This window comes from Acipenser ruthenus, chromosome 30 (genome assembly GCF_902713425.1).
Source record: "Acipenser ruthenus chromosome 30, fAciRut3.2 maternal haplotype, whole genome shotgun sequence".
NCBI lineage: Eukaryota > Metazoa > Chordata > Actinopteri > Acipenseriformes > Acipenseridae > Acipenser > Acipenser ruthenus.
The window spans coordinates 7276569-7553197 of NC_081218.1; the positions used below are offsets into that span (position 1 = coordinate 7276569).

General features: G+C 40.7%; 5 protein-coding genes across 16 annotated transcripts; 2 read left to right on the forward strand and 3 right to left on the reverse strand.

Annotated features, from left to right (window-relative positions):
• The first annotated feature begins 626 nt into the window (after positions 1–626).
• LOC117416314 (leucine-rich repeats and immunoglobulin-like domains protein 2) lies at positions 627–43631 on the forward strand. Of its 2 annotated transcripts, XM_034027424.3 has the most exons (18): positions 627–865; positions 1508–1582; positions 1819–1953; positions 2609–2752; positions 3548–3691; positions 8715–8858; positions 10467–10610; positions 11908–11988; positions 13942–14013; positions 14234–14302; positions 14773–14936; positions 25471–25791; positions 26797–27078; positions 38280–38729; positions 38965–39117; positions 39280–39432; positions 40344–40574; positions 41176–43631. In XM_034027424.3, exons 1-18 carry the CDS (start codon positions 660–662, stop codon positions 41418–41420), a joined length of 3213 nt encoding a protein of 1070 aa, XP_033883315.3. In that variant the 5' UTR covers positions 627–659; the 3' UTR covers positions 41421–43631. The 2 variants fall into 2 exon arrangements, with proteins under 2 accessions (XP_033883315.3, XP_058860715.1); XM_059004732.1 differs by lacking the exons at positions 627–865; positions 1508–1582; positions 1819–1953; positions 2609–2752; positions 3548–3691 and adding an exon at positions 6234–7770.
• Positions 43632–49286: 5655 nt separating this feature from the next.
• LOC117432797 (membrane-associated guanylate kinase, WW and PDZ domain-containing protein 3) lies at positions 49287–184492 on the forward strand. Of its 4 annotated transcripts, none has more exons than XM_059004736.1 (22): positions 49287–50496; positions 132324–132440; positions 136775–136894; positions 143180–143383; positions 144086–144254; positions 144659–144738; positions 146165–146222; positions 146478–146584; positions 152812–153000; positions 153930–154541; positions 164325–164356; positions 164984–165134; positions 172125–172219; positions 172559–172751; positions 174292–174477; positions 176512–176697; positions 177163–177268; positions 178418–178541; positions 179215–179358; positions 179523–179661; positions 181066–181153; positions 181704–181838. In XM_059004736.1, exons 1-21 carry the CDS (start codon positions 50190–50192, stop codon positions 181113–181115), a joined length of 3369 nt encoding a protein of 1122 aa, XP_058860719.1. In that variant the 5' UTR covers positions 49287–50189; the 3' UTR covers positions 181116–181153; positions 181704–181838. The 4 variants fall into 4 exon arrangements, with proteins under 4 accessions (XP_058860719.1, XP_058860720.1, XP_058860716.1 ...); XM_059004737.1 differs by having other exon boundaries at positions 181066–181134; positions 181704–181822; XM_059004733.1 differs by lacking the exon at positions 181066–181153 and having other exon boundaries at positions 49288–50496; positions 181704–184492.
• Positions 184493–185253: 761 nt separating this feature from the next.
• On the reverse strand, positions 185254–204873 carry LOC117432819 (protein PHTF1-like). 3 transcript variants are annotated; one of them, XM_059004738.1, is made up of 20 exons: positions 204774–204873; positions 204368–204448; positions 203196–203266; positions 201344–201403; positions 201022–201091; positions 200734–200892; positions 200426–200582; positions 200063–200215; positions 199449–199581; positions 198941–199102; positions 195656–195739; positions 195015–195284; positions 194696–194824; positions 193394–193666; positions 193084–193215; positions 192495–192581; positions 191892–192047; positions 191388–191483; positions 189058–189183; positions 185255–186494 (listed from the first exon to the last, which is right to left on the reverse strand). In XM_059004738.1, the coding sequence occupies exons 3-20, from the start codon at positions 203238–203240 to the stop codon at positions 186474–186476; spliced, it is 2313 nt and encodes a 770-aa protein (XP_058860721.1). In that variant the 5' UTR covers positions 203241–203266; positions 204368–204448; positions 204774–204873; the 3' UTR covers positions 185255–186473. The 3 variants fall into 3 exon arrangements, with proteins under 3 accessions (XP_058860722.1, XP_058860721.1, XP_058860723.1); XM_059004739.1 differs by lacking the exon at positions 193394–193666 and having other exon boundaries at positions 185254–186494; XM_059004740.1 differs by lacking the exons at positions 201022–201091; positions 201344–201403; positions 203196–203266; positions 204368–204448; positions 204774–204873 and having other exon boundaries at positions 200426–200556; positions 200734–200868.
• A 2712-nt stretch (positions 204874–207585) lies between these two features.
• Positions 207586–221516, reverse strand: LOC117429638 (lysine-specific demethylase 9). The gene is made up of 7 exons (XM_034049392.3): positions 220873–221516; positions 219562–220217; positions 214047–214184; positions 213531–213673; positions 211936–212103; positions 211571–211679; positions 207586–211274 (listed from the first exon to the last, which is right to left on the reverse strand). Exons 1-7 carry the CDS (start codon positions 221462–221464, stop codon positions 210738–210740), a joined length of 2343 nt encoding a protein of 780 aa, XP_033905283.3. The 5' UTR covers positions 221465–221516; the 3' UTR covers positions 207586–210737.
• Positions 221517–227171: 5655 nt separating this feature from the next.
• Positions 227172–266339, reverse strand: LOC131702784 (tyrosine-protein phosphatase non-receptor type 22-like). 6 transcript variants are annotated; one of them, XR_009309538.1, is made up of 32 exons: positions 266065–266337; positions 262894–262996; positions 261997–262073; positions 261003–261098; positions 260205–260243; positions 258435–258506; positions 257833–257892; positions 257408–257550; positions 255226–255292; positions 254310–254387; positions 254005–254097; positions 250149–250237; positions 248879–249666; positions 248589–248648; positions 248097–248189; positions 246718–246789; positions 243808–243870; positions 242804–242934; positions 242258–242285; positions 241023–241085; positions 240578–240708; positions 240207–240234; positions 239066–239128; positions 238622–238752; positions 237085–237112; positions 236704–236772; positions 236333–236442; positions 234208–234238; positions 234042–234116; positions 229453–229521; positions 228575–228809; positions 227172–228536 (listed from the first exon to the last, which is right to left on the reverse strand). XR_009309538.1 is itself a non-coding variant. In XM_059005002.1 (31 exons), exons 1-30 carry the CDS (start codon positions 266152–266154, stop codon positions 229460–229462), a joined length of 3033 nt encoding a protein of 1010 aa, XP_058860985.1. In that variant the 5' UTR covers positions 266155–266337; the 3' UTR covers positions 227172–228809; positions 229453–229459. The 6 variants fall into 6 exon arrangements, 4 of the variants coding, with proteins under 4 accessions (XP_058860985.1, XP_058860987.1, XP_058860988.1 ...); XM_059005002.1 differs by having other exon boundaries at positions 227172–228809; XM_059005004.1 differs by lacking the exon at positions 243808–243870 and having other exon boundaries at positions 227172–228809; positions 266065–266338.
• Between the last annotated feature and the right edge of the window lie 10290 nt (positions 266340–276629).

Sequence of the window (276629 nt, forward strand, 5' to 3'; positions counted from 1 at the left end):
CAGCCGCGTCTTGGATAGAAGAACACGACCATAGCTGCAGAAGCCTTCTATATCTATGATATCTCCCGAAAGGAATGCATGACGAGGGGGTGGTGGTCTTGTTGATTGACGTTATTCTTGATCAATCAGAATCCATTATACGCAGTCTTTGGTGCATTGTGCAATGAGAAAACAGAGCATGCTTTAACTGATTAGACGACTGACCAGTAACTTAACAGTAAACATTCCCTAGCGGCGCAGTGCCAGTCCTGAAGTGAGGCGCTTTATCTTCAAAGAAACTCGGAAAGAAGAAATACATAATACGTGTGCAGTGGTATTATTATGCAGATACATCTTTTATGAAAACGATATTTTGAATCTGGATAATATGAATTTTTTTTTGATAGATTCTTTCAGAGCTTGCGAGAGCTGCCTGTATTAACTTAAACAAAGCGGAAACTGGGAAATCGATGGCCCTTGTAAGTGAAACTGGTGCGCAGTGCTGCCGGATATTATCATAGAGGATCGGATCCGAAGATCGCGAGTTTTTGCTAGTGCAAAGTTATTTATTTATTTGTGTACTATTATTGTTAATATATATATATATATATATATATATATATATATATATATATATATATATATATATATATATATATTATATAAGGCACCTCTTGTTAATGTTGAGAACCAAAATGGCGGCTTGGTGGCTCACTCCCCCAGTGATACTAGTATTTGCGTCGGTCCTTTCTGTTCCGGGGCTCGCCTCCTCCTGCCCGCATCCCTGCTCCTGTAGCGCCGGGGAGAATGGCTTTATGATGCTGGATTGTAGTAGGAGAAAACTGACAGAGGCGCCCTCTGACCCACCAGGCTGGATAACATACTTGTAAGTACATGAAAAAGACATCCATACTCTTCACAATAGTGCTGCCAGGTTGGACGTACATATTAGAACTTGTTTTTGTGGTTGCAGTAGCATAGTTTTTGTGTAGGTGAAGGCTTATCAGAAATAATCAGAAGTCAACCTGTGTCAGTTGAGTTCTGATTGCACACCAGCTTAGCAAATAAGCACCTATTGGAGAGTGAATAAACATTCGGCAAGGCGCAGCGGAGACGGACACGTTGGTTCGAGACTGCTATGATCTATTTTGCAGACTTTGATTTTGATGGATGGCTAGCAGTGTGGTTTATATGTCCATTCTGCAAACTGTAAAAACAAAACTCTATCTATCTATCTTTCTATCTATCTATCTATCTATCTATCTATCTATCTATCTATCTCTTTTACTGTGCAACACAGTTTCCGTTGCTCAGTTGGGTTAGTGCAGGATTACACGCTTCTCTTGAAGTGCATGTTCAGTGTTTGAACGGATAAACGGGCTTCATCCAAGTCTGACTCAATCTTAGTATTTTTCTGATGCTGATCAGGCAGACATGCTGTGTGTTTTTGTGTATGCATCTATGAGTTTGTGTTGTGAAGTTACGTTCTCTGTACAACTCAATCAGTTTTAAATAATTACATTTCCAGGAGCTTGAACTACAATGAGTTGACGGCAGTCCCCTTCTTTGGACAATCAACTTGGAACATAACAGTTTTGTCATTGTAAGTGTATTACAAAGACAGCATGTTATAAAAATGTCTGAACAATCTGAAATAATACATTAACCTTTAGCCTGTTGTAAGAAACAAGAAGACATTACAAACTGTTGATGAGATAAAGGAGTCTTTCCTTATTAAATAGGTTTAGTGTAAATGTGTCATGAATTGAGTACATGAATACTGTACTGATATAAACCCAGGCATCATTAGTAGCTGTTTGTACTGTTTTGAATTTGCAGAGTTCATAACAGAATTGCAGAGATCATCACAGATCACCTTCAGCCTTATGTTTCTGTGGATTCTTTGGACCTCAGCTCAAACCTGATTTCACAAGTACAAGCAGCCTCATTTCCACCAATGCAGCTAAAATATTTGTAAGTTTTTAAAAGTGAAAGATTTATCACAAGATCTAACCCAATGATGTTTTTCATGTGATGTGCAGAGTGATTGAAATTGAACAGAGAGCAACACAAAGCCATGTTCTGAACCTGCTTACATTCTGTACCCACTCGGCAGGATAACAAAACATTTGCAACGGTCAAGTGGGATTGTGGGTATTGTTCAAGAAAAAGGAACCCTTTCGTGCCAGTTATTTTTGTATTTCATATCAAAACATGTGGGCAATGATTTCATATTTGCTGGGTTTGATAACCACCAAATATAAAAAGTGACTTCATATGGCTGCCATATTGAGATTGTGTGGCTTATTTACATTTGTGTAAGTTTCTGCTGTATAATGTTATTGTTTGGTATATAGCTGTATTCTTTAAGCCCTGTCAGTGATACGGCTGTATTCTTTAAGCCCTGTCAGTGATACGGCTGTATTCTTTAAGCCCTGTCAGTGATACGGCTGTATTCTTTAAGCCCTGTCAGTGATACGGCTGTATTCAACATTTTAAGCCACCGAGGATGCTTTTTTTTTGTTCACAAATTAATACACCCCCCCCCCCTCTCCCCATTATTTTAATAAACACGTCAGTTTTACTGTTTATGTCTTAATTTTTTCTTGTTCTTGATTTTGTCTGTTAGAAATTTGAGTAACAACAGAATTACCACTTTGGAACCCGGATGCTTTGATAATATTTCAAGCTCTTTGGTGGTCCTGAAACTGAACAGAAACAGAATCACCTTTCTCCCGCTGAAGATCTTTAAACTTCCTCACTTACAATACTTGTAAGTAGTTCATTTGCTTTCAGTTGATGAATAAGAAGTATTGGGGTTTGGTTTGGACTAATTGGGTATGTTAGGTAAAAAATCTTTGCCAGTTTCAGGATAATTATTTCCATGAAATTGACTTGCATTAAAGAGTAAGTAGCAGGGTTCTGAAAAACCTAGCGTTCCACATCCCCATGTGCTGCTACAGCTGTTTAAATAACGTACCTGGAGTTCTTCTTTTCATTGGTAACATTCCAACACCTTTTTACAGGTATAAATGGAAAGTCTCTCTCAAAGGTCTTTTGAAAATGTCTGCTTTACTGGAATGGTTTGAGATCAGAGGGGTGTCCTCGCTCTGATCACTAGGGTGTGGGTTTTCTCTCTCTCTCTCTCTCTCTCTCTCTCTCTCTCTCTCGATTGAACCCACACCCTCGTCTCTGCCCCAGCTTCATTGGGGCGTGTCTCTTTAGGAATACAGGTAGGAAAAAAAAAATTGCCTCCCGGCAATGATCAGAGCGAGGACACGCCTCTGATCTCAAACCCCAGTGCAGTAGAGCAGACATCTTGAATAGACCTGTGAGAGAGATTTAAATTTAAGTGTAAAAAGTTGTTTTGATGTTAACAACGAAAAGAAAAATTGCAGGTATGTTAATAGTTGTAACAACACGTGGGACGTATAACGCTATTTTTCAGAACTCCGCTACTTACTCTTTAACTTGACAACGATTCAGACATCAAAACGTGGCATCTCCATACCACAGGTGTAAATGTTGCAGGTCAAGAACACTAAATTGTGATGTTTCTTGCTTTTAGGGAATTAAAACGTAACAAAATTAAGATGATCGAAAGTCTTACATTCCAAGGGCTGGATTCCTTGAAATCGCTGAAGATGCAGCGTAATGGACTCAGCCAGCTTATGGATGGAGCCTTTTTCGGACTTAATAATATGGAGGAGCTGTAAGTTTCTTAATAATATGGAGGAGAGAGCTGTAAGTTTCTTAATATGGAGGAGCTGGAAGTTTCTTTCCTCACTGTGTACCTGGTCAAGAAATTAAAATATTTGAATGTTTAAAATGTTTTTTTTTTTGTCCGTTGCTGGCAATGTAATAGTTGATGTAGTTCAACGACGCTTGCTGTAGGATTTGCCTAGAGCAAAGGTGCGCAACCAAACTTATCACAGGCCACATATACAGAGAGCTAGTTTAACCTCATGTGTATAGCGGGCTGCAAATATCTAAAGAAAAATCCAACTTTAACCCTCGGCTGCAATATACACAGGCATATATATGTCTCTGTCCATCGAATCAACAGTACGAAGGTCACTCTTGAAATCAGGACTTAAAGGATGTGTTGCAGTAAGAATACCTCTGTTAAGAAAGGGGAACAAGACTAAAAGGCTAAAATATGCATAAGAACACAGACATTGGACTATGGAACAATGGTGAAAGGTGCTTTGGACTGTTAATGGATGGACAACGACACCTGTGCCTTCTGCCAGTTCTGTTGTTAATTTAATGCTTGTCTTTCTATTCCTTAAGGATATTATCTTCAAGTATTGCTCATCCTTGCTGGACAGCTTTTTGGGTCTTCCAGTCCATGGTTTGTCAATTACAGATGATGTTTCTCTGTACTTGTTGATTATGCTTCAGATACCACACCTTGAAAATCAAGTGATGCAAGCTATTTCACGCAATGTTTTTCATTCTTTATGCAAGGCAAGGTTGTTATAATAGTAGAAAACACTAGTGGAGGCTTTGAGTAAACTGTTGATGCTCATAATGCATCAGAGTAGAAAAATGCAACAGATCTAAAACTCTTGCACAGCAGTGTGTGTGTGTGTGTGTGTGTGTGTATGTATATATATATATATATATATATATATATATATATATATACAGTGCCTTGCAAAATTATTCAGACCCCTGACCAATTCTCTCATATTACTGAATTACAAATGGTACATTGAAATTTCGTTCTGTTTGATATTTCATTTTAAAACCCTGAAACTCAAAATCAATTATTGTAAGGTGACATTGGTTTTATGTTGGGAAATATTTTTAAGAAAAATAAAAAACTGAAATATCTTGCTTGCATAAGTATTCAACCCCTGTGCTGTGGAAGCTCCCAGTTTACACCGATGAAAGAAACTATCCTAACGAGGACACAATTACCTTACCATTGGCCTCCACCTGTGAACCATTAAAGTTGCTGTCACATTTTCTGGATAAAAACCCCACTGTTGGAAGGATCATTGGTCAGGCTGTGAATCTCAAGGAAAATGAAGACCAAAGAGCATTCTACAGAAGTTAGAGATAAAGTAATACAAATGCATAGATTAGGGAAAGGGTACAAAATAATATCCAAGTGTTTGGATATCCCAGTGAAAGTGAAAGCTGCATCACACCACCCAGGCACTGCCAAGAGAAGGCCGTCCCTCAAAACTCAGCGCTCAAACAAGGAGACTTGTGAGAGAAGCCATAGAGAGGCCAACAATCACTTTGAAGGAGCTACAGAGTTCAGTGGCTGGGAGTGGAGTAATGGTGCACCAGTCACCCATATCAAGAGCTCTGCATAACACTGGCCTGTATGGGAGGGTGGCAAGAAAGAAGCTGTTACTCAAAAAGTACCATCTGAAAGCACGTCTGGAGTTGTGGGAAAAGGTTTTGTGGTCAGATGAGACCAAGATAGAGCTTTTTGGCCAAAACTCAAAGCACTATATGTGGTGCAAACCTAACACTGCCCATGCCTCAAGACACACCTTCCCTACAGTGAAGTATGGTGGTGGCAGCATCATGCTGTGGGGATGCTTCTCATCAGCAGGGACTGGGCATCTTGTTAAAATTGAAGGAAGAATGGATGGAGCAAAATACAGGCAAATACTGCAAGAGAACCTGCTTTGGTCCGCTAAAAAACTGGAGCTTGGGAGGAAATTCACCTTTCAGCAGGACAATGATCCCAAGCACAAGGCCAAAGCAACATTGGAGTGGCTCAAGAACAAAAAGGTGAATGTCCTACAGTGGCCCAGTCAAAGTCCTGATCTCAATCCCATTGAGAATCTGTGGCACTATTTGAAAATTGCGGTCCACAACGTCATCCAACCAACCTGAACAACCTGGAGCAAATCTGCCAAGAAGAATGGGCCAAAATCACTCCGACACTGTGTGCAAAGCTGGTACATACCCCAAAAGACTTAAAGCTGTTATTGCAGCGAAAGGTGGCTCTACCAAATATTAATGTGTGGGGGTTGAATACTTATGCAAGCAAGATATTTCAGTTTTTTATTTTTCTTAAAAATATTTCCCAACATAAAACCAGTGTCACCTTACAATAATGGATTTTGAGTTTCAGTGTTTTAAAATAAAATATCAAACAGAACGAACTATTTCAATGTACCTTTTGTAATTCAGTAATATGAGAGAATTGGTCAGGGGTCTGAATACTTTTGCAAGGCACTATATATATATATATATATATATATACACAGGTGCTCCTCGACTTGCAACGCACGGCACTTACGACTCTTTTGCATTATTACCCTGCTTTGACTTTACAATATTGATACGGCATTTACGACACGGCGAGACACGAGCCATGCGTCATGTGGTTTTTTTTTGTTTGTTTTTGTTTTTTTTATAAATGAATTGCCCTTAACAATGTCTGATAAGAGCAATAGACTCAAAACGAAACCTAAGCTGTGAACTCTGTCACATGATGAGGGGCTTAACCGTGTTAACCACGAACCAAAGGACTTTGTTATTAAATAGGTCGGCACAGCGGGACTAGAAACCACATGATACAAGACGTTTGTTTTGCTTTAGTTTTAGGCAGTGTATTATCGGTTTGGACTGTGCTGATAAAAATAAAAAGGGAACACTGTAGATTTGTATGAAGTAACAGAAAAGACCACACGTTTGCATTTAATTTGAACTGTTTTAATTGGTGTGGCAGTATTGTACAGCAGTACACTGGGTGGACTCCTTCAGTGCTGCAAATTTCAAGGAAAGGTTATCAGGGCAGTGCTCACTTGTTGATATAAAACAGAGAACTACAGTCCTTAATGATACTTACCTTGTGCAACCCGGACGAGGACACCTGAGTGGCAGGAGGGAACACTGGCTGGGAAAGTACTGTGATACAAAGTACACTGGTTTACACATGGTGGGGAGTGTAGAGAAGATATGTGACTTACCTGGGAGTGACTCCGTGGAATACTGCCAGGAGGGCAGAGACTGGGCCAAAATAAAGGTCTGCAGTATTATGTAGTAAATAACTACAGATACTGCACTGTTGGGGTAGAGCCACTTCAACTGCATCATTTTACCTGTGGAAAGCAAGCTTCTGCAGAGTTTGTAAGGGACAAAAAGAAAAGGTATAGTTAGTGCTGGGATGGCCAGGTTTTTTTTTGTTTGTTATTTTGGATTCTGAAAGTATTATTTGATCAAATTAAACTTGCCTTTTCATTGAATCTGCTGTCAGCATTCATTTTCTGGAAGACACATTGGCTACCACATTAATCGTAGAACACATTTTGTTCTCTCTCTCTCTCTCTCTATGGCCATCTCCCGAATTAAGTGATTTAATTTGTTGCTAAATCGGGGGATGGTCACCTGTATAAAAACCTGCAGCTCTCTGCACTCCGGGTGGTTGGTTTTCAGAGGAGGAACGAGACCGAAAAGAGAGAGAGAAATTTATTTAAAAACTAAACTAAACCAAAGATAGGGTCAGTGAAGGCGATTGCCCAGCCTGACCGGTTGTAGTGTTCGTGATCTGTTTTGTTTAATTATTTATTTTTGCTCTGTGAGCACAGTGTTTTTGTTTAGGTATTTTATTTTTGTGGTTTAAATAAACAGTGATCGCTGCGCCTTTGCCCTGCAGTACCTGGTGTCAGTGTTGTCTTCCTGCTTCTGGCCTGACGTCCCCACACACTCCATCCTGTCGCAGTGCTATTCGGGTGTTATTCTCGGTCGATCAAACCCTTCAGTGGTGCACTGTGTGTTCATGTAGTAGTAGGCGTGGCATGGTATCCAGTCCACATGGTAAGAAAGTGAATGACAAGCATTTTTTCTGACGTTAATTATATTTTTTTTTAGTAAAATGGCATCTATAAACAAATGATAAAAGGATCTGATATATCAGCAAAGGATGTGATATATCAACATGTAATATAAAGAGTGTGTGTGATATATCAGCATGTAATATAAAGAGTGTGTGTGATATATCAGCATGTAATATAAAGAGTGTGTGTGATATATCAGCATGTAATATAAAGAGTGTGTGTGATATATCCGCATGTAATATAAAGAGTGTGTGTGATATATCCGCATGTAATATAAAGAGCATGCCCTGCTGTTTCAGTCACACAGCAATTCTTTCCAATCTTTCTTAATGACTCGGTGCTCTTCTTGGATGCTGCAAGTTTTCTTTTTTACTGAGGGCTGCTGTGTTTCGTTTTCACTTTTGTCTTTTCTTTAATAACGAGCTTGCCCTTGTTCAGGGCAGCGTTGACTTGCTTTTTGCTCAGCAGTTTGTATTTTAGCCAATGAGGTGTTCAGTTTTTGCAGGTAGCAGTGTGGCAAAGGGCACAGGGCAGTGATGTCACTCCCTTGCAGCAAGCCTCTTGTTTTGGGAATGGGTCCTGTGACTGAGGCTGATGAGAAGCAATCCCCCCACAGCATGAATGAAATGGTGTGCTGTGATTTGCGAAAAAAGACAAGTCAACAAAGTTTTTAAAAATATTTCCGATATATATTCCTAAGTGAAATGGATTGACGGGCTGCGGGTTTGCGTGTCCCCGCCTAGAGTAATATTACAAATGCCCTGCCCTCCTTGGTTCATCACCACCAAACCAATGCTAAAACCTACAAGTGTTGCCCAACCCACTGTGATCACCCATATTCTTAAACATCTCCTAACATCCATCCGCGTTAATATACAATATACATGGTATATAAGATTTTGTTTCATCATTTAATTGTTTTAGGGAGCTGGAACACAATAACCTGACGGAAGTGAACAAAGGCTGGCTATATGGGTTACGAATGCTGCATTTGCTCCAAGTTAGCCACAATGCTATTCGCAGGATCAGCCCTGATGCTTGGGAGTTCTGCGAGAAACTGTCTGAATTGTAAGTGATCATTTATTATATATTCATATTCTATATGTAACTGTTTTAAACATCTCTGTGAGGGGGACTCATGGAAACTCCTTGAGCAAAGTCTAACAGTAACCTTCACTTTGATCTGTGACCTAAGATTGCTGTGAAATTGGGGTTGTATAACTTTTTGGTTTGTGGTTCATAAATACCTACCCTATGTGATCTCAGCTTCATACACAATTGTATTCTGTGGTTCTGTAGGTCAAGTGTCAATCAATCAATATTTGTATAGCACACTTCACATTAATAAAGGACCCTCAGCATGGTTTACATAAAATAAAATGTACATAAATGAAAAAATATATACATAGATAAGAAAATACATTCATGATTCAATTAAATACAAAACATTTAATTTAAAGTATGTAAGAAATGGCCCACGACAGGGTGTGTGGTAAGACAATTCTTACACACGCCCTGGGTGCATTGTGAGGCACGAGGCCCTTCAAACACCCAGGAAGTACGGTGGGAATTGTCTTAACACACACCCTGGAGCGGGTTATTTTGCTTATAAAATGGCTACACTTTTTTTCTTAAATAAATAATTACACAAAAGAGCTTTTTAAAGGAAACAAATAAGAAATATATTATGTTTCCTTCAACTGAGAAAAAATAGTCCCTGAAGACTGTTTGTACATATTTTGTACTTTATTTTATTTATTTATTTCTTAGCAGACGCCCTTATCCAAGGCGACTTACAATTGTTACAAGATATCACATTATTTTTACATACAGTTACCCATTTATACAGTTGGGTTTTTACTGGAGCAATCTAGGTAAAGTATCTTGCTCAAGGGTACAGCAGCAGTGTCCCCCACCTGGGATTGAACCCACGACCCTCCGGTCAGGAGTCCAGAGCCCTAACTACTACTCCACACTGCTGCCTTATTTGCCATAAACATTACATTGAACATTGCCATTTATAGTAAAATTTTCGAGATGAGATGGCATTTGGGAATTGAAAGCAGATTGATTTCCCACATCTGAGGGAGGATTCATGTAACAGCCAAACACTGCACTTGACATTGAGGGAGGGGCTTCCGAGTGGTTTCCCTAGATTGTAAACCAGCATTAGATGATATGTGACTGAACGAATTCCGTGTCAGTTTGTGCAATGCCACAGTCCTTCCCGTCCTCGGCGAGCACAATAGAATTCTATGCCGAACCCGACCTTAAAAGCACAACGGTTGTATCAGCAGAGAGCAGGAGAGATTTTAATTGTTTTAAATATGTTTCTGAAATCGGAGGGTAGTGGTGAGATGTATCTGTTGTGTCTAGTTTAAACATTGCATACTCACTAGTCGGTTTTATAAGGCGATATTTAGTTTAATAAGCAGATGCCGCTGCTGCATATACACTGAGGTAGTGACATCATATTTATAGAAACACTGCATGCTAAATGTGTACTTGGCCGCTGATATACTGAGACCATGACATTTCTTGGATAGAGACTTAAAACTAGAGAATTGCTAATCCAATTGTGGTGATAAATAATTACAAAAGCCTTTAGCATTTTGTTTTTCCAGCTGTTGTGGGGATTAATGTTCACGCTAACATACTTGTTTTTATTTTTGGCAGAAATGTATCTTTTAATCATTTGACTCGCTTGGATGCGACTGCTTTTACTGGTCTTGGTTTGCTTGAGAATTTGAACTTGGGGAACAATGCTGTGAGCCACATTGCGGAGGGTGTATTCAGTGGGCTGCCCAACCTGCACCATCTGTAAGTATACTGTGTTTATGTATTGTAAAACTGAGATGCAACCACAGAACTAGAGGGGTCCATTTTCTGTATGATTGTAGGTGCTGTTTGTATTAGTAATGCCTTGCTGTTGGACGTTCTAGAACAGAATGTGTTAAAATAAGGAAGATTACTGTAGGGCAGGTATAACATGGTTGCTGATGTGACATTTAAATGAAATACAAAGGCGGCTTCATTTCTTACATCAAAGAATAATATTTATTTTACATATATTGTTTTTTTTTTTTTTAATATACAGCAGACTCCCGTTAATCCGTGCAGACTGGGACCGATTTGAGCCCAAATTAGTGAAACACGGATTAGCCGAAATTGAGTACTGTTTACTGAAAACTCAAAAAATGCAATAATAATACAATATAATGTCCCAACAACAGTCAAAATATATACTGCATGTAATCTGCGATGTTCAGAGGCAGAGAGCTGGTTTAAACAAGCCACTGATCTTGCTCCAAGTCTTTTAATTGTCGTAACCGCTTCATATTCAGACTGCCAGGCTAGAGAGTTTTAAATCTGCTTTCTGCTCATTTGTCACTTGTTTTAGTTAGGGATGTAATAGGTTAAACGGTTCAACGTTAAATAAATGCACAACGTTTTTACATAACGTACAATAGAAATTGATAATGTGTCGGGCAGTTTGTGTTTCAAAAGTAAATATTCAACAAAACATGTGCTCTTTACACACACCTCTGCAACTCCTCTGCCTGGAACTTTTTATTTGGCAACATATGACATCGGGGTAGCCATGGTTAGTCGACTGAAAACATCTATCAAACATCTATCAAACATCTATCAAACTAGTCTCAAGCTGTCGATTCCTGGTGTTTGTATGCAGAGCACAGCAGCTGGCTTCAAAATAGAAAAGGGTGTAAAGATGGAGCGGTCAAAACAAACTTATGTGTCGAATACCTGCAAAATAAAAAAAAAATAAAACCATTTCAGTTTAAGAAGCAGGTACGTTATGTATTATTGTTGTTGCCACTTTTTACTCAGTTGTACTCCCAATGAGTCCCTCGCCCTACCTGTCTTTGTCTGAAAGTTCTGAACTGGTTACCTAGCAACCAACTTCCCATATCAGCGGGATGCACTTCTGTAGTCTCTGTGATTTTTGTTGTGAAGGGAGCTCAACAACGACCCGAACAGCAGTTTAAAAGTTTTATGGTATCTTGCTAAATTGTCAATACAGACATTTATTCACAAACCTGCTACTTTGTAATCTTCAGTATAAACTATATTTCATTTTCTTGTTTTTGTGTTGTAGAGATATAAGAAATAATGACATTTCTTGGGCTATTGAAGATTCGGTTGGAGTGTTTGTTGGGCTGGGCAAGTTGAACACACTGTATGTATCTTGTTTGAAGACTATCAAAATATAAAGTGCTGATTTATGCTTTTTGCATTTACTGGAGTAAGGATTTGTGACGTACTAAGACAGACGTCCTCATAACATACAGACGTGCTCAAATTTGTTGGTACCCTTGCAGCTCATTGAAATAATGCTTCATTCTTCCTGAAAAGTGATGAAATTAAAAGCTATTTTATCATGTATACTTGCATACCTTTGGTATGTCATAGAATAAAGCAAAGAAGCTGTGAAAAGAGATGAATTATTGCTTATTCTACAAAGATATTCTAAAATGGCCTGGACACATTTGTTGGTACCCCTTAGAAAAGATAATAAATAATGGGATTATAGTGATATTTCAAACTAATTAGTTTCTTTAATTAGTATCACACATGTCTCCAATCTTGTAATCAGTTATTCAGCCTATTTAAATGGAGAAAAGTAGTCACTGTGCTGTTTGGTATCATTGTGTGCACCACACTGAACATGGACCAGAGAAAGCAAAGGAGAGAGTTGTCTGAGGAGATCAGAAAGAAAATAGACAAGCATGGTAAAGGTAAAGGCTACAAGACCATCTCCAAGCAGCTTGATGTTTCTGTGACAACAGTTGCAGATATTATTAAGAATTTAAAGGTCCATGGAACTGTAGCCAACCTCCCTGGGCGCGGCCGCAAGAGGAAAATCGACCCCAGATTGAACAGAAGGATAGTGTGAATGGTAGAAAAAGAACCAAGGATAACTGCCAAAGAGATACAAGCTGAACTCCAAGGTGAAGGTACGTCAGTTTCTGATCGCACCATCCGTCGCTTTTTTATGTTTTTGACAGAAAAACATAAAAAAACCAGACTGGAATTTGCTAAAATGCATATTGACAAGCCACAATCCTTCTGGGAGAATGTCCTTTGGACAGATGAGTTAAAACTGGAGCTTTTTGGCAAGTCACATCAGCTCTATGTTCACAGACAAAAAAATGAAGCTTTCAAAGAAAAGAACACCATACCTACAGTGAAACATGGAGGAGGCTCGGTTATGTTTTGGGGCTGCTTTGCTGCGCCTGGCACAGGGTGCCTTGAATCTGTGCAGGGCACAATGAAATCTCAAGACTATCAAGGCATTCTGGAGCGAAACGTACTGCCCAGTGTCAGAAAGCTCTGTCTCAGTCGCAGGTCATGGGTCCTCCAACAGGATAATGACCCAAAACACACAGCTAAAAGCACCCAAGAATGGATAAGAACAAAACATTGGACTATTCTGAAGTGGCCTTCTATGAGTCCTGATCTGAATCCTATCGAACATCTATGGAAAGAGCTGAAACTTGCAGTCTGGAGAGGGCACCCATCAAACCTGAGACAGCTGGAGCAGTTTGCTCAGGAAGAGTGGGCCAAACTACCTGTTAACAGGTGCAGAAGTCTCATTGAGAGCGACAGAAAACGGTTGATTGCAATGATTGCCTCTAAAGGTTGTGCAACAAAATATTAGGTTAGCGGTCCCATCATTTTTGTCCATGCCATTTTCATTTGTTTTGTTATTTACAATATTATGTTGAATAAAAAATCAAAAGCAAAGTCTGATTTCTATTAAATATGGAATAAACAATGGTGGATGCCAATTACTTTTGTCAGTTTCAAGTTATTTCAGAGAAAATTGTGCATTCTTCATTTTTTGTGGAGGGGTACCAACAAATTTGAGCACGTCTGTACATTCACAGTACATGGGCTTCATTGCCCAGAATGATATGCCACCACTACTGTATATACCCATTCAGTGGGAGAATAAAGGATGAAATCTTACCTGGTTCAGTCAAAACATTTTCCATGAGACCCACAGTAATGCACTGCCACTCATAATTATTCTAATGCCTACTGTTTACAATACAGTACGGTTTGAATGTAGTAAAGGCTCTTTTTCTGTCTTTGTGTTCTGAATGTAATTGTATGCTTCCTTTTGTAGAATACTGCAAGGAAACGGGATTAAATCCGTGACGGATAAAGCATTCTCCGGTCTTGAAGCGCTAGAACATCTGTGAGTAACCCAGGCTGTAAACCTCATTTATTTTTAAACTTTTGAGTAGTAAGCTTGGTCCATTCTTGGTTCCTATTACAATTGAAGTAAGTCCATGACATACCAAGGGTACAGATGCTATGATGCCATCTGTGTTCTATGAGACACTTCCTCAAGTGTTCAGTTGGTTTTATGATGGACAGTAAAACATGTTTATTTTTTATTTCTGTATTTTCAACAGGGACTTGACTAGAAATGGAATCATGTCTATTCACCCAAATGCCTTTTCACAGATGAACCTAAAAGAACTGTAAGTAAAATGGTACAATAATCAGACTTAATGTTATTCTGGGAGTTCCTGTTAATATATTGAGATATTTTTGCAGATACTTTTACATGCATTTATTTTTCTAAAATACAAACCTATTCTGTTATGGCTAAACACATGTTGAACTGCTCTTTCAGCAAATCATTTCCAGTAATCCATAAAAACGGATCGGTTTGTAAAACTGGACAGTTTGTATAAAGACAATATATTGAAAGATTTTTAAGAGGCTATGGCGCTTTCGTCACTGGTTATATTAATCTAGTTAGATTTTGATGAAATCTGACATTTTGTAGCATTATTTTCTAGATATTCATGTTTTTGACTGTAGCTAACATTTCAGACAGACTGAGCTTTATTGTGGTTTACAGGTTGGTGGGACTTAAATGCCTCTGAAACAGTGTCTGTTTTTCATAGATGGAAAGTTAAAAGCTCTGATTTATTGAATTTTTCAGTCTGTTGAACACCAGTAGTTTGCTGTGTGACTGCAATCTTAAATGGCTGCCTCAGTGGCTGATTGAGAACAAATTCCAGCGTTCTGTGAATGGCAGCTGCACCCACCCTGCATGGCGAGCAGGACAGAGCATTCTCAGTGTCGTCGTGGAGGATCTGGTCTGCGGTGAGTAGTGTTCGGGCGGTTATCGAAAATTCAATAAAATCGCAATAAAAATGTTCAATGCACATGATACTTAATTTTTATAATAGCGTATCTATCGGTTATCATGATTACCGTCATTGAGTTTCGTAGTAAGAATTTACGAGATAACATTCCGCGCAACTAAGTGAAGTTCAGTAGTGTTTGTTGCCACAGAGTGAGCAATTTGCTTCTGTGTAAATAGGGCCATGTTTCCCTCGTTGCCTGCCTTGTTTGTAAACAGTCTGACAGGATGCAACAGAGCTGTGCCTGTGATGACATTGACATTGTCATAACAACAAAGCCACCTGGATCTGCAACATTTACACTTTGACCTCGATGCTCTCGCTTTCCTTTTAAACGCAGTCGCACGTGTCATTGTTGATTTACTTTTACCTCGGAACAAGTTGCATGGGCATAAACAAAAAGTGTAAATGAAGCTCTGACTTATACATTCCAGATAGGCCAAGTGCATCGGCAATGGGTTCTCCTTTTTAAGAACATAAGAACATAAGAAAGTTTACAAACGAGAGGAGGCCATTCAGCCCATCTTGCTCGTTTGGTTGTTAGTAGCTTATTTACCCCAGAATCTCATCAAGCAGCTTCTTGAAGGATCCCAGGGTGTCAGCTTCAACAACATTACTGGGGAGTTGGTTCCAGACCCTCACAATTCTCTGTGTAAAAAAGTGCCTGCTATTTTCTGTTCTGAATGACCCTTTATCTAATCTCCATTTGTGACCCCTGGTCCTTGTTTCTTTTTTCAGGTCACAAAAGTCCCCTGGGTCGACATTGTCTATCTATACCTTTTAGGATTTTGAATGTTTGAATCAGATCGCCGCATAGTCTTCTTTGTTCAAGACTGAATAGATTCAATTATTTTAGCCTGTTTGCATATGACATGCCTTTTAAACCCGGGATAATTCTGGCTGCTCTTCTTTGCACTCTTTCTAGAGCAGCAACATCCTTTTTGTAATGAGATGACCAGAACTGAATATCATTTATATCATTATATATCACTATATCCTAATCACTATATCACTATAATAGCATTCAGAACTGGGCAGACACATGGCAAGTGACAATTAATAGAGAAAAGTGTAAAGTACTGCACGCAGGCAATAAAAATGTGCATTATAAATATCATATGGGAGTGTGACAAAAAGAGAGTGAATTCTTGTTTTAGATCTCCCTTCCGACCGGTGAGGGCACTGGGGAGGAGGAGCAGGCGGAGCCGCGGTGCGCAACGTCACAGACCTGGTCGGGAAGCGCAGTGGCAGTCACGCATTGGCAATCACGCATTGGCTGACGGCGGTTGCCCTCGCTGACCAATGGGGACGGGACGGGGCGTACAAAAGGGGCCGTGGCCCGGGGTTCTGTTCCTTCTGGCAAGGTACAGTGCGTGTGAGAGAGAGAGAGAGAGAGACAGAGAGAGAAACTGAAACTAAAACTAACTAATAGAGAAACAGAGGAAGGGAATTAAAGGACGGGACGTTTTGTGGATTGGACTGTCCTGTTAACCCATCTACTCCTTGTCTCTTTAGAGCACTAACGGGACGCTCCGAGATTACGCTAGAGGAGCAACAACCCGGAAGTGCTGAGTTTTATTTCCCCGTGCTTGGACTGCACAAAGAAGACAGACTATTGTTTTGTTGTTGGTTTATTTTGGGACTGCAACCCCCTGTTTCTTGTTATTTTGTTGGGTTACACATTGTTGTGTATCCCGGCTTCCCTATTGTTTATTTGATCTATTATTATTATTTGTTTGGAGCGCGGTTTGGTAGCTTGGGGCAAAGGGAAATAAAAACCAAGCCCTTAAATTGTAAAACTGGACTGGAGTCTGTCATCTTACACCAAACCATCGGTCAAACCTGTCACAGGGAGATACTGAAATTGAAGAAGGAATCTATGAAAAAGACCTAGGAGTTTATGTTGACTCAGAAATGTCTTCATCTAGACAATGTGGGGAAGCTATAAAAAAGGCCAACAAGATGCTCGGATATATTGTGAGAAGTGTTGAATTTAAATCAAGGGAAGTAATGTTAAAACTTTACAATGCATTAGTAAGACCTCACCTAGAATATTGTATTCAGTTCTGGTCATCTCATTACAAAAAGGATGTTGCTGCTCTAGAAAGAGTGCAAAGAAGAGCACCCAGAATTATCCCGGGTTTAAAAGGCATGTTGTATGCAGACAGACTAAAAGAATTGAATCTATTCAGTCTTGAACAAAGAAGACTATGCAGTGATCTGATTCAAGCATTCAAAATCCTAAAAGACAATCGACCCAGGGGACATTTTTGACCTGAAAAAAGAAACAAGGACCAGTGGTCACAAATGGAGATTAGTTAAAGGGGCTTTCAGAACAGAAAATAGGAGGCACTTTTTTACACAGAGAATTGTGAGGGTCTGGAACCAACTCCCCAGTAATGTTGTTGAAGCTGATGCCCTGGTATCCTTCAAGAAGCTGCTTGATGAGATTATGGGATCAATAATCTACTAACAACCAAACGAGCAAGATGGGCTGAATGATCTCTCGTTTGTAAACTTTCTTATGTTGCTTATGATCTTTAATTCACATTGATCAAAATCTTCAAAAACTTGTGATCACAACAACTCAAAGTAAACTATACATGAGCAGCTAATATATAATATATATATATATATATATATATATATATATATTTTAATTTTAAAATGTATACATGACATATGATGTTCTGTAGATGGCACTGGTTGATTCTATGGTAGTATTAAAGCAGGTTGATTCCAGAGATTTAGTGGACAAATCTAAATCTAAAACAAAATGGCCAAAATGGTTTAATAGATCAATTTAAAAAAATATTCAGCGAAAAAAGGCACTTTACAGAGCGTTTAAAAGGGACCAAAAACAAAGTACACAGAAAGAGTACTTGGAACTGCAAACACAAGTCAAAAAGGAAGTTAGAAAGGCCAAGAGAGATATAAATCAATATTGCTAAGGGGGCTAAAACCAATTCCAAAATGTTTTTCCAATATTATAACAGCAAGAGAACATTCAAAGAGGAGGTCAAATGTCTAAGACACAAATGTCAAAATCATAGATGAAGAAAAAAAAATAGAAAATATATTAAATGATTACTTTTCACAGGTTTTTACAAAGGAGGACACGGACAACATGCCCCACATGTCGACCTGTTCCTATCCAATTTTAGATAACTTTAGCATAACAGAGGCAGAAGTGTTAAAGGGACTAGGAGCTCTTAAAATAAACAAATCCCCTGGGCCAGATGAGATCCTCCCAATAGTACTCAAAGAAATGAAATAAGTTATTTACAAACTGCTAACCAAGATCATGCTACAGTCTCTTGACACAGGGGTTGTACCGACAGACTGGAAAATAGCAAACATAATACCGATCCACAAAAAGGGAGACAAAACCGAACCAGGTAACTACAGACCAATAAGCCTGACTTCTATTATATGTAAACTTATGGAAACGTCCATATTTAACACCTGGGCTATTTCTTATGTATAGCGCTACCCCTCCACCTCTTCTGTCCTGCCTGTCTTTCCTATACAGTGTGTACCCACTAATATTATATTCGTCTCCATCACTCTCGAATAACCAAGTTTCTGTAACACCTATCACATCGTAGTTACTTGTTAGTGCAGAAACTTCAAGTTCTAACATTTTAATTCTGAGACTTGGCGTCAGTGCACCACAGACATCTGGGTGTTTACTACTGTTCAGACCGGCTACTCACTGCAGTTCAAGCATGGTCCTCCTCCCTTTCGGGCGTGACTGAAGCATTAGTCATGGACCCACAGGACACCGCTGTGGTGCCTCAGGAGGTAGTAGCTCTGCTGCAAAAATGGGCTATTCATATGGTACCCCCCTCCAATAGGAGGGCGGGTTCTACGCCATGCCCAAGCGGGATGGTGGCCTCAGACCAATCCTCGACCTCAGGCAGGTCAACCTGTTCTGAGCCGAAGGAAGTCAGGCCAGGCAGTTGGTCCACAAAGTAGACCACTAAGATGCCTACTTTCATATCTCCATAGAAACCGGCACACGAGTATCTGTGGTTCGCTATTAGGGAACAGTGTACAAGTTCAAGTTTTGCTGTTGGGCCTCTGTCTAGCTCTCCATGCCTTTCGAGGCACAGGGAAGCTAGGCTGGCCCCTGTGACACTCAAAGGTATTGCAGTTCAGGAGAGCAGAGATAGATATTGCCTCCCAGGAATCGATCCATTGTCTGCTGGAGTAGTAAAGGCACGACAGCGTCTGTCACTTTTCCAAGCCCCGTCCCTTTTGATTGATTTATGACCCCACACCCCACACTCCTCCCCTTTTCCCACGCTTTGATTGATTTGACCCTTAAGCTCCTCCCCCTTTTCCCACACTGTGATTGATTTATGACCCTTAAGCCCCCCCCCTTTTTCTCACGCTTTGAGTGATTTATGGCTCTAAAGCCTCACCCTTATTATGGAATTGACACAGCTACCTACCATGGCCTGGAAATCCAACCGAAATGTAGGGCCCTGCGCATTTGAGACTTGCTATTATGGGTTAATTTTCAGTGTAATATGTGTATAATATACTGATTATGAGACACTTTCACATGTTTAGGGACTCTCTGTATGTTAATAATCTTGGTTATTGTTACGGAGGATCTCGAACATAGTAATAAAATCTTTAGCGACTCTCTGTATGGTAATAACCCCTGGTTATTGTTACGGAGGGTCTCAAACATAGTAAAAAATGTTTAGGGACTCTCTGTATGGTAATAACCTCCTGGTTATTGTTACGGAGGGTCTCAAACATAGTCAAAAAACAATGCACTACAATACAACTTACTTTCTTTCTTTCTGTCTTTTCTTTGTAATAGTCTATAAACTAAGAATACAACAGACGCCATTTTTAGGGAGGGCTATTTTTGACGGATGTCCGGTAAAAAGGGATGGGTCATAAATCACTCAAAAGCGTGGGAAAAAGGGGGTGAGGCTTTAGAGCCATAAATCACTCAAAGCATGAGAAAAAGGGGAGGCGCTTAAGGGTCATAAATCAATCAAAGCGTGGGAAAAGGGGGAGGAGCATAAGGGTCATAAATCACTCAGAGGCTTGGAAAGGGGCGGGGCTTAAGGTCATAAATCAACCACTAGGGGCGGGGCTTATGGTAATAAATCAATCAAAAGGGGGGGCTTGGAAAAGTGACAGACGCTGTCATGCCTTTACTACTTGCTGGTTCTCCATAACAGGAGCCAGGGACCCATTGGCGTTAGATGCCTTGGCACATCAGTGGCAGAGGCAGCTGCTGTATGACTTCCCACCACTCGCCATGCTCCCGCTGTGTCTGGAGAAGTCTCACAGGACCGGTGAAGGACTTAGTTCCTAGTTGGACGTTAAATGTAGTACTTGAACGTACTGACAAAATCTCAATTTGAGCCCATGCATTCAGCTGGGCTGAATTTTTGGTCTTTCAGGACAGCTTTCTTGCTTGCAATCACCTCTGCTAAGCAGGTGAGTGAGATGCAAGCATTTTCAATATCGAAAGCTTATCTAATTTCTTTTTTCAGAGGCCAGAACGAAGGTTACACTTCGTACTAACCCCACTTTTTTGCCGAAAACAATCTCGGCTTTCCACATTAACCAGTTAGTGGACACTGCTGCTGTACCCTTGAGCAAGGTACTTTTACCTAGATTGCTCCAGTAAAAACCCAGCTGTATAAATGGGTAGTTGTATGTAAACATAATGTGATATCTTGTAACAATTGTAAGTCACCCTGGATAAAGGTGTCTCCTAAGAAATAAATAATAATAATAATTGGAGGCTTTCCATCCCCCTTTCCAATCTGACAGGGAGCGCCAGCTCCATACGCTTTGCCCAGTGCAGGCATTAGCGTATTATGTGGACAGAACTAAAAGCTGGAGGCAGTCAGAACAATCTTTTGTCTGTTATGGAGCTAAGTCACAGGGACAGGCTCTGTCTAAACAGCATTTATCCAAGTGGATAACAGACGCGATACAGACTGTGTATGAACTGGCCAGTCTGCCCCGCCCGAGAAGCTCACCAGCCATTCCACCAGGGGCCAGGCGACTTCATGGGCTCTGTTCCAGGGTGCATCTATTCAGGAAATAAGCAGTGCAGTGGTTTGGGCTTCATCCCATACGTTTGCCAGGTTCTATCGACTGAATGTCTGTCATGGACCCACAGAATCCTGGATTTGGCACTAGAGTACTGAGGGCAGCTTCCCAGTCCACCCTCACGATAGAACATTAGAGGCGGGTCCATCTTAATGTTTTCATTATGGAACATTACTGTGACACAAGCGGTTACTAGCTTGCAATTGGGTTGTATGCCATCCTTGCGACAGCTGGGGTATACTCCCCCATTTTGTAATGGTTAATATTCCCTACTTGAAAGGGAACGTTCGGTTATTATCACGACCCGGGTTCCCTGAAATAGGAATATTAACCATTAACTTCAGGGTCGCGGCGTTCATGGTCTCAATCTCTGAAGAAAATGGCAATGCTTGTATGGCGCGCTGCTGTTTTGTGGTTGTGGGGCGGAACCTCAGCAGCACCACCCTGCTCTAGTGAGAATCTTTTGGTATAGAGTTTTTAATTCGGGTGTCTTAAAGGGAAACACCCGTTTTGTAATGGTTAATATTCCTATTTCAGGGAACCTGGGTTATGATAATAACCTAACGATATACAGTACACCTCCGCTATAACAGCCTTCATTATAACGAACCTTCAGCTATAATGAACCTGGCCCCTGGACCGCAAATAAAATAAAAAAAAACTAAAGATAATATAAATGCACACTGTCGTGCCTGTACGCACAGGATGCCATCTCCGCAGTGAACTCAACTCTTCTATCTTAGTAAAAAGCGTTCACTGTGTAACTATACATTCAAAATGAAAATAATTTTATGTTGCAACAAATCTGGAAACTAAATTGATCGTTTGAAAAAAGGAGTAACGCAGGCGTATCTCTGTCGTGAATATAGGTTGTCATAAAGCACTTTTTTCTTGTTTTTGCTTTTTACGCTGGGTGTGTGTGTGTGTGTGTGTGTGTGTGTGTGTGTGTGTGTGTGTGTGTGTGTATATATATATATATATATATATATATATATATATATATATATATATATATGTCTGTCAAATGTTTACATACCCCAATGGAAATGTGTAATTTCTAGAAATTTCTCAAAAAAGAATTTTAGGAAAAATATTTTGTAGCAAAAGTTTTGCTTTTCTGGATGAGGAAAAAAAGTTACAAGAAATAGATGTCTACAATTATTAAAGTGTTCATACCCTTTGATACTATGATAGTATTGTCCCCGAGGTGCTAGAAATTTCAATATGATGATGCAGAACCTAATTCTAGAAAATTCTGGATTGTAGGTGAACATTCTTGGAGAGTAAAAGGGTTAGGCATAGGATAATTGCTGTCATTACCAATAAGTCAATATGGGAAAAAGTAAAGAGCTATCTGAAGACCTCAGGCAGAAACCATCCACTACAAAACTTGATTTAAAGTGCAACTGGACGTTCCAACATGACAGTGATCCAAAGCACACTTCAGAATCAAAATCTACTTCAGAATGGCTAAAGAAGAATAAAATCAAGGTTCTGGAATGACCTAGTCAAAGTCTCAATCTAAATCTGATTGAAAATCTTTGATATGAATTGAAGACTGTGCACAAGAGAAGTCTTCAGAATTTGAATGAACTGGAACAATTTGAAGAATGGTCAAAAATTACTAAAGAATCATGCCAAAAGCTCATTGACAAATGTCCTAATCATATAAAAGATGTTGTTATTCCTTGTCAGGGTATGAATACTTTTGAATTAGCATTTTTGGAGTTTTGCAAAAAATTTGCTGAAATCAAAAACTTTTTCTTCACCCACAAAAGCAAAAAACTTTTGCTCAAAGATTTTTCCTAAAATGTTATTTTTTGTGAAATTTCTAGAAATTCTAAATTTCCATTGTACACTTTTGACTACAAGTGTGTGTAATATATATACACACAATAAATAAATAAATGGGAGCCACACATTTTCAGGATGGGGACAAACTAAAACTTATGAAAAAAATACAAAAAACGGTCATCTGGTAGTATTTTGGAATGAATGTGGAGCAATCTGAAACAGGCCAGCCTATTTGGTCTGAAACCTTTTTGTCGTACGTGTTTCAAGGCAAATGTTTAAAGTACAGAAACACAAACTCACAAGTCAAAAATATTATGAATGTAAAGTCTATTGAAAATATCAGTTTATAAGAATCACATCCGTCCCGGGTGTTTTGATTATTGTAAGCATGATTCTTAAAAGCGGACTGATATGATTACTGTGGTGCAAAATCAGACTTAGTATGTGAATGATAAGAGCTTGTTCCCTGGCTGCAGTGTAATGGGTTGACCACTAGATGTCACGAGTTCCCGCATGTATGCACGCCCACGAAAAATCCACAGCTGCTTTCCTTAACGTCAATTGGTTAATTGCTTGTTAAAGTTAGTGACACCTCGATAGAAGTGGCTTGGCTGATAGTAATATGTTCACTTTTTCTGGTTTTAGTCAGAATTTTAACGGCGGTATTCTGAACAAGCTGCAAGCGGGATACCACACGTTTTGGGACATCAGAAAAAAGTGCATTGCAATATCAATTCTAGATGAAACCCAAGGCATGTATTAGTCTCTCTGCATCGGATACAGAAATAATTGGTCTAAGTTTGGCTATATTTCTCAAATGATAAAAATATACTTTATTATTTATTTCTTAGCAGACGCAACTTACAGTCGTGAACAAAAATACATTTCAAGAATCACAGTACAAGTAATAATACAATAGGAGTCTCAAATGATAGATCAGGATCAAAGATGACCCCCGAACTCTTAATTTCTAGTTTGTTTTGATGAGAGACTACAAGGGTCGAGCTCATGAAATCCCATATTTCATTTTAGTTGGTTCTGTGAGCCCACTAGCATGTTTTATCTGAATTCAACATTAGACAATTCTGTGACATCCAGTGCTTGATGTCTGTAAGGCAAGTAGCTAATAACACACAGGCAGAAGAAATTCCTGGCTTTGTGCTATGTGCAGCATGAAAACCAGAAACTTCTCTAATATACCATTAAGAGTTAGAATTGTTTGTAATTGAATTGCAAGAACTCTCTCTAGAACCTTATCTAAAAATGGTAGGTTGGAGCTTGGCCTATAGTTATTGAGGACTTTAGGGTCCAAATTGTGTTTCTTAACCCTTTGCGGTCCATTTATTAACTGTGCGTCAGGCACGCCAGGTCTAATTAATTTTCACACGCGCAGTTAATTTTATACGCGCTGTTTAAAAGTATTTTTTTTCACAGTCAAACGGGTTTAAATGGCCCTGCATATCAACAAAGCACACACTAGGCATCTCCAGCCCCGCCCCACCCTTTCGTTTGCTATAGTGTTCAGCTATGTAAGAAATAAATAATAATAATAATAGTCGTACATACCGATCGATCATCTCCGGATCACTCGTTTTATCACCAAACTCCTCAATAATGCGATCCAAGTCATTATTTTATTACTATAACATCTGAAAAAAGCTCTGCAAATGTCCATGATAGTCTCAGTGCGCTGACGCACTTAGCCAGCTTGTTTATTATGGACGCCCATTATCTGATACCTGATACCATGTATGACTATTCATGAAATACGCCTTTTTTTTTTCCCCCCCGACTTGTCTCGGCTCCTGTCGCTCCCACTCGGCAATTGAATGGTTTTCTCGGCTTTTTCCGGAGAAAAAACGACTAAACACCCGTTTATTGCGTTGCTATAATGATGTCGGACCCAGTCCGACAAAGGACCTGTGAGGAATAATTGCAATGTCGGACCCAGTCCGACAATGGACCGCAAAGGGTTAAGCATAGGCTTTACCACAGCTACCTTAAGTGCTGACGGAACTATGCCGGAGGAGAGTGAACCATTTATATTTAAAACGTGGGTATTAATAACACCAATTAACAATTTTAATAGTTTTATAGGAATAGGATCAAGAGAGCATGTAGTAGCGCTCATATGTTGAACTAGCTCTGTCAGTTCCTGTAAGGTAATCAAAGAAAAAGCCCCCATAGTAGCCTTAATAGCTGTAGTTGGTATAGTTGTGCTTTAACTTTAACTGTTTATTTTTACATTTTAGAAGAGGCAAACATAGCCAGCCCATAATATAAATATTGATCTTGATGGACTCCTTACTCCGCTGGAGAGTGATCTCCATGCTAAAAGATCTTAAGTGGACACTCAGGTCTGGTCTTAGAGAGAGATGTTCCAGCCCATCTTGTTCGTTATATATATATATATATATATATATATATATATATATATATATATATATATATATATATATATATATATATAATATATGCATGCAGACACACAGTTCGCGCTGAACAAAATAATGATGTGTGTTTTAAAATTCTACTGAGTTTTAGAAGCAGAAATTGAATGTACACACGGGTTTGCAATTGAAATGTGTGTGTGTTTTCTCCACCAGATGATTTCCCTAAGCCCCAGATCACTGCACATCCTGAAACTACAGTGGCTCTCAAGGGAATGAATATTACATTAACTTGCATTGCAGCAAGCAGCAGTGATTCACCGATGTCGGCAGCTTGGAGGAAAGACAGTGAAGTTTTGTATGATGCAGTGGTCCAAAACTTTGCCAGATACAGGGAGCAAGAGGGAGCACTCATTGAGTACACCACTGTATTGCATCTTTTTAATGTTAATTTTACCGATGAAGGTCGGTACCAGTGTGTTGTCACGAATCACTTTGGATCCAATTATTCGGAAAGAGCAAAACTTACTGTGAATGGTGAGTAGGCTTTAAAATACACTACAAATATTTAATACACTATGTAAAGTATTTTCAAACCATATTTGAATAGTTTTGAAGAGTGCCACCTGCAGAATATATTGTGCAGACTAGCTTTCTTGCAATTAAACATTTGTGGGGCAGGATAGAATGGGGGGTGGTTTGCTTATTCAGTTGTTAAAGTATTATAACCAACAGTCCTGTTTTTTGTGTCAAGCTGGTGTGTGTGTGTTTTGTTTGTTTTTTCCTTAAGTTTTTCTTAATCCCTATTTATTTAGCAGGAAGCCTTGCCAATGTGTATACAGGTGCACTCCACTTATAACGGGCTCCAAGGGGCAATGGAAATCAGTACTTTATTAACGAAGTACGTAAACACAATTCGAAATGCTGTATATAACTGCGAACATAAGTACCTTAAATGTTTACCCTGTGGGCCGTATAATGTAATATGTAGTACCATTTTACAAATTTATATTTTCGCTACATGTAATTAACATTGTATACGTTATAGGTTTTAAACTGTACAGCGGCTGTGCCAACAAAAACATAGAAGAATAGAAGTAAACGGCAGCTGTTTTCCTGCCTGACATCACAAACGCCACCATGACCGTCAGTAATTGTCCCGGATGTACCTTATTTGGACAAAATATTTACTAGTGGAACAGGAAAACTATGCATTAAACGGTACTATATGTATTAAACTGTACGTATTAAACACAAAAGTTCGGCCTGTGGAACAGGAAAACTGTACGTATTAAACAGTATATTCGTTATAAGAGAGTCTGTGTTAACCAGATTAATTCCCCATTAAAACCCATGTTGAATATGTTGTAAATAGAACTCTGTTCTAACAGGATCCGTTATAAGTGGAGTGCACCTGTATTAATAAACACGGGCTGTATTTCTCACCAATAGAGCTGGCTTTTAATTGTAAATGCAGTAGGTTTCAGTGTTGGGGGTGACTATTGTTTGGAGTCCCTGAAAGTTGAATTGTCCTCAACACAGAGCTGCCCTCCTTCGTGAAAACGCCGATGGACCTCACCATTCGGACTGGGGCTATGGCTCGCCTGGAGTGTGCAGCAGAGGGGCACCCCCCTCCTCAGATCGCCTGGCAGAAAGACGGCGGCACAGACTTCCCAGCTGCGCGGGAGCGACGCATGCATGTCATGCCAGAAGATGATGTTTTCTTCATCGCAAATGCCAAGATTGAAGACATGGGCGTCTACAGCTGCACAGCACAGAATACAGCGGGAAGCACGCATGCTAATGCAACACTAACAGTGTTAGGTAAGAAAGACTTGCTGTTAGAAACTCTTTTGCAATATTCCTTCTCCTACAGGGCCAGCCGTTACAGTGCCGTCTTTCACAAAGCCAGAGAGGATATATATAGAGGATACTGGTATACAATTTTTATTCACCACAGGAGGATGTCCCAGTAAATAACAAACCCGACAGGGGCGAGTGGTTTATGTAAGGACATACTCCTAAGGGGAGTAAAAAACATATATCAAGAAAGATCATTTAGTATCCTCTATGTATTTGGTATTCTGTTTGTACCACAAGGATATATTTAAAATAAATAGCAATCAAATGTGTATATTTTTTTAAATATTAAATCAATGAATTGAGGGATTATTTTACCTGGCGGATCTTTACTTTCATTGACAACAGACTGTGCTTCGACGCGGATTCATTTATTATTATTATTATTTGGTTCAAGCAAGTAGAAGTGTGACAAAATACAATTCAATACTACAGCAGATAACAGTGACAGTGATAGTTACATCAAGATATGATTAACTACAAAATACTACAGATTAAACACTTGGCAGATTACAGTAATCTGAAGTACAGGATTAAATGCAGTAAAATAGGGGGCAGATAAGAGCAAATAAAGCGCAATTAAGTAAGGGTGATAGTGTCCCAGGCGAAAAACAGAGGAGTTCTACAGGTGCTGTCTGAAGAGGTGAGTCTTAAGGAGGCGCCGGAATGTGGTCAGGGACTGGGCGGTCCTGACATCTGTAGGTAGGTCATTCCACCACTGCGGAGCGAGGGTGGAGAAGGAGCGGGCTCTGGAGGCAGGGGCGCGTAGAGGAGGTAGAGCCAGTCTTCTAGTGCAGGCAGAGCGGAGAGGTCGAGTGGGGGTGTAGGGAGAGATGAGGGTCTGGAGGTAGCTGGGTGCAGTCTGGTCAAGGCATCTGTAGGCTAGTACAAGAGTCTTGAACTGGATGCGAGCGGTGATCGGTAGCCAGTGGAGTGAGCGGAGTAGTGGAGTTGCGTGGGAGAAGCGAGGCAGAGAGAACACCAGGCGGGCAGCGGAGTTCTGGATGAGCTGGAGTGGACGGGTGGCAGACGTAGGGAGGCCAGCCAGGAGGGAGTTGCAGTAGTTTAGGCGGGAGAGTACCAAGGCCTGGACCAGGAGTGGGTGGCATTTCAAACCCTCTTTATGGCCTCATCGCTACCGTCTTTAGATAGAACCTTGAGCTCAGTCTGTTAGTTTACATCCTCTCTGTTTCCTACCTTTACTGGTTTTAATGAAGGGGCTACAGGCTTCTCAGATAAGACAGACACAGTCAGATTGGTAACTGGCATTTCTTGACTAAGCTCTGTTTGCTACCGTTACCAGTATTAATGAAGGGGCTACAGGCTGTTTGGGTAAGTCAGATACAGTCAGATCGGTATCTGGCATTTCTTGACTAAACTTGTTCTCCAGGAAATCCGAGTCCAAATCAAAACAACAATAGAAATCTGAAATTATTTCAGCCATTTTAAGGCACAGGTGTAGAAAGACAGACCAGGCTTTTTAGCAACGGGCCAGCTGAGAGAATTTGAATACTGAGCTTATGATTTTAAATAAGTTCTTAATTCCAACTCACTCTCACACACTCACACTCACACTCACACTCACACACACACACCTACCTTACCATTAGGGTTAGGGTTAGGACCATAGAAGAATCACATTTATGGCAATTCATTTTGTTTTTCAACACTGTTTCTCTTGATTCTAATGTACCCTGCACTACCTCTTTTACCTGAAGTAGACTGTTGACCAGCTTAAACGCACTATTCCACCGTGTGATAACGTCCTGTTCCAGTCCTAAGGCTAAGTCCCAACTGTTTCATTTGCACAAAGTTCCACTTGGTTGGCTGGGCTGTGTTTTGAAATGACTGGCAATTTTACGGCAGTGTGACAGAAGATCATCAATAGAAGCAATTTTACGGCAGTGTGACAGATTATCCGTAGAAGCAATTTTCAAAGCTTTGTTGATCCCGAGTTGCAAAGTGTGCGCAGCACATCGTCACTGTCAAATTCATTTTCACTAATGCCTAAAGTAATATGTCACGCATTGTGGTACATATCGCTACAATTCTGCCTACCAAAACAACATCCTGAAATTCTGCTGCGCACAGCTCTGAATTGTGCAGTCCTATATATATATATATATATATATATATATATATATATATATATATATATATATATATATATATATATATATATATATATATATATATGAACCATTTATTTTAAGAATCAAAACAAGAAAATGTAAATAAATAAACATCTGAAAAGCAGTACTTTACACTTTTCTCTATTAAATGTCATTTGCCATGTGTCTGCCCAGTTCTGAATGCTGTCTAGATCATTTTGAATGGCCTTTCCTATATATACAGTGCCTTGCAAAAGTATTCAGACCCCTGACCAATTCTCTCATATTACTGAATTACAAATGATACATTGAAATTTCGTTCTGTTTGATATTTCATTTTAAAACACTGAAACTCAAAATCAATTATTGTAAGGTGACATTGGTTTTATGTTGGGAAATATTTTTAAGAAAAATAAAAAAACTGAAATATCTTGCTTGCATAAGTATTCAACCCCTGTGCTGTGGAAGATCCCAGTTTACACCGATGAAAGAAACTGCCCTAATGAGGACACAATTACCTTACCATTGGCCTCCACCTGTGAACCATTAAAGTTGCTGTCACATTTTCTGGATAAAAACCCCACTGTTGGAAGGATCATTGGTCAGGCTGTGAATCTGAAGGAAAATGAAGACCAAAGAGCATTTTACAGAAGTTAGAGATAAAGTAATACAAATGCATAGATTAGGGAAAGGGTACAAAATAATATCCAAGTGTTTGGATATCCCAGTGAAAGTGAAAGCTGCATCACACCACCCAGGCACTGCCAAGAGAAGGCCGTCCCTCAAAACTCAGCGCTCAAACAAGGAGACTTGTGAGAGAAGCCATAGAGAGGCCAACAATCACTTTGAAGGAGCTACAGAGTTCAGTGGCTGGGAGTGGAGTAATGGTGCACCAGTCACCCATATCAAGAGCTCTGCATAACACTGGCCTGTATGGGAGGGTGGCAAGAAAGAAGCTGTTACTCAAAAAGTACCATCTGAAAGCACGTCTGGAGTTGTGGGAAAAGGTTTTGTGGTCAGATGAGACCAAGATAGAGCTTTTTGGCCAAAACTCAAAGCACTATATGTGGTGCAAACCTAACACTGCCCATGCCTCAAGACACACCTTCCCTACAGTGAAGTATGGTGGTGGCAGCATCATGCTGTGGGGATGCTTCTCATCAGCAGGGACTGGGCATCTTGTTAAAATTGAAGGAAGAATGGATGGAGCAAAATACAGGCAAATACTGCAAGAGAACCTGCTTTGGTCCGCTAAAAAACTGGAGCTTGGGAGGAAATTCACCTTTCAGCAGGACAATGATCCCAAGCACAAGGCCAAAGCAACATTGGAGTGGCTCAAGAACAAAAAGGTGAATGTCCTACAGTGGCCCAGTCAAAGTCCTGATCTCAATCCCATTGAGAATCTGTGGCACTATTTGAAAATTGCGGTCCACAACGTCATCCAACCAACCTGAACAACCTGGAGCAAATCTGCCAAGAAGAATGGGCCAAAATCACTCCGACACTGTCTGCAAAGCTGGTACATACCCCAAAAGACTTAAAGCTGTTATTGCAGCGAAAGGTGGCTCTACCAAATATTAATATGTGGGGGTTGAATACTTATGCAAGCAAGATATTTCAGTTTTTTATTTTTCTTAAAAATATTTCCCAACATAAAACCAGTGTCACCTTACAATAATGGATTTTGAGTTTCAGTGTTTTAAAATAAAATATCAAACAGAACGAACTATTTCAATGTACCATTTGTAATTCAGTAATATGAGAGAATTGGTCAGGGGTCTGAATACTTTTGCAAGGCACATATATATATAGTTGACAAATGGTCAGTTTTATACAAGGAAAAGGTATCAGAAACGTGGGGATACTGATAGCTATCCTCGTAAACAAAACAAAGACCCTTGTCAGTGGTAGCAGCAGCGCAGCAGCAGGGATCATGGGATATAAAAGAAGTGCAGTGGTAGCTTCAGCGGAGAGTAGACTGGAGCTGTACCAAACAAGGACGGTTTGGTAGCAGAACGGGAGGAAGCGAAACAGTGATTGTAAGTGTGGGTCGACTTTAATGTGAAGGTTATGGAAATTATTGTCTTGCCGGAGAGAAACTAAAAAGTGTATCCAGTGAATGACGAAGCCTATACTAAAGCAAATGAAAGCGCTTGGCTCTGAATGTGAGTAGAAACCCATACATTCCATTGTTCGGCTTGAACAATTGTTGTAAATTTTAAACTGTGTGCCGTGTATACCTGTTTGAAGAGTACCATTAAATGGTATCGACACTTGTTAAATACTCACCTGCTTACCTGTTGTGTGGGGGGAGGCATTTCTACTGTGCATGCCCAACTAAGTCCTTGTATATAAGGGAACAAACTGTGCGATTTGCACAAGGAAAGTGAACGCTATTAACCTTCATGGAATATATGCCAAACTTAGTACTATTAAAACGACATTGATAATATTTTGTGTAACCTGTGTGGAAGCACTTTTGAAAAATTACCCTTGTGAAACTGCATAGACTGTGTGTAGTGCAAAACTGCCTTGGATTGCCTGGACTGTATAATAAAACAGCCTTGTATGGTATGGACTGTGTATTACAAAACGGCCTTAACATCTGGATTTTAAACCAGACATGGTTTCTATGAACTGTGTGTTCAAGAAGAGAAACAAACCAGAAAAAAAACAACACACGACACGGACTGTGTTATTTTACTTTTTAGTTGTCATGGTGTTATAAATAAGGCCCTGTGAAAATCGAAGACATTTTTTTAAAATTCACGGCAGTGTCGTGGGTAAAGTATCATATTTCGCGGAATGTGCAAGGAACAATGTTATAAATTATGTGTACAGATTATTATTATTATTATTTTATATTTGATGTTATTATAAAGTCAAATATAGAGAGAAATGCACTGACATCATCAAAATCAACGTAAGTTATTCAAGCACTTTACAGTAGCTTGTGAAACGTTGTTGTAATTAACAGCCTGTAGGTAAAGTGAATCTGCAAGGACAGCTTTCAGGTCTAGTACATCAGGTGCCTTGGTCATCAGGTCACCATTTAGGCCTTGCAAAACAAATATATAGTGTGTAACACATACTGATCTTGGGCATCAGTTGACTCGTCAGTGACCACTGACAAGCAACCAGTTTTACCAATTCCGTAAGTATTCATGTCTCGGCTGGGTTGATGAAGGAATCACTCCACCATTTGCTACACTCAGTCTGAAGAATTTACGTAACTTTTGGTTGTCCAATTTTTCAAGAGGGATATTTGCGCAAACAAACGCCTGTCAGGTCAATGTAACATGTTTCGTGCTTCACGGTTTTCAGTGGACTTTTGGAACATGGAAGTCACCGTTTGTTTTGTTTCTTTGCAAGTAAAACAGTCACAGTACTGCTCTGGATTTCCACCTTTCTCTTTCAGAGAATACTTGAATCTAAATGTCTGTCAACAGCTGATTCTCGGTAGTGATCTACAGTAACATTGCAGGACGTACAGAAGAGCTTACCTCCATCGCTGTGTAAAACTCCTGCTGGATACTGCTTTACGTGGTCTGCTGCAGACACATTTTTAGCATTTTTAGAAACTTCAGTTTTCTTGTTTAGAGTGTGTAGTATTTTAATTTCCTGTGACAATCACTGCACAACGCTGTGTGCGTGGCGAATGTTACACACAGGCACACAGAAGAGCTGTATTGTTTCGTTAATGTGATTTTTTTTTTTTTTGTATAAAATACAAATAATTATGAAATGTATTTTTATTTCTAAGAATATTGTAAAAATCGGAGTATTGGGCTAATTTCACTATTTCCGCGCAGCCCTTGAAATTGTGATTTAGACAGGGCCTTGGTTACAAAGCCAGTCAGGAAGCTGCATGGCTGCCTGCCATTCAGTGTGTCCACCAGCAGATGGCGAACAATGAACCTGATAATGACAAAAGGTTCTAACCAAGGGACTGTGTACTTGAAATCAAATTGTACTTACCCAGAGTTACTTGCCTGCAAAGGAATACAAATACAATTACCAGACATATCCTGGTGGATTACAAAAGTACAAGCAACCGTGATACTTACCTGGTGGAATTCATCAAAGGGAGATTGCAAATGATAAATATCATATGGGAGATACTGAAATTGAAGAAGGAATCTATGAAAAAGACCTAGGAGTTTATGTTGACTCAGAAATGTCTTCATCGAGACAATGTGGGGACGCTATAAAAAAGGCCAACAAGATGCTCGGATATATTGTGAGAAGTGTTGAATTTAAATCAAGGGAAGTAATGTTAAAACTTTACAATGCATTAGTAAGACCTCACCTAGAATATTGTGTTCAGTTCTGGTCACCTCGTTACAAAAAGGATATTGCTGTTTTAGAAAGAGTGCAAAGAAGAGCAACCAGAATTATCCCTGGTTTAAAAGGCATGTCAATGGAGATTAGATGAAGGGGCATTCAGAACAGAAAATAGTAGGCACTTTTTTACACAGAGAATTGTGAGGGTCTGGAACCAACTCCCCAGCAGTGTTGTTGAAGCTGACACCCTGGGAATCTTCAATAAGCTGCTTGATGAGATTCTGGGATCAATAAGCAACTAACAACCAAACGAGCAAGATGGGCTGAATGGCCTCCTCTCGTTTGTAAACTTTCTTATGTTCTTATATATATTAGGGCTGTCAAAATTAACGCGTTAACGCATGTGATTAATATAAAATCAATTAAAGCGTTACTTTTTTTAACGCCGTTAATCGCGCAACTACAGTTCATTTTAGATCAATATTTTGAACCTCTTAGCGTGCCATAGATATTTTGCTGAGAGCAGTTTGAGAGCTTGTATGCAACAACCACATAGCTATGTTCTTGCTCTAGCTAGGCCCAACTGAAGTGAAAATAGTAATTTTTTAATGGCCGAAACCAGTCAAAGTGCAAGACTTTTGAACGGGCAGTTTAGTTTTAAAAAAATTCCCGATGGGTCTTTCGATAAAAAGAAAGTTACTTGCAACTACTGTCAGGCGGAATTCCAATACCATCGCAGTACGTCAAGTCTCCAGTACCACATTCGTGCCAAGCATGCTTTTACTGGCAACCAGGCGGACAGCGACAGTTCTTCCAAAACTGGTCCATTTCATCAAAGCACAATATTAGAATACAAGAGTCGCTGCAAACCCATGAATACCGCAAAATGCGACAATTTAACTTTGGCTATTGCTAAGTGGCTAGCTACCGATTGCAGGCCACTCAACATTGTGAATGACCCAGGTTTAGGAGATGTTATTCAGATAGCATCATCCTGTCAGACATATACCTTACCTTCCCGAAGCACAATTGCATCACGAATACACGACCTTCATGCACGTAATATGATAGCAGCAGCCAGACTTAAGCCATTTGAACACCTGCCATGCTCTGCCCACAGCCTGCAACGATCAGTTTCGGTGGCACTAAATGGTGGCGGATTTGACGTAGCACTAGCAAAATGCAGAAAAAATAGTTGGCCATTTCAAACACAGTCCGACAAACAGTGCAGAACTGAAAAAAGAACAAGCCTCAAGAAGGCAAAAACAAGAACCTCTAGTGCAAGATGTTTCTAAGATGGAGCTCCACATTAGAAATGGTTCGGCGACTGCTGAGAAACCACACCGCCATCAGTGCCGCATTAACTCTTCAAAAACAGGGGCTCCCGAGTGGCACATCCAGCAAAGGCACTCCACGTGGAGTGCAGGATGTGCTGTATAGTCTGGACGTCGCGAGTTCGTCCAGGCTATTCCACAGCCGACCGTGGACGGGAGCTCCCAGAGGGTGGTGCACAATTGGCTGAGCGTCGCCCGTGGGGGTGGGGGGTTTGGAGAGGGTTAGGTCGGCCAGGGTGTCCTCGGCTCACCACGCACCAGCGACCCCTGTAGTCTGGCCAGGCGCCTGCGGGCTTGCCGGTAAGCTGCCCGAGAGCTGTGTTGTCCTCTGACCCTGTAGCTCTTGGGTGGCTGCATGGTGAGTCCGCAGTGTGAAAAAAAAGCGGTCGGCTGACGGCACACGCTTCGGAGGACAGCGTGTGTTCATCTTCGCCCTCCCGAGCCAGCGCAGGGGTGGTAGCGGTGAGCTGAGCTTAAAAAATAATTGGCCATTCTAAATTGGGAGAAAATAATAAAAATAATTGGCAACGACTAAATTTATAAAAAAAAAAAAATTAAAAAAACTCTTCAAAAACACAATCTGGCAATGCTAACTGCTGGTGAATTGGACAAACTTCAAAAGCTTGAGGCACTACTAGAACTCTGCAGGTAGGACAATATTCAGCTAACGCTACGTTTCTAGCAAATGAGGATCGGACAGAAATTGTCCTATTTTGTTATGTACAAGCAATAACAGATTAAATACATGATCACAATCAACTGTACGTTCGATTTATATTAGTATCTGTCTAACTTCTATTAAAGACCTAATGTTTTGCTCTATATAGTACCTTGCAGGTATGTGACTGAGTTTTTGGGAGGAGAACATTACGTGTCTTGTTATGTGGTTCTGCCTGCGTTGTGTCATTTATGTCGCATTATGTCAGACTCAGATGATGACCCAGCATATGTTGCACGGTTCAAGACGACATTCACTGCAGACCTAAAAATGCAAGGAAAGTGGAAATGTCGCATGGCTAAAATTGGCTACAGCACTCGACCCATGGTTCAAGGACCTGAAGTGCCTTCCAAAATCTGAAAGGGGTGAGGTGTGGGAGACAGTTGATGCGGTTTTGTCAGTAATCGCGGAGCAGCCTGTTACACAAACCACAGAATGTGAGCTGCCAAGAAGATGATGCATCTAATTCTAATAACATCTGACTCTGATGATGATGATGACAACTCTTCAATCAGCACTGCTTTGGATCGTTACAAAGCTGAACCCAGTATAAGCATGGACGAATGCCCATTGAAGTGGTGGTCAAAGCATGCTGGTACGCACGAGATTAGCCTGCGAAAGGCTTTTCTCACTCTCAGGCAATGTTGTACAGAAGAAAAGAGCAGCATTATCACCTGAAAACGTCAAAAGGCTGGTCTGCCTCAACAACTGGCTGGGTAGGAACAAAGCCGATTGAACAGATTGCCTATAAGGGTTTTTTTTGTATTTTATTTATTTAAATATTGCAGAAAAGCCAAAACTGAACACATTTTGAATATAACAATTTAATTTGGGCTCTTTTCATTTTGTATTTCAAAAATATATCTAGCTTTGATTTTCACTGCAAGTGAAGAAACATGTTTAAAAACGTACCGCACAATTTTAAGTTAAGCTTATGAAAATTGAAGTTCCAATAAAAGGAGTTTACAAACTCCTTAATAAACAAATATAGATTGACCTGATTGCTTTGTCTTTTTGAAATAAATCTTAATTTGAGTTGCTGTTGCTGTTTATCTTTGAATATTCTGAAATTAACAGTTTTATTCTAGTTATTTAAAAAATGCGATTAATCACGCATCATGAGATGAATCGCGATTTAATTTTATATATATATATATATATATATAATATATATATATATACACACACACAGTGCAGTTCGTTTATAAGAATCACGGATATAAGAATCAACCGCATATAGTGATCAAAACCACTGGGACCAGATTATTCCTATACCAACCAATGTAAAATAATCTGCTTGTAAGAATCAAGCAGTCAATTTGCCCCGAAATGATTCTTATAAGCGGATTGCTTGATTCTTACAAGTGGATGCAATACAGTACTTGATCAAGTGCAATAACGTGTACAGCCAATAAAAGCTGAATTTGAATTTGATCACATCTCGTGATTAGGCACGTACGCAGCATGGATCGTGCAATGATGCAGGAAACACTGCATTGTTTGTAATCAAACGTGACTGTGTCACTGCATTGTGCAGGTATGCTTTTTTGTGTTCTCTGTTAGTGAAAATGCGTTTCAATAAAGTGAATACACATTCATTGAATACATACAGCAGTGTATTTGTGTGATATGCATGTAGAGGGAGTGGGATTGCGGCGCGGTGAGGAGGGGGGGGGGGGGGGGGTTGTAGAGCTTTGCATCTCCACTTAATGAAAAAATGTGAGATTTGCATCACAACAGAAAATAAGTAAGCCATAGATGCTTAAATGCAGTGGTAGTCCTGACAGTAAAATACTGTACTGTGATGTCATTTTAATTCAAATGCCATTACATGTAACACCTCACAGCAGTTAAACTAGGCACCTTTTAATAGTGCAACAACCAGATATATCAGAACAACGCAACAAAAGCAAAACTCCACAATCACATGATCACAGTAAAGTTTATTAGAATATATAAAATGTGAGATGATGCATGTTATTAGCATAGCCTTTTTTAGTAATCAATAAGTAGCCTATATTATTTTGACTACAAATAATGCAATACAACTCACGTGCAGAAAGGACTACTGTGCAGTAGGCTACGAATCTAATATTTATGCTATTTTTTGAAAGAAGAATAAAAACAGCACTAATTATATCCACACAATCGTAGGCCATTTTAACGTTTTGAAAGGTAAAAACAGGTTTCTCAGTCGGACATAAACGATAACATTGTGGCAAAAATCTAGTTTCTCCTCCGTGGAATGGCGTCCATGCGTTTGCTAGGGAGTACGTCATCCTATGACGCAGACTCTGCATCTACCCACTGACAACCATTGATCTAGAATATGATATACGCTGACAACCATTGATCTAGAATATGATATACGCTGACAACTACTTCCACAAAGCGTAGGCATGTGCATGACTTGTCCTGCCTCACCTGCAGGGGGTTGCGAGGAGCTCCATTTCTTTCCCCAGGCTGACGTGTTTGGATTTTATTATCATTATATTTTGTATTTTAGAAGTTACAATTGATTGCAACACAATAAGGGTTCTGGTTGTTGGCTACACCTGCCCCTATCTCTGCTTGTGTTTTGATACTAGTATTACTGTGACTGTTTGTTTTATTGAATCAAAACGCACAGTAAATGAGGTTGGGTTTTGTGAAACTGACTATTGCTATTTCTTTATTTATTAAAGTGGTTTTTGAGAACACTCTTTTATTTCCTTACAGAAACTCCCTCTTTTGTCAGACCCTTGGAAGATCGAGTGGTAGCCAGAGGGGAGACGGCAGTGTTGCAGTGTATAGCTGGCGGCAGCCCCCCTCCTCGACTGAACTGGACGAAAGACGACGGCCCCTTGGTGGTTACGGAACGCCATTTCTTTGCTGCAGCCAACCAGCTGCTGATCATTGTAGACACTGGTCCGGGGGATGCTGGGAAATACACTTGCATCATGTCAAATACGTTGGGTACAGAGCGGGGCCACATCTTCTTAAACATTGTTCCTTCTCCAAACTGTGATCCTGCTCAGGGCAGCAGTGGTTATGAAGAGGATGGCTGGACAACTGTGGGAATCGTCATCATCGTGGTTGTGTGCTGCGTAGTGGGCACCTCTCTTGTCTGGGTTATTGTCATTTATCACATGAGAAGGAAAAGTGAAGATTATAGCATTAGTAACACAGGTAATTTAAATATTATAATAGCAACTTTCCAATTATGGAAGAAACACAATTGGCAAAGTTAGTGAGGCTGTAATCCTGCACAACTTCTAAAGGGCTAGAGTTGAGATGTTCTTATTGTCATTGAGAGCCAGTCATTGTATTTTAAAAGACTTTAGTTATAAAATCGCAAACAGCAACTTACACTTGTATACTTGTGCAACTGTATTTAAATGTGTGTATTTGCTTGTTTTTTTAGATGACATGAATTTGCCAGGTGACATTCCCAGTTATCTGTCCTCTCAAGGAACACTATCAGAGCCACAGGAAGTCTATAGTAACTCTGAAGCCGGGAGTCACCAGCAGCTAATGCCTCCTTCATCTAATGGCTATGTCCACAAAGGAACAGATGGTAAGATGTAACCCCCTCTCCAAAATGAGGGTAATGACAGATTCATTGATCACATAGGATGGTAATAAAGAACACACTTTCATGTAAATGGGCTATTTTGACTATTTTTACATGCATGTAATCTGTAGTATGTAAGTAAATGTTTTGTTCTTTTTCAATGAGGGATTTGTTATGTGGACTCTGGGAGTGAAGTGGATACGGATGTCAACCCTTTTCTGGCCTCCAGCTTGCAGAACAGGATGGGCTGCTTATTCAGTGGGAGGACTGGCTTCCAGCCAGGGGAGCCACAAGAAGGATATGTACAGGCCAGCTCGGGTAGGAGGTCCTCCTGCTGCCTTATATCTCTTATGGGTTCTTACATTAGAAATACATTGCTGGAGCCCAGCTGTACTACCTGTACTTTCTGTACCATGAACAAAATGAGGGGTGGGGGACGTAGTGGCCCATTGTAATGATCCTCCTCCCCCTTGGAAAACGACACCTGGACCAACAGGTAGCAGTCGGCACTGAGGTTACAAACTTCTTATGGGAGCAAACACTGCTCAAACTTGATGTGTAAAAAAAAAAAAAAAAAAAAAAAGAATGACCTGTACATTCTGACAAGTTTGTCTCTTGGGAAACTAATACATAGTTCAAAGACATCATTTAGAGGTTTGTCATCACTGTTCAGTGAAGTACAAGTCAGTGACACACTTAAGAACATAAGAAAGTTTACAAAGGAGAGGAGGCCATTCAGCCCATCTTGCTCGTTTTGGTTGTTAGTAGCTTACTGATCCCAGAATCTCATTAAGCAGCTTCTTGAAGGATCCCAGGGTGTCAGCTTCAACAACACTGCTGGGGAGTTGGTTCCAGACCCTCACAATTCTCTGTGTAAAAAAGTGCCTCCTATTTTATGTTCTGAATGCCTCTTTGTCTAATCTCCTGGTCCTTGTTTCTTTTTTCAGGTGAAAAAAGTCCCCGGGTCGACATTGTCTATACCTTTTAGGATTTTGAATGTTTGAATCAGATCGCCGCATAGTCTTCTTTGTTCAATACTGAATAGATTCAATTCTTTTAGCCTGTCTGCATACGACATGCCTTTTAAACCTAGGATAATTCTGGTTGCTTTTCCTTGCACTCTTTCTAGAGCAGCAATATCCTTTTTGTATCGAGGTGACTAGAACTGAACACAATATTCTAGATGAGGTCTCACTAATGCAAACTTCTCTCTACTCCTCCTGTAATAGGTACTGGGCCGCTGGTCATTTGTTCCGATTGCTATGACAATGCCAACATCTATTCAAGGACCCGGGAGTACTGTCCATATGCCTGCCTTAGTGAAGAGGACTCCTTACCTGCCCATGCGCAGCAAGAGGACACAGCCCTAGATGGTTTAATCACAGACAAGGACATGTCTGTATTTCTGACCAACCATGACAGGATACATCTAAAAGCTTCTGCTCAGACATGCAGCAATGGTGAATTGTTATTTAAAAATAATTACACATTATAATTTGTGCAAAGAGCCGCATGGGCCTATACTTGGTTACATGCAGTTTTCAGAGAAAAAACATTTACATCATCAGTTTCATGTATAAATCAATGTGCCTGAAGCTGTGATGTTTTATACACCTGCATTATTTTACATCATGTTTATAAATCTGCATTAGTGTACACCAGCATGGTAAGCTGTGACAGTAACATTAAAAAAGACCACATCATAGCCTGTCACTTGATTTCTAATAGATTTTGACTTCTTGCTTTCTCCAGTCTTTTCTAGAATAGTCCCACTGCATACAAGCTCCTGCACCTGTCTGCATCACTGCACAGTACTGATTACTAACATTGGTTTTGGGGGTTATCAAGTGGGCTTTTTGCACAGAAAAATGCTTCATCCAAAGCAGCATTAGTGTTTTGTATCACATTTGCACAATATACTGGGCATACTGTGTGGTGCTGAGATAAGCTTTTCATAGCTCTGCTACCATACCCCAAGCCAGTTCAGTCTCCATGCCCATAAAGCCTCTGCTATTTGTAAATAAACCATATTGTTCTTCAATTATTATTTTTTCTTTCTAGAAAGCCATTCCCGACCGTTGTGGGTGTTAAATCAAGACACAGGACTTGTTTCACATTCCAGCTTCTCCCAGCAGCCTGTGAATGTACCTGCAAACCCATGTGCACGTGTTGATAGAGAAGATGAGAAGGAGGGTGGCCTCGAGTGCTCAGCACCCTCAAAACCATTCCAGCGTGCAACACAGGAGCACATGTGTGATTCCAACAGGACTCCTCAAAACATACAGGAACCGAACGCTCCCAAATAGAGCAGAAGAAGCCTCATCTGAGGAAGCCACTACCTCTCAATGACTACACTAAACGCCAAAAATGCATATGTGCAAGTTTACATTTCAAGAAACAATCCTATTTCTTGTGCGATAAAGCATTTTAACATAGAAAAGTCAATACTTCACACATTACCTGTGCCCTGTGGTAAGCATTTTAACATGGAAAAGTCAATACTTAATACATTACCTGTGCCCTGTGGTAAGCATTTTTGACCAATAGTATTTACTTGTAAGTTTTTGAAGTCATTATTGAGCTGTTGCCGCCTTGATCAGCTTGGTCTCCAGCACCCATACTGTTCATTAGAAAATGTGAGAGAAACAGCTTTTGCTCACCTGTGTTCCAGTGAGTTTTCATTTTATGATGGTGCTGCAGAATTGCCTTGGTTACCTGGTGTAAAGCAGTGTTTAGTAGTGGGGTTCAGAAAGCACTACTACTCCAATGCGAGAGCTTCATCATGGTCTTTTGTGTTCATGAATAAAAGGTTGAAGTCCCACTGAGAACTATAATAAAATGTCACCCAGAACTGGATATATTCGTAATGCAAGCACACACTTCAGCCCTCTTCATTTTTCTCTGTCTAATCTGAGCTGTGCACACCTTTTTTTCTTTAGCAGACTTCTGACTATATAAACTTGCATTCATATTTTTTATATGTAAACTTTAAGTGTAAATATTGTGTGTGTGTGTATATATATATATATATATATATATATATATATATATATATATATATATATATATAATGTGTGTGTCAATGTTTCATGTGCTAAATTATATGAATTAAGTATTGCGGTACTTTTGTTATCGTTTTTATTTTTCAGAGGACAAGTTTATAAATATAACATTGTGTACTGGAGATGAACAATCATGACACTGGGTTTTGGCCACATACAATTCCCTTCTTTGGAGAAAGGCAGGAACTTAAGCTGTCCAGTTATGATTTATACCGTAACGTTCTAAATGTTGATGTCTGCTCTGCTAAGAAACTGGTCATTCTTGCTGGTTGGGTTCTAATCCTGTGTCTCCTGTCTTCCTCTACGTGGTTTCAGAATCTGGTAGATTCACAGAATCAAGTTCAGGACTCTTCAATCAAATGAATTTGCACTTCTGAGAAGAATAATCTGCTTTATGTTCAGTAGTACATTTTTAATGGCACTACCTTCAAAAAACTAAATGAAAGTAAACAGATTTAAGCATACTTTCTTTAAACGTGTACTTCAAGATGGTACTCCTCATGTTTTATAAAACATAGCTTGTAAGAATTGAGGTACCACCTTTATATAGTTTTTTTCTAAATAAGTTTATTCGTTGGCAATTATTTTTTATTATTTTCTCCCAATTTATAATATCCAGTTATTATTTAAGCTCGGCTCACCGCTACCACCCCTGCGCTGACTCGGGAGCGTGTGCCGTCTGCTGACCACTTCTTTTCACATGGCAGACTCATCATGCAGCCACCTCAGAGCTACAGCGCCGGAGAACAACGCACCTCCGGTCAGCTTCCAGGCAAACCCGCAGGCGCCCGGCCAGACTACAGGGGTCGCTGGTGTGCAGTGAGCCGAGGACACTCTGGCTGACATAAACCTTCCCCTCCCCCCCCAACAAAAACTTGTTTTTTGTCTTTTTGTTGTCTTAAAATAAGTAACTAAATAACTGTTTTGCCTTAAGTTGTAGCCCGGTGAACAGTATTCTAATTTTATGATGCTTCCTTTTTATACAGCATGTTTCCCAAAACGTATCGTCATCATGTATGAGCTGTGGGAATGAAAGCCCATTGTGCAGTTTGGTAAAAGCTGGCCGTGTATGGCAATGGATTAAGAATTGCAATCATACCTGTCTTCATGGTTGATGTCATACAGTAATATGTTGAACAGGTCTGTTGATGCACACGATGGTCTAGTTTTGAGTGTGTATTGCTCCATTGCAAAATGTTATATAATATAATATATATTATACTTTTTATACTGCTATGTTTGTACTGATTGCATAAATACCAAAGTCTCTGCATTTACGCTCTGATGGAAATACTGATAAAATGCTGTCTTGCTGTATCGTGTAATGGTTCCCTTTGTAATATGTATTTAAAATTGTCGGCTAAATGTACATTCTGTAAAGCATGTGTAAAATATGTTTGTTTCTTGTAATATATAGTGACCTTGAAACAATAAACTAAAATCTCTTTTTCTGAAGGACTATCTTTTTGATGGGTTTGTCGTGTGTGTGTGTGTGTGTGTGTGTGTGTGACCTATTTCACAATTTCAACAGTCCCACTGTGGGGGGTTGGGGATTGTTTGCTCAGTGGCTTTGCATCAGATTAGGAATGCATCTGCAGTCAAAATGAGAACTGTAAAACCAACGCAAATGACCTAATTGTATAGTAAATTCACTCCCCCTCACACGTGCACCAAACTGTCCCATCTTGCTTTTTATGTATGTGTTTGTCTCTGACAGAGGGCGAATGAATCCTTGTCAATCTCCCTTCTGACCTGTGAGGGTGCTGTATAACTGGAGCAGAGTGCCCTGTAATGGATGGTTTGGCAGTTCATTCCAGGGTCAGTCGGAAGTCGGCCATCAAGGAAGGGGGCGGGGCCACGATACCAGATGTCCGCACCTTAACATATCTGTGTCAGGAGACGTGTCTGTGTTTGTGTATTGAGTAATAAAGTGTCTTATTCTTTCGGGACTGCAACCCTCCTTTTGCACGACGCAAGACACATTGGTGTGTAGAGCCTGTGCTTATTATTTAAAGTGTTGTTGACACTCAACCCAGGCAGAAATAACGAGCTGTTGATTGTGAACGGTCTTGTGTTTGTCTGTTCCAGAGCACTGCATCATCACTACACCTGCGCACTGCAAGCCACTCGTTCACATTGTCTCTCAGGACATTGAGGGAGGAGCACAGGAATGGAAACATTTCTATATGGAAATCATTGATTCAACAAGGGTGCATGCAGGGAAATAAATTCTCAAACTTGTTTACCTCTTAAATGGAAACTCAGTGTATTGGAGCAAAGCTAATCACATGTTTTTCCCTTATAAAATATATACATATATTCATAAGTTTTGAAGTTTAGGGCAATATGAAGATTTGAGGAGTGAAATGGAGTGAGGTAACCAGTGGTGTACCACAGGGATCAGTATTAGGTCCTCTGCTATTCCTAATCTACATTAATGATTTAGACTCTGATATAGTAAGCAAACTCGTTAAATTTGCAGACGACACAAAAATAGGAGGAGTGGCAGACACTGTTGAAGCAGCAAAGGTCATTCAAAATGATCTAGACCGCATTCAAAATTGGGCAGACACATGGCAAATGAAATTTAATAGAGAAAAGTGTAAAGTATTGCATGCGGGCAATAAAAATGTGCATTATAAATATCATATGGGAGATACTGAAATTGAAGAAGGAATCTATGAAAAAGACCAAGGAGTTTATGTTGACTCAGAAATGTCTTCATCTAGACAATATGGGGAAGCTATTAAAAAGGCCAACAAGATGCTCGGATATATTGTGAAAAGTGTTGAATTTAAATCAAGGGAAGTAATGTTAAAACTTTACAATGCATTAGTAAAACCTCATCTAGAATATTATTTTCAGTTCTGGTCACCTCGTTACAAAAAGGATATTGCTGCTCTAGAAAGAGTGCAAAGAAGAGCAACCAGAATTATCCCGGGTTTAAAAGGCATGTCGTATGCAGACAGGCTAAAAGAATTGAATCTATTCAGTCTTGAACAAAGAAGACTACGCGGCGATCTGATTCAAACATTCAAAATCCTAAAAGGTATAGACAATGTCAACCCGGGGGACTTCTTTGACTTGAAAAAAGAAAAAAGGAACAGTGGTCATAAATGGAGATTAGCTAAAGGGGCATTCAGAACAGAAAATAGGAGGCACTTTTTTACACAGAGAATTGTGAGGGTCTGGAACCAATTCCCCAGTAATGTTGTTGAAGCTGACACCCTGGGATCTTTCAAGAAGCTGCTTGATGAGATTCTGGGATCAATAAGCTACTAACAACCAAACGAGCAAGATGGGCTGAATGGCCTCCTCTCTTTTGTAAACTTTCTTATGTTCTTATGTTCTTATTTGCTGATTAAGAGAAGGCTTATTAAACTTGAATATTTATCCATCCCTCTTAGTGCAGCTTTTTCTAATAAAGAAAACCCTTTTTATGGGGACATCAGTAAAGGAAGCATTTTTAAATAAAATATGTGACTGTTCTCAAACGGGTATAAATCATTTACTTACAGTTTTTTTCAAATGGGTTAAAAATGATTCTCTGAAGCACTAAATATTACTGTAACAAATATGGATAATCATCAAGGAAATAAGAACCTACTTGTAATGGAATAGTCGTATCAGCATGCTGCAATGACATGATTATGGAATACTATGAGCATGCTGGAATGATATGATCAATGGTTTTAAGGCAGCTGTTCTATTTTGAAGGATAAGCAATGCCACAGGACCCATTGTGACTGTTGACAGCTATGGCATCATCATCACACACCCTAAATAGAGTTGTCTCTGAGTTATTTGTTGCTCTGAAACATGACTGGAACAACTCAACGAGGGAATTACTAGTGAGGAAGTGAAGCAACTGAGTGACAACGATCTCCTTCCACAAGCAACTAGCAATGTGGCTCAACGGTATTCTCTGCAAGAAGCCAGTATACTGAATAGCACATGCTGGTCTTCCAGGTCATAATGGAGATGTATTAGCAGAACTTCACACTCACCCAACACGATGCTCAACTGTTACTAGCATGTCTCATTTAATGAGCACAATCATAGAAAATGAATCATGTCCTCTTAATTTGTGGGTATACTATAATAAAGGCAATCTAGGCACATGGGTGAGTGCATTTCCATACTTTACAGAGTAGCAACACATATATAGCAGCTGAATATAAAACCCAAAGAAGCGAGTGATCATGCAGTGCAGCACGTAATGGGGTTTGACATTGCAAGCTAATGGACACATGCAATCTCTTTCACATTTGGATCTTGCTTGATGAAGTCAGATGGACTGGAAAACACCAAATGAGCCAGACCACAATTGAACAATATTCCTGATTGTATTTCAATTCTCATTCCTTACCCTGTTCTACAGTGATCACTCTGGAAGAGTGCAATAAGGATACCATAGAGCTCTTCATGTGTGTGAAAAAGGCATGATTTACCTATTCAAGGATATCATGATATGCAGATGACACACAGTCATTCTGCCTTTATTCATCAGTCCCAGTACTTGTTGGAGCACTATTGGAGCCTGGTGTAAATATTTTCATTCTATACTTGTCTCTTTCCAGTAACAGCTGCCTTGACTTTGATCTTACTGGCGCAGGTACACTGTATAAAAAGATAGTGCTTCCGGCAAACATATTTTTGCCAAAGTGACAAATAGAAATGTAGACCACTTTGCTGTACACTTGTGGATATTTGTCTTACTTTTTATGTATTTCGTACTGGGATGAAAAATGTCATGGTCCTCATTAAACTAAAAATACATCCACAGCCTACTGAGAGCATCCTACTTTGAAAGAAATTGAGACCTTTATTAAAATGATTACTCTTCTGGCTACAACCACTAGATGGCATGCTACAACACAAGTGCTCAGACCTCCAGTTTACTCACTGTTCTGATTATTATGCATTCTGAAAGGTTGGCTCAGAGGTATGTACATGCCTGCTCTGAATAATCTCTGGATCCCCTGCACAAGGCTAACAATGCAAAATATGCAGTAACGACTGGCATGTGAGGCTGAGATGTTTGTGCAATCTCTGAGATGTGAAGCTGAGATGTTAGTGCAATCTGACATATGAAGCTGAGATGTTAGTGTAATCTGACATGTGAAGCTGAGATGTGAAGCTGAGATGGTAGTGCAATCTGACATGTGAAGCTGAGATGTGAAGCTGAGATGTTAGTGCAATCTGACATGTGAAGCTGAGATGTGAAGCTGAGATGGTAGTGCAATCTGACATGTGAAGCTGAGATGTGAAGCTGAGATGGTAGTGCAATCTGACATGTGAAGCTGAGATGTGAAGCTGAGATGGTAGTGTAATCTGACATGTGAAGCTGAGATGTGAAGATGAGATGGTAGTGCAATCTGACATGTGAAGCTGAGATGTGAAGCTGAGATGATAGTGCAATCTGACATGTGAAGCTGAGATGTGAAGCTGAGATGATAGTGCAATCTGACATGTGAAGCTGAGCTGTTAGTGCATTCTCTGGCATGTGAAGCTCTAATTTTGGCTTTGGAGAGGATACAGGCAAACAATAGCCTAATAAGATGGACAAGATGACCTGCTTTCATTCCTGGTGCTTGTTTGCAGGCTTCATGGACAGGGTACTAAAAAGCAATGGAATAACAGTATCACTATAACTGGAGAAAAGAACACTTGCAAATGTAGACACAGCGTTTTAACCCCTTCACGTACCAGACTTGACTAAGCTTGTTTAACCATTACTGCTGCAAAACTATGATCACAATATCCATCCAGTATTAACTTGTTTTAAAGTGTTTGGTGGCATGTAAGCCTATTGCTGTTTAACTTACCTGTTTCCTGAAAGAAACTGCCCAAATAAGAAATTACAAAGAGACCCTAGTAGAACTATACGCTCATTCCAGCATGTAAGAAGATAGTTTAACACAGACATATGCTATGTAATAGGCTTTATTTTCATAATGCAAAGTGATGATGCAATTTGTGTTTATACAGTCGAAGATCATCAGATGCTAATAGAATCTTCAATTCAAACCTCAAGGTTTCTGCAAAACAAAATCATAAAAAAAAATAATAAATACTAGGCCGGGGCGCACATTTATTAGTCTTGAAAAAGAAAAGAAAAAAACAACCTCTAATGTTTTCAATCTAATGATATAGTACCCCCTGAAGGCCATTACTGTCAATACATTGGTTTGTGTGTGAGGTACTGTTCAAGGAAAGCTAAGTGCAGGTAAATGATGTTGTGTTGGAGGGGAAATCATTTGAGAACTTCTTCCAATTTCAGCTTTCATATCAGGTCAGACAAGGCCATGACATTCTACTTTCCCAATGGAAAGAGCTACCGCGCTGCACCCTGTTTTAATGTGAATAGTAAAGGGCATACACTTATAAAGGTGTACGGCAATGTATGTGCATTTTGACTGTTTAGCTTACACTGCAGTTCACCATCCCAACCCCATCCCTCTATTACATTTGCAACCATCAAATCCCCAGTTAGCTATGTTACCCAAACACAAATCTGCGCAGATCCCCTGAAGCGTGGAAGTATTAACTTGTCCGTGTGTAAATGTGCACCTGAGCCTTGCTGCTGCAGCAGCGTCCTCCGCATTATAAATAAAAGAATCACACACAATACATGTTTGAGTTGTTACATGTCCCTGCAATCAGATGACCCATTTGACACGTGACCTGTGACGTGCTGCATTACTGTAGCTAACAGTGAACATGTTTCTTGGGAAATGTGGTTTTGTCGTAAATACTGTGTCCTTTAGCATTGATTTCTTTTATTGTGTTATTTGAAATTGATTACGTGCTTGGGTTGTTTTTTTGTGTCAAAATATATATTTTATTAAAACCCACGATCCATTAATTACTCAGAGTGACACATACATCAGTAAATATCGTGCTTTCACTGTAACAATAAACCGAATCATATTAGAATACAGTAAAGAAAACAGACGTGCAGGAATGATGGTGAAGAAGGGGTTAACTGCATTATCAGTTTGTGTTACAAGGTAACATCTCTTCCACGGAAGACCCGCCCAGCTGCTTTTTCTATTGGTTAGTCCCCAGTGTTTTTTCTCCCGTTCTTTTTCCTGATTGGTATGAGTCAGTAGCATTCTGCCGCGCCTCATTTTCCTCCAGTGAAACTAATAACGTGAAATTGACAAAAAAAAAGTTCTGGAATGATTTTGTGTTGTGAAATTGCGCAGGTTACAACGCGGCGTCAGCGGTGCAGCTGTGAGAGGCGGCGACAAAACCAACGTGAAATGCAGGTTCACCAGAAGAAACAAAGAATTGCTTGAAAGGCTGAAGATTTGCAATTAATTACAAAACAGCGAAGTGGAATTGTGCAGGAAGTCAAGGATTTCTTACTTCAAGGTGTTTTTTTAAGTAGTTCCTGAGTGTAGCTGCGGTCAAGTTAGCAAACAGATGCTTACTGATCAGACTACTGGAGAAACTTAACGAGCATTGATATACCGCATAGGTTTCCCTTTGCTTTGTAGTTGACAGGTGCTTGGGCTCAGATTGATAAATACTGCAGATACGATACATCTCCTGGCTGGGTTTTGTCAGCGGGAAGAACATGTCCTGATCGATTCACCTTGATCATCGACGGCGAGAGAGGCAAGGTTCGAGGGTAATCCGAGTCCATTCTGATGCTCTTCTCGGCAGAAATATTTCCTGCTGCTGGAATTAAAACATTTCCACTATCTCACAAACTTGACCGCTTTTATTATTATTATTTTTAGTGTTGATTTTGGTAGTCAACAACACCATATAAAATATCTGAATATATGCATTTTTCAACATTTAAGTAAAGGGCGTCTTTCGCCCGGGCAGCGGCTGACATTGACACATAGATGTGCGTGTTTTGGTTACTAAGCCTTTGGAATGGAACTTCTGACCCTTCTGTGGTCTTTCATTTCAGAAGCCGTGTACAGCGCGATAATCTCTCGTGTTTCTAATTGGTGTGCGTAACTGTAGTTTTGTTTTAAAAGGAGGAGTATAGTAATGTCGAAAACGCTAAAAAAGAAAAAGCATTGGTCTAACAAGGTACAGGAGTGCGCGTTGTCCTGGGGAAATGGTGGAGAATTCAGTTCTGTGGTGGAAATCCACGGGGGAGCAGAGCGGGGCGAGTTTCCTTACCTGGGGCAGATTAAAGAGGATGCGGTCGTGTGCCACTCCGGTAAGCCACCGACCCCCGGGGATGTTCTGTTAGAGGTGAATGGAACGCCGGTCAGCGGACTCACCAACCGGGACACGCTTGCTGTGATACGACACTTTCGGGAACCCATCCGGCTGAAGACCGTGAGACCAGGTAATGAAGTTTAATAATGTTTCTACAAAAATACAGCTATGTTGTTACCTAAGGGTGGTGTGCATTACTGTGTGTCATCTTCACGCCCGAATTGCAGTTTACATGGCCTTTGCAACACAAATCGAGCACAGTTAACAGTGCAGGAGGGTTCCACGCTTAAGAGTTACAGCAATAAAATAAATTGTGCCAGAATATTGGTCACTGGGGATTTAGCCTTCATGTTAGGTTGGGCTGTGTTTTTGTTTTTGGCAGACTGTAAGAACCAATCTCGTTTATCCTGTCTAACTGCTTCACCTTCGCCTGCCATTGTTTTGTAAATGGTTAGTCAGTTGGCACTGTGTTGTCCCAGTTATAATCTATCTATCTATCTATCCAGTGCTGTGAAAAAGTATTTGCCCCCTGTCTGATTTTCTGCATTTGTGCATATTTTTGACACTAAATGTTATCAGATCTTCAACCAAAACCTAATATTAGATAAAAGGGACCCTGAGTGAACAAATAACATATTTCATTTATTTATTAAAGAAAGTTATGCAACACCCTGCCCCCATGTGAAAAAGTAATCGCCCCCTTAGACTCAATAACTGGTTACGCCACCTTTAGCAACAATAACTGCAACCAAACGCTTCCTGTAGTTATTGATTTGTCTCTAACAGCCCCGTGGAGGAATTCTGGCCCACTCCTCCATGCAGAACTGCTTCAACTCAGTGACATTTGTGGGTTTGAGCATGAACTGCTCGTTTGAGGTCCTGCCACATCTCAATGGGGTTTAGGTCTGGACTTTGACTAGGCCATTCCAAAACTTTAGATTTCTTGTTCTTCAACCATTCTGATGTAGACTTGCTTGTGTGTTTCGGATCATTGTCTTGCTGCATGACCCAGCTGCGCTTCAGCTTCAGCTCATGGACAGGTGGCCTGACATTCTCCTGTAGAATTCTCTGATACAGAGCAGAATTCATGGTTCCTTCAATGATGGCGGCGTCCAGGTCCTGATTCAGCAAAGCATCCCCAAACCATGACACTACCACCACCATGCTTGACCGTTGGTATGAGGTTCTTACTGTGGAATCCCATTTTTGCCCAGTGTCTTTCTGATGGTGGAGTCATGAACACTGACCTTAGCCGTGGTGAGAGAGGCCTGCAGATCCCTGGATGTTGTTCTAGGGTTCTTTGTGACTTCCTGGACAATTTTACGCCTTGCTCTTGGAGAGATTTTGGCAGGGCGGCCACTCCTGGGAAGATTCACTACTGTCCCGAACTTTCTCCATTTGGACAATATGGCTCTGACTGTGGTTCGGTGGAGCCCCAGAGCCTTTGGTCTTCAGGAATTTCTTTTGTTCATGGCATGATGTGCCTCTAGAACCTGTGTGCTGACAACTTCACTCTGATAGTACGGGCCAAAGTTAGTCAGATTTATATTGGGCAGGGCTGGCCCAAATCAGGCCTGGTTGTTAACCAAAGTACTCAAACAGCTGACCCTAATTATCCCTTTAATTGGGTTGAGTTAACTAGGGCAGGGGGGGCAATAACTTTTTCAGACCTGAAGATTGTATGTTTGATTACCTTGCACACCAAACAAATCAAAGAAGCACCAAACTTTGGTGTCATTTTTTCTCTGACTCCCTCTATATACTACTACAACCCACAAAAAAGTCTGACCAAATACAATGTGAAAAATGTGCAAATATGCAGAAAATCAGACAGGGGGCAAATACTTTTTCACGGCACTGTGTGTGTATATATATATATATATATATATATATATATATATATATATATATATATATATTTTAATATTAATATTATAACAGTTTATAGCTGCGTCTCATGCAGCGATTCAGTTTGATATAGTACAAGGGTTTGTCTGTTCCTTGTCAGTGTTGCTCACCTGTGTGCTGAGGCTGGATTGGTATAGTATAAGGTTTTGTTAGTGTTGCTCACCTGTGTGCAGAGGCTGGATTGGTATAGTATAGGGTTTTGTCAGTGTTGCTCACCTTCGTGCTGAGGCTGGATTGGTATAGTATAGGGTTTTGTCAGTGTTGCTCACCTTCGTGCTGAGGCTGGATTGGTATAGTATAGGGTTTTGTCAGTGTTGCTCACCTTCGTGCTGAGGCTGGATTGGTATAGTATAGGGTTTTGTCAGTGTTGCTCACCTGTGTGCTGAGGCTGGATTGGTATAGTATAGGGTTTTGTCAGTGTTGCTCACCTTCGTGCTGAGGCTGGATTGGTATAGTATAGGGTTTTGTCAGTGTTGATCACCTTCGTGCTGAGGCTGGATTGGTATAGTATAGGGTTTTGTCAGTGTTGATCACCTTCGTGCTGAGGCTGGATTGGTATAGTATAGGGTTTTGTCAGTGTTGATCACCTTCGTGCTGAGGCTGGATTGGTATAGTATAGGGTTTTGTCAGTGTTGATCACCTGTGTGCTGAGGCTGGATTGGTATAGTATAGGGTTTTGTCAGTGTTGCTCACCTGTGTGCTGAGGCTGGATTGGTATAGTATAGGGTTTTGTCAGTGTTGCTCACCTGTGTGCTGAGGCTGGATTGGTATAGTATAGGGTTTTGTCAGTGTTGCTCACCTTCGTGCTGAGGCTGGATTGGTATAGTATAGGGTTTTGTCAGTGTTGATCACCTTCGTGCTGAGGCTGGATTGGTATAGTATAGGGTTTTGTCAGTGTTGCTCACCTGTGTGCTGAGGCTGGATTGGTATAGTATAGGGTTTTGTCAGTGTTGCTCACCTGTGTGCTGAGGCTGGATTGGTATAGTATAGGGTTGTGTCAGTGTTGCTCACCTTCGTGCTGAGGCTGGATTGGTATAGTATAGGGTTTTGTCAGTGTTGATCACCTTCGTGCTGAGGCTGGATTGGTATAGTATAGGGTTTTGTCAGTGTTGATCACCTTCGTGCTGAGGCTGGATTGGTATAGTATAGGGTTTTGTCAGTGTTGCTCACCTGTGTGCTGAGGCTGGATTGGTATAGTATAGGGTTTTGTCAGTGTTGCTCACCTGTGTGCTGAGGCTGGATTGGTATAGTATAGGGTTTTGTCAGTGTTGCTCACCTTCGTGCTGAGGCTGGATTGGTATAGTATAGGGTTTTGTCAGTGTTGCTCACCTGTGTGCTGAGGCTGGATTGCTCCCACAGTGGAGATTACTGGCAGTGTTTTGGCCTTTCCATAACAAGGGTGTTTAATTGTTATAATTTGAAATAACTAAGATTTAATGGATTTTGTTTTGCTTTTATAGATACCCGAATCTCCGGGGGGGGGGGGGGGGGGGGCGACTTTTACACAAGGTGCACTTTTTTACTCCAGCAAATTTAGAGGAAATTGATAGCTTACAATGTTTCTAAAGCCATCCGGAATGTTTATGGTAAACAAACAGATAAAAGGCATCCTCTCCTGAGCACAATGTATTTTTTTATTAATGTTATTAATGATCAGTATCAGAGTTGTTCAGTATTTTAAGAGCATCCCTCCATTCTATGACAACCATTATAGTTTCTAGCTTCAGATACATAAACAAAGTAAATGATGAAAACAAACAAGAGCAGCTCTGTTTATTATTCTGTGTGCTCTGTAAGTGTCTCCCATGCAATCTAGAGTGTATGTTCTCAGCAACACAATGGCTATCATTTGTCATTTTTTAACTATTGTAATTTTAGCCATTTAAATGAATCTCCCCACTTAAGTACCTAATTACACCCTTGAATAAATATTCCAGGCAGATTGTTCATGGCGAAGTCAATGGATAACTTCATTCATGGCGAAGTCAATTCCATGATCGACAACAGCAACAGTAGACCGTTCATGAAGCATGCATAGATTTAAGAGGGTGCTACAGTATGCTATTTTAAATAGGACTATATAACTTGACCCACATCATAGGCCAACATCCCTAAACCTTTAAAGATTAATGATCTGCAGAGGAAACATTTTTATTTGGGGATCGACAGGCATGTATTTTCAGTCAGTGTGCTGAATTAATTGCAGGTATAACTTGATGTTTTTGTGGTTTTCCCTAATTTTAGAGATTATAATTTGCACGTGGTGAACCATACACTATTAACAAAGCATCCCAAATACGCTTCTGAAGGCTAAGGAACGTTTTGCAAGTGTGCGTTGAACATTCAGCGAGTATACAGCTAATTTTGAGCTTTAGTTTAGTGAGTGCCTCAAACATTGTGTAATCTTATGCTGAGTGAAAGTTAACCCTGTCCATGCTCTGCTATGTGGCTTCTTGGAAAGAAATCTCACGGCTTGTAATGAGGTCTAATTAGAATGTCTGGGGCAGGTGTTTTCTCCCAGATGACTGCGGAACATTAAGTGCCCAAAAATACCAGACACTATAGAAACCAACATCACAGAGGCTGAGCCAGCTAGTTAAGATGCCAAAAAGAAACTGTAATAGGCCAATCAGTCTATGGATACCCGAAAGCTATTGTAGTTTAGTTTTGTTTCAGAATCACTACCAATGGAAGTGTAGACACACAGTCTTCTCTCGTCTTCCTTGGCTTTCTGCATGGGGTTTACTGTCAGGATTCCTGTCTCATGTAAATTAAGTGTTTCTACTTAATACAAAAATAAGCAGTTTGCTTTCTAATCTTGTGCATTTTTCAAATTGTATTACAAGGACACCTGTGAACTTACTTTCATGATGACAGCTATCTGCCTCTCACCTTGAAACCATAATAATTGCTTTCATAACAGCAGCAGTGTGGAGTAGTGGTTAGGGCTCTGGCCTCTTGACCGGAGGGTCGTGGGTTCAATCCCAGGTGGGGGACACTGCTGCTGTACCCTTGAGCAAGGTACTTTACCTATTATTTATTTCTTAGCAGACGCCTTTGTCCAGGGCGACTTACAGTCGTAAGCAAAAATACATTTCAAGAATCACAGTACAAGTATTAATACAATTAAGAGCAAGATAAAATACAATGACTTTGGTTCTAGCAAGTACAAGTATATGACAAAATACGATTCATTAACGGAGCAGATAAGTGTCAGTGATAGTTACATCAGGATATAATTAAATACAAAATACTACAGATTAAATAACACTTGACAGATTACAGTACTCTAAACTACAGGATTAAATGCAGTAAAATCGGGAGCAGATAAGAGCAAGTAAAGCGCATTAAGGAAGAGTGATAGTGTCCAGAGGGAAAAAGAGGAGTTCTACAGGTGCTGTCTGAAGAGGTGAGTCTTGAGGAGGTGTCGGAAGGTGGTCAGGGACTGGGCAGTGCTGAAATCTGTAGGAAGGTAATTCCACCACTGCGGGGCGAGGGCGGAGAAGGAACGGGCTCTGGAGGCAGGGGAGCATAGAGGAGGTAGAGCTAGTCTTCTAGTGCAGGAGGAGCGGAGGTAGAGTGGGGGTGTAGGGAGAGATGAGGGTCTGGAGGTAGCTGCAGTCTGGTCAAGGCATCTGTAGGCGAGTACAAGAGTCTAAAACTGAATGCGAGCGGTGATCGGGAGCCAGTGGAGCGAGCAGTGATTGGGAGTCAGTGGAGTTGCGTGGGAGAAGCGAGGCAGAGAGAACACCAGGCGAGCAGCGGAGTTGTGGATGAGCTGGAGCGGACGGGTGGCGGATGCAGGGAGGCCAGCCAGGAGGGAGTTGCAGTAGTTTAGGCGGAAGAGTACCAGGGCCTGGACCAGGAGCTGGGTGGCATAGTTGGAGAGGAAGGGTTGGATTCTTCGTATGTTACTCAGGAAGAAATGGCAAGTGCGTGCAGAGGGGATGGTGGAGTCAGAGGTGGGGAAGGAGAGGAAAATCTGAGCATCATCAGCATAGATTGCTCCAGTAAAAACCCAGCTGTATAAATGGGTAACTGTATGTAAAAATAGTGTGATATCTTGTAACAATTGTAAGTCACCCTGGATAAGGGCATCTGCTAATAAATAAATAAATACTAATAATAATAACATACAACACAGTTTCTTATGGTGTAATGGAGGGTCTATGAGCAGTTTGTCAGTTTTTGTAGCATTTGTAGCATTTGTCAAAGCTACAAAATCCGGCCACCTGACTAATAGAAAAACCCTATCAAGTGTCTGTAACGTTGCAGGCGAACTATTCATTCAAATGTAAAAATGCAACCTTTTATTGTGTTTCTGATTCACTTTGAAATCCTAAAACTAAACTTACAAACGAGAGGAGGCCATTTGGCCCATCTTGCTCGTTTGCTTATTAGTAGCTTATTGATCCCAGAATCTCATCATGCAGCTTCTTGAAGGATCCCAGGGTGTCAGCTTCAACAACATTACTGGAGAGTTGGTTCCAGACTCCCACAATTCTCTGTGTAAAGAAGTGCCTCCTATTTTCTGTTCTGAATGCCCCTTTATCTAATCTTCATTTCTGACCCCTGGTCCTTGTTTCTTTTTTCAGGTCGAAAAAAGTCCCTTGTCAACATTGTCAATACCTTTTAGAATATTGAATGCTTGAATCCGATCGCCGCATAGTCTTCTTTTGTTCAAGACTGAACAGATTAAATTAATTTAGCCTGTCTGCATATGTGTGACATGATGAATGGTGCAGTGCAAAAGATTCTCCCAAAACAAATACTCTTTTTAATTGTAAACAAACAGAAATATCCAAAAGTAATCCAAACTGCAAAATACACCCCACTACCAGCGATGGTATCGGGGCAAAACAAAACAGGGTCTAGGCTCAAAAAGGTAAACAAAAAGACACTCCTTAAACCACAATCCTCCGTGCACGAAAATGTGCTCTTCTCCTCCGGGGATCGTGGTGCGTGCGCTGTGCTGTGTTGTGCTGTGCGGTGAGGGGCGTGCTCTGGGGTTTATGCTGGCTCCGTGGCTACAGCCTCCCGTCCTCCTGCTCCTCTGTCAAAGACACAAAACAAAACACGTAACAAACAGAAAACATCAGCTCCGGCCGGTCGCTTACTTTCTCCGTGCAAGGGGAGGTACTGACGTAGCTGCTTCCCCTTTGTACCCAGAAAACTCCTCCCTGCAATCAGCGTGTCGCCATGGTTTCTCCAATAGAGGGCTGCCCCGCAGCTAACTGCAATGGAGTCGTCCTGAGTACTTGCAACTACGTGCCCCCTCCTAATATGGTTACCTTCCGGTTTCCACCTACCATCAAGGTGGCACATCTAGGAGGCAGCATACCTTCCCCCTTCACACAGCGCCCTTTCTGGTTGGGAGGGAGATTTACAGCATCAATCCTTTCTCTCTCTATCACAATATGACAAGCCTTTTAATCCAGGAATAATTCTGGTCGCTCTTCTTTGCACTCTTTCTAGAGCAGCAATATCTTTTTTGTAACAAGGTGACCAGAACTGAACACAATATTCTAGATGAAGTTTTACTAATGCATTGTACAGTTTCAACATTACTTCTCTTGATTTGAATTCAGCACTTTTCACTATAGCCAAGGATTTTGTTGGCCTTTTCTTTATATCTTCCCCACATTGTCTAGATGAAGACATTTCTTTTTTTTTTATATAAATGTAGTCGTTGCCAATTATTTAATATTTTCTCCCAATTTGGAATGGCCAGTTATTATTTGAAGCTCAGCTCACCACTACCACCCCTGCGCTGACTTGGGAGGGCGAAGACGAACACACGCTGTCCTCCGAAACATGTGCCATCAGCCGACTGCTTTTTTTTCACACTGCAGACTCACCATGCATTCACCCAAGAGCTACAGCGTCGGAGGACAACGCAGCTCTCGGGCAGGTTACCGGCAAGCCCGCAGGCGCCCGGCCAGACTACAGGGGTCGCTGGTGCGCGGTGAGCCGAGGACACCCTGGCCGACCTAACCCTCCCTCCCTCCGGGCGACGCTCGGCCAATTGTGCGCCGCCCCCTAGGAGCTCCCATCCATAGTCGGTTGTGGAATAGCCTGGACTCGAACTTGCGACGTCCAGACTATAGAGCACATCCTGCACTCCACGTGGAGCACCTTTACTGGATGCGCCACTCGGGAGCCCCAATGAAGACATTTCTGAGTCAACATAAACTCTAGGTCTTTTTCATAGATCCCTTCTTCAATTTCAGTATCTCCCATATGATATTTATAATGCACATTTGTATTACCTGCGTGCAATAGTCTTCTCTATTAAATGCCATTTGCCATGTGTCTGCCCAGTTCTGAATGCTGTGTAGATCATTTTGAATGACCTTTGCTGCTTCAACAGTGTTTGCCACTCCTCCTATTTGCTTACTATACCAGAATCTAAATCATTAATGTAGATTAGGAATAGCAGAGGACCTAATACTGATCCCTGTGGTACCCCAGTGCTTACCTCGCTCCATTTTGAGGTTTCTACTCTAATCGGTACTTTGTTTTCTACATGTTAACCACTTCCTAATCCATGTGTATGCATTTCTTTGAATCCCTACTACGTTCAGTTTGAGAATTAATCTTTTATGCAGGACTTTGTCACAAGCTTTCTGGAAATCTAAATAAACCATGTCATATGCTTTGCAATTATCCATTGTTGATGTTGCATCCTCAAAATCAAGCAGGTTAGTTAGACACGATCTCCCTTTCCTAAAACCATGCTGACTGTCTCCCAGGATACTGTTTCCATATAGGTAATTTTCCATTTTGGATCTTACTATAGTTTCCATATAATAGAAGTCAGGCTTATTGGTCTGTAGTTACCTGATTCGATTTTGTCTCCCTGTTTGTGCATTGGCATTACATTTGCAATCCAGTCCAGTCTGTCGGTACAACCCCTATGTCAAGAGACTGTTGCATGATCTTGGTTAGCGGTTTGTAAATAACTTCTTTCGTTTCTTTGAGTACTATTGGGAGGAGCTCATCCAGCCCAGGGGATTTTTATTTTAAGAGCTCCTAGTCCCTTTAACACTTCTGCCTCTATTATGCTAAAGTTATTTAAAACTGGATAGGAACAGGTCAACATGTGGGGCATGTTGTCTGTATCCTCTTTTGTAAAAACGAAACATTTAATATATTTGCTATTTTATCTCTTCATCTACGATGTTGCCATTTGTATGTCTTAGACATTTTACTTCCTCCTTGACTATTAAGATCATACCAGCAAGCAAAAGCTAAATCTGTAAGCCATCCACAGATTTTCCTTTTCAGTCAGATGAATAGCCAGCTGTCCCTGTATCCTGTCCCTGATATTCACACTGAAGCTGTATTTCTCTGTCAGTGGAAGTAAACAGCAGCAGCAGTGGGATGAATCTTGTATTGGTCAATATGGCAGCTTTCCCTTGCCTTCTCCAAGGCTTCCTGCAGCATGTTAAGCTGGTTCAAATGTCCCTGAGAGTGCCACTGTCCACAATCCAGCTCATTTATAAAACCTGTGACATTTACAGCAAGTGTTTTGTGGGTGAGAATAAAGAAGCTGAAGCTGCTGCTCGGAATGCAGAAGCAGGATTCTTGTGGAGTGACAGGCTGGATCACAATGCTGTCAGCTCTGATGATACAGTTGCAAAACATCCACGCAGATTAAAATGGCTCTGCTCTATTCCCTGTCCAGGAATGGGTGCTATCTGAAGTGTCGTGTGAATAGGCTGTAATAGGCTTTGGGAATAAGACAAAACTCCTGTTTTGGTTCTCGTTTATTACTTTCCACATAACAAAGTCACAACAATATATATATAGAATATATACCGTCTTTATAAAAATGACTACACAACATTTTCAGGAATCTGGGTACTGTTTAAGCGAGGCATGTCAGCCCCATGAGATTCTGGCTCGCTCTAAAGCAGCACAACACATTTTTGTCCCAGATGGCTTTCCAAAGAGTGCACGCGCATAATCTGGTTTGTTTACTTTTTGCTGTCTAAAACTTTAATAGAGGCTCAAGAGCTGCTGGGTTGATTCTGTGTTTTTTATATATATATATATATTACTCTCACATATCACACTGAGCTCTTTTTCATTTGCCATTTTCTGAAACTGTCGCGCAAATTCTGGTGAGACGGTAAGTAAGTGCAAGGTATTTGTCATTTGTAGCGAATACAAACATCTGATTTTTGTATCCAAAAAATATTCCGATGTTTGTCCCATCACTAATTCATACTGTTTAGTGTCATGCGAAGACTGGACAATCCAATAGATGGCTGTGCTTGTTTGTACATTTTTTTGTGATCTTGACAAAGAAAACCAAAGCCATGGTGGTATCCAAACTTGCTGTGCTCACTGGAGGTCAAAGCCCAATGTCACACACCTCGTCATGTGAGCGGAGCGCCAGAGAAAACATTCACATGGCTCTGATATTGCCACTGCTGGGACTCTTGTACTGGAAACAGGTGTATTTTCAAATGCAGTATGTTCTCTTATGTATGGGGCATTTCCACGCTAACGGGGTACACATGTGTAACACAAAGTTTGAAAAATAAAGTTCATGATTTGATGTTCATCCCGATCTTATCATATGCTCTGGAGTCTCAGTGACATAGAATTATTAAAGGGAAGATCTCTTTTTATGTTGCATAAATGTTGCAGGCACTCGAAGTTCATACTCCATGCATGGTAACGCTGCGAATGAGGGCCGACAAGACATGAAAAGAGCCAAAAAATTACAATTGTGTTACAATTTTGTACATGACTTGTTATTTATTGACATTTTATTATGAACAACAGTCAAATATGAGAGTCCAAGGTATTCCTTCTGATGCTTTAATCAAATGTTTTGTTGCTTGCACACAATTATCAGACGCCTGTATCCAAGGCGACTGTGAGGGTGTGCCGAGAGGCTGATGTTAAACAGGGAGGATGCACAACCAAACATTCAGTTAAAAGAAACAAATACTTTATTTGTGAACAAAAATAAGCTTGTTCTTTCAACAAATAACTATTTACACTGATCCTGGATCAAAGCAAACAAAAAAAAACAATGGCAGATAACACAATCCTTCTATAGCTCGGCTACCACAGAGGGTCAGGTACTAACCTCCAGCCAACCAGAGCTCCTCCTCCTACTGAACTCCTTTATACATTCTCAGGTAGATCCCTCCCCCAGCAAAACCATTACTGGGCAAATACCCATAATAATAATACATTCATCCAGATTATTAAGAGCAGCGCCTATCCAGCATGAACCTCAGACATGCGCTCCCCTTCCCATACAGACAGCAGCCTGCCACAGAGAGCAAGCAGACCTGCATCACCTGAGCTCCTTCAATCCAATGGGAAGCACCATGTCTATCACTAAGTGTTAACAATCTTAAAACTCCCAACTCCTCTATATATAAGCATTTTCATTAGCAAAGAATACTTAAGATATGAGTTCACTTTACCAGCAGTGTGCACCCTGCTACCCAAAATGATACATCGCACTCAAAAAAACAACAAGAAGAAGAAATGTATAACAAATGTATAAATACAGATTTCATTCTTATGCCTTTCCCTGATTCCTGACAAGCAGATACACACAGACTGAATAAACATTCATTTAGGGGTAGTTTTATCTGGCCATGTACATAAAGAAAGTGAATCCGTTTTTAGTTTGCAGTTTTGTTTTTAAAGCTACGTTGGGCAGAGAAGCATTTTCTGGCTGAGTGATGGAAAAACAGTGTCTCTGACTACAGTCAGAGAGAATTACGAATCACAGATTTACAGTGCTTATCAAACAATAACATAACATGTGTAATATAAACAACACCTCTGCATAACATAAATAAATAGGATAGATCAAGGCAGAAGATAAGTTTTGCCTACAAGTGTATTTAGTATTACTACCATGGTTACATGGAAAGGCATATGCTTCCTTTCACACGGCTTCTTGCAAGATATACTGAAACACACGCTTCATCAATCAAAGTCAAATTTGCTGTAAAAATCAAGAAACTTACTTTCTTCCAGAATCCAGAGAGATGGAAGATGTAATCAACCAAGTAATTATACCCTTCAGTAAGTAAGTGATAGTTCCTAACCACAACCACATTCACAACATGAAGGACCTACACCAACAGATCAATAACAATAATAACACTATGACGCAAAATGACAACTCTCTTCAGTCAGAAGTCAAAGGGCATGGGTCAAAGTTTAATAAAATGTACAGATATAAGAAAACTGAGTATTATTCCTTCCTAAAGAGCTGAAAAAACTTTCATGTTCGTAACAGTGTGGACAGACACTGATATGAACGTAGCACAATTTTTAAAAACTGATCTAGAATATAGAATCGCTACAGTGGTAAAAACACACTTCCGATAATATTTTACGTTTTCTAGATTAAAATAATCAATTGAAATAGGCATAAATGTGACGATATTGTTTCTAAACACCCTGTAAGTAATCCTGTTTGGATCACGTTTGAGAGAGATAGTATACACTTTCATGTCCTGATTTGGATACAATGATGATGAATGATCTTGCTGAGTTTAATGTGTGTTCTCCTGGTGATGCAGAGCGTGGGTGCCTGCTAATATAATGCTACTGCTTTACAAATGATACACCTTAAGCTTTCTGAAACAGTCAGCAAATTGTATTTATGAACCAAGCAATCATTTACTTTTCCGGTCCCTTGGTCATTCTTCTCTGTGCTGTGTGAATTTCATTTGAGGAGATGCAATTGCTTAGATGCTAATATGCTTAACACTTCTCAAGCATGGGCAATGTAATGGTTAGCCTGGGACTTGGCGGTCAGGCCTGTCGTGACGGCTCTGCGAAGTGGCACTGTCGGGACGGCTCTGCGAAGCGGCTCTGCGAAGCGGCACTGTCGGGACGGCTCTGCGAAGTGGCACTGTCGGGACGGCTCTGCGAAGTGGCACTGTCGGGACGGCTCTGCGAAGTGGCACTGTCGGGACGGCTCTGCGACGCGGCTCTGCGACGCGGCACTGTCGGGACGGCTCTGCGACGCGGCTCTGCAACGCGGCACTGTCGGGACGGCTCTGCGAAGCGGCTCTGCGACGCGGCACTGTTGGGACGGCTCTGCGACGCGGCTCTGCGACGCGGCACTGTCGGGACGGCTCTGCGACGCGGCTCTGCGACGCGGCACTGTCGGGACGGCTCTGCGAAGCGGCTCTGCAACGCGGCACTGTCGGGACGGCTCTGCGAAGCGGCTCTGCGAAGCGGCTCTGCGAAGCGGCTCTGCGAAGCGGCACTGTCGGGATGGCTCTGCGAAGCGGCTCTGCGAAGCGGCACTGTCGGGGCGGCACTGTCGGGACGGCTCTGCGACGCGGCTCTGCGAAGCGGCTCTGCGAAGCGGCTCTGCGAAGCGGCACTGTCGGGATGGCTCTGCGAAGCGGCTCTGCGAAGCGGCACTGTCGGGGCGGCACTGTCGGGACGGCTCTGCGACGCGGCTCTGCGACGCGGCTCTGCGACGCGGCACTGTCGGGGCGGCACTGTCGGGACGGCTCTGCGACGCGGCTCTGCGACGCGGCACTGTTGGGACGGCTCTGCGAAGTGGCTCTGCGAAGCGGCTCTGCGAAGCGGCACTGTCGGGGCGGCTCTGCCAAGCGGCAACTCGTTTGGCTGGATCGAATGCTTTTCTCTATCAAGTTGCATTGTTTTATGAGCACACCATTTGCCTGTGACTATTGCATTGCTACAAAGGGGTGTTTTTTTGTGTATGTGTGTGTGTAGATAATATGCACTGGTTACTGGAGCCACTATGATCAGTGTATAGTACTGTAGATAATATGCACTGGTCACAGGAGCCACTATGATCAGTGTGTAGTACTGTAGATAATATGCTTGGTCACAGGAGCCACTATGATCAGTGTGTAGTACTGTAGATAATATGCCTGGTCACAGGAGCCACTATGATCAGTGTGTACTACTGTAGATAATATGCACTGGCTACAGATCTCTCTCTGATTGGTGGAGCCATAGAATCTAGTTGCCTCTTGTTAGTTTCCACGCTTTTTCAATAACCACAGTACAGAGTGGCTGAGTGACTTCATTACTTCCCTGCACAGTAATGCCAGATATGGGGGCTGTAACCTTTAATTGTACAGCATTCTTGGAACTAGGATGGTCTCATTTTAAATGCCAGTGGAAGTTTCCATTAACATATCCCTGTGCATTTCTAATTGTTTTGAAGGTAACGTGCCCTGCTTGTCCTATCCCTGCAACTACATGCCTTCTGCCGTCAAACAGCAGCAGAGATTCAGAGAGGAAATACCAGCATGTCAGTTAAAGGCTGGCCAGCTTCGATTGTTGTGCTGTAGTGTATAGCTGCTGCACCGCTGTAGCATTAGGATAACTCTTATACTCAATCGGGTAGTGATGCTACAGACCCCCAGCTAACGGCCATATATTTCTTTCTATGTGGGAGTTTCACTCATATAAATACAGAATTGGATTCCACCCCATTCTTCTGGTCGTCCTTGCAATTAAGCATATTTGGAGTTTGCAAAAGGAGTAATTGAATAATCATTTTAATCTTGTTTATGTAGATTCTCAGTGATTATGAAGGCAGTAGTACATTGTGACAGTTTTGGGAGACTGAAATATTGAAACTGTTCATAGTGACTTGTAATACACACAGTAACCTACTTTTTAGTTAGCCACTGATTGAGCCGTTCACATGCCATTATAGCTTTGCCCTCTTAGAACATTCCAGTAGTCCTGACAGAGAAAGGTGGGCGAGGCGTAGAGGCTTGGAAGCACCTGTTGCTGATAAGAAATCAGTTTACCTGTGCGTTTCACCTGCAGTTCCAGTCGATCAGGCTGAGGAATGTGTGCTGTTTAAACTGTGTGGAGAAAAATGTGCCAGCAAAATATCCTGCTCCATACCCAGGTAATTGGTGCTGTTTAACCCGTTCAGCTTGACATGACACAAGTAGGGCTGGCTAAGGGGCAAAGTCGAAGTTGTTAGTTTCTGATTAACTGGTGGCTTGGTCTCCTTTATCTTGAGCCCCTTGGAACTGCATTGCAGGGTGTTTTCATGAGGAAGATCGTGAGAATGAAGGAATTTGATTCTTTCTCCTTCCAGTTGTGTTTGTGATGGGGGTGGGGGGGTAAACTAACTCAATCAGGGAATCTCATACTAATTTAGTAGAATTGTTTGCTGACTCGAACTGCATGGTCAGACTTCATCTTTAAAAAGTATGGTATTTCAGGGGTGTGCAATTCGTATCGCCCGACACCCAGAACAACAAGATTTGTGTGAGGGACAACGAGTTTTGCCATTATACTTTGCCTGTGGGACAAGTAGTTTTTATTTATGTATTTTATTTATGTAATTTCTGTTGCTAGAAATACATAAGGTAGTATTTATGTTTTTTTCAAATAAGCAACTAAGTGATACCGCTTTCTTAATACACAAACCTGACGTTTAAATGCAGCAGTCTAGTAAAGTTACAAAAAAAACCCTCACTGTAGTCGTGAAGGTATAGCGGATTAGAAAACATTGTGTTGTGGAATTTAACACTTTTTGGTCAAGTGTGTACTTGTTGGGATGTTTAAAAAAACAAAACAATTGTGAAGTTTACTGTTTGGAAGCATTTCAAGACAAACCTTCACTGGCAAAAAATGTAATGCCTTTTTTTCTTTCGATTTTCGTGTTGCTAACCTTTTTTGCTGTTTACCATATTTACATTTTTTTATTTAAACGTTATGTTAAAACAATATTGTAAATGTTGCCTTATGGCTGAGGCTTATTTCCCCCGACACAGACACTGCACTTGCAGTTTATTTCCCCCCCCCCCCCCCCCGACACAGACACTGCACTTGCAGTTTATTTTTCCCCCGACACAGACACTGCACTTGCAGTTTATTTTTCCCCCGACACAGACACTGCACTTGCAGTTTATTTTTCCCCCCGACACAGACACTGCACTTGCAGTTTATTTCCCCCCCCCCCGACACAGACACTGCACTTGCAGTTTATTTTTCCCCCCCGACACAGACATTGCACTTGCAGTTTATTTTTCCCCCCCGACACAGACACTGCACGTGCAGTTTAAGCACTTCTGTGCACTTTTATTATTTACAACAAACAAAAGAAAATAAACAAAACAAAGCCTAACTCCACTTTGGAGTACTAACTAAAAAGGTCTCAGTCCACTAACTAAAGCTGGACGGCTAAGCCGTTTACCAGCAAAACAAACAAAACACGTATTAGACAAATACAGTACCTCATTGTCTTAAATCACTCTCTTCAGCAGCTGGCTTGTACTCCTTCAGCCTGGCTGCATATGGTTGCTTCTCTATCAGCAACAGCCCTGACTGCAGGGCTTCTCCTGCCTTTATGCATGGCTTAATTGTCCTCCGGTACTTCCTATTTCTGCAGTCCCAGGGCATTCTGGGAGTTGTAGTCCTGCAGCTCCCCTTTGGACTACAACTCCTTTCTCCTTCTCCTTCTTCCCCTACTCCTGCCACAAATATACACACACACACACACACACACACATCATCACCATCCTCATCATCCTCCAATCCACTGCTGGATGAAGGCCTCTCCAAGATTCTTCCACAAAAGCCTGTCTGCTGCGTCCCTCATCCACGTTGCTCCAGCGTGTTTCATAATTTTGTCTTGCCTTCCTGGAGGTCGTCGTCTTGGTCGCTTTATATCTCTTGGGATCCAGTCTAGTATCTCCTTGGTCCATCGATGGTCTGTTCTTCTTGCTACATGTCCGGCCCACACTGCCATTTCAGTTTTTTCACTCTTATAATAACATTGCATACTTTTGTTTGCGCTCATATCCATTCCTTCCTTCTCTTCTTGTTATTCCCAGCTGCATTTTTCCATACTCTCGTTTGTAATTTTTGAATCATTTTTGCATTGAGAGTCCAGGTTTCACGTCTGTAAGTTAGCACTGGCAGCACGCATTGGTCGAAGACTTTCCTCTTGAGACATAAGGGTAGCTTCCCTTTCAGAACCATGCTTAATCTTCCAAAAGCACTCCAGCCCATTTATGCTCTTCTGTTGATTTCGCACATTTGGTTCGCCATTGCCAAAAGTAACTGTCCTAGGTATACGTTGTTATTGACGTCTTCAGCTTGATCCCTTTGACTTCAATTGCCTGTGGAGTGGTATATTTATTGAACATGACTTGAGTTTTCTTCAGGTTCATTTTCAAACCTGCTTTGATGCTAGCCTTGTGTAGTTCTTGTATTCTTGTTTGTAATTGTTGTAAATTTGAGGATGTCATCAGCAAATCGTAGGTGATTCAAGTAGGCTCCATTGATATTCAGCTCCTTATTTTCCCAATCCAGTGTTTTGAAAATGTCTTCTAGGGTGGCCGTGAAGAGCTCTAGGGAATTTGTGTCTCCTTCATTTTGTCACTGTTTTTATGGATTCTTACTGTTGTTGTTGCATTCTTGTATATGTGGTGATGTCATGGACCAGGAAGCAGTGCAAAACAAAACAGAGATACAGGGTTGAAAATGGCCACAGATTTTAATATATTTATTAAATTAAATCAAATAACACTGTGGCAATGTGCCTGCCCCTGTGTGCAATTGTGTGTTATGTGTTGTATGTTGCGTGCGTGTGTTAATGTTGGTGTATAGATTGGTACACGGGATATAAACGGGTCTGTGTTTCACGTGTATTTAAAAAGTGTAGATTTATATTTAGGCACGAGGAGAGCACAAATCACTTCACGTGCTGGCTCAGGCTCCTCCCACTCGGGCTGTGGACGCTCAGGCTCCTCCCACTCGGGCTGTGGACGCTCAGGCTACTCCCACTCGGGCTGTGGACGCTCAAGCTCCTCCCACTCGGGCTGTGGACGCTCAGGTTCCTCCCACTCGGGCTGTGGACGCTCAGGCTCCTCCCGCTCAGGTACTGGAGAGGGCAGCGACTGCTCCTCTCCCTCTTGCTCACTGGAAGGCATCCCTCCCATGTCTGCAGCTAGGTAACCCAGCACCACCATGGTGAGGTCACGAACGGATGCCGGGCTGGGAGGAAGACAGCCACAACGGGGCAGTAGCCACCCCTCTACCCCCACTGCCACCGGGTTCCCCACCGTCCCGGGAAATATGGGACTGGCTGGTGCACCCCGAGGGGAACTTCGCCAGTGACCTCCCCTGGGTTATTCACGCACTGCAGATGCGAGATGGGAAACGATGGGAGGACTGGGAGCAACAGCACAACCCGGCATCCGTTCGTGAGGGAGGGATGCCTTCCAGTGAGCAAGAGGGAGAGGAGCAGTTGCTGCCCTCTCCAGTACCTGAGCGGGAGGAGCCTGAGCGTCCACAGCCCGAGTGGGAGGAGCCTGAGCGTCCACAGCCCGAGTGGGAGGAGCCTGAGCGTCCACAGCCCGAGTGGGAGGAGCCTGAGCCAGCACGTGAAGTGATTTGTGCTCTCCTCGTGCCTAAATATAAATCTACACTTTTTAAATACACGTGAAACACAGACCCGTTTATATCCCGTGTACCAATCTATACACCAACATTAACACACGCACGCAACATACAACACATAACACACAATTGCACACAGGGGCGGGCACATTGCCACAAACACATACAAATAAACCGGCTCACGGGCCAAAGCAAAACAGAACAAAAACCCCCAAAAACTTCAAAAACAAAACGAGTTCTCACAAGGTCTCACAGTTGGTAGCAATCGCTTGTCTTTCTGTTTCTCACAGGATCTTTCCACAATCCTCCTCTTAGCTCTCATCCCTCTTAATGAGCCGAGGCGCTCTCTTTTATATCCTGTGGCTAGAGCCTTAACTGCCCATTTGATCAAACAATTACCTTATTAAGGCTGCAGCCACATTCTCACAGGGTTATTTAAGGATGGGGAAGTAATCCCATCCTTGCCAAATAATAACAATAATGCCAGCTTTTGCCGGCCACATAATAATAATAATAATAATAATAATAATAATAACAGATGTTTTTTGTCCATCTGCATTTAAATATTTATAACAATCATAATCATAATAATAGTACAAATACTACTACTAATAATAATACAAATACTAATACATAAATATACACAAGGGGTGGGCACCCCGTCACACTCGCCCCCCCCTCCTGCGCAACACACATGGCCCGATGGCCACCTCCCCCCTTAAAATCATGAAACAAGATGTTAGATGAGAAAAAAGCTGTAAAATGTGGTACCTTGTTTTAAAAAAACACACATATATATTGACTCAGAAATGTCTTCATCTAGACAATGTGGGGAAGCTATAAAAATGGCCAACAAGATGCTCGGTTATATTGTAAATTGTTGAATTTAAATCGCGGGAAGTAATGTTAAAACTTTACAATGCATTAGTATGACCTCATCTAGAATATTGTGTTCAGTTCTGGTCACCTCGTTACAAAAAGGATGTTGCTGCTGTAGAAAGAGTGCAAAGAAGAGTGACCAGAATTATCCCGGGTTTAAAAGGCGTGTCGTATGCAGACAGGCTAAAAGAATTGAATCTATTCAGTCTTGAACAAAGAAGACTACGCGGTGATCTGATTCAAGCATTCAAAATCCTAAAAGTTATTGACAATGTTGACCCAGGAGACTTTTTCAACCTGAAAAAAGAAACAAGGACCAGGGGTCACAAATGGAGATTAGATAAAGGGGCATTCAGAACAGAAAATAGGAGGCATTTTTTTATACAGAGAATTGTGAGGGTCTGGAACCAACTCCCCAGTAATGTTGTTGAAGCTGACACCCTGGGATCCTTCAAGAAGCTGCTTGATGAGATTCTGGGATCAATAAGCTACTAACAACCAAACGAGCAAGATGGGCCAAATGGCCTCCTCTCATTTGTAAACTTTATGTTCTTATAGAACACACAGCTGTGCCACACATATAACAATCAGCTGTGCCACTGTTTTACAGTGGAAAAGAGGCATTAGTATGTTTCTTAAATTTACTAGCAAATGTGTTCCAACTGCACTGAAAGGAATATTTCCTTAAAATATGTTATACATTTGTTGAGGTGAGATGGGGTCACAGGGAACCTTTTGTGTATCTTGAAGAATTTAGTGAACCAGTCAAGCTACAAGGCTAGATCCACCCCTGTTAATCACTAATTGATTGATTGTGTTCACCGTTAAATAAAACCACAATCTACAAGTTATATTCTACTTTTTTGCGTGTGTTTTGTGAGTTGGGGAGGGGGCAAATAGTTTTTTAAGATTTTCCTAGCAGTTGTTTTTTTTTTTTTTTTTTTTTAATTGCACACCCCCGTATTTTATTTCAGCTCAATTAATTGTTGGAAACAAATTAAAAAAAATAAATAATAATAATCACAATTATATAAGCGTTTCTCTCCTTGACATTTTTCCTCACAATTGCACATACATACAGCCAATATGTTTTGCCAGTCATTTCTCAAACAATTATGAATCAAGCTATTTGCAACCCCCTCCTCTACAATGTACAATATGAAACCGACCTCTTTCATTAAGCTAGAAGAGGATTTCAAGCAGACTACCAGGTTTTTCAGCTGTATGCTAAAGGCATGTCTGCCAGATAGTTGAAGTTCTGTGAGCGTCAGGTTTGTGGTTTTGGTGAATCTGCTCTGAAGATAGTTGGAGTTCTGTGAGCGTCAGGTTTGTGGTTTTGGTGAATCTGCTCTGAAGATAGTTGGAGTTCTGTGAGCGTCAGGTTTGTGGTTTGGTGAATCTGCTGGGAGTAGAGCAGACTGGATTCCCAGTGTTTCACAGCAGCTTTGACACAGACATTTCGAAAGCAATCTCAAAGGTATTCTCCTTTCAAGGATGAAGCAAAGGAGCCAACTTAGACATGGTATCAAATATAAAAATGATGCTCTTCAGCTTTAGAGGTTGCATGCGGCCTGGAAAAAAAAAGAGAAGCGAAGCTGAAACAACAAATTCATTATATTGCATTTTAAAGAATGGGGTGCTGTTGCTTCTCTCGACTGTAGAATCCTGGAATTGCACTTTTCTTCCAAACCATGCACAGCTTGTTCTGACATGTGTCCCCAAAGCATACTGATGTGACTCGAGTGAAACACATACATACTGATGTGACTCGAGTGAAACACATACATACTGATGTGATTTATAATGTAACACAGTACCCTGCATCACACTGTCAGCCTGCACTTCACTGGAATATTGTTTAGAAGGGTCTCTGCTGGACCTCCTTGCCTCTTCCAGTAAAGATTATTTTTGGTGACCTAACACAGGAGGCAGGGCTTTTTCTTGTAGAGCTCTTAAATTATGGAATGCTCTGCCTTTGTTTGTCAGGGAAGCTGGGACCGTTACAGTTTAAATGATGTAACTTAAAAAAAGGATGGTGAGTAAGTAGATTCAAGAAACTGCACTTTTCTTCAGTCAGTTGTTAGGTTTATTGAAATATGCAGGGAGTCTGGTCCCAGGTACAGGACAAACAGAATACTCGTTCTTACAATCGTTGCATGACCTTAAATACCCTTCTGCGTAGGTGTCTCTCTCCTCCTCTTTCTCTGACACTTAACCAATAGAAAAGGTACAACTCATTATCCTATTACCATATATTTCATTCAGTGTGAGTGTGTGTGTAGTCTAGTGTGACGACCTCTGAACTCAGTGCATTCCTGGTGCCACAAGAAGGTCCATACATCTGGTTTTTGGCATCTTCCTTGTAACTATCTCTCCGTTTTGCCTTAGACCCTTTGATCCCAGTGTCATTATCTCTTTTTGGATCTCTGAAGTCTTAGAGCCTGGTCTCTTCTTTTGGTCCCCTTGAAAACTAGCTTTATGACCCCCTCATAAACCAGCTGTATTTTCTAAGCAAAAACCTGTTCACTAGTTTTATACCCCAGTGGACTCCCCGAAGGGCAAGCTTCTTTCATGTCAGGGCTGGAGATCAAAGGACTTGTTTGTACAGCCGTGTGCTGCTGGCCAGCCATTTGCTTTGACACAAAAGAATCTTAACTTCTCTACCATATTGCAGCTTTCATCTATCACAGCAGTGCTTGCATTTTTGGAACTAACAGTTTTTTCTATCCAATGTTAAATCACTTTTCAGAAAAATAACATGAATACAGCCGTCATTCCTCATGCGTAGCAAACTGCTATTCAATACTTGTTCCATGTTTTCCAACATTAAGTCAAGACTAAAAACACACTTTTATAAAATGGCTTTCTTATCCTAGTGGGTTTTAGTGTCACTTTTAAAATTGCAGCTTTTGTATTATGTGTATACTGTTATTTAAATGGTCTGTTGTGTGTGTGTGACATGTTATAACAATGTATTGTAGTGTGTTCTTTTTTTCCTGCTATGCACTGTACAGTGCTTTGCGATACTTCTGTATAAAAAGCGCTATATAAATACAATAAATATATAGTTTCTATTATTGGGATCCTCTTCTATTCATCTGTCAAGTGGGGCTCTCTAACACGAAGTGGCATATTGCAGAAATGCATTAGTTTCCACTTGAAAAGGCCCACTCCGTAGACCCCTTTTTTGTCATTTGTTGGTAGCAGGTAAAGCGTAGATGGAAAGAGGAAGAAAATAGGAAATCCATTTCCGCTGTGTTGAATTCCATTTCAGAAAGCTCGACTTGGTTTCTGGCCAGGAACCCGAAGAGGGACAGCACTGCAGCATGTCTGGGTTAAAGAATGTTTCTGTGTGCAGTGTTTACAAACATTCCAAATATGTGAACAGACCGTGGTTTCTCTCGTATTTAGTTTTTCCCAGCTGTCTGCTGGAGACAAAGGCTAATTCTTCATGTGATTATATGCTGGTAAGCCAAGGCATGTTTGAATCCGCTCTATGGACGGTTGTTGTTGCAGACTACAGAAACTCTGACCGAGTTAAAATCCCTAGCAGTGTAGCATTGTCACCTAACCCTAGCCCTAAAATCCCTAGCAGTGTAGCATTGTCCCCTAACCCTAAAAACCCTAAAATCCCTAGCAGTGTAGCATTGTCCCCTAACCCTAAAAACCCTAAAATCCCTAGCTTTCAAAAATAGACATGTTAATAGATTATATTTATCAATTAACTAAATGCAAAGTGAGTGAACAGACGAAAAATCTACATCAAATCCATATTTGGTGTGACCACCCTTTGCCTTCAAAACAGCATTAATTCTTCTAGGTACACTTGCACACAGTTTTTGAAGGAACTCGGCAGGTAGGTTGGCCCAAACATCTTGGAGAACTAACCACAGTTCTTCTGTGGATTTAGGCAGCCTCAGTTGCTTCTCTCTCTTCATGTAATCCCAGACAGACTCGATGATGTTGAGATCAGGGCTCTGTGGGGGCCATACCATCACTTCCAGGACTCCTTGTTCTTCTTTACGCTGAAGATAGTTCTTAATGACTTTCGCTGTATGTTTGGGGTCGTTTTCATGCTGTAGAATAAATTCGGGGCCAATCAGATGCCTCCCTGATGGTATTGCATGATGGATAAGTATCTGCCTGTACTTCTCAGCATTGAGGAGACCATTAATTCTGACCAAATCCCCAACTCCATTTGCAGAAATGCAGCCCCAAACTTGCAAGGAACCTCCACCATGCTTCACTGTTGCCTGCAGACACTCATTTGTGTACCGCTCTCCAGCCCTCCGGCGAACAAACTGCCTTCTTCTACAGCCAAATATTTCAAATTTTGACTCATCAGTCCAGAGCACCTGCTGCCATTTTTCTGCACCCCAGTTCCTGTGTTTTTGTGCATAGTTGAGTCGCTTGGCCTTGTTTCCACGTCAGAGGTATGGCTTTTTGGCCGCAAATCTTCCATGAAAGTCACTTCAGACCAGACTTCTCCGGACAGTAGATGGGTGTACCAGGGTCCCACTGTTTTCTGCCAATTCTGAGCTGATGGCACTGCTGGACATCTTCCGATTGCGAAGGGAAGTAAGCATGATGCGTCTTTCATCTGCTGCAGTAAGTTTCCTTGGCCGACCACTGCGTCTACGGTCCTCAACGTTGCCTGTTTCTTTGTGCTTCTTCAAAAGAGCTTGGACAGCACATCTGGAAACCCCTGTCTGCCTTGAGATTTCTGCCTGGGAGAGACCTTGCTGATGCAGTATAACTACCTTGTGTCTCAGTCTTGACATGGTGTATGACTTTTGACAGTAAACTGTCTTCAGCAACCTCACCTTGTTAGCTGAGTTTGGCTGTTCCTCACCCAGTTTTATTCCTCCTACACAGCTGTTTCTGTTTCAGTTAATGATTGTGTTTCAACCTACATATTGAATTGATGATCATTAGCACCTGTTTGGTATAATTGTTTAATCATACACCTGACTATATGCCTACAAAATCCCTGACTTTGTGCAAGTGTACCTAGAAGAATTGATGCTGTTTTGAAGGCAAAGGGTGGTCACACCAAAAATGGATTTGATTTAGATTTTTCTTCTGTTCACTCACTTTGCATTTAGTTAATTGATAAATGTAATCTATTAACATGTCTATTTTTGAAAGCATTCTTACTTTACAGCATTTTTTTCACACCTGCCTAAAACTTTTGCACAGTACTGTGTGATATATATATATATATATATATTAATGTTTGGAACAGTGAGGTATTCGGCATCCTGAGATCAGAGCAGGTGACCAGGAACACACAGGACCAATAAGACACTCAGGTAGGATGGAGCTAACCCATTATAGGCTTTATAGGTTAAAAGCAGGACTTTTACCCTTCACGGTCCTATGTCGGACCTGGTCCGACATTACAATTTTACTTTTCCGGTCCGATATTGGACCCTGTCCGACATCATCAAAAAGACGCAAAAAAAAGGTCTCTAGTCTTTTTTTCTCCGGAAAAAGCAGAGAAAACCATTCAGTGGCCGTGAGACTGATAGGAGCCGAGAGAAGCCGAAAAAAAGGGGTTATCTCATGAATACTGATAGACCCGGCATCACATAGATATCACAGACATAAACAAACAAGATAGCTGCTTCTGCATCCAGCACTCAAAGAATATCACAGACATTTGCAGAGCTTTTTTTAGATATTATAGTAATAAAATAATGACTTGGATCTCATTATTGAGGAGTTTGGTGATAAAATGAGTGACCAGGAGATGATTTATCAGTATGCACAACTATCAAGAGGCATGTAAAAAAAAAACAGCGAACAAAAGGGTGGGGCGGGACTGGAGATGCCTAGTGAGTGCTTTGTTGCTATGCAGTGCCTTTTAAACCTGTTTTACTGTGAAAAAAATACTTTTAAACAGCGCGTCTAAAATAAACTGCACGTGTGAAAATAAACTGGACCTGACGCGCCCTGTATCGTATTGGGAGCTAGTGTAGGGATGCCAATACTGGCGTAATATGATCAAACTTTCTTGTTTCCATTAGAATCCTGTCGGCAGAGTTTTTTTACGAGCTGCAGTCTGGACAAAATAGTTTGGAATACAAGAAAATAGAGCATTACAGTAGTCTATTCTAGAAATTACAAAGGCATGCATCAGTCTCTCAGCATCCTGTGCTGAGAGAAAGCGTCTTAATTTAGCAATATCTCTTAGATGGAAAAAATACACTTTTTAATTGTTAATTTTTAATTTCTAATACTTTTGATAAAAAGGGGAGATTAGAAAATGGCCTAAAGTGTCCGGCTACTCCTTAAGATTAATAATATGCAGTACCAAGTTTCTCTCAATTTTTCTAACCTCAGAATATATGAAGTAATTTCAAAAAGCTTCTGCAGTGCTATGGAGTTCCATTACTTTAAGATAAAGATTAGAACGACTGGGTGTTCCTGACTCTATTCCTAACAGTTTTTTTGCAATGATATCCGTCTAGTTGGACTCCCTCTTTGCATTCTAATTTTCCCATAACTTAAGTGGGTGAACTGCATCACATCCCATACATTCACTTCTCTTTACATTGTCTGGTTCAACATTCAAATGAGAGAATGCTACACCTTGTACATCATTGCATTCAAAACATCATTTTGCAGTGTTTGACCATGGGTGTGCAGGCTGGGCATGTCTGCGGTCCTGCTTGTGGCAGTCCAGTTCTGACATCTACACTCTCTAGGTTTGGTATGTCTTTTCCTGTCTTCAGGGAGAGACTCCCATTAGTAAGGGTTTTGGACTGCTAACTATTATGTTCATGCATTTCAATTTGATCACAGAGGGCTATTTTATTAGGTCTTTCCATCCAAAATGTCTGTGTTGGCTAGAATTCACTATTTTCCATATTGATGGGTTCACCTTCATTTCCATCATCAGTGGGGAACCCCCAAAGAAATGAAGTGGGTTCTATCGAAGGGCCGCATACTTATGCAGCATGAGCCTTCCATTCAAAAGAAGATCACACCTTGTACAAGAGAGAAGGGTTTAGAGTAACTTGTGACAGAATCCATCATATTTCAAGAGGAGTCATTTCTTCTGAAAGTGTTGTATTCAAGCTCAGAATCCAGACAGAACTTTCATTTTGTTTAAATTGGTTTCTGGCATTTTTTTTTTTTTTAAGTACTCAGACAGTCCTCCCAAGTCCCTCAACATGTAACCCGCAGGACAAGGCTGTTTCCTGCCAAACATGGGTATACCTGTTTTATTACTGAAGAGAATAATTGTGTAGGTAAACAGGAATGTGTCTGCCTTTTTAAACCAAGTTTATTTTCATCACTCTGCATAACGGGATGTGTTGAAAAAAAATTATCTTATTATACATGTGGGCTTGTTGTGTGTCTGGCATTGCACTGCAGTGCATGAGTGTAAGGCTGTGTGTCTGGCATTGCACTGCAGTGCATGAGTGTAAGGCTGTGTGTCTGCCATTGCACTGCAGTGCATGAGTGTAAGGCTCTGTGTCTGGCATTGCACTGCAGTGCATGAGTGTAAGGCTCTGTGTCTGGCATTGCACTGCAGTGCATGAGTATAAGGCTGTGTGTCTGGCATTGCACTGCAGTGCATGAGTGTAAGGCTCTGTGTCTGGCATTGCACTGCAGTGCATGAGTATAAGGCTGTGTGTCTGGCATTGCACTGCAGTGCATGAGTGTAAGGCTGTGTGTCTGCCATTGCACTGCAGTGCATGAGTGTAAGGCTCTGTGTCTGGCATTGCACTGCAGTGCATGAGTATAAGGCTGTGTGTCTGCCATTGCACTGCAGTGCATGAGTGTAAGGCTCTGTGTCTGGCATTGCACTGCAGTGCATGAGTGTAAGGCTCTGTGTCTGGCATTGCACTGCAGTGCATGAGTATAAGGCTCTGTCTGGCATTGCACTGCAGTGCATGAGTGTAAGGCTCTGTGTCTGGCATTGCACTGCAGTGCATGAGTGTAAGGCTCTGTGTCTGGCATTGCACTGCAGTGCATGAGTATAAGGCTGTGTCTCTGGCATTGCACTGCAGTGCATGAGTGTAAGGCTGTGTCTGGCATTGCACTGCAGTGCATGAGTGTAAGGCTCTGTGTCTGGCATTGCACTGCAGTGCATGAGTGTAAGGCTCTGTGTCTGGCATTGCACTGCAGTGCATGAGTATAAGGCTGTGTCTCTGGCATTGCACTGCAGTGCATGAGTGTAAGGCTGTGTCTGGCATTGCACTGCAGTGCATGAGTGTAAGGCTGTGTGTCTGGCATTGCACTGCAGAGATGCAGATGTGGTGTGACTGGTGCAGCACAGCTGTGCATGTTGCTAATGAATCTCATGTAGATCAGTTAACAATTACTTGGTAGTCTGAGCTAGGTAAAGTGGTAGGCTCTGTGTGTGTGTTTGGGTTGGAAGGAGGAAGGAGTTGGGAGAGGGGAGGCTCTTAACAGAACATCAAGGATCTGGAAATTTGGCAGCCAACAGGTGTTTTTATAATGTGCCTGATAGGGCTGCCGCTCAGTCATTGCAAGGTCAGATTTTTATATGGTTACGCTTATAGAAAGAAAATCCCACTCTGTATGCACAGAGGTGAAATACAAAGGGAAAGGTTTGTTCTGGTTCTTGAGAGGCTGGTTCACTACAGCCGAGAAGTCCCCGAGCTGATGAAGATGGAGACTTCCAAGCCAGCAGGAATGTTTGGTGGTGTTTGAGAAGTGAAGAAGACTTTATGATCATTGTTTAATCTCATCACAAATATTATGTTATGGATTGTAAACAACTAACAGGTTTGAGCTCTAGTAGTGGGTATATGGACACGTTTTCCTGCTGTAGCATTTTTGATGTTAAATTCTATTTAAAAAAAGAGAAGAAATGCTGTTTCACAAATAAGGTCTGGATGACCACTTTTAAAAGGTAGTCCTTATGAAGAGATGCATGAATGAAGATGGATTATTCAGTAATATTGCTTATGAGTAGTACGTTTTTCTAAATCCGTTTTATTACATTAATTTTTTTGTTAGTTTTTTTTTCTCATGCAACAGTGACCGTGTTTTATCTGCATTAATGAAATTGTACAAACGCAGCAAATGTTAAGGAACATGGTTAATCCCAGCAAGTGCTCCACCGACCGATATGCCCTCACTCTAAGGGCTTGAGTGATTGACAGGTGGCTCACTCTCCTTGGTCTGCTGCTGTAATTGATTACTGTTGCTGTCTGTATATAACCATCGATCATGATAGCAAGGCACAGTCAATATGGCATTACGTTTTATTTTTCAGAAGCCCTAGCACTGCATTTCTGAGGAGGAAAGGCTGTTAATTGTACAATGTCAATTTGAAAAATGTTAAAATAATCCACAGGAGAATCGGTTAGTTGTGTGCTGTGTGTCGCTGTTTTCCTTCTATTGAATGCCTTTACATTTGACATCTGGGTTTAGCAAAAAAGTTATAGAGCTGTGCTTAAATAGTTTATCAAAAAAATGTTTTTTTTTTACTTGGCTCCAAGATGAAGATAAAAGGATTTTTTTTGAAGTGCAGTCAATGTATTGAGCAGGAATGGAGAAAAGAAGAAAGAATGCTTGACGGGTGGAGAGACACTTTTGCACCTAAATTGTTGTCCTGAAAAAGCACTGTATTTTCCCGTCTGTTCGAAGGGGGTCCTGGGAAATGTTTTATTTTGCTTGCACGGTAATGCTGAATATGCAGTGCAGGTCGTCCTGGTATGGTAATGTGGTGACACACGACACTGCATGCAGCAGGACTGGCACAGTTATCAGCGCAGTGATTGACACCTCTATCTGGCTGTCCAGCCTTCATTCCAGGGTGCAGCATTGGCCGTCCCTGGGACTCCCTGTCCTGGGAGATCGACACATGGGGCAAGCTTAAAATATATTATGATAAGAATTACCACTTCAAATAATTTAATAAAAGTAGTTAAGCGGATTAATAAAAACATATTTCTGGCAAAGGACTGCTTTACTAAAAACGCTGCTAATATATGCAGTTCAATAGTTAAGCATTATATTTAATTGTGCATTTCTAAAACAAGCGGGCCACTAATGTAGATGCCTTCCTGTTACGTGCTATTAGAACAGAATTCTGTTTAAGTGAATTCAAGCCAAATGTCTCTGTCAAAACAACGCCCCAGTGCACCTTAAATAAGAACAAAAGGCTTTTTACTAGCGAGAGGAGGCCAGTCGACCCATCATTCTCGTTTGGTTGTTAAAAATCTTGCAGAGAAACTAAATTAGACAAAAGACAACCATTCTGGCTACTATAATAAACTGTAAGTACTTTGTATTGCTTTCATGCTGAACCTGCATTAGTGGACTTTTGCATTAGTGGACTTTTGCAGTGTGGCTTTTGCAGTGTGGCTTTTGCAGGGTGGCTTTATAGGTCCTGTGCTTTCCTCTGCAGGTGAAGCGTCACATTGATCCTGTTAGGGAAGCTGATATGCTGGCAATGAAGTCTGTATTCATTCTGCTCTTTCCACTGCTCATGCATGTAATTCAAAACCCAGGATTTTCACAGCTATCCCATTACATGCACATAAAATACGGATTAACACCAAATCCAAAGAATCTAACAGTGTAAAAAATGAACCTGCGATGATGCATTCATGTCTCATTTAAGTTTTTCTCTCTTGATTGAAAGCACTGCAACACAAGGTTATGTACTTTTAATGAATAATTGTAAAGCCATTGGCACTTTTTGCTTATGATTGTAAGTCGCCCTGGATAAGGGCGTCTGCTAAGAAATAAATAATAATAATAATAATAATAATATATGTTTAAATGTCAACCTTGTTCACAAGATATGCTTTGCACTTAAGTCTTGGTTTCAAACTCAATATTCATTTTATATAGGGTCTTTCATACTGTCACACAATCAGCTTCCCTTTACACAATGTAACAACCAGGTTGAAACATCTCAATAATTCATACACACGTTGTCTTTTTTATTTTTATAGAGAAACTGAAATCTAAATATAATCTCTGCCTGTGTTTTGAATCTTAATGCAAATTAATCTGTAGCTTTTGAACAGGATATTACATTTTAAAATACTATACATTTACAGAGCTCCCTGTGTGTTCATTCAAAATTCACTCGCACACAAAAACAAGTTGAGAAACTCCAGCAGAGAGCGGTCTAGCTGGACCTAAGGGCCTTATTTAATCCACCGCATGATTTAGTGCTGATGTAAACCCCTGTGCTCACACCACAGTGATCTTCTTACGAGGCAGACTTAGGGGGTCCCCTCATAGTTTTGCCTTGAGATATTGGGCATTGCCCTAATCTGAGTATGTAAAGTACTTAACATAGCTTAGAAATCACAAGCAAAGGCTAATAGTTGATGGGATGCACACCTGCATTGCGTAATCATGGATTGATATGGGAATCTGTCTGCCCAGATGAGTCATTTTACTGTCCCGCCTATCGTCTTGTGCTGTTGCAGACCTACGTGCAAATCAATACAATCAATAATCATAAATTGTAAAGGATTTTGCAGCAGTGTGTTTTTTATAAAATGTTTTGCCTGTACTATCTTAGGGTTTGTCGGTAGAGAATAGCGCTCTGTTCACAACTGTTGTTGTTGTTGTTGTTGTTGTTGTTGTTGTTGTCGTATCGAAATGTGAAAAAGATGATCGGTTTCATTATAACACTAGATTCCTACAGTAATGGGCTTGGCTGTTGAAATTTGAGAGGATGTTTTAAATGATTAAAATGATTTTACTGTGTCATGAATAAATGAGTGCATCTGGCTCACTGTCTCACTGACTGAAACTGTGTGTCTGTAAGTGATGTGTTCTACACTGCTGATCCCAGAATCCCTTCAGCCCCCTGCTTTCCACTGCGTTACACTGTACGCTTCAATTAAAGAGGAAGTTTCCTATGAATGTCTTTGTGTCACTGTCAATGTCTCATAGTTGTGTTTAAATGTGTAATAATGTGAACAATATGGTAGTGGGTGAGATGAACACTGGCAGCTCACAGTTAAAAGAATATGACCAACTTAGCAGCAAGAACAAGTCTGTATGTTTACTGCATGCATTTACCATTTACTGTAGTTATCGTCTTCATATGTAGTAACTGAGATTTTCTAGTTTACACTTAAGATGGATTTTTACTTTAAACTCAGTAGGGCTGTCTCTTTAAAAACATTGCTGGCAGTGGATGTCTTTGTGCTAATCGGCAGGATGTTTCAAGGTTGGTGATTTTGGATTGCTTTTTGTTTTTGAGTGGATGCATGCTTTGCATCCATTCTAATCAAGGTCCTGCATATGTAGCCTGTTTGTATAGATGCTAGTCTTCAGGATGTACAGTCCTGAATTGCACTACATGTGGAATCAGTGTTAAAGGCAGAAGTTGGAGAGTTGAAAGCTTGTTGTAAATGTGTAAATATCTCAATCTTGAATTGCACTACATGTGTAATTTTGGCTGGAATTCATCATTTTCAGTTCCTAAAAATGTTTTTCTTGTCTGGAATCAGTTATTGAGAAAGAAGCCTGTGAATGGTGAGGGTGTTTTTATTGGTTATGTTTCAACATTCTGAAAGCAATTTCTTGGATTGCCTTGGAGAAACCTGGCCTTTGAAACCCGAGTGATTTCGTGATAGTGATGGTCTTGGGTTTGGAAGAGATTATTGCTTCCTATCACAACCATTGCACACGTGTACCCATCCAGGGGTCTCCGATGACAGCTGCTCCTGAAGCATGTACTGACAGCTGCTCCTGAAGCATGTACTGACAGCTGCTCCTGAAGCATGTACTGACAGCTGCTCCTGAAGCATGTACTCTCTCTGTCACGTATGGTTTGGACTTGGTCGTTTCCAGCACTCGTTATGCCTCAATGTTGCCAGCTTGAGACTATTCCGAGCTCTAATGTGTCCCCACTGCCTGATAATGGTTGTAAACTACAGCTGTATTTCATAGCTGCAATTAATTTACCATCCTCTTTTCAATGAAACACCATCATAATTAATTTGAAAACTACAAACGCGTGACACATGAATGTTGACTGTGGCTTCAGGCATTTATCGTCAACGGTGGTAAGCCACAAACAAGAAGCCTGTAAGTGAGTTTTAGACTTCTTGCATTAAATTTAAAGAGTGAATGACATACAATATTCTGAACACGGGTCGTACTTTGTAGCTTAAAACCACTGATCCAGTGTGTAAGAGATTTGAAATCTACTAGTGTAGTAGAAGTATAAATTGTAGTGTCTCTAAGTAACAATTCAGCTGAGGGGCCCTGAAGTCAGCCTGAATATTTCATTTTTTCCTTTTATGCAGCTGTACTTGATAGAAACCCTTTCAGACCTTTTTCTCCTTTTATTTGTACAACAGGTTTGTCACTAATGGGTTTCGTGACTGAAATCCTTGAGTTTCCCATGCCAAGGAAAACAATAAAAGCATTTCATTTCTCTGCAGCTTGAATTTTTTTCTTTTGTTTACCCAGTGCAGCAGTTTTGTGCTTTTGGGTTTCGCTTGGTGAATACAGTTGGGTTCTGAATGGAGTAGAGGAGGTGTGTGTGGGTGTGTGTGTGTGTGTGTGTGTGTGTGTGTGTATCTGCTGTATGTATATGTGTGTGTGTGTGTGTGTGTGTGTGTGTGTGTGTGTGTGTGTGTAAAGGTACTGTTACGGAGGGATTGTGGATGTGAAGGAAGCAAACTGGAGTCTGAGGTTCATTGCTAAAGTGCAGTCTTTATTATGTAGCTGGTGAAGACAAAAGAACATAGAGCTCTGGGACAAAATAAAATAACTAAACAGAGCAGGATAACAAGCTATCCTTAGACATATTCTGAGGACATCTACCCTCACCTTGCGCTCTCTCTCTCTCTCTCTCTCTCTCTCTCTCTCTCTCTCTCTCTCTCTCTCTCTCTCTCTCTCTCTCTCTAGTAGCCACCCCCTATATGGCAGAACGCAGCCTTTATATAGCTTTGCCCTTGGCAGCTCCGCCTCTGGACTAAACTAACATGGAGGATTAACAAAGACATTCCCCTAATGAAATACATATGAAAACACGGTACGCAGTATTTTATCTTCAAATCCGGGTACAACCAGCAGGCTTGAATCCTCTGGTTACCTTTGAAATGTTTTACCTTGAAAGGCACATATCAGCCTAACAAGTAAAACATTAGAAAAAAATCCCTCCCCCGATTGGAATTAATGGTGCACGCTCACGAGGCTGAATACACGCACTGACTCGTGGTCGCGCCCCAATCTAGTTCCGGCTAATGGCGGTCACAATGTTTACTCCCGGTAAGCCTCAGTTTCATTTTGCCTATTTTCAAAACTGTTTTACTGGCCCGTTTCCCCACCAGAAGACACCCACATTCCCATCTGAATACAGATTAGTACATATGTTATAAAATTGTCCAGGTTTACAAGAAGTTCATTTTCCAAACAATATGGGTAATTTAGTGACGGTTAATCCACTTCGTCACATTTCCCTACCCCTCTGGACCCATCCCATATTCTGGGATGCGGGAAAGACGATCCGCCAGATTGTTCTTGAGAACGTAAGACCATAAGAAAGTTTACAAACGAGAGGAGGCCGTTCGGCCCATCTTGCTCGTTTGGTTGTTAGTAGCTTATTGAACCCAGAATCTCATCAAGCAGCTTCTTGAAGGATCCCAGGGTGTCGGCTTCAACAACATTTTTGGGGAGTTGGTTCCAGATCCTCACAATCCTCTGTGTAAAAAAATGCCTCCTATTTTCTGTTCTGAACCCTTTTATCTAATCTCCATTTGTGAGCTCTGGTCCTTGTTTCATTTTTCAGGTCAAAAAAGTCCCCTGGGTCAACATTGTCTCTACCTTTTAGGATTTTGAATGCTTGAATCAGATCACCACGTAGTCTTCTTTGTTCAAGACTGAATAGATTCAGTTCTTTAAGCCTGTCTGCATACGACATGCCCTTTAAACTCGGGATAATTCTGGTCGCTCTTCTTTGCACTCTTTCTAGAGCAGCAATATCCTTTTTGTAACGAGGTGACCAGAACTGAACACAATATTCTAGTTGAGGTCTTACTTATGCATTGTAGTTTTAACATTCCTTCCCGTGATTTAAATTCAACACTTCTCACAATATATCTGAGCATCTTGTTGGCCTTTTTTATAGCTTCCCCACATTGTCTAGATGAAGAGTCCTTCTTCAATTTCAGTATCTCCCATATGATATTTATAGTGCACATTTTTATTGCCTGTGTGCAGTACCTTACACTTTTCTCTATTAAATGTCATTTGCCATGTGTCTGCCCAGTTCTGAATGCTGTCTAGATCATTTTGAATGACCTTTGCTGCAGCAACAGTGTTTGCCACTCCTCCTATTTTTGTGTCGTCTGCAAATTTAACAAGTTTGCTTACAATACTAGAATCTAAATCTTTAATGTAGATTAGGAATAGCAGAGGACCTAATACTGATCCCTGTGGTACACCACTGGTTACCTCGCTCCATTTTGAGGTTTCTCCTCTAATCAGTACTTTCTGTTTTCTACATGTTAACCACTCCCTAATCCATGTGCATGCATTTCCTTGAATCCCTACTGCGTTCAGTTTGAGAAATAATCTTTTATGCGGGACTTTTTCAAAAGCTTTCTGGAAATCTAAATAAACCATGTCGTATGCTTTGCAATTATCCATTGTCGATGTTGCATCTGCCATGCCTATCCTCATTGGACATATATGTAGCACACAGTACCCCTGGTACGGTGCACACGGTACGGTATAGTGCTAATCATATAGCATAATGCCCAATGTACGGTATATACAGTTGGTATATAGCGCACAGTACCCCTGGTACGGTGCACATGGTATGGTACGGTGCAGAGCACGGTCCACTACCATTACAGTAACCTTGTTCACTAAGAACGGTGGTAGATCAGATGCCCATCTGTATAGCTTGTGGCTTAACACAACACAGCCTTCGCAATGGTACTGCAAGCAGAGACCAGAGCGGCAAAGAAACACTGCGGGAAGAACTTGAGCATTCGGACCCGAAGCAGAGCTGAGTCCAGCAACTGCTAGTGAATCTGAAGGGTAACCTCGTTCGTTGTACAAAGGGAGCAGGTCTGGGACCTACAGTTACCACAGGGGCGATTACAAGGATGCCCACCTATAACGCTTTTTGGATAACCAACATATCGAAACTCGAGGAAAGCCTACTGCTAGAGCCCTAACAGATTTCACACTAACTCTGCAAGCAGATCTTAATGTGATACTGAGGCACTGTGGGAAAAGCTGCAAGCAGACTGACCCAGCGGCATGTCTCTGTCAACACAGGACAGCTGAGCCCAGCAGCTGCGTAGTGTTTCTGTGGAAAAAGACAGAAAATGCAACAGAGAAAACAATTTCTTCTCACACAAAACTGTAATCAAACAGTTACCGTTATTTAAATATATTTTCTATAATAAAAAACCTTTTTTTTTTTTTTTAAACACACATTTTTTAGCAACAAAATGTATGCTAAAAAAGCAGGCGGCATTTAAAAAGTTTGCTCACCACTGACTTAGATCACAGGATGCAGGTCTTTAGAGTGTCCCGAGGGTGAGTACAATTGAAACGGGTGGAAGGGCTTTCTCACACAGAGCACCACAGGTATGGAACACCCTTCCTACCTTTGTTAGGGAGGCTGGGACTGTTACAGCTTTTAAATCTAGACTGAAGTCTTACTTCTATACATTGGCCTTTCTATCCTAGTGTGCCTCTATTGTCTGTTTTCCTGTATATTGTTTGTGTTTTTTGGATTGTAGTTGTTTTTGCTGTACAGCGCCTTAAGATGCCTTTGGTGTGAATAGTGCTTTATAAATAAAATTTGATTTGATTATTGCACCTTTGCATTTTAAAGTATTGCAATTTTAAGCCTGTTCTGTCACAATTCAATTTCATTCTGTGTAATCTCATTCTTTCTGCAGTACTTGACAACTGCAAGTTGACTTATTATTATTATTATTATTATTATTATTATCATTATTATTATTATTATTATTATTAATAATAACAATAATAATATTAATAACAACAATAATAATAATAATAATAATAATAATAATAATAATAATAATAATAATATTGTCAGGGTTGAATTTTGTGCACCCGTAAATCCACTTTGCTGCCACTTTAGACCGCTATTCTTCCTTTTGTTTTTAAACGTTTTTGACTTGGCATGGTACTCACAAATGGAAAAAATCACACAGTGACACTGCCAGTGAACACGTGTGATTGAAAATAACTGGAAGCACGGTCATTTGAGCTCAGTCTAAAATAACAGCACCCCTCCCTCTGTTTGCCCGTCATTAACCAATGATACAGTACATCTTTCTTGTGGCTTAGTGCTGGGAGGTTGTCACAAAGACGGCCGGAGTGGGTGGCGTCAGACCAGATGCAGGAAATAAACAGACAGAGATTTGGGGTTTGGTGAAGCTGAGCAAATGCTTTCGCTCAGCATTTAATAACAGAACAGAAAATAAAAGGTTTGAAACAACAAAACACAGCACACGGCACTTGAGGCCAAAATAAAATAGACGAACAAAACGGACTAGACAGACAAACAAACACGGTGAGCAGATAACAATATTTACGTTCTTTTCTATTTACGTTACTCCTTCTCTCTCTCCCGTTCTCCACTCACCGAACACCCAACCCCGACTGAATGAAATGTGCGTCTATATATACTATTGTGTTGGGATTCAATTACTAATTAATTATTCACTTGAATCCCAGCACGTGAATTAATTCTGTGCAACCCCGTGCTCACATATTACATTTAACCAGCACGTGAAGTGATTTGTGCTCTCCTCGTGCCTAAATACAAATCTACACTTTTTAAATACACGTGAAACACAGACCTGTTTATATCCCGTGTACCAATCTATACACCGACATTAACACACGCACGCAACACACAAATGCACACAGGGACGGGGCACATTGCCACAGAGGTACACAGCAAAAAGAATGGCAACAATAATACATTATGATAATGAGGCATTTTCTCACAGGACGAGATTAGACAGAATTCAATGGAATTGTGACAGAACAGGCCAGCTGACGCTGAGCATGTTTGTGAATGGGTTGTGGATGAGATGTGCTGGTGCTGAGCAGGGTTGTGAATGGGTGTGACAAAGACGGCTGCAGGGAGGAACTCAGACCAGAGAGAGAAACACACAGACAGACGGTGATGATGAGAGAAACTGAGTGCGATGGTTGCACTCAGCGTTTAATAACAAATAAATAAAAAGGTTTAACAAACAGAACACAAAACAGGACACGGCACTTGCGCCAAAATAAACAGACATACAAAACGACTAACCACTAAACAGACGGTGCAGGACAGACGAACAAACACGGTGAGTGAAAACACTTATCTTTACGATTTTACTTTACTTTTACTTTATAATACCCTCCGTCTCCTAACCCGTTCTCCACTCACCGAACACCAACCCCCAGTGAGTGAAAACATGCAGCTTATATGCAGTTGTACCGAGATTCGATTGCTAGTCAATCATTCAATTGGAATCTCGGTACAACTGCACGTGAATTAATTAAAGTGCAATTCCCCGTGCTCACATATTACTTTTTACTTGCACGTGATGTGATGTGCCATCCCCGTGCCTAAATACAAATATACAATTTACACACACGTGAAACACAGACCGCTTATATCCCGTGTACCAATGCCTATACACCAACATTTACACACAACACGTAACATATAACACACACAGGGGGGGCACTTTGCCACATATACCCCCCCTTGTGCAACGCACACATGGCCTCAACGGCCACCTCCCCCCTTAAATACCCAGCAGTCCAGGCAAAAGTCTCGGGCTGGGAAGGGAGGCTTCAGTGGGCCCATGGCTGGAAATGCTGTCAGCTCCCCTGCCGGTAGTGGCACGGCTGACAGCATGCTGGTCCCGTCCTGCAGCGAAAAAGCTGCGGGGGCAGGTGGTCCCCCGACCTCCCCCTTCTTCATAGCCGGCAGCTCCCTCCTGTGGGGCTCCGGCCACAAGAACTCCTGCAGCGAAACTGCTGCTGGGGAAAGTGGTCTCCAGACCTCCTCCCCCTTCTTCGTGGCCGGCAGCTCCCCTTTCTGGGGCTCCGGCCACCGTACTCCCTGCGGAGGTACGGGCAGCAGAGGCAGCTCCAGCTCCTCTGCTCCTGGCGGTGGTGGAGGCAGAGGCAGCTCCAGCTCCTCTGCTCCTGGCGGTGGTGGAGGCAGAGGCAGCTCCAGCTCCTCTGCTCCTTGCGGTGGTGGTGGCGGAGGCAGAGGCAGCTCCTGCTCCTCTGCTCCTTGCAGTGGTGGTGGCGGAGGCAGAGGCAGCTCCTGCTCCTCTGCTCCTGGAGATGGTGGAGGCAGAGGCAGCTCCTGCTCCTCTGCTCCTTGCGGTGGTGGTGGCGGAGGCAGCGGCAGCTCCTGCTCCTCTGCTCCTTGCGGTGGTGGTGGTGGAGGCAGAGGCAGCTCCAGCTCCTCTGCTCCTGGCGGTGGTGGAGGCAGAGGCAGCTCCAGCTCCTCTGCTCCTTGCAGTGGTGGTGGCGGAGGCAGAGGCAGCTCCTGCTCCTCTGCTCCTTGCGGTGGTGGTGGTGGAGGCAGAGGCAGCTCCAGCTCCTCTGCTCCTGGCGGTGGTGGAGGCAGAGGCAGCTCCTGCTCCTCTGCTCCTTGCAGTGGTGGTGGCGGAGGCAGAGGCAGCTCCTGCTCCTCTGCTCCTGGAGATGGTGGAGGCAGAGGCAGCTCCTGCTCCTCTGCTCCTTGCGGTGGTGGTGGTGGAGGCAGAGGCAGCTCCAGCTCCTCTGCTCCTGGCGGTGGTGGAGGCAGAGGCAGCTCCAGCTCCTCTGCTCCTTGCAGTGGTGGTGGCGGAGGCAGAGGCAGCTCCTGCTCCTCTGCTCCTTGCGGTGGTGGTGGTGGAGGCAGAGGCAGCTCCAGCTCCTCTGCTCCTGGCGGTGGTGGAGGCAGAGGCAGCTCCTGCTCCTCTGCTCCTTGCAGTGGTGGTGGCGGAGGCAGAGGCAGCTCCTGCTCCTCTGCTCCTGGAGATGGTGGAGGCAGAGGCAGCTCCTGCTCCTCTGCTCCTTGCGGTGGTGGTGGCGGAGGCAGAGGCAGCTCCTGCTCCTCCCCCTCGGGTGGTGGTGGAGGCAGAGGCAGCTCCTGCTCCTCTCCCTCGGGTGGTGGTGGAGGCGCTGCCGGCTCCTCCGACAGCGGGGGTAGGGCTGGTGGCGCTGCCGGCTCCTCCGACAGCGGGGGTAGAGCTGGTGGCGGGCGTCTCCGCTGGGCTCCCTTCAGCAGCAAAAACAGCGGCTGCTGTGGAGCCTGAGCTTCACGCCCTCGTCCCTCCCAAAAAAAAATAGGGGTTTGGGCCTTCAGCTCCTCCCCTCCGGACACAGGACGCACCGACTCCTCCCTCTCGGGCCGTGGACGCACCGACTCCTCCCTCTCGGGCCGTGGACGCACCGACTCCTCCCTTTTGGGACGTGGACGCACCGACTCCTCCCTCTTGGGACGTGGACGCACCGACTCCTCCCTCTTGGGACGTGGACGCACCGACTCCTCCCTCTTGGGCTGTGGACGTTCGGGCTCCTCCCACTCGGGCTGTGGACGTTCGGGCTCCTCCCACTTAGGCGCAGGACATTCGGGCTCCTCCCACTCAGGCGCAGGACGTTCGGGCTCCTCCCACTCAGGCGCAGGACGTTCGGGCTCCTCCCACTCAGGCGCAGGACGTTCGGGCTCCTCCCACTCAGGCGCAGGACGTTCGGGCTCCTCCTCCCTTGGCTCCTGCTCTGGGCAGTCCTCGTCCTCATGCCCATATGCAATGCACATGGTGCACCACCTTGGCTCCCTCTGCTTCCTCCTCATTTTTCCCCCTCTCTGCCTCCTTCTGCTCACCTTCCTCCTTTGGGCTGGTTCCTCCTCCTCTTCCTGGAAGGGGCAGACAGCCACCGTGTGCCCATACACCCCGCAGGCAAGGCACCAACCTTGGTCCTCCAACCTGCCGAGGAGATGCTCCAGCTCACTGCAGCCGTCTCTCCAGTTCCAGCCTTCCATTTTTTTTTATTTATTTATTTTTTTATTTACTTTTCCACAAAAAAAAAACTGCGGTTCCCGCTCTGGCCTGAGCCCTGGAGGCGCTGTTGTCCCGGTTCTGACACCACGTGTGACAAAGACGGCTGCAGGGAGGAACTCAGACCAGAGAGAGAAACACACAGACAGACGGTGATGATGAGAGAAACTGAGTGCGATGGTTGCACTCAGCGTTTAATAACAAATAAATAAAAAGGTTTAACAAACAGAACACAAAACAGGACACGGCACTTGCGCCAAAATAAACAGACATACAAAACGACTAACCACTAAACAGACGGTGCAGGACAGACGAACAAACACGGTGAGTGAAAACACTTATCTTTACGATTTTACTTTACTTTTACTTTATAATACCCTCCGTCTCCTAACCCGTTCTCCACTCACCGAACACCAACCCCCAGTGAGTGAAAACATGCAGCTTATATGCAGTTGTACCGAGATTCGATTGCTAGTCAATCATTCAATTGGAATCTCGGTACAACTGCACGTGAATTAATTAAAGTGCAATTCCCCGTGCTCACATATTACTTTTTACTTGCACGTGATGTGATGTGCCATCCCCGTGCCTAAATACAAATATACAATTTACACACACGTGAAACACAGACCGCTTATATCCCGTGTACCAATGCCTATACACCAACATTTACACACAACACGTAACATATAACACACACAGGGGGGGCACTTTGCCACAATGGGTTGTGGATGAGATGTGCTGGTGCTGAGCAGGGTTGTGGATGAGATGTGCTGAGCAGGGTTGTGAATGGGTTGTAGATGAGATGTGCTGAGCAGGGTTGTGAATGGGTTGTGGATGAGATGTGCTGGTGCCGAGCAGGGTTGTGAATAGGTTGTGGATAAGATGTGCTGGTGCTGAGCAGGGTTGTGGATGAGATGTGCTGAGCAGGGTTGTGAATGGGTTGTGGATGAGATGTGCAGGTGCTGAGCAGGGTTGTGAATGGGTTGTGGATGAGATGTGCTGGTGCTGAGCAGGGTTGTGAATGGGTTGTGGATGAGATGTGCTGGTGCTGAGCAGGGTTGTGGATGAGATGTGCTGGTGCCGAGCAGGGTTGTGAATGGGTTGTGGATGAGATGTGCTGGTGCCAAGCAGGGTTGTGAATGGGTTGTAGATAAGATGTGCTGGTGCTGAGCAGGGTTGTGGATGAGATGTCCTGGTGCTGAGCAGGGTTGTCAATGGGTTGTGGATGAGATGTGCTGGTGCTGAGCAGGGTTGTGGATGAGGTGTCCTGGTGCTGAGCAGGGTTTTTGAATGGGTTGTAGATGAGATGTGCTGGTGCTGAGGGACACCGGCGGCAATGACAGGCGGGCTTACAGCAGCTTTTGCCGTAAGTTTTTTTTAAATTTGAGAGGCATTGTGTCAAGGAGCTTGGGAACCCGGTGCTGCTGGTTATTTTACGCCCTGCAGGTACCGCCCTGTTTAAACCCAGTCTTTGTTGTCGAGAGTGCTTTATCCACCAAAGACAGTGTTAGGAACCCAACTGTGTTCAAAGTTATACAGCAAATAAAGAAGCTTTGTCGCAATTTGTAATTATGAAAACCATTTTTTTTGCATTATGTTGATATATAATTGTATTATACATTAATGCTAAACTGAAATCGCAAGCCCTTTTCTAAGTTATGTTTGAAATGTGTAAGAACATAAGAACATAAGAACATAAGAAAGTTTACAAACGAGAGGAGGCCATTCAGCCCATCTTGCTCGTTTGGTTGTTAGTAGCTTATTGATCCCAGAATCTCATCAAGCAGCTTCTTGAATGATCCCAGGGTGTCAGCTTCAACAACATTACTGGGGAGTTGGTTCCAGACCCTCACAATTCTCTGTGTAAAAAAGTGCCTCCTATTTTCTGTTCTGAAAGCCCCTTTATCTAATCTCCATTTGTGACCCCTGGTCCTTTTTTCTTTTTTCAAGTCAAAGAAGTCCCCCGGGTTGACATTGTATATACCTTTTAGGATTTTGAATGTTTGAATCAGATCGCCGCGTAGTCTTCTTTGTTCAAGACTGAATAGATTCAATTCTTTTAGCCTGTCTGCATACGACATGCCTTTTAAACCCTGGATAATTCTGGTTGCTCTACTTTGCACTCTTTCTAGAGCAGCAATATCCTTTTTGTAACGAGGTGACCAGAATTGAACACAATATTCTAGGTGAGGTCTTACTAATGCATTGTAGAGTTTTAACATTACTTCCCTTGATTTAAATTCAACACTTCTGACAATATATCCAAGCATCTTGTTAGCCTTTTATATAGCTTCCCCACATTGTCTAGATTAAGATATTTCTGAGTCAACATAAACTCCTAGGTCTTTTTCATAGTTCCCTTCTTCAATTTCACTATCTCCCATATGATATTTATAATGCACATTTTTATTGCCCGCATGCAATACTTTACACTTTTCTCTATTAAATTTCATTTGCCATGTGTCTGCCCAATTCTGAATGCTGTCTAGATAATTTTGAATGACCTTTGCTGCTTCAACAGTGTTTGCCATTCCTCCAATTTTTGTGTCGTCTGCAAATTTAACGAGTTTGCTTACTATACCAGAATCTAAATCATTAATGTAGATTAGGAATAGCAGAGGACCTAATACTGATCCCTGTGGTACACCACTGGTTACCTCACTCCATTTTGAGGTTTCTCCTCTAATCAGTACTTTCTGTTTTCTACCTGTTAACCACTCCCTAATCCATGTGCATGCATTTCCTTGAATCCCTACTGCGTTCAGTTTGAGAATTAATCTTTTATGCGGGACTTTGTCAAAAGATTTCTTGAAATCTAAATAGACCATGTCGTATGCTTTGCAGTTATCCATTTTCAATGTTGCATCCTCAAAAAAGTCAAGTAGGTTATTTAGACATGATCTCCCTTTCCTAAAACCATGCTGGCTGTCTCCCAGGATATTGTTACCATATAGGTAATTTTCCATTTTGGATCTTATTATAGTTTCCATAAGTTTACATATAATAGAAGTCAGGCTTACTGGTCTGTAGTTACCTGGTTCGGTTTTGTCTCCCTTTTTGTGGATCGGTATTACGTTTGCTATTTTCCAGTCTGTCGGTACAACCCCTGTGTCAAGAGACTGTTGCATGATCTTGGTTAGCGGTTTGTAAATAACTTCTTTCATTTCTTTGAGTACTATTGGGAGGATCTCATCTGGCCCAGGGGATTTGTTTATTTTAAGAGCTCCTAGTCCCTTTAACACTTCTGCCTCTGTTATGCTAAAGTTATTTAAAATTGGATAGGAACAGGTCGACATGTGGTCCGTGTCCTCCTTTGTAAAAACCTGTGAAAAGTAATCATTTAATATATTTGCTATTTTTTTTCTTCGTCTATGATTTTGCCATTTGTGTCTCTTAGACATTTAACCTCCTCTTTGAATGTTCTCTTGCTGTTATAATATTGGAAAAACAGTTTGGAATTGGTTTTATCCTCCTGAGCAATATTGATTTCTATCTCTCTCTTGGCCTTTCTAACTTCCTTTTTGACTTGTGTTTGCAGTTCCAAGGTACTCTTTCTGTGTGCTTTGTTTTTGGTCCCTTTTAAACGCTCTGTAAAGTGCCTTTTTTCGCTGAATATTTTTTTTAATTGATCTATTAAACCATTTTGGCCATTTTGTTTTAGATTTAGATTTGTCTACTTTTGGGATGTAATTGTTTTGCACCTCTAGTACTACATTTTTAAAAAAACAGCCATCCTTTTTCTGTGGATGTTTTCTCTATTTTATTCCAATCTACTTCTATTAGTCTCTGTTTCATACCTTCATAGTTTGCTTTTCTAAAATTGTAAACCTTAGCTTTAGTCATTACTTTTGGGGTTTTAAAAAAGTACTTCAAATGAGACCATGTTGTGGTCTTAGTTTGCCAATGGCTCTCTGACCTCTGTTTTAGTAATTCTGTCTTCATTATTTGAAAAGACTCCCATGCCTTGCCTCCCCTCTAGTCGGTGCCTTGACAAATTGCGTTAGGAAGCAGTCATTTGTTATTTCCACCATTTCAATTTCGTCCGTCGTGCTCCCCACTGGGTTCTCCCATTTTAATATGGGGAAGTTGAAATCCCCCATTAGTATGGCTTCTCCTTTTCTACACGCATTTCGAATATCATTGTACAACAGATTATTTTGCTCAGCGTCTGAATTTGGCGGTCTATAGCATGCTCCTATTATTATGCCCTTTGAATTTGTGTCCATTATTCTGACCCATATTGTTTCTGCATTGTTTTCTTTGTCCTGATTTAACACCTGGGCTTCAAGGCTATTTCTTATGTATAGCGCTACCCCTCCGCCTCTTCTGTCCTACCTGTCTTTCCTATATAGTGTGTACCCACTAATATTATATTCGTCTCCATCACTCTCAGACAACCAAGTTTCTGTAACACCTATCACATCGTAGTTACTTGTTATTGCAGTAGCTTCAAGTTCTAACATTTTGTTTCTGAGACTTCTAGCATTAAGATAAATACATTTAATAGTGGTCTTACCTGAGTTGTTGCCCTTGTTTTGATGTGGTCTCCCTTCTGTTTTTTTGTTTTCTCCCCCCTTCCTTTCTAGTTTAAATGCTTCTGTACCGCCTGAAGGATCCTTTCGAGTAGATTGGTTCCCTTTCTGTTTAAGTGCAGTCCGTCCCACCTGTATATTTAGTCCTTGTTGTAGAAAGTGCTCCAATGTTCAAGAAAGGTGAAGCCTTCCTGTATGCACCACGATTTCAGCCATGCATTTTGATTTTGTATTTCCAGCTGTTCCTATGCTTCTTTGCAAGGCGCCGGCAGTATCCCAGAAAATACCACAGTTTTGGTCTTGTCTTTTAATTTCCTTCCTAGCTCTCTGAATTTGTTTTGCAGGGATCTTGGCCTGTCTCTTCCAATGTTGTTTGTACCAATGTGGACGACTACTACCGGGTCGTCTCCTATTCGTTCTAGGAGCCTGTCCACATTCTCAGTGATGTGCTTGACTGAGGCTCCTGGAAGGCAGCACACTGTTGTAGTAAGGGGGTCCAAACTGCGAACTGAACTTGCTGTGTTTCTCAGTATGGAGTCCCCAACAATCATGACCTCCCTTCTTTTTGCTGCCTGGTCAGCACTGTTTATAGGGTCCTGGGTGTTGTTTCTTTCATTCTCTTGATGTTGGTTTTGGTCATCTAAATGTTGAAGTGGCTCAAATGTGCTGGCTGTCTGGATTTCTGGTGGTTGTGTTTGACGAAGTTTCTTTTGTTCCCTGCTTCTGCCTATCTGAACCCAGCTGTTTCGACTCTCTTCCATCTCCCTGGTGGCTTTCAGTCTGCTAGGGGTGCAGACTTCCATGAATTGTGGGTGTGTCAGCTCCTCAAGCTCCTGTTGCTGTCTCATTTCCTCCAGCTCCTTTTCTAGCAGGCTTAATCGCTGAAGCAAGTCCTGGATGGTGCGGTACTTTACACAAACGTGGTTGAGTTCTGTTGGGTTTTCTCGGATTTCCCACATCATGCAGTTTTCACAGACTACTGGCTCGAAAACCTTTTTTTTTTTAGTTTAGTGTAGCTTCTGCAACTGTCAGCCTGCTTTCAACTGTTTCTAACTGCGTTGTACTTGTCCACGACTGTACTTCTCCCACGATGTCGCTTCCACACGCTGTCGCTGGGAAGACTGCCTGCCTTTTGTGTGTTTGTTCTGCGGGCTCCACTCCGCCCCTCCCCCATGTCTCAGAACGCCGCAGAATTTGAATCAGCTGCTCTGAGTTTCAGCTTGTTATCTGGAAAATACACGCAGCTGCAAGGTTTTAAGCTGCAATGTTTTCTGATTTAAAGCAACTCCAAATTTTAAAGGTGTAATTCCTCCTTTCTGCTTCTAGCGTTGTACTTGTCCACACTAAGTAACTGTTGAAATGATCGTTGCATAATAAAATGGTATTCGCTTTTATTATTATTTATTATTATTATTTATTTCTTAGCAGACGCCCTTATCCAGGGAGACTTACAGTCGTAAACAAAAATACATTTCAAGGATCACAGTACAAGTAATAATACAATTAACCCTTTTGCGGTCCCATCGCAATTTTCCCTTTCCGGTCCAATGTCGGACCCTGTCCGACATTATCAAAATGACGCAAAAAACAGGTCTCTAGTCGTTTTTTCTCCGGAAAAAGCCGAGAAAACCATTCAATGGCCGAGTGAGACCAATAGGAGCTGAGAGAAGCCGAAAAAAAGGGTGGCGTATCTCATGAATACTGGTAGATCCAACACCACATAGATAACATGGACATACACAAACAAGATAGCTGCTTCCGCATCCAGCGCTCGGAGAATATCACAGACATTTGCAGAGCTTTTTGAGATGTTATGGTAATAAAATAACGACTTGGATCGCATTATTGAGGAGTTTGGTGATAAAACGAGTGATCAAGAGATGATTTATCGGTATGTACTATTATTTACTGTTATTTGAAAAATATAGCGAATGAGGGGTGGGGCGGGGCTGGAGATGCAGTACTGAGTGTCCTGTTGATATGCAGTGCCTTTTAAACCTGTTTTACTGTGAAAAAAATACTTTTAAACAGCGAGTCCTAAAATAAACAGCGCGTGTGAAAATAAATCAGACTTGACGCGCCTGACACGCGCTGAATAAATGGACCGCAAAGGGTTAAGAGCAAGATAAATACTATGACTTTGGTTTTAGCAAGTACAAGTACGACAAAATACGATTCAATAACAGAGCAGATAACAGTGTCAGTGATAGTTACATCAGGATATAATTAAATACAAATTACTACAGATTAAATAACACTTGACAGATTACAGTACTCTAAACTACAGGATTAAATGCAGTAAAATAGGGGGCAGATAAGAGCAAGTAAAGCGCATTTAAGGAAGAGTGATAAGTGTCCAGGGGGAAAAAAAGAGGTTCTACAGGTGCTGTCTGAAGAGGTGAGTCTTGAGGAGGCGCCGGAAGGTGGTCAGGGACTGGGCAGTCCTGACATCTGTAGGAAGGTCATTCCACCACTGCGGGGCGAGGGTGGAGAAGGAGCAGGCTCTGGAGGCAGGGGAGCGTAAAGGAGGTAGAGCCAGTCTTCTAGTGCAGGAGGAGCGGAGAGGTCGAGTGGGGGTGTAGGGAGAGATGAGGGTCTGGAGGTAGCTGGGTGCAGTCTGGTCAAGGCATCTGTAGGTTAGTACAATTATCTTGAACTGGATGCAAGCGGTGATCAGGAGCCAGTGGAGTTGCGTGGGAGAAGCGAGGCAGAGAACACCAGATGAGCAGTGGAGTTCTGGATGAGCTGGAGTGGACGGGTAGCGGATACAGGGAGGCCAGGCTGGAGGGAGTTGCAGTAGTTTAGGCGGGAGAGTACCAGGGCCTGGACCAGGAGCTGGGTGGTGTAGGGTCGGATTCTTCGGATGTTGCTCAGGAAGAATCGGCAAGTGCGTGCCAGAGTGGAGATGTGCTGGGAATAAGAGAGGCAGGGGTCCAGGGTAACTCTGAGGTTCTTTGCTGAGGAGGAGGGAGAGAGTGTGGTAGATTCCAGAGGAACAGAGATAGAGAGATCAGAGGAGGTGGGAGGAGGAGGAGGGAAAGAAAAGGAGGTCAGATTTAGAGAGGTTGAGTTTGAGGGTGATGTGAGTGCATCCAGGAGGAGACAGCAGACAGACAGATAGAGATATGGGAGGTGATGGTGGAGTCAGAGGTGGGGAAGGAGAGGAAAATCTGAGCATCATCAGCATAGAAATGGTATGAGAAACCATAGGATGCGATAAGGGAGCCCAGGGAGCGGGTGTAGAGAGAGAACAGGAGAGGACCCAGGACTGACCCTTGGGGGACTCCTGTTGAGAGACGGCGAGGAGTGGAGGTTGCTCCACGCAAAGTTACCTGGTAAGTGCGGTTGGAGAGGTAGGAGGAGAACCAGGCCAGAGCAGTGCCAGAGATTCCCAGGTCAGCGAGAGAGGATAGTAGAATAGAGTGATCAACAGTGTCAAAGGCAGCAGAGAGGTCGAGGAGAATTAGGACGAAGGAGAGACAGGCAGCTCGGGCAGAGTTTAGTGAGTTAGTTACAGACAGGAGGGCGGTTTCAGTGGAGTGAGCAGAGTGGAAGCCAGATTGGAGAAGGTCGAGCAGAGAGTGGTTGGACAGGAAAGCAGAGAGCTGGCGGTGGAGGGGCAGCAGGCCCTGGAGAAGGTGAGGTCCAGTTGACAGCCAGCTTTGTGGGTAGGGGCGGATGGAGAGAGACAGAAGTAGGAGTGAAGGAGAGGGAGGAATCCGGCAGAGAGATGGATATTGAAGTCACCTAACAGGACAGTTGGGGTAGACAGAGAGGGGAGGGAGGAGAGTAGATAGTTGAGTTCATCGAGAAAGTGAGCGAGAGGTCCAGGGGGACGGTACAGTACAATTAGCAGGAGTTGACAGGGAGAGGTTAGTTGGACGGCATGAAATTCAAAGGTATTAACAGAGAGTGAGGAAAGGTCGGAGGGGACAGAAAAGAGTAAGGAGGGAGAGAGGAGAAGACCAGTCCCACCTCCCCGTCCAGTGAGATGCGGGGCATGGGACAGGACGTAGAGAGAGGACAGGGCGGCAGGAGTTACAGTGTTATCAGGGGACAGCCAGGTTTCAGTGAGAGCAAGGAAATTGAGAGAGAGGTGGGAGGCAAAGGCAGAGATGAAATCAGCTTTGTTAGCAGAAGAGTGACAGTTCCAGAGTGCACCAGAGAGTGTGCAGGAGGCGGGGAGAGGCAGAGGGATGAGGTTAGATGGGTTGGAGGAGCAACGGCGGAGAGAGGACAGAGGACGAGGGCGAAAGGACAGAACAGGGATGTGAGAGACAGTCATAGCAGGACAGGCGAGACAAATAGGTACAGTGGGAGCAGTGGGGTGGAGGGTACTGACCTGACTAGTAGATGGCATCTTCCAGAGCGCTGTTAGGTTCTGTTGAATTGCTCTGACTCTGGTTTTGTTGATGAATAAACAGTTTTCTGTGGATTCGTAGCACAAACTGTGGATTTGATAATCAACAACATATCTGCCCTGCACTCCCCTTCTCTTCAGAGCCACTCAAACACTTTTAATTTAATCAAAAGAACAAAGGGTGATGTTACAGAAATGTTTTAATATTAACTATTTACTGGGCTGCAATATATTAATAAGGGGTCCAACCCTAATGTTTGCTTCTCACACTTTATTGAATGACTTGAGCTCTGTTTATGCTGACGTGGTGTTTCAGACCTGTGTGCTTACCTGTTTGTGTTGACGTGGTGTTTCAGACCTGTGTGTTTACCTGTTTGTGCTGACGTGGTGTTTCAGACCTGTGTGCTTATCTGTTTGTGTTGACGTGGTGTTTCAGACCTGTTTGTGTTGACGTGGTGTTTGAGACCTGTGTGTTTACCTGTTTGTGCTGACGTGGTGTTCCAAACCTGTGTGCTTACCTGTTTGTGCTGATGTGGTGTTTCAGACCTGTGTGCTTATCTGTTTGTGCTGATGTTGTGTGTGTGCTTACCTGTTTGTGCTGATGTTGTGTGTGTGCTTACCTGTTTGTGCTGACGTGGTGTTCCAGACCTGTGTGCTTACCTGTTTGTGTTGACGTAGTGTTTCAGACCTGTGTGCTTACCTGTTTGTGCTGATGTTGTGTGTGTGCTTACCTGTTTGTGCTGATGTTGTGTGTGTGCTTACCTGTTTGTGCTGATGTTGTGTGTGTGCTTACCTGTTTGTGCTGATGTTGTGTGTGTGCTTACCTGTTTGTGCTGATGTTGTGGGTGTGCTTACCTGTTTGTGCTGACGTGGTGTTTGAGACCTGTGTGCTTATCTGTTTGTGCTGACGTGGTGTTTGAGACTTGTGTGCTTACCTGCATGGCTTTAGTAACTATTGTTCTTGCAGAGCAATGGAAACACAGTTTTGTATTTGTCAACCATGTGTTGACTCAGATCCTGAATAGTGTCACTTGTGTTGAATAGAAGTAACAGATGCAACTAGTTTTCAATACTGTGTTTAGAAACTGTCAGAACTGGGTTCAAATAATTTTCAATTTCCCTAGATTAAATTGCACACAGTCTTCCATAGACATATCACTAGCAGGCACATGCTGCTGGTGTCTGACAAGTACTGTGTATGCTTGGGCTGTACTTGCCCCAGGCTTGGCATCTCTCCAGCTTTATTGACTTAACTGGTTTGAGTGGGCATTGAGAGCATTTCCAAATGGAGCTGTCTCCTTTCAAGAGCATCCCTGGAGAGACGGGTTTGAGTCCGAAGCACTCGTACAGAGTAACCAGGGCGTACTTTTAACAGTAGCAATAACAAATCAATTTCATAAATCACTTTTTGTGACACAAGGGGCCCTATTTAGCAAATATGTGCGCAGCCGCTTTCTCTAGGTCAAAAATGACAGCGTTAGCAAACCGCCGCAATAGCGCATGAAACGTGATTTAGAAGTCAGGTCTCGTGTGGGCTAACGCATATCAAATAGCGAATCATGCGCCCAGCCAATCAAAGCACAGTGGGGGAATAAGGTTACAACCAATAAGGATTCAACTTTCTCTTTAAGAGCACCTGTGCATCTGTGATAGCGAACAGGTGGAATTTTGAAACTCCAAAAAAGAAGAAAGGAGACAAAAGTGCAAAGAAAATAAAAAAATGTCCAGCAGCCCAAAAGGAGGGTGACCAATCCCCTTAGCAAGGCTACCATTTTTTTAGCATCCTGGAGGTGGAGAGTGGATATTTGCAAAATAAAAAAGTAACAGTATAAGGCTTTGTCTGACCTGCCTTGCACTTCACCGCTGGGGCTTCAAGTTCAGAATCTGCTTCCCTCAAACATGTAACCCTCTGTAAGGTCAACATTCATTATGGAGAGTTATGTTATGTAAAACACAAGCCAGGATGATATTGCTAACCTTCTGAGGAGTGTACTGTAGAGTTCCTCCAGAGACATCCAAACATCGATTCGCCAGATATTTTGGTTACAAATAGGGCTGTATTAGAAGTTTGAAGGTTTGTTCTAAAAGCTAAAATAATTGAATCTATTCAGTCTTGAACAAAGAAGACTACGCGGCGATCTGATTCAAACATTCAAAATCCTAAAAGGTATAGACGATGTCGACCCAGGGGACTTTTTGACCTGAAAAAAGAAACAAGGACCAGGGGTCACAAATGGAGATTAGATAAAGGGGCATTCAGAACAGAAGATAGGAGGCACTTTTTTTACACAGAGAATTGTGAGGGTCTGGAACCAACTCTCCAGTAATGTTGTTGAAGCTGACACCCTGGGATCCTTCAAGAAGCTGCTTGATGAGATTCTGGGATCAATAAGCTACTAACAACCAAACGAGCAAGATGGGCTGAATGGCCTCCTCTCGTTTGTAAACTTTCTTATGTATGCTAACACTAATCATTTTAATTTAGAAAACTAAGCACCGTCCGCCCCTCCCCCCTCCAGCTTGTGTTATCCAGAGGCAAATTTCTTCATTCAACATCTCGACAGCAAAGCGATAGCGTAAGCTGTATTGAAAGAAATGTCTCGAAACCCCTCTGCTGTTTGGGATTCTTTTTGTTAAATGCCCAAATGACCAAAAAAAAAGTTGAATGCAAACTGTGCAAGCGACTGTTGATGTATCATGGAGGCACAACCAATTTCCGGGGCCACTTCACAAGCGTAATAATATTATTATTATTATTATTATTATTATTATTATTATTGTTATTATTTTTAGTTGTAGTAAACTGATGACCTGCTTGGAACGGTGACTGTTAAATTAAGTTTGCTTTGCCTCAGTCTGCTGCAGTTAGTGCTGATGCAATGCAAGCTTCTGCACAAACAGCATCACAATTACGTGTAAATAAACAACGTGTATTTTTTATTTTTATTTAAATTATAAAAACATGATTTACTGTTCTACATAATGTATTTTAAACTACATATTAATGTGTTATTCCATTTATATGGCTTACCTGTAAAATAGGATATTCAGTCAAACGTAACCAAGTAGCTATGGTGACGTCACCAGTAAATTCTGCAAATGAGTACCATCGAAGGTTCGAACCTTCCTTCGGTAATGTATTCCGAACCTTCGAAGGTCAAAATGTACCCTTCGTTGCAGCCCTAGTTACAAATATTTATGATTTTACAGTAACCCACAGTAAGTTGGAACGAGCCAGTGGCATAAAATGTTAGTGCAGCTGATTCTGGAGCCTGACACATCAGCCACTGCACACACATAAGGGACACATCCTTCCTGTGGCGGCCTTACGGGCCAGTGCTTAAACTCATATCTCGCTGTATTTGGGGAATGAACCTTTTTATACAAATGACCTTCATGCCAATGATTCTGTTGGAAGGGCATGTTCAAATTATTCACTTTAAATACCACAGCTCTATCACACAAGTCCCTAAAGATACACATTAAATAAGTCTACATATGAAAAACAAATGCCTGGGGCTCGGAGTCCCTCATCAGTGTGTGGATTGTTTACCGTTCAGCCTTGAGAATAAACTCATTGAAATAAATTGTGATATCCATGACTGAACACTTAAACACTTCTCACAATATATCTGAGCATCTTGTTGGCCTTTTATATAGCTTCCCCACATTGTCTAGATGAAGATATTTCTGAGTCAACATAAACTCCTAGGTCTTTTTCATAGTTCCCTCCTTCAATTTCAGTATCTCCCATATGATATTTATAATGCACATTTTTATTGCCTGTGTGCAATACTTTACACTTCTATTTATTAAATGTCATTTGCCATGTGTCTGCCCAGTTCTGAATACTGTCTAGATCATTTTGAATGACCTTTGCTGCTGCAACAGTGTTTGCCACTCCTCCTATTTTTGTGTCGTCTGCAAATTTAACAAGTTTGCTTACTATACCAGAATCTGAATCATTAATGTAGATTAGGAATAGCAGAGGACCTAATACTGATCCCTGTGGTACACCACTGGTTACCTCGCTCCATTTTGAGGTTTCTCCTCTAATCCGTACTTTCTGTTTTCTACATGTTAACCACTCCCTAATCCATGGGCATGCATTTCCTTGAATCCCTACTGCGTTCAGTTTGAGAATTAAACTTTTATGCGGGACTTTGTCAAAAGCTTTCTTTAAATCTAAATAAACCATGTCTTATGCTTTGCAATTATCCATGGTCAGTGCTGCATCCTCAAAAAGTCAAGCAGGTTAGTTAGACACGATCTCCCTGTGTTTAACATGCACATGCAAGATTAATGCTATACTAAACCCTGCCATTTATAAGAGCTGTCATTTATGCATTGCAGTGAAGTTAAAGGAGGGCTTAAAAACCACTCTTAAAATACAATTCCAATCTGTGTGCACCTAAAGATAACCACCTCATCACACTGAATTCAACTGCAGATTTTGGACAGAGATCTTGACTGAGACTGAAGGCAAATATGCTAACCACTCCCCCACATGGTTAGTATACAATGAGTACACAAGCCCTTCGTTAATTAACAGCATGTTTCTGTCTGTACCCATGACTAATACCCATTTGGGCATGGAAAGTGAGTTTAAATAGTGACTTTCACTAAACTCACATTTCACAATTGGAAGAGACCCACGATACATTTTGTTGCCTAAAGGGAAGGGTATACAAGGGTTAAGGGTTGTGGGAGCACAGAGCCCTGGATGATATCTTGGATCCCTATGTTTCAGACGTATTTGCATACAGTTCACCAGCAAAGTAAAGGCAGTTTCAATTCGTTAACATTATTGCTAATCTGAAAAGTGGAACAAGTCAAGCATTCGTTTTAGTTTGAATTTTCCTGAGAAAATAAATTGTGAAAATCGGACAGGTGCCTTTTTGTCTTTTGATGAACTTTATTTTATTAGGAAAGGGTTAAGAGAGAAAAAAGGATTAAACAAAATCTTAGTGCGAATTTGCACTGTATTTTTTATTTCTTGAAATGGTAATGGTAAGAGCAGTGTTCCAGCTCAGTTTCTCATGAATGCAAGACAGATTGAGTGGTTTGTGTAGTGCTGCATAGCCAATTAAACTGCTAACTAACTGGGGTTACTTATACCTAAGGAAATAATCCATTTGAGCTGGTCCATGGTGTTCCATGTGAAAAAAGATCCCACTGTTTTGAATTTCAGAATATGCACAAATATTCAAAACATTCAAAGTTGATGTGACAGTTGGTAACCATGGTAGCCCCTTGGCCCAACTCAAATCCATATAGGAGCTCTCCATGACAAATAAGTGTCTTGACGGACTGAGGGAAGTGATCTTACTTTGCAGACAGTCTGGTGCTGCACGGTGCTAGCTGTGCCTCAGCCCCGCAGTCCTGTGCTATTTTAAGAGTGTGTTTCTCCTGGATTATTTGTGTGCTCATGCAAATTAACGAGTCGTATTCATTGGCGCTCGGTGTCCCCGGCTGACCTTTGAAACATGTTGTTGAGACAGTGGTGCTGGAGAGGGGTATGCTTTGCAAACAGCAGCTACAAGACATGCTAATCTCATTGTTTGAAATGCAAGATGCACAGAAAAATGTAGTGGTACAGTACATGTATTTCAATAAGATATTTTGATACTGTGATTATTCAGTCAGGCATACATACACCTTATTAAGAACTGAATACTTTATTCCAGTGGTGCCCATGTGTACTGTATGATAATATTATTAGCAAGAAGTCACCTTTTGCATTGGGGAGAATCTCATTACTTTGAGCTCGGTGAGTGCTATTCCTAATCTACATTAATGATTTAGATTCTGGTATAGTAAGCAAACTTGTTAAATTTGCAGACGCCACAAAAATAGGAGGACTGGCAAACACTGTTGCAGCAGCAAAGGTCGTTCAAAATGATCTAGACAGCATTCAGAACTGGGCAGACACATGGCATATGACATTTAATAGAGAAAAGTGTAAAGTACTGCACGCAGGCAATAAAGATGTGCATTATAAATATCATATGGGAGATACTGAAATTGAAGAAGGAATCTTCAATTTCAGAGCCCGCTCCTTCTCCACCCTTGCTCCGCAGTGGTGGAATGACCTTCCTACAGATGTCAGGACTGCCCAGTCCCTGACCACATTCCGGCGCCTCCTTAAGACTCACCTCTTCAAAGAGCACCTGTAGAACTCCTCTGTTTGTATCCTGGGACACTATCACCCTTCATGTAAATGTGCTTTATTTTGCTCTTATCTGCCCCTATTTTACTGCATTCAATCCTGTACTTCAGAATACTGTAATCTGTCAAGTGTTTAACCTGTAGTACTTTGTATTTAATCATATCCTGATGTAACTATCACTATTTAATCATACCCTGATGTAACTATCACTATTATCTGCTGTATTATTGAATTGTGGTTTGTCACACTTATACTTTGCTTGAACAAAAGTTATTGTATTTCTTGCTCTTATTGTATTACTTGTATTGTAACACTTGAAATGTATTTGCTTACGATTGTAAGTCGCCCTGGATAAGGGCGTCTGCTAAGAAATAAATAATAATAATAATAATAATAATAATAATAATAATAATAATAATCATAATAATAATAATAATCTATGAAAAAGACCTAGGAGTTTATGTTAACTCAGAAATGTTTTCATCTAGACAAAGTGGGGAAGCTATAAAAAAGGCCAACAAGATACTCGGATATATTGTGAGAAGTGTTGAATTTAAATCAAGGGAAGTAATGTTAAAACTTTACAATGCATTAGTAAGACCTCATCGAGAATATTGTGTTCAGGTCTGGTCACCTCGTTAAAAAAAGGATATTGCTGCTCTAGAAAGAGTGCAAAGAAGAGCAACCAGAATTATCCCGGGCTTAAAAGGCATGTCGTATGCAGACAGGCTAAAAGAATTGAATCTATTCAGTATTGAACAAAGAAGACTACGCGGCGATCTGATTCAAACATTCAAAATCCTAAAAGGTATAGACAATGTCGACCCAGGGGACTTCTTTGACCTGAAAAAAGAAACAAGGACCAGAGGTCACAAATGGAGATTAGTTAAAGGGGCATTCAGAACAGAAAATAGGAGGCATTTTTTTATACAGAGAATTGTGAGGGTCTGGAACCAACTTCCCAGTAATGTTGCTGAAGCTGAAACCCTGGGATCCTTCAAGAAGCTGCTTGATGAGATTCTGGGATCAATAAGCTACTAACAACCAAACGAGCAAGATGGGCTGAATGGCCTCCTCTCGTTTGTTAACTTTCTTAAGTTCTTATGTTCTTAAGAGGCTTGCAAGTTGAAGCCAGCTCTGTATAGATGGTTCCACAGACCGTGATTTTAGCGCTATCTTGGATAATCTTACCTACAAATGTGTGCTAATCAGGGTCTGTGAAACCAGATGATACTGTTTAACCCATAAGGTGCATTTTCTTAAACAAGTTTCCCAAGGTTTTGTTGTATTTCACCCAACAGTTGACTTGACATGCTTGTATGGAAGTGATACAGTAACCCCAGATTTTTAGTTAGCACTGCAGATATTTAGATCTGTGTTGCCTGGATGTTCTGAAATTCCATCCTCTGTGTGGCAGTGATACTGGTGGAATACAATCCAAACACTTCAATGTGTTGTAGCAATCTTCATTATAATACCAACTCTCCTATATTTGATTTATTTATTAGCTGGATGTGACCTGGATGCAAATTAACATTGCAGCTGCCTTCAGACAAGTCAAGCTCTCTTCTTCCTCTATCCTACAGTACAAGAGCCAGGCTCCCTTGGTGTTGCACTTTAACTGTAGCTGTAGCGTGTGCATGAACTCCCTGTCTTACTGTTGTATGGACAGTGAATATCAATACAGTGCCTTGCAAAAGTATTCAGACCCCTGACCAATTCTCTCATATTACTGAATTACAAATGGTACATTGAAATATTTCGTTCTTTTTGATATTTTATTTTAAAACACTGAAACTCAAAATCCATTATTGTAAGGTGACATTGGTTTTATGTTGGGAAATATTTTTAAGAAAAATAAAAAACTTGCTTGCATAAGTATTCAACCCCCACACATTAATATTTGGCAAAGCCACCTTCCGCTGCAATAACAGTTTTAAGTCTTTTGGGGTAAGTATGTACCAGCTTTGCACACAGTGTCGGAGTGATTTTGGCCCATTCTTCTTGGCAGATTTGCTCCAGGTTGTTCAGGTTGGTTGGATGACGTTGTGGACCGCAATTTTCGAATAGTGCCACAGATTCTCAATGGGATTGAGATCAGGACTTTGACTGGGCCACTGTAGGACATTCACCTTTTTGTTCTTGAGCCACTCTAATGTTGCTTTGGCCTTGTGCTTGGGATCATTGTCCTGCTGAAAGGTGAATTTCCTCCCAAGCTTCAGTTTTTTAACAGACTGAAGCAGGTTCTCTTGCAGTATTTCCCTGTATTTTGCTCCATCCATTCTTCCTTCAATTTTAACAAGATGCCCAGTCCCTGCTGATGAGAAGCATCCCCACAGCATGATGCTGCTACCACCATACTTCACTGTAGGGAAGGTGTGTCTTGAGGCATGGGCAGTGTTAGGTTTGCGCCACATATAGCGCTTTGAGTTTTGGCTAAAAAGCTCTATCTTGGTCTCATCTGACCACAAAACCTTTTCCCACATCGCAGCTGGATCACTCTCATGCTTTCTGGCAAACTCCAGACGTGCTTTCAGATGGTACTTTTTGAGTAACGGCTTCTTTCTTGCCACCCTCCCATACAGGCCAGTGTTATGCAGAGCTCTTGATATGGTTGACTGGTGCACCATTACTCCACTCCCAGCCACTGAACTCTGTAGCTCCTTCAAAGTGATTGTTGGCCTCTCTATGGCTTCTCTCACAAGTCTCCTTGTTTGAGCGCTGAGTTTTGAGGGACGGCCTTTTCTTGGCAGTGCCTGGGTGGTGTGATGCAGCTTCCACTTCCTGATTATTGATCCAACTGTGCTCACTGGGATATCCAAACACTTGGATATTATTTTGTACCCTTTCCCTAATCTATGCATTTGTATTACTTTATCTCTAACTTCTGTAGAATGGTCTTCATTTTCCTTCAGATTCAGCACAGGGGTTGAATACTTATGCAAGCAAGATATTTCAGTTTTTTTATTTTTCTTAAAAATATTTCCCAACATAAAACCAATGTCACCTTACAATAATTGATTTTGAGTTTCAGGGTTTTAAAATAAAATATCAAACAGAACGAAATTGCAATGTAGCATTTGTAATTCAGTAATATGAGAGAATTGGTCAGGGGTCTGAATGCTTTTGCAAGGCACTGTATATCAATCAGCATTTACCTAGTAGAGCAAAGGTTGTGCACTATTTCTGAGGAGATTAGGCAAAGGTTGTGCACTGTTTCTGAGGAGATTAGGTAGGAGTTTCAAGTGATCCAGTGTGTGCATGGTACCTGGTGGAACTGATTTAATCCATGGGCTGTGAAACCAGCTAAACTTGTGAGAACATTTTCACTGATGACTTCAGAGTGCAATGGTTTGGCTTCGGCTGGCTTGTGTTGAAGTCATTCAGTTATCGCACTACATCCCGTAATGTAGGGTTTCGAGAAAAGATATCACTTTGGGAACTGCTGCTGACTTTGCATTGTAAATCAACCCTCTCAAGAGCTTCTGCATGTGGGTAGAGGGTTGCATTCTCTAGACAGTGTCCTCCAGAAAGTCCAGGGTCATACAGCTACACACTTCACTATGGAGGGTTTAGTTCTCAAGACAGCATCCTCCAGAAAGTCCAGGGTCATACAGCTACACACTTCACTATTTCTATTCAAGACGCAATAGCACACACTGCTGAACTGCAGCAAGAAAGCAGTGACGAAGCACTTTACCTGCTCACACCACTCTGCAAGGAGATCGCTCTCCATTGCTGTGACTTGCTACAATCAGTGAGCCAGTGCCTTTGATAAATAGTGACCAATGTGTTTTTAGCTGTTTCTCTGCGTGTTCCTTGCAAAACATAAAGGCAGAAGCTACATTCATTGTGTTTGTGTTTGTGCTACTGCAATTTAAATGCCCTAAGGAACAATAAGGCAGTTTTGGAAACAGCAGTGACGATCACTGCAGCAGAATGCTTGTTTCAGTTTATAAACTGACCCACCTGTTTTAGTGAATTTTAGATTTGTTTTAATCAAAGAAAGGTATAAGCAGCTTACATCCAAGTTTGCAATTTATTTTCTCAGTCTTATTTGTATATAAAAAAAATGTAAAGGCTATCCTGTAATCAAAATAAAAGCAGGAGGACAGGCGTTTACCATGGATATTGGTAGAGCTCTGTAAAATTATTTTATTTTTTATAATTCTTCATTTTATTTTTTCACAAATATAGTTTTATTACAGACACATTAAAAACAACCCAGATAAATGTATATCAATAATATTATAGTATACATCATGTTTTAACTGCATACATATTTTTTATTAAACATTATCCGCTTTTTTTTTTTTTACATTTTGTCAAAAACAGACCTTGCACAGAAAAAATAATTTAGTTATCATAATTTCTCATTAGCGGCAGTAACGGTAACGTACAGCCCCCCACTCTTTTTAATCAGCTGCCTAGTTACAATAAAAACTTCCCATGCCCTCTATAAAAATACAATAACACATGTATGTGTGCATATATATTCTATCATTTACTCTGCCCTACTATTGTGGGACTGTCATAATAATTGCACATACAGCAATCTACCCATTAAAAAAAATGATAGGAATTGTATTTCAATCCCATTGCCTGAAGCAGGGCTCCAGTATACACAACAAGCTTGGGGTTTCTCAGTATTTAAACACTAAGCAAAGCAGATTCATTCAAATCCATTCAAAACCAAAACAGCATTTGTTCCAGTGCAAAGTTTGCACCACTTGAAATAAAACAAAGAATTAGCATAGTAATACAAAATATGAGCAAACAAGCCATATTTTCCCCAAAAGGAATTAACAGCTAATGCTTAACAACGGTATCTTTGAGTCCCATTCCAGCCGACAGTTGTAAGATCTGCTCATCATTATTTTGTCAGCGTCTGCTGCATACATCCCCTCATGCTCAAATTCTTTGTAGCGTTCTTTAATTATACACGGTTTAGGCATTTTAGAAACACACGTCTCTTCTCTTCTATCACAATTTGAATTCCCAAACGACTCGCTTCAAACTATACATCTAGATCTACGCAAGTGCTAGTCAGAGCTTCCGTTTCCCTTCAGACAGTGTCCATGGTAACGGCTGAGCCTTGACAACTACGATTGCAAGTATTTATTTGAAGTATTTGTTCTATTAACCTCCCAATTTAAAAATGTCATTCTATGTTTACTTTTATAATGATTTTTCTTTTCATTTTGTTTTATAGCATTTCATTTTATTTCGTTTTATATGTTACATTTCATTTTATTTCGTGCTATTTCGTATTTGCGAAAAACACGGAGCTCTAGATATTGGCTACAATTAAATTTGGACGTGTTTAAGTTGTGCAGTACGTTGACATATTATATATTTTGTTGTGACTCTAATTTGACATTCAATGCAGTAACTAGCTGTTTGGCACTCCATCTCTTATATTTTGTGGTGGAATCATTCAGCCACCTCGGAAGCACAGCTCTATTTCAGCCAGTTTAGTAAGCTGATGCTTCCCTGGAGTGTCTTGGATCAGAGTTTCTTTAAACCAATCAGAGCTTGTGACCTGGATGGCTGGTGGTGATGTCAGCTTGAAGACAGTGGACACACACACACAGCAGTGCTGGGATATGAATAAATGTGCTGGTGCGCCGGTTTATTGTAAAATAAAAAGGTTTAAACAAAACAGAACACTTACTCAAAATAAACGGCACGTTGGCCAAACAAACAAACAAAACAAACACGAAACAAAACCAAACCAGCACTGTGCTGGTGTGTAACCAGCATGCATAGCAATTTGTTTATATTTAATAAGCTTTATGTCCCGACCCTCGTTCCGCCTCCGAACACACACTCCCCGATCAGCCAGAGCTGCGGGTTTATATACATGTGTCGCCAAATGAGTAATAAATGAATGAATCAATCTGGAGACGGTCACATTCTGCAGAGGGTTAGCATGGATGGGGAGGTTTAACAATGCTGCAAAAACAATGACAACAAAACACTGTGTTTTACCACTTAAACAACGCGTTTTGAAATAATAATACAAATACAAAATAATACAAAACATAATATGCACAGGGGAGGGGTGTACCCCATCACAGAGCTTCAAACCAATACTGTCCCTGTCCTCTGGGGATCATTCAGAGGGACAATACAATACTCTCTGGGCCTTCTCCATTTTAGATACAAATGGAACTCACCTACCGGAACAAATATGCTGTGAACAAGAATCTATACAAACATTTATGGAAATCAGAAAGTCCTGAGACGTTGCTGGACATTCAGGACAGCACATGGGGGGGGGGGGCTGTGTGGCTTAGTAAGGTGACTCCTTGGCCAAGTAGGCTGTGTGGCTTATTTGTGACTCCTTGGCCAAGTACACTGAACTGATTAGGCATTTCTGAAGGTACAGCACTGTAGTGAAGTTAATAAAATGGGGCTGAACCTTAAAGTCACAACAGATGTTAGGTGCAGGAATTGATTAGTTACAAGCTGCCTAGAAATAAAATATGAGAGACTAGAAGATTCTAGCTTGTATATTGTAGTAACATGCAGCAAGTCATTTCTTTGATACAAACCCCTGACATGTGCATTGCCCCTACACCCATAGCAACATTCATTAATCCTTGGAAGGGCAGAAGCAGCAAGACTTTGTTCATTTGCCACACTGGTTGGTCTTTGAAATTTGATTCCATTCGTTGAATACTCTAATGAAATAAAATGTAAAAAAGATCAGCACTTGAATGGGTTGATCCAGCTCCATATACTCTGCAGAATTGGTTTGATCTGCAAACTGGCATTTGATATATGAGTCATCCTGGAGGTATGTGCTGGCCATTCCTGCAGCTTTGTGTTCCAATAACACCCTGAAGGTCGATTGTACCAACGTGGAACGTTACTTGATCAGGGGTTATTTTTTAATCACAGCTGCATTGCATCACAAACATTTAAGCAGGATTAGTGAATCTTGCATTAAGCAGGTAATCCTAGATTTCTGATCAGCAATCAGTCATTATTTATATCCTATATTTAGCAAATATAAAAGCAAATGTAAACAAAAAAGAAGTGTTCAAGCATTCCATACAATTGGATGATGTTTGAAATGATATTCATTTCACTCATGATATACTATTTCTCTGCTCGGATGATGTTTTATATCAGTTAACTGTAAGAATAGCTTTGTTTTACTTTGCATAAACTTAAAAATATTTTGTGTGAAAGTGTTAATAGGCTACCTAAAGTGGCAAATTCGAATATATTTATTTTATTGTCCTTGATTACGATGTTTCAGGATAAAAAGCTACAAAGTTACGGAAAGTGTTAATTTATTGGAGACGATACATTTGGAATGAGCATTAATTTAAGGCCAGTAAAGTTTTTTTAATCCCTTTTCACACTGGCATGCTCTACCCGGGTCAGGACCCGGTGTCATGTGGGTCAGGTACGTGATTTCACACTGGCATGCTCTACCCGGGTCAGGACCCGGTGTCATGTGGGTCAGGTACGTGATTTCACACTGGCATGCTCTACCCGGGTCAGGACCCGGTGTCATGTGGGTCGGGTACGTGATTTCACACTGGCATGCTCTACCCGGGTCAGGACCCGGTGTCATGCGGGTCGGGTACGTGATTTCACACTGGCATGCTCTACCCGGGTCAGGACCTGGTGTCATGCGGGTCGGGTACGTGATTTCACACTGGCATGCTCTACCCGGGTCAGGACCCGGTGTCATGCGGGTCGGGTTCGTGATTTCACACTGGCATTCTCTACCCGGGTCAGGACCCGGTGTCATGCGGGTCGGGTTCGTGATTTCACGCTGGCATGCTCTACCCGGGTCAGGACCCGGTGTCATGCGGGTCGGGTACGTGATTTCACACTGCGTTTGATAAAGCAGGGTTGACCTGGGTGACAGACGCGAGTACACAAGCGTATCAATGCCCCAGAAGCAGATGGTTACGGACGCTTCCATCCTAGCTTCTGGGGATTGAACCATTGGCCCAAATGTTGATTAGAGCAAATGTTTCTACACCCCTGCTGCAGTCTGGCTCATGCTGTGTCTCAATCAACAAAAATATGGCTAAACAGAATAAACACATATGGGTCTTTTTGAAAATGAACATATAATACAAATAATCCCTTCATTGATTGTGTATGCCATTGGTACCGATACATTGATTTGTGTGGCCTAGTTCCAAAGACTAACTTTATGAATTTGTAGAATGGTTGAATAATTTAATAACATCTTTAAAATGTACATGTAATACTAACCATTGCTCAGTTGACTTCCTGGATGTAACTGTGATGAAGAGTAGAGGATCTTTGAATACCACGATATACAGAAAAGCAATGGATAGAAATACTTTAGAACATGCTAAGAGTTTTCACCCAACTCATTTAAAATGAGCACTTCCACTAAGCCAGATGTACAGAGTACGGAGGATCTGTAATCAAGAAGACTGTGAACAGAAATGATTAGACGTGAATAACCGCTTTTTACAACGAGGTTATCCTGATAAATGGCTTAATGATGTACAATAAGCTTCAAAGTATCGATGGGTCTGACATTTTAAAACCTCATGGTAAGCCTAAAAATACCTTTTCGGTATTGTTCCCCTCTACATATAATCCTCAGTATTGCTCTACAAGAGATTGTGCGTAAACATTGGAATATCTACAGATATACGTTTGGGTTCTACATTCAAAGATCCTCCACTCTTTTCTTTTAAAATCTTTTAAAGCAGATCATTTTGTTCCCCCCATTTCTTCCTCTTGCAGGATGCTATCCCTGTTTAGGCTGTGCTCAGTGTAACACGCTGTGTAAACAGATAGCTTCACACATCCTTTAATAGGTAAACGCTTTTCCATCAAACAAAGGATTACTTGTATTACATCTAATGTAGTCTATCTATTAATTTGTCTGTGTGGCCGTGGATATGTTGGCAAAACGCTTAGACCTCTCAAAACCAGATTAAGAGAACATAAAAGTGCAGTAAGGCGCAACGACCCCACATCCCCGATAGCCAGGCATTACAGTGAGTTTGCGCATAATGTAAATTCATTGAAATGCATAGGAATAGAAACCGTTTGTGTAAGTAGAAGAGGAGGTGATGTTGCTGTTGAATTATTGATTTTCAAACTAAACACATTAATATCCAAGGGACTCAATGAAGACTTTGAATTATCTTCATATCTCTAGTTCATTTAATTTGACTTACTGTTTCGTTTTGGTATGAATGAGTGTCTTTCCTGTTTAATATTCAATAATGACTCCTATTAATTGTTTAATTGTATACATTAATCTCCAATCTCTATTCTCTGGGTTATTAGTATAACAATGTTTAACCTGTGTTAGCCTAAGTATGATATTGATATATTGTTTGATAAATATACATTGTATAATATGCCATTTCTTTTTTTGTTCATATAATGAATGACAAGGATTATTCAAATGCAAAACATGTTGTGTTATGTTGAATATAGTATGTTATTTATTGATTGTAAAATGATTAACATGTTTGCTAATTGAGTAATTATACATACTTAAAAGGTCCCATTATCACAGGCACCTGTGAACGCTGATGAAGCCTACAGGCGAAACATGTTCATGACTGAGAACTGCACATTTAAAAAAATAAAAGTTTTAAATGTGAAATAAAGGAAATCATTTCTAAATTGAGTGCTGCCCTTTTTGGATTCCTTTCAAGTTTCTGTTTTGGTCTACACACTGCAGCAAATAACTTTGTTTACAAAGCGCCGGTTATTTTGCTTTTTTGAACAGAATAAACAGAAACGTTCCTTGCGGAAGTGAAACCTTCATGCAGGTGTGGCTGTTTGTTATTGCGTCGGCTCACGAACGGCCGTTGAGCATTTTGTCTGGCTCAACCCGGGTCAAAGCGTGTCGACCCACATCCTGAGGTGGGTCACTGGGACCCTGGTACGTGGTTTCACACTACACGGGACTGTGACCCAGGTAGCCAGGACCCAGGTCCAGCCCCGGGTAGGAGTGCCTGTGTGAAAGGGGCTTTAGTTATCGATACCCGTACATGCACGAGATCATTTGTGAACACAAAGCTACCGATTTTTCTATATCTTCATCGGCTTGTGGGTTTCATGCCTCATTGCTGGTGTTGGTAGCTGCCTGCTCACCTTTGCCCAGCCCTGTTTTAATATCATCTTCAGGTTTGAACAGTACCAATGGTGGGCCGACTAATCTGATGATCAGGAGCGACAAGCACTCGTTTTTTGGCGTTTCATCGTTTGGGTTATGAAAAAAAACTAGTAGCTTAATTTTCCTACCCACTGATGTCACATCCTAAAATACATAGTGTTACAGAACACTTCTGTAATTCAGCTAATGGAATAGGAAACCTTTATTTTGTACATGTTCTGTACAGAGTTCTTTTTTTCAACATAAAATAACTATTTTTTCATACGGTTCATTGCAAACTGTATAATTCTCACCTGTCAGACAAAAAGGTACAGAATCCGCTGAGATCCTCCACAAATGAACCCCTGCGTACATCTATATACTTTTCACATGACACATACTATTTTTTATTGTTTTACATTTGTAATTGTACAACACGATATATAAACACGATACTTAACTTTCATCTCTTTCTTCTTGTCTTGACACAAATATGCAATCGAGGCTACACAGTCATAATGTCAAACCAGGTTGTTATTATTATTAGTAGTAGTGGTAGTAGAGTAGTAGTAGTGGTATAAGCATGCTTATAGCGTATTTGTTTGTAACTAATGGTTTACTAAATATTCATCGGGTGAGATTTGCCCTGACTAGCATTTCATGTTCTCCTCATTGAGACCGATTGTGATGTTGGTTGTTTTGCAGAAAAGATTCATTTTGTTAAGGTTTGCTGCCATTATGTCCACATTTAAACCACCTCCAAGGAAGGTTTAAATGTAATCCACCTTTCACATTTCAACCTGAATTAAAACCAGTGGTGCAATGTGATTCTATTTTTAAATATAATCCTTGATTTAACTGGGTTAGTGGTGAATCCACGGTGGTGCAATCGACCCTCAGTCCTATCCAGCTTGTATTCCCATTGGTAGGACATTATGTTGCTTCTGTGTCAGTAAGCCTTCAAGCCAGTACAGCTTTTGTCATGCTTGGCTTTGTGTACCAAACCCTTATTTAGGGCTGATATACTGTAGAATGATACCCGTATAGGAAACAACGACGTACCAAGAATGTTTCTGAAACGTTTCTGAGGTTGTGTGATTTTTTAGTACTGTTTATTAAATACCGGTAGCTTCCCTGTTTCTGATGTTAGTCTGCAGTACTATACATTATTATTAAAATGACTGATTTTTTTTTTTTTAATTTATTTATTCATAATTTTTTTTTATTTTTTTTTTATTTTTAACTTCTCTAATAAAATGTGACACATCATTTTAATACAGTAGATCCCTGGATGAAAGTTGTGTTGTTTTTTTTTTTAATATAAATGATTTTGTTTTATAAATGATGACGTTTTTATTGAATTTTATTTTAATTGCATTTCATCAGGAAGCCACCTGGGAGTATAGAAATGAAGCAGAGATGTTTGAAGAAACAGTCTGTGTAAAGGAGAGGCTTGAGGTCGATGCAATATAGATCAGAAGTAAAACAGATTGCTTTTGTACTAAACAAATGAACAGTGAAATGAGGTCTTCACCTGTGATCTCCAGGATTGTGTATACAATCTGCGTGTTTGTTCATAGGTACGACTAGCTAATCAACTGCACAGTTTATTGTGGCCTACCTTTTCCAAACTAATCAGTTTAAAGCTCCAGTCCCACAATTCTGTGCAGTTTCATCAACACATAGTTTTCTATTTAGTTAACTTCCAAGCGTGCTGCATTACTTATTTTAACAGTTACATGATTCAGGACTAAAACTGACTAAGACATATTGTTCACCATCTTCTTCTGAATCCTCATTTATAACTTGTATAAAAACTCTAATGAAAAAGTAGTGTTCAGCCTTTTGGTGTGCATTTATTTTTAATGAAAACCACTGTATACTATGCAGAGGGATATTGGGAACTTTGAGTGAGATCATGAAATTATTGTTCTGCACAGTGCCATTCTCCAATTGGACAGCTTCTGACACAAATGACCATTTCCACTGTGTTACTGGTATTAGAAAATAATAAATATCATAACAGTGTAACTACAGGGCAGTACTAGTATTTGAATTGTAACCTAGGCAATGATGTGGATCAGGCAATATGAATCAATTAATCATTATTACAATTGATTTGATTCACTGTCTATGGTGGTTTTACAAAACCATTAATGTGCTAAGACACAGAGATGCACAGGTCTTTGTCCCTCATAAGAGAGCAGTGTGTGGGTGGGTTATGCTTGGTTGAAATTCTGCTCAGCAGGAACGGTCAAAGCCTATTGTGAATGAACACTGTGCGTGTCGATGGAGTGACAGACAGAGGAGTGAATGTCAAGTCTTCAGTATATAGGGTCCTTTTGAACAAGATCCTCCCTACGTCGGTATCCTCACATACAACAAAGAAAACAAAACAAACACAGCAGCGGGGCTAAAAGCTTCTGCAGAAAGCATCTGCTGCATGTTTTCACCTCAAACCTAATTAAAACTGCCTTTGTCCAAACAGGCAACTCTTAATGGCATGAAAAAAAATAAAGAAGAGAAGTCTTCCGAGGCTTGCATTAAGGTCCAAGTATTTTGTACCTGCCTGTGCTGCCCTTTGATGTTGCCTGTTGATCTGATGCACAGTTACATATACCGCGTTCTGTAAAGCCTGTTGGGATAATGAGCTTTGTAAGGGCACAGTGGGAGAATATGAAAACAACGAGAGAGAGGGAGAAGGGTAGATAGGGTAAGGTCCATTCTTTTCTCTTTTTAATATGTGCTTTGATAGATGGGACAGGTTATCATGTAATGAGCCACTCAAATGCTCCTGGGGGTTTACATGTTTCACATTTCCTAAATTAAACTGAATACTGTATGTACTCTATCAAATATACTAAACTGATTGATATACTATACTACTATAAAAACAGGAGATTATATTGGACTTTTAAGCTTTGCTATATTGTATACTCATGCGAGAATCTAGTATGTACTTACAGAAGTGTTCTCCTATGGAAACTGAACCCTAATTAAGAGAGAGTCCGTATATTTGGTGCATAAAGCAGTCTGCTTTCTGCAGTGCTGTGAGGTTTTGGGCTGCTCTGGCTTGGGCTGATTACATTACATAATCTGAAGGATGACATACATCTCGTCATTCTAATTGAAACTGGGTGGCAGTGTTCTTGAATGGCAAGCTATTGGTGGGACTCTAAAGCCTCCGTGCACCAAACCCTTCCGCTTCACTACAGGGGGGAGCTGCTCAGCTGGCTAAATGGAGTCCCTCTACTACTTCCCTTTGCTATCTAATGCTTGGTTTTCCAAGTCTTATTGTCTCTGAATCCATCTAGCAAAGCAAAGTAAATTAACCTTAAGAGCTGTCAGTTAGCATTAGATAAATGTAAGATCTAGAATTGCAAAGGGTTTAGCCTCATGGTGAGCAGCTTGTATTCCAGTCCCTTCTCAGACACTTCCATGCTGTACGACCCAAGGGCCAGACAACTTACGCCTCCCGCCATTTACAAAGCAGCTGCAAGAATGGTTTAGGCAGGTCACCTCGCTGTGCAGCTTCTTAGCTGCACTACGCTGGTAAATATGTGATTAGAAGTATTGGAGCATTGCATCTTTTTGAATAGTCACAGTACAGTACAATGCACCAACACAGGAAAAACGGATGACTGTATTTGTTTAATTTTATTCTGGTCTGTACAGAAGACCACCCTCCATGCAACATTTACAATCTAATATTAATATTAAACATTTACAATATAATATCAATCAATCTTTATTTTATATAGCGCCTTTCATAGTGGACCACCATCACAAAGTGCTTTAGAAGATGCAGTAACAACAAGAAAATCCATGATACTTTAAATAAAGAGAAATGCATAATACATGAAATGCAGTAAAAAAATAAATAAATAAATAAAATAAAATCATAAAACAATGCAGTGAAAAATGCATAATACATTAAATACAGTGGAAAGTGCATAATACATGAAATAGTAGCAGCAACTGATAGCAGATATCAGGCTTAAAGAGCGTGGAAAACACAGAAAGGTATTTAAAGGATCGGGGAATGAGGGAAGCCTTTCTTTACTTGGCACCTGCATGATTCATCCTCCGAAATGGCTTGTAATGCACATTGCTGATGTCAGCAAGCATGAGATTGTTTGGCATGGAGTAGCGCGTGTCATCATTTGTTAATTAAAAAAAATATGTATATAAGGAACTTCAGTTCATCTTTAACTCTGAGAGACTGAGCACTGTCACTAAGAGGAAGGGATACCCAACCCTTGGTTTGGCAATAGAAGGAAGCTGATTAACCCCAACCCTGATGAAATTGCCACCTTCATACAGTAGTCTAGTTGAAGTACAGTTATGCCAAGTCTGCATCTGTGGGTTTAAGGGTGAAACCAAATTCTGGTGACCTTCATAAGTCAGTGTATTCTACCGTATATCCCCTCCCAGTATTCGCCTTATTCTACTTCAAGTGAAATCTGAAATGTAGACATTTCTCACTTGTTTGCTGCTCCACAGTTTTCTCTGTTTGGGCTGTCCTATCACATATTCACCTCACTGAGTGAGAAAGCGAGAGAGATGAAAGAAGGCGATTAGATAATATCAAGGATATCGGTCTCGCAAGTAAATGAGATTTTGAGCAACTGACACTGACAGACCAGCGCTAACCCCAGCTCCTAGTCCATGCAACCTGCATCACTCAAATCCTATAACTTCCATCCTTCGTCTGTCTGATTTAGTTGGGAGTCCAGTCCAGGCAGCCTCAGGGGTAGGCTGAAGGCTGCTGTCTGTGTCATGTACTGTTCAAGGCATTTAGTGAAGAGCCACAGGCCAGTCTAGTGCAACGCAAGACTTTACAATGCTTAATGTCGTTTATTGTTTATTAAAAAAATCCCAGGTCAAGACATGCTGGAAATAAAGATTATTCTGTGTGTTGTTTACTCTTTCTAGGCTAGACGTCCCTCGTGTTTAGGTTGGATGTGGTTTTATGTGTACAGATGTACAGTATCTGTTAGGAAATTAGCTCTTGTAATCAACATTGATTTTTTTTGCATCTAAATATAGAAGAGAAAGAAAAGCTGCAGGCGCTTGAGCAGTTTTTTAAAACTATGTGATCCCTGAGCTTGAGCTCTTCTCTGTGCCAGTGATCCTGACTGGAAGATGGGGGCATGTGCTTTATTTTTTTAATATACATTTAGTGTGTAAAAAGGTAGTTCAGTCTTAATATTTTCATAGACTTGGAGAGAGACTGAGTATAGTAGGAGTTGTGATTTTTCTTTAGTGACGTCGACACCTTCCCCCTGGGAGCTGTTCGATATGGAGGCTACTCTAACTGGTAAAAATAAATTAATATAGAATTACTTAGATAAACAAATAGTCTAGTGTGAGCAGAAGGTGCAATTGTTACCAATAGATGCTACTGAAAAAGCAACAGACAACCTGGCAAAATGATGTGTGCTGCGGCTGTCGCTGAGCCACAGAGGATAGAGAGAGAAGCAGGATTAAGGCGATAAGGATTGCAACACTGAGCTGATCCCCAGAGGTGGGCAGCTCTGCCTGGGGCCTCAGCCTTTACATTATGTATGTGCCAGCTTTATTGCATTACATATTTAGTCTAACACATTTAGCACTGATCTAACACATAGCACAATACTTTGCAAACCTAATACATTATGCACCAGGAGAGTATTAGCCCTGAGAGATACAGGCTCGATAAGAAGGAAAGCTATGAAGCATGGCCAGACCAAGCTTGTTTAGTCTCCTGTTTTTAGTCAAGCGCACAATAGGAAGCTATGGGTTATGGGATTTTGGTATCACGTTCTTGGGGTTTAGGCACTTGGGCAGTGGTTCTCCAGCTGTTATATTAAATATACAACCCCCTAGCACTTTGCATATGGCATTAAGGATTGTTTCCTAAATAATGATAACCCTGTTGTCAAGCTGTCAGTTGCCTCTTTCCACCCTTTCAACCTAAACAGATGTTACCAAGCTGCTGAACTCTGGAGGCAAGTGGACTCTCCACACAGCATAGTCTTACTATAAGTTCTACATCCAGTAGACAATAACACAATTCATATGTAGCTGCAGCTGACCAGGAGGTAGACCAGCAGATCAAAGGGAAAATATGCAGGGGATTCCATACATTCCACCGAATACACTGTGTGTGATTCAGAAAACTGATCAATTACACTCGTGTAGAACACCTGTGGAATCCATGCACAGTATATTGCAGGATCCGGAAAGATAATCTTATTTCCTCACAATTCTGTTTTAGGGGGGATTTCAAACATCATCGTTATTGTATTGAACTCGCAGTATAGTAACGAGAGCTTTAGGCAAGTGATTTTCAAACTAAATGTGTTAATGAACTCAATCCGATAATGCTTTGAAATTGAATTGATGAGGTCGTTAATGAACGCTCGTTAAAAAGCTTAATTGTCGCAGGTCACCTACATCACTTCCTGTCTCAATGACTCGATAAGGAAACTCGTTAATCAAAGTGCATGTTAACGAGATCAAGAAAAATGAATGGAAGCAGAATTCGCTGTTGTGGAAATTACTAGCGTACAGGGAGGCGGCTCTCCCACCGGCGACCAGCAAGAAAATGGAAATAAAATATAATGGGAATATCTATGTTGTGTATAATTTGCAAACATCATTTGAAATTGTGCATTTTGTCATGCAGAATGTGCATTTATTTAGAACACTTCACATATAAAATGCTGATTTACGATTATCGTACGCCACGGATTTAAAAAAATAAATAAATATAAAAATGAACCCCACTAGTCATTTACCCTCTTTTGGGGGGCATTTTGCCACAGCTTACTATATACAATTCTTTTTTTTTTTTTTCTTTGGAATGCACAATTATTATTTTTATCCCGGTTCACCGCTGCAACCCCCCGGTGACTCAGGAAACGGAGGCTGAAACACGTGTCCTCCGAAACGTGTTCCTGCCAATCCGTCATTTTTCATGCTGCGGATCCACAGCGAAGCCACCAGACCTATAGTGCCGGAGGACAACACAGATCTGAATGGCTGCACTGCATCCCAGGGTGTCAGCTTCAACAACATTTGAAGTGTCATTTGTGTTTGTAGTTTATTATATATGTTATTATATATGTATACCATGTATGTAATTCATTATTAAGCTTTTAAAATTACAATAGAACTCCCTAAACGATTTGTTTATAATTAATTGTTGAATTCCACTAATCATGCATTTTCTCTGGTACTGTTTGCTCATCTACGTGATAAACAGAATGAACAGAAGTAGCCATCGAAGATTGTAAGTATTGTAAGAAGATGTTATATGTGCATACACACGTGTGAAGATGAGAGTGTGCACTGTACATAGTGTGGGGGGAGTCTGACAATATTCAAATACGTTCGGCAAAATCCATGTCAATGATCTCGATCACATTAGGTATTCCATTCATGTCCGTGGCGATATCTTAAGCAAGCCCCATATTGCACTTTTTAACTATTAGATTAAATGTTTACAGAATACTTAACTGCTATGAGGAGCATGCTGCATTAATAATAAATTAATCATGATTATAGCAGCAGTTTTTAAGTATTCTGTACATATTTTGTCTAATAGTTAAGAAGTACAATGTGGGGCTGTCAGGTCTTGTTTTAAAAAAATATCGGCACAGACATTATATACAAACCAATGGAATACTCTGTGTGTGTGTGTGTAGGTGTGTGTGTGTGTGTGTGTGTTTAATAGAGAGAGTGAAAACATGTATGTCTCCAGTCATATGTTATTATTTGTTTATTTAGCAGACGCCTTTATCCAAGGCGACTTACAGAGACTAGGGTGTGTGAACTATGCATCAGCTGCAGAGTCACTTACAACTACGTCTCACCCGAAAGACGGAGCACAAGGAGGTGAAGTGACTTGCTCAGGGTCACACAGTGAGTCAGTGGCTGAGGTGGGATTTGAACCCGGGACCTCCTGGTTATAAAACCTTTTCTTCAACCACTGGACTGGTTTTCACGATCACGTCGCCTTAAGTTCTAGACAAAATTGTAGATATTTATTACTGCCATAGTTTTATCTTTTCCCCTATTGATTCGCTCCATTGCCACTGTACTTTATGCATCCCTTCCTGTCATGTCATCGGGCAGTGTGTTCCGGGCTTGAGGTTTCAAATTGTTAAAACAAGTGAACAAATCTCATTCACAACCACAAGTATATAAAAGTCTAAAATATTTCCATAACTACAAATATTGAATGATCTAGGTAGTCTCTGTATCATCTGTGTTACAGCCGCGGTCTGTTAAATTTCAGTTTCAAGGTGAGTTATAGTCTTTCATTAATTAAAACCTTCCTTTTCCAAGTGCAAATTAACTCCTGATGCATTATGACAATTAACACTGATTTCTTTTTAAATTCCTCGCAAACAAGGCAAATAGTTGCAAATCATGCCGATCGTTAAAACGGTCGTCAATCAACATGATAACGATTTGTTAATTAACACTGGCGTTATTGTTTGAAAATCCCCCCCTTAGTCTGTAGTCTGCTACTGCAGAACCAAATTTAAGGAGTTCAGAGCCCTTCACTGGAAAAACATTTCTCAGTTTAAATAGCCTTTGGTTGGTATAGCTCCAAAAACCACATAAGAAATATTTTCTTGAGTAATGAAAGACCTAGATAAATGTTTATGAAGACATACATCACAGCATAGTTTGATTACATGGTCTTATATATAGTGAACATTTTAAGAGAGAGGTGGTTTTGCCTAGAGTGTAACCAGATGTATTGTTATTGTTGTGACTTTGACATCTGAACCCAGTCCTTGTGTAGACTGTCATTTGGTTAGTTATCAAAATGAGGTCCTTCATTAGAACACAAAAGATTAAAGGGGTCTGTACATGCCTATGGTTATTGGCTGGTCTCATTCCCAGGGCCAGATATGACATTCTGGCTTGAGGTTGCAATCGTTTGCTGCTTGTTTGGAGAATGTTACTCTCCTGGGATCATTACATTTCTTACACTAGTTTGTATTGTATTGAGTCCAATGTAGTAGATTTGCTGTAGTGTAGGAGTTGTTTTGTCTTTGTAATGTAGGTAAAGTCAGCAGTGCTGTTTGATGTAGTGTTGGTAACATTGTTCTGGGCAGCCCATATGATTAAAGTGGAATTAAAAGTTAGGGGGCATTACTAATGCAACTCACTTCTTGCAAACTGACGCAACACTACAAAAACTAGCACAGGCTACCAAACCCCTGTACTTTATTAGGAGCATTTGTGCTCATTGCTCAAGTATTATTATTATTATTATTATTATTATTATTATTATTATTATTATTATTATTGGTATTATTATTATTTAAACCCTCTGCAACAGCCCCATCATTAAGAAGCAGAATGGTGAAATTGGGATTTGGAATTGGGCAGTGGCATCTATTGTAAACCAGTTTTAGAGGATTTCACCTTGGATAGAAGACTTGAGTAATTGTGGGTCTTAGTAGTGAGAAAAAAAACTCTTTACAATAGAAAAATGTTCTGTTGTAAACGCATTAAGCATATATCAAGCGTATACAAAAGCAATAAAGGCTTAATGAAACATGTGCTTCTAGAGTGGCTCGAATGCTCCAGACTCCTTTCTATAAAGGCTTAATGAAACATGTGCTTCTAGAGTGGCTCGAATGCTCCAGACTCCTTTCTATAAAGGCTTAATGAAACATGTGCTTCTAGAGTGGCTCGAATGCTCCAGACTTTTTTATAAATAAATGATTATTTTTAATGCAGTGCCTTTGCCTTGGGCTTTCATAGCAGCATTGCACAAAAAGGATAGGTGGGGTAAGGTCTGCATTTGAGAACTGCGGGTGTGAATATTCAGCTAAAAAAAATGTGAATGAATCTTAAAAACCCCATCTAGAAAAAAAAAAAAAATATATATATATATATATATATATATATATATATATATATATATATATAATATATATATATATATATATATATATATATATATATATATATATAGTAAGACAGCAGGGAGGGGGTTAAAGCCTCCCTGAAGAAAAAACATGTGCGGAATGCACATTTGTTTTAATTTAATTGTTTAATTATTTTGCTTTATTATTTTATTTAATTAATTGTTTTATAATTAATTATCCCCTGCACCTGGTAATCATTGTTAAATTAGAACCAGGTGCAGGGTATTTAAAGAGGGCAGTCAGTTTGCTTAGGGCTGCTAAGGAGAAGGAGGCAGAAAGGAGTGCTCTGCTTCCTGGCAGTCGTGAGGTAAAAAAAGTATGCTGCATTAAACCTGTGTGGTTTTTGTTTAAGGTGTTTGGCAGGTAAACGGTTTAGCCATCCTGCGAGTGAGTCAGGGACCTGCCTGTCTAGTTAGTGCTCGTAAAGAGCTAGGTGTTTATTTTGTGTGTTTTGTTTTGTTTGGTGTTCATTAAAAAAATAGCGCCAACGCGCTTGAAAAATCAATTTCTGGTGTCTGGGTCAAGTTCTTAAAGGGGCAACGAACCCATGTGAGGTGCAATCTTATTACTATATATATATATATATATATATATATATATATATATACATGGATGAAGGCAATATTTGCACCCTGAGCCATTCGAAAAAAAGGCACAATAGCACAGTAGTGACGTCAGACTGGCATATTCCTCTAGAAGATTATACTTGACCCATGTTTGAGTCCTGTGCATCTCGACCACTTTCAAACACAAAACGTCTTGTTTTCAATCACTCGACAACACCCACAATTCGTGGTTTTTAGGCACTTTTAAAAAATCTCTGAAGATTTACAGTCATCCTCTACCAACGGGAGCACCAAACAAGCAAGCGAGACAAATGATCTTCGACAGCAACTAAGAAAAAAAAGCATACCTATTTAAACACCTTTTCCTTAGAAATGTGTTATTTTTTGCTGTTAATTTTCTACCCATTTTAATTCACCGCTCCTGAATTATCAAAAAGAAAATTATATTGAAGATTCTTTAATATTTCCCTTATTATTATTCATTACATTAACTTGCAATTTGAACCTTAACACCTGTTTTATTGTCTTTTTTTTATTACAGATACTAATATCCATGTATTATAACAACAACAATAGATGGGCTTCAGTGAGTTAAAGGAAGATAATTCCCTCTCGTGTTTCTGTGACGGTTTATACTCGAGATAAGGGTCTCCTAGTTTATGACATCACATAATCCCGAGATGGAATTTAAGCCATCGATGCAGAATACATTTGTGCTGTTGAGGGGGAGGGTGGAGGAGGAGGGGATATCCCTGGTGGCAGTGATATTTGCCCGATGATGGAGATGCCTGTGTGTCACTCTGTAAGTACATACAGTATGTCACTCATTTTCAGTCTGATCTTGAGAACAACTTTTCCAACTAAAACTCTGCTAGTATGGGCATCCAGTGAGGGTATCTAACTCATGATAATCTATTCAATGTCTGGCTTTGACTGTGATTGGTGAGTTTAATAAAGGATATAAAACTGAACTACTGGTACAGATCTGACTAGACAATCGTCTAGTCAGATTCACATTTCACATTTCTTGGTGTTCTGCTGACGAGGCATGCCTGAATTTATATTGCCTGTGTCGACGAAATACCAACCGGGTTTATGTCTGTGAAAACCTATAATGAGATGAAAATTAACACAAGATGAAAATTAAAATGGAAATGAGGTTTTGGTGTGGAGCCACAAAGACAGTGTGTTAATTAGAAAGGTGATTTGTGGAAACCAAAAAAATGAAAAAGTAAGCGAGGAAATGCAGATTGACAAGTAAGAGGAAATGTTGATTAAAAGGCAATTACAGTTTGATAGCTGCTAAAGACGAGCAAGACTGGTTAACATTTACAAGTATGATAAACTAGGCAAGTATTCCTGACAAGAAAGCATTATCGCTGCTTTTAGTTAACATGATTATCAACGTTTCCACAGTCTCCATCTTTCTCAATGCATTCTTCTTAGTCGAGCATACAGTACTTTATACAATAGTTTTGGGTCTTACTAGGAAGTGAAACAATATTTTGGTAACTAATAGTCACTTCTGTTTTCTGCTGTTCAGAAAATGCTGAATTGGTTGTAGGGTGTGTGGCATTCATTGATGGACCCGAACAAGAGTGTGCTTCATGCATTTAGAAATGAGAGTCTGATGTGTGCAATACAGAATAAGGGCAATGAGAGTTCTGTCCCTTTATTAAGTAAAGGTGGTGGTAACCTGCAGCCTGAATGCTGCTGAAGGCAGCCGGAGTCCTGCTGTGCCCCAGGGATGCTGCTGTTTAAACAATGGGATCTCACTGCAGGGGAGGCAGTGACCGTGTGTGTGTGTGTGTTGTGAGTGAAGCAACTCATTTCTACTACCCGTTTACAGAAACTCACAAAGGCTACATGATGTAACTTAAAAAAGAGGATGGTGAGTAAGTAGATTCAAGAAACTGCACAGAGTCCTTTTCTTCAGTCAGTTGTTATGTTTATTGAAATATGCAGGGAGTCTGGTCCCAGGTACAGGACACAGAATACTCGTTCTTACAATTGTTGCATGACATTAAATACCCTTCTGCATAGGTGTCTCTCCCCTCCTCTTTCTCTGACACTTAACCAATAGAAAAGGTACAACTCATTATCATTATGTGTGTGTGTGTGTGTGTGTGTGTGTGTGTGTTCTAGTGTGAAGATCTCTGAACTCAGTGCTTTCTTCAGACCCTGGTGTCACAAAGGTCCATACATCTGGTTTTTGTCATCTTCCTTGTTCCTATCTCTCCGATTTTCCTAAGACACTTTGATCCCAGTTTCATTATCTCTTTTTGGATCTCTCTGAAGTCTTAGAGCCTGGTCTCTTCGGTCCCCTTTGAAAACTAGCTTTATGACCCCGTCATAAACCAGCTGTATTTTCTAAGCAAAAACCTGTTAACTAGTTTTATAACCCAGTGGATTCCCCAAATTTCATGTCAGGGCTGGAGATCAAAGGACTTGTTTGTACAGCCGTGTGCTGCTGGCCAGCCATTTGCTTTGACACAAAATAATCTTAACTTCTCTACCATATTGCAGCCTTCATCTATCACAGCAGTGCTTGCATTTTTGGAACTAACAGTTTTTTCTATCCAATGTTAAATCACTTTTCAGAAAAATAACATGAATACAGCCGTCATTCCTCATGCGTAGCAAACTGCTATTCAATACTTGTTCCATGTTTTCCAACACTACATAACATAGCAGTCAGAAGGGCTACAAGAAGTGCTTCTCAGCAGAGGTCCAATCCGATTGGACGCTTGTTGAAAGGTCCAGCATACATTTCAATATTCTTGGAAGAAAGTAACCTTAGAGCACATGTGTATGTGTGTAAAGAACTGTAGCACATATTTGCACAAAGTCATGTTTTAAACTTCTGCATGTGAAATAGTTAATGAGACGAGGTTGTTGTTGTTGTTGTTGTTTATTTATTTATTTATTTATTTATTTATTTATTTATTTATTTATTAGCAGATGCCCTTATCAGGGCGACTTACAGTTACAAAATGTCACATTACACAATATCATATTACAGATAAGAGCGGTTATAAAGTACAGTAAAATCAGTAGAAAATAAAATGGAAGTTGAGGGTCATAAAGTGGGTGTAAACTGAACTTGTGACAGTGAAAATCATGGGAATTACAACTGTACTAGAGGATAGGAAATGACAAAGGACATTTCTAACCAGCCCTGTGCAGCGAGCTCAGGAAGGACTGTCTGCTGAATTTGTGAATTGAATCGTGTTTTCCAGTACAGACGTGCTTTCATGCACATATTATAAACCTGTAGCTTACCAACTGCTTGGGTTTAATTAACAGATAATCTTCCATAAGACATTGCATTATGAGCGCCAAGGCACTGCAAACAAAGGTAAAGAATAGGTGGTCAGTTGAACGGAGCACGACTGGGAGGCTCTGCAGTGACACCCCCTCTAGTGTCTGGATGAACTACATTAGTGCTCCACTCTGTCAGGCAAATGCCACACAAAGGAGGTCTTGCTAGCCTAAAACATTTCTTTTTTTTTATTAGCTTTCAACATTTTCCCTCCTCTCCTAATAATAGTGTAGTTATCACCATCACTGGAGCTGATTAGCAGTGCTAGTAACATTGTAGTTTAGACAGTGGTGATTTTAGTGTAAACTCAGCAATCCTGACGGAGATATTAATGTACCAGAGCAGTTAGGTACAATGGGTCGCATTGTATCTTCCCTGCAAAAAGATGGGCCAGTAATAAGAACATAAGAAAGTTTACAAACGAGAGGAGGCCATTTGGCCCAGTTTGCTTGTTTGGTTGTTAGTTGCTTATTGATCTCAGAATCTCTTCAACAACATTACTGGGGAGTTGGTTCCATAGTCCCACGATTCTCTGTGTAAAAAAGTGCCTCCTATTTCCGGCTCAGTCATGTCTGCGGGACAGAGGCTGTGAGTAGTGAACTGTATGACGGGTTTGCTAATGATACCTGACATCAGTGTCACAAAGACAGGCTTGTAAGATACAAAGGGCTGGGTGGGGGTTCTGTATTCAGAGTGAAAAGTAAAAGCTCTGTATTGTTAACTTCACACTTGGGATTCCCATATTTGGAGTTGCCATGAAATTAGAAACAGGGTTTGCTTCCCAGGCTTGTCTGTTCTCATTTTGTCGAAGTCTATTTGCATAATAAGAGAAAACCCAGACATGACCAAGAAATATCAACTAAAGTTCAGTGTGCCACTTCCAAACCCAGCATGCTGCATGGTCTCGTTCTCATTGGACAGGCAGCATGCTGCGTGGTCTCGTTCTCATTGGACAGGCAGCATGCTGCGTGGTCTCGTTCTCATTGGACAGGCAGCATGCTGCGTGGTCTTGTTCTCATTGGACAGGCAGCATGCTGCGTGGTCTCGTTCTCATTGGACAGGCAGCAAGCTGCGTGGTCTCGTTCTCATTGGACAGGCAGCATGCTGCATGGTCCCGTTCTCATTGGACAGGCAACACATTTTGGACTCTCTGCCAGAAACTGTGCCCCATTTCTTTTCATATTTTAATTTTTTTTTTTAATTTAGTAGTTGCCAGTTATTTTTATGGTTTTCTCCCCAATTTAGTAGTGTCCAATAATTTTTAGGCTCATCTACCACCCCTGTGCTGACTCGGGAGGGGCGAAGACGAACACACGCTTTTCTCTGAAGCGTGTGCTGTAAGCCGCCCGCTTCTTTATACACTGCAGGCTCACCATGCAGCCGCCCAGAGCTACAGCGTCGGAGGACAACGCAGCCCTAGGCAGCTTACAGGCAAGCCCGCAGGCGCCTGGCCAGACCACAGGGGTCGCTGGTGCACGGCTAGCCGAGGACACCCTTGCCGACCTAGCCCTCCCTCCCCCGGGCAGCGCTTGGCCAACTGTGAGTCACCCCCTGGGAGCTCCCATCCTTGGTCGGCAAAGGACTCGAACCAGCGACGTCCAGGCTATAGGGCGCATCTTGCACTCCACACGGAGCGCCTTTACTGGATGCGCAACGCGGGAGCTCACTCATATTTCTTTTTTAATAGAGGCTTGGAGTTAGGTGAGACATCCCTTATCTTTAAAAATAAACTCTGAAGCACATTAGTGTTCTGTTTATTTTCAGTTTGTGTTTATGCATTCCATGCATTTCATTTTTGTAATGGAGGATTTGTGAATACAGTGATTCATTAATGATTTGTGTTCCATTTAATAAAGCTTAGTAATTCTCTCTCTCTCTCTCTCTCTCTCTCTCTCTCTCTCTCTCTCTCTCTCTGTCTCTCTCTCTGTCTCTGTCTCTGTCTGGCTCTCTCTCTCTCTCTTCCTCCCTTTCTCCCCCCTCTCTCCCTCTCTCTGTCTCTCTCACTCTCTCTCTTCCCCCTCTTCTCCCCTCCTCTCCTCTCTCTCTCTCTCTGGCTGCCACTGCTCTCTGCTGAGTAATGAATTCCTTGCTTTTAAATCAGTGCAGGCATCAGACAGTGCTTATTATTAAGTGACTATCAATATTACTTTGAAAGGGGATATTTATTAAGATGATAATTCAGACCAGTGAAAGCAAGCAACAATCCCTCTGCAAATGTAACTGCAGCAACACTTTGGCTACTGTCGATATTTAAACATCTTGTCACCAAGCATACTGGATATGCATTTGAATGTTTGGGGGGGGGGGGGGTATTGTTTTTGGCAATGTGACCAAATGTTGATTATTTACAGAGCTGGATTGTGTTTCTTTTTTTCTTTCAGTGGAAACTTGGAAATACGTTCCTGTTCCATTATGTACGTGTTGAGAAAACAGTGCAGTTTGCAAACTAATGAATGAGAAAACAATTGAATGACCTTCCCTTCTACTTTGCTTGTTTATATCAGTTGAGTGTATGGGGGGGGGGGGCTCGCTACCTTTCCTAGGCGGTTCAGCTTTGGCATTGTGACTCAGACTGCACTGTCTCCAACTTGCTTTGAAGGACAGGACAGACTTGTATGGAAATGTGCACCTTGGGAAATAGCCAGAAGCAAAACATTATGGAAGGGTAACTCAGACTGCAGTAATGAAGTCAATGCTCATTTTATTGTCTTGCAGGTAAAGTCCTGAACAGTGACCTGCGGCATTACCTCAGCCTGCAGTTTCAGAAAGGCTCCCTGGACCACAAGCTTCAGCAGGTGATTCGGGACAATCTCTACCTGAGGACCATACCCTGTGAGTGCACTACATCCTGTATATTCCACTACATCCTGCATATTCCACTACATCCTGTATATTCCACTACATCCTGCATACTCCACTACATCCTGCATACTCCACTACATCCTGCATATTATTCCACTACATCCTGCAAACTCCACTACATCCTGCATACTCCACTACATCCTGCATACTCCACTACATCCTGTATACTCCACTACATCCTGCATACTCCACTACATCCTGCATATTATTCCACTACATCCTGTATATTCCACTACATCCTGTATATTCCACTACATCCTGCATACTCCACTACATCCTGCATATTATTCCACTACATCCTGCATATTATTCCACTACATCCTGCATATTATTCCACTACATCCTGTATATTCCACTACATCCTGCATATTATTCCACTACATCCTGCATATTATTCCACTACATCCTGCATATTCCACTACATCCTGCATATTCCACTACATCCTGCATACTCCACTACATCCTGCATACTCCACTACATCCTGCATACTCCACTACATCCTGCATACTCCACTACATCCTGCCTATTATTCCACTACATCCTGCATACTCCACTACATCCTGCATATTATTCCACTACATCCTGCATATTATTCCACTACATCCTGCATATTCCACTACATCCTGTATATTATTCCACTACATCCTGCATATTCCACTACACCCTGCATACTCCACTACATCCTGCATACTCCACTACATCCTGCCTATTATTCCACTACATCCTGCATACTCCACTACATCCTGCATATTATTCCACTACATCCTGCATATTATTCCACTACATCCTGCATATTCCACTACATCCTGTATATTATTCCACTACATCCTGCATATTCCACTACATCCTGCATATTCCACTACATCCTGCATACTCCACTACATCCTGCCTATTATTCCACTACATCCTGCATACTCCACTACATCCTGCATATTATTCCACTACATCCTGCATATTCCACTACATCCTGTATATTATTCCACTACATCCTGCATATTCCACTACATCCTGTATATTATTCCACTACATCCTGCATATTCCACTACATCCTGCATACTCCACTACATCCTGCCTATTATTCCACTACATCCTGCATATTCCACTACATCCTGTATATTATTCCACTACATCCTGTATATTCCACTACATCCTGCATATTCCACTACATCCTGCATACTCCACTACATCCTGCATATTATTCCACTACATCCTGCATATTATTCCACTACATCCTGTATATTATTCCACTACATCCTGTATATTCCACTACATCCTGCATACTCCACTACATCCTGCATATTATTCCACTACATCCTGCATATTATTCCACTACATCCTGCATATTATTCCACTACATCCTGCATATTCCACTACATCCTGTATATTATTCCACTACATCCTGCATATTCCACTACATCCTGTATATTCCACTACATCCTGCATACTCCACTACATCCTGCATATTATTCCACTACATCCTGCATATTATTCCACTACATCCTGTATATTATTCCACTACATCCTGTATATTCCACTACATCCTGCATACTCCACTACATCCTGCATATTATTCCACTACATCCTGCATATTATTCCACTACATCCTGCATATTATTCCACTACATCCTGCATATTCCACTACATCCTGCATATTATTCCACTACATCCTGCATATTCCACTACATCCTGTATATTCCACTACATCCTGCATATTCCACTACATCCTGCATATTCCACTACATCCTGCATACTCCACTACATCCTGCATATTATTCCACTACATCCTGCATATTATTCCACTACATCCTGCATACTCCACTACATCCTGCATATTCCACTACATCCTGCATACTCCACTACATCCTGCATATTCCACTACATCCTGCATATTATTCCACTACATCCTGCATACTCCACTACATCCTGTATATTATTCCACTACATCCTGTATATTCCACTACATCCTGTATATTCCACTACATCCTGCATACTCCACTACATCCTGCATACTCCACTACATCCTGCATACTCCACTACATCCTGCATATTCCAATTCCACGAATGTGCCTCCCCTTTACAAGAGCCGCATTTGTGAGACCCTGCTACTTGTGTTCTGTCTTATAGAGTTTGAAAGTGCTCGTGGAATAGCATTATGGGACAAATGAGAGCACACCCATGCAGCATTATAACTAGTTCCTTGGTGTAAAGAGATGCCTTATAAAGGGACAGCGCTGTATTACACTCCATGCTCAAAGCAATGAGGGTGCATTACTGTAGTGTATTAAACAGTACATTTCTCAAATGAATTATTCACAAAATATAAATGATCCAGGATCTGTGGGCAGCAGTGTGGATTAGTGGTTAGGGCTCTGGACTCTTGACCGGAGGGTTGTGGGTTCAATCCCCAGTGGGGGACACTGCTGTTGTACCCTTGAGCAAGGTACTTTACCTAGATTGCTCCAGTAAAAACCCAACTGTATAAATGGGTAATTGTATGTGAAATAATGTATAATGTGATATATTGTAAGTCGCCCTGGATAAGGGCGTCTGCTAAGAAATTAATAATAATAATAATAATAATAATAATAATAATCTGTTTAAAAAAGGTAATGCTCTTCCTATCCCCCTTTTGCTGAAGGGGTTGAAGGAGCTGTAAGCTACTTGATCTATCAGTCTTTCCTTGTTCAAGTTATTAACTGCCATTAAAGCTGCAGTGGGATGTGAGGTGTTTGTGCTCCAGTACCCGCCTGATTGCTTTTGACAAGGGCATAGCGTTCTTCATTTACTGCTCTTGAGCACAATCTTCAAATCCAGAAGCAGGAATGGGAGTTAGCACAATGTCTGCACGTATGTCTCTGTCTAAAGGAGTGTGACAGTCTGTTGTGCCGGGATTCAATTACTAATTAATTATTCACTTGAATCCCAGCACGTGAACTAATTCTGTGCAACCCCGTGCTCACATATTATTTTATTTCATTTAGTTTTCTTGACACCTGTTTTAGACCACTGCTGCTTTTAACTAGACCAGAGCTGCTTGTTTGCAGTATTTATGAGGGATCTCTATAAAAAGGCTCAACCATGACAAAGAATAAATACAAATCATGTCTGGAAATCAGGTCTGTGTCAGATTGAAATGATAGGACTTCTCACTGGAAGCAACAGAGTGTAGTGAACAACTCACCGCTCTCTGATTTCTTTCTCTTTCAAATAGTAACAAACATGAGGCTAAGCAAATCTCCTGGTGCTTATCTCATTTCTCAAGAGCCTGGTTTAGTGGTAATGTTGGAGGGGATGATATTGTACATTGGTGGGAGGAATACAAGCCCACTCTGTGGAATTCATTACGTTTAGCCAGGGATAGACGGGACCCGTGGCTCCGTGAATCGGACACATTGCAGGGATGCTTGTCTTTTAGGGTTAGAGTCCTGATTCCAGCCAGTTTTAAGAGCTCCTCTTTCTTGGGCTGCGCAGAGTTAAAAGAGTATTGAAATCAGTGGAGGGAATGCAGAATTTCTACTGCCACTTTAAACATTAAGACATTTATTGATTTTGCCAAATTGATCTACGGAGCTCATGCAATTTTATAAGTGCAACTATGTGGCAAAGTGGTTTGTAGTGCTCCGGTGTACAGGTGATTCAAGGTGCTCCAGACAAAGGACAAACACAAAGTTCACAGGTCAGGTTCTTTAATATCACTGACGAGGGTTTTTAAATAATCAAGCTGGCTGTTCCCAGCAATGGGTATTGCCAGCGCCAAAAACAAGGGGTTGCAGTCCCGAAATAATAATTCAAACACAAAACACGTAACACAGTCACAAACAACACGTCTCCGGACTGTGTGCTCTGGTGCAGGTGCGGTGCTCTGAGTGCTGGTGCTTTTGTGCGTTCAGGTCCAGGCTGGCTTCTGGCTGCAGCTCCCGGCTTCGTATCAGCAGTCTGGCGAAGACAAACACAACCGTTTTTATCAATGGAATTCTGTTTCATTCATGTTTCCCGTCCTTGTTTCCTCCCATTAACCACAAGAAAGGAACCGATTACGGCGTCACGTCCCCCTAAAGTACCCTAAGCCCCACCCCCTCCGATAGCTAGTTCAATCACGTCTCCTCCAATTCATGACTGAAACTTTGCTCACCGTACTAGGGCAATGACTCCAGGTACCGTAAGGCCTGCTAGCTGTCTGATGCTGTTTCACAAAGATGAAGCCATGAGGCCTGCTAGCTGTTTGATGCTGTTTCACAAAGATGAAGCCATGAGGCCTGCTTAGCTGTCTGATGCTGTTTCTGCTGTCCTGTTATTCATTCAGGCACTACAAGGCAGCCCAGGGACGGGGAGGTCCCAGGAGTGGACTACAACTTCATCAGTGTTGGGGAATTCAGGACCCTGGAGGATAGTGGGGCTCTGCTGGAGAGCGGAACATATGATGGTATGTTGGCCAATGTAATCATCCGAACATAAGAACATTTACAAATGAGAGGAGGCCATTCGACTTATCAATGCTTGTCCGGTTCCTAGCAGCTGATTGATCTGAAACTCTGGCGAGGTAACCCATTTCATGGGCTGTGAAAAGAAGTGTCTCATGCATACATTGGGTCTTCCTAAAGACCGCCATACACTAGGGCCTAGGCAGCTTTGACAGCCTGTCAGCTTAGCCTTAAACTCTCACTACTGCATAAGTATTATGGGTATTTTACAGGTACTACTGCAAAGTTGTTGCTTCTAAAATACAGCAGCATTAATACTTTAGTACTTTTTTGTAAGGATAACATTCTTTTATATTCTATTTAAGTGGCACAAAATTTAAACAAAACATTTTTACTCTAATTTTATTCCTCATGTTGAAAAAAAAAGCTTCATTTATTCAGCAAAAAAGACTGCGAGTGGTACAATACAGAGTGCTTTGATTTTTTATGTAAACAGTTCTTTGAAACAGTTCAAATCAATCACAGTGGCTGATTTTTAGGAGTGTGCTGGCACTGTCTTGGTAAATGCCTATCAGGTTGCACAGGTAGAGCTCAATAGGACCCATTGAGGGTCCAGAATATTTTTTTATCTCTGTGTACCTGAATATGGGCTATTAAGCACATAACTATACAGTGTTATTCAAATGTAGAATAATAACAGACTTAATTAAGCACTGAATTGAATCTAGTCTCCCCTCAATGTCTCCAGACAGTTGCCTAATTGAAGGAAAATGAAGGAGCTACAGTTGATGTTCCCCAAGGCTACCAGAGCCATAAAGCTGACTAAAAGCTGCTGAAAGTATATCCCTGAATTGTAATTAGGCTTCCACTGACTTTTGACTGTACTCTGTTGAAAAGTATAAATGCATCAGTAATCTCTGTTGTTCTATGAATAGTTCTGGGGTTGAATGGTGGTTTGTGCAAACAGGTGTGCATCATATGTAAGCATTGTGAAGCATCAGTAAAAAAGTTCAGTTTGTTAAGGAGATGGGATTCAAGCCTAGAATCTCCCTACTACAAGACTACCTTGCAAGATGGCTTCATATCTGATCTGTACAGCCTGCAGCTTATACACATGACATGGACTCATTGTATTAGCCTTTTCTTCCTGTCTCCAGGGGGTGAAGCCCCAAGGAGCCTCTGAAGGAAGGAGGCTTGTTTCTCTTCCTGACGTACTGCAAGGTGGACTTTGAAAGAGGAGAGTGTCTCTGATAAGCTGATCACATGACCTGGTGGGCAGGGAACTTCTCTTGCTCGTCAGCCTGGTTGGCAGCAGGAGGGAACAGCTTAGTTTCTATCACTGTAGGAAGGTTTTTATAAATAAAACTATAAATTACAGAGAAACTGCAGGTTCAAGTCGATTTTATCCCCCATTCATCCAGTGAAAATAGTTGAGCCCAGATATGTCCTGGTGGCAAGATGCCAACATTAAAATCAAGCATTCTAAAATAGATCCACTTTTCTGCTATGCAAATAGTGCTTCCCAGTGTAAAAACTAGATCAACTAAAGTAAGAGTCTCAACAAAGTTTACTTTCCCCACAGTCAGTTATTGACATTTATTATACCATGCAGAGATTGATGAGGTGAGATTGTGTAGCATAAATTCAAGGTTAGTTTTGCATTCAGAACAGGTCTGAGAAACAATCAGATTCATAAATGAATCCCGGAGCTGTTCTATGCACATTGATTTACGTTGCATTTCTGTCATATTTTAGGTTGTCAGTATTTGCCATTGTGTTTGCTGCTTGTACTATACATAGTGCTAATCAATAAGACAACGCTGAAGTGGTCTTTTAGCTGAAACCAAGCTTAATGAAGACGTATCCCTGCAAAACAAATTCAGAGAGCTAGGAAGGAAATTAGAAGACAAAACCAAAACTGTGGTATTTTCAGGGATACTGCTGGCACCTTGCAAAGGACAATACAGACAGCTGGAAATAAATAATCTCAATGCATGGCTGAAATCATGGTGCACACAGGAAGGCTTCACCTTCCTTGAACATTGGAGCACATTCTACAACAAGGACTATCTATATAGGCGGGACGGACTGCACTTAAACAAAAAGGGAACCAATCTACTCGGAGAAAGGATCCTCGGAGGTTCAGAAGCATTTAAACTAGAAGTGAAGGGGGGAGAAAACTGAAAAACAGAAGGTAGACCACATCAAAACAAGGCCAACAACTCCGGTAAGATAGCCATTAAATGTATTTATGTAAATGATAGAAGTCTCAGAAACAAAATGTTAGAACCTGAAGCTACTGCACTAACAACTAACTACAATGTGATCGGTGTTACAGAAACTTGGTTATCCGAGAGTGATGGAGACGAATATAATGTTAGTGGGTATACACTGTATAGGAAAGACAGGCAGTAGAGAACAGGTGGAGGGGTAGTGCTGTACATCAAAAATAGTCTTGTAGCCTAGGTGTTAAATCTGGTGTTAGCAATTACATACCAAAAGTAGACAAATCTAAAACAAAATGGTTTAATAGATCAATTAAAAAAAATATTCAGAGAAAAAAGGCACTTTACAGAGCGTTTAAAAGGGACCAAAAACAAAGTACACAGAAAGAGTACTTGGAACTGCAAACGCAAGTCAAAAAGGAAGTTAGAAACACCAAGAGAATGAGCATTGCGAAGGGGGCCAAAACCAATTCCAAAAAGTCTTGCCAATATAATAACAGCAAGAGAACATTCAAGGTGGAGGTAAAATGTCTAAGAGATCAATCAGTCAGTCACATTTATTTTGTATAGTGCCTTTCATGCCAAGGCATCCCAAAGCGCTTGAAGAGAAAAAAAGAGAAAAAAAGAGAAAAAAATAGCAAATATATTAAGTGATTACTTTTCACAGGTTTTTACAAAGGAGGATATGGACGCCATGCCCCACATGTTGACCTGTTCCTATCCAGTTTTAAATAACTTTAGCATAACAGAGGCAGAAGTGTTAAAGGGACTAGGATCTCTTAAAATAAACAAATCCCCTGGGCCAGATGAGATCCTCCCAATAGTACTCAAAGAAATGAAAAGTTATTTACAAATCGCTAAATAAGATCATGCAACAGTCTCTTGACCAGGGGTTGTACCGACAGACTGGAGAATTGCAAACGTAATTCCGATCCACAAAAAGTGAGACAAAACCGAACCAGATAACTACAGACCAATAAGCCTGACTCCTATTATATGTAAACTTATGGAAACTGTAGTAAGATCCAAAATGGAAAATTACCTATATGGTAACAGTATCCTGGGAGACAGTCAGCATGGTTTTAGGAAAGGGACATCGTGTCTAACTAACCTGCTTGATTTTTTTGAGGATGCAACATCGACAATGGATAATTGCAAAGCATCTGACATGGTTTATTTAGACTTCCAGAAAGCTTTTGACAAAGTCCTGCATAAAACATGAATTCTCAAACTGAACGCAGTAGGGATTCAAGGAAATGCATGCACATGGATTATGGAGTGGTTAACTCCCTAATCTGGTCACCTCGCTACAAAAAGGATATTGCTGCTCTAGAAAGAGTGCAAAGAAGAGTGACCAGAATTATTCTGGTTTTAAAAGGCATGTCGTATGCAGACAGGCTTAAAGAATTGAGTCTATTCAGTCTTGAACAAAGAAGACTATGAGGCGATCTGATTCAAGCATTCAAAATTAGATAAAGGGGCATTCAGAACAGAAAGTAGGAGGCACTTTTTTACACAGAGAATTGTGGGAGTCTGAAACCAACTCCCCAGTAATGTTGTTGAAGCCGACACCCTGGGATCCTTCAAGAAGCTACTTGATGAGATTCTGGGATCAGTAAGCTACTAACAACCAAACGAGCAAGATGGGCCGAATGGCCTCCTCTTGTTTGTATTAAACACCATGAGGATCTATTGAACTTTTGCATTAGAACATTAACCCAGCACCCTTAGCCTGGGGAAACTGAACACAATCTTAACTCTTCCATTGTTAGTTACACACATGAATTATAAGAGCTCCTTTCAGCTCTAATTGAGCTGTGAAGGGAAGCAGAGGCGACAGTAGTAGAGATCACATATTTCCACAGAGGATCTCAAACAGAGGCATGTCAGAGGGCTTGCTGCCAGGACTTCATATGGCTACATGATAGGATGAAAACTACAAACATTTTTTCATAGCTGTTTTACGAGGCCAGCGGAACAGAGTACAGTGATCCCAAATGTGAACGAAACAGCAGTGAGTGAGTCAAGCATCTGTACCTGCATTGGATTCCTAGTGGCTGTGATGTGGACTTGAACACACGCACAAGTTCCACAATTCAGGTAGTTTCAATTGAAGCTCAAGCCCTGTCTATTTGACCTGGCCCTTCACTCCTAATCTCTCGGTAATGTTGAAGGCCTGCTGCAGTGTTCAGGTTCATGTGTTGGTCTGTTTGTCCTGCCCTGCTGGTCTCTAATGTAAACTAAGGGGCACGTGTGTTGAGTTCCTCTTATAGAATTATACACCAATGCACATAATATGCTGAAAAATATAGTAATGGAATGGTGAAGTGGTAGGTGTGGTCGCCTTTCAGTTTGGAGGTCATGTCTGCAGGAATGAAAATTACCTGGTTTTAATGCTTTATTTATTAACCTGAATCTCTTATTTGAAGAGATGCCAGTTCTGATGTTTACAGTCAGCAAGCACCAAAGCAGCTCTCCCGCTTTATATTAATTTAGCAAAGGGCCCATTTACAGAAATTACGTGAGCCACAAATCAGGGGAGCGGCCTGGGTCCCAGAAATGCAGCCTTGTGTTTGACAATAAAGGGGTGTGGGGTCAGTAGGGCTCCTGTGTTTCACAATGAATAAGCATTCTTATAAAGGGGTGTGGGGTAAGTAGGGTTCATGTGTTTCACAATGAATAAGCATTCTTATAAAGGGGTGTGGGGTAAGTAGGGTTCCTGTGTTTCACAGTGAATAAGCATTCTTCTAAAGGGGTGTGGGGTAAGTAGGGCTCATGTGTTTCACAGTGAATAAGCATTCTTATAAAGGGGTGTGGGGTAAGTAGGGCTCCTGTGTTTCACAGTGAATAAGCATTCTTATAAAGGGGTGTGGGGTAAGTAGGGCTCCCGTGTTTCACAGTGAATAAGCATTCTTATAAAGGGGTGTGGGGTAAGTAGGGCTCCCGTGTTTCACAGTGAATAAGCATTCTTATAAAGGGGTGTGGGGTAAGTAGGGTTCCTGTGTTTCACAGTGAATAAGCATTCTTATAAAGGTTTGTTTAGTGTAAAGTAGGTGCAGAATGTTGCAGAATTAAAATCTCAGGAGGGTCCAAATGAGTGTGAATTGGCGCTGCACATAAACAGCAGCTAAATTTTAATGAGGCTTCCTAGGATTCTCGTTGTACTGTTTGCAGACACTGTGCATACAGAGCTGGCACAGCTGATGAGACTGAGGTGTTATGTACTTAAATTCATATTTAATCAAAGACAGACAATTAGCTGGTGCATGGGATCATTCACTAGCCTTGTATGCCTTTTGAAGAAACAATAATGTTGTTTAAAAATAGGTGTTTGGTTTACCCTTGGTAGGCATTTCTTTTCTAGTTCTGTCCCAGGCTGCGAGAGTGCCCAATCTGGTGCATGTGAAACGCTGAGTTGATAAACTGAATATAAAGTACAAAGAAGTGCAGTCTTTCATTGACAGAATTCAGACTTTTAAAATAGATTTATATTGACCAACCCTGGAGTAAATGTTTGTTTGAACAGGACCTGTTTTCTATAACATTTATCAGCAACTTATCAGACCCTGAACCCAGCAGATCTTTCTTAACTATGAACCATTTCAGGATGACCTGTTAGTCTCTTGATGTTTGGAAAACGGTGTGGAATAAAGAACTGACCCAACATTTTCCATTGCTGGAATATTTTGTAATGAAGTAATCGGAGTGATGCAACAGGCATTGGTATTCATGGACATGACTCCCTTGTTTTTCAAACATGCTACACCCTGGCAGAGATAATTTAGTGTCCCTGCAACTAAAATTTCCTCCGTAAACAAAGTGTGCTGTCATCAAAGTCAGATCACCAGCATTCAGTTATTTGAGTTATTATTTGTATTGCAGTCCCTCTCTTGGGTTACAGACAGTGTCTCCGAGGCTGTCTGTAATGCTGTACGTTTCGTGCACTGGAAAGCAATGCAAAGTTAAAACTAAAAAAAAAAATCCTTGATAAAACAATCCCCCCAAAAATGACCGCTGAGTGTTGGGGGAGCCAGTGCTGTAACTGTGTGTGTTTCCTGTCAGGTAATTACTATGGCACCCCGAAGCCTCCTGCCGAACCCAGTCCCATACAACCGGACCTAGTGGACCAGGTTCTGTTCGATGAGGAGTTTGGCAGCGAGGTCCAGCGGAAACGAACCACCTCAGTCAGCAAGATGGAGCGGAACGATAGTACAGCGCCGGAGGAAGAAGAGGACGAGGACAAAGCAATGGTTAACGGGGTCCTGGGTCAGTCCATTTATTCATTCACCTGCTCTACTTTCTCATTCTCTGTGGTTTTAGTTGTAGATTTAAAGCATTGTGTTACCCTTACCTGACCCCTCTATAATGGGTGCAGCACTGGTAAGGCCTCCTCCCTTTACCAGGCCAGTTTTAATCCATACCTAATGTGAAGTTTACTTTCACTTCTTTCGTACTGTAACAAGAGCAGCCATCGCTAATCATGAGAAAACTATTTCCCAGTTTCCACCGGGGCCAAAGGACTTGTACATCAAAGCTGCAATTATTTAACAGACTGCCTTCTCATCAGTGATCTATTCAGAAACTGTGTGGGGTGGGGGATCAAACACTCTTATAAGAATTGCTTATTAAAGAAAACAAATAACATGCTGTCCTAAAATCTCTAGACACATCAAAGTTGCTGTGTTCGGGAAACTGTATGTGTGTACTACCCTCTAAATATTGAGACAGGCAAACCTGAGTTGAGGAAAAAAGTTGGTGATTTAAACAGATCACATTGTGTAGATTTGCATGTCACATACAGGTTCACTGTATTGATCTAAGAGGATTGAAATATTGTGGTTGCGGAGTCATAGAAACAGAGTTGTCATCAGCCCGACAATCAGTACAAGACTGGCAAACAATGCACTGCAGTACAGCGGAATATTTATTTATTTCTATTATTATTCGTATTAAAATGACATTTTTCAGAGGACAAGGATTCTTCTGAATGGAGGAAAACCGTCCCGAGTTATACTCAGTCGAACAGCTCCATGGATTTCAGATTCTGGAACTCTTTGCCAAGAGATGAGAACCAGGAGCCTCTACCCAAGAACTGGGAGATGGCCTACACTGAGTCAGGGATGGTCTACTTCATCGAGTGAGTCCAGCTGTCTCTGAGGCTGAGCTGAGAGCACAGAGCTATTTTGTAATGGTGGTTGTTGTCCCTTTTACATGGTAACTTTCTAACTGTGCTGCGACCAAAATGGAGTATCAAAAATAAATATAATAATAATAAACAACTGTATCAGTACAATTGATAAGTATAGAAAAGAACATACATAAATCAAATGTAACAAATTATCGCAGCATTGTAGTTGTTTTTTTTTGTATTCACTTTAACAAGAGTAGTCCAAAATGTATTAGGAAAGTGCATCACATAGAAATCCTGTTTGTATTGCATTCTATATTCCATTCTTGATTCATGTCAATTGAAATATAAAATAGCTCTTCAATGAGTCTTTTACTATGATGTGCTGTATATCATTTTCCTTCTCTCCATAGCCACAACACAAAAACAACCACCTGGCTCGACCCTCGCCTGGCTAAGAAAGCCAAGCCCCCAGAGAAGTGTGACGATGGAGGTACGTGGAGGCCACCTGGTTGCTTTATCATAGTGCTGGCAGAGAGCACCGCAAGGAGGAGCAGGATTTCAGTCCTGTTCAGTGACAGCGACCTGACAGGAACAGAGGAGGGTTTCATTTGAATGATCTCCTCTTTGGGAAACTGGATACTGAGTAGGACTTAACACATGATCCTGAGTAGCAATGTCATTTCATTTGCTGAAGATAGGGCTTGTTGTGTATATTTCACTCCTTTAGTCTGCCAAGAATAATATAGAAAGTGGACTAAATAAGTGCAAACGATACTGAAGTATGGAGGATATTTTATGCCAAAAAAAAAAATACATACATAAATATCTGACCACAGAGATTAATTACACCCCCCCCCCCCCCCCCCCCCTCCAATCTGATCTAACCGATTTGATGATTTGTTAATGGTGTTCCCCGCGATCGAAGACATACTATCTTGCTGACTGCAGCAGACACCAGGTGTTCTCGTGGATAGGTTAGGAGACAATCACTGTATTTTCCTCATGGCATAACTATGCAAAACTGGTGTGCTTTTAGGCTATTTTAACGTAAATACATTATTTATTGCATCCAATTGTAATCTCTTACTGTCTGGAACATTTCACCCATTTACAAAAGCAAATGCGAAAGGAGTCATTTGAGTCATGTTTCAGGATTTGAGACTTAATTATCTTGATTTGTCATGAAGAAACATACGCACGTATATGCCCTTTCCATTATACAGTAGGCTACGTCATACAACCGTTCACAGCTCCTGAAGACTAATTCGCAGCTGTTTTACGCCATTAAAGTGTTCATGATAAGGAGTAAACTGAGGCATGCGTGTCTCAGTGACCTTATTATTGGGATGACACATGGATGATCAAGCCCGATCCTGCTTTTGTTTTACAGAAAGTGGAGTAACTGCAACACAAAATGTAGCTCATCTACCAAAATGACAGCATTGCAAAGTCTGGGAGAGACATGACAAAAGAAGAGAATCAAATTAGGCTTCCACAATCTCTTACAAGTACTAACTACTAACTCGTGCACACAAGATACTTTTTTTGTTTTGTTATTCACACCATGTCCCTTTAGGGATTCTGTACTAAACCATTGTGCATAAATATTTCATTTTTGTTTAGCAAAGGTTACAGTCAGTTTAAAATGATCATCCATCCATCAGGCAAAGGCTTTTTAAAAAACGCTAGCAGGAACACTGTTCTCTTAATGAATCTGACTGTCAGCGTGCCATGTCTGGAGGGGCAAATATTATACTGAATATCTCAAATTATGTACTTGTTATTATAGGTGTTACTGAAATGTTATTGAATCCAGTATTTTTTTTCTTTGAGTCTCAGTGTTTCCCTGAATGTAAAAATCTGCACATCTCAGGAGCCGTACTTGTGAAAACAAAACTTCTCTCTTTCATCCACAGAGCTTCCTTATGGCTGGGAGAAGATAGAGGACCCGCAGTACGGCACCTACTACGTTGAGTAAGATCACTGGCAATTAACAGCGTTAAGTCATCAGCGCCACATGAAACTTTAATATACTCCTCACAAATAAGTAAATTGCACAAAAAAACACACAGTTTAATTAGAGCTAAGAGCTTGTAGATGAATTCTGTATTTTTTAACATTTGATGTGTGATAGAATCATAAAATAATTTCAGTTCAGTCACTCGCATAGGCAGCAGAAGGGTTATGAATTACCACAAATAAATGGTGATGGTTTTCATGATATTTCAGTCACATCAACCAGAAAACCCAGTTTGAAAACCCGGTGCTTGAAGCAAAGAAGAAACTGACTCAGGAAGGCCTGGATAAACCCCAGCAGGCAGCAGCGCCCCCTACAGGTAGAGTATAGAGTTTGTAAGTTGATAAAACCCTTTTGATCTACTGCAGTGCTGTCCAGCAGATGGCCTCTTTGAAGTGGTGAGCAAATATTCTAAATTAATTAGTATGTATTACCTTGGATGAGCACAGTACGGGTTTACAGAAAACCTGGGAAGAATTTCAATAATGTGCAGTGCTGATTATTAAACTCCTGCAGTACGAGATCAATGCAATTAGACCTGCTTTTGATGTTTTCCATATATATATATATATATATATATATATATATATAGAGAGAGAGAGAGAGAGAGAGAGAGAGAGAGAGAGAGAGAGAGAGAGAGAGAGAGAGAGAGAGAGAGAGAGAGAGAGAGAGAGAGAGAGAGAGAGAGAGAGAGAGAGAGAGAGAGAGAGACAGCATAGCGGGAGTGTGTGCTACCTTTAATGTTTTCATGCAGTGTAACTTTTTTATGAGGGTTGTTTTGTAAACAATTGCCTGCTGATTTACTCAAGGCTCTGTGTGAACAAGATAGTATATCTCAATAGATACAGTGTGTGTATGTATGTGTGTGTATATGTGTATGTATGTATATGTACACACAGCAGCCACCCCCATGGTGTGTTTCTCCAGTGACTTTATGCACAGTGTGGAACCAGGGCGCCCTGGTCATGTTGACAAGCTTGCTGTTTCCGACCTGTACTGTAGAAATATTATCAGAATAAGGGTTTCAACTTAGAATTCTTATTCAGCCCTTCATCCAAGCACTTGTAAAGACATGTGTTTTGTTTTATTTTTAGTTTAAGGCTACCCGTATCTGTATGAAATATTAAACTGAGATTACTCTGATGAATAGCAGATGGCTGTATGTCAGCCCACTCGCCCCTAAAGTATTGGTGTTTTAGAGTGTGTCTTGTTGGATCAAAGGGGATAAAGCTTTGGCTAGTCACTCAGTCAGGGCTCAGGGCAGCTGTTCATCTGGAAGCAGAGGCAGTGATGACATCATGCAGCTGGACTGTGATCGGGGACGCTGATGAGAGTCGAGTCTGAGGAGGAAGAGCGTCCTTGACTGTTTTAGGAAATGAAAAAGCAGTGAATTGCTAATGGCACTCTGTTGAGTTTGTTTTGTTGATTTTTAGACTTTATAAAAGTTAAATGAAGTAATGCTGCCTAGTGGTTTGATTAACTGGTTATGAATCCCTCTGCTACTGGCTTAGGCTTAGATCCCAGGGAAATCCAGAATGAATTATATAATTTGTGAGGGTACTGATAGTCTTTCCATATATTAATGCCAGATTAAAACCCTGAAGACCGAATCTTCACACTGGCAGAGGCGTGTTAGCCCTTATCTTCACACTGGCAGAGGCGCGTTAGCCCCTATCTTCACACTGGCAGAGGCATGTTAGCCCCTATCTTCACACTGGCAGAGGCGCGTTAGCCCCTATCTTCACACTGGCAGAGGCGCGTTAGCTCCTATCTTCACACTGGCAGAGGTGCGTTAGCCCCTATCTTCACACTGGCAGAGGCGCGTTAGCCCTTATCTTCACACTGGCAGAGGCGCGTTAGCCCTTATCTTCACACTGGCAGAGGCGCGTTAGCCCTTATCTTCACACTGGCAGAGGAGCGTTAGCCCTTATCTTCACACTGGCAGAGGCACGTTAGCCCCTATCTTCACACTGGCAGAGGCGCGTTAGCCCCTATCTTCACATTGGCAGAGACAGCCTGTGCTATGCATTGTGTGGATGTGAAGCTCTGGACTGCCTGTGCTATGCATTGTGTGGATATGAAGCTCTGGACAGCCTGTGCTATGCATTGTGTGGATGTGAAGCTCTGTACTGCCTGTGCTATGCATTGTGTGGATGTGAAGCTCTGGACTGCCTGTGCTATGCATTGTGTGGATGTGAAGCTCTGGACTGCCTGTGCTATGCATTGTGTGGATGTGAAGCTCTGGATAGCCTGTGCTATGCATTGTGTGGATGTGAAGCTCTGTACTGCCTGTGCTATGCATTGTGTGGATGTGAAGCTCTGGACAGCCTGTGCTATGCATTGTGTGGATGTGAAGCTCTGGACTGCCTGTGCTATGCATTGTGTGGATGTGAAGCTCTGGACTGCCTGTGCTATGCATTGTGTGAATGTTAAGCTCTGGACTGTCTTTCTGCAATCTCCCCCCTCGCTTTTTTGCATGGTGACAGTCTACTTGGAGTCAAGGTCACTGCTGCAGTCAAATTAAATTCAAACATCCATTCTGCACGCTGGATAGCAGAGCAGAAGTAAATCAATTGCCTACTGAAGCACTTACTGAACTAATTTGATGAAATTAAATTTTTTTTTAAAAAGCAGAATTCTTATATTTCTGGTGGGTGCAGGGGGGTCTTACAAATGAAGTGGCTGATTCACTTGTTGTGTGATTTCACAGCCTTTGTCTCTGTCGGCAGCAAGAAAGGGTTCTTTAAGATCACATGATATCCTACAGCACACAGAAACACTATCTGCTGTTTGTATTGAGCCAGGACTCCAAGGCTGAATACGCCCTGTCTCTTTGACGTGTTTCATGAATAATGAACTACATTTTAAATCTGTATTACATATCGAATGCATGTGCAGTATGTAGACAGAGAGCATTTCATCCCCTTTTGAGGTGTGTCTTGAGTTTCCAATGTGACATCAGGAAGTGTAATGTTAAAACTTTACAATGCATTAGTAAGACCTCATCTAGAATATTGTGTTCAGTTCTGGTCACCTCGTTACAAAAAGGATATTGCTGCTCTAGAAAGAGTGCAAAGAAGAGCGACCAGAATTATCCTGAGTTTAAAAGGCATGTCATATGCAGACAGGCTTAAAGAATTGAATTTATTCAGTCTTGAACAAAGCAGAATGGAGATTAGATAAAGGGGCATTCAGAACAGAAAATAGGAGGCACTTTTTTTACACAGAGAATTGTGAGGGTCTGGAACCAACTCCCCAGTAATGTTGTTGAAGCTGACACCCTTGCGGTGTTCTGAATGCCCCTTTATCTAATCTCCATTTAATACCTTTATAATTACCTATATGGATATAGTTACCATATAGGTAATTTTCCATTTTGGATCTTATTATAGTTTCCATAAGTTTACGTATAATAGAAGTCAGGCTTATTGGTCTGTAGTTACCTGGTTCGGTTTTGTCTCCCTTTTTGTGGATCAGTATTACGTTTGCTATTTTCCAGTCTGTCGGTACAACCCCTGTGTCAAGAGACTGTTGCATGATCTTGGTTAGCAGTTTTTGTTTTAGATTTAGATTTGTCTACTTTTGGGATGTAATTGTTTTGCGCCTCTCGTACTATATTTTTAAAAAACAGCCATCCTTTTTCTGCGGATGTTTTCTCTATTTTACTCCAATCTACTGCTGTTAGTCTCTGTTTCATACCTTCATAGTTTGATTTTCTAAAATTGTAAACCTTAGCTTTAGCCATTACTTTCGGAGTTTGCCAATGGCTCTCTGACCTCTGTTTTAGTTATTCTGTCTTTGTTATTTGAAAAGACTAAATCAAGGCATGCCTCCCCTCTAGTCGGTGCCTTGACAAATTGCATTAGGAAGCAGTCATTTGTCATTTCCACCATTTCAATTTCGTCCGTCGTGCTCCCCCCCGGGTTCTCCCATTTTAATACGGGGAAGTTGAAATCCCCCATTAGTATGGCTTCTCTTTTTCTACACTCATTTCTAATGTCATTGTATAACAGATTTTTTTGCTCAGCGTTTGAATTTGGCGGTCTATAGCATGCTGCTATTATTATGCCCTTTGAATTTGTGTCCATTATTCTGACCCATATTGATTCTGCATTGTTTTCTTTGTCCTGATTTAACACCTGGGCTTCGAGACTATTTCTTATGTATAGCGCTACCCCTCCGCCTCTTCTGTCCTACCTGTCTTTCCTATACAGTGTGTACCCACTAATATTATATTCGTCTCCATCACTCTCAGACAACCAAGTTTCTGTAACATCTATCACATCGTAGTTACTTGTTAGTGCAGTAGTTTCAAGTTCTAACATTTTGTTTCTGAGACTTCTAGCATTAGGACAAATACATTTAATATTTGTCTTACCTGAGTTGCTCCCTTCTGGTTTTTTCTGTTTTCTCCCCCCTTCCTTTCTAGTTTAAATGCTTCTGGACCGCCTAAAGGATCCTTTCTCCAAGTAGATTGGTTCCCTTTCTGTTTAAGTGCAGTCCGTCCCACCTGTATAGATAGTCCTTGTTGTAGAAAGTGCTCCAATGTTCAAGAAAGGTGAAGCCTTCCTGTGTGCACCACGATTTCAGCCATGCATTTTGATTTTGTATTTCCAGCTGTCCATATGGTCCTTTGCAAGGCGCCGGCAGTATCCCAGAAAATACCACAGTTTTGGTCTTGTCTTTTAATTTCCTTCCTAGCTCTCTGAATTTGTTTTGCAGGGATCTTGGCCTGTCTCTACCAATGTTGTTTGTACCAATGTGGACGACTACTACCGGGTCGTCTCCTGTTCGTTCTAGGAGCCTGTCCACATTCTAAGTGATGTGCTTGACAGAGGCTCCTGGAAGGCAGCACACTGTTGTAGTAAGGGGGTCCAAACTGCGAACTGAACTTGCTGTGTTTCTCAATACCAATAATTCCCTTCTTTTTGCTGCCTGGTCAGCACTGTTTATAGGGTCCTGGATGTTGTTCCTTTCATGCTCTTGATGTTGGTTTTGATCATCTAAATGTTGAAGTGGCTCATATTTGTTGGATGTTTGGATTTCTGGTGGTTGTGCTTGACAAAGTTTCTTTTTTTCCCTGCTTCTGCCTATCTGAACCCAGCTGTTTCGACTCTCTTCCATCTCCGTGGTGGCTTTCAGTCTGCTAGGGGTGCAGACTTCCATGAATTGTGGGTGTGTCAGCTCCACAAGCTCCTGTTGCTGTCTCATTTCCTCCAGCTCTTTTTAATGCAGACTTACTCGTTGGAGCAAGTCCTGGATTGTGAGGCACTTTACACAAACGTGGTTGAGCTCTGTTGGGTTTTCTCGGATTTCCCACATCATGCAGTTGTCACAGATTACTGGCTTGAAGACCATTTTTTTTTTTTTGGAAGTTTAGTTTAGCTTCTGCAGCTGTCAACCTGCTTTCAACTGTTTCTAACTGCGTTGTACTTGTCCACGACTGTACTTCTCCCACGATGTCGCTTCCACACGCTGTCGCTGGGAAGACTGCCTGCCTTTTGTGTGCTTGTGCTGCGGGCTCTGCTCTGCCCCTCCCCCGTGTCTCAGAACGCCACGGAATTTGAATCAGCTGCTTTGAGTTTCAGCTTGTTATCAGGAAAATACACGCAGCTGTAAGGCTTTAAGATGCAGTGTTTTCCGATTAAAGCAACTCCAGATTTAATTTAAAGATGTAATTCCTCCTTTCTGCTTCTAACTGCGTTGTACTTGTCCATGACTGTACTTCTCCCACGATGTCGCTTCCACACGCTGTCGCTGGTCAGTTAATAAAGTAGAGAAGCGAGAGTGTGCGCTGGTATTGTTTACTGAATTTACTACGATTGTAACTCCTCCCTTGGTTCTCCTGGGGTTCTTTTATGTGTAAAGCCTTTCTTTTTTATTAATCTTATTAATTCCTCTGAAATGGTGAACTGCTATTCAGCTCATTACTCCAGTTTGCTGACCCTACAGATGTTGTAATAAACAACAAAAACATGGAACTTTATATTGCCTCGTTCCTCAACATTGTTTAACATACATTGGTTCTAGACATTGATTATGGTGGCATGGAACATTCTGTGATTTTATGAAGCTCACTGCAGTAAACTACTCTGCAGAATCCTACTAAATTGGGATAAAGTGCTGTGCAAGGAATGGGATGCTGAACTGGACAAACCTTGTTCACCTCAGAAAATAGACAGGGTTTTAGATTATAGGCTACCACGCTTTTGGCCATGTGGTTGACTAATTGGCCGGTTGCCTAATTCGCCTCTAGTGACAACAGTGGTTGCTAAATTTTTTAGGCAAGACAGTCTATAGATATGAAGTAACTAAGCTGAATCATTAAACCATCACTCTTAGCCTTCAAACCACATATTATCTTTCTTCTTCTTCTTCTTCAGTGCCGGGTGAGACCACCAGACCTCTTTTCACACAGTTGTCCAATATCGAAATTGACCCTCTGCCCCAGAGGTGACCGGCAAGTGTTCTAACCACTTCAGCATCTGCTGATCATTATAGAAACAGAAGGAAGCACTGACTAACTTCTTATTTCTTGCTGTTCAGATGCGGAAAGGCCTCCATTCACCCGGGACCCCTCCCAGCTGCAGGGCACAATGGTCCACACAGCCCTGAGGAAGAGTAACCTGGGCTTTGGCTTCACCATCATTGGGGGGGACCGGTCCGATGAGTTCCTGCAGGTCAAGAACGTACTCAAAGACGGGCCAGCCGCGCAGGACACCAAGATAGCATCAGGTGGGCATCGAGCCTTGGAATCGGGGCTCAATGCTGTGCTTCAAATTCTTAACTTCCAATGATTTATTGACAGGGTTTTCAGTCCTTAACAAATCCATTATATTCTCAAAAAAATGTCTTGGTTGTGTCCCCCATAAGTTAGAGTCTAATGTAGCTATTTCCATTGGTGCATTGACAGTGCCCATCTGTTACTGATGTGCACGCACACACGCTATTTCTAGAGGCACTGTGTTTTATTGAAGAGAAAATTGCAGGGAAACTTCCAATGAGAAAGAAGTCAATCGGAGCAGCTAAATAGGATTTTTGTCTGTTTTATGCAATAGAGGTCTTTCTCTGAGACTCATTAGAATGTAAAGAGTCTTTTAAAAGACGTGCTAAATGAGTTTTTATTGCACACTATTGATCTTCCTTGAGGGTCTAGTAATGAGGGGATATGCTGTAGCTGCATTCTGGAGAGAAACTGGGGCTTCAGTGTCATTTGAAGATAATGGGAGAAGGGGTTTATCAAATCCCAGTGGTCAAAAAGGAAGCCGTAAGAGGTCAAGATTGGCAGCTGACTGCTCAATCAAAAGGCAAATTAGATGGACGTGGGAGTGCTTGTTTGTATTTTAGAAACTGTAATCTCTTATCAGCAGATTTACAGTGTAATTGCTGCCAGTTCTAAAGCTCAATGCCCAGGACACCTTGTCTGGGAAAGTCAGATGTCTAATTGTAAGTATCATCCTCAGTTTAGTGTTCGGTGTAGTGTGGTAGAAAGGGCCACCATGCTTCCAGAACCTAATCACAATCCTTGGAAGTGCACATTGTCCTACCTCTTACCCAACCAAGGGCTTCTTTGGAAAAGCTTAATCAGTTCAGTATACATATATTATCTGCTGTACAAGTCATCTAGTATGGTGCAACCGTAACCAACGTGCTTTCTTTTGTAGGCGATGTTATTGTTGATATAAATGGCACCTGTGTCCTTGGTAAGACACATGCAGACGTGGTCCAGATGTTCCAATCCATCGCTGTGAACCAATACGTGGACATGGTTCTGTGTCGGGGGTACCCTTTGCCTGAAGATACTGGCAGCGAGCCGAGCAGTGATATTGTTACTGCCACCCCCTTGATCAACGGGCAGCCCATGCTTACCAAGGGGGAACCCATGCATGGCTCTCAGGAGCTGCAGTTCATCCCCAGCGATCAGAACGGGAGGCCAGTCATCAAAGCCCTTCCCAATGGACGCTTCAATGGTCCACTGGCTGAGCATCCTGAAAACAGGTCTTCCATGGCCTCCACTGGGCTCCTGCAGCCGGAGTTGGTGACTGTGCCACTGGTCAAGGGCCCCAATGGGTTTGGCTTTGCCATCGCAGACAGTCCTCTAGGGCAGAAAGTCAAGATGATCCTGGACGGCCAGTGGTGCAGCGGCCTGCTGAAGGGAGATGTCCTCAAGGAGATCAGTCGACAGAATGTCCAGACGCTGACCCACAGCCAGGTCGTGGACATCCTGAAGGAGTTTCCGGTGGGAAGTGAAGTGTCGGTTCTGGTCCTTAGGGGAGGTGAGTTAATTGACAAAAAACATATATTTTATTCTTTTTACAAAATAAATAATCCCCTGAAAGAGGCACGACGTGCTTAATAAATACTGCAGTGTGATACTGAAGAACAGCAGCACCCTGAGCACTTTAAACTGTTCTCTTTCTGTGCCATGATTGTCGTACCAAGGAGGCATGAAATGCTTTAGGGATCATGTTGCATTTAATGCATAACAAACTGGGCAGGCAGGCAGATGAGCTCTCTGATAAACTCACTGAGAGACTGCAGTATCTTTCACCTCAAGTATCTGAACGAGTAGCAAGACAAGATAAAGAAATGTCAGGCCTCTGACTTGCCTCGTCTCTGCTTGCTTTTGTTTTCCAATGTCAGCAGCTTGCGACAGGATTAATAGGCATGCTGGGAAGCATGGGGATTGGGTTTCACAGTTAATATATTACACTTGCATGTAGGATAAAACAACACAGTAAGATTACTGCTACCTGGAGGGACAGATCATGTGTTATTGCTTTATAGGAGGATAGTTCTTTGCACTGTTTGCAGGTGGTCTGAAACTGGATTCAGACTGGCTTCGGCTGTTGAATTGATTGCTTTCCAGTGCAGTGCTGTTGGTTTTCAACCCGTGTGGAATGCTCACCTTCAGTTCTCTACACTATTATCTTCTTAAAGGAATAAATCTGAAGCTATAAATAAACTGTTTTTATTATATATACGTGTGTGCGTGAGAAAGATCATTAACCCTCTGCGGTCCATTTATTCAGCGCATCTCAGGCGTGTCGGGTGCAATTTATTTTCACACGTGCAGTTTATTTTAGACGTGCTGTTTTAAAAGTATTTTTTGTCACAGTAAAACAGGTTTAAAAGGCACTTCATATCAACAGGACACTCAGTACTGCATCTCCAGCCCCGCTCCACTCCTTGTTCGCTGTATTTTTCACATACCTCTTCGTATAATGCGATCCAAGTCATTATTTTATTACTGTAACATCTCAAAAAGCGCTGCAAATGTCTGTGATATTCTTTGAGCGCTGGATGCAGAAGCAGCTATCTTGTTTGTTTATGGCCGTGTTATCTCTGGTGCCAGGGCTATTTCAGGGTTTGTACGCTAGCCTGGAAGTCTGGAAAAAGTACGGAAAAATGCACTACAACAGCCAAAATATATACATTTATGTTAAAGGCTATGATTTTTTAAACAGTTACAGACTGGAATTACAAGCTACTGTACTCTGTTCACCAAGATTAACATTTTGTTTTCTTGTTGTTACCTTTATTAAATAGTTAACGTTATTTCTCAACCCAGGAAAAAAAAATCAAATACAATAGTTATTATCACTGAAAAAAAACGCCTTCTGTACCCTATGGTGTGTATAAACGTAGCATGTTAACATCGCTTTTTTCATTTCTTTAATGTGATTTATTTAACTGTATGGTGCTTGCTTGTAACTTACAGTACCGAGTGCAGCAACAGTCTCAGGTCCAAACCGTCAGCCGAGTGTAGATATACTGTTTACATCCTCGCTATATGGCCTTCATTATATGATTAAATACTGATTTAAAAAAATAAATAAATAAATAAAAATCAAACTGCTGCTGATGTTGGCTCGTACAGCTCTATGCAGCCGACATGGCAAAGCAACATTGATGTGAACCAAGAGAACCAAGATTAAATTAACATTTGCAATTGATTTTTTTTTTTGGGGGGGGGGGGGTGGGGGTGTGTACTGTGTTCTTCAACTAATAGGATCTAGCCAGAATACTGGATGCATGCAGCACGCCACAAATAGGTACTGAACTTGTAATTCTACTTTTATTCACAATCTCATTGCTATTATCATTATTATTATTATTATTAGAGGTGACAAATACTGTAATAATAAAGAAAATCAAAGAATAAAAACAGTACTAATATTATTAATAATTTAGCTAATGCCTTTATCCAAGGTGACTTCCTTAACTTACTCCTGCAGCTTGTTCGTTTTGGGTTGTCCTTTTACTATAGCGAACAAAAGGCTTTGGACCCAAACAGGGTTGTTATAGTGAGGGTGTGCTGTATTTAGTATTTGACTTGTATGTTTAATATACGACACTTGTACATTTTAATATATAATGCGTGCACATTTGTTATTTCATTTTTGTTATTTTTCTCCTCCCACAGTGTTCAGCATTTAACAGATGGTATAAAGAAGTTTGGATCAGAATCCAATATCAACCCTTACAGAAAAAATAATATACTGCAAGTATACTTGTGCCAAAATGTTCTGCTTTTAGTATACTATCGGTACCATTATAGTATCCTATTTTGGCACAAGTATACTTGCAGTATACAACTTTTTATATTCTCTTTGTAAATAGTGCAACATAGTTCTCAAATATTGGACATTTCTTAGATTGTATCTTACTTCTCTTTTGCATACCTGTATTGTCAGATATGCACCTCCACATTCTGGCAAATACTTTTAGAAAACCAGGAGCAACTTCTGCTGTGGATCAAAAAGCTATATGCTCTGCGGCTGCCCGCCTATGTGGCTAACTATCGAAAAACTAGTACAAACTAACTAAAACACAAGTCTGGGAAAAACAAATGGAAATCTGGAAAAAGTATGGAATTTTGATGTTGAAAGTGTATGAACCCTGCTATGTGTATTGCTCAGATCCGCCCCTTTATCTTTTATTTTTTTGGTTTCTCTCGGCTCCTATCGGTCTCACTGAATGGTTTTCTCAGCTTTTTCCGGAGAAAAAACGACTAGAGACCTGTGTTTTACGTCTTTTTTGATGATGTCGGACCAGAAAGGGAAAATTGTAATGTTGGACCAGGTCCGACATAGGACCGCAAGGGACCGCAAGCGCTGTTGTAACTTAATTCTGCAGTCTCCTGGATAAACCCTTAAAATATAAAATGTTCTGTTTGTATTTAATGTACTGTGCCCTGTATTTCACTGTATTTAATGTATTATGCATTGTTCCTCACTATCTTGTAAAGCGCTTTGTGATGGTGGTCCACTATGAAAGAAAATATACATTGATTGATTGATGGATTTTCAATTATATCCTAGGAGACATTGGCAAAACACACAGAAGCCAAACAAATACAACTCCTGTCCTATCACATGAACATATATTCTATTCAGAATATAAGGATACAAACACATCTATCCCAACTATTTGTGGAATATCTTTGTTATTATTTATTATTATTTTATTATTATGCTTATTATTTTGTGTAATGTGATCCTTGGGATGCACACAACTGTTTTAAATGTCACTTTCTTTACAGCCTCGTAGGAGGACATGTGCATGAATGGGTTAATGAGGCTGTGTATATATATTCCATTGTATTAATACATGGTTCACATGAAAGGGTTAATGAGGCTGTTGTACATATCCTATTCTATTGTATTAATACATGGTTCACATGAACAGAAACTCATTTTGAAACCAAACGTATGCCTCAGTATCAATGTATCGTTGAAATGCCGCAGTACAAATCTATTTGTGAGGCTCAATGGCAGAGATCAGGAGGATAACGCGAGTATCTTGTACAGAAAGCTGAACTGAAATTTGTCTTTGAACATGCAGGATGGATGATGTATAACATTTACGATTGCTAATAGTGTTATTCCAAAGGGAGGGCCTTTCTTTCTTCTTCAGGCTGTTTTAAATATCAGATTAGTCTTTGTTTTGATTTCATCCTGGGACCTCCTGATAGCTTGATGCAAGGGATTAGGAAGTAACTTTGAACAAGCCTAATTAGCCCACAGATCACACTGGAAATGTTTTCCTAAAAATAGTTTTGAGAATGGTTAACTTTCCAAGATGCATGTAAGTATGTGTGCGTGCAAAAGCTCATTAAAGTTGTATAATCTTTTTCACAAGCACTTTTATCAGAGAGCAAAATCACACAGAAGCCAAACAAATACAACAATACCTGCACTTAGCATGTATGACTGTATATAGCTGTGCATGGGGAGGGGGCCAGGTTGTTGTCTACCCTCAAACTGCTTACTTGCTAAATATTCTGTAACCTTCAATAGATAACATCCTGCACTTTAAATATATGCATTGTAATGAGCCAGCCTCTCACAGTGCAGTAGGATTGCAAAATGGGCTTCTTGATTTGTGTAACTTTAGGGGCGGGCCATAAGTCAGGCCATAAACAATTAAGATGGTCAGGTTGTGTTTTCTGGCAGGGTACGATTAGCCAGGATGTTGGGTCAATAAATGTTTGCATTTAAGTAATGACTACTGCGGTTGAGTCTTTTACAATGATAAAAGCATGGAACAAAAGGCAGCGGATCCTGTGGCTGCAGGAGAATCATTTCACATGATGAATGCTCCACTGTGAAGATGTTCACTGCTTTCCAAGCCTGGATGTGCAAATTGCTTTGTTGATGTGTTGCCTTCCTGCATTCTCACAGGGGTCACAAGCTGGGTTTATGACACTTACTCTTCATAAGAACATAAGAAAGGTTAAAAACGAGACTCATTAACCATCTTGCTCGTTTGGTTGTTAGTAGCTTATTGATCCCAGAATCTCATCAAGCAGCTTCTTGAAGGATCCCAGGGTGTCCGCTTCACAACATTATTGGGGAGTTAGTTCCAGACTCCCACAATTCTCTCTGTAGAAAAAGTGCCTCCTATTTTCTGTTCTGAATGCCCCTTTATCTAATATCCATTTGTGAGCTCTGGTCTCTTTTTCAGGTCGAAAAAGTCCCCTGGGTTTACATTGTTAATACCTTTTAGAATTTTGAATGCTTGAATCACATTGTCTAGATGAAGACATTTCTGAGTCAACATAAACTCCTAGATCTTTTTCATAGATTCCTTCTTCAATTTCAGTATCTCCCATATGTATTTATAATGGACATTTCTGTTGCCTGCATGCAGTACCTTACACTTTTCTATATTAAATGTCATTTGCCATGTGTCTGCCTAGTTCTGAATGATGTCTAGATCTTTTTTAATGACCTTTGCTGCCGCAACAGTCTTTGCCACTCCTCCTATTTTTGTGTCATCTGCAAATTTAACAAGTTTGCTTACTATACCAGAATCTAAATCATTAATGTAGATTAGGAATAGCAGAGGACCTAATACTGATCCCTGTGGTACACCACTGGTTACCTCGCTCCATTTTGAGGTTTCTCCTCTAATCAGTACTTTGTTTTCTACATGTTAACCACTCCCTAATCCATGTACATGCATTTCCTTGAATCCCTACTGCATTCAGTTTGAGAATTAATCTTTTATGCAGGACTTTTTCAAAAGCTTTCTGGAAATCTAAATAAACCATGTCATATGCTTTGCAATTTTCCTTTGTCGATGTTGCATCCTCAAAAAGATCAAGCAAGTTAGACAGACATGATCTCCCTTTTCTAAAACCATACTGACTGTCTCCCAGGATATTGTTACCATATAGGTAATTTTCCATTTTGGATCTTATTATAGTTTCCATAAGTTTACATATAATAGAAGTCAGGTTTATTGGTCTGTAGTTACCTGGTTCGGTTTTGTCTCCCTTTTTGTGGATCGGTATTACGTTTGCAATTTTCCAGTCTCTCGGTATAACCCCTGTGTCAAGAGACTGTTGCATGATCTCGGTTAGCGGTTTGTAAATAACTTCTTTCATTTCTTTGAGTACTATTGGGAGGATCTCATCCGGCCCAGGGGATTTGTTTATTTTAAGAGCTCCTAGTCCCTTTAACACTTCTGCCTCTGTTATCCTAAAGTTATTTAAAACTGGATAGGAACAGGTCGACATGTGGGGCATGTTGTCTGTGTCCTCCTTTGTAAAAACCTGTGAAAAGTAATCATTTAATATATTTGCTATTTTTTTTTCTTCATCTATGATTTTGCCATTTGTGTCTCTTAGACATTTAACCTCCTCTTTGAATGTTCTCTTAGCAATGTTGATTTCTATCTCTCTCTTGGCCTTTCTAACTTCCTTTTTGACTTGTTCCAAGTACTCTTTCTGTGTACTTTGTTTTTGGTCCCTTTTAAACGCTCTGTAAAGTGCCTTTTTTCGCTGAATATTTTTTTTGGTTGATCTATTAAACCATTTTGGCCATTTTGTTTTAGATTTAGATTTGTCTACCTTTGGGATGTAATTGTTTTGCGCCTCTAGTACTACATTTTTAAAAAAAACAGCCATCCTTTTTCTGTGGATGTTTTCTCTATTTTACTCCAATCTACTTCTGTTAGTCTCTGTTTCATACCTTCATAGTTTGCTTTATGCCCTTTGAATTTTTGTCCATTAGTCTGACCCATATTGATTCGGCGTGGTTTTCTATGTCCAGATTTAAAATATATTACAATAAACATTTTCTATATATCACAAAAATGAATTAGAACCTGGCAAGAAGAAATGGGAATGAAAAGCATAGGACGGTTTACTGCGTTAAGTTAAAATTTGGTCTAAAATAATTAAATCCTTACTGTAGTGTCTCATTAATCAACACTAAAATTGGCAAGAGGCTAGGATGTCCTAAAACCTGCTTCAACTGGATTCTGTATGAACAAAGAAAGAGGTCAGATTTAGTTCAGTCACTATAAAACTATTACATTCTAACATGTTAACAATAGATGAAAATAACTGGACCCTCCATTGAAAGCTTAAATGACTTCATAACAGATCAATGGAGAAAAATAAAATTATTGAAGTATCTGAATTGGAAACAATGTTATAGAGTATGTTATAGAGTAATTTAAAGTTAAATTGTTGAAAGAACATATTAAAAGTTGATTATAAAAGAAGCATGACATTGACAATATTGTAAACATATTGTTAAGCCACATTTGAGATAATGTTCATTTCATTAATCAATTTAAGAATTAGTTCAGTTTCTGTTTCCAACTAAACAAGAAGTCTTTTAGAAATTACAATATCAATTAAACCAAATAATATAAATGTTTAGTTTATATAAAGGTTTTACTGCAATAAAAAAAACAGAGGATAAACTGTTAGGTTTGAATGTAAGACAAAGTGTAAACTGTATTTAATAATTTGAGTACACAGTAGACTTAGTAGAAATAATTAAATTGATAGCCTGGCCTCTACCTGCCTGCAGCAGAGCGGTGCTAGACCTGGAAAGCTCTTTTTGGCAGTCGAAGCGAGATTTACTCGTCGTCAGCAGTTTTGAATCCAAGGCCTTTCTGTAATGAGCAAAATTAACTCTCTTCATTATATCAAAGAAATTAATGAAAACTTGGCAGCCAAAGCGAGCATTTCATTTAAATTAGAAAAGTTGTTTACAGTATCAGTTCTTATCAGACAAGTAGCGACTTTATTGGGATGATGTTTGAGAGCCAAAAAATGACTTCATGCGGTGAATTTGGTGCTTACAGTGGAGTTTCATATTAATTAAAACACAAGCCATGGCAAGTAAACAGGGTGCCAGGAACCTGCTTGTGCAGGCACATTTTAGATACAGAGAGGTCAGGCTTAGTCCAATAATGGCACAGTTAAATAAGGCTATTATATTTAACATGTTCATTGTAGCTTAAATTTAAATGGAAATAACTAAACTGACCACTGTATGCCTAGTACTTTCATACAAGGGCTTATGATAACCCCTACAGTCTTTGTTCAATAAATTGTTAACACACACACCTGTATATGAAAGTAAACTAATCTGAAAAGTTGAAATGTTATGCTGGTCAGAGGAAATATATTGTAGACCCAGGTTAATATAATCACACAAAAAGTTGATGTTATATATACAGTGCCTTGCAAAAGTATTCAGACCCCTGACCAATTCTCTCATATTATGCAAGCAAGGTATTTCAGTTTTTTATTTTTCTTAAAAATATTTCCCAACATAAAACCAATGTCACCTTACAATAATTGATTTTGAGTTTCAGTGTTTTAAAATAAAATATCAAACAGAACGAAATTTCAATGTACTATTTGTAATTCAGTAATATAAGAGAATTGGTCAGGGGTCTGAATACTTTTGCAAGGCACTGTATATATATAATAGCATCTCTTTTAATACACATATAAACTTGTATTGTATTGTTGCAAGGATCCTGTGAACTTTGGTTCACCTGTTTTAGAGAAAGGAGGGGTTGAAAATGAGAACCATGAGATCATGTTCCAATATTTTGGAAAGGAGTTATATCCATTTAGTTTTGAATGTTTTTTTATATAACTCCAGTTAGTTTTAAAAAAAGAGCTGACCTGAATATATCATTAACTCAAAGATAGGAACTGTCAAGGCAGATTGATGATCAGATTTAATTGGGACCCTTGATGTATTCATTGGAGGGGAAGCCCTATATAATAAGCCCAGAGCAAGACCCCAATCACCACCATTGAACTTGATCTTGCAAGCTGACTGTGACAGGTTTGACCGATGGTGTGGTGTAAAATGACAGACTCCAGTCCAGTTTTACAATGTAAGCGCTTGGTTTTTATTTCCCTTTGCCCCAAGCTACCAAAACGCGCTCCAAACAAATAATAATAATAGATCAAATAAACAATAGGGAAGCCAGGATACACAACAATGTGTAACCTGACAAAATAACAAGAAACGGGGGGGTTGCAGTCCCAAAATAAACCAACAACAAAACAATAGTCTGTCTTTGTGCAGTCCAAGCACGGGGAAAACACGGGGTAATAAAACTCAGCACTTCCGGGTAGTTGCTCCTCTAGCGTAATCCCGGAGCGTCCCGTTAGTGCTCTAAAGAGTCAAGGAGTAGATGGGTTAACAGGACAGTCCAATCCACAAAACGTCCCGTCCTTTAATTCCCTTCCTCTGTTTCTCTATTAGTTAGTTTTAGTTTCAGTTTCTCTCTCTCTCACACACGCACTGTACCTTGCCAGAAGGAACAGAACCCCGGGCCACGCCCCCTTTTGTACGCCCCGTCCCGTCCCCATTGGTCAGCGAGGGCAACCGCCGTCAGCCAATGCGTGATTGCCACTGCGCTTCCCGACCGGGTCTGTGACGTTGCGCACCGCGGCTCCGCCTGCTCCTCCCCCCCAGCGTCCTCACCGGTCGGAAGGGAGATCTAAAACAAGAATTCACTCTCTCTTTGTCACACTGACCCATTTTCCTGCGTTCATGAAACGGAAGCCATGTGCACTATACCATATACATTATACAGTTAAAAAATGTTACCGGCCCAGTTTGGCCTGCGGTGCTTCATAACTACCGGCCAAACTGATCTCTAGCGGCCCCGGGTTGCCGGGCTGTGGTTAATGTAGAACCTTGCTGTATTGAAGTATTAATGCTGTTAAACCTGTAAAGGCCCTGGAAACACCCAGGCTGCCTGTTAAAGTGGCTTGCAACCACTCGATCCATACTACAATTTAATAAATTGAAGGAGTACTAATAAAACTTCAAATTAAATGAGTCTATGTGATTTTCTTCATTATTAAAAAAGTTGTCTGGACATATAGCACGACTAGTGCATGAACAAAACCACTTTAAAACATCTCTGTACTCCTTAAACGCCTCCCCTGAGTTTAAGAGTGTGCTTAGAGCATATATATATATATATATAAGTGAAAACAGTATGTGCAATTCTGACAGCAGTGTCCCTGTTAATGCAGAACATTTGACATTCTATTGTACTGCAGGGGTTTGTTGTGGAGCGCAGTGTCCCTGTTAATACAGAACTTTTCTCCCTGGGTTTAGAAAGCAGGGACTGTAATAGGTGTTAAATAATTATACACGTTTTTAATTATTTATGTATTTATGTATTTATTTATTTATTTATTTATTCATTCATTCTCTAAAGACTACTGGTCCTGCTTTATTAATAATAATTGCATTCTCTTTTTGTCTTTTTAGGTCAAACGTCACCTGTTAAGTCTCTCAAACCTGTAAGTCCAAATGAATGTTTTTAATAATATTGTTCTTTTCTAACCCTCTCTGCATTGTGCTTCACCACACATAATGCTTCAGAATGTAACCTGAAAGAATTGCAACCAGAATGCATATTGTGTGTGTGCACTATGTATTCCATCAGCCATTTCAATGCCATTATTATTATTAAACATTCTGTTTATTTGTTGACGATACATTTTTCAAGAATATATGTATTTTCCCAGGTAACCTGAGCAAGTAGTTGCAAAGCTATTTCTAACACTCATGAAATAAAGAAATGCATGTGGTATACAGACACAGTTCATGTGAAGCAAAGTATATGTCCTATTTGTGTGTAATGATTATATGGTCATTGTTTGCCATTGATTACATTGACTACATTGCAATGACACCTGCAGCTGCAGGCTCCCATCCTGTCAAGCCCAGCCTGTCTGGCTCTGATTAAACACCAGAGCTGCCCTCTGCAGCAGGGCAGCTTGATTTCTCTAACCCCGAGAGGCATCAGCAAGGAAAAAAAGCAAACGTCAAAGTAGCACAATGTAGTCCAGGAAGTGAACCAGGGGGACAGTTTCAAATACAAATAATTAATGCTGCTTCTTTTTAACAGTACTTTTTTCTTGCAGAAAGAGATGACCGCAAGCAACGAGGAGTTGGACCCCAGTGACCCCATCCCTCAGGCCCTTCCCTTTCCCCCAAACATCCTCCGCCCCATGTCTCCCAGGCTAGACCCCTCCGAGGTCTACATCAAATCCAAGGCAATGGTCGAGAACAAGCGTAAGTCATCTCTGCAACTGTTTCATGTGCTGGGTAATTTAAGAGCAAGGAAATATAGCACCTCCCCACTCATAGCAAGGAAATAGAGCCCCTCCACACTCTGTTATAGCAAGGAAATAGAGCCCCTCCACACTGTTATAGCAAGGAAATAGAGCCCCTCCTCACTGTTATAGCAAGGAAATAGAGCCATTCCATACTCATAGCAAGGAAATAGAGCCCCTCCTCACTCTGTTATAGCAAGGAAATAGAGCCCTTCCATACTCATAGCAAGGAAATAGAGCCCCTCCCCACTCTGTTATAGCAAGGAAATAGAGCCCTTCCATACCATAGCAAGGAAATAGAGCCCCTCCTCACTCTGTTATAGCAAGGAAATAGAGCCCTTCCATACTCATAGCAAGGAAATAGAGCCCCTCCTCACTCTGTTATAGCAATGAAATAGAGCCCCTCCCCACTCATAGCAAGGAAATAGAGCCCCTCCTCACTCTGTTATAGCAAGGAAATAGAGCCCTTCCATACTCATAGCAAGGAAATAGAGCCCCTCCACACTCTGTTATAGCAAGGAAATAGAGCCCCTCAACAATACACACACACACAACAATATTGCCAGTTCAGCATCTGCAATTTGGCGGCTTACCCCCATTCACACAGAACTCGCGTTAATATAATTTGCTAGTGTTCAGTACTGTGATCAAAACAATGATGCCTTTGGTACCTGTTGTGGTATGCGTGATATTTTTCACTATACTTTCTGAATATCACAGTAGACTAATGAAAAGATTAGAAGACATCCAGATAGAATTTAGCCATCACTTGCTATTTATTACGCAGAACACCACGTGTCATTAACTTTTCTACTGTTGTAGAATGCACATTAGCATCTCGCTCAGTTCCATCAAGTTGTGTGTTTTTCTCTTCTTTTGATAACCAGTGCGCATTTTAAATGTTTCTCCCGCACAATCGTCTGAATCAGTCGTCCTTGTGATGCACTGAAGAGAACATTAGTACTTCTATTACAAACTACTACTTTAAGAAGGATAACACTTTTTTTTTTCTTTTGTAAAAATTCCGCCAATGACAGCTGAGAGCAAAAGTGCATCCTACGATTGTGGCCGTAAACACGGGTTTAAAGCTGTTTTGTACATCGGTCACAGAGACCCGAGGATTGGAGTGAACTACTGCCCTTGCATTTAAGATTTAATATATATTACAAAACCATAAATAAGTGCTACACATTTATTTATAATAATAATAATAATAATAATAATAATAATAATAATAATAATAATAAACAACACTGGTAGGTAATGTTACTCACAACTTACAGTACCTGAACTGCTGTTTTTTTGGGTTTTTTTAGCTAATATTCAGAATGTAGTATACAATTAAATTGTTCAAAACTGTCGGCTGATAGTCTTTAAAAATATATATTTTTTTATTGTACTGATACAGTTCTTAAATTGGTGATGAATAAAAATACTGAGCATTAGTGTGATTCATAATTTTATTGGATGCAGAGCTCCAGAAAAAAGGCATCACTGTGATTGAAGACAGGGAGGATGTGATGTACTATACAGGGCATCACTGTGATTGAAGACAGGGAGGATGTGATATACTATACAGGGCATCACTGTGATTGAAGACAGGGAGGATGTGATATACTATACAGGGCATCACTGTGATTGAAGACAGGGAGGATGTGATATACTATACAGGGCATCGCTGTGATTGAAGACAGGGAGGATGTGATATACTACACAGGGCATCACTGTGATTGAAGACAGGGAGGATGTGATATACTATACAGGGCATCGCTGTGATTGAAGACAGGGAGGATGTGATATACCATACAGGGCATCGTGGTGATTGAAGACAGGGAGGATGTGATATACTATACAGGGCATCACTGTGATTGAAGACAGGGAGGATGTGATATACTATACAGGGCATCGTGTTGATTGAAGACAGGGAGGATGTGATATACTATACAGGGCATCACTGTGATTGAAGACAGGGAGGATGTGATATACTATACAGGGCATCGTGGTGATTGAAGACAGGGAGGATGTGATATACTATACAGGGCATCGTGGTGATTGAAGACAGGGAGGATGTGATATACTATACAGGGCATCACTGTGATTGAAGACAGGGAGGATGTGATGTACTATACAGGGCATCGTGGTGATTGAAGACAGGGAGGATGTGATATACTATACAGGGCATCACTGTGATTGAAGACAGGGAGGATGTGATATACTATACAGGGCATCACTGTGATTGAAGACAGGGAGGATGTGATATACTATTCAGGGCATCACTGTGATTGAAGACAGGGAGGATGTGATATACTATTCAGGGCATCACTGTGATTGAAGACAGGGAGGATGTGATATACTACACAGGGCATCACGGTGATTGAAGACAGGGAGGATATGATATACTATACAGGGCATCACTGTGATTGAAGACAGGGAGGATGTGATATACTATTCAGGGCATCACTGTGATTGAAGACAGGGAGGATGTGATATACTATACAGGGCATCGCTGTGATTGAAGAAAGGGAGTATGTGATATACTATTCAGGGCATCACGGTGATTGAAGACAGGGAGGATGTGATATACTATACAGGGCATCACTGTGATTGAAGACAGGGAGGACGTGATATACTATACAGGGCAGCGTGGTGATTGAAGACAGGGAGGATGTGATATACTATACAGGGCATCGCTCTGATTGAAGACAGGAAGGATGTGATATACTATACAGGGCATCGTGGTGATTGAAGACAGGGAGGATGTGATATACTATACAGGGCATCACTGTGATTGAAGACAGGGAGGATGTGATATACTATACAGGGCATCGCTGTGATTGAAGACAGGGAGGATGTGATATGCTATACAGGGCATCACTGTGATTGAAGACAGGGAGGATGTGATATACTATTCAGGGCATCGTGGTGATTGAAGTTCTGCGCTGGAGATGACATAATAGAAAAAATAGAAAAAAAAACATGCATGATAAAAATAGCCAAAAAAATAACCAAACCACCAATGACAACATTATCCCACTAGATGCTTTCAAAACAGGCCAAATTGGGAGCACTGGGGCAGTAGCCTAAACGTCGCATGCAAGACACATGCATTACCTATTAAAATGAATGTACCCTCAAGTTCAATGTACAAATAATACGTGAGTTCCTAGAATTTGTTTTAGAAAAATCTATATTTTAATTGGCGTTCCAGTACTTTAAGATGGATGACTACACCACTGAAAGCTCCCTTACTTCTTTTTTGGACCAATTACTTCCTGGGTCACTTTCCATTTTGTTGGATTTATTTCTTTAATCAACTCGTGGCGGAACAGGAAATTGCGTTTACTTGGGGGAAAAAAAATCCACCTTGAACACAAAATGTGGTGTCTGTGACGGCATTGCAGGTTACACTGAAAGTATTGCGCTTTAGCACCTGCGCTGTGCTGCCACTGAACCACCTCGAGAGTGTGGCTGCATTTTACTGGCATTTCCCATTTACACCGAATGTGATTCCGCATCAGTGCCGCTACAGACACGGCAAATTGCTTCAGTGTAAACATGCCTATAGATGGACATTGTGTTTGTCTTGTGTATCTTGTTTGTTGTGTCTCGTTTAGTGTTCTGTGTATTGGAAGGGTATGGGGCACGCCATGCGTGTGGTGGGTGGTGTAGTGAAAAAAAAATTAAGCTGACAAATGGTTTTTTATTCAAATGCACTTTATATACAAGAAAGGCATACCTCCAATACAATAATATCAGCACAAGATTTAAACTGACTTTGGACAAGGCCTCAGTACAGCTAAGTGCATATGTTTGTATTAGAAAGCATGGCTATCCATGGAGTCAATTCGAAAGAGATGAAAAGACTGACAAAACTTTACAATGTTTGGCATTTATACCTTTGTAAACAATTGTTGACTCCACTCCCATTTGTCTGTCTTCTGTCCAGTGATAGGGGTTTCCACTCTATCATTGCACATTCCCTCTGCGGGGGAAAAGGGGGTTGCATACCACGTTGTACCTAGCAGGGCGCATCCATCTTGTCTTTCAGTTCCCCTCCCCCATCTCACACTATCTCTGCTAATCTCCTGCCTTTTGGCGTTTAGCTCAGACACCTATCTGTGACTTTGAGTCGTGTTAGGCTATTCAAAACTGCACATAGCTGGTTTTGCCGACTGGAAATGAAAGAACTTGAAACTTACACAATACTAAAGAATATTAAAGCAACTGAATTAGTACATTAAAACGACTATAAAAACACATTCATACACAATTTAAACATAATGATTAAAAACAACTTAACTATAAAAGACACACATACACATAATGTAAAACTTGTAATTAATAACATAATGAATTCCTCATGCAGAAAGCCATCACTACAGAGTTAAAGGCTGAAAGAGAGTGCCTATCTGTGAAGCGGTGAAAGAGCCCGGAGTGAGTCGGAAGAACAGAGAATGAGAACGAGAGCGACTGAGAGTGTTGGAGGAAAGGGAAGAGGAAAGTGAGGGGAAGAGCAGAGAGAGCGAGGGAGTTATTTTTATTTATTGATTTGTTGGGAACCCCGGCCCAAACAGGGATTCGCTGTTTTTATTTAGTGCAGTAATTAAAAGCAGCACATTTGGAATTCCATCTGGTCTCCCTGAGTCTTGTTTCACTTCCAAAATTTTGTTTGCCTCGGGCAGCAAAAATCCTTGCGCCGGCCCTGAGAACAAGGCATAGAGGCTATATTTAAACTGCTTTATAATTATAAATGTTAAAAAATGAACAGCTATTGTTTACTTGTTGCATTTACTTAAGAAAATGAATACAAAGTGTAATGTAGTGTAATGTATATTGTGTGCCTGACAGCAATTTATACATTTGTTTTACAACATAGTCACACAAAAATAACATTTAACATTTGTACTAGTAAAAACACTACTGTAAAAAAAAAATACATAGTGACATTAGCTTTTATAGCCACTTGCTATGAAACATTGCGTATTATAACTTGTACCTATACTGTGCAGTAGAAAAGAAATGTAGCCTCTGCAATGTGAACTACAACAGCGCTCATTAAATGTAGCCTCCGCAATGTGAACTACAACAGCGCTCATTAAATGTAGCCTCTGCAATGCGAACTACAACAGCGCTCATTAAATTCAGCCTCCGCAATGTGAACTACAACAGCGCTCGTTAAATTCAGCCTCCGCAATGTGAACTACAACAGCGCTTGTTAAATTCAGCCTCCGCAATGTGAACTACAACAGCGCTCGTTAAATTCAGCCTCCGCAATGTGAACTACAACAGCGCTCGTTAAATTCAGCCTCCGCAATGTGAACTACAACAACGCTCGTTAAATTCAGCCTCCGCAATGTGAATTACAACAACGCTCGTTAAATTCAGCCTCCGCAATGTGAACTACAACAACGCTCGTTAAATTCAGCCTCCGCAATGTGAACTACAACAGCGCTCGTTAAATTCAGCCTCCGCAATGTGAACTACAACAGCGCTCGTTAAATTCAGCCTCCGCAATGTGAACTACAACAGCGCTCGTTAAATTCAGCCTCCGCAATGTGAACTACAACAGCGCTCGTTAAATTCAGCCTCCGCAATGTGAACTACAACAGTGCTCGTTAAATTCTTAAGCATCGCTCTTTGAGCACTGGGAAAATTACTTTCTCGGTGTCTTTACGTCATTAGTATAGTTAGTGCACGCCTGACCAAACATTGAATTCTGTGCTGAAGAAATTCAGTGTACATTATAGGATAAAAAAACAAAAACTGCCGATCGCAGATTGTGGTTTTTTTCCTTATATCGGTGCCTTGCCAATAGGGTACCGATTATCGGTGCACCCCTAATATATATATATATATATATATATATATATATATATATATATATATATATAGTATTTATTTGTAATTTAGTATTTTTTATGTAGGCTTCCCTAAGGTTACATTAGCTAGTGCAAGATTAGTGTTAATCTGGGTCTGTGAAACCAGCCATTAGTGTGGAGATTTTCAATCGGTGTAAGCTCCCCTATCCTGATTGTCTGAGTCTACTGTGTGTCATGGTGAGTGCATGTGTTATATGTGTGCATCTGCTCATGAATGTGTGAATGAGGGACTGTATGTAACAATAGTGTGCTGTAAGGAGTGCCATGTATATCGATGAACAATCACAAGCTCTCTCCCACCATTTCCATGAACAGGGAGTATAGATAGAGATGTCCCTGTGTGAAGTGAGTGGAGTCTATTGGGGGAAACTCAAGCAATCTGCCAGTAGAATGCAGTAGCTTCCTCTGGCTGCCAGAAGCAATGCCTCTGTGATTTGCAATTATCCGGGGCAGCTGATGCACAGCAGCGATTCCTTGAGAAGACTTTCATGTATTTATTATTTATTTTGAAAAAAAAAAAAAAAACAGCTCCTTGCAGCCTAGAGTGGTTTAAAGTGGATTATGTGGAAGGGTTAGAAGGCACACGGACAGTGAGAGTGGTCTGGGAGAAGGAACACTCCTGGAACCCCAGCTGCCTGGAGCTTCCATTGGGGTGGGGGTCTGCAGCATTTTATTAAGATTCATTATGGACAGATTGCAGGCCTCGTCGGTGCTTAAAATGTTTGTGCTTGCTTGCTTGCTTGTGTGTGTGTGTGCGCTTGCTTGTGTGTGCTGGTGTATATTATTATTTTTATTATTATTTATTTCTTAGCAGACACCCTTATCCAGGGCAACTTACAATTGTTATAAGATTACATTATTTATTTTTTTTACACATTATTTTTACATACAGTTACCCATTTATACAGTTGGGTTTTTACTGGAGCAATCTAGGTAAAGTAGCAGTGTCCCCCACCTGGGATTGAACCCACGACCTTCCGGTCAGGAGTCCGGAGCCCTAACCACTACTCCACACTGCAGCCCGTAATAACATGATTCTGTGCTTGTTTGTGTTTGCTCATGCCCTGCAGCCCCGAACACCAGGGATCTGGACGTGTTCATAAAGCGGAAACAGGATTCCGGATTCGGGTTCCGGGTTCTGGGAGGGGAGGGTCCTGAACAGCCAGTGAGTATCCGTGACGACAAGTAAACGGAACCAACTCAAATCATTTTCTTTTTACTATTGTTTTTTATTTGGTTATTTATTGATTTTCATTTCCTGAAATAGCTAATTCTTATAATTCTAGATGTGTCCCCAATCATTCCCATAAAATATTGAGTATGAACAGCAATGGGAACAGGAGGCCATTTCAGATAGCAGCGTTGAAAATAAGAGAAATGACCCTAAAAACACATCTGCAGTTATGCTGCTCCAGACACCCATTTAGAAGGATGGGACTGCGTTGTCAGTGGACAGCCTGTTTATGCGGGTAGGCTGTGTGTTAACTGTGTGCTCCGTTGGCAGGTATACATTGGAGCCATCGTACCCCTGGGGGCTGCAGAGAAGGACGGCCGCCTGCGAGCTGGAGATGAGCTGCTGTGTATCGACGGGGTGCAGGTCAAGGGGAAATCCCACAAGCAGGTCCTGGAACTCATGACTAACGCTGCTCGCAGTGGCCACGTGCTGCTTACAGTGCGTAGGCAAGTGTTTTACACAGGTATGAAGAACGTTCTGCTGCAGGGCAAATACATGCCCACTGTGCTCGAATGACAAGACAGGCCTTATTTCATTTTGTAAACTCAAAAAAGTATGCTGTTAGCACCCTTTCTGGATTGACACCACTTTCACATTTCCCTTGAATTCATTTTCACATTGCATTTACATTAAACTGGGCTATTTTACTTTAAAATAGCCCATTAAACAGTCTGGAGTTTAGTTTGGGTTTTGAGTCAAATGAGGTATTACTATTTAATGTGTGTAATTCTCTGCAGGTGAATATTAATAGATTTCTGAGCAATACAAAACCAAAAAGAAGTATAGAGGACATTTCCAAAGATCATTGTGTGGATCCTAAGTAATTAAATGATTCATTTTGTGACTTTAATGAAAGCTATTGGGCATACTATTCAGGGCAGGGTCGGTGCAGTGGAGGGAGAATCATGCTATTGAATGTCTTAATGAGATGACAATAGCAGGGCATTGCTTCCCGGGGCTGGTTCACCCTCGTGTGGAATCGCAGAGGATTTTCTCCAGGATCCAAATCTTAACGAAGACAAGCACGAGGGCTGAGGGCTGTTCAAACATTAACACATGAGCGGACAGACTTTGCAAATGGTTCATGTAATACTTTTACTATGGAGAGACCATTTAGCCTGAGGTTTACCCATAAGGGGAAAATGTAGGGAAAGAACACCAGTGTTGAGTAGGATTGCTGTGGATTTTAAAATAGTGTTAAAATAGTGTGTGGGTCATCACTGAATCAGACACAGAGCAGTGGGTGTTGACACAGATTTAATAACAACACAGGTGCTGCCACTAGATTATCAGCAATGGTAGCCCTAGTGTCACATTTAAGCTAAAAATAAATTTGCCCACAAATGGCGCGCACTAGTCCCACTAAAAGGAACGTCCCGCTCCAGGAACCTGCTACACTACTGACCCTCGCAGTACTTAGCTTTGTATTAAATCCTCTAAACTGACCTGCTTCTGGACTCCCGGAGTCCCAGGATCCTCACGGCGACTCCAGCCTCTTCAAACGGCCTTGGCTGGGCAATGCCTTCACGAGCATCGCCTTGGAGGGGAAGGGTTTTGTGTAGTAGTTCTCTCCATGGAGCGGACTCTCTCCTCCTTGATGTCAACACAGCAAGCTTTTGCTCCGCGCCTGTCTGTATGGCTGTGGCGGTGCAGAAGCTTTCAGCTGTGCGCAGAGTCCCCAGGCACACCCCTCAGCCAATCCAGACCTCCCGATCAGCTCAGCGCTGGGCAAGCCTAGCTGCTCAATTAGTTCCCAGCTGCACACATTTGCACAGGAACCTGTAACAGGGCTCTCCCTGTCACAGGACACCACATGAAAAGTTTCTATGGTGCTAGCTGTTGAAAGAAAACATAAGGATTGCTTGTGTTGAAGACATGTTTGAGAACTAGAAGATGGAGTAATTTAGCGAGGAGAGAACAGTAGTAGAACTGTAAGCATCTACAAGATTCAGCGCCTCTGTTGTTAAAGATGATTCTTTTTATTTCACCCCAAATAAAACTAGACAAAACATCCGATGAAGAAAGGAATGTGACCCCTGACCCCCTGCTAAACAGCTCCCCTAAAATGCCCCATATCGAGGTGCCAAGCAGACTGCAGGGGGAACCTTATGAAGTGGTGCTGCAGAAAAAAGAGAGTGAGGGGTTTGGATTTGTGATACTCACTTCCAAAAATAAACCACCCCCTGGAGGTAAGGGAATCCTGTTTCTCTTCCGCCGCATAATTACAGTGAGCTCATGTTGAGACAGTGGTGATGTAAAGTGTAATGCTGAGAGGGAGAGGTGATATAAAATATTAGGATCATGTTGAGACAGAGAGGTGATGTAAAGTATTAGGATCATGCTCAAACAGAGAGAGGTGATGTAAAGTATTAGGATCATGTTGAGACAGAGAGAGGTGATGTAAAATATTAGGATCATGTTGAGAGAGAGAGAGGTGATGTAAAGTATTAGGATCATGTTGAGACAGAGAGAGGTAATGTAAAGTATTAGGATCATGCTGAGACAGAGAGAGGTGATGTAAAGCATTAGGATAATGCTGAGACAGACAGGTAATGTAAAGTATTAGGATCATCTTGAGACAGAGAGAGGTGATGTAAAGTATTAGGATCATGTTGAGTGAGAGGTGATGTAAAGTATTAGGATCATGTTGAGTGAGAGGTGATGTAAAGTATTAGGATCATGCTGAGACAGAGAGAGGTGATGTAAAGTATTAGGATAATGCTGAGACAGAGAGGTGATGTAAAGTATTAGGATCATGTTGAGACAGAGAGAGGTGATGTAAAATATTAGGATCATGCTGAGACAGAGAGAGGTGATGTAAAGTATTAGGATAATGCTGAGACAGACAGGTGATGTAAAGTATTAGGATCATGTTGAGAGAGAGGTGATGTAAAGTATTAGGATCATGTTGAGACAGAGAGAGGTGATGTAAAGTATTAGGATAATGCTGAGACAGAGAGGTGGTGTAAAATATTAGGATCATGTTGAGAGAGAGAGAGGTGATGTAAAGTATTAGGATCATGTTGAGACAGAGAGAGGTAATGTAAAGTATTAGGATCATGCTGAGACAGAGAGAGGTGATGTAAAGCATTAGGATAATGCTGAGACAGACAGGTAATGTAAAGTATTAGGATCATCTTGAGACAGAGAGAGGTGATGTAAAGTATTAGGATCATGTTGAGTGAGAGGTGATGTAAAGTATTAGGATCATGTTGAGTGAGAGGTGATGTAAAGTATTAGGATCATGTTGAGACAGAGAGAGGTGATGTAAAGTATTAGGATAATGCTGAGACAGAGAGGTGATGTAAAGTATTAGGATCATGTTGAGACAGAGAGAGGTGATGTAAAATATTAGGATCATGCTGAGACAGAGAGAGGTGATGTAAAGTATTAGGATAATGCTGAGACAGACAGGTGATGTAAAGTATTAGGATCATGTTGAGAGAGAGGTGATGTAAAGTATTAGGATCATGTTGAGACAGAGAGAGGTGATGTAAAGTATTAGGATAATGCTGAGACAGAGAGGTGGTGTAAAATATTAGGATCATGCTGAGACAGAGAGAGGTGATGTAAAGTATTAGGATAATGCTGAGACAGAGAGGTGATGTAAAGTTAGGATCATGTTGAGAGAGAGGTGATGTAAAGTATTAGGATCATGTTGAGTGAGAGGTGATGTAAAGTATTAGGATCTTGTTGAGACAGAGAGAGGTGATGTAAAGTATTAGGATCATGCTGAAACAGAGAGAGGTAATGTAAAGTATTAGGATCATGTTGAGACAGAGAGGTAATGTAAAATATTAGGATCATGCTGAGACAGAGAGAGGTGATGTAAATTAGGATAATGCTGAGACAGAGAGAGGTAATGTAAAGTATTAGGATAATGCTGAGACAGAGAGAGGTAATGTAAAGTATTAGGATCATGTTGAGGCAGCTTCAGCACTCGCCTGTCGTTTCTCCACCAACATATTTGAAAGCTCATCAATAAAATATTGTTTGCAGATAGTTAAAATGCAAATTTGTAAAAGGTTCTAAAAAAAAATTTTTAACAGGTCCTGCTAACAGATTAAAGGTGCTCCCCTCCTCCTTATCCACATGCCAGTCAGACCTGGCATCTTCCCATATGCATTTTAATTGTTCTGTGCCAGATTTATGTTCTGAATCGGTGTGCTGACTCGATGCAATTCCAGTTAGTTAACATATTTCGCTATTGTATTTCTTTGCAGTTATCCCGCACAAGATTGGCCGTGTTATTGAGGGGAGCCCCACTGACCGCTGTGGAAAGCTGAAGGTTGGTGACCGGATCTCTGCTGTGAATGGCCAGTCCATCGTTGACTTGTCACACAACGACATTGTGCAGCTGATTAAAGAGGCAGGAAACGCAGTTACACTGGCAGTGGTTCCAGAGGATGGTAAGGGCCCGTAATGAACTGATCTGGGGGATTTTTATTGTCATTTTGCAATTCCTCCAAATTCAACTTCATTTCTGCTTCAGAGAAAATTCATGTATTACCTATTCTGGAAGCCCAGCTTAATAAACGGGACAGAGATTCAAACTCATTTCCTGTAAACACTAATGGGAAGAAATAGCAGAACCTATTTTAGTGCAAAGTATGGAATCCTATTGTAATTGCAAACAGGAATCCTGTAATGAATATCCAGCATCGTCACTGAAAATGGTTTACACCAAAAGTACAAGCCTGTGCATCTATTTGCGTAGATTGTACTTGTATCAATGCACAGACTGGACCTATTCTGTAATGCAGATAATTGAGTACAGTGATGTTGTTTTTGTTTGTGGTACGCAGCTGGAAATAGAAGGCAGTGTCCTCTCATCTGTACCTGCCAACACTAAGCCAGTGCTTTGTTTCTTTAAGAACACAGCGGGCCTCCCTCAGGCTCCAGCTCAGCCAAGCAGAGCCCGGCACCACAGCACAGAGCAATGGGACAGACGCAGACCAACCAAAGAATGCTGGAGGACAGGTATGAGTCACGCTGGTGTCAGACAGAGCAAGCCATCATCGTCAGTGCGGGGAGAAACCTGGGCTGTCTGCTCAGACCTGAATACCAAACACTTCAGCCTCTGGGTCTACATTACTACACGCACATCTTTACAGGAGAATTGACCTGCGTTTCAACTGCTGTGAAAGAAATTGTACAATGGCTGAGGTGGCTAGGGTGTTTGGCAATCTCTTTGGGAGGAATATATACTAATGATAATAGTTAAGTGCATATATGTGTGTGTTAATTAAAAATCTAATTTTAATAAAAGTAACTAATTTACATTGAAGGAACCCCAATGCAGTAGTGAAGAGGTATCACAGTGCTAGGTGTTGCATGCAGTTTGCTCCACACTGTAACAGCATTTCCTGCGTGGGTTAGTTTAGAAGTATATATAAAGCTGGCACTGACTGCAGGGTTCTTGTGATTAGAGGAAGTATTGGAGGGGTATCACCTTTTACATTTTGTTGGGCTTAATATGACTTTGATCTTAATTTGAAGCAAGATTGCCTGTGTCAGTGCTTTAATCCATTACTGACTGTGCTGCATACAAGGGTAATTACTTCCTTTAATAGAGAAATTAGAAGCGCAAAGGCGGCAGGCTTTAATCCACTGCACTTTTCTGCAGGTTTTTTAAATGGAATTTGCTTCTAGGTTTTTCTTAAACATGATTGGCATGTCGACATGTCAGAGACTCAGTTATTGCATATTGCACATACAATACTAACAGCACATTAGTAGCAATGCATATGCAGTGTGTGTCTGTATAGAGAGTGAAGTAGCAGCTGATGGCAGACTGTGTGATGTACTGTTAGGGTTCAATACCATTAAGGGGGGCTGATGAAGATCCAAAGTACTCAGGAAGCCTGACTGCTTTATGGAGCTCATGAGATATTGGAGATGGAAGTACATTCTAGAAATCAAGTCCTGTAAAATGTATTTATTTATTTATTAGTATAATAAATTACTATGCAAACTAGATAGCAGAACCACCAAGATGGATATACACGGACACACACACGCACAAATACCCATCCAATGTGAACATAGAGACAATCCTTTAAGAGAAAATAAAATACAACATATTAACGGGAGGATTATTTATTATATCTCATTGCCCTGGATTTCTAGGTCCCATTTAGAGACTGAAGATAAGAAGGATGACTCTGATGAAAGACATTCCTGGTCAGACTGCAAGTACATTCCCCAGACTGACCATGGAACAGCGTGGGGTACGGAGCCCAGGCATTCCCAGGTACGACACACTGCACTCAGCACCGTGGAACAGCATGGGGTAGAGCTCAGACATTCCCAGGTACGACACACTGCACTCAGCACCGTGGAACAGCATGGGGTACAGAGCCCAGACATTCCCAGGTACGACACACTGCACTCAGCACCGTGGAACAGCGTGGGGTACAGAGCCCAGACATTCCCAGGTACGACACACTGCACTCAGCTACGCCATTCACAACTATGCGCATCTCATCCCTTTGATCTGCCAGTTCAACTGCTGCAAACCTGGGAATTCATCAAACAAGAAGAATTTGTTTTGGAGTGGTTTAAATCACAGCTTTAATACATGCTTTGTTTTTTCAGTAAAATGAAAAAATTCTCATTGAAAGGAGATGCATTTAACATTTTAGATTCCCTACAGAATGTTACTGTTACTAATCCATTAGCTTAACTTCAAATATTCAAAGTGGTTATATAGAAAGTTGGGGTTGATTCAACTGGCCTAATTTACCGGTGCATCTAAATACTACCGCTGTTCAAAATCTGAAAGGAAGGACAAACAAAATACTCTCAATACTGCAAAGAATCTTGAAGGCACACTGCAGGGCCCTTGTTTTAATTTTTGAAATGATGCTGGCAGCATTTCGATCAGTTAAATGACCCTTGCGTGGCTTCTCTTTGCCCCCATACAGAGTACTGGCTCTTTCCTGGTGGAGCTGGAGAGAGCGTCCAGGGGCTTTGGCTTCAGTCTCCGCGGAGGAAAGGAGTACAACATGGGCCTCTTCATACTGCGTCTGGCAGAGGAAGGCCCGGCACTCATAGACGGAAGAATACATGTAAGCTGGGTCTTCATGCATTGCTGCACACCATGGAAGTGCACTGTTTATTTAATGTGTTTATGAAAACAAATAGACTGACTGAGACTCGACTATTGATGCGTCTTCTCTTACAATGTTTACTTATACAAACCTCTAAAAATGCTATGATTTTGTTTTACCAGGTGGGTGACCAGATTGTTGAGATCAATGGCGAGCCCACTCAAGGCATCACTCACACCAGGGCCATTGAGCTGATCCAGGCTGGGGGGAATAAGGTCCAGCTTCTCCTGAGGCCAGGACAAGGGCTTGTACCAGACTACAGTGAGTGCCTACAGGCCAGTACACTATCCCTGCATGCTGTGAGGGAGTCCAGTACCCTATCCCTGTGTGCTAGGATTCCAGTACACTATCCCTGTGTGCTAGGATTCCAGTACACTCTCCCTGTGTGCTAGGATTCCAGTACACTATCCGTGTGCTAGGATTCCAGTACACTCTCCCTGTGTGCTAGGATTCCAGTACACTATCCGTGTGCTAGGATTCCAGTACACTCTCCCTGTGTGCTAGGATTCCAGTACCCTATCCCTGTGTGCTAGGATTCCAGTGCACTATCCCTGTGTGCTAGGATTCCAGTACACTCTCCCTGTGTGCTAGGATTCCTGTACACTCTCCCTGTGTGCTAGGATTCCTGTACACTCTCCCTGTGTGCTAGGATTCCAGTACACTCTCCCTGTGTGCTAGGACTCCACTACTCTCCCTGTGTGCTAGGATTCCAGTACACTCTCCCTGTGTGCTAGGACTCCACTACTCTCCCTGTGTGCTAGGATTCCAGTGCACTCTCCCTGTGTGCTAGGATTCCAGTGCACTCTCCCTGTGTGCTAGGATTCCAGTGCACTATCCCTGTGTGCTAGGATTCCAGTGCACTATCCCTGTGTGCTAGGATTCCAGTACACTCTCCCTGTGTGCTAGGATTCCAGTACACTCTCCCTGTGTGCTAGGACTCCACTACACTCTCCCTGTGTGCTAGGACTCCACTACACTCTCCCTGTGTGCTAGGATTCCAGTGCACTATCCCTGTGTGCTAGGATTCCAGTGCACTATCCCTGTGTGCTAGGATTCCAGTACACTCTCCCTGTGTGCTAGGATTCCAGTACACTCTCCCTGTGTGCTAGGACTCCACTACACTCTCCCTGTGTGCTAGGATTCCAGTACACTCTCCCTGTGTGCTAGGATTCCAGTGCACTCTCCCTGTGTGCTAGGATTCCAGTGCACTATCCCTGTGTGCTAGGATTCCAGTGCACTATCCCTGTGTGCTAGGATTCCAGTACACTCTCCCTGTGTGCTAGGATTCCAGTGCACTCTCCCTGTGTGCTAGGATTCCAGTACACTCTCCCTGTGTGCTAGGATTCCAGTGCACTATCCCTGTGTGCTAGGATTCCAGTACACTATCCTTGTGTGCTAGGATTCCAGTACACTATACAGCACCTCTATGCTGGGACTCCCATACTTGATCCTTGTCTGCAGGCACTCCAGTGCACTGTACTGTACTATGTGAAGAGTACCAAGTAATATATGTACATGTAAATATACAGTAACATTAGTTCAAAAAACGGGAGTTCAAGGCCAAAAAACTGGAACATTTATAACAGACTTACACATTTGCACGATTGCACCGGCTCTTTAATATGATTTCTGTTGATTCTGTAGACGGTTCTCTTCCCTCTTCAGGTTTGGCCTCTTCTGCCCTCTGCTTCTACATGAAACCAGATCATCACTAAGGCTTCACTCCTTTTCTTGGTCTGTCTTTAATAACTTGGTAAACCTGCATGTCTTTTCTACAGTACTACTTCTACTACTACTCGTACCAACCCTTCTAGTTCTTCTCTTTGTGTTTGAGTTTTAAACTTAGCTGTCCTTTACCTTAGATCCTCTTTTCCAGCTCTAATCTCCCATTTTTACCACAAAACGTTCGAGGAAGGATTTGTCCTAATGAGGTCTTATGACTAGAAAGATCAAGGGGTTTTCATTTGATATGTGCTGCATTTCAAATATCTCAAATACCTTCCTCTAATATATTAATTGCATAAAGGGCCCAACTTGTGTATGTCTTGCTAAAATAGATTGAGTCTGTCCCAATTCTGAATGCAGTGTGTTATATACACTGTAGGTCCAGTAGCTGCAAGTATCCTGCCTTTCAGCCAACTATATATTACAACATTTATATCAATATGATTAATTTGTAGGATCTTCACTAAATTCTTAAAGTTCAGAGGTAGACAATATATTGAATCCATGTCTAAATCTATCAAGCAGATTACTTGCCATTATAAAAATTGAATGTTAAATGTGTGTATATTTGTTTTTAGTTCACATGGATCCTATGAACGTTTCACCTGCAAGCTTTCCAAAAGAGGTCACATCTTCTGAAGAACCACCACCTTTTTCTCCATCCTTCAATTCCACCTCTACTCCTGAGTCCACCCCAACAGCGAGACAAGAGGATGCCTCAGTGAGAGACTTTGCCATTGCTCCAGCAGGACAGTTGGATAAACCTGTCAGTGGAGAGACTAGTCCAACAAGCACAGATAAGAAGGGACAAGACATTACCAACAACAAGCTGGCCATAAAAACAAATGAGAAACGAGAGAGGTCGGCCAGTCCAAGAAATCCTGACGCGAGGAACCAGCTGCAAGTTGAAAAGAAAGAGTCCAATGTATCCCGATCAGGACGGTCCACCAGTCCTAGGAAAGCCAACCGGGAAAGATCTGACATGAACAAAGGGAGATCACCCAGCCCGAGGAAGACTGAGAAGAACACAGCTGAACTCAAGGACAGATCTGTGAGTCCAAAGAAGGGAGAAAGAAAAGACTACTCAGAAGCAACCAAAGAAAGGAAAAGTCGTACTAAGGAGCAGCCAAACGTAGCCCAAACTAGATCGTCCAGCCCTAGGAAAGCACACAAGAAGGAACATGCAGAAGAAAACAAGGAGATGCTTAATTCTGGCGATGACCGACAAAGAATAACCAGCTCAGGAAAGGCAGACAAACATGGCCATTCCAAAGAAAGCAGTGATAGGTGGGAAGATGGACTGAAGAACAAAACAGCCAGCAACACTGAGGAAAAGCCTCCTGTGGGAAAGAGAAAGAACCATGACGAAAAACTGGCCTCACCGACCAAGGCCCAAGAGCAAAGAGAGGCCTCTGAGGAACTGGAGAAAGACGGAAAGCCACAGAGAAGCAGGTCACCAGACAGGAGGCGCAAAGAACGACCTGTAAGAGAAAAGGCGAATAAAGAAGCCCAGGAACCGACCACACTGAGCCAGAAGCAGCTTGGAATAAGAGATGGGGAGGTGAAGAGGCAAGATTGGGAACACAAAAAAGACATGGGTCATGCTGGTGGTTCAGAGAACAACACTACCTCCGGGGGCAGGAAGGCCCCCATCACTCCAGGGCCTTGGAAGGTTCCCAGCTCAGTAAAAGTAGGGGCCGAGAAGCAAGAGAAACATACTTAGGTGAAGAATCAGGTTTTGAAAGGGCAATGAAGGCAGCTTGCGATAAGGTTTTCCTGCTCTGAGATGCTGAAGAGGAACATTATTGTTTTTTGGACACTTTCACAACACTGTTAAAATGAAGGAAGAAGTATTTTAAGACCTGTATTACTTCAGATAATATATTTAAAATGTATTTTTCATCCCCAATGTGAAAATTCAGTATGGCACTTTTTTGTTAATGTTAACTAATCAAATACAATCAGTTTAGTGTCTGTGTGTCTGTCTAGCCAACCCAAACACACAGTACTCCTGTCCTTAAGCATGTGCCAAGAGGGGATTCTGAAAAAAAAAGACTGTATGCATGTTCATCTTAACATACTGTATAACAAAGAACTCCTAGTTGCACTGGTTCATGTATACAATATAATGAAGGGGTAGTACGTAGTCCATGCATGGGAGGAGGGAGATTAAATCCAAGCATCTGACTGTCATTTGCAAAATCGCACAAGAAATGCTAGCAGGATTTACTTTACTGAATGATGTTTATGCTTTTTCATGCATGCATATAATTATTTTTAATGATTTTCTGTTGATAAAAGTTTTGTTTTTCCCACTACTTGTTTGTCAAATTCTAATAGTGTGAATCACAGTAAACGAATACATAGTAGTGCAAATCATAAAACAATAACCAAGCGGTGGTTTCAGTTGTTTTAATGGCCCAGATTCATGTAAAATATGATGTTTTTTAGTGATGGTGCTCTTATCTAACTTCTTGAGATATGTATTGAGCCATTGTAGTTTGGTGTAGGGTTCAACTTTCACAGAGAATACAGAACCACAGCCTGCTGCTCCACACTTAAATGTTGTTTGTTGTTACAAAGTATCTATTATCTTTTGACAAAAATCTGTAGGCTACTAAAAATACTTGTGCTTAATTCCTGTTTCATGAATCTGTTATACAGTAACCTACTCTGTATTTTATGTATCTTTTGTTATTAGTGGTTGTCAGATTGAAATCCACCATTTCTCCTCAATAGTACACATGTTCAGTAAATGTATTTGAACTTTGTTAAATTGTGTTGGAGTTACAGAAACAAAGATACAACTTAATGCCTGTTTAAAACACCCCAGCAATTAAAACTTAAATTCATCTTTTTCAACACAATCTCACTAGATAGAGCTGAAACAATCACACTGCATATTGTGCAATATATTGAAATCCAAAAATATTTTCTTCCTAAATTCAGAAACCAAATGCTGGTTTGAAATATCTCACCCTTTTCAATAACTTTTTTTAATTTATGAGCAACTGTAATGAAACCAAAGCTACAAGTGAACTGTGATTGGATTTAGAACTCCAGTATAAGCATTACAAACACTTTTAAACTGTGCTGTACGCTGTATTGTATGTCTTCTATGCTATATATTGTATACAGTTTTCCTCCCTGAGCTAGAACTCATTCATATCCTTGCTTGTATATAATCAAGTGGCCTTGCAAAGCTCAACAAAGAAGCCTTTTGGTTTCTACATGATGTGGTCGTTGTAAATGCTTATATATTGTACAGCACCTTTAGAAGTACTTTGCTCCATTATTATAAATTAATCGCTCTGTTATTTTTGTATGAAAAAAAATAAAATATAGCATATAAAATGGAAAACCTTAGTTTACTACTGGTCCATGGTATTTCTGTTCATGCACTGTAAAATAAACCAACAAAAACACTTTACCTGTACACAAGGCTCGTGGGGGCACCTGGTCTGTACCTGTGCACAAGGCTCTTGGGGGCACCTGGTCTGTACCTGTGCACAAGGCTCTTGGGGGCACCTGGTCTGTACCTGTACACAAGGCTCTTGGGGGCACAGTAAACCACGTCACATGGGAGAGCAGACAAGCAGAGCTGGATCTCTGTCTGTCTTTATTCGTCTGCGTCATAATACCCGTATATTTACTTCTGGACACATACAATTCAGTTTGTCTAGCCTGTCTGTTTAACACTGAAAACCGAATATTGCTTGTGGTCTACTTGATCACGATCCAGCCTGCATTTCAGGTGCACCACTGTCACACTAGTGGATTGTTACTAACTGTGCAGAATGACAGAGACAAGTGTTAGCTGTTTTGTTTGAAACATGCATGCAGATGAATTGTATACCAACTGCAGTGTATTTCTGGACCAGATCGCTTTGCCTACATTACAGCAGCTTTTGAAGTTACTGCAAATATGGATACAAACAAAGGGTAGAACTAGACTCAGTTATCGGGAACTGGACAAGCTGCTGAATCGGGTTGGTTTCTAACCTCCTTTGCAACAGGTTTAGCTTGCATTATTCACTGTGTGTAGCAGATCTTTACACTAAAATGCTGCCTCGAAGTCTCGATGTAGAAACTACAGAAATGTATTTGAAATGTGCTCCAAGACAAAGATTTCTGAACCCGTAAACTATAAATGAGCTGTGTTTAAATGTTGCCATGATTCTCATAGCCAACATGTTAACAGGCTTGATAATAATACAATGGGGAAGTCTGTCAACACTTTTTAACCACATCATTAAAAAATGGGCAGAAATAACAAATGCAATCATTTATTCTGAACCAGCATCCAACAAAATTGCATTTATGCAAATTTATGCATAACATATCTAGCACATCCACATTTTAATGTCATGTACATTGCTTTTAGTGATTATTTTACATGAAGTGCAGTGGGATTGTATCACAGCAGCATTGTCAGCATGTCTCAATTTCAATTAGAGGTACGTTAACCCTTCTGAACTTTGAAAAATGGACAGAGTTTGATCAGCCCTTGGTTCAATCATTTCCTGAAGGTGATGCTACAGGCAGAGCATTGTGGTGACTATCCGCTGCTAACCTTTTTGATTAAATGTAAGGAAACATTTTACAAGTCGTGATTCTCTACAGAAAGTAGTGGCGGGCCGTGTCAAACCTGGCATGTCTGTAGAATCTTTTCTACAACAGATAAGACTTCTCAAAGTGTATTTTTTCAATAACGTACCTTGAATTAACAAGAGCACCATTTTGACTCCTCTCAAACACTACATGCTGCAATTTCATTAAGGTACCACATTGAGCAGGTCAGCTGAACACAGGCACAAGCACAAGCAGATTTAGAATAAAAGGTCATGTAATACAGCAGTATTTCTCTCAGATGTGTATGAGTTTGTAGTGGCCACTGTCTCCTGATTGGGCTTGAGTAGTCTACCAGCACTGTACGGGTAACGATTAGAACAGCACAGGTTACAACTATTAAAACAAGATCCTCTTTGCTACATATTACACCTACAGGTGTACCTGAGATAATAGGGATCCGGGAGCTAAATATTATATACAATAAAAAGAATATATCAATAATCGTCATAGCATTCGTTCCATGGTTTTTATTTCCACAGAAACCACCTGGGCATGACGACATTGTACATTGGAGTGGACACGTATAATGCAGAGCTGCTGTGTTGTCAACCAATGAACTCTCACTTCCATATGGTTTGCTGGTGGGCAGAATAAACATTTCAACAAATGCCAGCTTCACAGATGTGTGTGAGCATTAGACAATCACATAGATATGAATGGTGAAAGTAACTCGGGTCCCTAAGGCAGTCAGTGATGAATTTATTTGCAGTTTCACATCAAGGCTTTATCTTCCACAACTGGAAAAGAAACAAAACAGACATTACATTTTTGCTATATATATATATATATATATATATATATATATATATATATATATATATATATATATATATATATATACACACACACACAGACGTGCTCAAATTTGTTGGTACCCTTACAGCTCACTGAAATAATGCTTCATTCCTCCTGAAAAGTGATGAAATTAAAAGCTATTTTATCATGTATACTTGCATGCCTTTGGTATGTCATAGAATAAAGCAAAGAAGCTGTGAAAAGAGATGAATTACTGCTTATTCTACAAAGATATTCTAAAATGGCCTGGACACATTTGTTGGTACCCCTTAGAAAAGATAATAAATAATTGGATTATAGTGATATTTCAAACTAATTAGTTACTTTAATTAGTATCACACATGTCTCCAATCTTGCAATCAGTCATTCAGCCTATTTAAATGGAGAAAAGTAGTCACTGTGCTGTTTGGTATCATTGAACATGGACCAGAGAAAGCAAAGGAGAGAGTTGTCTGAGGAGATCAGAAAGAAAATAATAGACAAGCATGGTAAAGGTAAAGGCTACAAGACCATCTCCAAGCAGCTTGATGTTCCTGTGACAACAGTTGCAAATATTATTAAGAAGTTTAAGGTCCATGGAACTGTAGCCAACCTCCCTGGGCGCGGCCGCAAGAGGAAAATCGACCCCAGATTGAACAGAAGGAGAGTGCGAATGGTAGAAAAAGAACCAAGGATAACTGCCAAAGAGATACAAGCTGAACTCCAAGGTGAAGGTACGTCGCTTTTTGAGCGAAAGTGGGCTCCATGGAAGAAGACCCAGGAGGACTCCACTTTTGAAAGAAAAACATAAAAATCCAGACTGGAATTTGCTAAAATGCATATTGACAAGCCACAATCCTTCTGGGAGAATGTCCTTTGGACAGATGAGTCAAAACTGGAGCTTTTTGGCAAGTCACATCAGCTCTATGTTCACAGACGAAAAAATGAAGCTTTCAAAGAAAAGAACACCATACCTACAGTGAAACATGGAGGAGGCTCGGTTATATTTTGGGGCTGCTTTGCTGCGCCTGGCACAGGGTGCCTTGAATCTGTGCAGGGCACAATGAAATCTCAAGACTATTAAGGCATTCTGGAGCAAAACGTACTTCCCAGTGTCAGAAAGCTCTATCTCAGTCGCAGGTCATGGGTCCTCCAACAGGATAATGACCCAAAACACACAGCTAAAAGCACCCAAGAATGGATAAGAACAAAACATTGGACTATTCTGAAGTGGCCTTCTATGAGTGCTGATCTGAATACTATCGAACATCTATGGAAAGAGCTGAAACTTGCAGTCTGGAGAAGGCACCCATCAAACCTTAGACAGCTGGAGCAGTTTGCTCAGGAAGAGTGGGCCAAACTACCTGTTAACAGGTGCAGAAGTCTCATTGAGAGCTACAGAAAACGTTTGATTGCAGTGATTGCCTCTAAAAGTTGTGCAACAAAATATTAGGTTAGCGGTCCCATCATTTTTGTCCATGCCATTTTCATTTGTTTTATTATTTACAATATTATGTTTAATAGCAAATCAAAAGCAAAGTCTGATTTCTATTAAATATGGAATAAACAATGGTGGATGCCAATTAACTTGAAACTGACAAAAGTATTTCAGAGAAAATTGTGCATTCTTCGTTTTTTGTGGAGGGGTACCAACAAATTTGAGCATGTCTGTATATATATATATATATATATATATATACACACACACACATATACATACACACACCCTTGCTATATTTTCAAGTATTACCACTTTCCTCAAGGCTCAACTGCATATTTGTAAGTTAGCCTGTAGAAACACCTGCACAGACTGGAACCATCCAAGCATTACAGACTGAAAGCACACTCGCTACAACAGAAGGGCCCTTTTGTGTTACAAGCTGTGCTTAAAGCTTGACCACATCTTGCCAAATAGGAAGAGGTGAGTCTCCATAAACAAAACAAAAGCTGTCTGGTTGTGGCACAGAGCTATAACATTCGAGAGAGACCAGTAATAGCTTCAGACACTATTCTCTCTCTCTCTCCCTCAGCTTGCTCAGAATAAAAGTGTCTGAAGCTGTGCTCTCCCTCTCTCAGGACCCAAACTCGTTCAGACGAGGCCCATATCAGCTATTTTATTTTGTAGACAGAATGAATGCAAGGTCTTGTTTATCAGGAGGACGAAGAGCCAGTGCACCAAAATAGTTCAAAAGCCTTGCAATCAGTTATGTTACTAGAGGTTAACATTTGGGGGATTTGAGTTTGTGTTGCACCAACCAAGAGAGTCTTAAATACCAAGACTATAAACAATACCGCATACTGCTCTATCTACACAGCACAGAAAGAAAGTACAGCTGTTCATGTTTCAGGCTCGTATGTACAGATCGATCTCCTGAGCCACACCGGGTACAATATATTCCCACGCTATGGAACTACGCATTGTTCAGACAGCACTTCCAACACAGGTAATAGGCCATTGTGCACTGAAACAAGTTTTCTGGTCATTAGACTGACTTTGCTCCTTGGCTTGGAGAGGGTTTTACTCACTCTGATGTTAAACCCGAGCAGCTCACTTATAACCCCTGACACTGCAGACAGAATAACCACACGGGTGATGTTGTAGATGAGAGGGTTCACTGTCAGTCCATAGAGCCTGAAGGGGGTATCCAGTTCCTGCAGACAATGATATATTATATACCTTCCCACCTCGGAGAACTCTGATCACAGTCCCAGTGTGCTAACATTAAGTAAAAATAAACCCGTCAACTTGACATATCCACTAGCCCTGCTCTTGTCCAGGACATGTAGATTTTACAACATAAACATGCTTTCTGGTATTTGTTCACTCCTGGGTGCTGCCTAACTGCTGCTTAATATTACAAGTTAAAAAGCAAACAAAAACATGTTCAACACAAAAAGGTTGCTAGTGTTTATAAAGTTAAGAAAGGTAGTTCATATAATTATTAGAAGAAGCCCAGCCCAATTGACAGTCCTGTAATCATAAATCTGGAAGACGTTTTCTTTTCAACTTATTATCCTAAAGGAAATCCAATTGAGTTTCAAACTGCTCATTTACCAGATATGCCCTGTGGCATTAAACAGTAAAGGAACAATAGAATCATAATGTAGTTATGGCTCCAGCCTGCTAAGAAAATGATGATACTGATGCATGAGCTTAACAAAACAAAAAACAAAGCTGTATGTCTGTGTTCATATATCTTTACCCACAGCAGCCACAACAAATGAAACAAATGTCTACAATTATTTATTTCAGCAAATTTTTTTGCAAAACTCCAAAAATACTAATTCAAAAGTATTCATACCCTGACAAGGAAGATTAAATTAATAGCTAGTTGAGGCACCTTTAGCAATAATAACCCCTTTTAAATGATTAGGATATTTGTCAATGAGCTCTTGGCATGATTCTTAAGTGATTTTTGACCATTCTTAGGGTATAAAAGGTTTAGGCATAGGATGATTGCTGCCATTACTAATAAGTCAATATGGAACAAAATAAGAAAATTAGGCAGAAAATGATTTGTTGTCATAAAGCTGGAGAAGGATACAAGAAGATTTCCAAGCATTTGAGTATCCCAATTTCAACTATTGTTTCTATTATCAAGAAGTACAAGACTCATGGTACTGTCACAACACTCCCTCGGTCTGGAAGACAGAAGGTTCTTTCACCAAGAACAAGTACAAGAATTGTGAGGAAGGTTAATAACAATCCGAGATTGACTGCCATAGATATTCAAAGTGAATTGGCTGCAAGTTAGACTGGGGTTTCCATTTTAACCATAGGGCGAGTATTGCATGGTGAAGGTCTCAATGGTCGCAGGCCAAGGAAAAAGCCACTCTTAGGAAAATGTCACAAGGGCAAATCGCTTAAAGTTTGCAAAACGGCATTTGAATGATGGATAGGAGTTCTGGTCAAAGGTTTTGTGGAGTGATAAAAAAAAAAGCGCCATTTGGTCACGCTGATAGTTGTTACATTCGGAGAAAGTCTGGTGAGGCGTACAAAGAAAAGAACACTATACCTACTGTCAAGCATGGAGGTGGAAATACCCTTCTATGGGGCTGTTTTTTCTCTAATGGCACATGAAATTTAGTTCCAATACATGGTAAAATGGATTCCATAGCATACCAAAAGATATTGGCCAATCATCTGAAACACTGTGCTACAAAACTTGGTTTAAAGAGCAACTGGACGTTCCAACACAACAACGATCCAAAGCACACATCAAAATCTACTTCAGAATGGTTAAAGAAGAATAAAATCAAGGTTCTGGAATGGCCTAGTCAAAGTCCCAATCTAAATCTGATTGAGAATCTTTGATATTAATTGAAGAAGGCTGTGCACAAGAGAAGTCTTTGGAATTGCATTGCATTGAAGAATCATCAAAAATCACTAAAGAAGCATGCCAAAAGTTCATTGATAAATGTCCTAATCCTATAAAAGATGTTATTATTGCTAAAGGTGCCTCAACTAGCTATTAATTTCATTTTCCTTGTCAGGTTATGAATACTTTTGAATTAGCATTTTTGGAGTTTTGCAAAAAAAAAAAAAAAAATGCTGAAATAAATAATTGTAAATCTATTTCTTGAACTTTTTTCCCTCATCCACAAAAGTAAAACTTTTGCTACAAAAGCTTTTTCCTAAAAAGATTTTTTTTTTGTGAAATTTCTAGCAATGATACATTTTCATTGGGGTATTGATGTAAACTTGTTGACTTCAGCATGTGGTCGAATGCTGCGGCCGGACCCCCGGGTGTGCACTTGTCTGGGAGGAAGGGTTGCGGGGGGTGCAGGGGGTGCGGGGGTGCGGTCTTGGTTAACACAGGGTTCAGTCAGTTTTAAACAAGGGTTAGTTTTCTTACTTTCATGAGTTTTGTAGCTAGTTTCAGAACGTTGTTCACAACATTCAGCTGATCTTTCTTGTTGGGTTTCTTCTCCATCTTAAGGTATAAATTAATCTATGGTAAAAATAAATAAATAAATAATAAAGCCTAATATATTAAAACACACACACACACACACACACACACACACACACACTACTTCGCAAGACTGCACTGCGCCTGTGGAAAAACTACAGCACCTACAGTACACAGGGTTGACATGTATTACAATTAGCGGACAAAATCACTCGATTTTTAGTGAGCTTGTTCTCATTACTAGGGGCTTAACACAATAGAACAGAGTGCTTGGATGCCTCTCACAAAAAGGCGAATTATCTTTTTGCTTCATTTTGCTCATCAAAAAGCTGAGTTGTTAGAAGTGCTGCCCCACTCAAATGATCATGCAATGAATTGTGCACTCTGGGTGAATGAATAGGAATAATTGCTCATTGCATGAATCACTGCAGTTATGAACAGTGGTACCTGTTCAGTCAGTAGGACAGACACGTTGCTGTATTTCTTATTGGTTTCTGATCCCAGGGTCGCTAGACGCAGCAGGAAGGTGATGAGCGCGGCTCCCCAGATGAGCAGCTCCCAGTTGTAGATGTAATCAAGGAAGGTGTCATGGCCATGAAGAAGCTGCCAAGATTACAGAGACACACTGTCTAAACTCCCGATTCGGCTCATGCAAGACAGTCACTCATTCATTCATTCATTCATATGCCTGTCTCTCCTTTTACTTTATTTATAATACTGCTATTACATGGTCCACAAAGACAAGTCATTATATGGAACTGCATACAAGTACAATGAAGGTACATGCATGCCCTTACACTCCTTAATGTTTGCTTCCTCTACACAGCCATTACCACGCAGGGGAATTCACTTTCCAATGCTCCATTCATTCTAATTTATACTGCCATCTGGTGGTTCTTAATAGGTAATAATAATAATAAAAAAATAAAAACTTAAGTCAATCTAAATGCACAGCCTCTTCATAACCCCTCTTTTGCAGCAAGCTAGTTCTCCCTGTGAAGTTTGATTTGAATATATTTGTATGTTTAAAACATTGGTGGTTTTCCTTACCTGAGTACAGCAGATGAAAGCAATGGAAAGAGCCAACAGGAAAATGGAGGACACGATCACATCAACAGAGCGCTGGGGTCCTCGCCTCTGTGGGTGAAAAAACAGAACCACCACATCCAAACAGAACCATCACAATCCAAACAGAACCATCACAATCCAAACAGAACCATCACATCCAAACAGAACCATCACATCCAAACAGAACCATCCCATACAAACAGAACCATCACAATCCAAACAGAACCATCCCATCCAAACAGAAGCATCACATCCAAACAGAACCATCACAATCCAAACAGAACCATCCCATCCAAACAGAACCATCCCATCCAAACAGAACCATCACATCCAAACAGAACCATCACAATCCAAACTGCAGTCCCAACACTGCTTGCACACCAAGTCCTGACCCAACTCAACTTGATGCATCCGAAATGGGATTGGTGAGAAGCACATCACTTATTTACAGCAATACATATTTTCTCAAATTTGTACACATTGAGATGCTACAGTCGCAATATTAGGGACTTTTAAATGATTGTCGTTTTCCAGAGGGAAATGACGTACTCAATGGAGGTGACTTGGTTACCTTTAGGTATGAGCGGAGAGACAGCCAGATTTGAATGTTCTTCACCTTCTTGAGTCGAAAATGAGGGATCTCCAACTTCTTGGCCTTACGAGCGGATGTCAGATGACTAAAGAGTTTGGCAGAAAGAAAACGCTGTGGGATAAAAAAAAGAAAAAAACAACAGCAGCTGTTCAGTTCATTTAAATCTAGAAGACAATACACATTTTCTGATAAGAGCTACGTTACTCTCAAGTACAGATAAAAGGAACTGAATCCAAAAGCAAAAATGAAAAAAAAAAAAAAAATGGATACATCAAGGTCCAGTGGTCACCTGCTTATAGGTTCTCTCAGCCACGCGCATCATGAAAAAGAACAGCCAGGTCAAGCACAGGCGCTCGATGAAGTTAATAAAGCACAGGAGGCAGACTCGTTTATCAGGGCTCACTCCGCAGCACACAGACAGCAGCTCCGTGGCCGACAGAGACGTCAGTTTGTCCAGGTCCAGGTGGAGAGCGATGCGGAAAAGGAAGGGAAGCAAAGCCAGGACCCCCGTCACCATGTTCCCCAACATCTGGTATCCCTTCCCCTGCTCAAACTCATTGACCTGCAGGGCATGCAGCAACACAGCAGACAGGAGAACAGAAATCAGTGTCCTGGTGCAACAAAGTCAGCTTAAGAAAGACTAAGCTGCAGTATCACTAAGCACTGTGCCTCCGCCCTGGTGTAAACACTATTCTGATTTAAAATGTACTAAAATCATAGGACTACAAGTTTCCTCAAACTTCCTGTACCTCGTTTCTCTCGCATCTGTGGCTAAAATAAACAGCAGACTATTTGGAAGAAACCAAGCAAGGGCAATGGAATAAACAATCTTTGCTTATGACAATATTACAATTCCTAGTTAAGCATCACCAATATATACACATTCAAAAGCAATGTACCAGAAGTAAAATATTACAGTACACTGAACCATTTTTGCCATTAAGCTGGACTACTGCAACTCCATTTATTCAGGCCTTCCTGTGGTCCAGCTTAACAGACTTCAGAGGATTCAAAACATGGCAGCTGGCCTTGTGTCTGGAACTCCGCTGCGCCCCACATCACTGTGGTTCAGAGGGAGCTACACTGGCTCTCAGTCCGTGAGAGAATAGATTTCAACATCATTTACACGGTTTATAAAGTATTCATTTTGGAGGCCGCACCTTTCAGGCTGGAGCAGCTTATTTATGGAATTTGTTGCTAGTGGAAATTAGAACCTCTTCTAGCCGCCTTATGTTTAGAAAGCAATTAAAAACTTTGCTTTATCAAAGAATATTTGTGTAACTTTAGGGAGCTGAATGGTTTCAATAATCTAATACATGATTTGAAAGTGTAGAATCTTGTGCAATATATTTATGTTGTACTGTACTGTGTGTTTGTATATTATTTTATAGTGTTTTTATCATATGGTTCTATATGTTAAATGATTTAAATGGGTTTTGCCTTGTACAGCGCTCCGATGCCAATTGGTGCTATATAACATTTTTTAATAAAATGAATAAATGTATGTGAGGGGTACAGTGCATTTTATAACTGGCTGCTCCAAACATTGGTCAAATCTGCTCCCTGAAATGTGATGCCCAAAGATACTTACCCTATTCATGATAATCCCAGTGATCTCCAGCACAGACAGGTCTGCTTTCTTACACTCGTTCCCTTCCCAAATAATGGCGCTCACTCTCTCTGAGGAGGGGCTGCAGTTCTGCAGCCAGAAGAAGTGGCTCTGTTAAAAATAGATTCAGAAATAAAACAAACGGCGACTGATTTCTAACATTATCAATCAATGCTAATTGTTGCTGCCTGTGCCACTCCTCTGTGCATGTGTGTGTGTGTGTGTAAGAGTCGTTGAGAGTGTGTGTGTGTGCGTGTGTATGAGAGTGAGCATGTGAGTGTGTGAGAGAGACCTGGCATACCTGCTGGAAGACGTCCTCCTTGGAGCTCCTCCTGCTGGTGGAAGGCAGGCTCTGCTCTGGCACACACTCTCCCTCTCCCTCTCCCTCTCCCTCTCCCTCTCCCTCTCCCTCTCCCTCTCCCTCGCTGCCGCTGGAGTAGGAGGACAGACACTGCGGCCCGTGGAGAAGCTCCTCCCACAGCATGTCGTCTGTCTCTGATCCCTGGCGCGTGCTCTCCGAGTCGAGGTGGGATGCACTGCGGGAGCTGCTGCTCATACCGGACCGGTACTCCTGTGCAGAAACACATCATCAACACACGAGAGCACACACACTGCATGGACTCCCTCTACTTCAATACAACAGGAGATCTGAATAGGTGATTAAGCATCTAAAACCACAAGCTGCCAATACCTACATACCGTATGTCTTGAGTTTTATTAGGGCAATTATACGCAAGTGGTGAAGATAAACAACTCAGCCGAAATGCATACAAGAACATAACATGAAATATGCTTCTTATATAAACAATTGTATTTACTTTTTACCAAAACGTTCATCAATAAATGGCAATAGCTGAGACCACTACTTGAGTTCAGTTTTACACAGTGAATGACTCAAATGTCAGCAGTGGAGGTTGTTTCTATGTAGCTACAGAGACAAACCGGTCTGTGCACTGCAGATTCCTGCTCCGAGTCAGCAGGGCTGTCAGACTCCACCAGACCCCATCTGGGAGCTCTTGATTTCTCCTGCAGAGAAGTATGACACATGATCTTGATTACTGTCTCAATCAGAGGTGACACTGTAGCACTTATTAAACTATCACAGCATGACATCATTCCAAATAAACAAATAATAACCTGCACTGAATTGGTCTCATCTGTGAGAAACACATGGCTACAACCAGCTTACCACCATGTGTACTTGCAACCACTCATGCAAAATAGAAACTGAATTCAGGGGCCGGTTGTACTAATGAGATCTAAAAACGGTATTGGATCTGGCATCACTGGAGCCAGATGAGGAGAAGGTGTTGTACTAAGCGGATCTGGATCAGGCTCCACTGACCCGTAACCTTGATCCGATCTTGGAGCTGCACACACCGTAACTAGTGAAACTGACCAATGAGAAGCGAATATGTGGCGCGTAGTTTAAAGACCCCGACTGAGATCCCACAGCAATGTTACGAACAAATGGCTAAACGGATGAACAGAGATAGAGGAGAATGCACTAGTCTTGCACAATTCCACTCTAAACAATGTAAAGCCAGGATACTTAACGTAACAAGAAAAAAAGTTAAGTTTGGAACTCACCGTAGCTCGTGTTATTTACTATGTCATTGCACAGGTTTCTGACTGTCTATGTGCAGTTTAACTTTTCATATTAAAATGAAATAGCCAACTTAAAACGATACAGCAAAATGACTTGTTTTGTATATTCTGCATACAAAAACAATGTCACCTTGTGCAAATAAATAGACATCACTAAAATGAAATACTTTACACATTATTATTATACCATATTAAATCATGATCTATTGCTTATTTCAAATCACACCACCCACTCGATATATTTGCGGGTGTCGGGGTCCAATACAAATCCACTATATATCGAGGGCCGTGATATAGCGAGAGACCCACAGAAAAACAAACAGGCTAACAAATACAGTACATTACAACCACACCCTCCAAGGGGAAAAGGAGCTTTTTCACAGAAAGGGTGGTGAACCACTGGAACAGGTTGCCGGACAGAGTTGTTGAAGCAGAGACTACTGGATCCTTCAAGAATAGACTAGATGCTGTCATGAACAATACTGTATAACTAGGGCTCCTGATTTTCGGTTTTAACCGATAAAACACCCGATACAAAAAAAATATAATCAGTGGATTGCCAATAACACTGGAAAACACTGGAAAAACTGTGGAAATGGTTATTCAATTCACGTTGACTTTATCCTATTCCCATTAAAAAATAAAACCTACTACAAAAATAATAATAAATACATTTCCCAGTGCTGCTGGGCAATGTCCCGCCTTCCTGACTTGTATCTATCATTGATTCGTTCTCAATACATTAAACCCGCCCCAACTACTGAATGACAGCACATTCCTACATTTCTATTGGAGACTCCGCTTGTGAGATTTAAAACGAGATTACAATCTGGAATGGAGGCTTGTTTGCAGGATTTAAAGCTGTATTACAGTTAAGACACGGAGGATTTAAAACAGAATTGTGGCGAAATGTACAAAAATGCCTACACACAAAAACCCCAGAAGAATTTGCCTGTGACCATAGGGATTTTGTTGTGGAAGACAGCAATGGAAAGAAGGTACAACTTAAATGTGCAAGTACTGTCCAGTTACTACTATACATATTATGACAGAAAAAAAAAAAAAAAAAAAACGCTCAAGCATTTTGAATAGTAACCGAAAACACAAATTTCATACAGTATATCAAAAACGAAAGTCCCGAAAAAAAAGATTTACATAAAACCCGAAAATAGCTAAAAATAAGCACCGAAAAATACAATTAATAAAACCCCGAAAAACAGAAGCCCTATGTATAACCCTGTCTGAGATCATAATAAAACCTTTACGAGCTGCCTGGAGGGAGGGCAGTCCATTTAGCCACGGATTCCCAGAGGTTTCATTACGCCTAAAAACTAAATGGTTGGGTGTTTTTGTTTTTCCTCTCCCGATTGCTAATGGACCACGCTTGCATTAAGCGAGCAAGCATGGGTGGGCCGAATGGCCTTTTCTCATTGCAGAATTTCATATGTACATTTTTTTCTAGAGCTGGCAAAAAAAAAAAAAAAAAAGATTTCAAATAAAGCTTAAAACAACATGGAGTCAATGGGTTCTTTAGAATTTGTTCCATATTTTGACACAGATATTTGGCTCGTTAGCAATATGTGTTTTACATTTGACCAAACTGATGTTTTTATTCTTTTTTTAATGAAAAAGCATATTGCAACAGGCCTAATCTGCAACAGGACGTGATTCAAACATACTGTGCATACAAAAAAAGAAAAGCTAGTCTGTTTTACTGTATTACTGTATTTAATATCACCCAATGTATTTATTTATTTGAAGCAAAATAAAGGATTGCCACATGCTATAAAAGGAGTAAAGAAAGAGTCGTACGGTCCAAGAATAAGGTCGAAGTAGGATCAGATTTTGAGTCAATACATCACAGGAGCAGGATCAGAGCCTGGACCCAGGAACGCATCCCTTCAGTACAACCCAATACATCACAGGAGCAGGATCAGAGCCTGGACCCAGGAACGCATCCCTTTAGTACAACCCAATACATCACAGGAGCAGGATCAGAGCCTGGACCCAGGAACGCATCCCTTTAGTACAACCCAATACATCACAGGAGCAGGATCGGAGCCTGGACCCAGTAACACATCCCTTTAGTACAACCCAATACATCACAGGAGCAGGATCAGAGCCTGGACCCAGGAACGCATCCCTTTAGTACAAACCAATACATCACAGGAGCAGGATCGGAGCCTGGACCCAGGAACGCATCCCTTTAGTACAACCCAATACATCACAGGAGCAGGATCGGAGCCTGGACCCAGGAACGCATCCCTTTAGTACAACCCAATGCATCACAGGAGCAGGATCGGAGCCTGGACCCAGGAACGCATCCCTTTAGTACAACCCAATACATCACAGGAGCAGGATCGGAGCCTGGACCCAGGAACGCATCCCTTTAGTACAACCAGCCCCAGGAGAAAAACCTTGTACTAAGCACTGGGGCCTCTAACACCTACCCAAGCACAATGCATTTTCCTACAGCGTACAAGTTTTGTCCCACCCTATATAAAGTTGATGCCACCAAATACATACATACATACATAAACAGTAGTGAGATTGTATGGGGTAACAGTTGTGTTTCACTCCAAATTGAGAAGCTGTAATTGGCATGAGCAGATGCTGCACCTGGGAGGCCCGGCTTGTACGTGGAGTCCTGCTCCTCAAGAAGCCGTCAACCGAGGCTCCTTCCACACTGCGCCTCAACAGGAACATCTGGGCCTTGGCCTCGCTGTCCTCCTCACTGGACAGCTCATCAGAGGCACCAGCGGCGGATCTCCTCGAACCACCCTGCAATGCAGTCGTCATTACAACACAGCCACACGATCTGCAGCATGCCCCTGGGAGGACTGTTACCATGAGAAATGAGGCTATGTCTGAAATGACAAGCAAAACCAAACGGTTTTGTAACAGATATGATTTAGCTCCTCCCAGGTACAATACAGACCCTGATTAGTCCCCTGTGGTGAATTCCAAACACAGCTTATTATAATTCAGATTTGTTTCTCGTTCATCCTTATTCATTACAGTTTCAGTAAGGGTTTTCTCAACAGACTTTGTGTGAGGCTCAAGGAAAGCTCTGGCCTCAATATCCAAGGCAAATATTGTGTTGTTCCTGTTAGCAGTCACTTCTTACCTGGCTCTTCTCCTTTGTGGAAAGCCTCTTGCTCTCTCCCAGCTTCCACTCCTTCAGATCAGATTTGATGCTCACTTGAGAGCCCAGGCTATCATCAGTTTCTGTTTTACCAGAAACCTTTCCTGCTCTTGTCCTGTATTCAGATATATAAAACAGTTGTTACATTTAAAAAAGATACAATCCAAAAGACACCCATTCTGTCAGGTCACTTGATAGTTGAATCAACAGAATACCAAATCCAATTCCTAAAGTATTAAATTATCTTTCTTCAGGGCAAAGTTAACATAAGCATTTGTTATGCTTTTTTACACCCGATTTGCAAAACTTCTACTCAAACACACAATATGCACGAAGTGAAGACCACAGTTATAGCCGGGTTACTTGTATCCTCCAATCTTTGTGTAAAATCACTTCCAAAAGATAGATCTCTTTGCAAACAAGCTGTTCCAGTCTCCGTGCTCCTGGGTGAGGGAAAGGTCAGCCTGTGTTTGAAATGTTTCCCAGTTTAGGCCACTCACGTTATAAATGCAAGCAGAAATATATTGTTTAAAAAAACCACACAAAGAAGCTCTGGAGCCGGGCGCATGCAGTGTTAGCAAGGAGAATTGACACACCCATTTGAAAAGAACCAGGCCCAGTGGCCTCTGCAAAAACCACTGATCAGTGAGGCCGCTTCAGCAGGGCCTCCTCCCCGGTGCTTTCTACCAGCACCACTGGGGCCCCCTGCTTCCCTGAAGGCATCCCCACTCGCAGACTTCCGCAGCTTCCTGAGAAGTAACATAAAGAGGCACTGTATTAAGGGATGTGGTGTAACTTACATTACAGGTAGCAGAGGAGAAAAACTAGGGATCCTAGCACTTGAAAAAAACTCAAAAAAGGTACTCTGGATACACAATGATCACGAGAGGGGTGAAAATGTATTTAAAAGCTAAACACAGACACAAGACTTTAATATCATTATTTGATCACGCTCCCACCTTCTCCGTCTGGCCCCGTTGGTCCCTGGGGTTTTGAAGGACTGGGTGGACACTATCTGGCAGTGGACTGTTCCCAGAAGAAGCATAAGGAACATGGGTCCAAGGAGCTCGCTGGTGTTTGCCAGAGGTGCCTGCATATAAAGCAGAACAGCCACAACTGAAAAAGGAATAAGGAGAGGTCACATTGTACTCATTCAGCAGAGTGGATCAAGACAGTGGTATTGTCACGTGATCTCATCACATCTATGCATGTTGTGTGTGATGATGAGACAGCAGTTAGAAGACCTCTATTGTCAGAAGCCTGTTACCTTCCAGGATGTAAAGCAGAAGGAGCCATGTGAAGATGTGCTTTGAGGTGACCTGTATCCACCAGTGGAAAAAGAAGGGGAAGAACAGCACCCTCACGATCCCTTTCCTGGTCAGTGCGGTACAGGGACGCTCCGGCTTGGCCTTTCCAAATGTGGAACCTTGGGAAACAGAATGAAGAATAGGCTAAATAAATTCCATCACTTTTCTTGACTTGTACAAATAACACAAGTAATATTTTTTAATTGCTTAAAGAAAAATTAATTCTATGAGCTTCTTTCTGTACTCACCTCTAATCAAGTCAACATCAATCAGGTCAGGTTTTAAGCAGACCGTCTTTTTTGGTTTGTTTCTGAAACCCTAAGAAGGACAGAAGCACCAAACAAGATCACTAGCAGGAGCCGACATACAGACAGAATGACAATCTCCATATGCCCCCAGATCACAGGAGGTAAGGGAGACCTTGCCTCCTCAAAATTTCACATTATAGCAAATTAGAGTTCTGTATCCCGAGCAGATTCAGAATAATGATGAAACACCTAAACTGACATCTCCACAAGGTTAAGCTCCTGTGTGTTTAAATCACCAATGAGATTATGGAAACTGTTTTACCTTGATCACACTTGGTGGCTCTATGGTTCTCTCCCATATCTGTTGGTCATAAGCTCCGATCTGAAACAGAAGTGCTAAAGATCAGGGCTTGCTTTGGAGACATGAGTGTTAACCCCTGCATTGCTGACTTCAGTTGTAGAAATGAACTACAAGTCTAGACCACAAGCATGATGTAATGCCATGTACTGAAAATGAAACTAAATCCTTCAACAGCAGGAGTTACCGACCCCTTTATCTTCAAAACCGCACTCTGAGATCACAGGATGCAGGGCTGCTGGTTATTTCTAGGGTCAACAAAAGCAAAACGGGAGGTAGGGCTTTTTCTTGTAGAGCTCCTAAATTATGGAATGCTCTGCCATCGTTTGTCAGGGAAGCTGGGACCATTATAGTTTTCAAGTCAAGACTAAAAACAAACTTTTACAAAATGGCTTTCTTATTTAGTGTGTTTTAATGTAACTTTAAAATTGCTGCTTTTGTATTATTATGTGTAGCTGTTATTTAAATGGTCTGACTGTGGCAGTTGTATGTGTGACATGCAAATGTATTGTGGTTTGTTCTTTTTTCTGCTATGTACTGTACAGTGCTATTGAAACTACTGTACATGCTATTCTTTACCTGTGTATTCTGACCAGATGCTGTAGCAAGACAATGCACACATCCTCCAACGCACACATCCCACAACGCACACATCCTCCAATGCACACATCCTCCAACGCACACATCCTCCAACGCACACATCCTCCAACGCACACATCCTCCAACGCACACATCCTCCAATGCACACATCCCCCAATGCACACATCCCCCAATGCACACATCCTCCAACGCACACATCCTCCAACGCACACATCCCACAACGCACACATCCCCCCAACGCACACATCCTCCAACGCACACATCCTCCAACGCACACATCCCCCAATGCACACATCCCACAACGCACACATCCTCCAATGCACACATCCTCCAATGCACACATCCCACAACGCACACATCCTCCAATGCACACATCCTCCAATGCACACATCCCACAATGCACACATCCCACAACGCACACATCCCACAACGCACACATCCTCCAATGCACACATCCCACAACGCACACATCCTCCAATGCACACATCCCACAATGCACACATCCTCCAATGCACACATCCCACAGCGCACACATCCTCCAATGCACACATCCCACAACGCACACATCCCACAATGCACACATCCTCCAATGCACACATCCTCCAATGCACACATCCCACAATGCGCACATCCTCCAATGCACACATCCTCCAATGCACACATCCTCCAATGCACACATCCTCCAATGCACACATCTCACAACGCACACATCCTCCAATGCACACATCCCACAACGCACACATCCTCCAATGCACACATCCTCCAATGCACACATCCTCCAATGCACACATCCCACAACGCACACATCCTCCAATGCACACATCCCACAACGCACACATCCTCCAATGCACACATCCTCCAATGCACACATCCTCCAATGCACACATCCCACAACGCACACATCCTCCAATGCACACATCCCACAACGCACACATCCTCCAATGCACACATCCCACAATGCACACATCCTCCAATGCACACATCCTCCAATGCACACCACACAACGCACACCACACAACGCACACATCCCACAACGCACACATCCCACAACGCACACATCCCACAATGTTTCCTGCCCAGGCCACCTCATTTGTGAAGTCCTTAAGTAACAGGGTTGTTTATGCAATATTACATATTAAGCAGCTTTTCTAAAATACAATAAAAATAAAAAAGCTCAAACATTCCATGTAATGGAGCAGAAGCTTCACAATCTCACCTTTTTCTGATACCAGGTTATTGAGTCTTTGTTATTCGATGCCATTTGGTTGTCAACGTTGATTCATTTCACTGCAAAAATACGTACATACAAGTGTCAGTGAATTGCATTCTGTAATCCCCCCAACAGTAGAATATAAACTTATTTTACTGATAATGTCAGACCCTGCAGTGTGACAAGGGGAATAAAGCTCAGTGCTTTTACACTGGGTAACTGGTCGCTCACTTGGAGCCCCAGAGGTAGTGGATTCCCACACAGCCTCCAGTGGGGTCTTCTTACACTAGTGATTAATCAAATAAAATATATATATATACTCAATAATGGGGTTCCTCTACAGAAAGACTGATCTTCAATAGATGCTTGTCTGCATTTCCCCATGTGAAAACTCAACTGTCAGGACCATTAACAACACCTGTCTTTCTAAAGCCTGTGTTCTCATGTTCTGTACTGTATTGTAGTGAGAAGTAGGCTTGAATTTGTGCGGACTGGAAAGTAACTTGTTCACTGGCATTTTTCTCTGAAACCAGGTTTACCTGGGTTACACAAATCTTAAAGCCTGTTTCACACTGGCATGCTCTACCCGGGTCGCGGCCCACTGTCATGTGGGTTGGCTATGCGATTTCACAGTGCTTTTTGAAGAAGCAGGGTTGACCTGGGTGACAGAAATGAAGCAAGTAGGCAATGCCCCAGAAAAAAAAAAAATTATCTGTTCAGCTTCTCTGGATTGAATCTTGGCCCAAATGTTGATGCGAGCAAATGTTTCTTTATCCCCTGCTGTAATCTGGCTCAAGGTGTGTATCAATCAACAGAAATACGGCTAAACAGAATAAACAGAAATGTTCTTTTGAAGTGAAACCTTCAGGCTGGCGTGGATGTTTGTTACTTCGTGGTCAAAGCCAGTCACACATTATGTACCATGCTTATTTGTGAAAGATATTCGGGGGGGGGGTCGGGGGGAATGTCAAAGGAAACGTTATCTGCATTTTTCTTGAAAACAAAATAACCAGCTTTATTTCAGAGGTGCAGTTTGAAAGCTAAAATAATGTCCTTCTGGTCAAAGCCTTAACGAAATCATTCAAAATTAATGTATATACTAATTAATCAATTAATTACACTTAATGTAGAACACTTACATTACAAAACAATCAATAAAAAACACACACGCTACTTACCCAAACAGGAAGACGTGTTTGGTTTGTTAGTCCATGGATCACCATCTCCAACGATCTGCCACTGAACTCCCATTCTCGCTTCTAACATTGAAAAATAACAATGAGAAAATGCACCGCACGCGCTTGTTTTGGAACTACACGACTAAACCGAGTAAACAAAATTGTACAACGCATGCAATCAGATATATACTCCCGATAGCACAACAGACTTAGCAAAGCGCTCATTCTAATTGTTCAGCATCATGTTTTAAACAGCACACAAGCATACATTAGGGTTGTTTCGATTGACAGATTTCATCAACTCACAAGACGTGACGAGTTGCCAATTCTAAGAACCGTACATTATTGTCAATGTCCGTATCAGTAACTAACAATTCGTTTCACATGTCCTGCTTTAGCAACCTACCTAATCCAAAGCATGACGCGAATTTACGTTTCAATGTTGTAGCTCTCCTTCACACACAAGTGCTAATGAACTGCTAAACATATTTCTTTATTTGATTTCCTTTTTCCGGGTTCATGTGAAAATCTGTTGCGTTGTTATAGTTTTTTTTTTTTTTTTTTTAAAGACACCATATCTGATACAGATGACTTGAACCCAAGTGTATTAATAGTGCCATTAATACTGCAATGCAATCTAAAAGCAAGACCCGAGTACAGCGTGTGGAAAGTTAGTTATTTGATTTATTTACTGCATTTATATAGCGCTTTTTATACAAAAGTAAGAAAACATAGTAGAAAAAAAACACAATACATTTTTATAGCATGCCACACATACAACTGCTACAGTCAGACCATTTAAATAACAGTGTACACATAATACAAAAGCAGCAATGTTAAAGTTATATTAAAACCCACTAAGATAAGAAAGCCTTTTTATAAAAGTGCGTTTTCAGTCTTGACTTGAAAACTGTAACGGTCCCAGCTTCCCTGACAAACGAAGGCAGAGCATAATTTAGGAGCTCTACAAGAAAAAGCCCTACCTCCCGTGTTGATTTTGTTGACCCTAGGAATAACCAGCAGCCCCGCATCCTGTGATCTCAGAGTGTGGTTTGGAAGATACGGGGTCAGTAACTCCTGCAAATAACTAGGTGCTAATCCATTCAGGGCCTTGTGAGTTAACAGCAAAATCTTAAAATCAATTCTATACTGCACAGGGAACCAGTGTAAAGAGGCCAAAACAGGGGTAATATGTTCACTTTTCTCGGTTTTAGTCAGAATTCTAGCGGTGGTATTCTGAACAAGCTGCAAGCGGGATACCACACGTTTTGGGACACCAGAGAAAAGTGCATTAAAATAATCAATTCTAGATGATACAGAGGCATGTATTAGTCTCTCAGCATCGGATACAGAAATAATTGGTCTAAGTTTGGCTATATTTCTCAAATGGTAAAAAGATACTTTAATAACTTCCCTAATATGAGCCTCAAATGATAGATCAGGATCAAAGATGTCCCCCAAACTCTTAATTTCTAGTTTAAGTTTTGATGAGAGACTGCAAGGGTCGAGCTCATGTAATCCCACATTTCCTTTTAGTTGGTTCTGTGATCCCACTAGCATAACCTTTGTTTTATCTGAATTCAACATTACAAAATTCTGTGACATCCAATGCTTGATGTCTGTAAGGCAAGTAGCTAATAGCACCCAGGCAGAATTCCTGGCTTTAGGGACAAATATAGCTGGGTATCATAGCAATGGAAGTTCACTCCATCTGTGGATAATGTCACCCAAAGGTAGCATATATAATGAAAACAGCAAGGGACCTAGAATGGAGCCCTGTGGAACACCACAGACAACTTCCGATAATGCCGATTTTACCTCCCCAATAGAGATGAACTGAAACTTATCAGAAAGATAAGATTTGAACCAGGATAGGACAAGGCCAGACAGTCCCACTGTGCTTTGAAGACGATTCAGTCGGATGGAATGGCCTACAGTATCAAAGGCAGCACTTAGATCAACAAGAATTAATACTGATGGAAAGCCAGAGTCAGAGCTTATCAGCAGATCACTCACAACTCTGACAACGGCCGTCTCGGTGCTATGTGCAGCATTAAAACCAGGCTGAAACTTCTCCAATATACCATTTAGAGTTAGAAATTTTTGTAATTGAATTGCAACAACTCTCTCTAGAACCTTATCCAAGAATGATAGGTTGGAGATTGGCCTATAGTTATTGAGGGACTTTAGGGTCCAAATTGTGTTTCTTAAGCATAGGCTTTACCAGAGCTACCTTAAGTGCTGAGGGAACTATACCAGAGGACAGCGAAAAGGCAAGTGTTGAACTCCCAAGCAATTTCAAAATGACTGGACCATTCTATCAACCAGCCTCAGCATAAACCCCTTACACATGCTTCTTTAGAGTATGATATAGAAGTTCTAGATTGCTGTTTTTCAACCCCAAATTTGTGATTCCACCAAACTTAGAATTCCACTTCCAGCCTTTAATATGTACTGGTATATGAATAAGCGAGCTCCAGCAAACAGGCAACACTTTAACTGAGTGGAATCCCACAGCTCCGTTATTACACAAACGATTCATCATGATGATCAGTGAGATTGGCTGTAGAAATCTCCTACTACTTGAATGAAGAGGAGATATTCCTCTAAACAAGACTAAGACAGTCCTGGAATGTTAACAGCACATGTTTCATAATTCTGTTATGGGACTGACCAGAATCCAGTCTAAAGCTGTACTGAACACTGAAGTTTGGGAGTGGATTGCAAAAAATAAATACAAATGTGAGGACAGTCTGAAAGCTTGGTGTCTTTGTCATTGATACAAACACATGCTATATCCTGGCAATGGAAATGGTTTATGAAAGATGAGCAGCTGAAGAAGTACAGTAGGGATAACAGATTAACTAAAACCCACAAGCTCCCCTCACAGGAATTTAATGCTGTCCTTAGTATGTAACGCAATGCGCTATCCGAGCTCCCACTGCCAGCAATACATTCACTTTGAAAATGCATGACACATTTACTAAGCCTCACTATTGGTATGCAGTGTTAGCTGTTGTCAGTAACTGTTGATTTGAATCTTTATAAAGTCTAGTGATGCATTCTGAACTGTGGGCCCAGTGATGCAACCTAAAATCCCACACTGGAGCATTGCTTGTTATAGGTTTGGTAACACTAACAGTTTGCTGTTCCTTGTGCAGTTAACAAACCCACAGCTACACTTTGGTGGTAACATAGAACTGTACAGGAGACATTAAAACAGTTTTTCTCTTTATTTATAAAAATACAGAAAAATGTCTATGCATTCTACATTATCATTACCAATTATTATTACACTTCAACGCACATGTACAGTATCCTACTAAATCAACTGCAAAAGAGATATTTCACAAAAAGGGTTAACTGTATCACCTGCTGATCGCAACACATTGTGCTATTATTAAAAAGAAAAAGGAAACCCTCTGTGCTCAGACAGTAATAAGAGCTGCTATTGAAATGAGAGCTACACAATCCACACCGTCCCCCAGGCAAACAAATACATTAAACACAACAAAACAAGAAAAAGTGTCAGACTAGCTGCCAATTTATTTGATTCTCGTCTGGGACAGGCTGAGTCCATGTTTTACTGTGAGGTTTAATCCAGGCAAAAATAAAAATAAAAATGATATATCTATATATATGGTGATTAGAAAGTAAGTTTACCACATCGATAATATGGTGCCTTGATGTGGTAAACTTACTTTCTAATCACCCTGTATGTATGTATATGTATAGAGACAGAGAGAGAGAGAGAGATGTCCAAGCTAATTGATGGAAATACAACACAAAGTGCATGTCCAAAGTACAGCAACGGCGTACCATTTTTTGATAACATTACAATTTTACTACATATATAATAGCACACAATTACGTAGAATATCTTGATTAGCAATGTATTCAAACTCATCAGGTTTCTTTATTAAATAAATTAGGAACATGCATGTTAAAGTGTCATTAGGGGATATTTGTGTTTAATTGAATGATAATTTCTTTGTTTTTTCATCACATGAAACTTTTACAAATTAATTCAGGCTTCCATTGTTTCACTAGTGAACAAAAGACAAGAAATGCAAGGCTACACAAACCCAGAAATGTCATATAGCTAACCTTTAAGCTATGATCAGGAATCAAACAAGTGATTAAAAACTAGATACTTTAAAATGTTCCTGTGCAATTTCAAGATGTCGGCGATGTTGTTCCATAATTCTACCAGGCTGTAAACGGATCTAAACTGTCATTGCACAAACAAAATGTGCGATTCAGAGAGATCCAAAACACATACTAAACTGATGATTTCACAGCCCTTAATAAGCAGGAGTCTTGAACTACATTACCTGAAAAAGTAGGCAGTCTAGACTGGAGCTAATTAGGTCTGTGAAAACAGGCATTACAATTGCATTATTAAAAATACTAGTTTACATTTTATTCTTTGTAAGATCTCTACAACAAAAAGTGTTACTACACATTTTAGCACAAGTGAGTTTCTATTTTTTGTCTTCAACAATAACTTATCCATTTTGTAAACATACACCTAAAACAACTAACACAATCTGTGGGTCAACATGAGAGTTTACTGAAATAGGAAACTATATACATTTTTATCATTTCAAATTAAACAAATATATGTGAACTTTAATCTATACGATGTTTGAAGTACAGGAAGCTTCCATTTAAACACGCTGTTCTTCCGCTGCTCGTATCGACATGTAGTCCCTTGTTCTGCCACTAGAGGGCATTTTCTTGTTTAACTTCAAACAACAGTCTCGTTTCACAGACCTTAATTAGCATTTACCTTGGACCATTTTACCTAAAATAACATTAAACTGTGGGTTCACAGGCTCCGAGTAGCACTAATCTTGGACTTCCTAATATTACCTTAAATAAAGTTGTCCAAGACTAGTGCTAATTGGGGTCTGTGAAACCTTAGTTTAAGGGATAAACCTGGATAAGGGTGTCTGCTAAGAAATAAATAATAATAATAGTCCAAGATTAGGGTTTACGGGTAACTTGGGTCTGTGAAACCTGTCGTAAGGGCTGGATTTACTAAGCTTTTGCTCCAGTGTCAAATTTGTCCCCAAACTGTGTTAGTGGGATAAAAAGCTTCTAATTTTACTAGAAAGCATCTAATTTTTAAATAAAAGAAAAAAAAGATCAAGCGGTTTTCAGAGGGTTTCTCTATAACTCCAAGCAAAATGGGTCATAACACCTTATAAATGTGCAAAACCAATAACTTTCAATGCATGTTAAACCAGAGCAGTGTAAATGATTCACATGAAAAACCCCTTTATCATGAATTCAACATCAAAAACACTAACATAGATATCAAATATGGAACTTTACAAACACTAAATGAAACAAATAAAAATATTGCTGGGAAGCAGAATATACAGTGTGAAACCTTTTGAAGCTGTAGGAAATAATAATAATAATAAAAAACCCTAACATTATTATTATTATTATTATTATTATTATTATTATTATTATTATTATTATTATTATTATTATTATTATATAAAAGGCAGAAAAGTCCAGGATGATAAAAGATATTTTAGTCATTATTTACAGTTCCCATGTAAGTGCTCTTCTTCATCCAGCTTTGGCCGTTTACACAGATAATTATTTCTAATATATAATTAGAAGTAATAACAAAGTTGGTGCGACCTCCTAAGCCAAATGCCACCCCTTTGAATCCAGGTAAGTTTCACAACGTGAAAACACAAGTCATTCAATCAAAAAATGCTCCCTGTATTCTATGTACGTTTTATACAGTATAACATATTTACATTGCATAGGGACTGGTGAAGATAAGACTATAAATACTTCAACACTTTTCAGTGCATGATCCTACCAATGTAAACCAGTGTCTCTGACCCATGTCTTTAGCTTTCATTTTACTTGCTATTACAAGTATACTGAAAACTCTTGATTAGACTTCATGCAATCTGAAACAATCTATTCAAACATTCTCCCATGAAGTGGGTGCTACATTCTACAAAAGCTTGGTCAGGCTCGAGCCTTCAATTTGAAAATACAGCACCTTTCATTTCTGCATGGAAGTCTGAGCCGAGTTCTCTATATATCTGTATAAAAAGGGCCACATGCTTATGAAATTTCATCACTCTCCAGAACCCCTAACAATTATTTATCTTTAAATATGCCCACCCCCCAATAAAATCTCACAAAAACAACATGACTGTAAGCAAGCTGCTGTGCACAGTGTTGGATGTAGGCTATAAGCAAGCTGCTGTGCACAGTGTTGGAGGCAGGCTATAAGCAAGCTGCTGTGCACAGTGTTGGAGGCAGGCTTTAAGCAATCTGCTGTGTACAGTGTTGGAGGCAGGCTTTAAGGTGTCGTGGATGAGAGTCTAGGTCATGGGAAGGCACTGTCGGCGACAAAGTTTCTGGCTGCAATACCACAGGAGGAGCTGCTGCTGGTTTGGGGGCCATTACTGGTTGATGTTTCTGTCTGCAATAACACAGGAGGAGCTGCTGTTGGTTTCAGGGCCATTACTGGTTGATGGTAGGCCTTCGCTGTTGCTGTGGACTGCTGTGGGGTTACTGGTTTCTGTACCCGTGGCTTTGGAACAGAAAAAAGGTATTTTACGTCCACAGCTTCAGGCTCTGGTTTTGACGCAGGGCACGACACTTTGGTCTTGGTTTCTTTAGGCTCACTGCATCCCGTACAGTTGTTTTTACATTCCGTGCTGGAGGAGCTCTCGCTCTCAGGGTGATATTGCTTGAGTCGTATGTGCCATGCCAGGCTGCACACAGCAGACACAGTTTTGAACTGGTGGATGACATTTCGGGGGATGAAGTAAATGTCGTCATCGTACAACTGGATCCTGGAGTAGCGGATGCCTTCCCTTCTCAACTGGTTTAGCTTTGCATCATCCACCCACTGAACACACTAGAAAGATACCAAAATCTATTTGCATTACAGAAATATCATTGTGGTAAGTAAATATAAATATTGTCAACAATAACTACTAAAATTAAATGTTATTGTTTCAATTATAATTATATCCTTTGTGAATTTATCCATAACTTAAGAACAGAAAGACAAGATGGAATGGCAAAGTTTGCAGAAAACACAAAAAAGTACAAAAAGTGAGTCATGACAGATCAAATAGTTTACCTCATTACTCAAGCATGCAACTACTAAAGGCTCTTTATCCCTACATGTTTGTCTCTTTGCTTAAATACCTGGGACACAGGTGGTTCGTACAAGTCTAGTTGTAATCTCTGTACGACATCAGTAAAATCTTCTGCATGGAAACAAACCACATCTTTGGTTATTCGAGGTTGGTCGCTCCTGTAACAAAACAGTACAGTTTTAAATCAGTGCAGTGCATTTCACTGTCCAGTTTAAACAAGTCCAATAGTTGTTGTGGCAATCAGGCCATCACTGCAGGTGCTGTAGTGCAGCCAGAGGACCTGAATATCTAATCAACAGCAGCTTTAGCAGCATCGCTTTCTAATCAAGCACGCTGAATCGGATACTCAAAACCTCTTCCTCGAATGGGTTCTGTATACAGCTATCCAGACAGCGCTTTCCCTCCTTCACCTACCATTCTCCACACTGCACAGCCTTCAGGACTCCCACCGCAGCTGTGCTCTGCCAGTCAAACCCTTGTCCCACGTGATCTGCATGGGCCCGAGTCCGGTCTTCAAACAGGACCTCACGGGGCTCGCTGGCTCGAGGCAAGTAATGCAGGTTCTTTATTTCATTCATCGACCTGCTTGGCAAAACAAAACAAAGTCACTCTTCAGAAGCGCACATGCAAAGGGGTGTCCAATCACTGTCCTGCAGGGCCATCCCAATCCAGGGTTAAAAGGCACAATGAAATAATGAACTGTTTTAGGGTCTGGATGGAGGGTTATTTATAAAAAAAACAAGAAAACTCTTTCAAGGATTTTTAACAGCAACACAAAATGAGACCCAACATGTTAAAAAAAATACCTCCATCTGAATTCAATGAATACATGTATAAATATAATATACATAATCTTTATGTTTATGTATATTTTACATTATTTAATTTTAGGACAGACAGTAAATACATAAATGTCCAGTCATCAAAATGCTTGCTACTGTACTTTGTGGAGAACACCATGAATATAGAGCCCTGTGTTTCAAACACAAACTGTATCTTTAAACTGAATAATTGTATAAAGTTTAGTTTTTTAAGATTAAGAACTTCACCTGTAGCCTACTGTGACAGAGGTAGAATGATTCTTGGTGTTAGATCTCCCTCTCAACCTGTGAGGGCACTGTGTAAAAGGAACAGAGTACCCTTAACTACAATTTATTCCTTTGGAAGGGGGCGGAGCTATGGTACCCAAACTCAATGACTCGGACGGGAAATGGCGTGGCATCCGAGGATTGGAGGAGTGGATGCGCTCTTTAACCTAGGGGTCATGAGCGAGGGTATAAATAGGGTTCGTAGTGTAAGTGATCTGTTCCTTGGTAAATGGTTAGTTTTCAAACCTACAGGTGTTGCAGTATCGTGAACCGTGAGTTTTGTCTTGTGTTTATTAACTGTTTTCTGTTTTTTAATAGACTACCAGTAGCACGATCTGGAGCTGTAGCGAAAGCCAGCATAAACCCGGACATCACGTTCACCCCTGCATTTCACAGAGAACTGTAATACACCACTAACACTTATTCACTGTCACTAAAAACTGTGTTTGTGTTTTGTCTTTAGCGTTGGTGTGTAAAACTGGACTTTTGGTTACGGGTCAAACCCGGGAATTACAAATACCGAGTGATACACGCCGCTGTATCACTCCATCATAATTATTTACAGTTGTTCACCATAAGGCTCTGGACACTGTTTAATAAATCAATAAATACCCTTGCACCTGCAAATCATTGTCTGTCTGTTTTTGTATCCGCTCTGCACTGCACACACCTGTAACCACTCACGACTTTGCCAAACCTACATATTAAAAATACATTAATGGTTCTGTTCTGGTTAAAGTGCTATAGCAAACCACAAGTAAAGTACTATAATGTTGCTTGTTTTACTTATTTTGCATGTCTTGTGACTCAGATGTAGTTAGAAACCGATGGAAGAGTTTGCGGGACCAACCCTGGCAAGTTGCTAAGTACTCACAGATCAGAGACACAGTATATAATGAAGTGAGTTCGGGAGTCTCATACCGTCGTCGTTTAAAGGGGGACTTTGGCATGTCTGCTGTTGGGATCATCTGTTCCCCTGGCCTCACCCACATAATGGGTCCATCGTCACTCTGAGACCTGCACTGCAGCTGAAGGCTGGACAGACTGCCCCATGGTAGTGTCATCTGAAATAAGAAAATAAGTTCAAAACTGAATAACCTTATCACATGATCTTCCAAACTACAGAGGATGATGCCTCGTTACATTTAGTTTCGTTCAAGCAAGAGAAACGGATCAAACATCAATAGCCCTAAAGCGTTTCCTGATTTATGATGCAAACACCACACATCTCTTTAGGAGTCTCTAAATCATCAGCACTAGCACTATGGATTTATTTATTTAACCAGGACAGAACCCTTGAGATATACATCTCATTTTCACAACCCTTGGGACTTTAAATAATGGTTTGAACACTTAAACAAAAAAGTACAGTATTTATTTTTCATAACAAGAATGGGATTTCATTATATGCTATCTAAAATCCAGACAGTGTTTTACCTTCAAAAAGGGGGATTCTTCCAGCATATCAAGGAACTCTGGAAAGTAATCCCCGACCTCTTCATCCACAGCTCCGACGAGGCTGATCTGCCTCATGGCACCAGCCCGGTACGTCCCAGAGCAGTACGTCCGATTAACCTGCAGCACCACAACAGAAACACAACACATACAAAAGCAGCTTGTGCAGTGTCTGGAAGGGCAAACCAGGTCAATGGTGCAGTGGGTTACGCGCAGTCACATCCCTTTGTCTGGTCCAGCAGCCTTGTGGTTTGTTAGGGGAAGCGATTTTTAGGTAACAAACTTCCAGTAAGTAAATTGGCCCACCGTTGGACATTAGAGATAAGACTGGCCCAAAATGTCATCATGATCTTTTTTTTATCAATTTATTATTGGAGTAGTGGTTAGGGGTCTGGACTCTTGACCGGAGGGTCGTGGGTTCAATCCCAGGTGGGGGACACTGCTGCTGTACCCTTGAGCAAGGTACTTTACCTGGATTGCTCCAGTAAAAACCCAACTGTATAAATGGGTAATTGTATGTAAAAATAATGTGATGTAACAATTGTAAGGATAAGGGCGTCTGCTAAGAAATAAATAAAAATAATAATAAATTATTATTATTATTATTATTTTTTTTAGAAAACTACTGTATTCCTTTGAATTTAAGACACATTTTTAACCATTTTTTTTGCTTCTCATAAATATCCTGCGTCTTAAATTCGAGTAGATCATATAGTGGTGCATGTATTAAATTCGCCAACAAAAGACGTGACTACCCGAGTGCACAAACAGCAACGTGACTGACTGACGAGAAAAGATGAACCAAAACGTTACTGTCCAAACTCGAATCATCCATGAAATACATGCAGCCATTTTCAAAGAAGAGTCATTTGCATCCCGAGGAATTCAAAGAAGCTTTTACAATTTCAGTATTTCTAACAAACAGTACCAGCCTGGACAAAGCGGAAATGCAAGCAACACCACAGTTCACAAACTGGGAGAAAAGCCGGTGTGTGTGTGTGAGTAACCTCCATATATGTATGTTATGTTGGTATTGTGCACACCATTCTGACTGTTGTGTTTGTAATGTGCTCAGTGCTGTTGTGGTTGCTGGGTTACATGTTGCCTGATGTAGTGGAGTGTTGTGTCGTGCTTGCTGTTGTGTCGTGCTTGCTGTTGCAGGATGTGTGATGCTGTAAGTGAGTGGTGGTGTGTGTACGACAGAGACGCCATCTTAAGGATTATACAGTACGCAGCACAATGAACAATCTCCGTGGTTAATCTACAACAACACTGTTTCATGTTAGTTTTGTACGATACAACAGTGTAACTAAGGTTGTATCTTTGTAAATGCATATTTATTTGATGTTTTATTTTTTCCTCAAATTGAGGGTGGTAAATTTGGGCTGCGTCTTAAATTTGAGGGTGTCTTAAATTCAAAGGAATACAGTAGTAAAACGAATGGAAGACTATACTGTGTGTGTAAACTGCTGACAGGCTATTCAAAGATGACAACTAAAGTCTCACACTTGACAGGTAAAAAGGTATTTGAAAAAACTCATTCTCTTAGCAAATGGCTCTAAAAAGAAATGTCTTTGTATTGGTGAAACATGAAGAGATCAGACAGACAAATTGCAGAGATCTGTTTTTAAAGATTCTGGTCCTTCTAATTGATGCTGAGAAAGCTATAACAGAACCTCTGTCTTATTAGAGTTTAACTAATAAAATGTTGGAACACCAACCTCTTCACATCAGTGAAGCATTCAGCTAAGGCTGACACAGCCAGGGTATCATCAGGATTTACAGAGATGTAGAGCTGTGTGTGTCATCGGCACAGCAGTGAAAGTTAACACCATGTTTATGCAGTATCTCACCCAGCGGTAACATGTACAAAGAGAAAAGAATGGGTCCCAGTATAGAGCCTTGGGGAATGCCACAGGCAACCCATGAAAATCCAGACGGAGTATGCTAATGAAACAAATTGCTGTTCATGAGATATGACTTCAATTATTTTAGACAATACAGGACAATCCAACCCAGCTTCTGAGACGATCAATTAAAGCGGTATGGTCCACTGTATCAAATGCAGCACTTCAATCTTAAAGAACAGGAATAGATACACAGCTAGAGTCTGCACTTCACAGATCATTCACCCCTCTGATGAGCGCAGTCTCTATACTGTGCGAAGAACGGAAACCCCACTGAAACTTTTCAAGCACTTTGTTACTCTCTGTAATGTTTTCGGCGTCGCTCGTCGCTCGTCAATTAGGAATGTTTTTTATTACGAATGTTTTTTGAAAGTGACAAAAATCAGTCTAGTCATCACTAGTGATGACTGCTTCCGGTTTGTATGTTAGCTTGCTTTATTTTAAAATAATTATCAATCACCTGTTTGTAGCTTAAACACAATTACATAATGTGATTTTCTTTTTTTTTTTTTTTTTTACTAATCTCAATGGAAGAATTTAAAATGTCACTGCCGGCATTTCATAGATCTCTTCAATTCTCTCCCCACATGCGCAGTACTCAAATTATGAAGCAGACATTCGCACTTTCTAAAAATGTCAGAGAAAATTAAGCGTGCCAGTGATAATGCTCAAGAACCTGAAAAGATGCACACTTGGAATTACGGGGGACAATGCAACCTGTGGCAAAAAAAATAAATAAATAAAAAAAAGTTTAAATGCGCAAGACAAAACAACAAGAACAGTTAAAGTTTCAGACATTCCGGAAATCTCTGATCCCATGGGTTGGGTTGGGCTGTCTATGATGCAGACAATATTCTAATTTACTGTAGTTATTGTACTGCCGCAAAGAAAGCCTGCCGAGATGTTTTAAAAGTCAATTTAACAAAACACGACTGTACAAAAGACCACGTTGCTTCTACTGAGCATGCCATCGTCAGTACCTTCAGCAAAGAAAAGGAAGCCGTTATATCACAGGGCTTGAATTTCAGCGTGGGATCGCGGAAATGGAGTGTTTTCCAAGTTGCTCCCGCATATCTGCAACTTTCAGTGCGGGAAAATCCTGCAGAGATATTTTAAGACGCCAAGCTACTGTATTTACCCAATTTAGAATGCCTGAAACGCTACAACAATCTCTGAGGAAGCGGGTGTCAGAGAAGAACGCATTATGAGCCGCATTCTGTGTAGTTCTGGTTAAAATAAATAAATAAATAAAAGTAGTGTTGGATATTTTAAGTGCTGCGATACTTTATTCTCTCGAACATGATTCTCGGCCGCTGCCTTTAGCATTATAGAAACTCAGTACACTGCAGTAAATAAGCAGTTTTGGAAAAAAGAAAGATGATATTAAGTCTATCTACGTGTTGTTTTGCAAGCGGTGACTTTCGCTTTAACTCTTAAAACTCAGCCCCATTCATTTTGTGGCGCCAGGGCATTGAAGGTTATGCACATATTACAGACTAAGGGCTTTCCAAAGACATAGTCAGCGTGTGTGTGCGGTACTCCTAGCCAGAACTACGATCGCATGAAGTTAAGCCTCTCATCATGTGACAGAGTTCACAGCTTAGGTTTGGTTTAGAGTCTATTGCTCCGTCACTGTAGCAGCTAGACTGATAGGGGCAAGACTTAGACTCAGGCTCAGCTTCCCCCCCATGTTCATTTCATATTGAGGTTCAATGGTGCAGTGTTTTTTTCAGCCATCTATGATTATAATATTTATAGCAGTGACCAAACATGATTTTTTTGGAAAAGCTGATGAACAGCTGTTAGGTCTCCTGAAAGCAGCTTATTTTAAAGCAACACCAGTGTGAATAATGATGCAGTAAAATATATTAGTTTTCTAAATGCAAAAGTGCCTTTTTTGCCATCCCCCTTCATTTTGGAATCCCCCCCCCCCCCATTGACTGCAGCACAGGGGGGAAATCCCCCCCAGCACACAAAAATGAAATTCAAGTCCTGTATCAGCTTTGCATACTGCTTATTACCTTGCCAAGAACAGGCCGGATTCAGACTTTGGGGATCTAATTATGTTCCAGTGAAGTCAGGTAAGAAACATTCAATTCATGTATATAAAGTAAAATCTCACTTAACAGCCACATCAGAGGTTACTGTGAAAAATTAAAAAGCCAAATTATTAGCTCTGATTGCTTTCACAACTTCATAGATCTCCAATAAAGTCACCATGATTTGCAATCCCAAACCAAAACCTGTTAATTAAACCAAAACCTGTTAATTACTACCAGTACCTCACTAGTGCCACCTAGCCATCCCTGCAGAACTAACATCGCTTTCATTGAAAATGTAGCACCGATGTGAACAGCTGACTGCGAGAGTGGTTTCAGCCGCTACAATGCAATAAAAACAGATCTAAGAAATCAGCTTAAAGTGACACGTGTAAACCTGCTAATGCACATGACTGTGGATACGCCCAATCTTGAGAACATTTCTGAATTTGCCTTTTAGAAGGCTTTCCAATACTGGTGCAGTCACAATAAGCACAGGGTTCTGGTTTGAGCTGTTGAGAATCCTCTTCAGTGTTGGAAAGGTGAAGCAAATGTACATTGTGCCAGACAGTGCATGTATATTGTTCAAAACAAATCATTTGAAATTGTAATTTTATCAATTGAAAAGTCTCATTTCTAGATTTTTTTTTATTATTATTGAAAATAAATGAGTATTTTGTGAGAAAATAAGTAAATGCCTGACTACATTAGAAAGGAATGGAATGCTACTATACACCACACACTTATAATTTTTAAATAAGATTTTAGTTACTGCCTTGAAACAACTGTAATATATTGCACTACATCTTTTATTTAGAGAACCTGAAATGAATAGGATTTATTTTTTTACATGAAAAGCACTTGGCAGGCTATAAAAATGATACTGGAATGTTTCTGTGTAGTGCAATGTGACAGGTTTTATTGCCATGTTATATTGCAAAACAATTGCAAAATAAACAAGGAAGCAAAATCCATTCTGTTAGGAGTAATATATTGTATGTACATTGTTGTGCAATACATCTGTCTATCTATCTATCTATATTATAGTAATTTAAGGTACAGGTGGAATAAAAACAGGATGCGTAGCACCAGTACTGACTACTGAATTTCTCTAGTGACTAAAGTTTATTGAAAGGATTAGTCACTAGTGACTACAAAACAGAAAAGCCAGGGAAAACCACCTTAGCTAGAAATGTCACATTTGAAATAGGTCTATAATTGTTAAAAGCAGTAAGGTCTATGTTTGGTTTTTGAAGAAGAGGTTTAACCACAGCCATTTTGAAGGCAGAAGGAACTACTCCTGATGACAGTGAACTGTTTATCATGTCCAAGATAATTTCACTCAAATCATTGAAAACTGCTTTTAGAATTTTGATTGGAATTGGATCCAGCAAGTAAGTGGAACAATGAATTTGCATGACCAATTTATTGAGATCTTGTACTGTAACCTGAGAAGATGCCATAGCAAAACTAATCTGATTACACTGCACATTCAAAGAAGAGCCATGAGCGAAAAAGAAAGCAAGGGCCACAAGGGTGAGCATACCTTACCTGAGAATGAAAATTTGTGATACTGGTTGTTTCAATGTCCTTCTTGCCAAGGATCTCCATTTTGACCGGAGTGCTGGGGAAGTTGAAAGCGAAGTAATCCAAGAAGTCTGGCAGGAAGGCAGCGGCCCCATGCACAATGGCCAGGGCGTACTTAGCTGCACTCTTCTGGCTTTCACTGAACGTCAGCCTCAAGAACTCCTCTGCGAAGCGCTCCATCTCCACGGGAGACAGGAATGAGAGTTCATCCATGTAAGCATGGAGCACAGAAGCCCCTCCGTTGGGCTGGTGCTCCTCGTGGATGAAGCGCCCGTACTTGGTGCCCGTCTGTAAGCAGGTGCTGCGGATGGAATGGTCGTGGTGGGACAGGTAGGGTATCTGCACCCCGCTGGGCGTCCGGAACCCGGCTGTGCCCACGGTGGTCTGGCAGTGTTGCTCTTTTTTGAGGTATTTGAGTGCAGAATCGTCAGCTAGCCCCTCCAGCAGCGCGTCAGGGGCCAGGCAGACGAGGCCAGTGCACACCGTCTGCACCTCCTTGTTGTACATCTTGACCCGCTTACCTCGCTCGTCCTCTCTGTGTTTTTTCTTCTTTTTCTTCTTCATCTTCTTTATCAGGTACTCATCTGCTGCTTGCGTTTTGCTGTTTTCATCAGGAGGCTCTGTATAGATCAAATAAAAAGGCATTGCCATGAGGAAAAAACAACCTTAAGCCAAATAATATTCCTTACAAATACAAATCATCAAAGTTGGTATTGTATGTCAAATAGAATTTGAAAAGTTCTAAAGTAACAAGATTCCACTACAATATAATGAACGCTTTGAATCAAAATACCTTTTTTTCATTATGGTTTTTCTTCAAAGCACCAAGCAGTGCAACCTTGATATGAGTGGAAACAGTGGGAATAAGAAGTGACATATTAAAATCCAATGTTCACCTTCGAAAGTGCAGTGACAGTTAAGAAAAAACACACACAACCATTTTTTCTTAAAGAAATGAAATGTAACATTTTGTTCTTTTTTGGGGAAATCGTCACACTGCGATGTACTGTACAAGCAGATGAAAATGCAACACAAGCACACTACAACAAAGGGGCAGTTGACAGCAAAAGGCTCTACCTCCTACCCGAAAACAAAACAGTGCATGGCTACCAACAGACTCATTCTATTTTTTTTTTCTGTAATGTATGTTATCTTTTAAATGCTGTAAACTGATTAATATTTGTATTGGCTGCTTTAAATTGGCTAGATGTCGGAAATCACACACAGGCGAAAGGGAAACGTTGTATTTAAGAACAGCGCTATATAGTCTCTTACCTTTCTTTATTTTGTTCACGGCATCCTTCGCGTTAACCTCGCTGTTCTCTTTCTTCACTTTGTACTTCCTCTCTTTCTCTCTGTTGCGATCATGCTTCTCCTTGCCGTGGACTGACTTCACTTTGGGCAGTTTGAGCGGAGAGAAGCTAAACAGAGCCGGAGCTGCTGGGGGGAGCGCTTTCTGCGTCTTGGGCTGATGCTGTAAGTGTGTTTGAGTCTGTGTCTTGTCCACCGCTACCTGGGGCACCTTTCTCGGGGAGCCCTGCACGAGAGTCTCTTTCTTGCTGTTGTTATGGTAGTACTCGGACTGCGAGGAGTTGCGATGGTGGTGTTGCTGCTGGCTCTGTTGTTGTTGTTGTAAGTGATGATGGTGATGATGGTGGTGGTGTAGCTTCGCCTTTTTGACTTCTTTCTCAGTTTTCTCCCGCTCCCCATTCGGAGAACAGGACCTTTTTTTCTTTTTCTTCTTCTCTTTATTAAATTTATCCAGACTGTCTCTTGCTTTTTCTTCAACTTGTTTTACACGGACCACACTGTCCTGAGCCGCCATTTTGAAAATACATTTAAATGGCACGAAACGCATAAGGCGCATGTCAAGAATGCTGGTGGTCCTGGGAGCTGTAGTTCGCAGGCATGCAGGTCACTAATCTGATTGTAGTTCCAAAGCCTTACATCGTTATAACTGCGCATGCGGTATGTAGAATGCGTCATGGGGACTGTAGTTTTTGCGTGTTGGTGATGTACTCTGGGAAATATTGTATAATAAGGTGAAGCGTGCACAAATGCACGCAGTAGTTTGCTTAAATCTCTGACGTACGAACTTGGGAGGTGCTATGTAAATGAACTACAGAACTAACACATTGCAGTTATTATTATTATTTATTTCTTAGCAGACGCCCTTATCCAGGGCGACTTACAATTGTTACAAGATATCACATTATACATTATTTCACATACAATTAAAAATAATACATACATTTATACAGTTGGGTTTTTACTGGAGCAATCTAGGTAAAGTACCTTGCTCAAGGGTACAACAGCAGTGTCCCCCACTGGGGATTGAACCCACGACCCTCCGGTCAAGAGTCCAGAGCCCTAACCACTACTCCACACTGCTGCAGTTATGAAGTACCGGTATTATCAGTTGATGTAACTATCTACTATTCCTTTCTATTTAAACCTTCAGGCATCCTGGTATTTTCTATGTATCCAGTTATTTTCATTTATTCTTCGGTATTATTATTATTATTATTATTATTATTATTATTATTATTATTATTATTATTATTATTATTATTATTATTATTTATTTGTTAGCAGACGCCGTTCACCACAACCGTGATGCACGCCTGCGTATCGGGTGCTACAGAAGTGACTCTCGGTGTGTTGTTATGCTGCTTTCCGTATACTGTACATAAATATTTTCACTTGTAATAATTACCATGAAAATAAATGACTACAGTCCTCGTGAAAATATATGTTCATAATAATTTATAGTAAAGCTGTACAGTATTTTGTATTGTTTTCACTGCAGCTAAAGTAGCTCCGGACAACTGCGGTTGAATTTAAGCCCTGCCTAGTCACCAGAGACACGTAACTGTGACCAGTGTTGTCTTGTCATGTTTTGAATTACTAATAAAATGTAAAAAAAAAAAAAGTCACCGTCGCTGCCTCGGGGCCCCTTGCAATTGCATGGGTTACATGTCCCTAACGCCGCCCTTGACAGCATTTATAAAAGAAAACAGAATCACCACCTGTCAAACTTAAGAAATAAAAAGGAAATGAAGCTCAACACTTTACAAAAAAAACGCATACAATATGAATGACCTACAATTTGTAGTTTTACATGAAATAAAATTAGATAAGTGTTGGAACGACCTACCAGGACAGTTCAGTCCCTGACCACCTCCGGCGCCTCCTGAAGACACACCTGTTCAGAAAGCATCTGTAAACCGCACTACTCTCCACTATACTGGACTATATATATGGCACCCAATTGTACCAATTGTACTCGCGCTTACTTATAATTTACTGTATTCTTTATTCTGCTCTTTCTTGAATATGATCTTATTGTACTTTCATAACTGCTCTTATCTGTATTATGTCATGACATTCTGCAATGTGATATTTTACACTGTCATAACTTGTAATGTGATATTTTATAATGTGGTACTTTGTACTGTGATATTTTGTAACAACTGTAACATTTAGAGTAAAAACACCCTCCCTCCCCCCACTGTTGCTCTTACCTAATATACAAAGAACATGTGGCTGTGTTTTGGGAAGACATGGAAAGTGTGACATCAACAGAAGAGGAGGAGGAAGAGGAGGAAGAGGAGATTCATACTGTAGCTGTATATAAGTTTGAATATACGTTTCCATTTGACTTGAACTTCTTAAAGGGGATTTAGATAGTCTTCTAAAAATAAAGTCCTTCTGTCATCTTTACCGTGCCTATTTAAACACAGATAGATAATCACAGTATGTGTTTATACGTATTTGTATGTGCGTTTGTGTGGGTGTACTTTTTATCTGTATATACATTTTGTGAGTAAACAGTCAATAATATTACTAGACCACAGCTTTACAGCATCTGATTATGCAGCAAAAGATCTGACCGGTACATCTTGTAGCTCATATAGGGAATCAGCAAAACAAAGCACTAAAAATAAAATCATCAACAGTCAATGCGAACATCGTTTCCTGAATTCATTGTATATGCCAGGTTTCAGATCGATCTTCTAAGTCAATGCATAACACATTTTATAGTGCTATATAATCACAGTATTTTGTACACTTCGAGTAAAAAAAAAAATACAATCTTAGATAGAAAACATTTTTTTTATGTTATACAATTCGCGGTGTCCATGGAAACATAAGTCCGGAAACGAAATGCCCTCAGAGAAGAAATGTTTTACTCGACATACATACGTAACGAATTGTGGACATTGCCGCTGTTTTACTGGAAGAAAATACAATTTTGAATACTATTCTAACTATAAGTGAAATACATCGGTTTTACAGTGTGTCTCCATTTTTTCTAAGCTGTAAACAAAGTTATTGGCCGTGTCATGTGATTTGTTTCCACGTACTTCCTGAAAACGTGTTTGTCCTCAGAAACAAACAGGCAGTGAAGTTCAATCCCTCCTCTTACAATTTACGTTCAACTATTGGATAATGGAACTAAACCCTTTCTTGTGGAGCGCCACAAAATTCGCCAGTTCGTACAGTTATTGATAAACGTATTTGTTAATTCATCTAATTAATTAATTAATTAATTAATTAATTAATTAATTAATTAATTAATTAATTAATTAATTAATCAATCAATTTATTAATACGAAAGGACTTTAGTGTGAAGCGTTTGCTGGACGAATTGACAAACGGATTGACAAATTAATGGCTGGATAGTTTTGGCACATGTGGTGCGCCATACTTTATATGCTGATCATTACATGTGGCGGATTACAAATGAAAACATAATTTGGCATGTTTATTGCTGTGTCTCGATACATAATCCATGGGTCGTGGATCGGATCGTTTTATAAAAGATCGCGATGCATCGATATTTTGATGAATCGTTACACCCCTAGTATACACAAGTAATACAATTAATTTTAAATTTACATTAAAACCCACTAAGAAAGACATTTTATAAAAGTGTGTTTTTAGTCTTGACTTAAAAACTGTAATGGTCCCAGCTTCCCTGACAAACGAAGGCAGAGCATTCCATAATTGAGGAGCTCTACAAGAAAAAGCCATACCTCCCATGTTGCTTTTGTTAACCCTAGGAATAACCAGCAGCCCCACATCCTGTGATCTAAGAGTGAAGTTTGGAAGATACGGGGTCAGTAACTCCTGCGAATAATTAGGTGCTAATCCATTCAGGGCCTTGTAAGATAACAGCAAAATCTTAAAATCAATTCTATACTGCACAGGGAGCCAGTGTAAAGAGGCCACAACAGGGGTACAGTCGCCACAGGGTTATTTCGGGTAGCCATTTCCAAATCAGCTGTTTTCACCTTGTTACCTTGCCATTCACATAGATTTCAATAAAAAAGGCAGCACTTTACTGTAGTAAAAAAGCTTGACAGATCGACCAGTCAGCTGTTTGCACCTTACTGACCGATTACCTCTGTACTGTACCTTGACAGATCGATCAGTCCACTGTTTGCACCTTACTGACCGATTACCTCTGTACTGTACCTTGACAGATCGATCAGTCCACTGTTTGCACCTTACTGACCGATTACCTCTGTACTGTACCTTGACAGATCGATCAGTCCACTGTTTGCACCTTACTGACCGATTACCTCTGTACTGTACCTTGACAGATCGATCAGTCCGCTGTTTGCACCTCGTTACTGACCGATTACCTCTGTACTGTACCTTGACAGATCGACCAGTCAGCTGTTTGCACCTCGTTACTGACCGATTACCTCTGTACTGTACCTTGACAGATCGATCAGTCCGCTGTTTGCACCTTACTGATCGATTACCTCTGTACTGTACCTTGCCTCTTTAATTCCTGTATGCAGTGTAAGGTTTAGTTATAGTTGAAAAAACAGTGCTGACTGCAACAGTCAGTGTAAATAAAATGTCTCTGTTAGATGCGGTGCGCTTGCCAAGGCATGCCTGGAACTCTGTTAGTCAGCAAACAATGCAACAGTGCATAAAAAAGCTGGGGACAATGTGGGAATGGACCTGATTATGGACTGGGGAAGGGGATGGGAGTACTCTGTAAATATTGTGTGTTTGTAAATTGTGTTATTCTTGTTCAGATCTGTTAGCGGTCTCTGCCTGCCTTGATGCTTGTGTGACTAGAGCTGAAAGACTAGCTGTGTGTGAGTGCTTCACTGAGGGGGGTGGGAGCAGGTCTGACACGAGCAGTCAGAGATAGGAAGTGTTGGACCAATGAGTGAGGAAGGGTGAGGGACTTGGGTGTGTGTGAGGAGATGACAGTTTGAAAGAGAGAAGCTGGATCTGGCGGCGGGAGAATTGAGGGAGAGAGTTAAGAGAGGTTGATTTTGTGAGTGAGAGGAGAATGAGAGCCATTGTTCTCTAAAAGCTAAAAAAATAACAAGTACAGCAGTTTTCTGTTGCTTTGAACCACAACTGTTGTCTGTCTCATTATATCCTGGAAACCCCGCAGCTCAGGTCTACAATATGTAAATAAATCGTGTTCGCCTGCAGGGCGTATCAACTTCAGCCTGTGTCTCGATCTCATGCCTGTCACTCAGCAGCGAATGCACGCACCCACACGACAGACGACTAATCTGTCACAAGCATTAATACCCTGTATTTTTCTAAACAAAGGGTTTAGGGGAGATCCTTAATAAAAGATGAATCTCAAAACAATAATAATATAGTATAGTAATTGTTACAGCTGTGTATAATGGTATTTAAAACAGGATTCATTTATCCGCCCTCACTCGGGTCCCATCGCAGACAGATACGTGATGGGTTAATGTACTTTTTATTACATTCATAGGACTTATCTTTTTTATTAGTGTAATGAGTGTCTTACTAAAGTTTTTTGAACCGCATACACGCTTGTTTGTTTTGATTACTGTACTGGTGATTGGGGGACATTCTGAATGTCAGGTTATTATGTGGGTGTTTATACGGTACATCGCTTACATTTATGTCGTGAATCACGTTAACACAAACAGGCCCGTTCTAAGCAGTGGTGAGTGTAATATGTTCACTTTTCCTGGTTTAAAGCCCGGGACAGACAGGCACAACGCGGCACACAGGGCATTTTGCCGCCTGTATTGCTGCCATTGCTTTCATATGGTGTTGGACAGATCAGCACAGGACGATACTGCTAGTCCCACAGTGCCGCTGAGTCCCACTGTGCTTTCAAGAAGATTCAGTAGGATGAAATGGTTTACAGTATCAGAGGCAGCACTTAGATGTAGAAGAACTGATGGAAGCCGGAGTCAGAGCTTATCAGCAGATCATTCACAACTCTGACAAGGGCCGTCTCGGTGCTATGTGCAGCATGAAAACCAGACTGAAACTTCTCCAATATACCATTAAGAGTTAGAAATGTTTGTAATTGAATTGCTAAATTCCTATATAACTAAGTGGTAATGAATGGACACAACAAATTGCAACTGACTGCTGTGCCAGGCTGTGAGGTACGGCACAACTTGTTTACAACTACAGGAGTGCATTCGTGTGATAGACTGCAGTCTGTACACAGGGACAGCGAGCGCATGCTTTTATAATATAAACAGACATGTCTGCTGGTAAATCATTTATCAATTCAAAAAGGCAAGCAGCTGGTACAAACATGCAGACCCAAAGCGCTGGTTTAATTCTTTGGACACAAGTTTACAAAAATACCATTTAAACAAGCAATTACAATGTGATAGTCCTTGATGGCAGTGGAATGCATATGTAACAACACATACTACACAGGTCCATTCCTTACACTGAACTCAGTGCTTTGGAAATTAGGAAAGGATGAAATAATAATAAACAGGTACATTCATTCCTTACATTGCTTTGGAAATTAGGAAAGGCTGAAATAATAATAAACTTAAAGACATTAAAAATCTAAGATGCACTGAGTTTACCCTCACTTGGATGCCAGTACTCTCAAGTTGTAGTTCCATTGAGCCAGGTTGATCCATTTAGAGGAAGTAATATCACACTGTTAAAGTTGAAAAGCATTGCAGCACAAACTAAAAAGCAATGTCTGTAAATTGCTTGTTAGTACAGTTAAATAAGATACATGTGTGTCAATGCAGGGCACCTGCTGGCTGGATAGGGTCATTGCACATTTACTGCAGCACACACATGTGCACTTCAGGATAGTTTTAGTTTGGAAAGGATAGATAGAAAGAAGCAGTTTGCACCGTTTCATTTCAACACGGAATGTTGCATTAAGTTACCATTTAAATAACTGAGATGCCTATATCCTAGTGGACTAAAATTATCCTGTGTGAATCCCAGCTGGTACAGATTACAAGGCTTTTGCTTCATCTGGATGCTGTGCCACTTGCATTGTTATTATTTGTTTCTTAGCAGACACCCTTATCCAGAGCGATTTACAATTGTTTCAAGATATCACATTATTTGTACATACAATCACCCATTTATACACTTGGGTTTTTATTAGAGCAATCTAGGTAAAGTACCTTACTCAAGGGTACAGCAGCAGTGTCCCCCACCTGGGATTGAACCCACAACCCTCCAGTCCAGACTTCAGAACCCTAACCACTACTCCACACTGCTGCATGCGGAAGGTGATTAATCCATGGATGATACAGCATTAGTTGCTTCTACTTCAGAATGGTGAAAGAAGAATAAAATCAAGGTTCTGGAATGGCCTAGTCAAAGTCCCAATCTAAATCTGATTGAGAATCTTTGGTATGAGCTGAAGAAGGCTGTGCACAAGAGAAGTCCTCGGAATTTGAATGAACTGGAACAATTTTGCGTTGAAGAATGGTCAAAAATCACTAAAGAATCATGCCAAAAGCTCATTGACAAATATCCTAATCATTTAAAAGAGGTTATTATTGCTAAAGGTGCCTCAACTAGCTATTAATTTAATTATCATTGTCAGGGTATGAATACTTTTGAATTAGCATTTTTGGAGTTTTGCAAAAAAATTGCTGGAATAAATAATTGTATTGGAATGTTTCTATCTGCTCCTGGATTTATGGAGCAGATAGAAACATTCCATTTGAACACTGGCCACAGAGTGTGTTGAAGAATAAAATCTAGATATGACAACCTTACAAAACGGTCCTCATTAAACTAAATACTGTATTCCTGTGAGCAAATGTGTGTTCAGTAATGGTTGTCACTTTTTAAATTCCATCAGCGGACTTCCAAGATAATGTGAAGCAAGTCTTGTGTTTTCTCAGATGGCACACACACCATGGTCTCTTCCAGTGATTCCACCTCTGTTACAGCAACCCACCCTGGAGCAGGAGACAGGAGGATATTACAATGTGCTGTAGAAATAGAAGGGCTTAGAGATCCTCTGTTACAGGACACCCTGGAGCAGGAGACAGGAGGATATTACAGTGTGCTGTAGAAATAGAAGGGCTTAGAGATCCTCTGTTACAGGACACCCTGGAGCAGGAGACAGGAGGATATTTCAGTGTGCTGTAGAAATAGAAGGGCTTAGAGATCCTCTGTTACAGGACACCCTGGAGCAGGAGACAGGAGGATATTACAGTGTACTGTAGAAATAGAAGGGCTTAGAGATCCTCTGTTACAGGACACCCTGGAGCAGGAGACAGGAGGATATTTCAGTGTGCTGTAGAAATAGAAGGGCTTAGAGATCCTTTGTTACAGGACACCCTGGAGCAGGAGACAGGAGGATATTACAGTGTGCTGTAGAAATAGAAGGGCTTAGAGATCCTCTGTTACAGGACACCCTGGAGCAGGGACAGGAGGATATTACAGTGTGCTGTAGAAATAGAAGGTCTTAGAGATCCTCTGTATTCATTGGGCTCAAACTTAACCAAAAGCTATAAAACAATAGAAATAAAATAGAAATAAATACATGAACACCACGTGACCCGGTTAGGCCTGTGCAGTGAGCCAGGTTGAACTTACTATTACTTCAGACCCAGCTTCCAGGGAGATTCCTTGGTCCTTTAGGTTTGGAAAAACGACTGCCAAACCCTGTAATGAAAAGAAATAACATTGGGACAGTTTCCATGGAAAAAGAAAAAGAAGTCTCACCTTTTTCTCACTCTATTTTGGTTGTACTTTCAGGTTGTGTGAGATTCCAAGTAGTTTTCTTTTAGCCAGAGAAATTCTCCCTGCAAGCGGTGACATCTAGTGGTCAACCCATTACACTGCAGGGAACAAAGCTCTTATTCTCAAACTAACATGCTGATGCTGCAGCACTTCACAGTAATCATATCGGTCGCTTGTAAGAATCAAATCATCCAGGACGGATATGATTCTTGTAAATGGAGTGCACTGTATTATATATGGAGAGTTGCAATCTCCCATAGAGCTTGGTGAAGCTTACAATCTTATTACTGCCATGTAAGTGCATGGAAAAATGTGCTGTCACTGCCGTGACCTATAATGGCAGTGATGTCATCACCCTGTCAGAATTCTGAACAATTCTGAAAGAATAAATGGCACTCAAGATTTGTAGCTGTCAGTGAGACTGAGGTGGATAGTTTTATTCAAGAACAAGAAAACAAAGGCACACAAAGGAAAACATTATGTGACCTAAGTTCAGAGACTATCTAAGAAGCGTTTCTGAGGAAAATATTTGTATAATCTATATGTACGTATTATTATTCAATGTTTAAGGGGGGACATTACCTTTGAGCATACTGCAGTACTCCACAGCTGGCCTTTGCAAAAGTTCACGTAACGCGGAAGCTGTGCTGTTAAAGAGCACAGCGAGTCCACCCATCAGTGTAAAGCCTAGGACTAGGACTGAGCGGCGTAGCACTGCTTGCAGGGAGCGAAGCCTAGGACACACCTGAGTGATGAGGCACCGCTTGCAGGGAGCGAAGCCTAGGACACACCTGAGCGGAGCGGCACCGCTTGCAGGGAGCGAAGCCTAGGACACACCTGAGCGATGAGGCACCGCTTGCAGGGAGCGAAGCCTAGGACACACCTGAGCGGCCAGTTACCAATTGCAGGGAGTGAAGCCTAGGACACACCTGAGTGGCACGGCACCGCTTGCATGGAGCGAAGCCTAGGACACACCTGAGCGGAGCAGCACCGCTTGCAGGGAGCGAAGCCTAGGACACACCTGAGCAGTGAGGCACCGCTTGCAGGGAGCGAAGCCTAGGACACACCTGAGCGGCGAGGCACCGCTTGCAGGGAGCGAAGCAGGGTGGCGTGCCGCAATACCGCTTTGCTGGTGGACACACATCAATGTTGTGAAGTGCCAATAAAAAAAGAAAGACTGCCCACCACCTCCCAGCACTGTACAATAACCCCAAAAATGTACATCATTCTTGAACTTTTACTGCTTGAACCCAGAGTGAACGACCATGTCCATCTCCAGAAATTTTTATCAGGATCTAACGTTATAAGTTCCCATATCAGAACACCACTCAGAAATATTGGCCTTTTATTTACCTAAGGATATTTATGTAAAATATTATATTTATTTTGGGATACAATGTGAAAGCCTTTTTCTACAAAGAAACAGCTATTATATATCCGGCACCACACTTAACAAGACTGGACTGTGGTACTGTATCTGTAGTTTTACATTGTATAGAAGCTGCTATTAAGGAAAAAAGGGATCACATTATTTGCAATTGTATACACAATAATCAGTCTGCTGGCAACTGGTTAATTACTTGACGTGTATATCTAACAAATGATACAGGATGTCAAGTAACTGGATTAATGCGGGGTGTAAGCGGTTAGTATTTGTTCTGGATCATTCAATAGACCCATAACCAACGTCCTTGAAATTCTTATTTTTATAATCAGGTAGCTTGGGATGCTGAGAAACTTCAACTATCAGTAGCTCCTCCATGTTGATGGATATTCGAGTTCATCACAACATGACGTATCCCACACAATGGACCTGATTGTCTAGACCCAGATTTGCCGCTGCGGGAAAATGTTTGTGCAGCAAAATATCGCTCGCCGTTCTAAAATTCTGCCGCTGTGACACTTTTCCGCAACGTCATTTTTTCGTCAATGTGTGTTCACTCTAATTGAAATAAAATGTGAGAGAAATGCCGCTCCTGCCGCTCCCCACTAGCGGTGTCGCGCCGCTCCTGTGTGTCCTAGGCTGTCTTCCAACCCTGCGAAACAGTAAGCTTTTTGTGCTGAGTGGTGCTGCTGGGATCAATAAGCTACTAACAACCAAACGAGCAAGATGGGAAATTTTGCATTAAGTGCAGAGCTTCTCTGCTCCCCTCAGGTCTGACTCTCTGAATCTGCATGCGATTGAGCTCACCTTCTCCCCCTGCCCCACCCCCTGTGAGTGTTTACTGATTGGATTGAATCTGTGCAGCAGTCTTCAAAGTTTTTCAAGTTAAGAGCGTTATGCTGGAATTACAAATACTGTATTGACCGAGCTACAAATGCAATGCCTTCTGATGTTTGGCAATTATTTTCTAAAGTAAGATGACAAGAAAGTAAAGTAAAGAAAGTAATGTTTGGAATACTCCGGTACAAACCTGCGTGGCCATTTAATTAGATGGCACCCTACAAAACATCAAATAAAACCCGCATTTATTCATCTGAACTACCCCGGAGTAAAAATGAAGAAAAACAACCAAGATCGTTCCTAACGTTGTATCTCTGGTCAGAAGTACATAAGAACATAAGAACATAAGAAAGTTTACAAACGAGAGGAGGCCATTCGGCCCATCTTGCTCGTTTGGTTGTTAGTAGCTTATTGATCCCCAAATCTCATCAAGCAGCTTCTTGAAGGATCCCAGGGTGTCAGCTTCAACAACATTACTGGGAAGTTGGTTCCAGACCCTCACAATTCTCTGTGTAAAAAAGTGCCTCCTATTTTCTGTTCTGAATGCCCCTTTATCTAATCTCCATTTGTGACCCCTGGTCCTTGTTTCTTTTTTCAGGTCAAAAAAGTCCCCTGGGTCGACATTGTCAATACCTTTTAGGATTTTGAATGCTTGAATCAGATCACCACGTGGTCTTCTTTGTTCAAGACTGAATAGATTAAATTCTTAAACCTGTCTGCATACGACATGCCTTTTAAACCCGGGATAATTCTGATAATGCTGATCCCTGGAGCCAGCATTACACTTCAGCCATTAACACCAGACAGAAGGATATCTACATCATCATATGGAAGGAAACGTAAATGGATGGAGACACATATGGATCACATTAGTTTACTGTAAAGCTACGTCTTAGTTGGTGCTTATCTTGGCGAGAGCCGAGTTCAAATCAGCATGAAGTTTTAACATCTACTCTCGTGTAATGGAAATCATAATCTGGTTGCTCTTCTTTGCACTCTTTCTAGAGCAGCAATATCCTTTTTGTAACGAGGTGACCAGAACTGAACACAATATTCTAGGTGAGGTCTTACTAATACATTGTAAAGTTTTAACATTACTTCCCTTGATTTAAACACTTCTCACAATATATCCGAGCATCATGTTGGCCTTTTTTTTATATCTTCCCCACATTGTCTAGATGAAGACATTTCCGAGTCAACATAAACTCCTAGGTCTTTTTCATAGTTCCCTTCTTCTATTTCAGTATCTCCTATATGATATTTATAATACACATTTTTATTGTCTATGTGCAGTATCTTACACGTTTCTCTGTTAAATGTCATTTAGCATGTGTCTGCCCAGTTCTGAATGCTGTCTAGATCATTTTGAATGACCTTTGCTGCTGCAACAGTGTTTGCCACTCCTCCTATTTTTGTGTCGTCTGAAAATTTAACAAGTTTGCTTACTATACCAGAATCTAAATCATTGATGTAGATCAGGAATAGCAGAGGACCTAATACTGATCCCTGTGGTACACCACTGGTTACCTCACTCCATTTTGAGGTTTCTCCTCTAATCAGTACTTTCTGTTTTCTACATGTTAACCACCCCCTAATCCATGTGCATGCATTGTAAAGTTTTAACATTACTTCCCTTGTGTAACAGTGCTGGCTGTGGCAGGACCGGAGTGATATGTGCCATTGACTACACCTGGAAGCTGCTAAACAACGGGGTAAGGGTACACCTATCAGCAGTGCTTAATTTTAAATCGGGAGGTCCCGGAACACATAGTGAGCGCGAGATGGGGGGTGTTCCGGGGGTGTTCCGGGGGGCTCTGAGGTACACGTTTTTTTTTTTTGTTAAATCTTGGACAACTTAATCTTAAATTGGTTAAGGTCGTCCAAGATTAGTGCTAACCAGGGCCTGTGAAACCAGCCCTATATGTACCGACATGCACATAAGCATTTAGTGCTGCAGTTCATTTGAACGTTCACATGTTTTTGGGTTATTGAATAGCAGAAGGTCTAATAAGTCTTGACACCAGTTTTCTAAGGGATTTCCCCATGCTTTAAATACTCACTAGTCATGCTTCAGTACCTTACCTCACACTGATTTCCCTTGCATGGCTTCTCTACAGTAAACCTTTATAAAGACAGTGCAGTTGTATGAACTGTTGAACACAACCCTTTACCCTTTCAGCCAGTTCAAGTGAAAGTTGTCATAGTTTATAGTACATACCCAAGCTAAACCTGGAGCTTGTGTGGTTTGAGGGAGCAGATTCGACTGCATTTGCTGCTGAAGTTGCATTCTTTGCTGAGGAAAAAAAAGAATTAATTTAATTAAATTAAAGCTACAGTAGATACTTTCGCCTGCTATTGAAAAAACATTTATAAGACAAACTTACTCTTTTTCACATTTTTTAGAAACTTCATGCTCTGTAGAGAGGAAAAGAAACATGGATGAGAATAAGGAATTGCAAAAGCAGGTCTCTCTTCTGACTCTCAGCCACAGGGTCACACCGCTATGGATAGTTCTGAATGCAGAATGCATGCTGCAGGTGTAGCAGCGGGGGGATTGTAGAGCAGGAGAAAACTAACATTTAATCAAAACCTAATGAAGTCTGAAATCAGTGGGCAGTCTGAAAACTGAAGGCAGGATGCATAGAGCACATTTGAGAAGTGACTGGTGTGTTTCATTGTTATTATAAGGTATTGTTAGGGGGTATTGGGGATATCCTAAACTCCTCAGTAACCCATAAGAATCTTGCTTTGGACACTCCCACCTCCCCTGGCTTTGTGACTTAGCTCTAGCATGTGATCACACAGTAGAAGGAAAACAAGCTCTGCTAATTGTGACATCACAGTTCATAACTGCCAATAGAATTGCCTGTAGAAGTAATCAACTAAACAGTGGGTGTGCTAAGTAAGTGATCTGCTCAGAGCAGCTCAGTGAAAGAATCTACTTAACGGTATGTTCAGTTCTGCTCCTCCTGAGCAGCTGACAGCACTACAGAGCAGGTTTCATCAGTGATCAGAGTGAGCGAAAACATTCACTCTGAGCTGCTCAACAATTCACAAGGATCTCAAAGCGCTTCTCACACACACACACACACACACACACATGCATGCACACGCACGCACACACACACACACACACATGCATGCATGCATGCACACACACGCACGCACAATTAACAATTAAACCATTACATTAAAAAGAGTCTAATACAGAATTTCATAAAACAGAAATTAGAAAAGAGATAAACAATGTGGTTTTAATTATAAAACAGCTAGTTTGTAGAAATAGAACAATTAAGAGAGTCTAAAACAAACATTTACTAAAATTAGGATTAAAAAAGACAAAAAGAAAGTGCAGCTTTAATTATAAAATAGGAACACTAAAATAGAAAAGCTATTTTGTAAAAATACGTTTTCAATCTTGACTTAAAAACAGTACGAGTCCCAGCTTCCCTGACTGCAGAAGGCAGAGCATTCCAGAATGGAGGAGCTTCACATGAAAAGGCCCTTCCTCCCATATTTGTATTCACCCTGGCATAACCAGCAGCCCCGCATCCTGTGATCTGAGAGTGAGGGTAGGAGTATACAGGGTCAATAACTCCTGTGAGTAACTGAAATCCATTCAGGGTCTTAGAAGTTAAAAGCCAGTGCAAAGAGGCCAACACAGGGCTATGTTCACTTGTTTTGGTTTTAGTCAGAATTCTAGCAGCAGTGTTCTGAATGAGCTGTAAGCAGGATACCACACGTTTTGGGATACCAGAGAAAAGTGCATTACAGTAATCATTTCTTGATGAAACCAAGGCATGCATCAGTATTTCAGCATCAGATTCAGAAATAATAGGCCTAAATTTAGCAAATTATAAAAGGATTACTTTAGTAACTTCCCTACCCACTGATCCAATAACTGTGATGCCTATGAAAGAGACAATCTTAACATGATATTTGATTCCCAGACTAATATGTTTCTCAGCTGTGTGAGGAAGGTTTAACGTTTTCAAACTTGACATTGGTTCCCCTGCCACACGACAGATTAAATGGCTCAGAAGCAAACTCGAAACACCAATACACACTCTTGTTGGCATAAAATCAATTGTCTTTCTTATTTTGTGCCCCAAAAATCTATATTTGCCTTCCTTTACATGCACTAAAGGCTGAGCAGGGAATAGTTTGTACAGTTTTTCACTTGCAGACGAATCCGACAAATTGGAAACAAAAATGCTGCTGGTAATAATGAAAAGATCGCACTTTAATAAAAGTCAAGTAGACAAATATTTCAGCTTGTGTCTTCTTCAGTGTATTAAGTAAGTCTCCCTTAGAATTGTGATTGAGCATTTTAAATGCATTGAGACAGGCTGTCCGAACTGTACATTGATATGACCAGAGATGTGATGCACCTAACACAATAAGGCGGCTCTCTTATTGTATAAAGGGAAACATTATTAATCATGTTGGGCCTCGTTTTCAAAGCTGTTTCGGGGAGATTTGAAACGCAGCTCATTCATGACTCGTTACCTTAGACCTTGCGAAGCCAGACAGTGACAGTTTTGAACCAGATTTCTCATCTGGCTGGACTGGCACCATGGCTGAGTCGGGGGGTCTGTTAGCTCCAGGTAGTTGTTCACCTAATAGAAAAGATACACAATTAACAAGTAGAGTCAGATGTCATTTTAATGGCTTTTTAAATGTTTAAATGATGCTTGCAATCATCACTGGGCTCTACTCTGTAGATCTGTCACTCCAGTTTTGAGTGATTTCACTGGTTTGTATGGAGGATCCAGACCAGGCTGGCACTGAACATGTGACAGGTAATAACTAAGACAACTAGAAACTCACCGCAGTGCAGTGTGACACATAACTAAAAGATTTTACACATGGTTACTTACCATTCCCTCTGAGAACCCATTCAGATGCTGTGCTGAGAGGGGTAGGTACAGGGGCAACAGAAAGGGGCACTGAAGGAAAAGCATGCAGTTACTAGGAGACTCTGTGAAAGGAATTGCACTGCACTATCTGTAACCTCTGTTACACATCATCATGTACATTGCATTGCACAGTTCTGAAAGCTTCGTCACTGACAGCAGAGACAGGGATCCTCTATATATGCATGTTCAGAATGAGCACCCAAGAGTGCAACGCTGCCCTTTGATGGAGACGGGGTGTAGCTTCTATGGCACCAGGAAAGATTAATCTTCTTTCAAATTCATTTTGTAATATTATTTTGGTATTAAAATAATATAATAATAAAAATGTTTTCATGAACTCACCCAGTTTTGAACATTTCATTTTTAAACTCTGAAAGATAAATTTAACATCTGTAAGTAACTGAAGTTTTCTTTTTGCAAACTGCACAAAAATTGCTGCAACAAAATGAACTGGTTATATACAGCAAGCTGAGCATTGTAAGAACATAAGAAAGATTAAAAAAGAGAGGAGGCCATTCGGCCCATCTTGCTCATTTGGTTGTTAGTAGCTTATTGATCCCAGAATCTCATCAAGCAGCTTCTTGAAGGATCCCAGGGTGTCAGCTTCAACAGCATTACTGGGGAGTTGGTTCCAGACCCTCACAATTCTCTGTGTAAGAAAGTGCCTCCTATTTTCTGTTCTGAATGCCCCTTTATCTCATCTCCATTGGTGATCCTTGGTCCTTGTTTCTTTTTTCAGGTAGAAAGAGTCCCCTGGGTCGACATTGTCAATACTTTTTAGGATTTTGAATGCTTGAATCAGATCACCGCGTAGTCTTCTTTGTTCAAGACTGAATAGATTCAATTCTTTAAGCCTGTCTGCATACGACATGCCTTTTAAACCCGGGATAATTCTGGTTGCTCTTCTTTGCACTCTTTCTAGAGCAGCAATATCCTTTTTGTAACGAGGTGACCAGAACTGAACACAATATTCTAGATGAGGTCTTACTTATGCACTGTAAAGTTTTAACATTGCTTCCCTTGATTTAAATTCAACACTTTTTACAATATATCCGAGCATCTTGTTGGCCTTTTTTATAGCTTCCACACATTGTCTAGATGAAGGGTAGCAATTCAGTATTTAATCCATGTGCATGCATTTCCTTGAATCCCTACTGCGTTCAGTTTGAGAATGAATCTTTTCTGCGGGACTTTGTCAAACGCTTTCTGGAAATCTAAATAAACCATGTCGTATGCTTTGCAATTATCCATCATGTACGAGAGAATAAAGTATTGCTGCACTTAAAATATCCAGCACTATTTTTATGTATTTATTTATTTTAACCAGAACTACACAAAATGTGGCTCATAATGGCTTTCGTCTCTGACACCCACTTCCTCAGAGATTGTTGTAGCGTTTCAGGCATTCTAAATTGGGTAAATACAGTAGCTTGGTGTCTTAAAATATCTCTGCAGGATTTTCCTGCACTGAAAGTTGCAGAGATGCGGTAGCAACTTGGAAAATGTGTGATTTCTGCGATCCCACGCTGAAATTCAAGCCCTGTGATATAATGGCTTCCTTTTCTTTGCTGAAGGTACTGACGATGGCATGCCAAGTAGAAGCAACGTGGTCTTTTGTACAGCCGTGTTTTGTTAAATTGACTTTTAAAAGATTTCTTTGCGGCAGTACAATAACTACAGTTATTTTGTGTCGTCTGCAGATTTAACAAGTTTGCTTACTATACCAGAATCTAAGTCATTAATGTAGATTAGGAATAGCAGAGGACCTAATACTGATCCCTGTGGTATACCACTGGTTACCTCACTCCATCTTGAGGTTTCCATGGGTTTCATTGGTCAGTTACATTTCTTTTGCTCAGTGATTTCATTGGTCAGTTACCTTGCTTCTGCTCATTGATTTCTCTGGTTCTAAAAAGGTCTTTGGTTGAGGATTCCCGCACCATTCCGAAGACATTCCCACTCTTAATGTGTCTGTGGAAGGCTGGGGCTGGAGGGCTGGGCTCAGAGAACCTGGGACAAAGAGGAGGGAGGGTTTGGTCACAGGTTCAGCCAATGTGATGTGCACATCTTTCAGGGTAGCAATTCAGTATTTTTTATGTCTGCTAACTGGGGTTTCAATCAAACATATAATCATACTAGTAAATGTGAGTTTTTTTTCTTTTTCAGAAAGATCCTTGCATATGAGTTAAGTATCTTATGTTGTGAGGCCATGGATGCAATTCTAAAAGCCAAATGTATGAATATTCCTGTTGTCTAATTACCAACAGGCTTAGCATCTCAAAAGTAACAGAGTGGGAATGAAACCAGGTCTTTGTCTACTCACTGGCCAGCACAAATGACTCTGGTGTTCTTTCAGGTAGAGGGGGAGTGGATGGAGGCGGAGACTCTGAGAAAAGAAACAAACAGAAGAAATCTATTGCAGGATGTGACAGAAAGACAATGATTCTTGGTGGTAAATCTCCCTCCCAACCTGTGAGGGCACTAAGTAATGAGAACAGAGTACCTTAGACTGCTTGGCATGAAACTTTGTTCCGAGGGTTAAAAGGAAGTTGGTCATTTAGAAAAGGGGCGGAGCTTCGGTACATTAACTCATCGACCCGGAAGGGAAATGATGAGGCTGCCGTGGATTGGAGGAGCGGCTGCAATCGTTTACCAAGGGGTCATGAGTGACTGTATTAGTAGGGGTCGAAGAGACGTAATCTGTTCCTTCGTTTTGGTTAATAAAAAAGAACCCGGAAGGACCTGTGTTTGGTGTATCTGTATCGTGAGTGTTTGTTTGTTTGTTTTGTCTAATTGTTACTTGTTATTATTAGACAGCTAACACATTCCGGAGCTGTCGCCAGAGGCCAGCACAAATCCGGAACAGCACTGCACTTATATCACAAATAACTGTTTTTGCACCACGAGCACTAATTCACGCACTAACGGACTTGTGTAAGTGTTTTGTGTTTCGTTTGGGAGTACAATAAAGACACACAAACCCATTAAACAACTTTGCACCTGGATTATAATTGTCTGTCTGTTCATTGATCACTTGCACCTGCACACTGTGAACCACTTTGCCACACAGGGCCATTACACAGCCTACCTGCAGCAGTGCACTGCCATCCTACAAGACTCATTACACAGCCTGCCTCAGCAGTGCACTGCCGCCCTACAAGACTCGGTACACTGCTATAGACCAATGCTGTGGTACGACCCTGCAGTATTACTACAATAAACTGCAGTGTCAGGACATGCAGCATGATGATACTAGCTCTCACATAAAATCAATCTGGCTACCTTGCCTCACATGTTTATTAACAGTTATGCTGTCCGGTGCTACTCCACGTGTATTTCACAACATTACCTTGCAGATTAAAGCTGTAGATTAAATACAGATCAGAAGTAACATTTTCAGGAAGTAAACACAGATGCCATGCATTAACAGTGAAAAAATAAAAATATGTTTGCACTTAACTTACCCAGGTTTGAAGTTCTAAATTTTAAACTCTGAAAAATAAAAACATTGACACCATTAAGTACCTTTTCTTTTACATGTTTTCACTGTTCCGGATCTACTGAGTTGAATGAGCAGTCAACACAGTTAACTTGCTTCTGCTCAGTGATTTCATTGGTCAGTTACCTTGCTTCTGCTCAGTGATTTCATTGGTCAGTTACCTTGCTTCTGCTCATTGATTTCATTGGTCAGTTACCTTGCTTCTGCTCAGTGATTTCATTGGTCAGTTACCTTGCTTCTGCTCACTGATTTCATTGGTCAGTTACCTTGCTTCTGCTCACTGATTTCATTGGTCAGTTACCTTGCTTGTGTTCATTGATTTCATTGGTCAGTTACCTTGCTTCTGCTCATTGATTTATCTGGTTCTAAAAAGGTCTTTGGTTGAGGATTCCCGCACCATTCCGAAGACATTCCCACTCTTAACGTGTCTGTGGAAGGCTGGGGCTGGGGGGCTGGGCTCAGAAAACCTGGGACAAAGAGGAGGGAGGGTTTGGTCAGCAGGTTCAACCAATGTGATGTGCGCATCTTGCAGGGTAGCAATTCAGTATTTTTTATGTCTGCTAACTGGGGTTTCAGTCAAACATATGATCATACTAGTAAATGTGAGTTTTTTTTCTTTTTCAGAAAGCTCCTTGCATATGAGTTAAGTATCTTATGTTGTGAGGCCATGGATGCAATTCTAAAAGCCAAATGTATAAATATTCCTGTTGTCTAATTACCAACAGGCTTAGCATCTCAAAAGTAACAGAGTGGGAATGAAACCAGGTCTTTGTCTACTCACTGGCCAGCACAAATGACTCTGGTGTTCTTTCAGGTAGAGGGGGAGTGGATGGAGGCGGAGACTCTGAGAAAAGAAACAAACAGAAGAAATCTATTGCAGGATGTGACAGAAAGACAATGATTCTTGGTGGTAAATCTCCCTCCCAACCTGTGAGGGCACTAAGTAACGAGAACAGAGTACTCTGGACTGCTTGGCCTGACACTTCGTTCCGAGGGTTAAAAGGAAGTTGGTCATTTAGAAAAGGGGCGGAGCTTCGGTACATTAACTCATCGACCCGGAAGGGAAATGATGAGGCTGCCGTGGATTGGAGGAGCGGCTGCAATCGTTTACCAAGGGGTCATGAGTGACTGTATTAGTAGGGGTCGAAGAGACGTAATCTGTTCCTTCGTTTTGGTTAATAAAAAAGAACCCGGAAGGACCTGTGTTTGGTGTATCTGTATCGTGAGTGTTTGTTTGTTTGTTTTGTCTAATTGTTACTTGTTATTATTAGACAGCTAACACATTCCGGAGCTGTCGCCAGAGGCCAGCACAAATCCGGAACAGCACTGCACTTATATCACAAATAACTGTTTTTGCACCACGAGCACTAATTCACGCACTAACGGACTTGTGTAAGTGTTTTGTGTTTCGTTTGGGAGTACAATAAAGACACTGGACATACAAACCCATTAAACAACTTTGCACTTGGATTATAATTGTCTGTTCATTGATCACTTGCACCTGCACACTGTGAACCACTTTGCCACACAGGGCCATTACACAGCCTACCTGCAGCAGTGCACTGCCACACTACAAGAGTCATTACATAGCCTGCCTCAGCAGTGCACTGCCATCCTACAAGACTCATTACACAGCCTGCCTGCAGCAAGGCAATGCCATCCTACAAGACTCATTACACAGCCTGCCTCAGCAGTGCACTGCCGCCCTACAAGACTCGGTACACTGCTATAGACCAATGCTGTGGCACGACCCTGCAGTATTACTACAATAAACTGCAGTGTCAGGACATGCAGCATGATGATACTAGCTCTCTCATAAAATCAATCTGGCTACCTTGCCTCACATGTTTATTAACAGTTATGCTGTCCGGTGCTACTCCATGTGTATTTCACAACATTACCTTGCAGATTAAAGCTGTAGATTAAATACAGATCAGAAGTAACATTTTCAGGAAGTAAACACAGATGCCATGCATTAACAGTGAAAAAATAAAAATAGGTTTGCACTTAACTTACCCAGGTTTGAAGTTCTAAATTTTAAACTCTGAAAAATAAAAACATTGACACCATTAAGTACCTTTTCTTTTACATGTTTTCACTGTTCCGGATCTACTGAGTTGAATGAGCAGTCAACACAGTTAACTTGCTTCTGCTCATTGATATCATTGGTCAGTTACCTTGCTTGTGTTCATTGATTTCATTGGTCAGTTACCTTGCTTGTGTTCATTGATTTCATTGGTCAGTTACCTTGCTTCTGCTCAGTGATTTCATTGGTCAGTTACCTTGCTTCTGCTCATTGATTTCATTGGTCAGTTACCTTGCTTCTGCTCAGTGATTTCATTGGTCAGTTACCTTGCTTCTGCTCACTGATTTCATTGGTCAGTTACCTTGCTTCTGCTCATTGATTTCATTGGTCAGTTACCTTGCTTCTGCACATTGATTTCATTGGTCAGTTACCTTGCTTGTGTTCATTGATTTCATTGGTCAGTTACCTTGCTTCTGCACATTGATTTCATTGGTCAGTTACCTTGCTTCTGCTCAGTGATTTCATTGGTCAGTTACCTTGCTTCTGCTCATTGATTTCTCTGGTTCTAAAAAGGTCTTTGGTTGAGGATTCCCGCACCATTCCGAAGACATTCCCACTCTTAACGTGTCTGTGGAAGGCTGGGGCTGGGGGGCTGGGCTCAGAAAACCTGGGACAAAGAGGAGGGAGGGTTTGGTCAACAGGTTCAGCCAATGTGATGTGCACATTTTGCAGGGTAGCAATTCAGTTTTCCTGTTTTCATGGGAGTTATATATCAGAATCAATATTTAATAGTTATTTGGTTGCATGCAGCCATGAGCTATTTCAAGTAGTAGTCTTATTTGGATTACATTGTCACAGCATAAACTTTGCAATTTTACAATATAGTAATTAAAGAAATGTAAATGAAACTTAAGCTCGCTACACACCAGAAGCGATGCGATAGAACCTATACCTTTGATAAGTATCTGTCACGCCACAGGCGACACAAGAAGCGATGCGGGAGTGATGCAAAATAAATAGGATTGACCAATCAGAGACAGCTTTAATGCATAGTGTGCACCAAGGCGAAGCAGTATCCAAAATGACAGAGGAATAAATAATACTTGCTGGAGAGATGAAAGGTAATATATGGGAGTCTATTTTTAAGAACTGGATAAGCCTGGTATGTATGATTTATTGCTGGTATGTATGGTTTATGTTGAAATACAGTCAGAGGGATATTCATGTTGACGAATATAGTCTTCAATATATGTCTTGATCATAGTTTTGTCCATAGCAATTTTTATATCGTTTTCAAATCTATCAGATTGTGTGTGTGTGTGTGTTATTTCAGGTGTGTGTGGTCATGTCACTGCGTAAGTATCTTGTCGGCCGATGAAAAATCTGGTGTGTAGCAGCCTGTACACTGCAAAATCAAAAGTGCCCTTTAAAAGGCAAAAAATAGCAGTTATTTATTTAATTGAATATTTTTTCTAACAGTGCCTTATTGTTTCATTCTTTCCTCTGCTTATTACCGGGCTCAGCAGCTCAGAGTACTCACTCTCTTTGCTGGTGAGCACAAATGACTTCAGAGTTCTTTCACGGAGTGGAGGAGTGTGAGAGTCTGTGAAAAGAAACATTCATATGAACCTTTTTAAGAGAGATCACTTCAGAGAGATTATTTCAGATAGATCATTCAGTGCACTGACCTGGGGTTAAGATAGAGTTGTAATGACTCAGTCAGGGACTCCACAAGTCACAATCTTTGGTGACTTGACTCGACTCAAATCATTGTCATCAAATGACTCGACTCGAGTCCCTACTCAAAAGACTTTACTCGACTCGAGTCCCTGCAAGAAAAGACTCGACTTGACTCGAGGCCCTGCTCAAAAGACTCAACTCGACTCGAGGCCCTGCAAGAAAAGACTCGACTCGAGTCCCTGCAAGAAAAGACTCGACTCGAGTCCCTGCAAGAAAAGACTCGACTCGACTCGAGGCCCTGCAAGAAAAGACTCAAATCAACTCGAGGCCCTGCAAGAAAAGACTTGACTCGACTCGAGGCCCTGCAAGAAAAGACTCGACTCGACTCGAGGCCCTGCAAGAAAAGACTCGACTCGAGTCCCTGCAAGAAAAGACTCGACTCGAGTCCCTGCAAGAAAAGACTCGAATCAACTCGAGGCCCTGCAAGAAAAGACTCGACTCGACTTGAGTCCCTGCAAGAAAAGACTTGAATCAACTCGAGGCCCTGCAAGAAAAGACTCGACTCGACTCGAGGCCCTGCAAGAAAAGACTCGACTCGAGTCCCTGCAAGAAAAGACTCGACTCGAGTCCCTGCAAGAAAAGACTCGAATCAACTCGAGGCCCTGCAAGAAAAGACTCGACTCGACTCGAGTCCCTGCAAGAAAAGACTCGACTCGAGTCCCTGCAAGAAAAGACTCGACTCGAGGCCCTGCAAGAAAAGACTCGACTCGAGTCCCTGCAAGAAAAGACTCGACTCGAGGCCCTGCAAGAAAAGACTCGACTCGAGTCCCTGCAAGAAAAGACTCGAATCAACTCGAGGCCCTGCAAGAAAAGACTCGACTCGACTCGAGTCCCTGCAAGAAAAGACTTGAATCAACTCGAGGCCCTGCAAGAAAAGACTCGACTCGACTCGAGGCCCTGCAAGAAAAGACTCGACTCGAGTCCCTGCAAGAAAAGACTCGACTCAAGTCCCGGCCCAAAAGACTCCACTTGACTCGAGTCATAGTCTTTATGATAAAATAAATTACACAATCAATTTCGTTTTCAGTAACCGCAACCCTTCTTGTGATGTATACAAGCCCGGCCTCTTTATGAGTGAGAGGAACACGTGACAACATAGAGACAGAGAGAAGAGCGTTAGCAGCATGGAAGGGAAATCTAGAGTACCTGTGCTCATCGAGTTCGCAAAAACTATGGAGTCGACAGGGAGAGAGATAAGCAGTCTGCATCCTGCCAGCACTGAGAAATGCCAAACAAAAATAAACTGTGTCTAAAATAACTTAATTCGTTTTTGATCTTTTTTGTTATTTCTTATCAAGTATCAATAAGAAATTACTTACTTGGTGGGTCAATCAATAGATTTTTACTTAAGTAAGCTTAAAAACTTAAATGCAGCAGAAAGCCTATAAATTTAAATATTTAACCTAATAATGCACTGTACAAGAAATGAACACATAAACAACCCTCTGGAGCTTTAATAATTGTATTTATTTTTTTACATTCTTGTAGCCTTCTACAACCACTGGCACACGGTACAGATGATCAATGAAATTTAAGAAGTGGTCTGTGGATTCTGTCATAGTGGGTGAACAGATCAATTATCACACCGGTAAAAAAAAAAAAAGTGTTTGTTTGCACAGCTGATTTTGAGCTGGATCATATATGTGTGAGTATGCAATGGTTTATTGATTTTGAGCTGGATCATATATGTGCGAGTATGCAATGGTTTTAAACTCTGATTTCATCTCAGTTGCATTACTTGGACTGTTTTCCTTTGTAGCTGCTGTTTTAAGGCCTAGAAGCAAGATCTATATATCAAATATCAAATTAAATGCCACAAAATGTCCTTTAATATGGTTAAGGATTCTGAAAAAAACTATAAGGGAGTTTCACTGTTGAGAAAAAGTGAAACACTCAGGCTGCCATCAGTAAAATTGTAAATAAATGAATTATTTTGTTTTGTAGTATCCATTATTGTACATTCAACCCAATAACAAAATCTGCTTATAAATAGGCCAAGGAACCGTGAATTCACTGAAATGGAGACAAAACACAAGGCAGAAACTGTGGACCTTTAATGGTGAACATCAGTGGGGCAAGTATGAGCACATTATTGTGATCTCAATGTTGTATTGTTAATTGAAATGTCCTTTTCTTTTTACTTGTAGATTGCTAATCTCCTGTAAAATGAATCTGATTAAATCAAAGCGTCTCGAACTGTCAGAACTAATGACTCGAATTGACTCGAGCCAGATAGGTGACTCGACTCCAGCAAAAGACTTGATTCGACTCAAGTCTTACCTCCCTGTGATTTGATTACAACACTGTGTTAAGACAGAACAGGGTGGAACTGGGTGTGAACCTGATTCACACCACAGTCAACATCACAGCATTTCTACACTAGCAATATCAATGCTGTATGTAATATGTCACACTGTAGTTTAAATATGTTATTAGAGACAATACTGAAATGGAAAACAGCTTGTTACAATACAATTACAATGACACACTCAAATCTTCACACCATGTTATACTTATCATTGTTACAATACAATTACAATGACACACTCAAATCTTCACACCATGTTATACTTATCTGTATGTCTTTGTTCATTGCACTGTATATATGTTACAGTAAAGTCAGAATCTGGTAAATCCTAAGTTTTACTGGTAACTGTCAACATTTATGAAGTAAGGTTATAAGAGTAAGACCCCATCCATCACTACTTACCATTGTCCCTGGGAACCTCAATAAACTCCTCTGTGCGTATAGGAACAGGAAGCTGGGCAGCAGAGGCAGGCTCTGAGGAAACAAACATGAACTTAAACCCGGAAAGAACATGCAGTAAATATACATGACATACTTATTATTTTATTATTTTGATTTATTGATTTATTTATTTATTGCATTTCTATAGTGCATATTATACAAAAGTATCGCAAAGCACTATACAGTACACAGCCAAAAAAAAGAACAAACCACAATACATTAGCATAGCATGTCACACATACAACTGCCACAATCAGACTATTTAAATAACAGATTTAAATAACAGTATACACGTAATAATAATACAAAAGCATTCATTTTAAAGTTACATTAAAACCCACTAAGATAAGAAAGCCATTTTATAAAAGTGCATTTTTAGTCTTGACTTGAAAACTGTAACGGTCCCAGCTTCCCTGACAAACGAAGGCAGAGCATTCCATAATTTAGGAGCGCTACAAGAAAAAGCCCTACCTCCTGTGTTGCTTTTGTTGACCCTAGGAATAACCAGTAGCCCCGCATCCTGTGATCTCAGAGTGCGGTTTGGAAGATGTGGGGTCAGTAACTCATGCAAATAACTAGGTGCTAATCCATTCAGGGCCTTGTAAGTTAACAGCAAAATCTTAAAATCAATTCTATACTGCACAGGGAGCCAGTGTAAAAAGGCCAAAACAGGGTAATATGTTCACTTTTTCTGGGTTTAGTCAGAATTTTAGCGGTGGTATTCTGAACAAGCTGCAAGCGGGATACCACGTGTTTTGGGACACCAGAAAAAAGTGCATTGCAATATCAATTCTAAATGAAACAAAGGCATGCATTAGTCTCTCTGCATCGGATACAGAAATAATTGGTCTAAGTTTGGCTATAGTTCTGAAATGGTATAAAGATAATTTAGTAACTTCCCTAATATGAGTCTCAAATGCTAGATAATGATCAAAGATGATCCCCAAACTCTTAATTTCTAGTTTAAATTTTGATGAGAGACTGCAAGGGTCAAGCTCATGTAATCCCACATTTCCTTTTAGTTGGTTCTGTGATTCCACTGGCATGACCTCTGTTTTATCTGAATTCAACATTAAAAAATTCTGTGACATCCAATTGTCTGTAAGGCAAGTAACTAATCACACCCTGGCAGAAGATTTCCCTGGCTTTAGGGACAAATATAGCCGGGTATCACCTTTTCTTGCTCTTGTTTGTTTTGTTTATCTTTATTTATACTGAATAAGAAAGCTTTCACTCAGCTTACACTGTGTGTTGCCTAACATTTGTCAACCCCCCATTGTGTGCTGAGTGTCCATTAGGCAGCTGTAACAATCAGCCTGTGTGTTTGAATGCGTGCTTACCACACTGGCTGGGCAACACAAAGGACTCTGGAGTTCTCTCTGGCAGGGGTGGTGGAGTTTCTTCACCAGCGTGGTTATCTGAAGCGGCTAAAACTAAGAAAGAAGACATGGTGAAGAAGTGTGTACAGTGACTATGAAAGCAAAGCGCAGAACCCTACGTGGCACACCTTGACAAAAAGCATGGCAGTGCAGGAGGGCCTGGCACAGTGGTAAAGGTTCATGGTGAAGCATATTGAAATGAAACTGGTGCAAGGCCTCAGTAGAGATCACTAGTGTCCAGCAGTTTTAATAGAAGAACAGCTTAGTGCTCCCTATTTACCCATTGCTTTAAAAAGCTGGTAAATGACAACATTGCTGTTATAGCAAAGTTGCACATTCTTTAAGGAAAGGCAATTCCAAGAGTGTCACATTGTGTGAAACATCAAAATTATATAAAAAAAGGGGGAAGTAAAATTAAGAAGAATGTATTAATAGAAGCAGTCAGTTTCTCACAGGAATCTGAGTCAGGGTATTCATGTCTTGTTTGTGTATAAGAAGTCCATTTAAGAAGACCTGCAAAAAGATTCAATATATAAATTAGAAGATGTGGGGATAATGGATACAGCGTTCATCAAAGAGTCAAAGGGTTGCTGTGAAAGGTTCAGGATATACTAAGCTGGATCACCATGTTTAGTATTTCCGCTTTGAAAACTAAGATAACGCCCACCTTCTGTTGCGTTTCCCCTGTTATCGGGATGGCTGGGTTGGTGTTCTGATAAAGTGCCATTCAAAGACATACTGACCTCGAGATGAAGAGGTGTTGTAACTAGGGATCTTGGTCCAGTGGTCAAGGGCTCCCTCCCCCCATTCACTAGCGTTTCCACTAGACCCCCCGAGGACATCCTGAGATCCATCAAGGGAATCAATAATATCTGCAGAGAAGTAAGGATCCTCCACAGTATAACAGAAGCCAGCATGGTCCTGAGAAGCAGGATGAAAGGGAGAGGGATCCGCAGGTTCACTCCAGTGCTCTTTGTTTGCTGGAGCTAGTTCCCAGTAAGGGCGAGTGAAGCTGAGATCCTCCAGCCCGTCCAGCACCCCTCTGTACTGGTCCAGGTTATTCAAGGAACGTGATGTGTGTTCCTGGCGAAGGTCCCACAAGGCTCCCATCATTCCCTGGCCACATTCCTCCCCTGGATAGCCCTGAGTAAAAGGATTTGATTTCACCCTGCATACTGGTATCTTACCACCAGGCCCATCTCTAGGGTTTGTTAATCCTGAAGACAGGTAACTGTCCTCTGTCCTGTCTGAGTCTAAGCTGAGGACATTCTCCTGATCTATCCCCCAGCTATTGTTGTGGATAAACATAGAAAGGTGCTGCCGCCTTCTAATTTCAGACAAGCCTGCGCTGCTGCACCTTATATCTGCATCAGGGTCGTAAGAGTCTGTGTGCCTCACGGGGCTGAAGCTGTGCCGGGTGCTCTGTGGCTGAGTGTTGGCCTGGTATGCAGAGGAAGTCAATGGTGCAATTTCTTGTGCAAGATCAAAACAATGATTAAGAGTTTTCTCTGGCCTTTCCTCATCTGAATATCTGAGTAGAAAAAGCACAAATACACATAGTCATTTCATATCATATATTAAATTTAAAAATGAAAGAACACTTGACAGGGAAACTGACAGAACTTCACCACTGATTAAAGTTACCAACTTTGTGAAGCCTAAACCTGGGACATGACTGGGGGGGGGGGGGGGCAAAACGTTATTCTTTTTATTAACCCTGTAAAACCGCATATCTGTATCACACATTATATATATATACCCAAAAATAACATTTTACTAAACCTGTGGGGACACCAGGACCTGCTCCCTAAAAAGGAGACTGTCCCGGGAAAATCAGGGTGGTTATTAATACAGACATACATTTACAGCTCAGCTACAATAAAGATATTTTCAGTCTATTACTAATGCAAAAAAACCAAACAAACAAACAAGCAGACAATGAATCTGATGCTGTCATAAAAGCACTGCTTTCCTGCCGGCCACTCTGGCCATTATAAAGTTTGAAAAGCATACCTGTAAACTTGCACTGGTTCCACAATATTAGATTCTTGGCTTGCTGTTGTCTCACTTTCAGATGAGATATCCAAAGGTGTAGATAGACTCTGTAAAGGACAGTGAATGCACTATTAAAACTGAAACTAACTGATGGGAGTAGTTTGATGTATCTTCAATCAAAATAATAAATACAGAACACTCAAATAATAATACATTGAGATGGTATATTTGCAAATGTTTGCTGCAGTGCAAAATGAGTTGCCTTTTCTTCCAAAACCGGGAAACAAACCCTCCAGGGTAAAGAGTGAAACTAACAAGTTAATGAAAGGGCTACAACAGTCACCCATGATGTTTTGTTCTCCGTTTAAATCTCATTTTTCTTTTCTGACAAACTGGCATGCAGTATCCTTGGAAATAGCCCAAAGTAGCCCCATTTGTGCCAATACTGTATATTAGGACTTTGCCTAAGAAGGGTCCAGCAGCTGCCTCTAGCTGCCTGGAACTCTGCTGTAGTGATAAACACTGTGTATGTGGTGGCTTCACTTCACAGTATTTACATTCTGCTCCAAAGTGTGAAGAGGGTTGAAAAACATGGGCAGGGTTGATTAACAGTTACTCACACAGCAATGTAGATGTTTGCAATTAAAATGATATACACCATTATATGCTAGTGTGCCGCATACATGTGTAATTTGTGTTTGAGTGCAATGGATGTAAAACTAATATCAGCTGACGTTAAAAATCAACAAAGTCGTAGATGTGACAGATACCATTAGACCAAGGTAATGTTTTCATTTTATCTACATTCATATCAATGTAAAAGAGGTAGGAAAAGAAATACAGTTATTGGCCCTATTAATATGTTAGTAAGATATTACCATTTAACAAATAAAAAAGTGGAGTAAAATCATTTCTAATATTCATGAAACAGCTCTAGACTGCTGGTAAATAAGCCATCAACAGTCTAGAACACTTTCATGACCATAGAAGATCTTTTAATTAAGAAAAACAGACTTTGAAAAAGCATTCCTAAAATGACTCATGATAAGAGAGATAATCCGTCTGATTGAAACTTTCTATGAGCTGGCATTGTGAGCGGAAACTACACCCACACTATGTCTCAGTGTGAGCACCACTTTGTGTCATGCTAGACTCTGAGGAGACAGGCTGGGTGCTGCAGTGCAGAGCTGGTTCCTGCTTCAGTCGGGAGTGGAGTCCATCACCAGGCCCTAATGAACCCACCTGCTCAGGCAGCCCAGTGAAGAGGTTCTGAAAGAGCATGCTGGCTTTCGCCTCTGCTGAGCCAAGAGGCAAACATTGTCCTCCTCACAAAACCCCAGCTTCAAAACTGCCACTGAAGCATGCAATCCTATGCATGGTACTGTATGTATGGATGATGTTGCTAAGTGGCTGCTTTTGCCTATTGAAGTCACAGAATCACTAGTATAGAGGTTCAGTTATGGACAGGCTTGCTACTCAATTCTAACAGTACAGAAAACAGGCATGCTCCAAAGACATTTGATAAAGACCTGACGGTGCAGCACAAAAAGTGAAAGGTTTAAAATGTTGCCATGATGTAAACATGGAAACTACAGAAAAGCAGCAGCTTTAAGACATGAGTAAATGAAAGCAGAGCTTCAACGTGAGTAAATGAAAGCACAGCTTCAAGACATGAGTAAATGAAAGCAGAGCTTCAGGACATGAGTAAATGAAAGCAGAGCTTCAAGACATGAGTAAATGAAAGTAGAGCTTCAAGACATGAGTAAATGAAAGTAGAGCTTCAAGACATGAGTAAATGAAAGCAGAGCTTCAACGTGAGTAAATGAAAGCAGAGCTTCAAGACATGAGTAAATGAAAGCAGAGCTTCAAGACATGAGTAAATGAAAGCACAGCTTCAAGACATGAGTAAATGAAAGCAGAGCTTCAAGACATTAGTAAATGAAAGCAGAGCTTCAATGTGAGTAAATGAAAGCAGAGCTTCAAGACATTAGTAAATGAAAGTAGAGCTTCAAGACATGAGTAAATGAAAGCAGAGCTTCAAGACATGAGTAAATGAAAGCAGAGCTTCAAGACATGAGTAAATGAAAGCAGAGCTTCAAGACATGAGTAAATGAAAGCAGAGCTTCAAGACATGAGTAAATGAAAGCACAGCTTCAAGACATGAGTAAATGAAAGCAGAGCTTCAAGACATTAGTAAATGAAAGCAGAGCTTCAATGTGAGTAAATGAAAGCAGAGCTTCAGGACATGAGTAAATGAAAGCACAGCTTCAAGACATGAGTAAATGAAAGCACAGCTTCAAGACATGAGTAAATGAAAGCAGAGCTTCAAGACATGAGTAAATGAAAGTAGAGCTTCAAGACATGAGTAAATGAAAGTAGAGCTTCAAGACATGAGTAAATGAAAGCAGAGCTTCAACGTGAGTAAATGAAAGCAGAGCTTCAAGACATGAGTAAATGAAAGCAGAGCTTCAAGACATGAGTAAATGAAAGCACAGCTTCAAGACATGAGTAAATGAAAGCAGAGCTTCAAGACATGAGTAAATGAAAGCAGAGCTTCAACGTGAGTAAATGAAAGCACAGCTTCAAGACATGAGTAAATGAAAGCAGAGCTTCAGGACATGAGTAAATGAAAGCAGAGCTTCAAGACATGAGTAAATGAAAGTAGAGCTTCAAGACATGAGTAAATGAAAGCAGAGCTTCAAGACATGAGTAAATGAAAGCAGAGCTTCAAGACATGAGTAAATGAAAGCACAGCTTCAAGACATGAGTAAATGAAAGCAGAGCTTCAAGACATTAGTAAATGAAAGCAGAGCTTCAATGTGAGTAAATGAAAGCAGAGCTTCAAGACATGAGTAAATGAAAGCAGAGCTTCAAGACATGAGTAAATGAAAGCAGAGCTTCAAGACATGAGTAAATGAAAGCACAACTTCAAGACATGAGTAAATGAAAGCAGAGCTTCAACGTGAGTAAATGAAAGCACAGCTTCAATACATTAGTAAATGAAAGCAGAGCTTCAAGACATGAGTAAATGAAAGCACAGCTTCAACGTGAGTAAATGAAAGCACAGCTTCAAGACATTAGTAAATGAAAGCACAGCTTCAAGACATGAGTAAATGAAAGCACAGCTTCAAGGCATTAGTAAATGAAAGCAGAGCTTCAATGTGAGTAAATGAAAGCAGAGCTTCAAGACATGAGTAAATGAAAGCAGAGCTTCAAGACATGAGTAAATGAAAGCAGAGCTTCAACGTGAGTAAATGAAAGCACAGCTTTAAGACATGATTAAATGAAAGCAGAGCTTCAAGACATGAGGAAATGAAAGCAGAGCTTCAAGACATGAGTAAATGAAAGCAGTGCTTCAAGACATGATTAAATGAAAGCACAGCTTCAAGACATGAGGAAATGAAAGCAGAGCTTAAAGACATGAGTAAATGAAAGCAGAGCTTCAAGACATGAGTAAATGAAAGTAGAGCTTCAACGTGAGTAAATGAAAGCACAGCTTCAAGACATGAGTAAATGAAAGTAGAGCTTCAACGTGAGTAAATGGAAGTCTGTTTTTTTCACACCCAGCCACATTTTTCTTTAAGGCCTTTGGCTGGTTTCTACAGTAAATGACCACATCCGACAAAAACACTATTGATAAATTAAGTTATGTGTCAGAGCTCAGCACAACCACAGGCTGTGATAAAATTGAACAGGAAGTTTCAAACTGACCCTAGTATTTGATAGTTGTACAGGACAGCGGTGCCTGTCTCATAATTTTAGTTAGGAAACAGCCACACTGGCACTCCAGTTTTGAACTGGCTCACAAAATGCTTCCACTGCTGATATTTCTAAATGGGATAAAACATGTGCAAGATATCTGAATTGATCTTACCTCAGTCACGTGCAATTTGCAATCTCTGCCCATGTTCTCTAAATGGTTCTGGAACAAGTGCTTTACTGAAGTGTAAACAAGTTCGTACTGCTCCTGAAAAGAGGGAAAAAAGACCCTTTCTTCAAATATAAAAAATTTGAATTTCTCTTAATGCCTTTATATGGCATGATATTTATGGTAGAAAATCCAATACAATTAATACCATACCCAATAACATCCCAGTTTAAACTGTATTCTATGGAATTACCTTCCAGTAAATACATAACTACATGCATATGGTGAATGTCAGCATATTGAATTTCTACCTTGGTTTGGACAAGGGACGGCCTTTGTGTTCTCATTTCCTGAACCAAATCGAAGACACTGAAGTTCTCGGGGATAATCTGAATACAAAACAGTAAAAGAAGAGAGCAGTTAAAAACCACCGAGTGAATCAATTGAGGAACCCTTCAGACTTCCCATATGGGGTCCTGTCATAAGCACACACAGATTCAAGCAGAAATCTTTCAGAACCAAAGGGAATGTCACCTCTGTTCTCCACAGATACACAGTTGTCTGTCTGAGCAATGCATCAAATATAAAATGCACTATAGATATAACATATTTGTCAATGAACCCTAAGAGTGTTGGTAGATCTGTGAATGGGTATTTGTATTCTGCCTTGGGATCCTAACACTTCTAAAATCTTTCACAGGTATAACAACATATTTGTGTGTCTGTCTGTGTGAGGTATTTTCTTGATGATCTCTTTCCAGCATTGATTTGAGATAAGAACCCTGTGACCCACCCAGTCTGACAGAGCCGGTCCCAGGTGTGGCCTGATAAAGACACAGGAGTGTCAAACTGCTGCATCAGCCACACCTTAAAGTTTGGGACACACGTTAGCTTAAATATCCATAAAGCAACTCTAAATGTGTTATTATTAGTTTTAATAATTAGTAACAAGGAATAACACTATAGTTCTGATAAAGCAGAAGGATCTCAGTGACTTCACAAGGGGCTTGACAGTGGGGCTCGTGCAACCAGCCCATCTGCATTGACCAATGTGTCCAGCAGGACAGTCTCCCGGGTGTTTCTGGAAAAACCACCGAAAGCATACATCTGGTCACAAGCGGGCCATCGACATATAAAACAGGATGACCAGCAACAGATGTGCTGCAGTGACTCCAATCCCAGAAAACTTCATTCATCGTTACTGATTACTGATAGGTGTACCCTTACCCCGTTGTTTAGCAGCTTCCAGGTGTAGTCAATGGCACATATCACTCCGGTCCTGCCACAGCCAGCACTGTTACACAAGGGAAGTAATGTCAAAACTTTACAATGCACTAGTAAGACCTCATCTAGAATATTGTGTTCAGTTCTGGTCACCTCGCTACAAAAAGGATATTGCTGCTCTAGAAAGACTGCAAAGAAGAGCAACCAGAATTATCCTGGGTTTAAAAGGCATGTCGTATGCAGACAGGCTAAAAGAATTGAATCTATTCAGTCTTGAACAAAGAAGACCACGTGGTGATCTGATTCAAACATTCAAAAGTCTAAAAGGTATTGACAATGTCGACCCAGGGGACTTTTCTAACCTGAAAAAAGAAACAAGGACCAGGGGTCACAAATGGAGATTAGATAAAGGAGCATTCAGAGCAGAAAATAGGAGGCACTTTTTTACACAGAGAATTGTGGGAGTCTGGAACCAACTCCCCAGTAATGTTTTTGAAGCTGACACCCTGGGATCCTTCAAGAAGCTGCTTGATGAGATTCTGGGATCAATAAGCTACTAACAACAAAACGAGGAAGATGGGCTGAATGGCCTCCTCTCGTTAAACAAAAAACAAATAATATAACAAACCCTATCAACACCCCCAACACAATCAGACGCAAGACTAATTATGGGATGTATGTAAAGTTCCCTGTTTTATAAATGATGCATAAATCCTTATAAAATAGTCTAATACACCATGGCAAAAGCATAACGCAGACCATGTGTACATTATGCACAGAGTTAAATACAGTGGTAATGTATCATTTAAAATGGGGGGCTGTTGCAAGGAATCAGTATTTGCAATTAAACTGGGTAAATATATCACCACTTTTTCCCCATCCATTTAAGATTCAAAAGCTTTCTTCTGCAAGAATGCATTTAGACTCCAAGAGATTTCTGACAGCTTCAGCAGCAGTGTGCTTGAATTCAAAAGGGAAATAAGATTTGGGTCTGCAATGTTTTTTTTTTAATAAGAATTGTGTCTGTAGTGTTTTTAATAAGAATTGAATCTGCAGTGTTTTTAATAAGAATTGAGTCTGCAGTGTTTTTAATAAGAATTGAGTCTGCTGTTTTTTTTTAATAAGAAGGGTCTGCAGTGTTTTTAATAATTGAGTCTGCAGTGTTTTTAATAAGAATTGAATCTGCAGTGTTTTTAATAAGAAGGGTCTGCAGTGTTTTTAATAATTGAGTCTGCAGTGTTTTAATAAGAATTGTGTCTGCAGTGTTTTTAATAAGAATTGAATCTGCAGTGTTTTTAATAAGAAGGGTCTGCAGTGTTTTTAATAATTGAGTCTGCAGTGTTTTAATAAGAATTGTGTCTGCAGTGTTTTTAATAAGAATTGAATCTGCAGTGTTTTTAATAAGAAGGGTCTGCAGTGTTTTTAATAATTGAGTCTGCAGTGTTTTAATAAGAATTGTGTCTGCAGTGTTTTTAATAATAATTGAATATGCAGTGTTTTTAATAATTGAGTCTGCAGTGTTTTTAATAAGAATTGAATCTGCAGTGTTTTTAATAAGAATTGAATCTGCAGTGTTTTTAATAATTGAGTCTGCAGTGTTTTTAATAAGAATTGAATCTGCAGTGTTTTTTTAATAAGAATTGAGTGCAGTGTTTTTAATAAGAATTGAGTCTGCAGTGTTTTTAATAAGAATTGAATCTGCAGTGTTTTTTTTAATAAGAATTGAGTGCAGTGTTTTTTTAAGCTGTTGGCCAAGCAGTCACTTCCTTTGACTAGAAAAAAAAATCTTCCATGACAGCAGGGGACGGGGGGAGGTGGGGATGGGGGGATGGGGGGACGACAGAGGTAGGAGGGTGTTAGTGCATGTGTGTGTGTCTGCCTGTGCCTGTCCGTGCGTGTCTGTGTGTGTGTGTGTGTGCACGTGTGCATGTGTGCGTGTGTGTGTGTGTTTGTGCGCGTGTGTGTGCGTGTGTGTGAAAACACTCTGAAAAACAGATAGACATCTTTGTACGTTTTATTTATAAATTGAAAACCGCAACACAGACCATGAATCAACGATCAACCTTCTTTAGGACTCTTAGTTAAACTTTTCTACACAAATGTTTGAGAGAAGATAAAGGGAAAAGGTATTGACGGTGTTGACACAGCGTGGGGATCTTCTTTCCTGGTTGGGCTCTGTTCTTACCTGCAGTGGATACAGAGTGGGACGTCATCGTGTTCCTGATAGGAACGCATTTCCCAGATCATCTCCAGCATTGGGTCTATGGAGGTGGGGACTCCATGGTCTGGCCAGTTAACATAGTGGAGTTGATAAATTGCACGACATTCCTGTAAGGAACAAGCATAGAATAAAAGTATGTACAGTAATCACACCACGGAAAAAAGCTGCTGTGTGCGAAAACTGTAAATGCTGAAGCTACAAACGATGACAACAATAAATGTTTCATCCAGTCAATGCATCAATATTCAGGATTTGCAGATTCCCATCTCTGTGCTATTCTTCACCTTGTGTGTTTTGCTCTTTCATTTAATTGTTTTCCATTTATATTACATGCGCTGCTAACAGCCAACTAGATTTGTAAGACATCAGTCAATATATTGCATACTTACATTAAATAAGGTTGCTTTAAGTATCCTAACAACATAATCGCCTTTATTTTCCTCAGATTCCTATCAAATAAAGAAAATTGAACATGTCTGAAAAGCTGTACACACACACACACACACACATATATATACACACACACAACGGAACAATAAACATGTACAAAAGAGTGGGGGTATTTTCTCAAAGTAAGTTTCAACACAACTTAGTAAGCCTGTTTTACATGAAAGCGCAGCTGCGTTCACACTGCACTGCAGAGTGGAGCTTGTAAACAGCTTTCGCATTTACATTTCTATAACACTTGTCATGCTTTAAAGAACAGGCTGCTTTTCTGGTATGTAGATAGCGCTCTGTCCTAAATTAACAGTAAATACATATTTCATAGCAGAGCGCTGAAGGTTAAAGACAGGAACCTGACCACTCCGACCACAAAAAGCAAAAGTTTCCATTGCAGTCACTTGGCAACCTCAGAAGAGATAGAATGTGCAGGTAGTAAAAAGATGTGAATAGACTTTACTACAAGTACTCTTAGGAAGATTCTTTCCTGTTAGAAACAGCAAGGTCTTCATAAGAAGTAGCAGCGATCATCACATTAAGATGCACTCACGCATGAAATGGAGAAAACGCCACACTTAAACGTCTCCTCTTCCGGGGCTGCCCAGTAACGCTCACATTTTTTCTGTGGGAAGAAAAAAATAAATGTCAATAGCCTTGAATCATATAATGTATAGATCAAAATCCCTTGTCTCCTTGCACCACTTCATTTCAATTTTTGGTGGAAGATTTAGTCACTGATGCTATGACCCTGCTGGGGTTGCATTAACAGATAGAAAACACTGGCCATTTCAACATGATTCTGACAAAATGGAAAACTGAGCTCTGACCTCTATATACGGTACTTTGTAAACTGAACTCTAACCTCTATGTACGGTACTTTGTAAAATGAACTCTAACCTCTATGTACCGTACTTTGTAAACTGAACTCTGACCTCTATATACGGTACTTTGTAAACTGAACTCTAACCTCTATGTACGGTACTTTGTAAACTGAGCTCTGACCTCTATATACGGTACTTTGTAAACTGAACTCTAACCTCTATGTACGGTACTTTGTAAACTGAACTCTGACCTCTATATACGGTACTTTGTAAACTGAACTCTAACCTCTATGTACGGTACTTTGTAAACTGAACTCTGACCTCTATATACGGTACTTTGTAAACTGAACTCTAACCTCTATGTACGGTACTTTGTAAACTGAGCTCTGACCTCTATATACGGTACTTTGTAAACTGAACTCTAACCTCTATGTACGGTACTTTGTAAACCGAGCTCTGACCTCTATATACGGTACTTTGTAAAATGAACTCTAACCTCTATATATGGTACTTTGTAAACTGAACTATAACCTCTATGTACGGTACTTTGTAAACTGAACTATAACCTCTATGTACGGTACTTTGTAAACTGAACTCTAACCTCTATGTACGGTACTTTGTAAACTGAACTCTGACCTCTATATACGGTACTTTGTAAACTGAACTCTAACCTCTATATATGGTACGTTGTAAACTGAACTATAACCTCTATGTACGGTACTTTGTAAACTGAACTATAACCTCTATGTACGGTACTTTGTAAACTGAGCTCTGACCTCTATATACGGTACTTTGTAAACTGAACTCTGACCTCTATATATGGTACTTTGTAAACTGAACTATAACCTCTATGTACGGTACTTTGTAAACTGAACTCTGACCTCTATTTACGGTACTTTGTAAACCGAGCTCTGACCTCTATATACGGTACTTTGTAAACTGAACTCTAACCTCTATGTACGGTACTTTGTAAACTGAGCTCTGACCTCTATATACGGTACTTTGTAAACTGAACTCTGACCTCTATATATGGTACTTTGTAAACTGAACTCTAACCTCTATATACGGTACTTTGTAAACTGAACTCTAACCTCTATGTACGGTACTTTGTAAACTGAACTCTGACCTCTATGAACGGTACTTTGTAAACCGAGCTCTGACCTCTATATACGGTACTTTGTAAACTGAACTCTAACCTCTATGTACGGTACTTTGTAAACTGAACTCTGACCTCTATGTACGGTACTTTGTAAACTGAACTCTAACCTCTATGTACGGTACTTTGTAGTTACATTTGGAAAGGGTTCAATATTACCAATCGGCTTTACTCGTTATTACAATTATCCAATGCGGCACCATATGTGAAATGTATTGTTTTTAAAATATAAAACACATATTGATTTAATAGCATGTATAGTGAGCCATATGGCACAATATAAAACCTATGTACCTAGTAAAATAAATAAATACAAAAATAAATCCATCTTTTGGTCTCTTACCCTTCCCATTTCAAACTCCCTGCAGGCCATTACAATAACCTGGAATTAAACAAGGTCATCGTGTCATTTCAAATCACAACATTTCTTTATAAAGGTGTTTATACCAAAATACAGTTTGTACTTATTATTAAAAAAAAAAGTATTGTGGAATCTGAAGAGATTGTCTCGTTCCTATCAAGCACACTGAGGAGATTGAATTTATTAGGACATAATGTAGTAGTTTTCTGTGTCATCAGTTCAAATTTTACCTAAAGAAGAGGCCTTTCGAGGTGTTGAGTGCTACTCTGTGTGTATTTACAGTGTAATAAACAGCATGACTTTCTGAAATACCCACACAGTGATTCTAGGTGTTTAAAGGTGTAATAAACAGCATGACTTTCTGAAATATCCACACAGTGATTCTAGGTGTTTACAGTGTAATAAACAACATGACTCTGAAATATCCACACAGTGATTCTAGGTGTTTAAAGGTGTAATAAACAACATGACTCTGAAATATCCACACAGTGATTCTAGGTGTTCAAAGGTGTAATAAACAGCATGACTTTCTGAAATATCCACACAATGATTCTAGGTGTTTACAGTGTAATAAACAGCATGACTTTATTAAATATCCACACAGTTATTCTAGGTGTTTACAGTGTAATAAACAGCATGACTTTATTAAATATCCACACAGTGATTCTAGGTGTTTACAGTGTAATAAACAGCATGACTTTATTAAATATCCACACAGTGATTCTAGGTGTTTACAGTGTAATACACAGCAAAGATGCTTCCATTCTGTTGATTACTCACTTGCACATTGTATTCCCAGATCATCCTCCAGAAATCTAAGACAGTGTTCGGCAGGGGCCCCTGAGTGGCAATGTATGCCTTTTGCCCGTATGCTCCCTAAAAAGAAATGGAAACGGTACTGATACCCTTGTAGAAACCGATATATGTTTAATGTAACTAATTATGTTACATGACATACAGTATATTGTATATTATATCATATACAGTAATCCGTCACGTATCTGACTGCGGTGGGACCAGAGTAAGGGCGGAGATGTAAAAAGTCAGATAAATGAATCCTGTTTGAAATCCCATTATACACTGCTGTAACAATTACTATGTTCACACAATTACTGTTTTGAGATTCAGCTTTTATTAGGGAGCTCCCCTAAATCCCTTGTTTAGAAAGATACAGGGTATTAATGCTTGTGACAGAGTAGCCGTTTGCCATGTGGGTGTGTGCATTTGCTGCTGAGTGTCAGGCAGGAGATCGAGACGGAGGTTGAAGTTGATATGCCCCGCAGGATTTATTTACATATCAACACACTGAACAGTTCACGTGACACTACCAGCAATGGCAGTGCATGGAGCACATACAACACAGGGTACGAAAATCTAAAGGATCTACAATCTCTGATCTAATCTTCTCTGTTCAATAATAAACTAACATAGCTGAAGAGATTGATCATGGCGGATAAACGGTTAGGGCGGCTATGTGATGGGCGGATATGCGACGGATTACTGTATTTCATATAGTATATTAAGTATATATGTTGTCTTCTATAAGGCACATATGGGTAGAATAACTGCTCATACCATAACAGGCTCAAGTGGTTTAGCTAAGCTGTACTACAATGACAATGATTAGCTGACCTTCAACCACACAGCAATCAGAGATCATGCATTCACCATAACATGGTCGCTGCAGTTGTAATGCTATTACAGTGAACTGATTATTGGCTGAAGATATAACATATTTTTGCTTATCCATGTTGAGAAGCAAAAGGGAACCTACCTTGATGAAACTTGCATTGATGAAGTCAGAATCTGTGTCCGATGTTATCAACGACAGCTTCACCCTGCTGTGATCAACTAAAACAAACAAACCAGCAAACAAACATGTGACATATTTTATGACTATGTTTACTTACATTTGTTTTTTATTTGGGAGTTATGAATAAAATATATTTTTTACTGTGGTGGTCTCTTGTAAGAAAATCTCACGTTACTCGCACTAATACCCACGTTGTTAATTTAGGGATCATTATTTTATCCATTCATACCAGTGCAATAAAACCCGATAAAACACCTCAGAAAAAATTTAAAACAAGATTACAATCAGGATGGAGGCTTGTTTGCAGGATTTAAAGCTGTATTACAGTTAAGACACGGAGGATTTAAAACAGAGTTGTGGTGAAATGTACAAAAATGCCTACACACAAAACCCCCAGAAGAATGTGCCGTGACCAGAGGGATTTCATTGTAAAAGCAGTTACTTTACATACTTTGACATAAAAAAAAATGCTCAAGCATTTTGGAAAGTAACCGAAAACACTATTTTCATACAGTATATCAAAAACGAAAGCCCCCCAAAAAAACGATTTACATAAAACTCGAAAATAGCTAAAAATAAGCACTGAAAAATACAATTAAGAAAACCTGAAAAACAGAAGCCCTATTTATAAGTACTAAGCAATTACAATTGACAAATTTTAATTACATATGTAATTACATATTGAATTGAGATAATGCATTATAAACAGCTAATAATACATCTATAAATGTGCTATAAAGGAGGTAATAAAGAATATTATATTTTCATTATGAGTACATATAGCCCCATCATCAGAAAATGTGATATTTAGCATGAAAGGGACTAAGACTCAAGTAACTGTGTTTCGTATATACTCACATGGCACTATATCTTTGTATCTGTTTTTCTTGCCATTTTCCTGTTTCTCTGCTTCTTTTGAGGGTTTTTCAGTTTTGTATTTGGTCGACTGCCTTTTTAGTCTCTGCAGAAACAAGCATGGTACTATTATTGACTCCATTCCCCACAGCTGTAGTTGTGTAGTAGCTTCATTACAAGTTTGTTAGCATAGTTGTACAATTTGCCAAAGGAATGACAATAGTGTGGCCAAGGAAATGACAAGGGTTTGCAAACCTTTCCATATTGCAAACCAGTATGGTATTGTATGAATATGTTATAAACAATAACAGTCCTATATATATATAAAAAAGTGACATGTTCACTATGGATCATATTCAATGCAATATAAGAGTTCTAACAGAGCTATCCCAGGAGACTGAATGTTGTGTTTTACATTGTTCTGTATGTGAGTTAAAATGTTTGATCTCATCATTAAAAAAAACTTACCTTTATTATTACATGTTTTTTTTAATTCAGCAGCAGGTTTTCAGTATTATTAGATCTGTGTTTTTATTCAGCAGCAGGTTTTCTGTATTATCAGATCTGTGTTTTTATTCAGTAGGTTTTCAGTATTATCAGATCTGTGTTTTTATTCAGTAGGTTTTCAGTATTATCAGATCTGTGTTTTTATTCAGCAGTAGGTTTTCAGTATTATTAGATCTGTGTTTTTATTCAGTAGGTTTTCAGTATTATTAGATCAGTGTTTTTATTCAGCAGCAGGTTTTCAGTATTATTAGATCTGTGTTTTTATTCAGTAGGTTTTCAGTATTATCAGATCTGTGTTTTTATTCAGTAGGTTTTCAGTATTATCAGATCTGTGTTTTTATTCAGTAGGTTTTCAGTATTATCAGATCTGTGTTTTTATTCAGTAGGTTTTCAGTATTATCAGATCTGTGTTTTTATTCAGTAGGTTTTCAGTATTATTAGATCTGTGTTTTTATTCAGCAGTAGGTTTTCAGTATTATTAGATCTGTGTTTTTATTCAGTAGGTTTTCAGTATTATTAGATCTGTGTTTTTATTCAGTAGGTTTTCAGTATTATCAGATCTGTGTTTTTATTCAGTAGGTTTTCAGTATTATTAGATCTGTGTTTTTATTCAGCAGTAGGTTTTCAGTATTATTAGATCAGTGTTTTTATTCAGCAGTAGGTTTTCAGTATTATCAGATCTGTGTTTTTATTCAGTAGGTTTTCAGTATTATCAGATCTGTGTTTTTATTCAGCAGTAGGTTTTCAGTATTATTAGATCTGTGTTTTTATTCAGTAGGTTTTCAGTATTATTAGATCTGTGTTTTTATTCAGTAGGTTTTCAGTATTATTAGATCTGTGTTTTTATTCAGTAGGTTTTCAGTATTATCAGATCTGTGTTTTTATTCAGTAGGTTTTCAGTATTATTAGATCTGTGTTTTTATTCAGCAGGTTTTCAGTATTATCAGATCTGTGTTTTTATTCAGTAGGTTTTCAGTATTATTAGATCTGTGTTTTTATTCAGCAGTAGGTTTTCAGTATTGTCAGATCTGTGTTTTTATTCAGTAGGTTTTCAGTATTATCAGATCTGTGTTTTTATTCAGTAGGTTTTCAGTATCATCAGATCTGTGTTTTTATTCAGCAGTAGGTTTTCAGTACAAAGGGGTTTTGAACAGACGCTGTCAGGTACAATGACAGCTGGGTTTTTGGACACACTATGCTTTTGTACCTTTATCACATGGGAAAAGAAGTGCAATCTCACTGTAACTGTGCTGCATTTAGACTGTACTTTTAAACACAGATCTGTCAGTAGGCAATGAGTTTGCAATTGATTTTAAGGCACTGAATTGAAAGTTACACAGAGCTGCCCTCTGTCCAAAGGATTGTGAATTCTCATTCATCCCGTGGATGCTGATTGGTGGGGGACACTGCTGCTGTACCCTTGAGCAAGGTACTTTACCTAAATTGCTCCAGTAAAAACCCAACTGTATAAATGGGTAATTGTATGTAAAATAATGTGTAAAAAATAATGTGTAAAAAATAATGTATTTGTATGTAAAAATAATGTGATATCTTGAAACAATTGTAAATCGCCCTGGATAAGGGTGTCTGCTAAGAAATTAATAATAATAATAATAATAATAATAATAATAATAATAATAATAATAATAATAATAATAATAATAATAATAATATGTTGTTGAAGCTGACACCCTGAGATCCTTCAAGAAGCTGCTTGATGAGATTCTGGGATCAATAAGCTACTAACAACCAAACAAGCAAGATGGGCCGAATGGCCTCCTCTCGTTTGTAAACTTTCTTAGGTAGGATGGACTTGATCAGCAACAACAGTTCACTGCTTCCAGGGGAGTCTCACATGTGTAGAGGGTCCGATGCAAACCGGGGGGGGGGGGGTTTCTAATAAATTGGCCAGTGGGTGGATCTCTATTTTGCCTCACATATTTACTGCATCTTTGTAAAGGTTAAGTGTCTGCTTCCCCACAACAGGGAATACGGCAGGGTTGTGTTCTTTTTTTGGACACAGTGATCACACATTAGATAACATTATAACTTTGTAACCAGCCACTTGTCGATACATTATTGGACTGGAGTACAGCAGGGATAACGAGCGCCAGCGACTCAGCAACACCATTAAAATTAATACGATTTTTTTTATCTTGTGGAAATTAAATCATAATAGGGGATCTGGTTCATTTAGATCATTTACATAACTGGTCTTTGCTCTAGTTTGATTATCTAATTATAACCTTGGGACTTGAAAACATACTGTTATTAGACTGAAAAATGAATTGTGGCAGCATACAGTGTTGAGTGAAAAGGTATGGTGTTATTAACACTAAATTGAAATACCATCAACTATAACAATACAATGTTTTGCTGTACTTTGAAAACACTATGGCTCCCTTCCCCTAATTTCAAACACAAAGGTATACTGAAGGAGATTTTATTTTTTCATAGTTGAATACATCACTTTCTTTAGAACAATCAAAGAGACATTTAAACCTATGATATGGTTCTTGAGTCTCTCAGAGCTCAGTGTATATCAGTGCTGTTGGAAAGTTCTTCTGGGAGATATCAATTGGAACTGAACCTCGGCCATGTTGTTCTGAACTGAGCAGCAGAACTGAAAGAGTCGCATTGTAACTCAGAAACACAGAATATACTCACTGTGAACTCATTAGCAAAGACCTCGCTAGAGTCGGCCTCTTTGCTTCGCACCGCTTCCAGGAATCTGCTCAGAACCTCTTTTTGGTCCATGTTAGAAGACCTGTATCCGCTAGCAGTGCCTTCGAGCCAAGGCTGGACATGTCATGAGTAAAAGACCCCTCTAAAGCACAGCTCTGACATGGTGTCTGTAAAAGCTTGTGGTTTTTAGCTTCTTGCGAGCCTAAGAGGAAACATTGCTAACAGGTTCTGTGGTCAGATTAAAAATATCAACGAGAACAGGGTCCTAGAGCCTTCCCTTTTCAAGACCGAAGTTTAAGCTGTGCTCACACTGACTGCAAGCACACTTCCTGCAGCTTCAATAAAGACGACAGCTAGGGGAGTGTCTCAGTGCTGCTTGTCTCAGTGATGCCTCAAACTAGGTACACTTAATTTTCTATAAACACTAAAACCTTTCTACTGTGCTTACCCTCACTGCTGCAAGCTCCCTGCAGTGGCATTGCATGCTACAGCTACTCTTAGGGGAGTGGAATAAAACAGTGTGCAATGAGCTTGCCTTGCTAGACAAACTGGTTTCTGTGGCAGTTTACCAATGTGATCAGTGTACCAGTGTGATCACCCCTAAGCTGCACCAGGAGAGGTACAGGATCTAGCAACTGACAGGAAAGCTGGTGATGCCTCATTCCCACCCCAGTCCACGTCTCTAACCAGTGCTGCTAAATGCATGCATGTGTGGAATGGTCTAGAGCATTACACTTTATTTTAATACAGAAACATTTTAATTCTATTTGTTGTCAATTTCCTTCACCAGTGAAGCACCCTGAATTGTGATTTTTAGCTCAAAGGCTGTCGAATATCACACACAGAGGCGATTGCGCACTTCCTTTTTGCCAAATAAGTTTTCTGTGCACTTCCTTCCTTTCTATTTCTAGCCCTATCGCCATGCTCTGGCTTGGCCAATGTCTTTTGAGCTAGCCTTTGTATCTTGGGGAAGAAAGAAAGGTTCCTGAACCTGAAGATGAATTAAAAGTGGCATGATGGTGGTGCTGCCTGTAACTGCAGTGATTCAAAGACCACTGTTTAATGTTATAAGCATGTGGGTGAAGGTTCACTTTGGAGTTGAGATTAGGATTAGGGTAACATTAAGGTTAGGTTCCTCCTTGACTATTTCATGACAAGTGTTTTGAACATTGTTTCCAATCACTACTGTGTTTTGGTTGTCCTGCACAGGTACTAATTACACTGCCTCAATGCTGCTTAAAACTTCAAACAAAAGCATTGAAAACAAATTCTCTGAGCAAATATCAGACTGTTCTTGCAAGAGCTGCAAATAGGATTTTGTCTTACAATGAGCACCAAAAATTCTGACTAAAAGACCACGGGCAGCAAGTGATTTTCAAACGAAATGTTTGAATTAAATCAATGCGTTAATGCTTTGAAGTTGAGTTGATGGGGTCGTTAATGAACGCGTTGCTTAATTGTCGCAGGTCACCTACATCACTTCCTGTCTCAACGACTAAATAAGGGGCACTCGTTAATCAAAATGCATGTTAACGAGATCAAGAAAAATGAATGGAAGCATCATTCGCTGTTAGGAAAATACTAGCGTACAGCAAGACGACTCTCTCACCTGCGAGCAGCAACCAAATGGAAATTAAATTAAAAAAATTATGGGAATATCTATTCTGTAAACGTAATTTAAAATTGTGCATTTTTTCTTGCAGAATGTACATTTATGTAGATAACTTCACATATACAATGCTGATTTACATTATCTGGGTAAAATTCAGACGGCACAGATTTTTTCAGATTTTTTTTGGATGCGGCGGGGGTAATTGGAATTTATTTTTGCTTTTGTATGTATTTTAGTATGTACGATTGTAGGCTATAAATAAATAAGTTTGAAGTGTCATTTGTGTTTGTAGTTTGTAATGAATGACCCGATGGCCGGATAGGCACATTGTATGTGTGCATAAAGACCGCAGATAAAATAATAAATAAAAAGCATTAAATAGTGATTTGTTTATTATTAATATTGTTAAAATTAAACTATACCAAATCACGTTTTTATTTACAATGGAGGGAAAACATGTTTTTGCTGACTTATAAACATTTTGGTGTCACAGTATAAGTTAGCTTCATTGTAAAAAAAACCCCAAAAAAACAAAACAAAACGTGATTTGGTATAATTTAATGATAACGCTATTAATAATAAATGAATCATGATTATAGCAGCAGTTTTTAAGTGTTCTGTAAATATTTTGTCTAATAGTTAAAAAGTACAATGTGGGGCTGTCAGGTATTGTTTTCAAAAAATATCGGCATGGACATTATATACAAACCAATGGAATGCCGTGTGTGTATGTATGTATGTATGTATGTATGTATGTGTGTGTGTGTGTGTATGTGTGTGTGTGTGTGTGTGTGTTTAATAGAGAGAGTGAAAACATGCATGTCTCCAGTCATATGTGGTTTTCACGATCACGTCACCTTAAGTTCTAGACAAAATTGTAGATATTTATTACTGCCATAGCTTTATCTTTTCACCTATTATTGATTCACTCCATTGCCACTGTACTTTAGGCATCCATGCATCGCCTCCTGTGATGTCATCGGGCAGTGTGTTCCGAGCTTAAGGTTACAAATTGTTAAAACAAGTGAATAAATCTCATTCATAACCACAAGTATATAAAAGTCTAAAATATTTTCATAACTACAAATATTGAATTATCTATGTAGTAATGTGGTTTAGTTCTAGTCAGGCAAGCGGCAGCTGCCTAGGGTCCTACTGTATAACGGGGAGCCTGTTGTTGTTTTGGCGCGTTCAGTAGTAGACTACTAGTGAGTTGTACCCGCAGTACCGTCATGTAAATAAAGACTGTGAACTTCCACCTGAGTCTTCTGTCTATTCCCTACAGAACATAACATTGGTGATGAGGTAGGCCTTTAAAAGAACTCATGTTAAATTAAAAACAGAAATTAGGGAGTATGGCAATTTATGGGAAAATAAGCGAATTTGAGCCTGACTCAGAAGACTGGCTGCAATATGTGGAGCGACTGGGGTATTATTTTGAAGCGAACGAAATAAGTGACGCAGCAAAACAGAAAGCTATTTTCTTAAGTGTTTGTGGAAGCAAAAGCTATAGTCTTTTGCGAGACTTAATCCAGCCCCGCAAACCAACAGATTTAACGTTTGTGCAGTTAACAACGGTACTAACCAACCATTTCAAGCCAAAACCGAGCCTCTTAGTACAGCGTTTTAAATTCCACAGTAAAGTCAGGAAAGAAGGGCAGACAGTGTCAGTTTTTGTAGCTGAGCTACGCAGACTTACCGAATTCTGTGCCTTTGGTGCTTCGCTGGATGACATGATACGAGACAGACTGGTGTGCGGGATAAACGATGATCGGATCCAACGCCGGTTGCTTTCAGAATCCGATCTGACTTTACAACGAGCCGTGGAGTTAGCAACAGCCATGGAAACGGCAGCCAAAGATGTGTTGGAGTTACAGCAGCAGTCCAAAGCCGAATCTACAATCAACATAATCCAGTCTTCTGCGTCAAAAACAGTAGGTACATTCGGGTGTTTCCGATGCGGTGGAAAGCACAGTGTTGAAACGTGTCGATTTGCTGATGCAATTTGTCACTCCTACCACAAGAGGGAACATTTGGCCCGAAAATGCAGAAATAAAGCAAATGAAAAATCTGTAAGAGCACCATTTAGAGGAAAAAGTGACGTTCGTGGAGCAAATTTCTTGAAGGGGGAAGAGGACATTGGAGAGGCTTATACACTGTATCACATGAAGGGGAAGAAAGTTGATCCATTCCGAGTCCTAATAGTTTTAGATGGACATTCTGTGGAAATGGAAGTGGATACAGGTGCTTCTTCCACAATATTAAGTGAACATACTTACAAAAGTTTAGGATTGGGAGATTTAGAAAATACAGGTGTAAGCTTGCGAACCTATACAGGTTCCAGTCCTGGGAGTTGTATCCACCAGAGTGAAATACCAGGGCCAAGAGAAGCATTTACCAGCATTGGTGGTAAAAGGGAAGGGGCCAGACCTTCTTGGCCGGGACTGGCTACAAGAAATTAGGTTGAATTGGAGAGCCATATTAAAACTAGAGGCGGATAAACCTCCAAGACTTCAGTCAGTTCTAGGTAAATACACTGAAGAGTTCAAGGAAGGCCTAGGCACATTAGTAGGAACCACTGCAAAAATATATGTAGACCCTGAACTAAAGCCCAGATATTTTAAACCCAGGCCTTTGCCCTATGCACTGAGAGACAAAGTGGAGGCAGAGCTTCAGAGATTGGAAAAGGCAGGAATAATTGAACCAGTGTCTTTCGCTGAGTGGGCAGCACCAATTGTACCGGAGGTCAAGCAATACAAATCAATTAGAATATGTGGTGGTTATAAAGTCACAGTCAACCAAGTTTCAAAACTGGACAATTATCCAATTCCGAAAACTGAGGACTTGCTAGCAGTGTTAGGGGGAGGTCAGAAATTTACAAAGCTGGACATGTCTCAAGCATATCAACAGATGATATTGGATGAAGGTTCTAGGAAATTCACCACAATTAATACGCACAAAGGGCTGTATCATTATACCAGACTGCCTTATGGAGTTTCTTCAGTGCCAGGCATTTTCCAACGAACAATGGAAAGCCTGTTGCAGGGCATCCCACATGTGGTGGTTCGCATTGATGATATACTTATCACAGGGAAAGATGATGCAAGTCACATGGATCACCTAGACAAGGTTTTGAATAGACTTTCAACAGCAGGTCTGCGATTGCGTTTGGACAAGTGCTGTTTGTTTATTCTTTGACATACCAAAGGCATGCAAGTATACATGATAAAATAGCTTTTAATTTCATCACTTTTCAGGAGGAATGAAGCATTATTTCAATGAGCTGTATAAAGAATAAAGCAAAGAAGCTGTGAAAAGAGATGAATTATTGCTTATTCTACAAAGATATTCTAAAATGGCCTGGACACATTTGTTGGTACCCCTTAGAAAAGATAATAAATAATTGGATTATAGTGATATTCCAAACTAATTAGTTTATTTAATTAGTAACACACATGTCTCCAATCTTGTAATCAGTCATTCAGCCTATTTAAATGGAGAAAAGTAGTCACTGTGCTGTTTGGTATCATTGTTTGCACCACACTGAACATGGACCAGAGAAAGCAAAGGAGAGAGTTGTCTGAGGAGATCAGAAAGAAAATCATAGATAAGCATGGTAAAGGTAAAGGCTACAAGACCATCTCCAAGCAGCTTGATGTTCCTGTGACAACAGTTGCAAATATTATTAAGAACTTTAAGGTCCATGGAACTGTAGCCAACCTCCCTGGGCGCGGCCGCAAGAGGAAAATCGACCCCAGATTGAACAGAAGGATAGTGCAAATGGTAGAAAAAGAACCAAGGATAACTGCCAAAGAGAGACAAGCTGAACTCCAAGGTGAAGGTACGTCAGTTTCTGATTGTACCATCCGTCGCTTTTTGAGCGAAAGTGGGCTCCATGGAAGAAGACCCAGGAGGACTCCACTTTTGAAAGAAAAACATAAAAAAGCCAGACTGGAATTTGCTAAAATGCATATTGACAAGCCACAATCCTTTTGGGAGAATGTCCTTTGGACAGATGAGTCAAAACTGGAGCTTTTTGGCAAGTCTCATCAGCTCTATGTTCACAGACGAAAAAATGAAGCTTTCAAAGAAAAGAACACCATACCTACAGTGAAACATGGAGGAGGCTCGGTTATGTTTAGGGGCTGCTTTGCTGCGCCTGGCACAGGGTGCCTTGAATCTGTGCAGGGCACAATGAAATCTCAAGACTATCAAGGGATTCTGGAGCGAAACGTACTGCCCAGTGTCAGAAAGCTCTGTCTCAGTCGCAGGTCATGGGTCCTCCAACAGGATAATGACCCAAAACACACAGCTAAAAGCACCCAAGAATGGATAAGAACAAAACATTGGACTATTCTGAAGTGGCCTTCTATGAGTCCTGATCTGAATCCTATCGAACATCTATGGAAAGAGCTGAAACTTGCAGTCTGGAGAAGGCACCCATCAAACCTGAGACAGCTGGAGCAGTTTGCTCAGGAAGAGTGGGCCAAACTACTTGTTAACAGGTGCAGAAGTCTCATTGAGAGCTACAGAAAACGTTTGATTGCAGTGATTGCCTCTAAAGGTTGTGCAACAAAATATTAGGTTAGCGGTCCCATCATTTTTGTCCATGCCATTTTCATTTGTTTTATTATTTACAATATTATGTTGAATAAAAAATCGCAAAGCAAAGTCTGATTTCTATTAAATATGGAATAAACAATGGTGGATGCCAATTACTTTTGTCAGTTTCAAGTTATTTCAGAGAATATTGTGCATTCTTCGTTTTTTGTGGAGGGGTACCAACAAATTTGAGCACGTCTGTATGTGCGAGGTTTTCAAGCACATGGAAACAAATGGATACCAGGTACAATACTTGAAAAAACAGGGCCAGTATCATGGAAAGTTGTGACAGAGGACGGTCAGATCATCAAAAGGCACCAAGATCACGTGCACCTCCGTTTGGATCAGAGCCCCACCACCGCTCCACGGGGACCACAGCCACTGGAAGACTTCGGTCCCAGCACAGTCACAGGGGAGGAGAGCATGAGTACACCTGTAGTGCAGCACAGCAATGAAGAAATTCATCTATCCGGCCCTCAAGATACAGAGCCAGAAGTTGAACCACGCTACCCCACTAGAGATAGGAAGGCACCTGCACATTTCAAGGACTATGTAGTAAAAGGGGCAGAATAATCCCCTTATGGTGCCTCGAGTATGGACCAGTCTACACCCATGCTCTTAGTTAGAGTTCCCACTAAATGTTAAAAAGTTGTTCCCTTTCAGTTGTTATGTTTTATAACTACATTCAGACTTTGGGACTAAGAGGGGAGGAGATGTAGTAATGCGGTTTAGTTCTAGTCAGGCAAGCGGCAGCTGCCTAGGGTCCTACTGTATAACGGGGAGCCTGTTGTTGTTTTGGCGCGTTCAGAAGTAGACTACCAGTGAGTTGTACCCGCAGTACCGTCATGAAAATAAAGACTGTGAACTTCCACCTGAGTCTTCTGCCTATTCCCTACAGAACATAACAATCATAGGTAGTCTCTGTATCGTCAGCGTCACAGCCACGGTCTGTTAAATTTCTGTTTCAAGGTGAATGTGACAGGCTGGCTGCAGGGAGGAACTCAGACCAGAGAGAGAAACACACAGACAGACGGTGGTGATGAGAAGCTGAGTGCAAATGGTAGCACTCAGCGTTTATTTACAAAGTAAAAGGTTTAAACAGAACACAAAACAGGACACAGCACAGCACTTGTAGCCAAAATAAACAGACAAACAAAATGAACTAACACTTAACAAACGGTGCACGGAGACAAACAAACACGGTGAGTACAAAACACTTATTATTATTATTTTCCTTAATTTTACATTCTCCTTCTCTCTCACCCGTTCTCCACTCTCGAACACCCAACCCCGAGTGAATGAAATGTGCATCTATTTATACTGTTGTGCTGGGATTCAATTACTAATTAATTATTCACTTGAATCCCAGCACGTGAATTAATTATGTGCAACCTCGTGCGCGCATATTACTTACTTTAAATGCACGTGCAGTGATGTGCAATCCCGTGCCTAAATACAATTATACATTTTTAAATACACGTGAAACACAGACCCGTTTATATGTACCAATGACTATACACCAACATTAACACACGCACCATACAACACATAACACAGAAATGCACACAGGGGCGGGGCACATTGCCACAGTGAGTTATAGTTTTTCATTAATTAAAACCCTCCTTTTCCAAGTGCAAATTAACTCCTGATGCCCCAATCAATGCTACATACCGATTACTTGATTAACACTGGAGTTATCATTTACTACCTTTTGAAAATACTGCGCCACGTGTGCTAAGTCTTAGATTCCTAAGCACTTGCAAGGCCAAACATGTTCCGCAATTTGTAAGGAAGTCTCACCCTTTAAAAACCACCCAGCAAGGCAGATCAGACATGCCTTTTAAAGTGGCCATATTCAATTATAAAGTACTCTATTGCATTGTATTACATTTTTCATTTACTGTCTCTGTCTGTTTAATCAAAGATCTGCAATACCAGCTGTATTATAAAAAGGCCATTTATGAGCTTGTCAAATTATATATTACTATATTGGTGGGGTTTAAAGAGCTACTGGGCCTAACGACTCCCTTAAAACTGGTTGTAACCTGTATTTATTACAGTATTTGTTGATGTTATCAACACAGTTCCCTGGCTGGGTGAAAACACCAGCAAAATAAATGAAGAGTTAATATAACTGAGATTTTTAAAATCCCCCCTCCTTTCTAAAACACATCAGTAGTTGTGTGAGTACTAATATACTATATAAAGCTGAGCTAAAATGACGATTTAATTAGTTCAAACATTACAGCAACACAAACAACATCTCATATAGAGTATCCTAGAACTACATTTCATTATATCGGCAGTTGTCTTTAAAATAGCTTTTAAAAAAGACACAATACCAATCAAACAGCAACTGTATTAAAGGTAATCCATGCTTTGATGGCATTTTATACAGTGTAAGTACTAAATAATTGCTCAGTCATTACATTTGTCATGTGTTAGCCATGATAAGGATTTTGGCACCATCATTCAAATGATTAGGGATAGTTATTGATAGCTTAAACACTTTCAATAACCAACACTGTATCTCTATGTTGCTTTCAAGTTTTTTTGTTTCCACATAAAAAAATACCCCCTCTGGTGACAACACACAGGAACACGCAATTTGTCAAGGCACTGACTAGAGGGGTGGCATGCCTCGATTTAGTCTTTTCAAATAACAAAGACAGAATAACTAGAGAACCATTGGCAAACTCCGATCACAACATGGTCTCATTTGAAGTGCTTTTTAAACCCCCCAAAGTAACGACTAAAGCTAAGGTTTACAATTTTAAAAAGGCAAACTATGAAGGAATGAAACAGAGACAAACAGAAGTAGATTGGAGTAAAATCAAGAAAACATCCACAGAAAAAGGATGGCTATTTTTAAGTGTAACTAGAAACGCAAAACAATTTAATCCCAAAAGTAGACAAATCAAAATCTAAAATAAAATGGCCAAAATGGTTTAATAGATCAATTAAAAAATATATATTCAGAGAAAAAAGGAACTTTACAGAGCGTTTAAAGAGACCAAAAACAAAGTACACAGAAAGAGTACTTAGGACTGCAAACACAAGTCAAAAAGGAAGTTAGAAAGGCCAAGAGAGAGATAGAAATGAGCATTGCCAAGGTTTTCTACAACCAATTCCAAAAGGTTTTTCCAATATTATAACAGCAAAAGAACATTCAAGGAGGAGGTTAAATGTTTAAGAGATACAAATGGCAAAATCATACACAAAGAGAAAAAAATAGCAAATATATTAAATGATTACTTTTCACAGGTTTTTACAATGGAGGATACGGACAACATGCCCCACATGTTGACCTGTTCCTATCCAGTTTTAAATAACTTTAGCATAACAGAGGCAGAAGTGTTAAAGGGACTAGGAGCTCTTAAAATAAACAAATCCCCTGGGCCGGATGAGATCCTCCCAATAGTACTCAATGAAATGAAAGAAGTTATTTACAAACCACTAACTAAGATACTGCAACAGTCTCTTGACGCAGGGGTTGTACCGACAGACTGGAAAATTGTAAATGCAATACCGATCCACAAAAAGGGAGACAAAATCGAAACAGGTAACTACAGACCAATACGCTTGACTTCTTTTATATGTAAACTTATGAAAACTATAATAAGATCCAAAATGGAAAATTACCTATATGGTAACAGTATCCTGGGAGACAGTCAGCATGGGAGATCGTGTCTAACTAACCTGCTTGATTTTTTGAGGATGCAACATCGACAATGGATAATTGCAAAGCATATGACTGTGCTTATTTAGATTTCCAGACAGCTTTTGACAAAGTGCATAAAAGATTAATTCTCAAAATGAACGCAGTAGGGATTCAAGGAAATGCATGCACATAGATTAGGGTTAGGGTTAGGGTTAGGGTTAACATGTAGAAAACAGAAAGTACTGATTAGAGGAGACGCCTCAATATGGAGCGAGGTAACAAGTGGAGTACCACAGGGATCATTATTAGGTCCTCTGCTCTTCCTAATCTACATTAATGATTTAGATTCTGTTACAGTAAACAAACTTGTTAAATTTGCAGATGATATAAAAATAGGAGCAGTAGCTAACACCATTGTAACAGCAAAGGTCATTTAAAATGATCTAGACAGCATTCAGAACTGGGCAGACATATGGCAAATGTCATTTGTTAGACAAAAGTGTAAGGTACTGCACGCATGCAATACAAATGTGCATTATAAATATCATATAGGAGATACTGAAATTGAAGAAGAAACCTATGAAAAAGATCTAGGAGCTTATGTTGACTTAGAACTGTCTTCATCTAGACAATGTGGGGAAGTGTGGCAATGTGCCCCGCCCCTGTGTGCTT

Bases quoted from the DNA above. Each gene is read 5' to 3' on its own strand.
- LOC117416314 (XM_034027424.3), top strand. From the start codon at position 660: ATGTTGAGAACCAAAATGGCGGCTTGGTGGCTCACTCCCCCAGTGATA. The intron at 1,954-2,608 runs GTAAGTTTTTAA...TTTGTCTGTTAG, and splicing joins CCAATGCAGCTAAAATATTT to AAATTTGAGTAACAACAGAA. The intron at 14,937-25,470 runs GTGAGTAGTGTT...TTTCTCCACCAG, and splicing joins CGTGGAGGATCTGGTCTGCG to ATGATTTCCCTAAGCCCCAG.
- LOC117432819 (XM_059004738.1), bottom strand. From the start codon at position 203,240: ATGGCATCGAATAACAAAGACTCAATAACCTGGTATCAGAAAAAG. The intron at 192,582-193,083 runs GTAACCAAGTCA...TTTCACCCACAG, and splicing joins CTCTCCGCTCATACCTAAAG to AGGCGAGGACCCCAGCGCTC. The intron at 191,484-191,891 runs GTACCACTGTTC...TTTTTACCATAG, and splicing joins CTGTCCTACTGACTGAACAG to ATTAATTTATACCTTAAGAT.
- LOC117432797 (XM_059004733.1), top strand. From the start codon at position 50,190: ATGTCGAAAACGCTAAAAAAGAAAAAGCATTGGTCTAACAAGGTACAG. The intron at 174,478-176,511 runs GTAAGGGAATCC...ATTTCTTTGCAG, and splicing joins AAATAAACCACCCCCTGGAG to TTATCCCGCACAAGATTGGC. The intron at 179,662-181,703 runs GTGAGTGCCTAC...ATTTGTTTTTAG, and splicing joins AGGGCTTGTACCAGACTACA to TTCACATGGATCCTATGAAC.
- LOC131702784 (XM_059005002.1), bottom strand. From the start codon at position 266,154: ATGGACCAAAAAGAGGTTCTGAGCAGATTCCTGGAAGCGGTGCGAAGC. The intron at 254,098-254,309 runs GTAGAAATTCAA...CCCTCTTTTCAG, and splicing joins CGTCCCTTGTCCAAACCAAG to GAGCAGTACGAACTTGTTTA. The intron at 229,522-234,041 runs GTATGTACTATA...TTTTCATTACAG, and splicing joins AAGCTCCAGGTTTAGCTTGG to GGTTTGGCAGTCGTTTTTCC.
- LOC117429638 (XM_034049392.3), bottom strand. From the start codon at position 221,464: ATGCGCCTTATGCGTTTCGTGCCATTTAAATGTATTTTCAAAATGGCG. The intron at 220,218-220,872 runs GTAAGAGACTAT...TGATCTATACAG, and splicing joins CGTGAACAAAATAAAGAAAG to AGCCTCCTGATGAAAACAGC. The intron at 211,680-211,935 runs GTAGGTGAAGGA...GTTTTGTTACAG, and splicing joins GCTGTGCAGTGTGGAGAATG to GAGCGACCAACCTCGAATAA.